The sequence below is a fragment of the Staurois parvus genome, unplaced genomic scaffold (assembly GCF_062004578.1).
Source record: "Staurois parvus isolate SC_StPar_1 unplaced genomic scaffold, SC_StPar_1.0 ptg000679l, whole genome shotgun sequence".
NCBI lineage: Eukaryota > Metazoa > Chordata > Amphibia > Anura > Ranidae > Staurois > Staurois parvus.
The window spans coordinates 522,349-810,706 of NW_028318475.1; the positions used below are offsets into that span (position 1 = coordinate 522,349).

Genomic DNA, 288,358 nt, shown 5'->3' on the forward strand with positions numbered 1-288,358 from the left:
TTCAGAGAGAGTGACTTGCGGTGCATAGTGTGCTGCAGTGAAGAGTTGGTGTGGTTAGAGTGTGGGTGTGGCTAATTAACAGTGGGAGGGACTTAAGGGTCATGGTTAATCAAAGCCCAGGCTTCCTTTTATCTATTAAATATGCTCTGGTTGCTATGTCACAAGCAAGAATCTCACAGATACATATAAACCTCAGCACAATCAGTAAAAAAAGAGACTCTTCTATTAGTGCTCATGTACACTGCAGCTGCTAAACTAACGTTTAGGAGCTTTTCTGCGTTTTTTCAGCAGCCCCTGAACTCTCCCTAATGTTTTCCTATGTGTCCATGTACACATCGTTGTTTACAGTCATTTACAGGCAGTTGGGTTTACAGCCGGTTTTTTAACACACCAAACTTGCGTTCAGGAGTAAATTTTACCGACGTTTAAAAAACGCTTGTAAATGCGTATAAACAATTGTAAACGCAGTTAACCACATTTCTAAGTGTTTGCGTTTAACTGTTCCATGTCCAGATGCTGTCCGGAGCCTTTTTTCATCATCAGAAATGCATGCAAAGCGTTTCCATGTATTCAAATGGACCTAGTACACCAATCAGCGCAGTCAGTTCCAGGTTTTGCGTGAAGGAAAAAAATGGTAGAACGTGCTGCATTATGCTCATGATGGGATCCATAGTGAATACAACCAGAAAAGACAGGTCATCTCAACACATACTGCTCTCTCTGCTTCTGCTCTCTCTATTCCTCTCAAAATGTCTGAAATAGTTAATTTGCTATTTTTCAGTACATTCTGGGCATTTGGGAAGGTCTCCTGAGGTTATCTTTTAAAAAAACTTCTAAACACAAATGCACATAAACACGCATAAAACACGGTATGGAAACGTGACTAAACTGATGTTTTTTAACCTACGTTTTTCAGCAGTCGGTTTCCATCGTTCAGAAGAGTTTTCCAAATGCCCCGTGTACATGGCCCTTACATATGATTTTGTGCACACTGAAACTAAACAGAGAGTTAACACTTTGTTTGAGCCTACCTCAACCCTTTGGCACCGACCGCCTCCTGACAATTTAAGGGTTCCCAAAGCCGGGAGGGGGGGCCTTCGAGTCATGTGTCCGCTGTGATTGGCTGTTGCAACGGTCACATGATCAGAAAGCTCCTGATCGCAAGTATGCAGGCTACCGTGCTGGGTGTGTGCAAGGACATGCTCTCAGCATGGTAAGTAGTTTTAACAGGGCTGCATATATGTGGCCAGGCCCACCCGCCGAGCAGCCGCATATATGCGTGTGGCTAGCTTCAAGTGGTTAAAGAAGAACTTCATTAAATTAGTCAAGAACTGCTTAGCAACCAGCAACTGTTAAGACAGTTTGGTGATAAATATGCAAGCATGTACAATGCATATATAATGAGGGAGTCGGTAAGGCAGAGTGCAGGGGTCCGGGGGGTGCATTGCACTGGGCTAAATTTCCAGGTTGTGGGCCCAAGGAACTTAATATATACTGCTTATTGATGAAAACTACTATGGTGGGCACTGTGGTCAAGAGGAGGAAGAAAGGCAGGGGTATATGACACATGGAGAGCAGGGTCAGGAGTATAAAATACACAGCTAGGGTCAACTGTACAAAACAAAAAACATGCAGGAGTAAGGGTTGTGAAACGCCCAGTTTAGAAGGCAGGAGACTGCAAAATGCCCCCCCACCCCAAGCAATACTCTCCTTTCAGTAAAAATCCCCACTCCCTCAATTAAAAAAAAAGTCCAGCACTAATCTTCATGCTCACCCCTCCCAGCACAAATCTTTCTCCCAATACCACAGCACAAATCCTCTTCTTCTCCCTCCCAGAATAAATTCTATTCCACCCCCCTAAATCCCCCCCTCCAGCATAATAATCTCCCCTATCCCCCCTCTCAGCACAGATACTCTCCCCCTCATTCCCCCTCCCAACACAAATTCCCCCACTTAAAATCCCCATTTTAGTACAAATTCTTTTTCCTCGAAATCCCCTCAATCACCTCTCCCAACACAAATCCTCTTCCCCCCAATAACTACCTCTCAGCTTAAATCCTCCCTCCCCCCAAATTCTTCCTCCCAACACAAGTCCTGCCCCTCCAACACAAATCCTCTTCCCCCGAAAGGCCCCCATCCCAGCACAAATCCTATCCCCCCAAATGTTCCTCCCCCCCAAATCTTCCATCCCAGCACAAATTTCCCATCTATTCCTCCTCCCAGCTAAGATTCTCTACCAGAACCCCCTCCCCTCCCTCCCAGCATAGATAAATCTTTCCTTGGCTTAGGTGTATTATTATGACAGGCAGCCTGCATCTCTCCTTCCAGCTGCCTGTCACAATAACAAAGTGGGCATCATGGGGCAGAGACCCAGGGAATCCCGCAGGAGATGGGGGGCAGGTGCCCTTGGTGTCCATTGCTAGCGCACCCCTGTAAAATGAATTAACGAAGTCAAGTGCCTAAACCTGTTTTGCTGCTGATGTAGATGTACCTGACTGCTCTCTTGCCTGCTGCCTGCCCACAACCTTCCCTTGAATCCAATTTAAAACAGCTCACACAATAGTTGTCCAAAGGAGAAGAGGGAAAGAGGCCGTTGACTCACACCAGTAGCTGAGGTATACTGATCTGAAACAAGAGTTTGAGTCCAGTATGACATAGTGTGTATACTATAGAACCACAAACATTGTCTGGCATAAGAGAAAAAAACATTTGGAGTGACAAGTAAAGTCAAAGAATTCTACTAGAAGAAGAATCACCAACACTCAAGAGAAATGTAAGGGGAGTCAGTATAATACTGACTCTTACATTCAGAGCAACCATTCTCAGCCAAGGTCCCGTGGAACCCTAGGGTTCCCCAAGAGGTTGCTAGGGGCTCCTTGAGCTGTTGCTGATTGAACTCCCATTTGATAGTGCCATTTGGCAGTCAGTGGTATGACACCAATGATCTATTTAACTAACTGTAGGGTGACATTCTTTCCACTGACCACTAATGTAAGGATCATTTTTTCCCACTGATCAACAATAAATTGGTTTTAGCAAGGGTTCCCTGAGACATGAAAATTATTTCAAGGGTTCCTCTAGAGCAGTGTTTCTCAACTCCAGTCCTCATGGACCCCCAACAGGTCATGTTTTCAGGATTTCCCTCAGATGAAACAGCTGTGGTAATTACTAAGGCAGTGAAACTGATCAAATCACCTGGGCAAAATAATGGAAATCCTGAAAACATGACCTGTTGGGGATCCATGAGGACTGGAGTTGAGAAACACTGCTCTAGAGTAAAAACTTTGAGAAAGGCTGATGGAAAGAAAGTTTATTTATGAAGGAGAGGGGAGTTGAGAATACCCATCCTATCCAAAAACCAGCATTACAAAATGAGATCTGGTGTGTCATAGGCTATCAAATCTGCATAGTTCAAAATCCAGAGTCTGCGACTCAGAATAAAAAACGAACAAGGACTGAGTGACAGTACAAAAAGGAAGTATTTTAACAGAGTTACCATAAATTTCACAATTCCTTAAAAAGAATAGGGTGAGTCATCCTCAATAGAGGATATGACAGTTAGTGTAAAGTACAACTAAAGGCTAAAAATTTTCCAATTGGGAAACTTGTTCTGGTAGCCTGGGGGGGTGGCAAGGGATCTACTTAACCACTTGCCCTCAAGAGGATTTACCCCCCTTCCTGACCAGGCCATTTTTTGCGATACAGCACTGTGTTACTTTAACTGACAATTGTGCGGTCATGCAATGCTGCACCCAAATTAAATTTATGTCCTTTTTTTCCCCCCAACAGAGCTTTCTTTTGGTGGTATTTGATCACCTCTGCGTTTTTTATTTTGTATGGACCATGCATGTGTAGAAGTCCCCGCTCACAACCTTCTGGGAGATGTCACAGGTCCTAGAAGGCTGTGGGACCATTTACAAAGAGCAAGGAGGGACGCTGGTTGCTAGAAACCATGTGGGGGACACAGCATACATATGGAAGAAGGTGGTCAGATGAAACCAAAATTGAAGTTTTTGGCCCAAAAGCAAAATGCTGTGTGGTGGAAAGCTAACACTGCACACCACCCTGAACACACCATCCCCATCGTGAAACTTGGTGGTGGCAGCATCATGTTGTGGGGGACAGGGACAGGGAAGCTGGTCAGAGTTGATGGGAAGATGGATGCAGCCAAATACAGGGCAATCTTAGAAGAATACCTGTTAGAGTCTGCAAAAGACTTGAGACTGGGGAGGAGGTTCACCTACCAGCAGGAAACCGACCCTAAACATCCAGCCAGAGCTACAATGGAATGGTTTAGATCAAAGCATATTCATGTGTTAGAATGGCCCAGTCAAAGTCCAGGCCTAAATCCAATTAAGAGTCTGTGGCAAGACTTGAAAATTGCTGTTCACAGACGCTCTTCATCCAATCTGACAGAGCTTGAGCTATATTGCAAAGAGGAATGGACAAACATTTCACTCTCTAGATGTGCAAAGCTGGTAGAGACATCCCCAAAAAGACTTACAGCTGTAATTGCAGAGAAAGGTGGTCCTACAAAGTATTGACTCGGGGGGCTGAATACAAAGGCACACTTTTCAGATATTTATTTAAATGTTGAGAACCATTTATCATTTTTCTTCCACCTCACAATTAGGTTCTACTTTGTGTTGGTCTATCACATAAAATCCCAATAAAATATATTTACTTTTTGGTTGTAACATGACAAAATGTGGAAAATTTCAATACTTTTTCAAGGTACAACATTGTAACTTACAACATTCCTGCTAAATTGCTACTAAGGCCTTGTTCACATGGGGCGTACTAAAGTGTATGCCCGAGGAGGGCTGTGTTTACCCACCCACAGGAGCGGACTGACCATTTGGAAACTCGGGCACTGCCCGAGGGCCCAGGATCAGTAGGGGGCCCCATGAGATGCCCCTGGTACCTTTTTCATAGGCTTTTTTGAGTTTGGGCAAGGAAACAGGGGCCCCATGATCCCCTATTGCCCGGGGGCCCCATGAGTTGTCAGTCCGCCCCTGCCCACCCAAGTGTTCTGTGCATCCCCATGCAGGCAGTGCCATTCATGTCAATTGGGATAAAGTGGCTGCATGGGCTTCAATCTGACATCCATGTGGGTGTATGGCCCCGAACACAGACAGCGTGAGCTCAGGGACATGCACCTGGACCCACACGAATATCAATTTGGGAGCAGCAGCTTTGTTTGTGCAGTTGGCACATCCCAATTGACATCAATAGGACTGCCTGCATGGAGATGCAGAGAACACCTGTGCATCCACATGCAGGTAAACACAGCCTCACAGGGGCATAGTATGCCCTGTGCGAACAAGGCTTTACTATGTTTTTTTTTATTATTATTTTGAATTTTGTTTTTATTTTTTACAGTTTTACTTTTTTACATTTCAGCACCCGCAAGTGTGAAGCTAGCCTAACAAAAGTAAATATAGAGCAAAAATATAAGCAAGCATAAAATAAAGAAAAAGATTAACACAAACACAAAAGCAAATAATCTAAAAAAGCTAAATAATCAAGAAATGAAATTAAACTGAAAGAAAAAACTACTGCATGAAACAGACTATTTATGGGTGATCCTTTAACACATATGTGCAGCAGCAAGTAGTGTGGGCTTTAACGTACACACAGTATGCCTCCACAGCAGTCTGAGGTTGTATGCTGTGTGCTGTGCTCCCAGCACACTGACTGAGCTGTCACCAACAGCTCACAGTCACAGTTTCTGATCGATAGCCAGTCAAGCGAGCTCCCCAATTATGCAGCTCTGCCCCAAAGAAGCCCCTTGAAGTAACAAGCTTTGAGCTCCGGTATGCTCAGGTGTGAACAGCCATTATTTTAAAAAATTTTCAGCACTTCAGATCGCTCAGGTGTGAACTGAACAAGGAATTGGCTCAGCTGTGGGTGGCCTAAAGGTATGTGATTTTAAAGAGGAAGAATTTTCTTCAATAAACAATGATTTTTATTGTAGTGAAGCCCCTTGGATGCACTAGAAAGTTTACAACTAAGGCAAACGGACCCTTTAATCCATTGACAGAAAGGACTGTTGCACACCTTCTAAGGCCCATGCACTCTGGGCGTTTAGTCCCGGTGCATGAAGCTCTGGCATTTAGTTGTGGGTGGAAAGAACCACTGCACTGTCCAACCCCATTGCTGTCAGCCTGAGAGACTGACAGCTGTGACTGGGTGGTGCACCAAGTACTACTAACATTTAGGGCAATATTCACCCAGTGACAAATGAACGGAATGCAAAATGTCTGCATTCTGGGCATTTGTCCCTTGGTGCATATTGCCCTAAACATTGGTGTCGTTGGTGAATGCCCACTTGGTGCATATGCACCACCCAGCTGTAGCAGCTTTCAGTCTTTCAAAGGGTTCTACAGGTTGCTGGCAATAGACCTGGACAGTGCACTAGTGCTTTCAACCCACAACTAAACGCCAGAGCCTCGTGCACTTGAAATAAAAGCCCAGTGTGCATAAGGCCGACACCTTCTGAGAAGGGATTGAGGGTCACCTTCTAGTTAAAAATAAAGCTTGTCAGCAAAGGATACACACTGTCATACCCTCACCATAAAGAATTAATACAAATAAAATTAATTTTATTAATTTTATAATTAATAATAATTAATAAAAATGATTGGTTTAACTATCTATTGGTTTAACTAATACTTTTCTTTTATACTGGCTTTAGGGTGGTATCATTTTTTTCAGTTATTAGTATATTTTTATAGAGTTCTGTGCATCAGACAAAAAAGTGGGACAATTATTGAGTAATGAGGGGACAGAGGCATTGGTTTCAAAAGTGGAATGGTACCTCTAAAACAGGAGTCTCCAAACTTTGTGAACAAAGGGCCAGTTTATTTGACCTTGAAACTTTAGAGGAGCCAGGCTGTGGCCAATAGGATTAGAAAACGCCATGGTGTCTGTGAGAGCAAACAGTGCCGATCATTGGTTTTAGTGGAAGGAATAGTTCCCTATTGTTGGTATCAGTAGAAGGAATGGTGCCCAATTGTTGGAATTCAATTTAGGAATAGTGCGTCATTGTTGGTGTCAATGGTAGGAGTGGAGCCCCATCATTGGTGTCTGTGGGCGGAATGGTGCCCCATCATTGGTGTCTGTGGGAGCAATGGTAACCCATCATTGGTGTCAGTGCATGCAAGGGCTGGATAAAGGCAAGCAAAGGGCTACATCTGGCCCTTGGGCCGCAGTTTGAAGATCACTACTCTAAATAAAGACAGTGGGAAGCTATGTTGAGGAACACTATGAATATTCCATGAGAGAACCCTATAAAATAATGAGGCGTGGCTACGCGGCACCTGGAAGTGAAGCACTGGATGTGGAGTGTCAGAGGACCTGGTGAGATGCCATTCATTTGGCCTGTACACTATCACTGGAGACATTGGTGGAGCTTAGGAGCGATGGAATTGGATGCTGCTTATATGCCCTTTTATCTTTATGACTGTGAGTGGATTTTACCATTTTTCATAAAGAATCAACACAGTATCGCACTATGGCAGCCTTTTTCAACCGGGGTGCCTTTCAATTCCTTCAGGGGTGTCTTGGCAAAATGCCTGAAAATTGCCCAAAAATTTTATATAAGCCAGGGGGTAAATCAAGCTTGTCTTTTAGTTACACAAAACCACAGGTTCTCTTTGTGCACCATTACAACCTTCCAGCCGCTGGTTTCCTAACAACTGATTCCATCATGGGTCGATAAGGAGGACATTGGGCACCTGACCAGCATCCTTGTTTGACTCTCCCCTGCCCCTCTCTATCAGCTACTGGGGTCACATTATTTGAGTGAGGGAGAAGAGAAACATTGGAATACTAGTCAGTAGTAGCATGCAAAGGTGTATTTGATATGGAAGAATAAATCACCATTAACTTTCAGTGTCCATGTGTGTGTGTGGATGTTGCTGCCTTATCTAAAACTATACATTTAGTTTTTTTACATTTTAGATTGGGGTGCCTCAAGACTGTGCAGAATTTTAAAGGGTGCCTTAACTGACCAAAGGGTGAGAAACACTGCGCTATGGAAAGGATGCCATAGGTACATTTGAAGAAAGGTGGGGGATCCCACAGTAATCACAAGCGCTGATCATAGTTATGAGAGGCATGTTGAGTCGGTGAGAGCATTATCTGAAAGGAGTGGAAGAGCACAATACACACATGGTGATGTGACAGGTCACTTGTTGAAAGAGGAGATAAACGTTTATGGACTTTAATTGATTTATTTATATTGATCACCTTTTCAAGTTTGACACTGCTGATTTTTTCATGTTTTATTTTTTGAGTAATCTCAGCTCTTCCTCAAATTGGATTATTATTACTATTATTCTACTTTGCTATAAAGTAATACCCCCACCTAGTGATCACTTTGATGTATGATCTATGTTCTATCATGTATATTACGTGTTTATTAGACAACTATTAGGGTCCTTTCAGATGGGCGTTCCGTTTTTTTCATCAGTTCAGTCATGTTTTATTGAAGAAAAAGCAGATCAGTTTACATCAGTTTTTTCATCACTGTTTACATCAGTTTTTTACATCCTTTACCAATGCAAAAATGGACCGTATGTCCGTTTACATCCATTATTCGTCCATTCCATTTTTTTTTTTGAATGGAAGAAAAATAGGGTTTTCTTCCATTAAACAAACCCGGATATAAACAGATGCAGACATTAACGGATGCAAACAAATAAACAACTGTTTACATCTGCTAGTCCGTAAAAATACATGGGTGTCCGTTTTTCATCTGTAAACGGACAAATGGAAAATGGACATACGGAACACCCATGTGAAAGGACCCTAAGGCCTCGAACACACAGCGTACACCTGTGCAAGAAACATATACATAAAAACGTTTTTCCTGTAGCTACTTCCCACCCGGACTGCAATTACCAGCTATCAAAATGCGGCTGTGAAAGGACACTTACATATAGTCTGCAACGGTCATTGAATAATCTAAGGCAGTGTTTCTCAACCTTTTTGTCTTTAAAACTCTGCTCAATCTCAAGGCACACCATTCTAAAATGTAAAAAACGAAACTAATAGTTTTACATATTGCAGCGATATCCACAGACATAGAACAGCCAATATTAAGAGGTGATTTATTCTTCCAAAGCAAATGCACCTTTGCACAGTGGCACTGGCTAGTATTCCAATGTTTCTCTTCTCCCTCAGTTTCTCTCAGCTAACATGACCCCAGTTATGACAGATAGGGGCAGAAGAGGGGCAAACAAGAATACTGTGTGGGCGCCCGACATCCTCCTTGTCAACCTATGGCATCATTGGTTGTTAGGATGCCATCAGCTGGAGGGTTGTAATGGTGCACAATGAAACCTGTGGCTTTGTGTAATTAAAAGGTGGGCTTGAGCCACTGGCTTGTATATATTTTTGGGCAGCACTACTTGAAGCAACACTTTCCTCTTGGTCTCCCTTAGCTCCCTTTGGTGCGAATTCCTCCTGTGCCCTTAGACAGGGATGAGTTTTTCCACAGATACATTATATGGGAAACATTGCCACTATAATTGCTGACTCTGAAATCTGAGGCTGTAAGTGTACTTCTATGCCTTCTCCTGTAGAATATCTTTCAGACATTCTTGCAGCTGTAGCAGCTTCTGAACCTTCTGCTGCAGATGTTCTGTTGATGAGACTCACAAACCCTTTTTGGATGAGTTTATTTCTGAAGTGCCTCAATTAATGGATATACCTCCTAGACTTAAAGTGGTTGTAAACCTCAGACATAAAATATGAACAAAGCATATCCCTCTATAGTGTGTACTTGTCTCAATTAACAGTACTAAACTCCTCACTGAGCTCTGCAGTGTGTAACTTCAGCTCTCCGCCACCTGTTGTCTGAACTCTCAGACAAGCTTGATAAATTCTGGGTTTGGAACAGATGTAGACAAGAGAAGACTGCAGATAGATAGATAGATACAACCTACATAGGAGGATTTGTTTAATCTCTGTGTATCACCTGAGGCCAGTCACTTCACTGGATACAGTTGTGTTCAAAATAATAGCAGTCAGACATCACTAACCTGATCAATCACTGTTTTTGGTAGAAATGATATTTCTACATGGCAAATAATTTACTAGCAGGTGTAGTAGAGTAATAGAAATCCAACAGACCCAACAGTCATGACATGCATGGTGCTGATTCTGTGTAATTGAATCACTAATTGAAAGGGGGTATATACAGTTGTGTTCAAAATAATAGCAGTGTGTTGAAAAAAGTGAATAAAGCTCAAAATCCTCATAATAGCTTTTAATTCCATACACACAAATGCATTGGGAACACTACACATTCTATTCCAAATCAAAACATGAAGAAAAATATATCAAATTTGTGCTGTTCCTCTAAAAAAATTGAAGAAAATTGAAGAAAAGTGAATATTAGACTGTTCAAAAAAATAGCAGTGTTTGTATTCTTCTTTACAAACTCAAACATTCACTATATAAACTGAAAAATGTTTGAAGATTTTGCTTTCCTTTGAATCACATAATTAATATTTAGTTGTATAAGCACTGTTTCTGAGAACTGCTGTACATCTGTGTTGCATGGAGTCAACCAACTTCTGGTACCTGTGAACAGGTATTCCAGTCCAGGATGATTGGACTACATTCCACAGTTCTTCTCTATTTCTTGGTTTTGCCTCAGAAACTGCATTTTTGATGTCGCCCCACAAGTTTTTTTATTGGATTAAGATCCGGGGATTGGGCTGGCCACTCCATAACGTCAATCTTGTTGGTCTGGAACCAAGATGTTGCACGTTTACTGGTGTGTTTGGGGTCGTTGTCTTGTTGGAACACCCATTTCAAGGGCATTTCCTCTTCAGCATAAGGCAGCATGACCTCTTCAAGTATTCTGATGTATTCAAACTGATCCCTGGTATGTGATAAATAGGGCCCAACACTGTAGTATGAGAAACATCCCCATATCATGATGTTTGCGCAACCATGCTTCACTGTCTTCACAGTGTACTGTGGCTTGAATTCAGTGTTTGTGGGTCGTCTGACAAACTGTCTCCGGCCACTAGACCCAAAAAGAACAATCTTACTTTCATCAGTCCACAAAATGTTGCGCCATTTCTCTTTAGGCCAGTCAATGTGCTCTTTGGCAAATTGTAACCTCTTCAGCACGTCTTTTTTTCAACAGTGGGACTTTGCGGGGGCTTCTTGCAGATAGCTTGGCTTCACATAGGCATCTTCTAATTGTAACAGTACTCACGGGTAACTTTAGACCTTCTTTGATCTTCCTGGAGCTGATTGTTGGCTGAGTCCTTGCCATTTTGGCTATTCTTTTATCCATTCGAATGGTAGTTTTTCGCTTTCTTCCATGTCTTTCAGGTTTTGGTTGCCATTTTAAACCATTTGAGATCATTTTAGCTGAGCAGCCTATCATTTTCTGCACTTCTTTATATGTTTTCTCCTCTCCAATCAACCTTTTAATCAAGGTACGCTGTTCTTCTGAACAATGTCTGGAACGACCCATTTTCCTCAGAATTTCATAGTGAAATGCACTGTAACCAGCATGTACAACATTTGCTGCCTTCCTTCCCTAAATAAGGGCAATAATTGCCACCTGTTTGTCAAAGAATGAATGACCTCACTAATAGAACTCCACACTGCTATTATTTTGAACATGCCCCATTCAATTAGTGATTCAATTACACAGAATCAGCAGCATGCATGTCATGACTGTTGGGTCTGTTGGATTTCTATTACTCTACTACACCTGCTAGTAAATTATTTGCCATGTAGAAATATTATTTCTACCAAAAACAGTGATTGATCCGGTTAGTGATGTCTGACTGCTATTATTTTGAACACAACTGTATAAGGGTTTACAACCACTTTAAAGATACATATTGACTCTGTACATGCCATATTTATTATTGAATTGCCTATTCTTTCTACCAGTGATGTTACCAATCTGGTATCTTCAAAGGCCCCAAAACTTTAAAAAAAATGTATGCTACACTTAACCTGCTGAGTTCGGAGATTGGAAAACTCCTGATAAATGTATTCCTTCAAAACACTTTTCAGACTAAAATCTGTTTGATAAGGATTTTCTTAAAAAGTTATCTGTTGCCACTGTGGATCTGGTGATAGTCTGCCTTAATAAAATACTGACTGTACCTAAAGAGGATGTTTCAGTACTTAAAGAGCCAAAAGATAAAGGTTTGGAAGCCCCAGCAGGCCCTGCCATAACAGTGATGTCAGTGTGCCAAACCTTGGGGGATGAACATAGCTTATGTCAAAGGATCCAGGTAAAGTCCTTACTGTGTGATCCACCACTGATCTGCCTCTACCATCCAGCCCAGGCGTTTGTATGTGATGCTATGTACATGGCGGACATATACACAGAGAGGCAGTATAGTGCGGACACGATCTACCGATTGCATGGCCACAATCAACAGGTAGTTTATGATTGACCTGTTGCTTATCCTAACTTTAGAATAACACAACTTTTAAAGATTAGGCTTAGTAGGTCAAAGGCACCTTTTCAGATGTTATACTGGGGCTTTCTTAGTAGTCATAAATGGCATGTAAACCATAGAAAATGTTCCTGCATGCATTGTATATAGATTAATTGTACAGAATATTAGATGAGAGAAAGTTATTTGCAGATTAAAATAGATTATTGTTCTACTCTTGTGATTTGACCACTTCCATTAGGTACTTTCTGTGTCTTGCTGGTTTATTGGCCCTAGGGGCAGGTCGGAAGGAAGGCATTTACTACTTCCATACAGCGTATATCTGGTCAACTAAAGCAAAGCAATGGAATGCTATGATCAAGATGTGACTGCACATATATTTTCTGTAAGACAGTACTCTTCGTGCATGAAAGTATGAAGTTCAAATGATCATATTAGAGAATGGAATTACTTCTGATTGGGGAGGCTGGAATCTTTTAACCATATACCCTCCTTATTTCATGGGCAGTATTAGGAAGGTCAGCCAATGTACATGCACTAGCAGATGTGCCTCTCAGGTTAATGGAGGATCATGCATGTTATTTAGTTCCACACAACGAGACCCCTATATTTTCAGCCAGCTTTATATGTGTGAAGGGAAAACAAAATGTAGCTGCAAAAATCAACATATTCTGAAGTCAAGTTTCACTCACTTTATCTTAAAGAACATCAGTTGTGAATTGAGGATAATTACTTTACAGTACATAAAGCTACATACATCAGTGAGGGCTTGTTTTAAAGCTCTTGTACTGCTTTTAAGAATATGTAAAAACCTTTTGTTCATAGTCTGGGCACAGGTGCTCTATAAAGCAAGCAGTAAATATTTCTGGTAAAAACAGTTTAGTTATCTATTCTAAGGCACTGTGGTCCCTGTGCAGTCAGCCATGTGCTGAACTAGCCACCTGTTGGGCACCAGAGTGTAGCAGGGTGGCAGCAGGATTAAAGGCTCTGAAACGCTGTCGGTATTCCAGCAAAAAGACCAACAATTTTGAAAAAAAACCCACTATATTTCTTACTTTTTGCTATTAAACATGTCCAGTAAGAAAATTTAAAAAATTTAGGCCAAAATCTATTCTGCTACATGTCTTTGCAAAAAAAAAAAAAATCTCAATATGTGTAAATTAATGGGTTTACCTGAAAGTTATAGTGTTTACAAATGGCGGTGTATATATACTGGAATTTTTTATTTTTTTACTAGTAATGGCGGCGATCAGCGACAGGCATTCTGACACTGGGGGGAACTGACTTGGTGTCATTGACATCCCCAGTGACACCAGTGCAGTGATCAGTTCTAATAAAAAGCACTGACACTGTACTAATGGCACTGGGCAGGAAGGGGTTAACATGTGGGGCGATCAAAGGGTTAACTGTGTGCGGTTTTACTGTGGGGGCTGTGTGTGTGTTTCACTGTAAGCATACTGCTTTGTATGGCTCTGCTACGCAGAGCCATACAAAGCAGTGTACAGGAGCTGACAGGGGAGATATTTGTATTATTTGCATACAGGTCTCTCCCCTGTTGAAAATCCTCGGAAATCGCTGGGTGCCGGCGGGGAATCACTTGCCGGGACCCAGTGATTGACAGCTGAGGAGGCCACGAATGGCCTTCCCCTACCTGGAACTGCAAAATCTTGTGTATATATACACGTGATTTTGCGCATCCATGCCACCCTGTAGCTGTTTTTCTGCTATAGCGTGGCATGGAAGCAGTTAAAAATAAAGATTTCCCATGCACCGCATTCCAGTTTAACTTACAGAAGAACACACCAGTGAAGACTTCCTTCCTCCCTTTGATACATATATGCCCCTAAGATCTTTCATTGTGTTTGTCAAAGTCACATTCATTGTATTCAATGTGTTTTGTTAGGTAGGTGTCAGCTAACCATTAGTAGGACAGCATACTAGTCAGTACCAGTGTGCAAAGGTGTATTTGCTTTGGAAGAATAAATAACTTAATATTGGGTGTCTTATGTTTTGTGGATGTTGCTGTGATATATAAAACTTTTAGTTTCGTTTTTTTCCATTATAGAATGGGGTGCCTAGATTGAGCAGAATTTTGAAGGGTGCCTTGACCAAAAAAATGGTTGAGAAACCCGGTCTTAGTTTATTCAATGACCGTTGCAGACAGGCTTGCACTGGCCATAGGGCACATCAGCATTCTGTGAGCCCGGGGCAGCATATAGAGCAGGAGTGTCAAACTGGCGGCCCTCCAGCTATTGCGAAACTAGAAGTCTCATCATGTCTCTTGCCTTTGGGAGTCATGCTTGTAACTGTCAATCTTACAATTTATTCTGTGCAACTAAGGCTACAGAGAAGGAGATTGAGGGCTGTGTCCAAAGGTGAAACATCAGAGGTCTGTTTAGAACCCTGATATTTCACCAGAGCTCCCAATAGGGCTCCTAAAATGTAAAAAAAAATACAATTGTAAAAATAAAAAGGTAAATAAATAATTTAAAAAAAATTTGAAAAATACTGACACCAGTGGTGGAACTACCAGGTTCGTAAAAGGGCGCACTTGTGACCAGGCCCTGGTGTTCCGATACTGGGCTCCAAGGGAAGGGCACCAGGCTTAGGGCTTCTCAGTCTAAAATGGCCAGACCTATTTTTTGTCCCAGCCTAGGCCTGGTTGTGAACTATATACAAGTATCAATTTAAAGCCACATTTTGACAGCCAGTAATTGCAGTGTGGGATGGGACGCAGCTACAAGGATAGAGGGCCCTTTAAAGTTTATAGGACATATCTCCTACATTTAAGCTTCTGAAGTGGTTACTTTTTTTTGGAAATAGTAATTATAAATAACAGCACTTGCCTGAGAATGATTGGAACACCCTCCAACAGCAGTGTAACTTTGAATTGATTGAAATAAGTACACATTTCTTATATAGCATTTAAATAAACCTTTTTATTATACTTTTGCAAGTCACATACAATTTGTGTCATTGTCCTGCACTATAAATATATACAGCAAATTTTCCAACAGCTCCCAAAATAGCAGCAACTGAGATGTCAGCATCACATCTCTCAATTAAAAAAAAAAAAACACAACAACATTACAATATAAGAAAGTGTATAGTCAGTTTCCAACAAATATACATCTCTATACAGTATTACAAATCTATATTTATAATACATTCTTTGGTCAGCAACATTCTGATTCATACAATAAGACTGATATTGTGCACCATAAAAAGAGATTTTCAGGCAAAATGATAATTCTGTTTGTCATTGACTACTATGTCATTACATCTTCCAACTAGGTTTTACCAGCAGCAGGAGCTAAAATTAGGGTTCCCTTACACAGGCATTTACAGTATATCAAAGATACACTCCTTTATCACTCCACTAACTTGGGCATTCATTGATGGCTGTCTGGAAACCCCAATTCATCACAGGATGGCACAGATGACATCTCAGCTCAGTGCATAAGCAGACCAAAAATTCATGCAATTCAATTTTGGTCCAATATTGATGTGTAAGTGTTTCGTATCATCATGTACGGTGCAGGTACATCTTAAAGAAGAGCAATCTGCTGACTACTGTCCAGGAAAGTAGAGTGTGGGGGGTTTCACATTGGATGCCTCCTTTTAGAGCTCACATGTAAATTTACGTAATCTGGTGTTGTTGCATAATCATACATTTCAGTGGTTTTCTCTAGTTATGGGAGGCGGAAGCCCATTGGTTTTTTTCCTCTGGAAATCTTAACATTACACATAAGCCTCCATGAAAATTTTAGTGTGCACTACCAAAAGAAGTAATTGAAGACCAGCCCTGTATAACCCCTCTACTAACCGACTTTGTTCAGATTGGGAACAAACAGTACAGTGAGATAATAAAGTCAGAGAGGTGGGACCTATGTCCCTCAATGGACTTTAAGAAAAAGATTTTTGGTAAGTATAAAAATCTTATTTTACCCACTGAGGGAATTGTAGATTATCTTAGTTCAATGTAGGTCCTAAAACAGCCCAAATAAGGGGCACGCAAAAGTCACTGAGAAATCCAAGCAAGTTGGAAATCCTACTGAACATAGTATAAAAGAAATCAGTGTCTGAAGGAAACCTAAATGGATAAGAACCAAATAAAATGAGAAGTGATGACAAAGAAGAAAGCACTGAGGCGGACATTGTGTTAAGCTGGTCATAGTAGAATTCAAATTTTCCATTTTAAGAACATTCGTTCCACTCTAATTGTCAGCAGGATGAAAACATTTTTCTCAAACTAGCACATTTCTAACAGTGCATGTGATATTCTTCCAGTAAAACCCAATCATTCCAAAATTAAACATATTATTGTACAAATGTTCACTCGAAAAACCTACCAGTGTTTGGCCATCTTTGGAGACTTAAGAAATATGGCCCCCAGTCAGGGAAAAGAGTGACCAATACCATGTGCACCAAAATGCAGGTGGAACATTACAACTGAGAAAAAAAAAAAAAAAAGAAGAAGAAGAAGTGGACTTGCCTAACACCTGAATTCAGGGAGAGGGAGCTTGGACAGAATGGATCAGTCCAGATGAACACCAATAGGGAGCCGATAAGATAAGTAAAGTCCACAACAACAATATAGACAGTTCCTAATTCTTAAGATATAAGGAACTGATGTTGGCTGACCTTGTAGGTCAAAAGTCCCTCAGAAGGGAGACAGAGTTGAGGATATTTAAGAATCGCAAGGTGTACAATCATCCTTTATGTCAACAAACTGCTTTGTAAAATACAATTGGAGTGTTCCAAAAAAAAAAAAAAAAAAAGAAAAAGGTTCCTACTTTTGTAGGAAACGGAGGACCCAGAAGCTAGGGTCTATGTACACTGGATACAACAACCCAGATAAGTGGGGAAAGACAACTGAAAAAGATGTCTGACTGTAGGTAATTTATTGGATAATTTATCCCAATTAAATCATCCAATAGGATGGGCAAGCCCTAACCCATTGATAGAAGTAGGGTTCCAGCTTCCAGATCTAGAGTTATAACAGCTATGGCTGAAAAAAAAAAATAGGTTCTTCTGCCCCATCTATAGATCTTCTGTGTTGAGGCAAGCACATGGTGGGAGAACCAGGACAATCTGAAATGCCATTGTCAAGTGCATGACCAAAGAGATGTCTCACTTTAAAAGGTTAATGATTACGTTCTTTAACAATAACTTCTGTGTTTGTCCCAGGAATAGAGACAGAGTGCTCTAGAGCATATGAAAATACATCAGAGCTATGCAACACACAAATTTAGATTCTTCCAAGAGGGCCATCACAAGAGGGGTCCCTTTTAAAAAGATATTATCAATTTTGACATGGTTTCACAAATCAAAGTCTCTACCAACAGATAACAGAGAGTTATTCCAGTCAATTTAAACTGATGCCTAAACAGGGAGTCCAACTGTTTATCAAAGTATTCCTATTTGACCTGTTCGCCTGAAAATCTACATAACACAAGACCAGTGCCTAAAGACCACATTGCAGGTAGCCTCTACAATCTTTGGTTCAGCAGGTTCCTGGTACAGCCTCTAAAGCGATTTCTGAAGATATGATGATCCAGATAGCAGCTCAATCCAGTCCAGCTCAATCAGAATTGTTAGAATCATAGATTGTTTAAGCCATCAGATTGCATGGTAAATCTAAAGCAAAATATACAATTAGATTGTTATATTTTTCCACAGCTTTATGGTTATCTATCTTTATCAGAACATCAGCTTGCTAGTATTTAAAGGGTTAGTCCACCTAAAGCCAACTGCACTTTACATCCCTTGAGGGTGTACTCTGAAGGCAAGATCTCCGTGAATGAGTGTCTAGGCTCAACCCGGAGACACTAGCCATTCAGCCACCCATCCCCTGATTTATTCATGTGTGATGTTGTCCCAGGCCATAATTTTTGAACTGCGGTTAAATATACTTGTGCTTACCTCAAACATTCAATTAATTAATTTTTTCAAATTCCCATGCACGTGATTGCATATTTGAACACAGGTTTACTTTAGCAAATCCAGGATCACAATTTATGCAATCATTCCCCTCAAGAGTTCAGCCTCTTGCTTATTTTGTTTGAAAAAGCTATGGCTGAACATGGTGTTTGCAAACAGATAGGCTGTTGGGTTAGTAAAAGAAATCTGGAGACTGACATTGTTGGCCTCCTCCTGTAAAATGTTAGTGGCCTAACAGATCCTTCAACTTGAATACATTCTGGGCTATTAATCTGGAACACGCACAGAAAATAAAGTTAGAACTTTTAATCTGTATACTTGTTCCAGGTCAGCCATTCAAAGAATGTATGCAATTAAATCTAGATGACAGGCAGGCAACTAATATATAAAGAATGGAAACCAAAATTGTTACTATGGAGCAGCTTAACAGAGTACTCCTGAAGTCTTGCTGTGATATTCTAACATTGATCTCCTGATTATATGACCTGTGTTTCTCCTGCCTTTCTAGTATTAGAGGATTCCTTACTTCAGGTAGCAGTCAGGGAACCACACAGTGCTTTTGCAATATTTACATGGTAGATCTGGTAATCAGAGTTCTGCACAAAGCCTCATCTAAGCACACAAAAGTAAAGTGTTATTGCATGCTGATCTTTAAACAGCTATACAGTTACCAAAGAAATAGGTGCAAAATGTTGTACGGATACATAATAAAATGAAAAAAAAAAAAACAGTTTCCATCAATACATTATTTTATTATGCAATTTAATTGCCCGATTGGCCAGCCAATTTTTTTGTGTTGATGTGAACAAGACCTGTCAATTATTTTATTAAACATATAGAGTTGGCTAGAAATCTGCCCATCTGGATATTCAAAATAGCTGTCCAAAAACCTTTCACATGAAAGAGCTTTTCAAAGGTGATATATTTATCTATACTTGACTTTCTGCTTTAGGTCCTGCACATGCTAAGCATGGGAAGCATATTTGCCATTGTCTAGAAATGCATTAGTTACTGCACCTTATTTGCAAACCGACTTTGTGTCAATTTCAGAAATCAATGCAGTTAAACACACACTGGCAGCTCAGATCTAGCATGCTCTACTGACTTGTGGCCTATAAAATGACAGAAGTGAATGTGCTTGCTGCATCTGGTCTATATAGGGCTACATGTGCAAAATCCAAGCAGTGTGGTTTCTGTCTCTTCTTTTTTTGCATGCCTGCTGTTCTCATTCACATGGACATTCAGGTCCAAATGTGTCAATATTATCACAAGGAGATCCAGTTTATTACCTATTAAGGTTGAGCGGCCAACCCCAAATTCCCCAGGATTACACAGGTAAACTTTGCTACAGGCAGTAGGTTTATCAGACCTGTGAAAGCAAATTCCAGTTTTTCAGAAGCCTAGAGATGATCTCAATCGATGAGAAATTGTTGGTTGCTTGAGGGACTTTAATTACTGAAGTGTGCAACAGATGCCATGAAATCAGCATATGTCATATACATTGTTTTTACACAGTTTTCTTTTAGGATGGACTGCTACAATACTGCTGTATCAGTCTCTGGTGACAGAGGTTACAGACTCGCTCTGGATTGATGGAAGAAGGAAGTGGGATTTCATTGGATGAGCATGTTGAGCAGAAGATCCCACCACAGTTCTTGCACTCATTCTGCAATGCAAAAAAAAATTAAAAATGAAAACAAGAATTTTATTTATTACAGGTACATATATAGTGCCATCAATTTACGCAGCACTTTACACATGTATATTGTACATTCACATTATTCCGTTACCCTCAAGCTCACAATCTAAGCTCCCCAACTCACATTCATACATACACATATTAAGGCCAATTTATACAGGAGCCAATTAACCTACCAAAGTGTGTTTGGAGTGTGGGAGGAAACCAGAGTACAAGGAGAAAAACCCACGCAGGCACAGGAAGAACATGCAAACACCAACCAGGTAGTGCCGTGGTTGGGATTCGAACTGATGACCCTTGTGCTGCTAGGCAGAAGTGCTAACCCATGTGCATAGTATTATTCATCTCAAATACTTTGAAGGGCTATTGCTTTATTGCATCACATTACCACCATTTCCGTTGAAAAAGAATGAGGGCGGCGTAAAATGAACCAATAAAATCTAGAATCAATGCAGGTGAAACATACAGTGGTATTTACGGAAACCACTTGAGAAACAATAACTGAAGATAAAAAGAAGGCAACACTGTGCTATAGAGCTAAAACCCAACTTTTTTTTTTGTTATTTTGAAAATAACAGTATTATTATTATACAGTGTTTATATAGCGCCAAAAGGTTTGCTCAGCGCTGTACATTAAAGTGGAGGGACAGTACATGAGACAATACAGTAACAATACAATACACGAGGGGTTCGAGGGCCCTGCTCTTTCGAGCTTACAATCTAGGAGGGAGGGGGTTGAGGTACAGGAGGAAGTGGCTGTGGGGGATGGAGTGGTAGGAGGAGTGGAGGAGAACGACTGTTAGGTGAGGGTGGGGTAGGCTTCCCTGAAGAGATGGGTTTTCAGGGTGCGCCTGAAGGTGAGGAGGGTAGGTGACAGTCTGATGGATTGGGGTAGGGAGTTCCAGAGGATGGGGGAAATCCTGGAGAAGTCCTGCAGTCGGGCGTGGGAGGAGGAGATCAGGGAACTAGAGAGTAGGAGGTCTTGTGAGGAGCGAAGAGCACGGGTAGGGTGGTATTTGGGTATCAGGTCAGTGAGGTAGTTTGGGGCAGCGTTATGAATGGCTTTGTATGTCAGAGTTAGTAATTTGAATTTAATGAGTTGGTCAATCGGGAGCCAGTGAAGGGATTGGCAGAAGTGGAGCGGTTGGTGAGGTGGATGAGTCTAGCCGCTGAGTTCAGGAATGACTGGAGCAGGGATAGCGTGTGTTGGGGTAGGCCGGTGAGAAGGGAGTTGCAGTAGTCTAGGCGCGAGATAATAAGGGAGTGTACGAGTTGTTTAGTGGTGTCTGGGGTGAGGAACATACTTATCTTGGAGATGTTGCGGAGGTGGAGCCTGCATGAATTTGATAGTGATTGGAAAGGTTTGAGTCCAGAGTGACACCTAGGACTTTGGCGTGTGGGGTGGGATTAGTCGTAATGGAGAGGATGGGGGGAAAACTAGGAGCTCGGTTTTGGAAAGGTTTAACTTGAGGAAATGAAGTGACATCCAGTCGGATATGTCGTTTAGGAGGTGGGTGATGCGGATGGAGAGTGAGGGGTGAGGTGAGGGGTGGAGAGGTAAATTTGTGTGTCATCGGCATAGAGGTGATAGTTGAAGCCGTGGGAGTGTATCAGTTTGCCAAGGGAGGAGGTGTAGATGGAGAAAAGAAGGGGTCCGAGGACAGAGCCTTGGGGGACCCCAACAGAGTGGGGGAGGTGGCAGCGTTATAGGTAACGCTGAAGGAGCGTTGGGATAGGTAAGAGGAGAACCAGGAGAGAGAAGAGTCCCTGATGCCAAGGGAGTGTAGTTTAGTAAGGAGGAGGGGGTGGTCGACTGTGTCGAAGGCCGTGGAGAGGTCGAGGAGTAGGAGGACTGAGTAGTGGCCATTAGCTTTGGCGGTTAGCAGGTAGTTAGTGATTTTAATTAGGGCGGTTTCGGTGGAGTGTAGGGGACGGAAGCCAGACTGTAGTGGATCAAGGAGGTTGTTGTCAGTGAGGTGGGCACTTAGGCGATTGTAGACTAAGCGCTCAAGGAGCTTGGAAGTGAGTGGCAGCAGGGAGAGAGGTCTAAGGTTGTTTGGGTCAGTGGGGTCCAAGGAGGGTTTTTTGAGTATGGGGGTGATGTGCGCGTGCTTTAGGGGGAAGGGGAATGCGCCAGTAGAGAGGGAGAGATTGAAGATGTGGGTGAGGGAGCGAGTGATGGAGGAGGGGGGTGACCGGAGGAGTTGTGAGGGGATAGGGTCCAGGGGGCAAGTGGTGAGGTGGGCTTCTGTGAAGACCTTAGTGACCTCCTCAGTGGTAGCAGGGCTGAAGGAGAGGAGTGTTGGGGAGGTTATAGTGTGCGGGACGTTAGGTGTGGTGGGGGGCAGTGCGGTTGCGAGGTTAGAGGAGGAGATAGTTGAGGGGGTGATGGAGGGAAGGAGGCTAGGTGGAGAGGTAAATTGTGAATTGACAATGTCCTTTCGGATTGCGTCAATCTTGTTTTGGAAATGATTGGCAATCTCGTGGGCGGTAAGGTAATGAGTGGAGGTGGTGGGGGAGAGAACAGGGAGTTGAAAGTGGAGAAGAGCCGGCGTAGACAGGTGGAGAGGGTGTTAATGAGGGTTACGAAGTAGGCTTGCTTGGCGGTGTGGAGGGAGGAGGTGTAGGTGAGGAAGGTGGATTTGTAGAGGGAGAGCGCTCGAGGGGATCTGGTTTTGCGCCATAATCGCTCCAGCGCGCGACTGCGTCGTTTGAGACATTTTGTATGGTCATTCTGCCAGGGTTGAAGCGGTCGGGGTCTGATGTTACGTGTGGTTAGGGGGCCAGGGATCTAGGGCAGCTGACAGTGAGTCGTTGTACGCAGTAGTGGCCAGGTCAGGGCATGACAGTAGAAGGATACTGTCGTACAGACGGTCAGCTGCCGAGTGGAGGGGGGCCGGGTTCAGGTTGCGGAGGTTACGGCTAATGATGGTTTGACGCTTTGGGGGGGGGAGTTAGAGGATGGAGAGACGGAGACCGTGAGGAGGTGGTGGTCAGAGAGAGAGGGAAGGGGGTGTTAGTGAAGTTGTGGCAGGTACAGAGGTGGGAGAAAACAAGGTCCAGGGTGTTCCCATCGGTGTGGGTGGAGGACTGTGTGCACTGTGTGAGCGCGAAAGAGGAGGTTAGGAGGAGGAGTTGGAAAGTAGCCGGGTTGTAGACGTTGATGGGGATATTGAAGTCCCCAAGGATGATAGTCGGTAGCTCAGAGGAGAGGAAGAAGGGAAGCCAGGTGGCAAAGTCGTCCAGGAAGCGGGATACGGGTCCAGGAGGCCGATAGATTACTGCAATCCTCAGAGGGGTGGGAGAGAAGAGCCGGATGCAGTGGGCCTCGAAGGAGGAGAAGGATGGGGGGGGGGGGTTAGGGAGGACCTGGAAGGTGCTCAGTGGTGACAGGAGCATGCTGACCCCACCACCTCTACGACCACTCGGTAGAATCTCTAGCTGCAATATTTGCCTCCTCTTCAGCACTATCTTCCAGATTCCAGTCTTCCAGGTTGAAAGATGCTTAGCATAATTCAACCCAGAAAACCAAGGCCATACTATGAGTGCAGGGCTACATGGAGCTGCTCCCTAATGAGTGTCGTCACAACACTGCAAGCATACTGTAATGATGCAGAAAGCAGCACCAACATCATTGGTTGGCAGGGAGTTAGGCTTTTAGGTTATATGCGGGAGTTCAGGAGTAATATTTTTTTCCTTCATTTGTGGCAAGAATGTGTTTTTTGCTGACCCATGCGCTACTGTTACATGAATTGTGTAAATTTATTTAACAGATCCACATTAAGCGGAAGACAGACATGAATTCCAGAAATAGTACACCTGTATGCTTGGAGTACAATGTTGGTGTACAACATGCAGTAACCCTTTAAAGTAAACCTGCACTGGGGCAAACATTTTTGCTCTCTGTGCTACAGAAGTCTCCTTTAATGGTTATTGCCTGGTTGGCTTGCTCATCCAATAGCTTCAATTCTTTCTGAGTCCCAGACCTGGAATAAGCATACAGAGCAGCAATAATGACTCTGCTGCATGCATGTTCCAGCTCAGTGACATACATTAAAACCAAAAACAGCCAGCCAACTAGCATTTTTAAAAGGGGGTCAACAATGGCATCTTCTATACTCCCAATACAGGTGTCCTTTAGCAGTCCAAACTTTATTAAAAATCAGTGTAAGCTGAAACCTGGTTGCTATGGGCTACTGCTCTTGCCATAGTATGTGTTATGGAACACAATTATACTATAAGAATTTGCAAGATAATCATAGTAGTAGCCTGTTATATAAAGCAAAGATGTAAGGATCAAAGTTATCCTGATTACCCATCTTTAAAGCAAAAAAGTGGAAGCTCCGCTTGTTTGCCACCTCCCCCCCTCCACTGCCATATTTGGCACCTTTTGTGGGGGGAGCAGGTACCTGGTTTTTGAAATTCAATACAGTCTGCCAAAAAAAAAAAAGAGAAGAGGATGTGTCCTCCGTCTACTTCTGGCCGCCTATAGAGCAGAGAAGGCTCGCCAGGGATCAGCGGATAAATCTCTGATGATCAAAATGGAGTCCGTCCCATGTGAAAGGAGCCTTAGGATTACTTTTGGATACTATTAACCAGTTCCTGGCGCAGGTACGCATATATGCGGCCTATCGGTGCGTGGGCTTCAACTCTGAGATGCCGCATATATTTGTCCCTATGTAAACATTTTCCTGTTTTCTGAGAGCACGCTTGCCGCACTGTTACCGGGTTCAGGTACTGGAAAGCTCCCAGTGCATATTTGCGTTCAGGAGCTTTCCGATCATGTGACTGCCAATCACAGCGGTCACATGATTTGAATGCCCACCTCCGCCTCCCAGCATTTAAAACCTCTTAAAGGACTGAGAGGCGGTGTCGGGAAGGGGTTTATTAACTTTCAAACACAATCTTTCCTATTTTTCAGCAAAGATTGTATATCAATTGTATATAAATACACATCTCAATGCTAATCATAAAATAATACATAGACAGAAATATAAATTGTTGGTGGTAAAGTTGCCATGTCTTGTTTAGTTGTTTTTGCCAGAAAACCACTGTATTTATGGCCAGCAAAGGTAAATAAAGCCATCTATCTAGTTCGTAGGAACCAATTATTTGTCAGCTTTACATTTCTAATTCAATCTTGCAGTAGAAAAATCACCAAAAAAAGTTTTGTTGCTCACTCTAGCAATTTTCACTTTTTTTGCTTTTGAAGCTTTTGGTTCATTAATACTACAGTAATATTTCAGTAATTTGTCATGCGATTGGCTAGACTCTGAATTTAAATATGGTGATGGTGTGGTAAAAATATATTTATCAATTATCACGCACTGCCACAGATAACTAAATACAGTATAAAAAAATGTACCTTGGTAAGTAATATGCTGGACTCTTCTCGGCAAAGCTGGCACATCTGAAGGATCTTTTTTTCACTGTCTTGATCCTAATGAGAGAAACAAATCTAATTTTCACATGTCGCATCATAAGATGTTCAAAATGGATGCATTATAACTGAGCTGTCAGAAGAAGTTAACCTTTGTTAACATTCGTTGTAAATGCTTGTCATCCCAGCAAGTAGATGACAGTTTTTGTTCCCCAGAAGAGTAATTTTAGTTTGTTCTGCAATCATGATGGAATTGACCATCTTTGTTAAAATCACAGTCCATGCACAACTGATATTTCTGTTTCAGTAGATGATGGAGAGATTTACCACCTGACAATTCCTTATATCTTTCTGTTTGTACACTGGACGTGGCCATTATGAAGGAGCAAAGTCAATAATTGGGGGAGACATACATGTCAAAGACATAAGAAACCAGGTTTTACCTATAACAAGACTTTTGGGTGGACTCACCATTTAAAGTGAAAACAGCTAATTATACTGCCAAAATACTTACATTTGAACATTTTCCCTGACCAAGCATTTGTTGTTTTATCGAGCCATTGTACACACATAAAACTGTTACAGAAACATTGGTCTGCTGCGTCTTTGGGTTGGCATGACTGCTCTCAGTGTAAATTTCCATCACATTGGGCAGCCAATCCCTGGATGTCATGGTAAGTGAAGGGGGAGGGACTTTTCCAGGGTCACCAACAGCAATAAAATCTTGACAGATGATCAAATTATGATTCAGTATCCCTAAACCTAAAATGGCACAGTTCCACTTAAGAACTCCTTTTAAGCATGAGCTTTTTAAATGAAGAGACTCGGGTTAAAAGCAGTGCATGCGCAGAAGACAATGGAGTGGATTTACTAAAACTGGAGAGTGCAAAATCTGGTGCAGATGTGCATGGTAGCCAATCAGCTTCCAACTTCAGCTTGTTCAATTAAGCTTTGAGAAGGAAAAAAAAAAAAAGGAAGAAGGAAGCTGATTGGATACCATCCAGAACGTAACCAGATTTTGCACTCAGCAGTTTTAGTAAATCTACCCCAATAAATGTCTATTACCATAAATACTCTTACCAGTGTACACATGTAAACTACACAAGTATAGGATATGTGGTCTATATCCATGTAAAATATTTGTGATTTGTAATCTCTTCACCAAGAGATCATCTGAAAGTTTACAGCCTGTAGGAATATTTTGGCATACATGTTTGGTCAAAAGTAGAACTGCTTATTTAATGTGCACTCTCCCAAAATGCTCCACCTGTGACATAATATGACCAAACATTTTGAACATCTCAAGTCATGGCCACGTTTACAGTCAACATCAACAAGAATTAGTAAAAGAATTAAAACAAAAGCATAATGCCAGACCATTCTTAATCACATTGCAAGGAAAGTAAGGTCCTTTTGCATACACACCTCATGTTCTAGGTTAAGGGTTTGTGAACTCAGTCTGAAAAGAAAAAAAATATACATTTACGATTTATGTTGTAAACAGCAGAAACACAACGTAAATGTGCCTTTAAGTTGAACTCCAGAAGACTGCCCCACTGCTATTTCTCTGTAGTGTTAAATTGGTACTCCAGTCCAAACATTTTCGTTTAGCTTTGGACAGAGGGGAAGGGAAAGAACCTCAACTGTTCTTTGCAGCTGTCTAGAGAAATTGGATCTGAATTTCAGAAGTAAATTTTCTGTCCTAATGTCTGTAAAAAAAAAAAAAAAAAAAAAAAGAAGAAGAGGATATGGACACTAAAACACCTGAAAAAGAAGAGATTTCCCTTCCAGTCTTGGCCATCATCATCATCATCTCTTGGACAGAACGTTAAGGCCATTCTCTCCAATAGTACCAAAGACAGCAATGAACATTTCACAGTTTCCAAGCCCTCCACACTGTATCCTACAAATTAAAAGTTGTGATTAGAATCCTGCTGTAAACTATTTAAAGGACAGACCTTCTCAGGTGCAAATGTCTCTAAGCAGAGCAATGGCAAACAACACAGCCACTCTATGGTCTCTGAAGCTCTCATAGCACTCTGTGGTCAGAGATGTTCATAGCAAAGACAATGAGAAGCTATAGTTAGGGTCAGCCAAGTTTTTTCTACGGACAATTCCACCAAATGCTTGGTTCAGCTAATAAATGATTTGAAGGTTTTACCATGTAACAAAATGTATTCCCTTTTTCACACATTTATGTAAATTATATCCTTATTCTCCATACACATCCACTACCTAATAGCCCTGTAATCCATTTTTAATGAAATGGTCTCTTACTGGGTTCTTCTGCCTCCTTGTAAACTCCTCTGTAAGATGCTGAGCCTCACTCCCCCCTCACCTCTGTTTGGAACAATCAGTGCTTGTTAGTTGCAGTCATGTGATCAGCTCTATGCACACACAAAGCCAAAAATCCATCTCAGAAGCACGGAAGAAAAGGTAGCTATATTCCTACATACAGTGGGACGAAGGAGAATGGACATAGCCACCCTCTAAAAGGAAGTTGGATCACAGCAGCAAAATAAACAAATAAAAATTGGGAGATTTGAAGAAAGTACTTTTTTGAGTTACAAATATATTATTAAATATGTTTTTCTTTTTAACCACAGTTTAGTGTCCCTTCGTTGCATTAGGCTAATTATCAGTGAGTAACCTTTTTTCAGATGTAATCCTCACACCCGAATAGCACTGTGACTTTGGGACCACCATGCAGTACAATTTATTACAGAACTTTAATTACACATTTTGGACTTAACAGTTTACATCTAGTTTAACATACTTGTTATGAGTGGTGCTGTCTGCCTCATTCACAGCAGGTCTCACATTTTCATCCACTTTATTATGTGCATTCTGTGCAAACAAATCAACATTATTAGAGCTATATAAAGCTTATTGTAGAGGTGGAAGAAGCAAGAGGACAATAAAATAGAGATTTTGCTAGCACAGTATTATCCTGCTGGAGTTCTCAGTTCATCCATAAATAAGATGAAATATAATTGTGTCAAATGTACTCATACCTACTTTTAACTGAAACAAATGTTTTAATCCATGGAATAGGTTCACATTGCATTTATTATTTTATATTGTATTGCTAATTTAATTTGAATGTTTTCTATATGTGCTTTGCTTATTTGTATTTTCTACATCCCTTACTATCTAGGTGTAGCTAGGTATACTTGCCTGCCTCTATTCTTTGCATTCACCCTGCAGGTACTGTATAGCTTATTTATAATGTCACCACATATATAATGTCACCACATATATAATGTCACCACACAGCAGGTGTAGGGGGCAATACAGATAAAGATTTTAAGCTGCATTTATCTTTTGCAGGTTGTCAAATGCCTGGTAAACAGAAAGCAACCACAGTGGGCTCTTCATTGGAATGAGCAGTTACTCATTGATAAATAATTAATCTGCAAATAGTAAATAATAACGATTGGGGCCAGTGGTACAGGAAATGTGAGTGAGATCTGAACTCCCCACTAGGGAATGAAGAATTCAAATGTATGCAACTCAATCCTGCGAACAGGAACTGCAATAGCAAGAACAGTAGCAGAAACTAGGAACGGCAAAAGATGTGCAAAGTGATCGGCAGCAACCAAGTAACCATTAACCCTTTTATGAGTGTGCACTATACCCTTTACCATGAAATCACTCAAGTGCTCAAGGCTTCAATAGCCTTTTATATAATCAGCTGACTACTATGAAATATACAAATGTTTTTCTGGGGATGTCCCACCTCTGCTTCTGGGGTTGTGGACTTGCTGGTACCCTTCTGCATATATTTTGGGCCTGTCCCTGCCTTTCTTTGGTGTGGCGTAAAATTTCTAAAGTGGCCTCTGCTGTGGCAGATGCCCCGGTGCATTTGTCTGTGCAGATTTGCTTACTGAGAGCCCCTATCTTGGGAATACAGACTGAGGCTATGAGGCTAAATTCACACCATCCGTATCTCAACCCTATGGGCCATTGCCCTTCATTGGCCTCAGTGCCATTGGCCTCAGTTCTACGAAGAGTCGATGTGGTGATGCTCATGGAACGTATTCATTATACGTTACTAGATTGGATGCACTTATTCGACAGAAAATGGGATGTTTGGAAAACTTATCGACATTTATTGTCTGATGGATATTCATGATTTAATTGATAGTGTTCCTCTGTTGGTAGCCTTATTGCTCTGCCTACCTTGTTCATGTACTTAATTTTTATGTCTTACATGATTGTACTTTATTGGAATGATTATTACATATGTGCCTTTTTTATGTTGTATACTATACTTTATGCTGTTATGCTGCTTTTGCAGTTTATTCCTTTTTAAAAAAAAGTTTGTAAACAAAAAAGAAATAGACAAATGTCTCATTTTACTGACTTATCCAGCTGCTCATGCAACAGTATTGAGGTTCTGTCTACCATATAGTTTCTGCTACAAAATCCGGTCATGTACACTGCTGTCTTCCTGTTGATGTGTGTTTAAGACACATATGAAACCCAGATCAGTAATTTCCCGTTGACTTTAATGTAGGTTATGGACCACAGTTTAGAGACTGTGGTTGACCTGGTTCATGTTGCATCTCTTTGGACGCAGCATGTCCTACTAAGGTGCATTTGAACTGACGTCTTGTTAAACACTGCATTTCATAAGCAAAAGTATTGGTGAACAACATTGCCTCCAAAAGGAAACCACTGCACTGGACACCTGTCTACATTAGCTCTAAATTTTATCTGCAGTGCTGCTTGAGCTACTTTCAATGACTGGTAAACCCAGCTCAAAGGAGGCTCATTACAAATGAAATGTCTGTATAAAACTTTTGTGTATTTCACTCTAACCATGAAAGAGGGTCAGAAATGGCACAGAAAAGTCTTAGGCCTCTGACGTACCGCTTTTGCTGTATTTTTCTGTAGTAGATGAGGTATTCTTAATGGCGTGTATTTATTTTCAGGGGATTCCCTCTCTTTCAGATTTCCAGAGGAACTGCGTTTTTTATCCTTCTTTAGTTCTGTTTCATAATGAGAACTGAAAAAAAAAAAAAAAGAAATGTAGTCAATGATATTGCTAATAAAGCCAGTCTAAATAAATGCATACACAGTATATATCTAATGATTTGTTAAATAAATTACTGTATAATTTTGCAAGAAGATAAGCTTGGATGAGACAGCATTACTTATTTCATGCATTAGCCTAACACCATTACTTATTTCATGCATTAGGCTAACACCATAAATTAAACCTCACAAGATTGTATGAAACTGCCCCTGCTTGCAACTCAAAAATAATATAGTCTCATACCATTGTTTCCAAACCAATCACTAACTTTTTCCAAGACATTCTTAAGAAGTAGTAGATGAGCTTTACCATAGACCCTCACTGACCTTTGCAGATGCAGACACTAGGAGTAATTAATTCTTAAAGTTCACAGATAAGATAAATTAGGGTCATTTAAAATGTATGTCAAGCTACAATTTTTTCTCCAGTTTTGGATAGAGTACGGAAGAATAAGAATTCCTGCCAGGTTTTTACAACTACATGGGGTTCTGATAAAGAGATTTACCCTCACTTTCTGTCCTGCTGGCAATAGTTTTGTCAGAGAGGAAGTGAGGAAAAATCTACAACAGGGGAATTGAAACAAAATTATGACTCGGTTTTAGCTTTTCCTTGTCTGTGTTCCTGTTGGAGAGTTACTCTATCTTCTAGTTTATAATTACACTAAAGGCTAAAAGGTTAGCAGGCTGTTAACGAACTGCTGGCATGGAAGAACAAGAGGAGTTGATCTGCTGTAATAGACATGAAAATGAATTATTCCACAGTACATGCAGCTACAGAAGTAATTGAGGGTTGTTTACGCATTCCTAAGGCCCCTTGCACATGAAGCATCTATCTCTTGCGCATGCAATTTTGTTGTTTTAGTGTGCCAGTAGGCACAGGTGCACCATCCAGCCAAATGGCCTGAAGCCTATCAGATTCCTGCTTTCCAGGCATTCATTCCTGAACACATAGGACCCTAAACAAAGGTACAGGCTCAGAACAGCATCCAGCCCTGTCCAGCTGCAGTGTATTTCAGCTTGCCATAGACTTTGACAGGCTGCAAGTGGAGGAGATAGATGCTGCACATGTACCTCCCGGACACACTAAAATTTTAGAACTGCACACACTGGAGCTAGATGCACTGTGTGCAAGGGCCTCAGGAATATTTAAATACTTGAATGTCTATAGCTTGGACATCATTCTACTTTAAAGGCAAGTGAACCCTGACCGTTATGCGTAAAATGTGTTTTGAAATGAGTTCTGTACATTTTGCAGTGCAATTAATTGTGTTGGGGTATTTTTGAAAATGCAACTTAGTATATACTTGCTGTTTCTTTTCTTCTCAGAGGAGGGATACTTCCTATTTTGGCTGTTCCAGCACATGGTAAATATATATTAAGTGCTTTTTTCATGATGAATGATGTATCCCTGTTAAAGAGGTGCTGTTGACAGAGGTTTTACTAACTGCACTGCATGAAACTACATTTACGTGATTGGTATCAAAGGAAACAATGGCGCAACAACAAGCAGTTTGCGGGTAGTATGAAGCTGCACTAAACTGCACCATTACACCAAGCGGTGAGTGAATTCTTAGGTATTTACTGTTAGTACACAAGGATTGGTTTATAGACATCTTCACACATTCATGTTTTTATTTATCTGGCCAAACAAATATGATGATCACACACATTTCATTATTTCAAGCAACCTTGATACTTTCCCCAATATGGCAGCAGCATGCTGAGATATTATTTCTTTTACTTTCTGACCAATTCAATACGTACAAACGTCTGAGTGGGCCAGGGGCTTATGTCCTTTATTTGTTCCTTAGTAAAACAGTGATGCCATTAGCTGTTATATTCAAAAGAGGGTGCTAAGTCATTGTTTCAAAGCCAGCTGAGATATTCTTCTGGCTACCATGCAGCAGCAGTTCACTAATATTTTTACTAGCCTTGTGGGATATAACCACTATGTCACTAAGGACATTTTATTACTATGTCTTCTAACCTCTCTGGCACATACTCATTCTTGAAGAGCCATTGATGGGAATGATGAATATTACAATGGAAATTAAATATCTCTTCATTTTAAATTTGTGGTTGTACTTCTATTTATTAATTCATATCTGTCTGTCAATAAAATGCCCAAAATGTTAAACATTCAGAGAACTCCAATATGCAGTGCTCAGCATAAATGAGTACACCGCAACAGATTTGTCAGAAAACCTTTACTTTCCGTTCATAATCAAAATTTTCTATGGGACACTATACTGCAAAATACTCCCACAAATGTGGGCCATTGATTGCAAGCAAGATTTGTTCATTTGCACCCACAAAAAAAGTATTTTTTGCTAACAAATTTATTCAAGACTATGTTGCAAAAATGAATACACCCCAATGAAAGTCTTAAGAGCAAAGCTAAATTTTAGACAATAAAAACCTAATTAACAAGAATTCAAGTACAAGTGAGTCTAATTATTCATTAAACAGGTGTCCAGCAGACAGTTGATTATAAAAGGACATTACTTAAAGTAAGCCCCTTCCCATTTCATGCTGTCAGCAATGGCACCACATGGAAGAGAAATGTCACAAGACCTGAGAAAGAAAATAATTTCTTTACACAAGAAAGGTGAAGGTTACAAGAAGATCAGCAAAGCTTTACTAATCAGTCAGAATACTGTAGTAAAAGTGATACAAGAAATATAACAAATATGGAACTGCAACCATCTCACAGAGACGTCCAGGCCATACACAGAGGTTAACATCTCGACAAGAGCGTCTCCTGATGAGAAGGGTTGAAGAAAATCTCCATGCAATTTCACTGCAGTTAGCTAAAAAAGTAGAAAGGCAAACTGGGATTTTGTTTCCCGTGACACAATACGGTGTACACTGCAGAGGAATGGCATGCATGGTGTCAGCCATGAAGGAATCCTCTCCTAGAATTTGCCAGGGCCCATGTTAAAAAGAAGACAACTACTGGGACTCTGTACTCTTGAGTGATGAGACCAAGATAAATGTTTTTGGAACGGAAGGCTTCAAAATTGTATGGAGTCGAAAAGGTGTGGAGTACAAAGAAAAATGCATGGTGCCTACAGCGAAACATGGTGGTGGCAGTGTCCTTCTGTGGGGCTGTATAAGTGCTGCTGGTGTTGGGTATCTGCATTTCATTGATGGTATCATGAATTCAGAGATGTACTGCTCTATATTGAAAGAGAAGATGCTACCATCACTCCATGCCCTTGGTCGTCGTGCACTTTTCCAACATGACGAGGATCCAAAACACACATCTAAGGCCACTATTGCATTTCTGAAGAAGAACAGGGTGAAAGTGATTCAATGGCCAAGTATGTCTCCTGATCTGAACCCAATCGAATACCTATGCGGAATTCTTAAGAGATAAGTTGAGTATCACTCTCCATCCAGCATCCAGGCTCGAAAAGAGGTCGTTCTTGAAGAATGGAAAAAAATAGATGTTGCAAAATGCCGCCAACTTGTTCATTCCATGCCTAGAAGACTTGGTGCTGGCCTTACAAATCCTGGAGGTCATACAAATTACTAGATGTAGTAGTTTTTGTTGTTGGGTGTGCTCATTTTTGAATCAATTAATTTGAGTAAAACTGAAGGTTTTGTACTTGAAGTTATATTATTAACCTTACTTTCATGTAATGAGCTAAACAAATGTTCTATAGAAAGGTTGTCAAAATTTTGGAAATTGCTCTTGTATTCATTGAGATATTGATTAAAATCTTACTTTTCAAAAAGGGGTGTACTCATTTATACTGAGCACTATATATCCAATTGCTGTATATTTTCAGTCTGAACGAATCAGTGTTTTTAATTCATTATGATTTTCAGTTCTTGGATTATTCATTTTTATCTGCACTTGGTTACAAATATTGCTTTGGTCACATTCTAAGACTATATTGATTTGCCTATAGTCTTCTGTGTGGGGGAGCCTTGGTTTTAGAGTATGCATACATGGCCAGTAAATGGGAATTTTAGCTTCATATCAGAATAAAATTCAGCGGTGGCCAAACACCCATTCCTGGACCTTGACCAATCTAATGGATTCCCACACAGATTCCCACACATAATATTGGTGTACTGTGTTTGGTTAAAGTATATGTTAGCGCAAAGTTAAAAGAGAAAATAACATGTAAGTGTTTGCAAATTTGTTGGTACTCTATAAAAAAAAAAAAATTTCTCAAAATTAAAATAACTGGCGTGCACTACTGTTTGTTTCATATTTCATATAAAAAAATAATCAAACTTTGATTTTGATTTAATAATTGCAAGCGATTTCTGTAGTTGGGCCCACTTTTCTTAAACAAACTGTTTCAGCTGTTTAATTTCTTTCCACAGAAATCAGATGAGGGCTCATAGAAGGTCACTCCAGAATAGACCAATGTTTTGTTCTCAGCCATTCTTGGTTGCTTTTAGCTGAGTGTTCTGGATCATTCTGCTGGAGGACCAAAGAACTGTGACTTAGACAAATTCTTCTGACACTGGACAGTACGTTTCACTCCAGAATTCCTTGATATCCTTGTGATTTCATTGTGCCTTGCAGAGATTCAAAAGGTACCCCACACCAGATGCAGCACAACTGCCCAAAAATGTAATCACGCCTCCTTCATATTTCATAGTGGGTATGGTACCCTTTTCTTTGAAGGTTTCACTTTTTTCCATCTTTGAATATAGAGCGGATTTGTCAAAAATCTCCAATTTTATGTCATATGTCGAGAGGACATTCTAGCAAAAGCACTGTAGCTTGTTAACCTGCATTTTAGCAAATTCCAGTTTGGCATTTTATGTTTTTCTTTTTACAGTGCAGTCCTCCTGCGTCATCTTCCTTTGAGCCTACTGTCACTCAAAAAGCAGCAAATGGTGCAATCGGACATTGACATATGTTAACCTTGGAATGCAGCTTGTATCTCTTTGTACATTTTCCTTGCCTCTTTGTATAACATTCACACTATCCTTCTGTTCAATCTGGGGAACAGGTTCCTCTTGCTGCTATGTCTAGGGAGGTAAGCTACACTCCCATAGACCCCACAGCCTAACTCCATGAAAACTAGGATTTTAAATAGTTTGTTTGGGCCAAGTTGGCCCAAACAAAATATTTCCTTTACTAATCGATGCAACGACTGTCAGTGCTGTATAAACTGTATGTAGCTGATGCTACACACAATATACAGCTCTGTATTCTGGCCACGGTATGAGGACATCCTGCCCAGTCCCTGGCACAAAATCAGATCAGGCTTAGTGCTGCTCAGTCATTCATAGGAAGCCTTATATTTTAATGAATAAAATACAAGGCTTCCTCTGATTGGGTGAGTTGGAGAGGTGAATGAATGATGTCAAGATCCAGACCTCTAAGGATCCTGGCAATCTAAGGAAGAGACAGGGAGTCCTCGTATTGTTGCCAGAACATAGAGCTGTATATTGTATGTAGCTATGGCTACATACAATTTATACACTGCTGAAAGATGCTGCTAATTAGTAAAGGAAATAGTTAGTTTGGACCAGCTTGATCCTAAGGAACTATTTAAACTGAGGCTTTAAACTTCTTAATATTTGCATCTGAAGTCTTGGGAAAACCAAGCTGCTTGGAGATGGTCTTATAGCCTTTACCATGCTAGTCTATAATTTTCTTTCTGATCTCCTGACAAATCTCTCCATTACTTTTTATTGTACATCTTCAGTGTGGTGCACATGATGATACTAAACAGCAGAGTGACTACTTTTTTAAGTATTTAAACAGGCTGACTGAATAACTACAAGACTGAAGATGTGTTATACTAATCTTTTCTAGGGGTACCAATACGTCTGTCCAGGGCATTTAAATATCTTTGTAGAATAGGCAATCATTTATCGCTTTTCACATTTTCTTTGCCTTGCTCTATGGCATACCAAAGACATGCAGGTATACATGAGATAGTGACTTGCAAGGGTACCAGCAAATTTGTCAATGGTAAGTGTTTTTAATTTGATTACTTTTCAAGTAGAAGGTAGTATTGTTTTAATGAGTTATGAATATACCAATAAATATTTGCATGCCTGTAGCACACCTCTCCATGTTTTCTACCTTTAAACGTTCTGCAATACTTGGACTGACCACTGCATTTTGTGAACTGAAATGCCAAGCAGAGTTGTCAGCCCTGTCTGTTGGACTACACAACTCAGCTTTTTCCCACCTTTCCCTGTCCCTCTCCACATGCACTCACTGGGGATAATTTACTAAACCTGGAGCATGCAAAATTTGGTGCAGATGTTCATAAAAACTAATCAGTTTTTTTTTTTTGTCAAAGCTTAAATAAACAAGCTGAAGTTAGAACCTAATTGCCCTATAGCAGGTTTGCTGCTCAGGACAGACTTTCCATAACGACCCCTTTTTGGAAAGTAGACACAACAAACTATTTGCTGAGAAGCATGTTGAGTCAATAGAAGAATTTATTTTTTTTACCACAAGTTTTTGGAAAATGACAAAAAAAAAAAAATATTTTTTTTTTTTTTACACAAAATTGTCTCTTAAATTATTTATTGCTCACGCATGCCATGGGTATATGTGGAATTACTCCCCAAAATACATTCTGCTACTTCTCCCCAGTATGGGGGTACGATATTTGAGAGATTTTTGGCAGTCTAGCCAAGTACAGGAACCCAAAATCCATTAAGCACCTTCAGGCTTTTAAAGGGTTTTATTTCCTCATTACACTTCCTGACTACCTATCACAGTTTCGGAGGCCATGAAATGACAGGATAGCACCAACCCCCCCCCCCCCCCCAAATGACCCCTTTTTTGAAAGTAGACACCCCAAGGAATTTGATAAGTATGGTAAGTATTTTGCAGATCTTGTTTATTGCCACAGGTTTTTGGAAATTGAAGAAAGAAAACAAAAACATTTTTTCTTTTCCTTTTTTATATTTCAAAAGCTTTTGAACAAAAATGAGATATGAAAATTACTCACCATGCCTCTTTTTAAATTTCTTGGGGTGTCTACTTTCCAAAAAGGGGTCATTTGGGGGGGGGTTTGGGGCTATCCTGGCATTTCAGAGCCTCTGAAACTGTGATAGGTAGTGAGGAAGTGAAATGAGGAAGTTACGCACCTTCAGGCTTTCAAATTGGATTTCAGACTCCTGTATGTGGCTAGGCTCCCAAAACGTCTAACAAATGTGGTATCCCCAAATTTGGTAGAAGTAGCAGAATGTATTTTGGGGTATAATTTCACATATACCCATGAATTGTGTGAGAAAGATATCATTTAAATGACAACCTTGTGTAAAAAAAAATGTTTTTGTCATATTCCAAAAACCTGCGGAAAAAAAAAAAAAAAAAAAAAAAAATCTTCCATGGACTCAATATGCCTCTCAACAGATAGCTTAGGGTGTCTACTTTCCGAAAATGGGTCATTTGTGGGTGTTTGTACTGTCCTGGTATTTTAGAACCTCAAGAAATGTGAAGGGCAGTCAGAAAGTAAATGCTGTGTAAATTCCAGTATCTATATCATAGTTTGTTGATATCATAACTTTCACACAAACCAATTAATATACACTTATTGGGATTTTTTTTCACCAAAGACGTGTAGCAAAATACATTTTGGCCTAAATTTATGATGAAATTTTAGTTTGTTGGATACTTTTTTATAACAAATTAGAAAATATATTTTTTCAAAAGTTTTGGTCTTTTTTTGTTTATAGCGCAAAAAATAAAAAACCAAGAGGTGATCAAATACCAACAAAAAAGCTCTATTTGTGTGAATAAAGGACATAAATTTTGTTTGGGTACATTATTGCATAATTGTGCAATTACTAGTTGAAATAGAGGAGTTCTGAATAGCAAAAAAAAGGCCTGGTCAGGAAGGGCGGTATGTCTTCCAGAGGGCAAGTGGTTAAGTAAAACAACGCTATTGTTATTTTCCCAGTAAAACTATGCTGCTGTCTTGACTCCCAAGAGCCTGCCCCACACACGGTTTGTATCAAAAGAATTCTTAGGAGATGTAGTTCTGGAGGCCTGCCTACATCATTAGGAACTAATGGAAACTTAACTCCCAACAGCTATCCCTGGAAGAATTTTACAAGCCTGGTGATGGTGTTTTAAAACATATTTTTGCTATTGGTAGGGGGGGTTAAATTTGGGTAATGCCTAGATATACATTTTAGGGTCCCATATGGTTACCAGTGTTTGGGTCCTGACCAGTTTAGAGTGATGTTTTGAATGATGTTTTGAATAACAATCCAATTGGGTATTTGTGACAAATGCAGATAGGACAATGCTGGCAGAAAAGGCAAGTACATGTCAAAAAACATCTGTCTGTATACCGAGGCTGAATCACTGATATACAGCAACAATGTACACATCTTTTAGAAGAGCATAGTGCTACAGAAAGCAGAAGCTGCCTAATATTGATTTCCAGGGTATTATTAAGCTTACTGACTTCAGGAAGTGTCATTATTATGGGAGTTGAGGAAAAATGTACATTTGTGTTTTAATAGAGATAATTGGTTAATGGTTTCCAGGATTTTCATTGCGTCTTCCTCTATAGATCAATATAAGGCCAAATAATAAATGGAATTGTGTGCTGATTCAATTATAATGGAGAAAAGATTAGATAAGATTAACCCTTTACTTGATCTTGCTTCAGGACTACAGAAAGTAGCATATAAGTCCTGTGATAATGTCATGTTGATTTTACCTGCTTTGATTAGTGAACTGCTGACAAATGACAAAAATGATACATTAGGTACATAGCAAGCAAATATAAGCCACCCTGGCAATACAGTTGACTACACTCAAGTAGTCTTTCTCCTCTAAGGACAGTAGCAAAAGAATCCCTCAGTAAAGCAGCCTATAGGTTTTGGGATTTTCTTTTCTTTCACAAGTGGAAGGAAAGAAAATCGCTCGCTTCCCCCATCAACACAGCCAGTGTTGATGAGAGGAATCCCTCCTGCAGCGCTTTTGCATTCTGCCAGCAGGGAGCCTTCCCAACTGGCAGAACACAAAAATTATAGCAACTATAACCACTAGCAGCACTAGCTCCCATGTAAAAAAAAATCAGACAGACTGGTTGTACCCAAGATGATCAATGATCCCTGCTGAACCTGCCAAGATTCGGTCCATATATGGCTGGCTTAACAGACTGACTCTACCAATTCTGATTCTCCACTAAGCTTTGGTTGCACATAAAAGATCCTGAACGTGTTCACCATATTTGGGTAATGTGAAAAAATTGATCAAGAGGAGGCACTAAGAAAAACAAATAAAACATACTGACGGACAATTTTGACAAAGCAAAGACATTTCAGCTAATTTTGAACTTTAGAATTCTAGCACTCACAAAGTAAAAAATAGTGGAGAATGTGGACTATGCACCAGTGTTTGCTTGTATTTTTTTCATGTTGGAACATGCATAGGTACCCTACCAAATATTTTACTATATATTTCTTCTATATGTATTATGACTCTCCTCTGAATTTTAGTACATTCTTAATGCTTTTAAAATTATGCTGCAAAAAAATCACAACCAGACCAGAGAATTTTAAGAGCCTCGTAGCCAGATATGCATACATGCAGCCGTGTCCTTTGCATAGCAGAGATCAGGAGATTTGACCTCCAAATCTATTTTTCTATGTATTAAGTATGTGGGTCTGTGCTATTTTATTGCTGTAGGTCTATAGAGGACACCTAAAGAGACAGGACTGGTTTGTGGAAAGGCAAACACAATGAAACTATTAGCTTCCATTCTCTAACCTGTAGTGTTCAAATGACACACAGTCTATGGATATTGTACTGACAGCCCCATGAAGTATATCGCTAGCCTTGATTGTTTTTACCATTACTTTACAGCAGTGATCTTCGTGAATAACTTAGGCAAGCAGTTGGCAAGAGGTGTGGCAGAAAGCAAAGCTATTAGAAGCTAAACAGGCACAGAATCTTTTAGCCAGAATTAACTGGGCCTAATTTAAGCAATAACAACGTATTGGTCATATATCCTTTTGGTATCCCCCCTTCTTATTCACATACAATTTGAATTAAGTGCATGACCATTAATATGTATAAGAGTCATGATCAACAAACAGCAGATATTGGAGTATTAAATAAAAGATCCTGTGCCTGAAAGTATAATCAGATACAATAGAAGAGATCTAATGTCACTTTAAACATGTGACTACACATTTATTTTACCCAAATACCCATTAGCTCTAATTAGTATGTTTTCTTTGCAGGTTGTGACACCTCTGATTACAATGTCATTTTGCATTTTTCAGTGGACATATTGTCAACTGGAGCAAGTATTTACAAAAAAAAAAAAATCAGAATGACTGTACACAACAGCATTATGAAATAGGTTTATGGCTTCCAATAAAAGATATCACCACCTGCAAGAGGTTAGGCAATTGGCTGGCACCAGAGACACCAAGATGGCATCACCGCTGCTTGTGACTAGAACTACAGCAAGCAATCATTTCTTCACCACTGCTTCCTGAGCTGATCCACTTCCAGCTGAAGGCTCTCAATCTTGTCGCCAAATTCTTGTTTGAAGAGACGGTTGGCTTCTTCAGCTGACTGTCTGTCTCGTTCTGTCACTCGGAGTCTGGATTTGAGCCACATGAATGGGATTGAAAAATAAAAGCAATGGGGGGGTGGTGGGGACAGGGACAAGGCTACTTTAATAACTAAAATAATTGAAAAACTCAAATCGAAATATTGTTAAAAAGCATAAAGAATAAGAATGGATAGGAGAAATAAATTAAATGAATAAGTGCTAGAAAATGAAATGAAGTTCTTAATTGGTGAATCAGGCAAAAAATGACCTATGGGTATGTATTAACTACCACAGTAGTTTTCAGATAAGGAACTGGGTTTGTGTTGCTTGTATTACTTATTGCATATTAAATTATTTATTTAGGTGCTTAGTACAAAACTATCCTTGATCTGATTTGTTTTAAATTATAGTGGAAGTGCGAGTATCTGGTCTCTTGCTACTGACCCATCACACAATCTCAAGAGCCACTGCCAGATTTCAGGTATTTTAAGCTCTAACAGAAACACATTTAATTTGATACAATGAATGCAAAGGGTATTACTTGCACAATAAAACACAAGTCAAGAAACCTGCTAGCAAAAATGGTAGAATGCAGACACTTCTAGACCTATCCCTATGCAAGGTGACAAACGTTTTTACAACTCATGATGGCTTGCAATACCATTTTGCCCCTGTTCATTTCTGCGCTCATCCGATATACACATTCAATAAAGATTTCACCATTCCAATGCCTATTTCTACAGTCAAATTATCTCCAGATAGACATGCAACTAATCCCTTTTAAACAGTCTATTTGGTACATCTGTTAAATACTTTTCTTCCATTTATGGTCAGCTGTGATAGCAATCTTAAAATAGTTAATACCTGTGCAATGGAAACATACAGTATGCTCATGCATGCCTCTCAGATATACAGTTAAGTCCATATATATTTGGACACAGACACAATTTTAGTATTTTTCAGGTATTTATCAAAACATATTCAAGCTATAGTTATATCATGGATATAGGCTGAAAGTGCACACTCTCAGGTTTAATTTGAGGATATGTACATCCAAATTGGAGGAAGGGTTTAGGAATTACAGCTCTTATGAGCAGCCACCCCCCCCTTTTTCAAGTGACCAAAAGTAATTGGACAATTGAATCAAAAGCTGTTTCATGGCCAGGTGTGGGCTACTCCTTTGTTATTTCTTCATCAATTAAGCAGGTAAAAGGTCTGGAGTTGATTCGAAGTGTGGTACTTGCATTTGGAATCTATTGCTGTGGAAGGAGGAGTGACATGTTGGTGGTGTCAGTGGAAGGAGCAGTGACCCATTGTTGGTGTCAGTGGAAGGAATGGTGATTCAAATCAGTGGAAGGAACAGTGCATCAAGGGCCAGATTGAGGCAAGCAAAGAGCCACATCTGGCCCGTGTGCCACAGTTTGAAGACCACTGATATAGGTGTAGGCCATTTACAAGTATGCAGATGTACTGATTTTTCTCCAACTTTCTTTCCAACCCACTACAATGTGTACCTGTCTCAATTAAGAGCACTAAGTGTCACTTCTGTCTGCTGCTTCGTTCCTCTGCTATCAGCATGAATCACTTCTGACAAGTTTTACTGACACCAAGAGAAAATGGTGACCCGGGGGGGGGGGGGGGGGGTGGGTGGGGGCTAAGAATCTCCAGATGATTGACAGCCTCAGCTCTGTTCCTGTGTGCTGTGTGAAATGGGGTGTGTCCCTTCCCTCCAATCAGCTCTCAGAGCTCTCCTCACTGATGTAACTTCAGCTCTCCGCTCCCTGCTTTTCAGAGCTGAGTAATCCTGTGCAAATTTTGCAATTTGAATGGATTTAGGGGAAAGACAACCAGAGATAAACAGGTACAACTTATGTATGAGGATTTATTTAATCTCTGTGTATCACCTGAGGCCAGTCACTTCACTGGGTATATGTGAGGGTTAAAATACCAGCCAAATGACCAGACTTTTCTAAAGTGCAATAGCGAGCATGTATTTCTAATATATCATGTTTAAGAAGACTTTTACACACTTCAGCTTCTTAAAAAATAACGTTGACTTGCCCTCTTTAATCTATTTTTCCATCCCTTGATTTTAGTTACTGAAAAATAATACAAACTTTTGACAAAGAAATGGTTTTAAAAAGTTTATTTGGCAAATAGTTCAGGGTTCTAACAAAGATTCCATCTATAGTGAGAGGGTGGGAGAAAAAAAGGATAACAGAACAGAGGAGCCATGGCTTCAAAATGCAGCAGTTTCCAAATAAACGGTAGGCAACATTTAACATCTATGTAGTAGCTAGTAACTGAGCAGGTTTCCTCCCTTCCTCCTGCTACCAAGTTGCTCTGTTAGTGTTGGTCAGTGGCTGCGTATTAGACACCTATTGCTGCTTGTGTAGTAGCTTACTCGCTGTGCTACTCAAGGTTTTTGCCTGCTTCACCAAATTCTTTTCACTATTTTGTCAGTTTTAAAAAGGTAAGCAAGGTTTAAAATGAACAAAAATAAAGTCAGGTGACAGGCAAGGGTGAATGATTAACAAAGCAGACAGAGAACATCAAGAAAGAATGATCAGTTGAACATTTAACACAACTTAATACAATAAAAAACTGCAAATAGCAAACATACAGTATGTGCCTTATTCAGCAATTCAGTATTACAGTTGAATAGTAATGATGATGTGTGAAGAGATGCAACCCATAGCAAACAATCAGATATATGATTTTCTGATGTCAGATGAGTGAAATTAATTCTGATTGATTGCTGTGGATTACTGCACTGAGCTGCCTAATTTACTGAATATTACTGTCAGAATTAAGAACGGTTAAAAAATGTCACAAAATATCATGCACTCAACCAAAGTCAAAGCCTTTTAGGTTTCAACTAGAGCAGGGGAATGATTTGAACTTTATCATTATGTCTGTGGTCTTATTGGAGAAATGTATTTTAAATTCCTGTTTCTTTGACAGGTGTCATAAAAAACAGTATGTAAGAGAATATCCCCCCCCTTCCCAGATGGAAATAAAAATTATTTTATAGTGCAGTATAGAAGGATCAGAAGAGGAAGAGAGATATCAACTGTATAGACCAGGAGTCTCCATACTTTCTAAACAAAGGGCCAGTTTACTGTCCTTCAGACTTTAGGAGGGGGTGGGACTGTGGCCAGTGGGAGTAGAAAATGCCCCATCATTGATTTTAGTGGAAGAAACAGTGGCCTGTTTTTGGCATCAGTAGTAATAATAGCACCCCATTGTTGATAACAGTGGGAGAAATAGCATCCCATCATTGGTGTCAGTGGGAGGAATAGCAACCCATCATTGGTGTCAGTGGGAGGAATGGTGCCCCATCATTAGAGGCAGTTGTGGATGGAACAGTGCTCCAAGGGCCAGATAGAGGCAAGCAAAGGGCCACATCCGGCCCCCGGACCGCAGTTTGGAGACCACTGGTATAGACCATTAAGTGTTACTAAACCCACATCAATAAAATCAGTCTGTATATGTAGAAAAGCATGCTTGTTATAGTCACTGTGGAACCTAGGGGGTTAATCCTCTACACTGTGCAAAACCGCAGTTTGATACTGACTTCTCTGATCCTCCCCTTCTTACAGTATCCCTCTCTTATCTCCTGATAAGACATAGCATGTGGAGTCACTCTGTACATGTTCAGTTTGGTGTGTATTGCTAGGGAGGGTTTTTTTTTTTGGGAGAGTGCATGTGATCAGCATAGAGCCAATCCACACTATCCACACAGAGGTCAGGGGTTCTGCATCCTCCTGAAGCAGAATAAAAACTCCTCCTACAAGCTTTAACCAGTGCTCGGCTGGACACTGATAGAAGTCACAAGACTGCTCTAGCTTCTGATGAGAAAAGGTATTTAGCAGTTTATATTTACTAAAATAATTGCATTTCCATGAAAAATATGTGTTAGATTACTTCTGAGCCACTGGAGTAATTTACCAAATATTATCAAAAAAAGCTTGCAGGCTCCTAATCACATTCTCATTTATGTGAACGTAAAATATAGTTTAGTAAGTGGTGCCGCGCTTTTAAAAGAAATATCTAACTATCTAAAACAATTTCAAAACTATTTTACATATTTGTGCAACTTATGCGTGTAGAGACTGTTCCCAAACCATTTTAAAAAATACATAAACCATATACGGTATATTAAATGAGATAAAAAACAAAATAACCAAAAAACAATATTAATAAAATATGCAAAATAGATTGAAAAGTGTCCAGAAATTAAATAAAAATAAAAAATACGAATAGAAATAAAAATTAAATGTGAAAAACAATTGTATAATGTCCAAATGAGTGTCCAAAGAATCTTTGCTTGGGTATTGTCACTAATATGCGCTCACCTCGTTTGCCTATTACTAGGCTAACACAGCTGTTTGGATATTAGGTATGGATGGGATCCTTTTTGAACTCCCCTGGGTTTAGCTGGATGGATAATTTTAATTTCTGGACACTTTTCAATCTATTTTGCATATTTTATTAATATTGTTTTTTGGTTATTTTGTTTTTTTATCTCATTTAATATATATGGTTTATGTATTTTTTAAAATGGTTTGGGAACAGTCTCTACACGCATAAGTTGCACAAATATGTAAAATAATTTTGAAATTGTTTTAGATAGTTAGATATTTCTTTTAAAAGCGCGGCACCACTTACTAAACTATAAATTGCATTTCCATGTTCTGTGTACTGTGGGAGACCAGATATAGTGAATGCAGGGTCCTGGGTTTAGTAACACTTTAAAAGTAAAAACCCTGTCTAGAGCAGGCCATAGATTATACAATTTAATTTTCTGTCCTTCCACCTTGGGTGTTCCCCAAGCAACTTAGTCAGTGCTGATGGGGTAATCCCTCCTGCAGCGCTATTCTATTCTGCTTGCAGAACACAGTGATGACTGTTGAGGCTATAGCCGGCAGCACTAATTATTCGGGAAAAAATCCGACAGGCAAAAGTAACAACCACATCTAAGGGTCTTTTTTTGGGGTTTAGATAAATTTCCACTGTGGAAAAACAAGATCATCAGACCTATGAAGTTTAATAAAATGCACATAGTTGTGTATTTAAGTTATGTGTCATTCAATAGATGATGGTATGTGTGTGTTTACCTCTGCTCCAGCTGTTTAATGGTGGCAGCCATCTGATTGGTTTTTTCTTCTAAGCGGCTGTTTAACTCGGTCTTCTGTTTCACTGCCAGATCAGAACTCTGTCAAAGAAGTGACACAGCCACCATAAAAAGTAAGTCTCTTCAGAAGAGGAAAAAATACAAAAAAAACCTGAGTAAACTTACACTAGCATTTTATTTGTTGGATATGACCACTTTGCGGAGCAACTACGGAAGTCTCTCACTATACAGACTAATAGTACCCTGAACCTGACCCTGCATATATTAAATAGGCCGGATGACTTGAACTGTGTTCAAAAGCACCAGATGTTTGAAACTTTTGGGACAGAAGCTTATGCTTTAATCCTTAAAAACTGGATGGTGTGTACATTTCTGGAATGTTTAATATTGTGAGTTACAATGGGAAAGAAAAGTACTGCATACATGTGCAGATATAGTAAAGTGTAGAAGAGCTTTCCACCATCCCACTCAATAATATATGTGAACAGATAATAGTATGTGAGGTATCTCTCCATACCTATGCTGGTTATCCACAAACTAGTAATGAAAAAATACAAGTAGCTGAAACTTCCTCATGTTAAAGCTGGGTATACTGTACATGCTTAGTTGGCTGAACGAAAAAACTAACAAACAGATTCCTCCTTTCACACAAGCGAGGTGGGCGAAGGAATCCTCCACGCTGCGATCTTGGATCTTGTATTCTGACAGCATGGACTCCTCTGCTGTCAGAATCCATTTTTCAGCGCTGCAGCCCCTGATTGAATAAAACAGTCCTGTTTGACAAACATCAATCTACCATCAACTTCTGTCGAACAGGGAGAGGGCCACACTCAGATCAAAACTCAGCTGGTCCCTGCTTAATTTTGAGCTGTGGTTACCCACCATTAGTCAGATATGTCTGCAAAAGGAGAGCTCAGCAATGATAGTAATAAGCAGCTAGGAAGGAATGGTGTTGGGACACAAAGGTTCCTTATATATGCTATTCAACCTTTTGGTTATCTATAGTGTTTACAGTTTGGAAAACTACAAAGTGCAGAGCTGGGGTTAGCGGTGGGAAGTTAACTATAGCTAGTTTCAGTATGTCTTTGAATGCACTTAATATTGGTGATTTGTTGAATCACCTGGCCTCCTGACCTGCAGTTTAAAGGAGAGTTCATGCTTTAAGGCCCTGAGGTCGTCAAGTTGTTGTCTGAGAGCTGCTAGTGCATCTTGCTTCTCACAAACATCCTTATCCAGCATCTTCATGGCCATCTCCATCTCTTGTCTCATTCCTATCTGCACTTCTAGTTCTTTTTCTATATCCTGTAAAAATATATTTAAAAAAACAGAATTAAAATCAGCACAAGTTTATTCTACTTAACTGCTTTGCCTAATGTAGATGTGTACATCATCCAGTTAACATTATATTCCATGAAACTCCTCAGCTGTGCGTTATTTCATCTGCCCCTCTTATTTTCTTCTGAACAAGAAGGAAGAAAATAGAATTTGTTCAAAGATTTATATTTTGTAAAGTAAAAGTGTCATAAAACCATCAGTACAGGATGGCTGTCTGGGTGGGGACAGATGGAAAGGTATTACTTTGATCTCTTTATCAGTGTCCATATTTGAGTAATAGCCATGAGGACAGGGGTTCAATCTCTACAGTAAGATCAAGAACCTCTATCCAAACCTTAATTGCTTCTTTGATTTTTACAACAATTGAATATGAACTCATGTATTTCTAAATTTTGAAGCCACGAATGCATGCCAATGGATTATTTGCATTAACCTCCTCTAACAATTTAAGGTATTCTTACTTCATTTGCTTGATTTAGTAGATGGCATTATCAAAAAGCTGCTTTATTTCCTATGCCAAAAAAAAAGAAATTGGCCCAGATCAATACTAAATGACTCATGTACGAAGGCCGAATGGTTAAAAAAATAACCCTTTCTAAACAATCTATTGTGTACCTGGTGAAAGGTTGTGATACTGAAGCATACTGTATATTAGTTTCAGTGCATTATATGACGTTATCTGGGATGTCCAACTGTTGTTTATGATTTTGCTGTATTACCATGCCCATCTCTGACAATCCTACTCTGTCCTTCTTTTACATCTCTACAGCTCCATTGTGTCATACTCTCACTAGAAGGTTTCCCAACAAGATTTTTTTTTTTGTTAGTTTTGACTACTATTGTATGCAGTTTCGTGCGACTGAACGTCATCAGGGGTACGCCTTTAGGGGGTGTCGCACAAAACGCGTTGGGTGGAGCCACATTGCTGACATCACGCCGTCGTCTCCTGGGCAAGGAGCGGAGGCCATTTTGAAACATTTGGCTCCTGTGGTTGAGCAGTCTTTCCCAGATTTAGAGGCTTGCACCACCGGTACTGTAAGGATGCTGGATTAACCCTTAAGTTGTCCTACTGCCCCTGCACCCAGATGTGACAGATTGTAACCAGTGCCTGTATACATCAAAGTTCTGGTGAGTGCACACCCATCAGAAGTGGTGGATTACCTTTAAAGACACATGCACAATTGCACGTTGGTCACAGGTTTATATCGTAAATTGAAGAAAGACTCCTGTTGAATTATCCGTTTTATTTATTTTATTGAAATCATAATGAATAATATGGACATTTGTTGATTGAATGCACCTATTGCACTTTATTTATACATTGTGCACTTATTACTTTATAAACTTGAATATATTGCCATATTTACATTCATGATAGCGCTCCGTAATGGTAACTGATGCATCCCACACAATAGCTTGGTAAGGAGCAGGCAAGTTGAGATCTGCACATAACTTTAGTTTCCTAAAGTAATTTCACTGAAGGTGACCTCTGCTTGTGCATGTCTTCTTTATACAGACTGTGCATCAGTCCTTGTTCAAAAGCAAATTTGAAGTTGCATAGACTTCTACAGTTTTATGTATTCATTGTTAATAAAAGACATGAAGATATGAAGAGATTGAGAAAGACTCTTCTTATTACACAGTCAGAAGAACCTAAATAAGTTCCGAATCATGCAGCCCACTCTATTTCCTTTCATAGAGTTGTATTATGGCACTAAAATTGGGTTTCTTGCAAGTATACAGTCTGGCTGTACTGTATCTGTGTGGACGATAAAGTGATTTCTTTTGGAAATGGTAGCTTATCTAATAGTTGTAAAAAATTCAACATACCAATCTTAACTGAGTTTCTTCTTTTAAGTGTTTCCTGACTTCGCTTAGCATCTGCCCATCTGCAGTCCTGTCTTGTTTATTACCCTGAAATAAATTGAGTAAAATTATAGAAGGCATTTCGTATGGCCAACCAGTGTAAAATTACTAGTTATAAGCTTTGTTAATTATTTTTAAATTTGACAAATAGTCTATGAGAGCAAAAATAGTCTATGGATATAAAGCATATATTGGGAAAAGGTGGATAGATCAGAAATGTTCAAAAAGTCAGCGTCATAGCAGGATCTTCCAAACGAAAAAACTGATTTATTGATACATCGGGTTAAAATCCACGCACACCCGATGTATCAATAAAGCGGTTTTATGTTGGGAAGATCCTGCCATGGTGCCAACTTTACTGTCTTAAATTAGAGTACAGGGGTCTGAGCACCTCATCTATCCAATTGGGAATTAGGGTTGAGTGAAGTGTGCTATTTTGTTTCGCGGAGTATGAGAAGGTTGCTTATTGCGATGTCTTACTTGGCCATCATGCTATTAAGTAAATACAGAAAGTAAAACTATCAGCAGAAAAGAAGTGGCAGCCTAGTGCCTCTGTGGAAAGCTGCCTACCTTGGAGAAGTATGTAGTGTCCTCTTTCATTCTCTCCATCTCCTCCTGCATGGTAATGATTCTGTTGTTTGCCACTGCAAGCTGAAAATAAGACACAAATAGGATTGGGATCTACACAGATTACTTATTTATAAACATATTTAGTATAGAATATACATTTTGTATAAATCATAAAAGCCAACTCTCCTGAGTGTGGGCTAGTAAAGGAGGGTGAGGTAATTGTAACTAACCTGCAAGTTTAAGGGCTGGTTCACACTACATGCGTTCCGGTGCGTTTTATTTCAGCATCCAAAACACATAGAGTAGGTTACTTGGTTGACAATAACATAGCTCACACCAGTGCTTGCAGTTCCAGTGCTTTCCGGTTCCAGAAAAAAAAAAAAAAAGTAGAACGTGCTGCATTTTTCCTGAACAGAACTTCTGGAACGCGGTGAAACACATTAAAAATGCACATGAATGTACTGGAAAGCATCAAAAATGCATTAAAAAAATGTGCTGGGCCCCAAATGACCCACAAATGGAGGAAAAAAAGCATCTGGAATGCATCAAAAACGCACTGGAAATCATCAAAAACACGCATGCAGAAAAGCATCCAGGCTGCATTTCTATGGTATGAACTGGCTCTAAAGGAAGTGGGTACTAAGAAATACATAGGATTCCACTGCTGACCCTACTTTTAAAACTGCTGCTTGCCTGCCTGTCTGTTTCAGCACTTAAAACCTCAACAGATCAAGCATGCAGCAAATCAAGTCAGAGCTGTTAGAACATGTTATCCATATACTTGTTTTGTGAAGTGAAGCAGAAAGCACTAACACCAGTGGATCAGCATGACAGCCAAAATTTGGGAGCTATAGGAGGAGCAGATTGTATGGGGCAGATTGATGATTGGCAACCACTCTACTCCGCGTTCCTTCAGTTTTTATAGATAAAGCACAAAATTCTTAGAGTTAAAAAAAATAAATCGATGCTGCAAAGTGTAAAGCAATAAGGAACTGTTAAAGAAAAAAAACACAGTGACCAAACAACTAAAAAATACATGCTTTACATACCTCTTCTGTTAGCTTTGTGTTGGATTTTTCTAGTGCATCCACCTTTGCCTGAAGGTTGTTAACAGTGGCACTGTTATGAACACAAAAAAGAACAATGACTACAGAACTATTCAAATTTCCATTTGGATTAGCTGTCCATGACTGAAGCACCCTATGGCCCCTTTCACATGGGCATTCCATTTTTTTTCATCAGTTTACGTCCGTTTTTTCGTCCGTTTTTTTTTCCGTTCCCATCTGTTTTTCGTCCATTTTTTTTTTAAAAGGAAGAAAAATAGGGTTTTCTGCCGTTCAAAAAAACGGATGTGGATATTAACAGTTATAAACAGATGATCACCCGTTTACATCCGCTAGTCCACAGAAATACATGGGTGTCTGTTTTTCATCTGTAAACGGACAGATGAAAACTGGACATATGGAACGCCAGTGTGAACGCCAGTGCTAAGAAAAGCCAATTTCCTATTTCTGGAGTACTAGAAAGCCACTGAACTGCACCTTTTAAATGCATTTCCATACAGAGGTTGAATTGCAATAAAACACACCGTGTTTTGTGCACTGTAGTAGACTTTGAGTTGTTTTCTATGTGCTAGCTGGTCTATGGCGTTTCCATGCAAGGAGAGCCTTATTTTGTCCGCAACACTGGCCAAATGTACCCAAGTCATTACTGGACTACCCATTGTGCTAGATGGATCACACATTCAAAAACACTAATTTAGTGCCAGTTCACATATATGCGGATTGGATGCGGTTTGAACCGCATTCAATCCGCATGACATGTGAAATAACATTGCGTCCTATACTGCCTGTTCACATATGTCTGATGCACTGTCAGTGCAGATTCAGTGCCAATTGAAAAAGAGTCCTGTACGATTTCTGAGCAGTGCGGTCCAAGTTCAAGTGCGGATTACAGGCGATTGACTTCTATGGGAACCGTTTCTAAAGCGCACATATGTGAACAGGATATAACCCTGACCTGATCTTATCCTCTGCCTGATGTAAACCTGACATGAACCACTGAACAACTACCATGTCAATTAGCTGTGAAACCTGAGCTTCAATCCACACTGCACATTTGTGAATCATATCTAATTCATCAGTTGTGGCCTAGAAATGTTGTGTCATGACAAACATACACACAAACGCTAGTCGTACTCCTCACCAAGGGTGAGCTCAGGCGTGTTCAAGTCCTAGTCTGAACCTATCTGAGATATCCCTCCAGGAAAATGTTACTGCACACCGGAAATCATAAGCAGCTGAAGCATTTCAAGCACAGCAGCCGCATGTATACCTTGTATATTTGCAGGGAGGGGAATGCTTCTGCTGCTTATGATTAGTGGTGCTCAGTAATGGCTTTTCTTGTCTTGACAACATTAGTTAAGGGTCATGCAGTTCTGTAGGAGCTATACAAACTTTAACATCAGGATTGGTATCTTATGTCAGCTTTAAAAATATAAAGGGAAATATCAGGCAATCTGAACTTTGATCCTTCCTTTCAGGAGGGGTCATATTACCAAGAGCCTGTTGAGAAGGGATATTTTAATGCTCACCAGGTGGCATATCTTATGTAAATTAAAAAAAAAATAATAATTTGAGATTCCTGTGTTTCAGGATGATTATGCAAAAAATACATAATCACATGCTTATACTTTACCTTAATTGTCTATTTAGTTCTTCTACATAATTCTTCTGGTCAAGAATAGCTGTTATTTGTCCATCTCTATGCAGAGAAGAAAACATAAGCAGTGTATGATCACCATTTTATGTATATATTTCTAATTTGTATTATCACTGTTACCAGTACAAAACCATTGGTATTGAGTAAAGATATCCATAAACTCTAGGTACTGATTTTGGTAGTGTTTAGTCCCTTTACATTTTATATTACAGCTGTGAGTACATTAAATAGATAGAGAATTCCAAAAATGATGTTTCTAAACAATACGAGGATCTACATGTTTACACTTTGGACCTCTAGAGCTTAATTTCTACAACAATATCAGACGAGTTATAACAAAACCATAATAAATGTATATAAAATATTTCTGGCTATTTGTCTTGCCAAACTAAAATAACAAATATATTTAGAGCTAAACTTTTATCTACCCTTCCTCTCCCTTTGACCATCCACAGAATGCCTTGTATTCTGTAAACCATTCACAAAATACATGGTGTTCTATGAATAGACAAGGGGAGAAGAGGGATGGATAAGCAAATGTGTGCACTGTATTTAGGAGAGCCACAGCTGTCACAAGGCTAGAAATATAGTACTAGCTGTACTTTCTGGCTATGCATACAATGGATCTTAAGAGAAAACTAAGAGCATCTGCAACAACCAGAAGAACCTATGACCAAATCTGAATCAAAAGAGCTGAAGGTTATTACAGGACAGGGGGAATTGCTAAGGAAGTTCATGGAAAATCAACCTGGTGTTCAGGAAAAGTCCACACCAGCCATAGATGTGAGCCAAAGCAACCACCAAGAAGTAGAGCAAATAACTATGGGAATGGTGGCGTACAGCAACCAGGGAAACTTGAACAGATCCATAAGGTAGGACAAGCTGGTCTAAGGATAACCAAAAGCTCAAGCCTTGAACTTCTGATCCTATGCTTCTGGGAAGAAGGGCTCCACGAAGCAGTAGGGATGTCAGTGAAAGTCATCCAACCTTGTATGAGATAATCAAAATAGAGAACTATCTATATAACCCAAGGGGGTGGTCAAGGATCTTAGTAGTTGGAGAAACCCCAAGAGAACAGCCCTAAGCCAGAAATACTGACCAACAAAATTGTGCAAGTACCCTCACAAAAATAGACAGGGGTGGGAAGATGACTGCTACTGTTGCAACACCAATAGAAAAGAGTAGCACATGTAGTCAACAAACACTCCCGGTGGTGTCATAATAACTGACCTGACAGGGAAAAACCTGATCTGGGACATAGGACTACAAGTGCTCTGCCCATTGGAAAATGGTCCCCACCAATTCTGTAACTCAGAAAGTCCCTCTAAGGACAAGTAATACTGAGGATCAACATTACCCTGAGGATACAGAATTTCCCTGAGGAGAAGGAATGTGGTTTGTAGGGAATAACTTTTCATTGTTGGTTAGGACAGGAACAGGGATTCCCAGAGTGCAGAGAACCCATGGAAGCCTGGGTAAAGGCATCACTATGTGTAGCAGCACAGGAAGAATCACTATGTGTAGCTTCAGGGCAGCTAACAGATGCCATCTCCAAGTAATTAGCCTGCATGCTAAAGATGTAACATGAGCATCCAAAGCAGCCAAGCCAAAACCAAGGAAGCCCGATACCCCAGGACCCATCCAGTTTGGCATACAGCCCCTCACTTGTACAAACGGGGTGCACCTTCATGCCTACATTCACATTCACACCTTCATGCCTAAGATTTACCAAAGGCATTAGCTCAGTGAAAAGCCCAGTGCCTGAAGGACACATTCAAGGCTAGAACAGCAAACCTTTCTAGTCTAGCGAGGTCCAGGCAAAGCTTCCAAAGCTAAAATAAGGAAATGCCAATTTGCTTCAGCCTAAAAGCCTTAAAGGATAAGTAAGTTCACCTTTTGACAAAAAATAATAAAATTCACAATTTTTTGCAGGTAAAAAAAATGTACACTTATTTTTTTTTGCAAGAACCTGTAAAGCATTGCACCAGCGATCAGCAGATTGCTGGTGCCATGCAGGTCTCCTGCAGACCTGTCAGTATATCTGCTTTCCCATAATGGATGTACGGGCAAGCTAATATACTGACAGGAAGAATCAATGAGCTACGATGGCAATCCACAGCGCCGTGGTAGTTCAGTGAGAATTCCAATCCAACAGCTGCAAAGGCTGTCGGGACTTGTAGTTCATTCGTAAATGAAGAACGCGGCCGTGCGGGCGGTTGTTCCCGTACTACTGTCGCAGGGAGAATCGGACAGTGACTGCAGCATTGGGAACATGTTCCATTCTAAAAACAGGGGTAACATGTTCCCAAAGCTGAACTTATCCTTTGAATACAAAATAAGTCTTTGAGACTTGGTTATAAGAGAGGTTTTGCCACATCTCTGGACCTAGAGAGTGCTCTGAGGCTACCTAACACAATACACAAAGGTCTGGAAAGTGCCAAAATGAAGAGCCCAGTGGCCAAATGTTACATTCCAAGCTAGTCCCACAATCTTTGGTCCAGCAGTGTTCGAATATGACCCCCAAAATTATTGCTGAGAATATGCGGATCAGGAGCTGCTGTTAAAGAGACCAAATCAAGCAGCGCCTTGCAGTTTTGACTGCAGCATTGAACATCAAATTCAGTGTACCAAGTATATTGACTGAAGAAAAAAATAAAGTGAAAATAAGCAGAATAAAAACAGCTAATAAAAAGTAGATTTAGAATTTTTCCCAGCAGAGCTGTGGAAAAAGCATCTAACTTCCTAGAACACCAGAAAAAAACTAGAAAAAACATTTATGGGCTGGCTTTCAAAATGTTTTCCTTATTACCAGCGCCCAAACCTAGCCTTAAAGCTAAATTAACCACTTCAAGTCTGGACACTTTTACCCCCTTCCTGTCCAGGCCAATTTTCAGCTTTCAGCGCTATCACACTTTGAATGACAATTGCGCAGTCATGCAACACTGTACCCATATGAATTTTTTAGCATTTTTTTGAGCCAGATAAAACTTTATTTTGGTGGTATTTATTCACCGCTGGGATTTTTTTTTTTTTTTTGCTATATAAATGAAAAAGTCCCAAAATTTTGAAAAAAAGTGTTTTTCTTATAAAACTTTGCAAATAAATAATCTTTCTTCATAAAACTTGGCCACAATTTATTCATCTATCTTTTTAGTAAAAAAAAAATAACCCAAATTAGTTTGTAACCAAAAATTATAATTTTTCTAAATTTGTTTTACATTTTTTTTTTCTATATTATTTGTTTTTTTTTGTACATACTGTCACCCTAGCAGTACAGTGTCACCATAGTGACACTGTACTACTTGTGGGGGGTGATGAAGATTTTTTTTTTTTTACACTGATTGCTTTTACACCCATAAAGGCTATAAAAGCAATCATTTCTCCTTCTCTCTGGCTGCATTCCTGCAGCCATTGAGAACTTCTGTGTGAGCTGTGATTGGTCACAGCTTGTCACATGGTACAAGGCTGTTGTGAATAGCCTTGTACCATGTGACCTCCTTGATCATTCAGAGATTTCACACGTAGTAAGCAATGATGTCAGAATTGACATCTTGCTTAATACTCTTCATGTGACCACTGATTGGCCAATCAGTGATCACATGATCGGGACCTCACACAGAGGTCCTGTACAGTGATCGATGTTACACTGTGTCCAGAGGACACAGCAGGCAACGGATTGTGGTGCTGCACGCACAAGCAGGGGGGCAGGGAGGCCATTTATAAACGGCCACCCGCCCCTGTACTGCTCCTGTCCGGCCGTTTATATACATGGGCCGGACGGGAAGTGGTTAAAAAAACAAATTAGATACAGCTAAAAAACAGAATACATCCTCATACCTATGCTGTAAATGCTACAAAAATATTGTAGTAAAAAGTTTTGTACTAGCTAAGATCTGCCTAAAACTGAGGCAAACCCAACAACAAAGAGAAGTTATTTGTATTGCTCTCATTAAAGATAATGAAAGGGAGTTGTTGGCAGTTTTCTGTTGTCCCAGCATCACTGGAACCTGACGTTTTCTAACTGGTATTGCAGATTATTATAAGGCACGGTGTTTGATGTTTTCTACATCTTGGTCAATGTTAGAGTCATGTGGATTCCAGAAGCAGTAAGTACTTTCACACGCTAATCATTAGCACATGGTTAAGGATCTTTATATAAGATTTATTTGATTTAGCTGAAGTTAAAAGGTCCTCTTTTTTTTTTCAGAAGGATCCTTATCTTGGAGTGTTAGCTTTGTAAATCTAAAGTAGGTTGTTATTTCTCAGGTGTTGCATTGGAATGTTGTTAAGGGGACAAAGTAGATCTAAATATTGCTTACAGGATAATTAAAAAAAAAATTAAACTGAAAAAATGGCCCACAATAATAAAAACATTTTTCATCTGTCAGTGTTTAGAACACAATATATATTCAACAATTTCCAATGTCCTGCACATACAGAAACCTGAACCTGAAATTGTGAATACACCCATAATAAATAACACCAACAATGAATTTCCCACTGAAGGTCACCAAAGGAAAGCCAGCCTCTTAACTAGTTGCATGGGTAACAGCCCTGATCTTTATTAACTCCGGTATTTTTTCATAATCAGCGTCATTATTTTCAGCGCCTTGACAGGTCTTCTGCCTGTAAAATCTTCTATTTTCTTTTCTGCTGCTAAAATTAAAACTAAAAAAAAAGCAGCTGTAAAGATGGCATGTGGCCCGATGATTCAGTCTGGCTAGGCAGAGATTTGCTCCTGGCTGTGGATGGGCTGATATTTGTCTCTTGATGAATGTCAAGGAAAAGCATGTTGGTAATAAGCCACGCTGGGTAGTCACGTCATGCTTCATTTACCCATGAATTTCCACTCTGATCTGGACAAAGACCATGACATTTCTAGGTCTTGTAATTCTACAGTAAGGCAGTATCCTCTGTCATATATTATAAACTAGATAACATTATGAATACAGAGATTTAAGCTATGCTTGTGTTTCAACACTGTCAAAATTATAGCAAGGTTTTAAGGGAGTTAGGAAAAACTATTTTAACACAAATCAGTATGAGGTCAATATTTTTTTTTTCATAAAAGTAAACATCAGTCCCTTTAGATTTAAAACATTACAAATGTTCTTAATGGCCAAAAAAAATCCACAGCATTACTGTTCCCTCAGCAGATCTACAGACAAGCAATTTAGGGGGATTGCTGGGTGGTAGGATATACATTCTGATAGCTGGAAATTCACATAATACAGCGTGGCAGACAGTGTAGGATGGAGAATAAAAGAAGCATTAGGGCCAATTAACTGATTTGTTGTCTTGTTTTTTAAGTTTCACTTTATGGATCAATAAGGTTAAAAAGAAAAAATACACTATATGAATAATGTTTCTTTACACTTACCCTTCACTGCATTTTGCTATAGGACCTTCTTTTAGGTACATTGAAAAATCAATGACCCCAACCTGATTAACAAAAAAAGAAAAAAAATAGGGGAAATTAAGCTTGTAAATGGGTACAATCAAAACAGATTCTGACAGGATATACAGCCATATAATGAAATGCTCAACACAAGGATCACATGCACAGGGGTTGCAATTGTGACCCCGCCCCATGCACACAAAAATAGGAGGGGCATTATATAGAGGAACCTTTTAGCGGCTGCAGGAAGAAAATGGAGAGTGTCGGTTCCTCTGCATGCCCCTCCTATCCAACTCCTGCTGACTCTGTAGTGATTCCTGCTGTGATCCCCAGTCTCCCCCATCCCTTGCAGCTCTGCCAGGTTCCCCCTTCACTCTCCTGCCAGCTGCTGCTAAGGATCTGTCAGGATGGAAAGCATGGAAGGGGCCGATAAAAGTGTCATTTACCAGCCCCTTCCTTATGAATAGAGTCAGTTATCTGTACCAATCTCTGAATCTGTTCATAACTGAGGCATAGTAAATTGTGTTTACTACGCTTCAGTTTATGAACGGGAAGCTCTGTACAAAATTGTTCTTCTCCATTCAATCTGTACAGGCTGTGGAGATGGAGACTGCGTCCTTTAACTCTGTCTCAAAGGTGAAACATCCATAAATTGTAAATAAACAAATTAAATAAATGGTAACAAACAAAAAAAAAAAAAAAAAAAAAAGAAGAAAAAAAAAATACTGATGCCAGTGGTGGAACTACCAGGGTTGCAAAGGTCGCACTTGCGACCTGGCCCTGGCATTCCGCCATTGTGGAGGGGGGGGGTCCTGGCTGGAGATCAGGTGGGCCCTTTATGGTTTCTTGCACCAGGGCCCTGAATATTCTAGGTATGCCTCTGCTTAACACTATTATGTATAATGTTGTGATGTTTGAATAAATACCTGAGAATCTAAATCTTCCCCTTTCATACAGAAGTTAGCATCAATCACATTGAGTCCAACCAAAAGGCCTGAAATGATGGCACCTTCTTCTTCCATCATTAGAGCATTTGGCTCATAGAATTCACTAAAAAAAAAACAAGAGAGTGCTCATTACAAATTAATCATTTATATATGTTTACAATGTTTTAAAGTCATACTGAGAAATCTAGATTACAAAAAAAAAAATAAAATATGGTGATTTTGTAGCTACATATTTCATCCTGTTAAGACATGAGAAGCAGGCTGTACCCCAGAGCCAGTCAGTCCAATCCAGAATAACAGATTTTATATGAATTGCTATATTTGTAGTAATTCCATGGTTTTCCACTTACATTACAGGATTATTGCATAGAATTTCAGTGTATAACGTGTGTTCCATTACAGACAAACATCAGGCAGATACAGCATTTAAAACAGTGATGTATTATTAATATAATGAAATGTGTTTTAAAAGTATAACAAGCAGAAGTATCCAAATATGCCTTGCTATTATTAGTTGGACATCGATAGTAAAGCAGATTATCTCCCTCTTAGACTGAAAGAACAAGGTCAGCACTGTCTGTTTGTCAAGCTCTTTTGCTTTGCACAGCGATTATGTGCACATGCGCTCAGGACATCACAGCACAGGGATGGCCTCAATGTCTTGCTCCTTCCTTGTCCAGTCACAGGTTGGGGTTGGTCCTGAGCCAGGCCAAATTGTTTAACTGAGGAATGGTCTGAAGAAAGGCCTAGGATGTGGTTGTGAGGCGTGGCAGGCGAGCCTAGGTCGCTATACTGGCTTAGCAGATTTCTTGACAGTTTATTTAGTGTTGCATAGTCTTGGAATCTTATCAAATTTTTGTAGAAGAAAGGGAATATGAATTCTATATTGGATAATACCCTCCTGTCCAAACCCCTAAAAAAGAAAAATTGGCCATGATTTCTTAAAAAAACTCAATCCGGGGAATTAAAGGCATTCTAAACCCTGATATTACTGCAACAACTAAATGACGGGACATACCACCAGCTATTAACCTGAACTGAAACCGCTTTAGTAATAAATGGAATTATTACCTTTTCAGCCCCTTTCTATTTGGGTCACTTGACTTTTTTTTTTTTTACGTTTCCTACCGAAGCATGGACCACGTTGGGGGTGGGATAATGTGATGTCACCTTAGCTTTTTCAGGCCCTCCTCAAAGGCCATGAAAAATGCAGTGGAACTCAGTCAAGGATCTGATCTGCACCCCACCAATGCCTTCAGGCAGATCAGACCTTTGACGGACAGCTCCAATCCACTTTGCACAGCCTGGAGGAGGGACTGAAAAAGCTAAGGAAACATCACAGAGCATGTGACCTGCTCTAGCTTAGCCTTACCCCCAGCCTGGATCGTAGTGCTATACACTACAAAGAGGTGGTCCCTTATCTCCTCTTCTGGAGTCTCCCACCGGCGTTGTCCACTTTTCTTCGGGGACCCCCCCAGTCAGCTGTGTGCTGAGGGGGCACCTATGTAGATGCGCTCCCAAGCTGGGCTGTGTGTGTCCATAGGCACACACATGCCAGTAAGCCATGCTTCCACTCCCTCCTCTCAAGAGCCCATGGCTCTCGCTGCTGTCTGTGTCTCCTGTGAAAGCAGGAAGTGGAGAGGAGCCAGGTAACTGTTTAGAAGCTGTGGGGGACAAGTAAGATCAGTTTTTACCTTAATGCATATAATGACATGAGAAAAGCAGAATTAAAAGACGTGCCTGAAGGCGTGGTTTTTTTTAGACGTGTTTAGGTAGTTTAGACGAGTTCAGGAGTGTCAAGCGTTTGAGCGTTTACTAATTTCACTGGCCAGAATATTAATTTATTCTGGACATAAAAATGAATAGACACTCAAGTGCCAGAAGTATATAGAGTTTAGGTGCATTTATACGCTTTTAGGTGTGTTAGTCATTTTTTTCTGCTTAAACATCCCTCTCCTGAATGTAATTTTGATGCTTTTGGATTTCTGCCCCAAACTCCACTAAATGGCTCTGTGTGCATGGACACATAGGCTGGCATAGAGGGGCATTTAGGGGCATTGAAAGAAAAAAAAAAAACCTGTCAAACGCCTGTAAAACGGGCATTTGACAGCTGCAGTGTTCATGAGTCCTAAGAAAGAAAATAAAAGAATTTAAATAACTACTATGAGGAACATTGACTTTTCCTTACCGTGGATCTTAAAGATCAATGTGAAGCAGCAGCTACTGCTACAAATATAGAAATGATGCAGATACTATCACTAATAAAAAGTGTGGCAGTGCTCTTTTTGGTCTAGAATATTTATACTCTTCCAATCCCAAAGGATGCAAAATTGGCCTTACTTCACTGCCAGATTGTGGGACTGTATGTTCATCAACAGAAGCTAGCCACCTATGTTTTTATTGCCCCTAAATGGGTCATTGCCAAAGCCTGGAGATCGCCCTCTGTCCCTTTCTGCAAGGTCAAACTCACCCTGACCACCTTGATGTTACAGGAAAAGATGGCTAGTATTGCTGGTGATTCACATGAGTCCTTGGTGGACTTATGAGCTCCCTACCCTATCCTTGTTGGGCCTAGGGACCCTCTAAATCCCAGCTGTGACCCAGGCCTGCAGGAGGTTACCCGTTTCTTTTTCTACTTTGTTCCTGGTTTTGCTGCTTTTTTCTCCATTTCTTTTCTTTGGTTTATTCCTCTGTACTCTCTCTTTGGTTAAATGAAATGCTAGTGAATTGTCGTTATTGCCTACGGTTTGCCCTCCCGGGCTTGTCCCTGGGTCATGGAAGCCGCACTGTGGCCTTGGTCACAGGTCGGCATTATTCCGATCTTACTGCTCTGAAAATGTTGTGAGCACCGCCTGTTACTTTATCTGTGTACGGATTGATCTGTACCCCTGCGCGAGCGATCGGTTGTTTTGTATTGAACTTTTGACAAAGAAAAAACGTGGCAGTGCTCTGTGGAGTGCAGGGAGAGGATCATATATGCTTTAAAAGAAGCTTGTATCTTATAGAACATGGGTGAAAGCAGAACACAGCTGTCACATTAGTCACATGAACTTCCATTACTTGTTCAGGAAACACTCCACATAATTAGTGGTCAATAAGGGAACATTTATTGCTTTGTCTGGCCAATTTTAGATTCTGCTCTGTACAGCATTGTGCACCTGCTTCCATGACTCAAAGCAATTTTTCCTGCATTATGATTTTTTTTAAAGAAAAAAAGAACGCTGTATGAAAAGAGAAATTCGGGTTTAGAAAAAAAAAAAAACCTACATATTCACCTGGGTGGATTCAGCATCGATATGATGCTACATCTGTCCCCCGCTGCCTCCAAGACTGAGAACTAAGCGATCAAAGACCACAGATCGCTCAGTTCTCAGTCTTCAGTGAGCAGAAAGCCAGTGAATGTCAGTCACCGGGTCTCTGCTCTGCCCCTCCAGTGCTCACTAGAGCACCAGACTGTGGAGGGGTGTGGGAGCAGTTGGCTCAGGCTCTCAGCAGTGCGTTGATAGGCTGAGCCAGCTGCCGAATCTGTGTGGATCTCAACATTAAAGTCGGGATCCCTGCAGAGTCTGGGCTGGCTCAGTGACGTCATGGGTGACAGGAATGCAGAATCAAGTATACTTATGTGACCTACAGGAGATGTAGGTTTAAAGCTTTTTTTTCTCCATTAAAAACTATTAGTAGTATTGCCAATGCGCAGTGTAGTATCAGAGAAAGTTAGTGTTGAGCATCTAATTCTACATGTCCAAATGCAAAACACTCAAAAATCTCCACTCTCTTGGCCTCCGAGACTCTGCTCTCTCCTGGTTCTGCTCCAACCTATCGCAGCGCTCCGTAAGCATTACCTATAACTCTGGCTCCTCCTCTCCCTCTTTCTGTAGGGGTCCCTCAAGGTTCTGTCTTTGGACCCCCTTCTCTTCTCCATCTACACCTCCTCCCTTGGTCACTTGATAAACTCCCATGGCTTTAAGTACCACCTCTATGCTAATGACACACCTACTAAGTGACATATCAGAATGGATATCATTCCACTTCCTCAAACTAAATATTTCTAAAACGGAGCTCACACTATTCCCTCCAACCTGTGCCCCCTCCCCTGACTTCTCCATCAAGATCAATATTACAACCATCAGTCCCTCCCTTCTTGCCAGGGTGCTAGGTGTAATCCTAGACTCCTATCTGTCCTTTCACCCCCAAATCCAATTGCTGTCCAAATCTTGTAGACTTCACCTCCGCAACATCTCCAAGATACGCTTGTTTTTAACCTCTGAAACTACTAAGCAACCTATTCACTCCCTTGTTATCTCTCGCCTTGACTATTGTAACTCCCTCCTCATTGGCCTACCTCATCGCAGGCTTTCCTCTCTTCAGTCTATCATGAATGCTGCTGCCAGACTCATCCACCTTACTAACCGTTCCATATCTGCCATCGCTCTCTGCCAATCCCTCCACTGGCTTCCCATTGCCCAACGGATCAAAATTCAAACCATTAACAATAACATATAAAGCCATTTATAACTCTGCCCAAAATTACATCACCAATCTTGCCTCTAAATATCACCCAAACCGTCCTCTCTGCTCCTCCCACGACCTTCTGCTCTCCAGCTCCCTCGTCTCCTCCTCCCATGCTTTTCTCCAGGACTTCTCCAGAGCCTCCCCGTCCTCTGGAACTCTCTACCCCAATCTATCCTACTATCACCTACTCTGCACACATTTAGGCAATCTCTGAAAACCTCTCTCTTCAGGAAAGTCTATCCTGCCTTCAGCTGATAACCGAATCTTCTATTTCTCCCATCAGATCATCCCCCACAGCTATTACCTTTTGTACCACCAGCCCCTCCCTCTTAGATTGTAATCTCCAAGTTCCCTCCTAACCCTCTTGTATTGAACTGTATTGTTGCTGTATTGTCTCCCTTCATAATGTAAAGTGCTGAGCAAACTGTTGGCGCTATATAAATCCTGTATAATAATAATAATAATTTAGATTGTTGTACATGACAACTAGTTGTTGGTATTTGGTGATCAAATAGTGGTTAGCATTAGTCAAGCACCAAAACCTGGTTCAAAGACCATGGGATTACTGTGCTTGATTGGCCAGCAAACTCGCCTGACCTGCACCCCATAGAGAATCTATGGGGCATTGCCAAGAGAAAGATGAGAGACATGAGACCGAACAATGCAGAAGAGCTGAAGGCCGCTATTGAAGCATCCTGGTCTTTCATAACACCTCAGCAGTGCCACAGGCTGATAGCTTCCATGCCACGCCACATTGAGGCAGTAATTGCTGCAAAAGGGGCCCAAACCAAGTACTGAGTACATATGCATGCTTATACTTTTCAGAGGTCCGATATTGTTCTATGTACAATCCTTGTTTTATTGATTGCATGTAATATTCTAATTTTCTGAGATTGTGGATTTGGGGTTTTCATGAGCTGTAAGCCATAATCATCACAATTATGACAAATCACGGCTTGAACTATCTTGCTTTGCATGTAATGAGTCTATCTCATATATTAGTTTCACCTTTTAAGTTGCATTACTGAAATAAATTAACTTTTGCACGATATTCTAATTTTTCGAGTTTCACCTGTATGTGTATTAAAGTCTACGGTTACCTAAACCAAAAAAATTAAAAAAAAATTTTAGGTCAAGGGACATTACATACTTTCAGTGAGATGTGTCCCTTGTGCTGCTGTATCCTTCATTTGCTGAAATCTTCCTCCTCTGATGCCTCCCTCACCCCAGCAATCTTCCAGTGGTTGGATCTATGAATGGAGGGAACGGACTTATCAATTATCCACTCCATTCATAGATTCTGTTTCATTTATAGAAGCAGTAGTAACGGCTCCCATGAATGGAGCAGCAGGGCAGAAAGGTGGGCATAGTCAGTCTATCTTTATGAGTACCTGTTACATCCCCTTTGTTCTATTCCACACCAGAAAATTATAACGGAGGGATGGGGGCTCGGAGGAGGAAGATTTTGATGAAAGGAAGACACAGCAGCATAAAAGGTAGATATCTCACTTAAAGCAGTAGTGAACCGTGTTAAAAGAAAAAAAAAAAAAAAAAACTTGTCTCCCGCAGGCTCATGTCATAATGTGTTAGTATGTACCACATAATTCATGTGGCATAATACATTTAAATATGCACAAGGACACTTTTTAGTTGGACTTTTATTCACTATTTTGGTTTATAATTGTTTATTACTCAGCCACTCATTTATTTATGTAGACTGGATATATATATTGATTTTTATACAGTATGTTTGTGACATTCTTGCATGGTTTATCATGTCACTGTAGCGCTGCTGGTTTTTGGTTTAATTCCTAAGTATAACTAAAGGCAAAACATTTTTTTTAGTATTGGATACAGTGTAGAGGAATTAGAACACCTGTCAAGTTTTTATTGCTGTCTGAGCCCCCGTTAAGGAGATTTCCTGCTCCATTTATCCTGTTTACCATGATCATGAAAGTAAAAGTAAAAAAATGCCAAACTTTGTTTTGTTCCCAGAAAAGGAATAGAGGGGAAATATTCACAGATCTGGTGACCTTGGGGTCCCCGAAGAATTCAATTAATTTGCAGGGATTTCCTTTCATTTCCTTTGACAGGGGTTATAACCCTTCCTTGCGCTATTCAAAATGAAAAAAAAAAAAGTTTTGCCTATAGGTCTACTTTAAGCAGGCCATACATGGATTGCCATTCAGTCAATTCAGCAACCGGCCAAATTTTAATCCATGTATGACCACTGGGGTTCATTAGACGTTGATCTACCAATCAACTTCTGTTCAACCACCCTGTTGAAACATTTCCACTTGATCAGCGCTACAGGCTATCTCCCCCATTGGTAAAAAAAAAAATCCATGACCAGCTTTAGTACCCCTGCAATGTCCCACAAATACTTGTTGACCCTGCCAGTAAAGTCCACCTAATGCAGCTTCCTGTGATAGAGTGAATGCGGCACTATTCCTGAAATCAGAGAAATATTGTCCCACTTACATAGGCTGTGCCTGTTTCACTATGGTGGTATGAGAAGAATTTGTAGATGGCATAGCTATCAACATTGTCACTGCTGATTCATAAACCTGTATCTAGTTAGTTTACATCTGACCATACCTAGTCCTGCACACTGCTTTCTGGATTGAGGACGCTGCCTCTCTACCTGAATCCATCCAACTGTGAGCATCAGTTTCTGAGAAGGAGAGCATGTGACACTCAAATTAAGGAGGGGTTGGCTTAGTTAACAATATACACGTAATGTTTGGTAAGGCATTTGCTGATTTTTGGGTATATATTAGGTCTCACGTAAATAAACTCTTCCTTTATGCCTGTGGAATGTTTGAGCTAAATTTGTTTATTGCATTTCGAATGGACCTGGGCAAACTCTGCACTAAGGGTGCATTTAACTGTGTGGGCAAGCATCAGAGCAATGGATACAGGCTCCAGGAATGAGAAATGAACAGAAGGTCTATAGTCAGTGATGGGGATTTATCAAAGTTGTTACAAACAGAAGTTGGTGTCTCTAGTGCAGCCATTCTAAACTAGGGTTCCTCCAGTGGTTGCTAGGGGTTCCTTGAACTATGTTTGCTGGCATCCTCAAAAGGAAAGTCAATCAAAGTTCCAGGGCCAACACTACTTGTCCCAGTCACAGGCATGACCTCAATGATCTTTAGTAGCATTCTGACCACCACTGTAAGGCTTTCTTCCGACCTCCACTGCAGGGCTTTCTTCCGACCCACCACTGCAGGGCTTTCTTCCGACCCACCACTGCAGGGCTTTCTTCCGACCCACCACTGCAGGGCTTTCTTCCGACCCACCACTGCAGGGCTTTCTTCCGACCCACCACTGCAGGGCTTTCTTCCGACCCACCACTGCAGGGCTTTCTTCCGACCCACCACTGCAGGGCCTTCTTCCGACCCACCACTGCAGGGCCTTCTTCCGACCCACCACTGCAGGGCCTTCTTCCGACCCACCACTGCAGGGCCTTCTTCCGACCCACCACTGCAGGGCCTTCTTCCGACCCACCACTGTAGGGCTTTCTTCCGACCCACCACTGTAGGGCTTTCTTCCGACCCACCACTGTAGGGCTTTCTTCCGACCCACCACTGTAGGGCTTTCTTCCGACCCACCACAGTAGGGCTTTCTTCCGACCCACCACAGTAGGGCTTTCTTCCGACCCACCACAGTAGGGCTTTCTTCCGACCCACCACAGTAGGGCTTTCTTCCGACCCACCACAGTAGGGCTTTCTTCCGACCCACCACAGTAGGGCTTTCTTCCGACCCACCACAGTAGGGCTTTCTTCCGACCCACCACAGTAGGGCTTTCTTCCGACCCACCACAGTAGGGCTTTCTTCCGACCCACCACAGTAGGGCTTTCTTCCGACCACCACTGTAGGGCTTTCTTCCGACCACCACTGTAGGGCTTTCTTCCGACCACCACTGTAGGGCTTTCTTCCGACCTCCACTGTAGGGCTTTCTTCCGACCTCCACTGTAGGGCTTTCTTCCGACCTCCACTGTAGGGCTTTCTTCCGACCTCCACTGTAGGGCTTTCTTCCGACCTCCACTGTAGGGCTTTCTTCCGACCTCCACTGTAGGGCTTTCTTCCGACCTCCACTGTAGGGCTTTCTTCCGACCTCCACTGTAGGGCTTTCTTCCGACCTCCACTGTAGGGCTTTCTTCCGACCTCCACTGTAGGGCTTTCTTCCGACCTCCACTGTAGGGCTTTCTTCCGACCTCCACTGTAGGGCTTTCTTCCGACCTCCACTGTAGGGCTTTCTTCCGACCTCCACTGTAGGGCTTTCTTCCGACCTCCACTATAGGGCTTTCTTCCGACCTCCACTGTAGGGCTTTCTTCTGACCACCATGGTAAGGGGCATTTTTTTCACTGGCCCTGATTAAATGATTTTAGCAGGGGTTCCCTGAGACCTAAAAAAATGTTTCAAGGGTTCCTCCAGGGTAGGGGTTTCAAACTGGCAGCCCTCCAGCTGTTGCCAAACTAAAAGTCCCATGAGGCATTGCAAGGCTGAAAGTTACAAGCATAACTCCCAAAGGCAGAGGCATGATGGGACTTGTAGTTTCACAACAGCTGGAGGGCCGCCAGTTGGACACCCCTGCTCTAGGATAAAAAGGTTGGGAAACGTTGCTCTAGTGCAATTAGGTTGACATTTAGCAAAGTATTTTCTGGAAGGTTTTGTGTGCATTTCCAACCCCTGCAATCCACAACAGATGATTGTGATGGTTTTGTAAACATTTATAAATCCAGCTGCTATCTCTGAGTAGGTTGTCTCAATGCTCCTGTTATCTACTACTGTGTTATGGAAAAAAAAAAACTGATAAATCTCCCCCAGTGTTGCAAGCTGCTTATAATTGCTCCTTGAGAAAACCCCTAGTATGTACATTGATACATCCCATAGGGCTCAGTGAGTCCATGTAGTACTGACTGAACATTCAACTAGTAGTGAACAAAATTATGTTTTAATCCACGCTGGCATAATTAAGGCATCTTCACCCTGCCCAAGATTTACAGCACGTCTCTCTCTTATTTCATGCAAACTTATGATCAAACAGGATAAGGCTGAACAAATAAAAGGTTAACAGGCTATGGCATGGAAATGCTTTGTCAGTGAACACTAGTTTTAGTATTACTGCAGTCACACAACACTTGAGCTCTCATTCGGCCAGTCCAAAGTATCCCACTGCGCAGGTCAGGCCCTAGCTCTCCTCCAGTTGCAGACCAAGGGGATACATGGTGAACCTCCAATACAAAGTCAGGGAAACTGAATGAAGACTAGAATCAATAGTGTACAGCAGTGGTGTCCCTAGGGGGGTGCAAGCCGCACTGGGTGACACCATCACAGGGGGTGCAGGATGCCAGCAGAGCTTCTGGGCTCTGTGAAGGTCCTGGCCAGTTATTGGGGTGATCCCGGATTTCCGGCACAGTGACAGCTGCCCCCCGGTGTAGCTGTAAAATGAGTATCCCGGATCTGTGAAGATATGTATCCCCTGAAGCAACTGCGCATGTGCCGGTTTCAGGCTGAAGAAGCCGATCTCCAACTTTAACAGAGCTGCCACAATTAAACCCTTATAGGCTGCAAACCGCTGAAGCTGATCCCGCGTATCACTATGGGTTGCAAGATTAGTTAACCCCGTATAGGTTCAACCTATACGGGGTTAACTAATCTTGCAACCCATAGTGATACGCGGGATCAGCTTCAGCAGTTTTCAGCCTGTGGGGTTAACTGTGACAGCTCTGTGCTAACGTCAGAAATCGACTTCTTCAGCCTGAAACCGACACATGCGCAGTTTTTTCAGGGGATACATATCTTCACGGGTCGGGATACTCATTTTTCCGCTACACCGGCGCTGCGCCTTCCTCTCTGGAGGGGTGACACCACGTGTTACCACACCAAGTGACACCAACCCTAGGGACACCTCTGGTGTACAGAGCACAATCAAAACATCAAATCTATGACCTGTTGGAACATTTAACCTTCCAGTGCTATATATGCTTTACAGCAAGCCACTTGAAATGTAATCACTAATACTGCTTTAAAAATACATCATCTTAAATTCACCCACTCCACACAAATCTGAGTTCTCAATTAAAGAGCATAAAAGACAATGAGCATCTCAGTTATTATTGTTTTAGTACATTTTGGAGGGGGATTTTAAGTCTTGTCTACATTTGGAGCAAGGCTCCATTCACACTACTGAGATGCGACTTTCTTGCAATTTACAGAGAGATTATGCATATATTACAGATGCGATTTGCATTTTCTATGGGGCCAAGTTGCACAATAGCACCAAGTACTAAATTGCAGGGATCTGAGTGGCATTGATTAGAACAGGCACCATTGAAAACAATGTGATTTCCATGGTCATGCAATTCTGTGTGGCTCAAGTCACATCAGAAGTTGCAGTAGTGTGAACCAGGCCTAAATAGGTAAAGCACAGGTTTTCTGTAGGTAAAAAACTAAAAACGATTATTCCTCCAAGATATGGCCAGCATTTTAAATCATTTTAAATGTCTGGTAAGATAAAGTTCTTCCATCTAATTCCCGATAGTGCCTCTAAACAAATCACTTAGAAGGGTGCGTTTGTCAACAATCATCACTGCATTGCCCAGACGTTCATGTTTATTGATAAATTGTACAATTTACAGCTGTTTTTCCCATTACAAATACATTTAGTTTTTTGCTTAATCCCAAAATGAATTACCTTAGCAGATCTTTCCTGTTAATAAGGGCTTTCATGTATTCTGAGAGCTTCTTCTGCATCAGTGCTAATCGTAACCAGGCTCGCCCTCTACCTGCAGGTGTCCTAGAAAATAAATTGGAAATAATGGCCAATAATAATATAACATTTTATGAGTATTCTAATAAAAACAATAGCTGTCAAACAGTTCAGGATCTACAACTCAAAGCTTCCCAAGTGTGATGCAGGTAATTTAGATCCCCACGCTGTTCCTCTCCTGTAAAAATACATTGCTGTACTGTACACCAAGCACCTGTATTCCTAGTGTCACACTGCACATGACCACGTTAAATAATTATTTGCTAGGCAGGTCATGAACCTCAATAGTCATGGCTTTACATAATGAATTAAAATAAAACGTATGGATATTTTTTCCCAATACTACAGATTGGTCCAGAATGTCACTCCCACCTCTCCACCTCGTCTAATCAGAGAAGGCTTTGTATTCATTGAGGAAATGCAATGCTTTTTACTGCATGGTGCCTGAGCAGAGCGGCCGAATTCCTGTGTTCATAATGCAGAAGGGCAGCCACTAGATACAGGTTCCAGAAGCTAGTGGAGATGACTGGAGTATCAGTGTCTATTACAAGGATTCCAGCTTCTAGATCAGCGGTTCTCAACCTGGGGGTCGAACGACCATTTCCCAGGGGTCGCCTAAGACCATCGGAAAACACATATTTCCGATGGTCTTAGGAACCGAGACACCGCTCCTCCGTCTCAGGCGATGTGTGGGCGGGATGATACGCTGCTCCTGTCACCTGGCCACACCTCCGGGATCACTCAGCAGCTCCGCCTCCTCGCCGCTGATTGGCCACCGATACTGTAGCTCAGGAGAGGCACACAGGCGGCCAATCACCGGCGAGGAGGTGGAGCTTGGAGAGGAGGAGCCGAGCGGCAGCGCGCGTACATCAAAGAAGATCGAGGGAGCTGCCGGAGCGAGTGAAGAGGAGAGCGGCCAGAGAAGGAAGACAGCTGACAGGTAAGTGAGAGAGCGAGCCCAGGCTGGAGCAGGGGTCAGCAAAGTAAGTATCATTGGTGTCAGTGGGAGGAATAGTGCCCCATCATTTGTGTCACTAATACCAACGATGGGGCACTATTCCTCCCCCCACTGACACCAACGATGGGGCACTATTCTTCCCCCAACTGACACCAACGATGGGGCACTATTCCTCCCCCCACTGACACCAACGATGGGGCACTATTCCTCCCCCCACTGACACCAACGATGGGGCACTATTCCTCCCCCCACTGACACCAACGATGGGGCACTATTCCTCCCCCCACTGACACCAACGATGGGGCAGTATTCCTCCCCCCACTGACACCAACGATGGGGCACTATTCCTCCCCCCACTGACACCAACGATGGGGCACTATTCCTCCCCCCACTGACACCAACGATGGGGCACTATTTCCCCCCCCCCCCTGACCCCAATGATGGGGCACTATTCTCCCCTCCACCACACTGACATCAATGATGGGGCACTATTCTTCCCACTGACACCAATGATGGGGCACTATTCCTCCCCCCACTGACACCAACGATGGGACACTATTTCCCCCCCCCCTGACCCCAATGATGGGGCACTATTCTCCCCTCCACCACACTGACATCAATGATGGGGCACTATTCCTCCCACTGACACCAATGATGGGGCACTATTCCTCCCCCCACTGACACCAACGATGGGACACTATTTCCCCCCCCCTGACCCCAATGATGGGGCACTATTCTCCCCTCCACCACACTGACATCAATGATGGGGCACTATTCCTCCCACTGACACCAATGATGGGGCACTATTCCTCCCACTGACACCAATGATGTGGCACTATTACTCCCACTGACACCAGTGATGGGGCACTACTCCCCCCACTGACACCAGTGATGGGGCACTATTCCTCCCACTGACACCAATGATGGGGCACTACTCCCCCCACTGACACCAATGATGGGGCACTACTCCCCCCACTGACACCAATGATGGGGCACTACTCCCCCCACTGACACCAATGATGTGGCACTATTCCTCCCACTGACACCAGTGATGGAGCACTACTCCTCCCACTGACACCAGTGATGGGGCCCTACTCCCCCCACTGACACCAGTGATGGAGCACTATTCCTCCCACTGACACCAATGATGGGGCACTACTCCCCCCACTGACACCAATGATGGGGCACTACTCCTCCCACTGACACCAATGATGGGGCACTACTCCTCCCACTGACACCAATGATGGGGCACTATTCTTCCCACTGACACCAATGATGGGGCACTATTCCTCCCACTGACACCAACGATGGGGCACTATTCCTCCCACTGACACTAATGATGGGACACTATTCCTCCCACTGACACCAACGATGGGGCACTATTCCTCCCACTGACACCAGTGATGGGGCACTATTCCTCCCACTGACACCAGTGATGGGGCACTATTCCTCCCACTGACACCAGTGATGGGGCACTATTCATCCCACTGACATCAGTGATGGGGCACTATTCCTCCCACTGATACCAACGATGGGGCACTATGCATCCCACTGATACCAATGATGGGGCACTATTCATCCCACTGACATCAGTGATGGGGCACTATTCCTCCCACTGATACCAACGATGGGGCACTATTCATCCCACTGACATCAGTGATGGGGCACTACTCCTTCCACTGACACCAATGACATGGCACTACTCCTCCCACTGCAAAATTACAGGTATGAAGTAGCAACGAAAATAATTTTATGGTTGGGGGTCATTACAACATGAGGAACTGTATTAAGGGGTCGCGGCATTAGAAAGGTTGAGAACCACTGGTCTAGATGGATTCCAGAGATATGGTATGTGCATAGTTCCATGATTCCAAGCTGGACCAATAAAACTATGTAAAAAAAATGCAATAGTTGTTATTGATCTGTAATGAGTCTGGTGAAAGAACTTTACTAGACTTAAAGTGTTCCTAAACCCAGGACCCTGCATTCACTATATCTGGTCTCCCACAGTACACACAACATGGGAGTGCAATTATTTTAGTAAATATAAACTGCTAAATACCTTTTCTCATCAGCAGTTAGAGCAGTCTTGTGACTTCTATCAGTGTCCAGTAGAGCACTGGGTAAAGTTTGTAAGATTTTTCATTCTCCCCTGATTATCCTATGAGGTTGCAAAACCCCTGACCCTCTGTCTGGACAGTGCTGAGATTGGCTCTGTGCTGATCACATGCACTCTCCCAAGAAAAAAAAAAATATCTAGCAATACACACCAAACTGAGCATGTGCACAGTGTCTCCACACCATATGCCTTATCAGATGATAAGAGTGGGACACTGGAGGAAGGGTAGGATCAGAGCAGTCAGGATCAAACTGCCTTTTTACACAATGCAGAGGATTACCCCCTTAGGTTCCACAGTGAGTATATCAACCATGATTTACTGCATATACAGACTGATTTTGCTGTTGCGGGGTTTAGTAACTCTTTAAATTACCTCAAAATACTCAATACAACTGTGACCACTGAAAGTTGTGTTAATTGCAGATACTTTGTGCTGGATATTGTTGGTGATCAGTTTTGTCTAAACCATGTCTGAACCTAGAGTTTCAGAAGGGTTTAGAAGTTTGCAAGGTCAGAGTGGCTCCAGGTGACCAGCGTTACTAAGTGCCCCTTCTGGTGTAGCACTGCAAATGTATGTATACGCTCTAGCAATACACACCAAACTGAGCATTTGCAGCTTGCCCCCAAGGCTCTGTTCTATCAGCAGATAGATTGAGAACATCAGAAGAAGGGGAGGTTCAGAGGAGACAGGATCAAACATCCTTTTTACACAATGCTGGGGATTAAACTCTTAGGTTCCAATGTGAGTATAATAAGCATGTTTTACTGCATATACAGTCTGATTTTTTGGTTGTGGGTTTAGTAACACTTTAAGGTGTTACTAAACCCACAACAGTAAAATCAGTCTGTATATGCAGTAAAACATGCTTATTATACTCACTGTGGAACCCAAGAAGATAAAAACCCACATTGTGTAAAAAGGATGTTTGATCCGGTCTTCTCTGATCCTCCTCTTTTTCCAGTGTCTCCTAAATATCTTCTGATAGAACATTGGTGTGGAGACACTCTGCACATGCATGCTCAGTTTGGTGTGTATGGCTAGAGTTTTTATTTCTTGGGAGGGTGCATGTTATCAGCACAGGGCCAATCAGCATTGTCCAGACAGAGGTAAGGGGTTCTGCATCCTCCTTCAGGGGAATTAAAACTCCTCCTACAAACTGTAAACAGTGCTCAGCTGGACACTGATTTTAGTCACAAGACTGCTCTAACTGCTGATGAGAAAAGGTTTTTAGCAGTTTATATTTACTAAAATAATTGCATTTCCATGTTCTGTGTACTGTGGGGGACCAGATATAGTGAATGCAGGGTCCTGGGTTTAGTAACACTTTAAGGCCCCATATGGTACCTCTTCACTTCCTGTTGTGGATATATTTTCACTTATTGTCTAAAAAACTGAAATCCATTCCAAGCCCTATGAAGATGTATAAATGGAACTACAGAGGATTACACTACAATAGTTAAATAGAAAAATGCAACTCACTTGAGACCAGGAAGATCCTTCACACTAGCTGTGATTTCTGATGCTTCAGGTACAAGTTTCTCCACTAGTTCCAGAGGGCCCCAGAAGGACTTATTCTGCCCAAGAAATGTCTTCTTAGCTATCAAACAAGTGTAAAACACAAAATGCATCCTTGTATAAAATGTGGCAAGACTTTTCCTTGTAACACAAATACTTAAAGTAAAGGCTAAAGGTTTTTACCAGCATTCTCTGCATGAAGGAAATAAACCTTCCATTATTAGCTCCATCCACCAGCCCCTCCTAAATACATACCCGAGTCAGATCTCAATTCAGCGCTGTGTCCCAGAGCAGCATTGCAGCTCTCTCTCTCCTCACTAGACAATAGGCAACAGCGGGAGCTTGTGAGAATAGAGTGGGGGGCGGGGCCGAGCCTTGCAGTCCATGTCTATAGACGCAGGCATAGCAGCTCAGATCGAGCCCACAGGTGTGCCACAGTAAGAAGAGGCTTCCTATGATGGCACACTGATAAGAGGACAAGCCAGTAGTTGCGGCAGGGGACCAGAAAAGAGGATGATTGGGGCTGCTCTGTACGAAACCATTGCACAGAGTAAATAAGTATAAACCTGTTATTTAAAAATAAAATAGTTTTAACAATTACTTTAAAGTGATATTAAAGGCAATTTAAAAAAAATAATAAACATGGTATTTGTTTGGTATTGCAATGGTTTTGCACAGAGCAGCCCAGATCCTCCTCCACTCGAGTCCCCTGCCAGCACTCCTTGTCCGTCCTTCCTGCCGAATGCCCCCAGAGCAAGCAGCTTGCAATGGGGGCACCCAAGCAGACTCACTCCCAAGCTGCTGCTCTGTGTGTGTCCATTTACACACAGAGCTGTGGCTCGGCCGTGCCCCCTCTCTCTCCTCATTGACTCACTGGCTGTGAATGACAGCAGCAGAAGCCAATGGCTCCTGCTGCTGCCTCAGCCAATGAGAAGGGGGAGTCCGAGGCTCGGGATGGGGTCAGGTAAGTATTGGGGGGGCTGGGGGGCTACTGCACACAGAAGATTGTTTTATCCTTCATGCATAGAATACATGAAGGTGAAAAAACCTTGAGCCTTTACAACCACTTTAATTTATGGAAAATGAGTTGGGGTGCTTTTCCATATGCGTATATCACCAATAATTTAGAGAAATCTATCCTCTAAGCTCTACGTTAGGGATTGCTGATCTCAGTCTAAAGAACAGAACAAATAGGCAAACAATAAAAGTACAATGTTAGATCAATGGTATTAAAGCAGAACTTTACTCTCTCAATCAACATTAACTATTTTTAATCCTTATGCTACTAGCCATAATAAATAGATTGGAAGGTATATTCTATTTACTTGTGTTAACCTTTTTTCACATTTCTTCAGTTGCTCCCTGGTTTCTGGCCTAGGCCAAAATAATGTCATACATCGCATTTCTTTCTTTTTTTTTTCACTTGGAAGAGCTTTGTCAGTTAAGCACACCTTCCTGCTTGCATGCCTGACCTAAAGGCAGATGGAGTCCAGGAAGTAAATGCTATATGAATTATCTGCCCTTACATGAGATGGGCAGAGCTTGGCATGCAAGGGGGTGTTGAGGAATGAAACTCAGATTTAACAGGGCATGAATATGGGCATAATGTCTGTATACATGACCCTAACAGTAGCTGTAATGGTCTAGCTTACAGAAACAGAATATGACAGCAACATATGTAACAATTTTTACATTTAGAAATGGATCTACAGTTGGCATGCCACTACCACTAGCCATACCTTTTAAGCCATGCTTTAGACAGTGCTCCATAACCACAAAGAACTGCTGCAGAGGTGCATAGTCAGAGTCCAGGGTCCGCCCCAGATTAAGCGCAGATTCAATTAAGCCCTTTATACTCAACTTTGCCATGTTCATGAGATTCATACGTTCGTTGGCCATCAGGTAATTGGGATCTAGAAAAAAAAAAAGCAAACTATTTAACTATGATGCTAAAAGGAGTCAGAATATCATCTACATGAAAGGTCTGAATATTTAGAATATTTGACCCATGCCATTTTGCGAGTCTGAACACAGTGGATTGATGGGATTAGTTGTTTACACAAGAAGAATAGGGATGTTTGTGTTTTCTCTTCATTCCACAGGAAGTGGCAAATACACTGCATTCCTGGAAAGATCAATAGCTATTTCCTGTACTTGCTGAAAATATTCTTAGTCAAAACTAATGCAGCCACCACATGAAACAACTAGTAAATGGCAATATATTACATTTTTGTTCTTTGGGTTAGATACGCTTTGACAGTCAAGCTTGCATACTCTCCAGGGTTAAATTTGACAGAATTCAACTAACCAACCAAATAAAGCACTTGATACACACAGCAGATCTTAAAGAACAAGTTATAGTTTTGTGTTTACTGCCTATCATGTTTTATTAAATTGGTAGTAAACTGAAGAAATAAAAAATCTGCTGACAGGAAGGGTTTTATAACAAAAGAGACCCTGTCACAAATCTGCCCCTTGCCTGACAGCGCGTAATGTGATCTGAGCCGCTCATGCGCAGCTCAGACCACAATTACAGCCCGATCTGTGTGCCGCGACAATATGACTCCTGTGCACATGCGTGGGAGTGACGTCATCTCAGCCTTGGTCATTCAAGGGGCCAAAAGGTAGGAATCCCGGAAGGAAGACTGAGCAAACATGGAAGCGCCGGTAGAGCCATGACAGCGCTGCACTGGAGGGTTCTTTTTGTGGGTAAGTCTGTCACAATGTACTAGTATGCAGTACATGCTAGTATATTATGACAAACCTGCAAGGGGATCATTTTTATTGCTTAATACCAAGACTTTACTACCGCTTTAAAGGTGCCATTATTGGGCTAGTGTAAAAAAAACACAAGAAATTAAGTAACAATTCCATAGCAGCCAGAGTGTTCACTTTCTGCTGGCAAAGTAGTCAGACGAGATGGTGGATATTTGGCTGCAGTGCAATGCTGGGGGTCATCCCTCCTTCATTAAATGAACACATTACATTTCTGAAACAATAGCATGCCAAAGTAATAATGTGAATACAATAGGGGTTTGTCTACCATTTTAACAGCATGCAATAGAACAAGAGAAGAATATGCAGAATATTCACTATACCAAAATGGTTCAGTATAAGAAAAGGATCTCCACTAGAATAAACACTTGCAGTTGTTGAAGTGTATGTCAATGTAATATGAAAAAAAAACACATATGCAGTACATTTCTGCCACGCATGCACATTTGCCATGTTCTATACCTTGAAAGACTACAGGACTAGGGATCGGAGTACATTTCTGCCAGGTCAGCAAACAGCATTTTTGAAGAGGTGTCAGCCCTACCCAGTTTTCTTTTGCTAAATTACTTAACTCACCCTCTCTGCCATCTTCACAAAACAGACACTAAAGGCAGCCTTAATTTGTGCAAATGTCAGCAAGTTGCTGAAGAACCTGCCGAAATTCACTCTGCCTCCAGCCTGACACCCATTGACTGAAAAATCAAAGGAACCAAAATGTAAATTGGAAAGCTGGTGGCCAAATAGCAACCACATCCAATCACATGCAGCCTCTGTGTGATTATTTTGACAGCTGGCAAGGATGTATAGTATGGATGGAGAAATCTGTAGGATTTTTTTTTCTGCAAGCTGAATGGAAAAACCTTTAAGTGTATGACTTGTATAATTCTGTAGTCCCAAGATAAGAACTAAGAGGGCTAATAAAACTCACAGAACAGGATGCGGGAAAGCTCTAAAGCTCTTTCTGACATGATTAGTGGATATTTTAATGCACTTATTCATAACATAACAAAATGTTCTTATTGGAACTTTTAATAGACTAGAAGCGGGTAAATAAGGGCTCATGTACACGGGGCATTTGGAAAACTCTTCTGAACGATGGAAACTGACTGCTGGAAAACGTAAGTTAAAAAACATCAGTTAAGCCACGTTTGCATATAATTATTATTATTATACAGTATTTATAAAGCGCCAATAGTTCGCTCAGCGCTGTACATTACAGAGGGGAACAGAACATCCAAGTGTGCATGAGGACTAAGTCCATATACAGTGGGTATCGAAAAGAATCACCCCCTGTGGAATCTGTGGAAGGACTTGAAGACTGCAGTCCATAAACGGTCCCCATCAAATTTAACTGAACTCGAGCAGTTCTGCAAAGAAGAGTGGCAAATATTGCAAGTTCCAGATGTGCAAAGATTATTATTATTATACAGTATTTATAAAGCGCCAATAGTTCGCTCAGCGCTGTACATTACAAAGGGGACAGAACATGTGACAGAACAATACCAATACAATGCAAAACATGAGGGGATCGAGGGCCCTGCTCTTTCGAGCTTACACTCTAGGAGGGAGGGGATGGTGGCACAGGAGGAGATAGCTGTGGGGGATGGAGTGGTAGGAAGAGTGGAGGAGGTCAGCAAGTTAGCAGGGGGCGGGGTAGGCTTCCCTGAAGAGATGGGTTTTCAGGGTGCGCCTAAAGGAGAGGAGAGTAGGTGATAATCTGATGGGTTGGGGCAGGGAGTTCCAGAGGATGGGTGACACCCTGGAGAAGTCCTGGAGGCGGGCATGGGAGGAGGAGACCAGGGAACTAGAGAGAAGGAGGTCTTGTGAGGAGCGGAGTGTGCGTGCTGGGCGGTACTTGGATATTAGGTCAGTGATGTAGTTCGGGGCAGTATGGTGGACAGCTTTGTACGTCAGCGTTAGGATTTTGAATTTGATCCGTTGCGCAATCGGAAGCCAGTGGAGGGATTGGCAGAGGGGGGTGGCGGACACGGAGCGGTTGGAAAGGTGAATGAGTCTGGCAGCCGTATTCACATACTGCATTTATGAGTGTTTTTAAAAGATAACCTCAGAAGACCCTCCCAAATGCCCTGAAAAATAGTAAAAAATTAACTTTTTCAGTCATTTTGAGAGAAATAGAGAGAGCAGAAGCAGAGAGAGCAGTATGTGTTGAGATGACCTGTCTTTTCTGGTTGTATTCACTATGAGCATAATGCAGCACGTTCCACCATTTTTTCCTTCATGTGAAACCTGGAACTGACTGCGCTGGTGTACTAGGTCTATTTGACTACATGGAAAAACGCTTTGCATGCATTTGATGATGAAAAAAGGCTCTGGACAGCATCTGGACATGGAACTGTTAAAAAACTATTCTAAATACAAACGCTTATAAACGCAGTTAACCAGGTTTACAAGCGTTTGAAATGCCGGTAAAATCTACTCCTGATCGCAAGTTTGGTGAATTAAAAAAAACGACTGTAAACTCAACTGCCTGTAAACGACTGTAAATAACATAGTGTACATGGATACATAGAACTTTAGGAAGAGTTCAGGGGCTGCTGAAAAAATGCAAAAAAGCTCCGGATCGTGAGTTTATGAGCTGCAGTGTACATGAGCCCTTAGAGAAGTTGATTTAAAAAAGTTTACATACGAGGGCCACACAAAAAGTGTCAAAAGGGCTGCAGTTTGGGCACCAAAGTATTAAAGATATTAATAAATATGTGGGTGATAGGCAGCAAAATAATAAAAGTGTTCTACACACATATACAGGAAAAGAAAACAAGAAGCCCAAACCCATACAATATTTACAGCAGTATCCACTTACCTTCTATAAGAACCTCAGTCAGCTCAAATCCCAAGAAAGATGGCAGACTACGATAAACAAGGTTTGAATGACTAACTTCAGACTTGGGTTTTATCAGAGAAAGAAAGAAGCCTAACACGCGAGTAGACATTACAGAACCATTAGGGAGTCTGACTTCTGTTTCCTCTGGCTGGGAATTTATATAAGAGGGTAAAAAGCCCTTTTGACTTGCCCCTGTACTCATTGCAAGACCTTTCTTTCTCTTTAATTACACCATTAGATAGCATTCATACAAATGGGCATTGTTTCCACATCAGAGGTGGATGAATAATTACAGGCCAGAACACCAACAACTTTAACATCTTAAATACTGTATTTAGGAATAGATTAGAAGCAGGTTTTATTAATATTTAAGAAGTTTAACTGAGAGCCAAACAATAGTAGGTTTTATACTTGTATCCATAGTGTCTTTCAATGGATCTTTAGCCACTGCTTTCAAAAATAATAATCTATTAAACGGCAAAATTAGAAAAACGATTTTTAGGTATTGTTTTAATAGAATAACCTAGCCTACCCAAGAAAAAAAAACAAAAAAACAGTGATAAACTTCAAACAGAAAATCAGTCCATTGACCACCAGTGCAAATCAGGAAACATTGCAACCATGCAAAGTCAATTTTACATTTAATCTGGTAATTCACAGGTGACTGCCATTTGGGAAATACTAATGATTGTCCTGCCTTGCAAAAAATGCTAGATTTGATATGTATTCAGTACTGTGTCTGAATGAGGACAAACACCATCTGCATGCTCATTTCCTACATGACTTACTCAAAGATACACCACAGTTAAATTCAACAATTTAAAACAAATTCTGGGGCTCATCCAATGCATTTTTATATTACTCTACCATTTGAGTATACCAGGCCAGCTTGCCACATAACACCAACTAGCTGCCAAGAGCCAGGGGTAGTAGGGACACCTAACTATGAGGCTGAGGTTCTGGAAGCCAGGAATTTTCTACTATACCCATCAAAGCCTCTTTGTAGTCTCATAATTCAGACCCCCTATTATTATTATTAGCTTTCTGATTCTGATCCAGAAATACAATTGTTCACTCAAAACGTAAATTGGCTTTCCGACTTGTTTTAATATATATAACTCAGTTTCCAAGTAACCAGCAAGACAAGAAAAATAACATCTGCTACAAGCAGATCTACAGCATATCAATGCTATTTGGCTGTACAACAGCCAGAAGGTTTTCAAGATTGAAAAAGAAGAAGAAAACAAACTGCAAGATCTGTCTATAATAATTAGGCCCCGTTCACATATCATGTAGCAGGAACGTGGTTTCCCACTCACGATTTTAAATGGGTGTTCTCCGTGTGACGCAGATAGGACAGCCCATTCACTTGAATGGGTTACCCTGTGCATGTTTGTCACACCAAAAAAAGCTCACTGACAAAATTTTGGCCCTGAGCCAGGCACGTTTTTAAGTGCGCATCACATTTGGGCAGTTTCTTTTTGTGGGTGGTTTTTTTTTTTCTCTTTATTTTGAGTTTTTACAGTCATACAAAAATTTGGGACATAAGCAACTATAAAATTATGTACAGGTGAGAAGCATAAGAGGACAATCATTTATCCGTAACTGCTTCCATCAACCTATGTCTAGAGAAAAGATGGTAAACATACAATAGATGGCATCCTACCATATATGAGTCTAGGTCACCAAACCTCTTTCTGATCACATTGGCACTTTTAATCGTGTACAGGAACAGTTCACCCACTTGGCCCTGTTTGTGTAGTGTGAGTTCTCTGTACTGTGCATGGAAATGGCCAACTGTACTGTGCTTGGGACCACTTGCAAGAGGTGCTACCGGGCACAATTAATTTTTGGTGTGGTATAGTTTGCTTTAGTGTGTGCGCAAACTGTGCACAAAACTCTATATTGATCCTTGAGGCATAAAGACACAAGTGTGCCTCGGAACACTTTTTTTTTTTGTATTTCAATGGTTTTTATAAATTTTTAACAGTTTAAGGGAACACTTATTTTAAAGCAAAATGTCAGTACAAACCTGGGGGAGGGAACATAATCTTAGGCATGGTTCCATTCAGGTCAGCCAGACAAATATTTTATTAGTGTAGCACCCACCTAGGATAGGTTATTAGACAGGTTCAGGTAAGTTTAGTCTTTGACTCCTTTGCATAGGATTGGAGCAGTGTGTGATTATTTTTGGCTGTTCTGGGTTTCACAAGCTGCAGGTTTGACTACTTCTCCCTGCCTTAGTAGGTTCTGGAATATAATGTGCTGGAAGAGCAGACCCTGGGCCTGAATATTTATGCAGTCTCAGCCAATCCCTGGGAGGCAGTGCCCAGTAGGTGGCTGGGAAGAAGATAAATATTCTGAGGCCTGCTACTGCCTGTTGCAGAGAGTTCACTGAGGTCCCAGCTCAGTGGGAGCTGGAGCTGGGGGGGGGGGCTATTGCAGATAATTCTCCGAGGTCTCTGATCAGTGGAAACCTGGGGCTCTATTGCAGAGAGTTCAATGAGGTCCCAGTTAGTGGAAGCTGAGGAGGCTATTTTTCCTGGAAGGATTTTTGCAATATAGGTGTCTAGCCAGTATTAGACAGGAGGTATCCAAGTATCTGGAGACACAGTGAGTAGAAGCCTGGAAGTGGGAACCTAGTGACTGTCTGTTTAACCCTTTGTGTGACTGCATCAGTGTTGCTAGAGTCGGATTTGCCCAGCCAGAACTCCCAGAAATCCTTGTGTTTCTATTCTCTGCAAAGAGGGAGGTTAGCTCTGATGAGAGTAGAGCGTATCCCCCAATTACTTTGTGTACTAAATTTTGCAGTATCCCAAAAGCTTCCATGCATCCCAAGTTCAACCAGCAATTAAGCATAAAAATATATCCATTGTCTAGTTATTGGGAAGTGAAGTTGTCCATTTGTTCTGTGCCTGGATGCCTGTGAACCCAAATGGGAAGGGAACCTGGGGCAAATCAGCAGGACCTGTGCTACACTAGTGTTGAAAAGAATAGGAAAGGGTTAGGCAAGAGTTTGGGCCTTTATACGGTACAGCAGTCTCTGGTGGCTAAAGGCAAAACCTTTTTTTTTAGTTATGGATAGAATAGAGGGGACTTAGAACACCTGTGCGTTTTATTGCTGTCTGTGCGCCCATTTGGGAGATTTTCCCTCTCTATTTGTTCTGTTTACCTTTGCCATCGAAATTGATAGTAAAAGAAAATCCCATAGTTTGGATTAATATCAAAGCACTAATAGAGGGGAAATCTTCCAATGGGGACACCAGTTCTGGTGACCCTGGTGACACACCGAGATTCCTTCACTTTGCCAAGACTTCCGCCCACTTCCTATTTTGGCTATGGGACAGGAAGTGAAGGGAAATCTCCCCAATGGGACACAGATAGCAAAAAAAAAAAAACCTGACGAGGGTTATAACCCACCCTTACTTTTTCCACTGTAAAAAAAAATGTTTGCTTTTAGTTCCACTTGGAGTGCCACATATAGTTCTGCTATCTGCAATTCAAAACTTTTGTGGGCTAAAGAGGCCACCTGACTACACAATGGTAGCTTTATCTCAAGAGTATCTGTATTTGCACACACTTTACCGTAGACTCTCTTTTCCCCACCTTACTGGGTCTCTGGCAGAAATCTTCACATGGTACATACTTGGAGTTCAAGAGATTCAGCACATAATCTAGGACTACTCTCTTTAAAATGACTGCTGATAACCAAAACAGGGAAACCTCCAGCTTGTAGTTAGAATCATTAGCTCCCTTCTCACTCTCCATATAGCTTCTGGGTATTAAAGAAAAAAAAAAAAAAAAAAAAGGTATTTGCACTGCAGCTCAGGATTTACTCCTGCTACCATATTAAACCTTTTCCTACAGGACAGAAACTTCTTTCATTTCATATGTAAAAATAGGCCATTGCACCACCAGTGTTAGATATTTCACTCTCAAGCAAACATACATGGAATATACTGTATAGAGAAGTCTAATTTTGCCTAAGTTGTAGACAAAAAAAATAAATATGAACTTTTTGCTTTAAATTTCTCCTGAAAATAGCAGTGCACTTCCTGACATGTGACTGTGCCTAGGTATACCTTTTTTGTGGTCTAATATTTGCACTGTGTAATTATCTGTAGGGCGGCTGCCTCTAACTTCTTGCCTCCTAAGATTTGGATTGAAATTTTGTGATGCCACTACTGTGCAACTACTGTTCAACTGAGTAGGGGTGAGATTCAGGTTCACCATTACCATGAGTGCAAGACAAATCCTGTGGTTTTAAGATTTTTGGACCCAGTTTATGCAGCGGTTTTTTGTTCACAAAAAACAAAAAAGGCACCTAACAAATCATTGCCGTCACGCATCCCCCATATATAAAAGAGTTGGGCATAAACCAGTTAGGCCTCTTATTCCTGATTTTAACTGCCATGCTTCTAGCTAATTTTACCCAGCCTCTTTGTCCCTAGTACATTTGCGCCTAGCCTTGCCAATTATTTTTTTTCCCTGCTGCTGGACAATTTTACATCACTGTATCTGCAGTCTTTTAAACTTTGTAGTAAAAACACCTGCTTATACTCTTTTTCCCTAAGACATTTCAGCCTATTCTTTCTCTACTGTAAGCATTTTCTGAAATCCATTGATAAAATCTAACCTCAGAACGTACAAATCTCAGTTCAAAATCTTTGTGTCTATTTAAAATTGTCCCAATACTAGCCAATTTTACAGTGTTTCATCTGCAGTCTCTTAAATCTTATAGTAAAACACCTGCCTGTACTTTTTACAGTAGAGAGAGAATAGGTTGAAATGTACTAGGGATAAAGAGTACAGGCAGGTGTTTTACTACAAAATTTAAGATACTGCAGATGAAACAACACTGTAAGATTGGCTAGTACTGGGACAATTTTAAATATAGACAAAGATTTTGAACTGTGATTTGTACGTTCTGAGGTTAGATTTTATCAATGGATTTCAGAAAATGTTTACAGTAGAGAGAGAATAGGTTGAAATGTACTAGGGAAAAAACATTTTCTGAAATCCACTGATAAAATCTAACCTCAGAATGTACAAATCACAGTTCAAAATCTCTGTCTAGATTTAAAATTGTTCCAATACTAGCCAATTTTACAGTGTTGTTTCATCTGCAGTCTCTTAAATCTTATAGTAAAACACCTGCCTGTACTCTTTATCCCTAGTACATTTCAACCTATTCTCTATACTGTAAATTTTCAGAAATCCATTGATAAAATCTAACCTCAGAACGTACAAATCACAGTTCAAAATCTTTAATAAAACACTCTGACCACCTCATTGAACAGTTTAAGTAAATACTGCTTGGTCATGGTCAACTCCCATTTAATTTGCTTAATTACTTAATTATACGGTTGAGATAAAACAAGAAAAAGGGTTATTTAAAAGCTGGAACAATGCTGTGTATGAAAGCAGACCAGGCCTTGCAGCATCATATAAAACCTACAGCTAAAATGAAAATAGATTTTACAGTGAGAAGGCGACACCTGCTCTGAACGGTTATTCCTGTACAATTCAGAGATGGGATCATCAAATCTAGTAAACAGCGCACACTTTAAGGAGCCAAGAAACGTGCTCTCTCAGAAATCAGAACAGCTAAAATACTTTTAGTCGCACTGGCTACCTGGCACCTGAGGTTTGCCCTGCCCTGTGAAGGAACCAGCCAATTGGTTTTAATCCCCAAAACATTATGTACATGTCAATAACATTCTAAAATTTGCAGCTGCTATTTATTCTGGCAGAATTTACAATTTAGTAATTGTTTGTAACTGTCTACAGCAGTGGTTCTTAGCCTTTTTGGAGGTACTGAACCCCACCAGTTTCATATGCGCATTCACCGAACCCTTCTTAATTGGAAAAATAAAATATGATTTTTAAAATTCAAAACATAGGTATATATTTATACATAGGTGCACAAAATGAACAAAACCATTAAGAACAAAGAACAAAACCATTAAAACATGATTTTCACACAAAAACAAAATAATGAATATTTACCGCAAATCAGTGTGACTTCTGCTGTTGTCTTTCAGAGGCCAGTTCAGAAATGCGCGGCATTACCTTGGCAAGTGCCACTCTCATGTCATTTTCGCAACAAAGTCTGTTCCTTTTCTTCGTCTTTATGTCCAGCATCCTCGAAAAGGATTGCTCGCAAAGATATGTTGTAACAAACGGTATGAAAATTCATCCCCCATAGTAATTCATCCCCCATATAGTAATTCATCCCCCATAGTAATTCATCCCCCATATAGTAATTCATCCCCCATAGTAATTCATCCCCCATATAGTAATTCATCCCTCATAGTAATTCATCCCCCATATAGTAATTCATCCCCCATAGAAATTTATCCCCATAGTAATTCATCCCCCATATAGTAATTCATCCCCCATATAGTAATTCATCCCCCATATAGTAATTCATCCCCCATATAGTAATTCATCCCCCATAGTAATACATCCCCCATATAGTAATTCATCCCCCATATAGTAATTCATCCCCCATAGTAATTCATCCCCCATAGTAATTCATCCCCCATATAGTAATTCATCCCCCATAGAGTAATTCATCCCCCATAGTAATTCATCCCCCATATAGTAATTCATCCCCCATATAGTAATTCATCCCCCCTATAGTAATTCATCCCCCATAATAATTCATCCCTTATATAGTAGTAGTAAGTAAGTAGCAAGTAGTAAGCCAAGTCCCCCCTGTGTCAATTCACTTACCTTTGCTCCGTGCGTTCCTCTCGCCGTGTTCCCGCGCCGTTCCGGTCTTCAGGGCGGACTGTGAGAGGAGCCTAGCTCCTCTCACGTTCGTCACGCTGCCCTGCCTACACACATCCTGACAGCCAATCACTGGCTATCAGGATGTGAGTGGCAGCGAGACTGGCCAATCATTGCATTTGAGCGCGCTGCCCTGGCTGTTTTTTTTTTTGGATCATGCTGCAGAGTCCCTGCCGTCCGAGAGGAGGGAGGGGAGCGGGCGCCCGGCACACAAGAGCCGCATTAAAGCGTGTAAAGAGCCGCATGTGGCTCGCGAGCCGCGGCTTGCCGACCACTGGGCTAAGCGATGTTGCGTGACCACCTGCAGCCAATGATGGACAAGCGGGGCATGTCATCACGAATCATATAAGTCGGGTGTGGGTCTTCACCTCCGCCAAACCCGCGAGACTGACTCACCGAACCCCTGGGGTTCGATCGAACCCAGGTTAAGAACCACTGGTCTTAAATTAAATAATTAAATAAAAAATTAGAGAACTCAGTTCTGATAATATAAACCAGGAGTTGGAATAGGTGGCCTAGGTGCATTTCTGGCACATGGAGTATATGTATTTTAAATTAATCTTTGGAAAAATGCACGCAGATTGACTCCAAACAGTGGCACACACTAGCCCTTAAATGCAATACAGTTAGGCTACGTTCACACTAGCGTTGTGTGCAGGTGGCAGAGAGGCGTTTGAGAAGCGTTTTTACCGCTTCCCAAATGCCTCGGACAATTCTGCACATTGCAGCACATGGTGCTGTTCTAATGGGAGCGTTAGCATCGCGGCAAAACGGAAGCCTCTGGTCGAGTCAGGAGGCGTTGAAGCCTCCTATTCTAGCCTATGGTGCCGCTCCGCAAATGCCCAGCCAGCGTTTGTGGCGTGGTTGCGACGTGGTTGAGGAGCGTCTGCGGAGCGGTAACACCATTTAAACTTCATTATAGGCGTTTGTGGGGTGTTTTTAACGCTTGGCAAATGCCTAGCAACCGCCGCTAAACCGCGCATGCGGCGTTTGCGGAGTGTTAAAAAACGCTCCGCAAACGCTGGACCAACGCTTGCCAAACGCTATAGGAGCGTTTGGCAAGCATTGGTAAAACAGTCAAGTGTGAACGAGCCCCTAGGCTGGCCATACATTATTCATTGAATGACTAAAATTTAACCAATTTCCCCATCTACACATTCCATGTGGAAGAGGGAATTGCTCCTGATGAGCTATTGTGTTCTGGTGGCAGGGAGACTTCGCCTCCAGCAGAATACAATGATCAATTTGCTTTCTATAGCCGAAAGCACTGATCATTCAGGAGCCACCCGCTAGATTGGCTGTACATAAGTCATTTGATAGATCGACTTGTGTACAACCAGCTAGCCCAGCAATGGGCAAACTACAGCCCGCAGGCCGTATACGGCCCGGCGGACCTTTTAATCCGGCCCGCGGAGCGTGATACATTGGCTGTCAGGATGTGTGTAGGCGGGGCAGCGTGACGAACGTGAGGGGAGCTAGGCTCCTCTCACAGTCCGCCCTGAAGACCGAAACGGCATGGGAACACGGCGAGAGGAATGCGTGGAGCAAAGGTAAGTGAATTGACACAGGTGGGACTTGGCTTACTACTTGGGGGGGAATAGTACTATGGGGGATGAAATAATATGGGGGATGAAATAATATGGGGGATGAATTACTATGGGGGATGAATTACTATGGGGGATGAATTACTATATGGGGGATGAATTACTATATGGGGGATGAATTACTATATGGGGGATGAATTACTATGCTTACTATGGGGGAATATTACTATACTTACTATGGATGACATATACACATCATTCATCTACTCTTGGTCCGGCCCCCGGGTCCAATATATGAACCCATTGCGGCCCTCAAGTCAAAAAGTTTGCCCACCCCTGAGCTAGCCCATACATGGATTGAAATTCGTCCAGTCCCTGCTAAACCTGTGGAATTTCAATTCATGTATGGATGTCTTTAAGCCTATCTGGTTTCTTTGGCCACCTTCTCTCCTGCAAGTCTTAAGCTGGCCATACTCTAGTAGAACTGTATTAGAATTTTTCATTATAAGAACATTTGGGTATGTGGTTTTCATTTGGGAAAATCCATTGGCTCCAAATTCGTTTTTTCAAAGCAATTGTATTTTGAAATACTTTTGAATGCCATTTTTAATCTCTTCATAGGTACTAATGAGAACTTTCATAGGAATTTTCACATGAAATCTACTAGTGTGTAGCCAGCCACTGTGCCCATTCACCCAACTGAAGCAGGACATCCGGGATCATTAATTTCAATGGGTTGGCCAACAAGCGAAAAACATTGCAAAGTAGCATTTGGAGCATTTTTAAACGGTACTTTTGTTGCAATCTGGCATGCACAAAAACGTGCTTCCTGCTTGGCACCACAATCACTACACACTTTTCTGTGCATTACATAAATGACTGCAAAAACGCACCATTTTTTGCTCATTCATGCAATACAATAGTGCAAATGCAGGCTTAAGCTGGCCATAGCGGCAACTAAATTTGGCTGGTAAAGCAAGAACCAGCCAAATTTCAATCCATCCAAGGACTGGCTGGTCCTGCTGAAGTTAATCTGATGGTCAACTGCATTACAACCAGCCTATCAGGGTTCTTTTGTATGATTACTGCTGCCAGTGATCACTGTATTCTGAAAGTGGGAACAACTCCTGGTAACAGAATACATTAGCACAGCAGGAGGAAATCCAGCAATTTTCTGTCCTTCAACCCATGGTGAAAGGAAAGAAAATGACAAACTATGGTCAGCCTTATACTCATTGTGACTCCTCAGTCAGTGAACAGTAGTTATACACTTTTGCCGGCCATAGACCTGCGCATGAGCTGTGACCTGCAAAGGGACAGAAGTTTGGCTGTTATATGGGGTGAACTTTATGATTTGTTTTAATCATTGGTGGTAACGTCGGCTTAACAAACGACCGATTTTTCATTTATCGTTCAAAAAAAAATCGGCCGATGTTCGACCTGTCTATGGCCTGCATGAGAAGGTGAACACAGGGCAGATTTGAAAGACAAGGTATATGAAACGTATTTTTTAAATGCAAGCAGTGGCAGTACCTGAATTTGACTTGGCACTAGCCTCTTGCAAACCACTGTACAGCAGAGCTTACACTAAGGGAGGGAAGCACAGCATAAGGATCCCATGTGCTTCAGAGCAAGGAGCATGCTGATAGGTGGACTGATAGTGGCAGAAAGATCAACTCCTCAGTGTGTCCACCACCAGTCACAAGGTGGGGTAAAGAAGGGAACAGTAAAACTTAATCAGAAAACAATCAGGCTGTATCCCCTTCCAGACAAGGCACTGCTGTATGGTAGGGCTGTGTAAATTTCAGGAATGGATAAACAGAAATACAAATCCTTTGACCATTAAAACAGATCCCATATATGTATTTCAACTGTGTATTTAATTATTTGACTGATCTTCAAGTGTCACTAAACCCAGGACCATGCATTCACTATATCTGGTCTCACACAGTACACAGAACATGGAAATACAATTACTTTAGTAAAAGGAGTTTTCATTCTCTTCTGATTGTCCTATGAGGCTGCATAACCCCTGACCCTCTGTCTGGACAGCGCTGATTGGCCCTGTGCTGATCACATGTACTCTCCCAAGAAAAAAAACAACAAAAAAAAACTCTCTAGCAATACACAGCAAACTGAGCATGTGCAGCTTGCCCCCAAGGCTCTGTTCTATCAGCAGATGGATTGGGGACTGTGGAAGAAGGGGAGGATCAGAGAAGACAGGATCAAACAGCCTTTTTACACCATGCAGAGGATAAACCCCTTAGGTTCCATAATGAGTATAACAAGCATGCATTACTGCATTACTGTTGTAGGTTTAGTAACATTTTCAGCTTTTCAAAAAACATATTTGCATACATATCCCTCAAAACATTGCTTGAACCCTGAAATAGTGTACTTTGTTATGGTTTACATTATGGGAAGCCAATGGATTCCAAGGTAGCACTTAAAACAGCACAGTGGCTAAACGGTTAGCACTTCCGCCTGGCAGACTAGAGTCATTGGTTCGAATCCCAACCACGGCACCACCTGCCTGGAGTTTGCATGTTTTCCCAGTGCGGGTTTCCTCCGAGTACTTCGGTTTCCTCCCACACTCCAAAGAAATGCTCCTAGGTTAATTGGCTCCTGTCTAAATTGGACCTAGTATGTGTATGTATGAATGTGAGTTAGGGAGCTTAGACTGTACACCCCTTGAGGGTTAAGGACTGATGTGAATGCACTATATATATATGTAAAGCTCTGCATAACATTGACAGCACTATAGAAGTATGTGAAATAAATAATAAAACAGTTCAATACCCCAACACGATATATCCAATATTCAAGTCATTCAATGAGCACCCTATATTAACCCCTAGACCAGTGATGGCGAACCTTTTTGAGCCCGAGTGCCCAAAACTGCAACACAAACCAACTTTTTTATTTCAAAGTGCCAACACTGCAATTAACCACTTGCCTACCTGGACGCACTGACAGACGGCACTGATCGGTGGCACTGCTGGGCATCATTGATGGGTCGCACTGATGGGCGACACTGCTGGGCAGCACTGACAGGTGGCACTGCTGGGCAGCACTGACAGGTGGCACTGCTGGGCAGCACTGACAGGTGGCACTGCTGGGCAGCACTGACAGGCGGCACTGCTGGGCACTGATGGGTGACACTGCTGGGCACTGATGGATGGCACTGCTGGGCATCATTGATGGGTTGCATGATGGGCGATACTGCTGGGCACTGACATGTGGCACTGCTGGGCAGCACTGACAGGCGACACTGCTGGGCAGCACTAACAGGCGACACTGCTGGGCACTGATGGATGGCACTGCTGGGCATCATTGATGGATGGCATTGATGGGCAGCACTGATGGGCGACACTGCTGGGCACTGACAGGCGACACTGCTGGGCACTGACAGGCGACACTGCAAGCAGTTAATCTCACCTCTGGCAGCGTCGGTGTGGCTTCCAACCCAGCAGCTCATTCCCATCCACTCTGAACACGTTGCCCCTGGCCCGGAGCAGTGTGGGAGCAGTGTGGGAGCCTCTTCCTCTCTTCCGCGCCAATCCCCGGGTACATCACCCCTGGTGCCAGAGCCGCATTGGAGCCGTTTCCTCTTGTCCACGCCCACCCTGGCCCCAGAGACATGTGGGAAATGTAGTTTGATGGGGGTCCAGTGTGGACGAGATCTGGATGGCCGGTCCATGCGCGCTCATCATGCTCTTCTTCCTGGCGTGCCCACTGAGATGGCTCTGCGTGCCAGCTCTGGCACGCGTGCCATAGGTTCGCCATCACTGCCCTAGACGCTGAGTGCACGCAAATATGCGGTCCCTCGGCGTCTGGGCCTTGATGCTGAGCAGCCACAAATTTGCATTCCATTAGAAAATACATATGTGTTGAGCGCGTGCGCCCACAGCACAATGAGCACCCTATATTAACCCCCTAGATGCCAAGTGCACGTAAATATGCGGCCTCTCAGCGTCTGGGCCTTGATGCTGAGCAGCCGCATATTTGCGTTCCATTAGAAAATACATATGTGTTGAGAGTGCGCGCCCCCATATGTCAGTGACTCACAGAAAAGTCCCGATCTCCCCTTGCGATTGGGACCTTTTCCAATCAAGTGACCGCCGTGACAGCGAATTATGGCGGTCACATGACCCTAAAACCCCGCCCACCTCCCTGCTTCTGAAACTCTTAAAGGGCTAGGAGGCGCCAGCGCAAAGGGGTTAAACAGTATTGCCATACGAATCCTTTCATCAACTCGCTAGAGCCCCAGAATCTGCACATAACAGCCTCTAGATCCATTTTCATGATTCAGTTTTGCGCTGTGATACAAGAGATTAAAATGCAAGGTGTCCAGCTGTTGAATTGCAAACTGATAATTCTTTGAATACAACAAGTTGGATATAAAAGTATAACAACCTGAAACATCTTGCTGAAATTTTTGAGCATACAGTAACTGATTAGCTTGATAAATAGGAATGGAAAGTAGCAAAGTTGATAATAACAGCCTTTTGAAAGTTTGTAATATTGCTAGAAGTTTGGCAATAACATGCTCATGATAATGTACTGTACACATTATGCAAATTGTACGTCAACATGCATTGCACTAAAAGCAGATGTGATAGATTGCTAAACACTGCACATTAATTAAATCCAGGGCTTTTGTCATTGACTGTCTATGGCACTGTATGCGGCAGTTCTCGACAGTACTGAAATGTGATCCAACTAGAGGAAGAGCTCAGTGTGTAGAGGTCCCTGGAGATACTGGATCCATTCTCCTGCCTCTGTCCATGAGATGTATCACTGTAAAATCTAACTATTACTATAGGCCACTTCTGGGAATACAAGGCAATCTCTCAGCAAGGCTTGGATGATATTCTGGAGACATGTTCTTGGGGGCTGAACAGGGATCAGAAACATTAACATTCTGTCAGCGTATGTACATGCCGACGAGAAAACTGGGCTAAGCTGGCTTTTCAAGGCCTAATTGAATAGACGGAGCACAATCACCCTATTATTAATAAAGAAATAAAAAGAAAACATTAAAATGAGCCTATGCACTATTCTCATCAGATTTATTCTTACAAACAGTAAAAATCCACAGCTGTCAACAACTTTTAAGTGTTACTAAACCCACAACAGTAAAATCAGTCTGTATATGCAGTAAAACATGCTTATTATACTCATTGTGGAACCTAAGGAGTTAATCTTCTGCATTGTGTAAAAAGGCTCCCCTTGTTCAAGCATCCACATATTATCTCCTGATAAGACAGACTGAACAGAGGCATTTTGCACATGCTCAGTTTGGTGTGTATTGCTAGTGGGGTTTTTCTTCTTGGGAGAGTGCATGTGATCAGCACAGGGCCAATCACCACTGGTCAGCCAGAGGTCAGGGGTTTTACATCCTCATAGAGGAGAATGAAAACTCCACCTACAAGCTTTAACCAGTGATCAGCTGGACACTGATAGAAGTCACAAGACTGCCCTAACTGCTGATGAGAAAAAAGGTATTTAGCAGTTTATATATACTAAAATAATTGCGTTTCCATGTTGTGTGTACTGTGGGAGACAAGATATAGTGAATGCAGGGTCCTGGGCATGGGTAAACTGACAACTCATGGGGCCCCCGGGCAATAGGGGATCATCGGGCCCCTGTGTCCTTGCCCAAACTGAAAAAGCCTATGAAAAAGGTACCAGGGGCATCTCATGGGGCCCCCTACTGACCCCGGGCCCTTGGGCAGTGCCCGAGTTTCCAAATGGTCAGTCCGCCCCTGGTCCTGGGTTTAGGAACACTTTAAGGCCTTTTGCACACTACGGCATGAAAAAGCTCAGTACAGCATTTGTTCTTTTTTTTTTTTTTTAACTAAAAAGGTAAAATGTAGCCCATTCTTTACGATGTGCCTTTGCACACAGGTGTGTAAGTAAGCACCACATATTCCTCATTACAGAAAAAAAATATATAGGAAAATCTGCATTTTTGGTCAATAATTTACGCCACATGACCGCAAATACGTGCATAAGAGCATAAATATACATTAACATTAATATGCGCAAATACGCACAAAACAGACACCTGAAAATACCATTAAAAAAAAACGATGCTCAAAACAGCAGTACCGTGTGCAAGAGCTCCTAAAAGTCTGTGTGTGCATGGACACATAGGATAACATGGAGGTCCGTTTGGAAGCAGTAAAAAAAAAAAAGAAAAACGCACCCGATTCCCCTAAAAGTGGCTGAAAAAAATGCCCTGTGTGCATGAGGCCTTACTGCCAAAAGGTTAATTGAACAAGCTGCAGTTAGAATCTGAATGGCTACCATGTGCAGCTACACCAGATTCTGAGTGCACCGGTTTTAGTAAATCTATTTCAGTGTCTCTCATCAATCATAGGTCCTTTGGCGACTCTTACCTCACTGGAATTCAGATTTTTGTCACTTAGTGACATACGAGTTCCACGGGTTTGATTTCTGATATTGTATGAATATGTAGAACTATACAACTATACAGCTGTGTACGGTAGGTATAAAGGTTAAAAATTGTAATATGTGTTTTGCTTCTTAAAGTGGTTGTAACCCTGAGACATGAAATATGAACAAAAGCAAAAGTTCCAGTGACCGCCAGCACAAGGGGGCAAAGTTCCAGTGACCGCCAGCACAAGGGGGCAAAGTTCCACCGACCGCCAGCACAAGGGGGCAAAGTTCCACCGACCGCCAGCACAAGGGGGCAAAGTTCCACCGACCGCCAGCACAAGGGGGCAAAGTTCCACCGACCGCCAGCACAAGGGTCAAAGTTCCAATGACCGCCAGCACAAGGGGGCAAAGTTCCACCGACCGCCAGCACAAGGGTCAAAGTTCCAATGGCCACCAGCACAAGGGGGCAAAGTTCCAATGACCACCAGCACAAGGGGGCAAAGTTCCACTGACCACCAGCACAAGGGGGCAAAGTTCCACTGACCACCAGCACAAGGGGGCAAAGTTCCACTGACCACCAGCACAAGGGGGCAAAGTTCCACTGACCACCAGCACAAGCTAAAATCTTGTGTTAATAAAAACAAATGTTATAAAAAACTCACAGCCAGTCCAATATATATAACCTTGGCAGCGCACTGACCGGCCAAGCGAAAGTTGGGACGAGTTGCGGCTAATGATGTAATTGTCTGGCGCTGCTACTCCTTTCTGAGCATGCGCATGGCCCCTACGTGCGCTGTTATCTGATGCTCGGCTGCTGGGGCGATGATGGGGTGACATGGCTTGCATGCCGACAGAGAGGGCTCTGCGTGCCCACTGCGGCATGCATGCCATAGGTTCGCCACCACTGCTCTATACTGTGTACTTGTCTCAATCCAAATTACTAAGTATCATTTCTGTCTGCTGCCTCATTCCTATGCTATAAGCATGGGTCACGTCTGATGAGTTTTCCTGACACCAAGAGAAAAATGGTGACGGGAGGGACCTTCAGCAGATTGAGAGCCTCAGCTCTGTTCCTGTGAGCTGAGTGGAGGGGGGCGTCCCTTCCCTCCAATCAGCTCTCAGACATCTCCTCCCTGATGTAACTTCAGCTCTCTGCCCACTGCTTTTCAGAGCTGAGAGATCCTGTGTAAATTGTGCACTTTGAATAGATGTAAAGGAAAGACAACTGTGGATAAACAGGTACAATTCATGTAGGAAGATTTGTTTCTTAGCTGTATATCACATGAAGCCAGTCACTTCACTGGGTATATATAAGGCTTTACAACTACTTAAAAGTGCAAGACTTGGTCCTACCAGCTGAATGCTATTATTTGCACCTGGAAAAGCTTTGTGTCAATTGCCAGAGTTTCTGGTGTGTTGGTTGTTTGTTATTGCTTTATTGAATTCCACAATATATGTCACTTTTCTGGTAGTATGGCTACTTTAACGCGTCCTGCACCTAAATAATAAAAGCTTTGCACCAGTTTCAGTACCAGCACTAACGTGTACCAAATTCTGGCAGTTCTTACTACCACCACTTTCTCTCCACCACTGACTGTGTTGATAGGAGAATCAAGCAATTATCAATCAATTAATCTATGGCTTGCCTTACATAGACATGCTAAAATGCACATTTAACCTGAAAATGTATTGAAAACCCCCCAAAAATATACATTTTCTGAAAGCAAAGGACCCATCGAATAAGACAATAGCTGCATTTGTTATGCCACACAATATTTGCACAAATGTTTATGAAATCTATATCTTCAGGTAAAAAAAACACACACATTGTGATCTGCATTTTTTGGTAAAATATAAAACGTATAAAAAAAAAATCAAAACACCAAAATGTCAATTCTCAAAATTGCTAGAAACCATGATAAACAAAGTTGCACATGAAACATTAAAAATCTTTATAACTCTGAAATTTAGAGAGTTAATCATAGATTATGACCCTAGAATTATTCTTCTAACTCTGGCATGTGTGGAAATACCAAAATTAGTGTTTTGCAATTGGCATTTCCAAACACACAAGTATCTTCGGTGTGCTGATATGCACTAGGGCAGGGATCTCTTAGATTTTTTTTTAAACATTTTTTTTCACCTAACTATAATAAGCATATCATTTTATGTTGTTGTCTATGCTACAAGAAGCAGCTTCCTCTTCTGGTAGGTGTTCCCGTGACCTCCCCTCTAACTTAAAAGCACCTCTGCCATGCAACAGAAGGCTCGTATTTTTTTTCTACAGAGTACAAGGCTTCATCTGAATGGCCAAGGTGGAGATTGTGATGTTATCTGCTTGACTTTCCCCTTTGGCCAATCAGAGGAAGCTTTGTATGGATTGAAAAAAATCCAAGCGTCTCCTGAGTGGTGGAAGTGTGGGAGCAAGAAACAGAAGTTGCAGGAGCGACCACCTGAGGAAGACCTCACTTCGTATATGTAGCATAGACTACAAGAGTAAATTATAGCTTCACTACTGGGAAACAGGCCCAAAGTAATCCTATTCCTGGAAGTCTTCCTTAAATGTATTTGTAAAACACAAACAAGGCTCATTATACACGGATTGTTTAGAAGGCCTTACAAAGTGCAACAAATACCACATTCATATACATGGGCTTTTACCTAAATTAAGATATAACATGTGCGTTGTACATATGTAACCAATTTTTATTATGTGTGGTATTGGAATCCTTCTTGGTTACTACCATTTTGACCTGTTGCACATTCTCCACTTATCAAGCAAGATGGGATGTACAGGTGTGGAAATGACTGGTCCGAGAGTTCACAAACGGTTTACTGTTATATGTTATGTTCATGCTAGTTATCAGATATAAAAACTTGCAAGGGAAAAAGAAAAAAAAAAAAAAGACTTGGTCTAGCCATACTCTCGAAGGAATAATCCCTAGTGAAAGCTACTTGTTCGTTAAGGCCGAATAAGGACTGAAACAACTGAATGGGCATCTTGGGAAGGAAGCGTCCATCAGATTCTGGATCTCTGCTGCCAGATGTAAAAGAAGATTTGCCCAAGAAACCCTACATGAAAAGAAGGCAGATTCAAAACCAAACCACCTTAGATACTGTTCTTGTATACATTTTTGGGAGCTTGCCATTTCCCATCTCTGGTCATCATCAATAACCTAACAACAGTGGTAAGTGTATGTTCAACCCTGTATCATTGTCAGATAACAAGACAGGGCCATATTCATGAATATCATTGTAATATTTTGGTATGCTTTCAAAAAGATCACACCAAATAAGGTTACATTTAAAGTGATAAAAAAACATTCCATCCTGGTCCACAGTGAAATAGCATACCTACATATACAATTTGCAGGATTCTTAGGATTAAAAAAATGGCCACATGCTCATAAAGTAATCCAACCTCTATCCACGGTAACAGTGCACATGGACAGATTACCTTGTTGGGGTATTGTTTTCGGACAGCCGATGATACCTCCTGTTAGAATACCCCAAAATCTAATCACAATCTAACTGCCAACTTGGCCAACAATTTCCAGACAGGCTCCTATAACAGTTAATTGAACAAATGACTTTTGCCTAATGGAGCAGTGCTGGCAAGGCCACTTACACTGCTCAAATTTCAGCCGTGCCAGAAGGAATTGCATAAAATTCAAGCAGCGTATGGCCACCTTAAAAATGGCGCTGCGCAGCTGACAATTTTATAGCATGACTGTAAAGCTTCCCATAGACTTCAGCCAGCACGCTAAACAAAAAGAAAACTAATACATTCCTCCATCCACTCAACTGAGGTGTACAGAAGAACCCTTCTTCGCCCCCCACCCACCAACCACCGGGACATTAAATTCTGACAGCGTGGCTGCACCCATTTATAAAGAAAAATTGTAAGCAACTAGTATTCATAGAAATAAGATTTCTAGATCTACGAAACTGCTGGTTAGCTATGGCCCACTAGGGTAAGAATCATGTGGAAGTTGCAGTAATCAGGGCTCTATTGCATTGCAAAGTGTTTTGACGTTATCAAGATTGATTATTGTAGTAGAGAGCATAGTGATGACCTCATCTTTAACATGCTGTTCCTTCGATATCCAATCCGTTTTCACCAAGCTCGATTGCTTTAACTCTAGTTAAAGTCAATGGTCAGGGCCTGCTATAATTCTTGAACTACAAAAAAAATGACTGAACAGAAATACTCAGATTTTTTCAGATATGACAGTTTGTATGTGGGTGTGTGTACCTGTGCATTTAGCAGTTTGTCAACACTAAGGCCCCTTTCACACGAATGTTCCAATCAGGTCCACCTGTCTTTATCCAGGCAGACCTGATTGGAACCTCCATTCTCCTCTATGGAGTGGTGTGACATTGTGTTCATTTATACCCACCTACATCCAATCCAGTTTGTTCCCCTTCCATCCAGCGGATCAGATGGCAGTCAGGTGCAAATGGACAGGTGGTCTGTTTACATCCACCCAGTATGTGTCCATGTCCACTCTGCGGACACAGACCTGAGCAAGCGTATCACAAGCGAAGTCAGCCCCATGTGAAAGAACTGGCTGACGTCTATGGGAAACTTCAGAGCTGTACTCCAGGTCTATGGGAAGCTTCAGAGCTGTACTCCAGCAAAGCAAAAGTTTAAAGTCCTCCCTTACAGTAGGGCTTGTGCCCTTATTGCAAGGGTCCACTGCTCATTTATGTCTGGGGGGGGGCAGGAAAAACAACTCGCTTCTCCCACAGGCTCTTCTGCAAAGCTAGACTGGACCCCGCAGACTCTTCTCCACTGCACTCCAGAAGTCGGATGTCTCTGATGGCATCGAGGACAATGTAGGGCCCATAGCCCTACACGGAACACAAGGACATTAAGGGACAGTCCAACGCCAAAGCATCAGCAGAGGATTGGGTAAGTAAAAGTGCTTTTACCTTCCCCTAGACTAAATGTTCACTTAGTCCCCTAACCCTTTTACTGAGTTGGGCTAATGACAGATGTTATGGAGATGTTATGTTCTACTCTTGCCATATGTATTCACAAGGGGTGTGTCTGAGATCTGGCCAAGGTCCGACACAATGACATGATCTATGTAGACTTCCCACTATATGCAGCCCTCACTTTACATACACCCCTAGCAACTCCTCCCCTTGGTATATTAATGCTAATAAATCCTAGCACCATTTTTTCCCCGTATAACTATTTAGTATTCATATCACTAAGTTAGGAAACAAGGCATCAACACATTTATACTTACTCTCCCATTGCAGAAAAAGAACATGCAATGAAGAATCCAAGGGAATAACAGAAGTGTACAGATCACAAGGAAGTAGGGGACTATTAAAACCAGGGATTTACAGGCAGACAACAGCTTTCTGTATGCTTTCTGCCTCTTTTGTCTCCAAACTATTTGGGCAGAATGATATGAGCTCTACAACCAGGGAGGAGGCATTACCATTTAACCAGTCCACTGCTGCCTCCAGATAGAGCAGCAAAGCCATTCAGCTCCATCCTGCAGGCCTAGCAGGTTGCTAAGAGAAGCTCACTTGATGGTATGGCGTATTTCACTGCAACAACCATGACAAAGGTAATATGAAGGTTAATGCTTATGAGCTGACGACAAAGTAGAAACATCTGCATTTCAGCATCTCTAAGGCTGGCCATACACTATACAATTTTCTGTCCAATTTCTTACCAATTTCCATTAGATTTAACTTCAATTATGTAGTGCAAGGGCCTGCCGAATTGGATACAATTGAAAGCGTTGTTTAGGTTTGACCTCATATTATATGGTTTTTGGTAAATCTAAGGCAAAATTCTCAAGAAAATTGTATAATGTATAGCCCGCCTAAAGGATCAGTGTTTCAATGTTAATGAGTCAGAATTACAGTTCCAGAAACAAGGATCTTCTGAAATACAAGCGATATTCTCACGTATAAAACAGAACTGATGCCTATTGTATTACACGCCTATACACAACAATAATAACTGTTTAAACAATGGCGCAGGCCATCACACAAATGACCTTCACTAATCTAGGAAGAGCTGACTGATGTCATAAAATAACCTAAAAGTAGTCAAGAATAATTGTAATTGGATTTTGTATCTTAAGTAATTGCAAATATGTAAATATAAAGAAACGATTACATTGCACAACATACAAAAATTGCAATTACCAAAATTTTAGGCTGATTTTAAGAACGTTAGCACAAAACAACTCATTTGCAACTAAATGTGTTCTGCCCAAAGCCCAGGTTTGTTTTTGATCATAAAGAATGATACAGCAAAGGATTGTGGGATGTTGTCATGGTATCGATTTGGCCCATACCTTCAGGATTAGGTTCAGGGTCTGGCGTAAGCGAAATGTCGTCAAGTTCACGCAAGCAGAGCCATTCGCCATCCATAGAGACGCGGAATTTGCAAAGGTATATGGTTTCCATTGCAGCCTGGGTTATCTTGTCTGTGGTAGGGGTCGGCATGTCGCTCTGAGGGGTAAGAGCCGTCATGATGGCTCAGGTGGTATAACAACCACTCAAAAATATCAGAAATGAGAAGAAAATCAAAAAGGTGTCTTGAAGAGTCCAGAGATCCTTCTGGTGACTTACAGAGAAAGCTGCACAGTTAGCATGCAAGAGATAAAAAGGAATATCTCAAATGTTCTCTAGGACTGTTTTCAGTTCTGCAATACAGGAAAGATGCTCTTCCTCCCTGGCTTGCTTTGGATTCCTGTGTCTGCCTCTTCCGCCCCCCTGCTGCTCTGCTGCCAATCGTCATGCGTCAAAGCTGCTCGCTAAAGCACAAAACTCCAGAAAAGAAGGCTCTCCTTTGTTCTAGTCAGACAGGCAATCAGTGACAAATGTAAAGCAATCATCCACTAGGATCTGAATGGCCGCTATATAGAGGCAGTTATGGGAATCCAAGTGTTCCAAAGAGGGCATCAGGTCTGCACAGCCCAGGCACTTGTGATCTTGTAGGATTGGTTGTGCGCAGTAAGCAGGGTGTTGACCAAAATGGCTGACTAATGAAGAGAAGAGAAAATTCACACTCATGTGACCAGGGATGCTCAGAACGTAAGCAAGTCCCAGAATGCTGTCTGGATGCTGCTGATGCAGGGAGAGCAATTAAAATGATCTCTCCTTCGGTACCCAACCCTACTGCCTGCTCCTGTGACAACCATCCCCTCCCCGATCAGACTCCACCTTGCTTCAGACTCGACTAGCAAACTGAGAATCCGATCAAACACAATAAAAGGCTATTGTCATTAATCCTGTCACCCAGAAGACTAGGGAAACCCGTGTGACACAGCTAAAGTAATTATTTACACAGAGAAGATAGAAAGAAAAACAAATTATAGACATCTTCCTACTCTTAGAATAATCTCCAAGCCATCTGTTTTTCTCTCTCTTTTTTCGTGGCTGAAGTCCCAAAATATGTTTTTTTTTCTTCTACTTTTATCTCCTAGATTGTAAGCTCGTAAGAGTAGGGCCCTCTTACCCCTCGTACGCTGTCTGTCTTTGTTGTACTGTGCCATGTATTGTCCCCCCCCTATTGTACAGCGCTGAGCAAACCCTTTGGCGCTATATAAACTCGTAGTAATAATAATAATAATAATTACTATGAATTGGCGGAAATACAACAAAAAAAAAAATACAATTTTTGCATTATGATTTGTACAAAGTCCTAATGTAGAAAAAGTATTATAGAAATCATAAATCTTGCAATAAAATCGATGCTATGGGCCAATTTCTCTAAATAATTCTTGTGTGGCTGTTCAGATTCACAATAATTCTTTTAAAACGAAAGTGAACCTTTAAGGCTCATTCACACCATGGTACAGAGATGTCAGTTTTTCTGCACACGTTCTGCAAAGGAACAACAAAATCAATTGTTCTCCCCCACAGTTACTACCTTTTGTACCACTAGCCCCTCCCTCTTAGATTGTAAGCTCCAAGGAGCAGGGCCGTCCTAACCTTCTTGTATTGAACTGTATTTTCTCTCGTTATATTGTAAAGCGCTGAGCAAACTGTTGGCGCTATATAAATCCTGTATAATAATAATGTGTTCTGTTCACACCACAACACTGGCATCATGTGCATATTCTTTTTGCACAGGAATCTACAACATGCATAAAATCATTGGCGCACGCATGAAAACTGATGTCTCTGCAAGGGAAATCTGTGCATCAGTTTTTCTGTACATTTGGTGTGAACGAGGCCTTAATGTCTGCATATTAGGAAAAGTAACATTAACCACTTACCATCCCTCCCTATAGCAGATTTACTGCTGTGCAAAATCATGTATATAATTGTGAATTTGGCACTTCCACCATAAGGGGCGCACAAGCTGCCAAAGAGACACTTCTGCTATGATTGGACACAGCAGAAGCCGATCAACAGGTGCCGGCCAATGGATGAGTGCCAGCACCCGTTGATCATCGAGGAGAGTGACAGGATACAGCTCTGCCTATGTAAACAAGGCAGCATTGTGCTCTATCAGCAGCAAATTGACAGATTTGCTTTCCCTGCAAAGCAGGGAAGAAAATCTAGCAGACGGCTACACCTTACCGTGTACACAAAACACATAGCTAGGCACACAGTTAACCCTTTGATTGCCCTAGATGTTTAACCCCTTCCCAGCGAGAAGGGGTCCTGTCCACTTGCATTACCGTATACACAAAACACATAGCTAGGCACACAGTTAACCTTTTGATTGCCCTAGATGTTTAACACCTTCCCAGCGAGAAGGGGTCCTGTACACTTGCATTACCGTGTACACAAAACACATAGCTAGGCAAACAGTTAACCCTTTAATTGCCCTAGATGTTTAACGCCTTCCCAGCTAGCTAATACTGATCAAAAAAATTCCAGTATATATACACAATAGTTTGTAAACGCCATTCCTTTTGCGCAAACCAATCAATATATGCTTACTGAGATTTTTTTTTTACCAAACATATGTAGCAGAATAGATTTTGGCCTAAATTTAAGAAGAAATTTGATTTTTGACTGTGTACATTCAGCCGCTACATCAGCCCCCACTTCTATAGGCTGCCTACGTGCAGCTCCGAGGTGGATGTAGGCGCAGCAGACAGCTGCTCAGCACAGAGGATGGGTCTTAGCGTCCATCTAAAGAGCCCAAAGGCATCATTCACACAGGCATATGTGTATTTTCTGCATGGAATGCAGGTTCTTAAAGGTGGAGTTAGCAGAAAATCATTCAAAACATACATGCCTAAGGTACTTGCGTTTAGATGCGTACAGTGTTAAGACACTTACAATATTTCTAATGGCTTATGCGTGCATATGTTTACGTGCGTTTATGTGCATACACATGTCAAATCTGCAGATATTTGTGGCCATGGAGGCTGATGTATCCTACATTTTTTTGTACTTAGCTAAACGCAGTGCAAAGTTTTGCTTGTAGATGTAGGTATGTGTGTGCGCGCGTGTATGGTTACAGTAATTACTAGATGCGTCCAATTCTGTATATAGCCTGTATATGATGTGTTATTGGCCTCTATATGACGTACTTTTTCATGAAAGTGCATAAAAGATTTATTTTTAATGCACTGCACCTAAAATACACAGGTGTGAATGGGGCCTTAAACAAAAAGGGCTTTCACCTAAGTGATATTCTTATTTTAAAACACAGTGTTAGGTCCTATTATAATAATAGTGAATATTTTGACAAATTGATAAATTATTTTAAATTATTCTGAATAAATAAATGTTATGTATTTCCAAATTGATGAATTATTTTAAATTATTGTGAATAAATAAACCGTATATATTTACGAATTGATAAATTATTTCAAATTATTCTGAATAAATAAATGTTTTATATTTACGAATTGATAAATTATTTCAAATTATGCTGAATAAATAAATGTTTTATATTTACGATCTGATAAATTATTCTGAATAAATAAATGTCATATAGTCTAAACATTTAAAAAAAAAATATAAAAACAAAATCCCCTCAGCTAAACCCCCTCATTAGACGTGTACTGATTTTTAAAACTTGAGTCAATATTTTCAATAACATCGTAGGAGCACCTTCTTTATTATATAGTAAAATAATGTGGAGCCGCCAGATGTTCACTCATTACGTGATGAATTCCTAATGGGAAGTATTGTTGTATTCATTGATTGGTCACGTAACGAGTGACAGGTAGGAGGAGCATCTTTGACAGTTTCATTTCCAATATATGTACATCTTTGCTTTTAGCTAATCCTTGGGGACTGTGCTGTAAATGTTTGTAAAAGACACACTTTTCCTGGATGGGTAACTAGTAGGGAGTTCAAAGGTGCCCTCTCATAGTTAACACTTTAATGGAAACCCTGTTAATATTTTTTTACAAAATTAGAAGAGTGGTGTTCAGGTTTAAAGTGGTTTTAAACCCTTACATATACCCAGTGAAGTGTCTAACCTCAGGTGATATACAGAGATTATACAAATCCTCCTACATAAATTGAACCTGTTTATCTACAGCTGTCTGTCCCCTACATCCATAAAGTGCAGAATTTAAACATGATCTCTTAGCTCTGAAAAGCAGGGGATGGGTAGCTGATGTTACAGTCAGCGAGGACAGCTCTGAGAGCGGATTGGAGGGAAGGGGCACACCCCCCTTCACACAGCGCACCACAACAAAGCTGAGGCTGTCAGTCACAGGCTGTGCCCTTTCCAGTCACCTTTTTTCTCTTGCTGTCAAGAAAACCAGTCAGAAGTGACTCATGCTGATAGCAAAGGAATGAAGCAGCAGACAGAAATGACACTTAGTGCTCTGTACTAAGAGAAGTACACACCATAGAGGGATGTGCTTTGCTCATATTTCATGTCTTAGGTTTACAACCACTTTAAGGGCTAATTCCCACCAGTGGGTACATGTTAAGGTGAGCAGCCCATTGGCGAGAACCGAAGCAACAGGAAAAAAGCAAACTGCCCAGTCTTTGTGTTGGGACTGCCCAATGGGGCTAGAGTGAACGAACCCTAAATATGAGTTAACATCACCAATAAGCTCCTTGTACTCCTTTGAATATCAGCAATACCAATATTAGAGGAAGTTTCAGCACTCTTAGCCGGTGGAGGACCTATTGCTTTGGATAGTGCCATTTGTTTAAAACTATGAGCATGCTAACAGGAGTGGAAAACACAGAGATGACTCATTAGTGAACTGCTACTCCTCTGTCGTCCAGTCAGTAGGCTAGGAGTAGGTTCTTGACCACACAATACTACCCAAAAGGGATTACAAATCCTTGCACCATAGAGCCTGTAGTTCATCAACTCTTTTAGCTGGTGTGATAACAGAAAAGTAATTTTAAGCATCAAAGCCTTGGTAAACAGTCCAAAATCATATCAAAAAGGAGTGCTTAAAAAGTAACTCCACTTTGATGAAAAAAAAAAAAATTAGCAAATAAAATAAATAATAATTTAGCATATACAGTTGCAACACAGGTCATATTGTAATTGAAAAGGAAAGGTAATTTTAAATATTCAATTTACAGCGCTGTAGTTTTCTGTAAAATGCAACGCAATATGGCTACATGGAGGTGTTCTGTACACAGACGGTGTACAGAACACCTCCCAGATATGTCATTTCCTGCTTGTGTGATTGGCTTACTGAATTTTCCACAAGTCCGCACTAAGATACAAATCAGATGTTTGATATTCCCTGCAACAAACATTTAATTTTTGGTGAGTTACTTCCAAAGGAAATCACATCTAAAGGAATGCAGACCCTGCAGTTTTTTTCATTAGAGCCCTGCAGGTGCAGCAGCTGATTGATGATTATACAGGTGCGATTTGTCAGATGTCTTGCAAATCGCACCTGAAATCGGCGGTTCACCCGACTTCACTGTAAGTCGCACAATTTCAAAGTCGGGCTTGATATGACCGGGGTGATAACATTTTTAAATATCACTGCAGACATCTGATGCAGGAAAATCGCTGTCAACCTAGTGCCGTTTCTATGCTCAGCAGCATTTGCTCTCTGAAGCGTTCTAGGTGGTTCTGTTTCAGGTTGGGTACGTATTGGGTTAGTCGAGTTACAAAAGTTACCATTATATGCTGTGCCTGGGCCTTATAGTAGGCTTACAGAGCAAAACACTGCTAGACTGTGGGTAGGGTGAAGAGCATTGTTATTATTATACAGGATTTATATAGCACCAACACTTTGCTCAGCACTTTACAATATAGCATGTCCCCTGCATCTGAAGTCAGCATCAATATCTAACAGCTTTATTCAAATTATCAGTGGGGATACTGTAACCAATACAGGCACTCTATATTTGGGAACATTTTGAAAATAGTTTCCAGATCTACTGTTATGAAAAAGAAAACCATTAAATATGCCTAATGGTTTTCAAATACTACAAATCTTTATGGCCTCTTCAAATGCAAAGGAGCATTAATACATTTAAAAAGAAGTCTAGCAAAGCGGATCAGTTCATTAACCTGAAAATTTAGGACTGAAAAAAAAAAAAAATCTTTAACCACTTGCCCTCCAGAGGATTTACCCCCCCCCCCCCCCCCCTCCTGACCAGGCCATTTCTTGCAATACAGAGTTGCATTACTTTAACTGACAGTTGTGCGGTCATGCAACGCTGCACCCAAATTCAATTTACGTTTTTTTTTCCTCACAAATAGAGCTTTCTTTCAGTGGTATTTGATCACCTTTGCTGTTTTTATTTTTTGTGCTATAAACAAAAAAAGACCGACAAATTTGAGAAAAAAAATACAATATTTTTTACTTTTTGCTATTAAACATGTCCAGTAAAAAAAAAAAAAAAAATCAAATTTCATTATAAAATAGGCCAAAATGTATTCTGCTACATGTCTTTGCTAAAAAAAAATCCCAATATGTGTAAATTAATTGGTTTGCGTGAAATTTTACAGCGTTTACAAATGGCGGTATAGATAATGGGATTTTTTTTTTTTTACTAGTATAGCGGGACTGCAGCAGGCAATCTGTCGCTGGGGGGAACTGACTTGGTGTCACTGACATCCCCAGTGACACAATACAGTGATCAGTGCGATTAAAAAGCACTGACACTGTACTAATGGCACTGGGCAGGAAGGGGTTAACATCTGGGGCGATCAAAGGGTTAACTTTGTGCTGTTTCACTATGTTGGCTGTATGCGGTGTTTCACTGTAAGCACACTGCTTTGTATGGCTCTGCAGGAGCTGACAAGGGAGAGACCCGGTGATTGACAGCCGAGGCCGCGAATGGTGGTGCAGGCAGGGCGCACATGCGCCCCCTACCTGGAACTGCAAAATCACGTATATATACATATGTTGTTGCACACCCGTGCCGCTCTGTAGCAGTATTTCTGCTATAGGGCAGTGCAAAACCGGTTAAAATCAGTAAAGTGCTTGAACCAAACCAACGGCTAACTAGGAATTAGCTATGTTTGCATAGCTACAGAATCTCACAGAAGTGAGTACACCCCTCACATTTTTGTAAATATATTATTATATCTTTTCATGTGACAACTCTGAGGAAATGACACTTTGCTACAATGTAAAGTAGTGAGTGTACAGCTGGTATAACAGTGTAAATTTGCTGTCCCCTCAAAATAACTCAACACACAGCCATTAATGTCTAAACCACTGGCAACAAAAGTGAGTACACCCCTAAGTGAAAATGTCCAAATTGGGCCCAAAGTGTCAATATTTTGTGTGGCCACCATTATTTTCCAGCACTGCCTTAACCCTCTTGGGCATGGAGTTCACCAGAGCTTCACAGGTTGCCACTGGAGTCCTCTTCCACTCCTCCATGACAACATCACGGAGCTGGTGGATGTTAGAAACATCCTCCACCACCTTCCATTTGAGGATGCCCCACAGATGCTCAATAGGGTTTAGGTCTGGAGACATACTTGGCCAGTCCATCACCTTTACCTTCAGCTTCTTTAGCAAGGAAGTGGTCGTCTTGGAGGTGTGTTTGGGATTGTTATGTTGGAATACTGCCCTGCGGCCCAGTCTTCTAAGGGAGGAGATCATGCTCTGCTTCAGTATGTCATAGTACATGTTGGCATTCATGGTTCCTTCAATGAATAGCTCCCGAGTGCCGGCAGCACTCATGCAGCCCCAGACCATGACACTTCCACCACCATGCTTGACTGTACGCAAGACACACCTGTTTTTGTACTCCTCACCTGGTTGCCGCCACACACGCTTGACACCATCTGAACCTAATGAGTTTATCTCATCAGACCACAGGACATGGTTCCAGTAATCCATGTCCTTAGTCTGCTTGTCTTCAGCAAACTGTTTGCGGGCTTTCTTATGCATCATCTTTAGAAGAGGCTTCTTTCTGGGATGACAGCCATGCAGACCAATTTGATGCAGTGTGCGGCGTATGGTCTGAGCACTGACAGGCTGACCCCCCACCCCTTCAACCTCTGCAGCAATGCTGGCAGCACTCATAAGTCTATTTCCCAAAGACAACCTCTGGATATGATGCTGAGCATGTGCAAACTTCTTTGGTCAACCATGGCAAGCCCTGTTCTGAGTGGAACCTGTCCTGTTAAACTGCTGTATGGTCTTGGCCACCGTGCTGCAGCTCAGTTTCAGGATCTTGCAATCTTCTTATAGCCTAGGCCATCTTTATGTAGAACACCTCTTTTTTTCAGATTCTCAGCGAGTTCTTTGCCATGAGGTGCCATGTTGAACTTCCAGTGACCAGTATGAGAGAGAGAGAGAGATCAATAACACCACATTTAACACACCTGCTCCCCATTCACACTTGAGACCTTGTAACACTAACGAGTCACATGACACCGGGGAGGGAAAATGGCTAATTGGGCCCAATGTGGCCATTTTCACTTAGGGGTGTACTCACTTTTGTTGCCAGCGGTGTAGACATGAATGGCTGTGTGTTGAGTTATTTTGAGTAAATTTACACTGTTATACAAGCTGTACACTCACTACTTTACATTTTAGCAAAATTTAATTTCTACAGTGTTGTCACATAAAAAGATAGAATAAAATATTTACAAAAATGTGAGGGGTGGACTCACTTCTGGGAGATGCTGTAGATTGTGGCTTGACCAACCAACTAGTCTGCTGCAGAGGTTCATTGGAAATGTAAATATTCTGTCCCCTTGAGAAAACCAACTCAGCATCCAAACCCCCTGGTCAGCCTTGAGCTCAGGTTTCTATATTAATGTGTCCTAGCAGATTATTCTTTTCAAAAGCAGAACATCAGACCTATTAAGGGTTTAAAATTGCCTTCATCTGAAAGAGTGTGAAAAGCCATACATCCTTTTCTCCTATCCTCCCCCACTTGTCAATGCCTGTAACCTGCTGTTCATATACCAATAAGTGTCCTTGTACCTTTGCTTTCTTTTCTGTACAGTACATTGTATAACATCCCGGTCACATCAAGCCGACTTTGAAATCGTGCGACTTACAGTGAAGTCGCACGATTTCAAAGTCGGGGGACATGACGATTTAAGGTGCGATTTGCAAGACATCTGACACAGATGTCTATGCGAAAACACATGTCTATGCGAAAAGTAGCACATGTACTACTTTAGAAATTGGTTCGGCTCTGACCAAGTCAGAACCGCACCGATTTGACCACTGTAATTGCGGACCATAGAGTGCGACTTGGCATACGATTTGCAAGTCGCATGGCATGCAAATCGCATGAGAAGTCGCACCCAGTGCAACCGGGATGTTATTTTCATCTACTTATCTATTCATAAATATATACAAATTCCTTTGAGGTTTTCTGTGGCTAAGCCTTCCTCACGATACAAGGATACATACATTAGGTGTGTACACAGGCCCAAGCTTTGAAAGATCTTTGTTGCCAGCCAGATCCCCCTCCTTCCCCAGCATCAGCTCAGTCCTTTATGATTATCAGTTGAGAGAGTTCAATCAAGCAATGCACAGTGCTTCATTTTAATTTAGCGCTGAATATGAGAAAGCAGGCTTTGCGGGGGATTATGAACATATATGTTATGAACCATCACATGACCACCTTGGTCCAAACAAACTATTTGAAGTCACAAGAAAGCGGTAGAAAGTTCTGGTGACCTGGGGGCCCCAAGGGATTCCCTTAATTTGCAGATATTTTTCTCACTTCCTGTTTTGGCTGTGGGACAGGAAGTGAAGGGAAATCTCCCCAATGGGATAGACAGGGGTTATAACCCTCACTCACTCTATACAAAATTAAACAAGAAGTTTTGGGTATAGTTCTACTTTAATCAAAAATAGGGCAGCCTTGCTACAAAGTTTGTAATGTAAAGGAAAAAAAAAATAGAAATTGAAGAGCCACACCACTGCTAAAAGGTCCAGATACAATTTAATTCCAATAAAAGTCAGGGGGACAATCCAAAGAGTGGTCAACGTTTTGGGGGTCCAATATGCCCCCTTCGTCAGGGCTTGATTGAAAACAATATACCACTTCCCAACCACCCTATAGCAGATATACTGCTACAGGGCGGCATGGGTGCTCAAAATCTTGTATATATACATGATTCTGCATTTCCAGGTAGGGGGCGCGCGCCCTACCCACGCCACCATTTGCGGCCGCGGCTGTCAATCACCGGGTCCCGGACGGTGATTACTCGCCGGCGCCCGGTGATTGCTGAGCATCTCCAACGGGGAGGAGAACTATTTGTAATCAAAACAGTTCTCCCTGTCAGCTCCTGCACACTGCTTTGGATGGCTGTGCACAACACAGCCATGCAAAGCAGTGTGCTTACAGTGAAGCACACAGACACAGCACCAAGTAAAACAGCACACAGACACAGTTAACCCTTTGATCACCCCTCATGGTAACCCCTTTCTGCCCAGTGCCATTAGTACATTGTCAGTGCTTTTTTTTAGCACTGATCACTGTATTGGTGTCACTGGGGATGTCAGTGACACCAAATCAGCCCCCCCCCCCCCCAGTGTCAAAATGCCCACCACAGTCCGGCAGTCTCACTATAAGTCTGTGATCGCCACCATTACTAGTAAAAAAAAAAAATCCCAATATATATACCACCATTTGTAAACGCTATAACTTTCATGTAAACCAGTTAATTTACATGTATTGGGATTTTTTATTTTTTTAGAAAAGATATGTAGCAGAATACATTTCAGCCTAAATTTATGACAAAATTAGATTTTTTTAATTTTTTCACTGGACATGTTTCATAGCAAAAAGTCAAAAATACTGTTTTTTTCTCAAAATTGTCCATCTTATTTGTTTATAGCGCAAAAAATAAAAAAAGTACAGGCGATCAATTACCACCAAAAGAAAGCTCAAGTTGTGGGGAAAAAAAAGGACATAAATTTCATTTTGGTGCAGCATTGCATGACCGCGCACTTGTCAGTTAAAATAACACAGCGCCGGATCGCAAAAAATGGCCTGGTCAGGAAGGGGGGTAAATCCTCTGGTGGGCAAGTGGTTAAAATAATCGCATTTTGTTGCTTTGCAGCCTGGAATGATGACAGACACAGTTTTTGTTTTATCCAGCTGTATAACATCCAAGTGAAAGATATAACATCAACATGTCAGAATTTTTTTTTTTTAAAATCAGAAACAGAATCACTGAGTTGGAAAAAGGATCACCCCCTTGTGTCAGTATTTTGCTGAACCACCTATTGCTTTCATTCCAGGCTTTAGTCTGTTGGGATAAGTCTCTACTATCTTTGCACATCTGGAACTTGCAATATTTGCCACTCTTCTTTGCAGAACTGCTCGAGTTCAGTTAAATTTGATGGGGACAGTTTATGGATTGCAGTCTTCAAGTCCTTCCACAGGGGGTGATTCTTTTCGATACCCACTGTATATGGACTAAGGCTACGTTCACACTAGCGTTGTGCGCAGGCGGCAGAGAGGCGTTTGGGAAGCGTTTTTGCTGCTTCCCAAACGCCTCTGCCAATTCTGCACATTACAGCACATGGTGCTGTTCTAACGGGAGCGTTTGTGTCACGTCGTGTTGCGTCGCGGCAAAATGGACACCTCTGGTCGAGTTAGGAGGCGTTAAAAGCCTCCTATTCTCGTCTATGGTGCCGCTCCGCAAACGCCCGGCCGGCGTTTGCGGTGCGGTTGTGGGGCGTTTGCGGAGCGGTAACACCACTCAAACTGCATTATAGGCGTTTGTGGGGCGTTATTAACGCTCGGCAAATGCCTAGCAACCACCGCTAAACCGCGAATGCGGCGTTTGCGGAGCGTTTGCAGAGCATTAAAAAACGCTCCGCAAACGCCGGACCAACGCTTGCCAAACGCTATAGGGGCGTTTGGCAAGCGTTGGTAAAACAGCCAAGTGTGAACAAGCCTTTAGTCCTCATGCACACTGGACGTTTTTACAGCTGCTGTTTTTTGACGTTTTTTCCCACAGTTAGTAAACCCCCCAGCATGTTATCCTATGTGTCCATGCACACATAGACCGTAATCAGCGGTTTTTGGCTGGAAAAAAACCCCAGGACTAGTGGATTTCTAGAGGAGTTTTATAGCTGTAAAAATGTTCTAACGTTGAAAAACGTGGTAATACGCAGCAAGCCAGCATTTTTGGCCTTTTTTGACAAAAAAATTTTTTTTTCTTTTTGTAAAAAAAAAAAAAGAAGCGCTAAAAACCGCAAATGCGGAAAAACTCTGCTAAGCGCTAATACAAACACGCTAAAAATAGCTGAAAACCTCATGTCTTTAACATGACTTTACACAGCTAACATTACCAGCGTTATCAAAATGTCCAGTGTTCATGAAGACTTAAAGTGTTATTTCTTCCAGTGTGATGACAAGCACAGGCCTTCAGAGCAACTGGTTTGACAAGGCTGTCAAGGCCTGTGCTTGTCATCACAAAAAAAAAATAATGTATATTGTCCACCTGACTTTTACTAGAATAAAGTTGTATCTGGACCTCTAAGCAGTGGCGTGGCGCTTTCATTTCCAATTTTGTGACATTACACTAGGACCCAAGGAGACCACGGAGATCTTCGGGGTGTAGACACTGCCTGCCCAGGAACCCGATTATTTATGTTAATAGTAAAACTTTAAATTAGCAATACCAAAAAGATAACCTTATGGGTCTAGCGCTATTTTCAGTGGAAAAAAAAAAAAAAAGTTTACAGACTTACTACTCATTTCACTTTTATATTTTTGTTGCAAGACTACTCACATGGTCTTTTGGCAAGAGGTTGCAATGACAGCCCAAACCCCCTTGTTTCAGGCCCAGTAGCTGATAATTACATTTAATTCTGCATGTCAGCAGAATGAGTTACAACTCATTTAAACAGACAGTGCTTGTTCACACCAGCAGCCACAATTTATCATGACTTCTGGTGTGCTCTGTGAAGACAGCGCTGCCCATTCATTGTAATGACACATTGCAAAGTTTGTTTTTTTCCAACTTTACTGAAAAGTCACATAATGACTATGAATTTCTCGTTATTCACTGCAGTGCATTGTAATGCGGTGTAGTGCATTGCATCACGCTGCGCTGAAAATAAAAATAATAAAGTACATCTGTCCTACTTTATTTCAGCACTCAACAATGCAGTACAATGGTGTGACCTAAACTGATTTAGGACTTGTAAACTGCCTTGTCTTTGAATTGTTCCTGCATCAGGCAACACTGCCCAAGGGACTGGTGTGAACAAATCAAAAACAAGAATAGCAAAACGAGCAATATAAAATACAAATAAATCATTAACGTTTATAAAAGTTGCTTAATAGACAGTTCAAGGGCACAGCTAAATGTGGTTTTGTAGGACATGTAAAACGCACTGACAATTCAGCAGTAATTTAATACCAAAGTATGGAATTCCAGTGACAGTGATACAACAACTTCAGTCATGATACAGCAAGAAAGAAAACCTCTATGTAGATCACTGATTTCACTTTAATGTGCAACACCGGCTGAAGGAACAAAGAAGGAAGAGAAAGAGAAAAAGAAGAAAAAACGTAGATCCAGTCTCAGATGAAAAAAATAAAAGTCAGCAGCTACAAAAACTGTATACTCACCTGTCCCTCGATCTAACAGTGTACTCATGGCAGCTGGGTTCACCAGCCATCCTCTGTCCCCAGCCCCAAGAATTTGAAATGTGGGCACCCAGCTGTGACATCTTGCAGCTTCACAGTTGGGTGCCCACTGTACATGCCCGAGCAGCACTGCACATTGTGAATGGTCCCACTGTCTTTTGGGATGCGCCACGTGTCCCAGAGGGGGTATAGGGCAGGGCGAGGAGAACTTCCGTTTCTGATCACCTAGGCCAGGAGTCTACAAACTATGGCCCTCCAGGTGTTGAGGAACTGCAAGTCCCATAGGGCCTTGCAAGAATCTTGACAGCCACAGGCAAGACTCCCGGAGGCATGATGGGACTTGTAGTACTTCAACAGCTGATGGCCATAGATTGGAGACCCCTGGCCTAGGCAGTTGGAGCAGAGACCAGAAGTGGGAGTGAATACCTGTCAAAATCGGGTACCCCCTCCCCCCTGCTCCCCAAGGGTACCAATCCTTAACTGGAAGCGGGGGACAAGTCTTTAAAGCACAACTTCCCCCTTTTGGGTAGGGAAGAATTGGATGCAGTATAATTCTAATGCGGATGACTGAATTAAAGGAATAATGAGAGGAATTTATTAAGTTGCTCAGAGAGGTTCTTGGACTCAGAGTTACATAAAATTTCGATAATCGCTCAATGTCTTCTGCTCTTGCCCTAACAATTTGTCTATCCAAAACACACACACATACACTTTGGAGAGTTGTATTTATAAAGCTAGGTTTAACTACTGAATTATAAAAACGTTGTGTTTAGGTGTACATCTTTAATCCATTCCTACCCCCCCTGACAGCCCTTTAACTGGGTCTTAATGCCAAGAGGCCAGGTGGACTTACCGATCACATGATCACTGATTGGCTGTCACAGTGGTTGCATGATAAGGAGCTGGTCCCGCTGGCTCCAGATCAGAAACAAAGACTGGGAGCTGTCTGTGACAGCTTTGTAAATGTGCTGATAATGAGCAGTAAGCATGCTCTTAGTGCAGAAACCTCAGATGCCATGGACGCACAAGTGCAAAATGTTTGTGTTAAGGCCCACCATCCTTGCTACCACACTTATGAGTTTTGTGGTGAGCAAGAGGTTACTGTAGGCTGTCTGTTGTTTTGCTACATTTGATATGCATATCAAAAAGCAGTAAAATGTAGCAAAATCCACGCATTAAAAACATCCATGCAATCACAGCATGGTTAGAACACCTATGAATACCGCCCTTAAGATACACTGCTCAAACAAATTAAAGGAACACTTTGAAAACACTTGAGATCTCAATGGGGAAAAATATCATGCTGGATATCTATACTGATATGGACTGGGTGATGTGCTAGGAACATAACGATGCCCCATCGTTTGATGGAAATGAAAATTATCAACCTGCAGAGGACTGAATTCAAAGACACCCTAAAAATCAAAGTGAAAAAATGATGCAGCAGACTAGTTCATTTTGATGAAATTTCATTGCAGCAACTCAAAATGGTCCTCAGGAGTTTGTATGGCCCCCACTTGCTTGTATGCATGCCTGACAACATTGGGGCATGCTCCTAACGAGACGACAGATGGTGTCCTGGGGTATTTCCTCCCAGATCTGGACCAGGGCATCACTGAGCTCCTGGACAATCTGAAGTGCAACCTGGCACCGTCGGATGGACCAAACCATGATATCTCAGAGGTGATTTATTGGATTTAGGTCAGGAGAGCATGGGGGCCATTCAATGGCATCAATTCCTTCATCTTCCAGGAACTGCCTGCATACTCTCACCGCATGAGGCCAAGTAATGTCATGCACCAGGAGGAAACTTGTCTAGACTGTAGAGGTCTGTGTGGCTCTCCATGAATATGCCTCCCCAGACCATCACTGACCCACCACTAAAATGGTCATGCTGAACGATGTTACAGGCAGCATAACGTTCTCCATGGGTTCTTCATACCCATTCAGGTCTGTCACATGCTCAGGGTGAACCTGCTCTCATCTGTGAAAAGCACAGGGCGCCAGTGGTGAACCTGCCAATTCTGGTGTTCAATGGCAAATGCCAATCGAGTTCTATGGTGCCGAGCAGTGAGCACAGGGCCACCTAGAGGACGTCTGGCCCTCAGACCACCCTCAAGAAGTCTGTTTCTAATTGTTTGGTCAGAGACATTCACACCAATGGCCTGCTGGAGGTCATTTTGTAGGGCCCTGGTAGCACTCATCCTGTTCCTCCTTGCACAAAGGAGCAGAAACAGGTCCTACTGATAGGTTAAGGACCTTCTAAGGCACTGTCCAGCTCTTCTAGAGTAACTGCCTGTCTCCTGGATTCTCCTCCATGCTCTTGAGACTGTGCTGGGAGACACAGCAAACCTTCTGGCAGTGGCACATATTTTTGTACCATCCTGGAGGAGTTGGACTGCCTGTGCAACCTCTGTAGAGTCCAGGTATCACCTCATGCTACCAGTAGTGACACTGACCCTAGCCAAATGCAGAACTAGTGAAAAACAGTCAGAAAAGATGAGTAGGGAAAAAAATTGTCCTTGACCTCCACCTGTAAAACCATTCCTGTTTTGGGGGTCATCCAATTGTTGCCCATCTAGTGCACCTGTTATTAATTTCATTAACACCAAAGCAGCTGAAACTGATTAACAATCCCCTCTGCTACTTAACTGACCAGATCAATATCCCAGGAGTTTAATGGACTTGATGCTATACTCTGATTAAAAAGTGTTCCTTTAATTGTTTTGAGTAGTGTATATAAAATTTGCAGTAATATTTGTACCATAGACAGAGATACATTTTACCCACAAACTAGAAGAAAGTACATATTGCACACACATTTAAAAGGCAGCAAAGGTAAAAAAAAGTTTAAAAAAAACCCCAACATTTCTTCTCAATCATTTAGAAATATCAATTTAGGAGGCTATAAAATACAGCAACACTATTCTTTCATGCTGCCATTAATTCTAACACAGAAAACAAGAAAAGCCTGTAAAAAATAGATGTGGTATTTTATGGACCCACTGGATTGCAGGGAGTGGGGAAGTTAACAGCCCTGAGGTCAAGAGATTATCTACTCAGCAAATAACTGAAAGCACAGGATGTCATGGCTTTCCTACAGTCACATGGCAGCTAACAGCAAAATGTCATGTACATCTTCATGGTGGAAAAAAAAAAACTGCACATATGCCATTAATGCCTATTATAAGCAATTAGGAACAAGGGGTTGCAATGTGCTCCTTTACGACATATTTGTAAAGGCCTCATGCAAAGTGCTGCTCCTAGAAGCGGGTTTAAGAGCTTTTGGCATTTTTTTGCCAAAGTCCCTGAACTCCACGCAATAAAAGCCTATGTGTCCATGTACACATAGGCCTTTACCTGAGTTTAGGATCAGCAGAGTTCAGAGGCAGAAGAATCATGTTCAGGAGAGGAACGTTGTGGCAAAAAAAAAAGCCAAACTTGGCAAAAACGTGTGTAAACGCGTGTAAACATGCTAGCCGTGTTTAGGCCTTTGGCTTTTACTCATTTCTATGGCTAATACTCTGGCCAATGAAACGATGAGCCTCCCAGCACTAAACGCGGTACTGTTTACACACGCATTTTTGCCACGTTTAGAGATTTTCTGCTGCCAGGACAATTAATGTCCAGGGGAGATCCAGTGTACATGTAGCCTATAGGCTTCCACTACCTCCCACTCCTTTTCTCTTTCACACAGCTGTTCCAATCAAATCTGCCTGTGAGTTTTCAGGCAGATTTAAAAGGATGCTCAACCTCAATATATGGGTAAGTAGATGTAAACAGACATGAGGCTATTTAGAGGTTAGATGGAAGAGGAGGGGGTAATATGAGGAGATATAGGAGTAATAAAAAGAGAAAATAAACAAAAGAGAAAAAAAAAAAAAAAAGAGAAAAGGCCTGGAAAAAGGACAAACCTCCTAGGGGTATGTGTTCTACAAAGAAAGGGCCCAAGCTCCACAGGCAGGAGTGAGCAACCCACACTTGCCAAACCATTTAGAATTTGAAAGCCTCCCTAGAAGGGTTGGCTATGAGGTTTTCATTTATGAGTATACCTTACTTTCATTTTAACCTCCTGGAAGTTCAATGTTGGGATTTCCGAGCTCTAGTGGAAGTCTGCTTGGTTGCAAATATGGGGGAGGTCAAAATGTGCACTTTTTTGGAGATTGGGAATTCCCAGGTTTGTTTTTTTTTGGGGGGGGGGGGATATTAGAATCGAATAAGAATATACCACTAATATCAATATTGAGGCATGAGACCTTGGAGCATGTCCACCAGATGTGGAGCAGTTTCAAGGATCTGGCACCTTCCATAGCAGGAAGAGCAGGATGGTACATTTTTGGATGTCTGCCCTTTACCAGTATTGTTGGGACCATTGTCCCTCAGAGATCCGCTGTTCAGGTGACCTAGCTGGGGTTCCTGACTTTTATCGGAATAAAGTTGTATCTAAGAAGTGGTGTGCTTCAATTTAAATTTTTGTTACATTTCTCTACAAGCCAAGGAGCCCATGGAGATTCTTTGTGGTGTAGAAGCTGCCTGCCCAGGAACCAGATCATCTACAACATGAATACTTTAAAGGAGAAGTGGGGAAATGTAAGATGACAAACATACCTACTCACCTACCTGATGCAGCATCAGTCTGAAGCTGTAATTGTCGCCTGCCACCTCTAACCCCAAGAATTAAGTGATCACGTGACCAATCTGTGCTCTGTCCCTCCAGTGCTCACTGTAACACCAGGCAGGAGCGGCAGGCTCAAGCTTTCAGCTGCACACTGTGAGGCTGAGCCAGCTGTTGGTCACGAATCTAGCTGGATCTCAACATTATTGTTGGGATCCTCTCGGAGACCACAGCAGATCGGTAATGCTAACGCCACTGTCAGCTGACTCTGGGTCACAGGAGTGCAAAAGTAAGTACACCCATGTGCCCCAAAATTTGTGATTTTCTTTTCACTTTCGCTCTCGGTGTTAACAGTAAACAGGACAAACAGAGAGGGCGAATCTCTCTAATGGGGGGTACGGACAACAATAAAAACCTGACAGGTGTTCTAATACCTCTCCACTCTATTCAGAAATAACAAAGTTATGCCCTTTGTTATACTGCAGCATTTCTCAATGTTCCCTATAGCAAATCTTCATTTTTTGAGTTCAGGTCCACTTTCAATTAGGCAGATTTGTTAAAAGAGCCCATACACTACAACAGCCTTCATTAAATTGTGGACTGCGGTCCGGACACAGACCGAGTGACACTCATGTCCAGTCTGTTAGCCTACCAGTTTGCATTGCCGGATCTCTGATGCTCAGCAGTCAGTTGCTCGGGCCACTGGTGTCCCAGCAACCAATGACATCACATGTGCGCCCTACCCCTGTAGCAAGTTTCTCAGTCCAGCCCCCCGCCCCTTCAGCTCCTTCTCTCTTTCATCTCCTGCCCCTGAAGTTCCTTCTATCTCCCATCCATACATGCCTGCCTACTTGACATATTTGGGTATGCAGTTCATATGGATTGGATTTATAGGGTCACTCTGGTGGGCACAAATGATGCAAAGGGCCACTCTGATGGGGACACGTGATGTAAATCGTCAATCTGATGGGTAAACGAAGAAGGGGGCACTCTGGTGGGGACAACCGATGTAAGGGGGGGGACAACCGATGTAAGGGGGGGGGGGGACAACCGATGTAAGGGGGGGGACAACCGATGTAAGGGGGGACTCGGGGGGGGACAACAGATGTAAGTGGCACTCTTATTGGGGCACCTGCTGTAAGGAGGCACTTCGACGGAAAGTCAAACAACTGATGTCCCCATCAGAGTGCCCCCTTGTCATAACTGTAACTTGACAATAAATATTGTTGACATGCTATGGAAATTGTACGTTTCTCAGTTTGTGATAAACATACGATTACAATCTTAAGTCGTAACACAAACTTGAGATTCGGAACTTGGCTGAAAAAAAAAAAAATTTAGTGACCGCCTGCCTTGAATTTTATTTCAATACCCCAGCACTACAGTGTCCCTTTTATTATAGTAAACCTGTCATGAGAGGAACAAATCGGTTGCCATTGCTGAGCTCCGTAGACTAACAGTCGCATGGTTGTTAAAATGACTGACTGGAATCAATACTTTGAGTCACAGACATTAGTCAAGTATGGACATCAGTAATCCCCCTTTAAAATCAAACAGCCTAATCCAGTCAGAACAAAAGTATTGAGACCAGAGGGTCAGCCAGGTAACAAGCATTTCCATAAGCAGAGATCAGCAATGGTAGCCTCTACATTTCTCTTATAATAGGCTTCTTCAAAAGTGTGGATCTAAATTGTTCCTAAAAGAATACAAAGACATACCTCAATTTACATTCAGCATCAGGGAAATTCTATTAAAAAGGAACCTCTCCAAATTTCTTGTAATATCTGCAAGTCATGGGTACTCTAGTTCTTGTTACATGCACCTTGTTTACTTTTACAGCTTTCAGAAAAGGAAGGGCGTGCTTGTCTGTAGTTTGTTTGTGAGCTCATGGAACAATTTGGAACAGATCCGGGATTGTGACACGGTTCATGCTAATCCAACCATGCCAGAATTGTTATTTTTTCTGTTTTTACCTTAATAAAAGCATAAAGAGCTATTGCAGATGGGACATTAAAAAAACTGTAAAAATCAATGGTGAGACTGATGCCAAGAAACATGAGTAATACACAAGGGACAAAAGGCAGAAGGATCGATGCCAGAAAAAAAGCAAGCCGTTATAAAAACCTAACAGATGTTACCATTTCAGCACAAGCCACTGTGAACACAGACACGCAAGTACACATAAATAATCGGGTTAGCTCACAGTTACCCATAGAGACAATCTCAAATGCCTATGGCAGATAAAAGCACTGACTGTAGAAATAAAACCTGGCAGCCTTTAATATGTTTATTTGATCTCGGTAAACAACAGATCCCTGGCTGAGAGGTGGCATCAGGACTCCACATTTCGAAGAGAATAAAGGGAAGAAATCTTGTGCTTATTCTCCCTCTCTAATTCAGCAAGATTAACACTCTAGAATCTTCTAGAGAGCAGCTCACTGTCATGTGCAATACTTACTATGTCAATTACGCTCTTCAAAGCTTCAGGTGTCCTCTGAGTAGTGCCAGAAGGGTTAAGCGGAAGAGTGCAGCAGATGGTTCTGCAAACAGCATCACCGAGATCTCTACTACAGATACTGCTCAGTCCAGAAGCCAAGGGTGATGGACCTGTCATGACTCTGTACTGGGTTTTTTATTCTTTAAATGCAATTAAAACAAGATAGAATAACTTCTGTAACCATCCATTCCTTTTATTCATTGCAAAAGTGACATAGAAAAAGTTGGATTGTAAATGTGAAAAACTTTAAAAGCTAAATTCTCCTTTTCCAAAAAATTATTATTATTATACAGTATTTATAAAGCGCCAATAGTTCACTCAGCGCTGTAGTAGTCAAGGGGCCCCAAAAGGTCCCCCCCCCCAAAAAAAACTGCGCAGTTTTGTTAAATGTACATTAACTTTATCGTCATTATTATTATACAGGATTTATATAGTGCCAACAGTTTGCTCAGCGCTTTACAATATAACGGGAGACAATACAGCAACAATACAGTTCAATACAAGAGGGTTAGGAAGCTTGGAGCTTACAATCTAAGAGACATACCTGTAGGAAGTGGTGTATTTACCACAAGGCATTTGCCTAGGGTGGCATTTTTCAGGGGGGCGGCAGCATTTTTTCAGGGGGGCAGTGCTGTCCCCGAAAAGAAGGAAAGGAAGAAGGGACACACACTGCACGGAGACCAGGTGGGATCTGAGAGAAGCTGCAGGCAGCTTGATGGTGTATGCAGAGCCTGACTCTTGTTCCCGGGCATGTCTGGAACTGTGTAGGTGAGTGTCTTATCTCTTGTCGGGGTGGTGGTGGTAGTGGAAGGCTCTCTCGTGTTGGGGGGGCAGGGGAGTTGTTGGTCAATGTCAGGCTCTCTTCGTGGGGGAGAGGGGTGTTGGTTGGTGTCAGAGTCTCTCCGTGGGGGGGGGGGGGCAATGTTTGTGTTGCCTAGGGCAGTACAAAATCTAAAATACACCACTGCCTTTTGAGACCTCCCCAGAAACCTGGAGCAAAAGCTCCCAGTTATCAGCAAGCTTGGCTTGCCTTGTTGCTAGGACGTGAAAGCCAAGTGCGCTCCTGGTAATCAACCAATCATACTCTCAGTGGAAAAAGGTATGGGAGGGGCATGGACAGACCCCATGAACAAGAAATGCCCAAATTAGGCATTACCCTATGTTGTGGGTAGAAAAAAGCATGACAGACTACTAAACAGTTAGGGGGCACACACAACCGATCAGCAACATTTAAGGAAATACACACCCACTGACCACCAAAATTTTGAAAAAAAAACAAAAAACAAACAATGTTCTGACTATTTCATTTCTTGAGGCCAAATTATACCTGGACAGTACAAACATCCTCCGAATTGTTTAGTTTAGGATATATCATATGTAGCAGTCAAATTGCAGGGATGAAGGCTAAGTAATGCACAGGACAGCTACAGTTGGTAACCCTTTACAGTGGTGGTTGGTGGCAAGGTTCCCTTTAAATTTTGGCAGACAATGGTGTGTGCCCCTTTAAATGTAGGTGATCAATGGTGTGTTCCCCATAACTGTTAGTGGTCATTAATGTTTTTTTCCCCCCACATTCGTGGTCAGTGTGCCCCATTTATGCTCTGAGTGTAATTTTGCTGCTTAGTGTCCCCCCCCCCCCTCATTCTTGTTGGCCAGTGGGAGTAGTTTTACTTACAAGATCAGACAGAATAAGTACTCAGAGAGAAGGAGGAATACAGAACATCGGGAGAACTGGAAGCAGAGTAGTACTGTTTACATGTATGATCGCTGTGACTGGCCATCACAAGGAACAGGGCCTTTTGGATTGACTCTGCCGTTTGTGATCTTGGCTGTCTAATGGCAGCTCAACCAAAAGACATGTAATGGGCACAGTGACAGCTCATGCTTTAGTTCTGCAAGACCTTTTATAAACGGCACTCCAAAAACCTCCTTGCCTTTTTTTTTTCAACAGTTTTATTATTTTTATTTGTGGCAGAATGTTGTGTTTTACCAAATAATATCTAAACTTTTTGATCAAATACATTCTCAGCAGCTAAGTGGTTAGCACTTCTGCCTAGCATCAATAGGGCCATCAGTTCGAATCCCACCCATGGCACTATCTGCACAGAGTTTGCATGTTCTCCCTGTGCTTACATAGGTTTCCTCGGGGTTCTTCGGTTTCCTTCCACACTCCAAAAGACATGCTGGTAGGTTAATTGGCTAGTCTAAATTGGCCCTAGTATGTGTATGAATGTGAGTTAAGGATTTAGAATTGTAAGCTCCTTGACTGATGTAAATGTACAATAAATACAGTGGTGTATTTAGGTTTTGTGCTGCCTTAGGCAACACAAAAATCATCTGCCCCCACGGACACGACCAACACCACCCTCCCTTCCCTCTCCCACAGAGAGAGCCTGACATTAACCAACAACATCCCTGCCCCCCACCTGGGAGAACCTTCCACTAACCCCCTCTCCCCCCTGGTGATAGAGAGAAAGACACCCATCTTCACAGCTCAGGACATCCCCGGGAACGAGAGTCAGGCTCTACATACACCATCATGCAGCCTCTCTGGGATCCCACCTGGTTCCCATGGTGCACGTGTCCCTTCTTCCATCCCTTCTTATGGGGGAAAGTGCTGCCCCCTGAAAAATGCCGCCCTAGGCAAGTGCCTTGTTTGCTTTGTGGTACGTGCGTGCGTGCAAAGCGCTGCATAAACTGATGGCGCTATACAAGTACCTGAAATAAATAAAATACTACTACTTGAAGGGGGCTAGAACAATTTGATTTAATCCTAAAAAAAATTTTGCAAGAAATAGTACTGTGTGCATTTACAATTGTAAATATAAATTATTCATCCCTTTGCCTTCTGCTCATTGAGGTTCTTTAAATATCCACTGTGGGACCTGGGAACTATTCAAACTGTGCTTTTTGCTGTGGGTGAACTGAAGAAATGTGCTCGTTGCCATAGGGAAGTTATATCAACAGATAGCCTCCCCTGCTGGCTTTCCATATGTGCTTTTGGAATAGGAGTACAAATCATCAGATCAAATCTGTGCTGTGTCCACGGCTTGCCCATATTATTACATAATGAATACCCCCCCATTGTGCCCAGTGGATACTTCAAGCAAGCAGAAACAAGATTTCCTGCAGAAACGTGTCTGTAAGGGCTCATCCATCCAGGCACTTGTAGCCCATACAGGGTGAATGAGCCATTTGTTTATGTGGCTGAAGCGGCCCACAGCAGCATGCAGGTAGACTAGGATACTCTATGGGATTCAGTAGCTATATAGCACAGCAGCGCATCTTAATTGGACAGGCATGCAGGGACAAGTGTGCGGTCCTGAACATACATGGATTGCATTTGGGACCGCACACCCATGCCTGCAAGCCTGTCAAATTAGGACAAGCAGCTGTATCCGTACATCCACTTTGCCCCATAGAGAAACTTAGGCTGCCTGCATGTAGCTCTAGCTGCAAAAACAAAATGGCGCATTCATGTTGTAGAGGCCTTAGTGCCCGCGAGAATGAGGTCTACACAAGTGTTGCGTGGGTGCTTGAGGTTTGGATGAATTGAAAAAAAAAAAAAACAATATAATGTCCCTGCTCTGGCAGAAAGGGGCAGAACGATCAGAGCTTACGTCAGTGATGGACAGAGGAGCTCATGGCTGCTGCAGGTGTCACTAGAAGATGCAGTGAACTGCTGAGACAGTTCTGTATGGGCTGTGCTTTGCTTTCTGCACTGCTGTGATCTATAGTTCTGCCTTGTCTGTGTGGCTTTCTGGACACTGGGACTTTACTCTACCCTCTCCTCTTCTGTTAACTGTTGTCTGTGTGGCCTTGAAGCTGCGACCAGGACACACAGCCCTCTGAGGACTCGTGATGAGTTGGTGAAGGACCTCTGCCCTCTGGACCTCCTTTTCCATGCCACTCTGCCTAGACTTCCTCTGCTGAGGCCACTGTTGGCTGGTGAGTCCCTGAATTGCTGCCCTGTGCCCCAGGACTGTGCAGTACCAGTTTGTGGCCCGCTACTCACTGATTGATGCTTTTGACTCTGGACTATGCACTGCTGTACTAGAGTGCCACCCTGTGCCAAGGACTTTGGCCATGTTGTATTGGATCCCTGTCCATCCTCACTGTGTGCCCAGTTCCTTGTGCAGATTAAACCTTTCCCTGCTAGAACTTTGCCAACCCTGCGGTGTGTGGACTCTGTGCCTCCTGTCCTTCTCCTTGTACTGGAGTGCTTCTGAGCTGCGGCCAGACCCCACAACCCTGTCCTGGAGACCATACCTCTTGTCATGCCAGGTGTGCTGGATTTAACCCCTCTCCTTCCCAGATCTCTGCCCTGAGGTGGACTTGCCCTGTGTGCTTGGGTAACCCTGCTCTGCCTGGACCCTTTCTCTGCGTGCTGGGCTTCTCCCTGCTCTGCCCAGACCCTTTGTCCTGTGTGCTGGACTTAACCCTACTCTGCCCGGAACCCTTTGCCTTGAGTGCTGGACTTAATCCTGTTCTGCATGGAACCCTTTGCCCTGTGTGTCGGACTTAATCCTGTTCTGCCTGGATCCCTTTGCCCTGATTGCTGGACTTAACCCTGTTCTGCCCGAAACCTATGCCCAAGAACATAAACCTCTGCACCCTGCCTGTGCTGAGGACCTACCACCTGGATCTGCCCTCGAATGATCTGCCCTGTTTACCCTGTGGACTACCTGCCCTCTGCTGCCCCATATTGTCACCCTGAGAATCATTCTTTATTGCTGTGTCTTGTGTTGTTCTGTGGACTAGTTTTTCTATTGTCTGTACCCAGAGTTTCCCCAATAAATGCCCACACGTCAAGATTCGTGTAATCTGCCTCTATGTTCTCTCTCTCTGCGCTCCTAGTTCGTCACAGTTGAATATATGTTTTTTTGGGGGGGTTTTGTTTTTTAAACTATTTTTCAAGCATTTGTGTGTGTATTCAAGATCCTGGGTGGGAAGAGAGGAGAATGACAGCTAAGGAGAACAGTTGTTCAAGCGCAAAAATGTATGAAAACGCAAGAGTCGCATATTTACAAAAGCACAGGTTAAAAAATACTCCTGTATCTTTTAGAGCACCTGAGTGTAGAGATTTGAACAGCCTGTATTGAAAAGACTAGGATTCCTTTTACTGATTCTCAAGTGCAGGTTTGTGCACAAAAAAAACATGCTCAAAAATGCTCAAGTGTGAACAGGGGTTAAGCCTGCCTTCAAAACAGAGCAGAGCGTATCCCTTGTGATTTTGCAGTTTTTTGTTTCAGGCATTTTTTTTAGGCGTATTACAGGCATTTTACAAGAATTTTTGCAAGTGTATCAAGGTTCAGGAGTTTGTTTGGCTGAACAAGGGGAAGAAAGTACTTCTTTAGGAGGAGAGGAGTTATTCAGGCATAGAAACAAGCCTTAGTAGGTTCCCATTAAAGTTTATGGGCCCAAAAACACTTAAATAAATAAAACACAGCGCTTTTTTGCATGTAAGGTGACTAGCATTCAAATGTGAACAAGAACAATTAGATAGAAGTGGACTCTGTGTAGCCAAGCCTAGGGAAATGAGCAGAAAAAAAGCTCAAGTGTGAATGGGGGCTAATTAAAACTATTCTTGTACAAGTCAAATGCACAAAAAGCGTGAATAGCAAAAAGCAATCCACATGGACGAGGTCCATCTAGTATCCTAGGCCACCATGCTAAGAGGCCAGTTTATTTGGGTGGAAGGTGACAGTCTCCTTTTTGGATTGGAGCTCTCTTTCCTATGCACCGCTTTTTATTTATATATGGGAATCCCACATGGACTTTGCTGTCACTTGTGTAGAATTACTGTCAATTTTTTAATTTATGTCCAATTAGCGCTGCAATTTTTTATGAATGTTTCTGGCAGTGGTATAGCCGGTAGCAGTAACTGTACAAAAAAAGCCCGATAGGTTGGTTGCACTGAAGTTGATCGATACAAGCAGCCTGCCCATAGATGGATTGAAATTCATCTGGTTCCTGCTGAACCGACCAAATTCTGTCTATAGCCGGCTTTACTTTAAAGCCCTATTTAGAATAATGTAATATGCCAATCTACTGTGATAATCCTGTATGCAAAACTCCTGCATACTGCATTATGAACACATTCTTTGAACAGAACAACAAAAGATATCCTTGCAGTGTATCTTTTTCACCGAGTTGGAAAATTGTGGGTTATATTAAACCTAAAGTTATGAGCGATTAGTGGTACTAGCTCTTAGAAGAAAACAAATAACTAACACTTGTTACAAAAGTGATCACTCACTGCCTTGACTTTTAAAGCTTTCCATATAAAAACCTGGCTAAAAATATAGGGGTCTCATTGAGCTAAACAAGAGGACCTCACCATGGTCCTCTATCTACCTGATCCTGCTTATCTGTACATCTATGTTTGGTGACCCTCCTAATTGCTGTCTATAAAATATGCTTAGAAAATATGAACAGGGACTATGGCAATAAAATGCCAGCCTTACCCTGTGCTTATAGTATGTCTTTTTCATACCTTCCCCTTGACATGAGTTCCTATCCAGTCTTTGGGTCACCCACAGACCTTGTACACTACATCGTAAGTACTAAAACAGCTTTTGATGATGTTATTTTACTCTGTGACATTCTATGTTTTGTGACCACCAGTTATGACTATTGTGGTTTCCATAATCTTTGGTTTCCTGTTGTGCTATAGTGTGTATTTAAATAGCTAAAAAAAACCTGAAAAAAATGCATAGAAAATGCCAGCCTGCCTAATCTCTAGCAAATCCTGTCTCTAATATAATCACTTACACTCAATACATGAATTCACAAAGAGTACTGTCCTATTTTGACACTAATCTACAGTCACCCCTGGATTATAGCACTCTACAATATTTTTACAGCTGATAAGATGCTATCTGTATAAGAAGAAGTGTTCCTTCTTTCCTTCCAATCACCAGCGAGACCAATAAATCCGTAATACAGAGAAAGCATTCAATAGAAGACATCAAACACAGGAGTTGATCAATAATCTAATTCATTACACAAATGAAACTCTGCACATAAATCACAATCTTACATGAAATATTCTAAACCATTCTATTCACAATGCATACTAAAAATAAATATTCTGCAATATACTTTATAGTTGGGCCCCAAGTATCTATGCCTACGAAGAACTACCAATAAGGGAGTGCAATAGCAATATCTGAAGAGGTCCCCTTGGCCTACAAAGACTGCAGCATCTTCCCATGAGAATCCTCAGCATTCCTGGGATCTTTCAGGAAGGCTTGTGATATCACCCTCACCTAGGTGCCATTGGAAGAAAGACTGTAAAGTATCTATCATTCTTTTATTTTTCTCATTGTGCGTGTGTGTATTTTATTTTTAATGTGCCATACAACATGGGGGAATGGGCCTCCGAAGAATTATTTTTAATGCATGAAAAGCTATGAGGGTTTGGACAATGCATGGAACTCAGGTGGATTTTTATTGTTGGACATTTTACTTCACTTTCTGTCCCAAAGACCAACAACAATGTTGTCACCAGGATAGATAGTAAGGGAAAATCTTACCAATGGTACCAAACAGAACAAAAAAAAAAAAAAAAAAACCACAACTTGACAGTGGGCCCTTTCCCTATAGTTTAACGTTAAAATTTCCTAATTGCTTTTGGACCATGGGAAAAAAAGTGTACCGTGCAGATAAACGTCACATAAATTGTATTTTGATTAAACTTAAAAAAAAAGCAAGGAACAAATGGATAGAATCATTCCTAGAATATAGGCTTTACTTTTTGTGGACTACAATATGATTTTAATCAAGTCTCATTCCTGTACCTTGCAAAGTAAACCACTTGTTCAGCATAGCACCTTTTAGTACCAGTATTTCACAGTTCTACCCAGTTTCCCAGGGCATCCCCCAGAACCAAAATATCCTATGCAGATACCGACTTTATCAAACACAGCCTAAGGGCTGTACCACTGGATCCAGTAAGACCGTGATCTCCCTGACCCACCACCACAACAGTTGTGCTGAACGATGTTAAAGGCAGCATAACGTTCTCCACGGCTTCTCCAGACCCTTTCACGTCTGCTCAGATCTTAGAAAAGCACAGGGCGTCAGTGGCAGGACCTGCCAATTCTGGTGTTCAATGGCAAATGCCAATCGAGCTCTATGGTGCCGGGCAGTGAGGACAGGGCCCACTAGAGGACATCGGGCCCTCAGGCATCCCCTGTGTAGTCTGTTTCTGATTGTTTGGTCAGAGACAGTCACACCAGTGGCCTGCTGGAGGTCATTTTGTAGGGCTCTGGCAGTGCTCATCCTGTTCCTCCTTGCACAAAGGAGCAGATACAGGTCCTACTGATGGGTTAAGGACCTTCTACGGCCCTATCCAGCTCTCCTAGAGTAACTGCCTGTCTTCTGGAATCACCTCCATGCTTTTGAGACTGTGCTGGGAGACACAGCAAACCTTCTGGCAATGGTAAGTATGCGCCTCATGCAGTAGTGACACTGACAATTTTTTTTAACTCAAAGTTGTCACTTAAATGATATATGGCTCACGCATGCCATGGATATATGGGGAATAACACCCCAAAACACATTCTGCTACTTCTCTCAAGTATGGGGATACCACATGTTAGAGTCTTTTTGGTAGCCTATCCACATACAGGTCCCAAAAATGCAATGACCACTCTCAGGCTTTCAAAGGGCATATTTCCTCATATCACTTCTCACTACCTATCACAGTTTTGAAGGCCCTTAAATGCCAGGATAGTACAAACACCCCCCCCCCCCCAAAATGACCCCTTATTGAAAAGTAGACACCCCAAGGAATTTGACAAGAGGCATGGCGAGTATTTTACAGATCTCACTTTTGTCACAGGGTTTTGAAAAAGAAAGAAAGAAAAGAAAAAAAAAATATTTCATTTTCTTTCTTCAGGTCACATGACGTCCTCCCAGAATGAGAGAACCACCTTGCACCCGTTATATTACTATATGACAGGTGGGAGGTGGTTAAAGCATCTGATTATGATCACACCAAGATGGGTGTGATCAATTTAAAAATGGTGCCGTTTATATCTGGCGAAACAGACATGATGAAATGCTCATAGCTTCCAGGTTTCTTAGAATATAGAGATGATTGTAGGCATTCCTGTGGGACAGGAGAGCCCGAGAAAGCCATGGAAGGTGGCGGGGGCATCCTTTCCCACTTAGTCGATAGGGTTACTTTTACATGAAAGCTGACCCCCCCCCCGAAAAAAACACTAGCACAATGATGCCTGCAGCTACAGGCATCATCCTGGTATAACCACTCAGAAGTCCAACGATGTTCCAGTACGTTGCTGGTCCATGTTGGGTATCAGGGGAGGACTGACAACTCATGGGGCCCCCGGGCGATAGGGGATCATGGGGCCCTTGTGTCCTTGCCAAAATTCAAAAAAGCCTATGAAAAAGGTACCAGGGGCATCTCATGGGGCCCCCTACTGACCCCGGGCACTCGGGCAGTGCCCGAGTTTCCAAATGGTCAGTCCGCCCCTGTTGGGTATATATGTAACAGCAGAGAACATGGGCATATGATGAATCGGGTGTGTGGACCAATATGACCACAATTCATTCTTTTTTGTAATGTTGATGTCAAGGGTTAGGCCCAAAAGAGTTTTACATTCACAAACTGTGATAGGTTTCCATGCAAATTGTCTGGCAAGAGCTGAATTTGGGTGGGTGGCCAGGTATTGTGCGTATAAATTGCTTTGGCCCACAATCAATTGGTACAAATCTTCCATGAAAAACAGCGGAGAGGCTAAATGCGCTGTGCTCCCTTGTGTTAAAAGAGGCAGAGCGACGTACTCATACACTGCTTTGCCTGTAGCTGCTGCCCATCCGCAGTACAGTGCAGGCGGACGGTCTTACACTCGGTTCACATCTGTGCTGGTGGTGCCGCTGCGGGACCCACACAACTACCTGCAGCGGCACCACCCACACAGAGGAATGCGGGACCATTAATTCTAATGGCACGCCGCCCACAACTGGAAAATCGCAACTGTACTGGGAACCTCAATTCCCATGCGGGCTGCGATTTCCAAAGTAGTGCAGGGACTTCTTCCCTGCGTGTCCCGGAGCTGGGTGTCCATTCAAATGAATGGGCTCTTGTGCCCATGCAAATCGCAGCCCACGCAACCGCACAGATGTGAACCTGGGCTAAAAGTGGTTAACATGTTACAAAAGGTGACCTTATCCTTTAACTAGTAAAAGTGGGAAGAATATGCATTGCCAAACGAGACTTGTGCAATAGGTAACCACACACACACACGAAGAAAAAAAAAACTTCCCTGAAAAACTGTATCTGTCGGATGCAGAAAGCCAACAAACTACCAGGATGCTTATAACTTGTGTTTTGTAATGTTTAATACATATGCCGATTATTAAAGTAGAACTAAAGGCAATTTTTTTCATTTTGGATAGAGCAAGGGAGGACTATAACCCCGTCAGTTCTTTTTTTGCCAACTCTGTCTCATTGGGGAGATTTCCCTTCACTTCCTTTCCAATAGCCAAACAGGAAGTGAGAGGAAATCCCTCCAAAGTAAGGGAAGCCCCAGTTGTCACCAAAACTGGTGTCCCCGTTAAAGGATTTCCCTTCTATTCCTGTTCTGGTGACAGCCCAACATTTGGGATTTTCTTACACTAACTCTTTGTGATAATGGTCAACAGGACAAAGAGAGGAAGGTGACAAAGAGAGAATGGCGAATCTCTCCAACGGATGTACAGACAAAGACAAAATCTGACAGGTGTTCTAATCCCTCTCCCCATTATCCAAAACCAAGAAAAGTTGTGCCTGTAGTTGTACTTTTTTTTTGTAATTCCTTTATTTATATATATTTTCTGACCAAGTAGCCAAGGATGATACAGTAGAAAACACACAAAGTGTAATAAACACATGGTAGTAGAAGAACCAAGTATAACAGGTACACGAGCAAACTAGCAGTATTATGGTGCCTTTAGTTGTACTTGAACCATTTCCTGACCGCCCTATAGCGGATATACTGCTACAGGGCGGCACGGGTGCGCAAAATTACATATATATACGTGATGTTGCATTTCCGGGTAGGGGGCGCGCGCCCTATCCACACCACCATACGCGGTCGCAGCTGTCAATCATGAGTCCTGGCCAGTGAATACTCTCCGGCGCCCGGTGATTACCGAGGATCTCCAACGGGAAGGAAAGCCGTTTTGTTTACTAACAGTTCTCCTCACTGTGCACAGCACAGCCATTCAAAGCAGTGTGCTTACAGTGAAGCACCAATACACCGCCCCCCAGTAAAACACTCCCCGCACACAGTTAACCCTTTGATCGCCCCTCATGTTAACCCCTTCCTGCCCAGTGCCTTTAGTACAGTGTCAGTGCTTTTTTTTTTAGCACTGATCATTGTATTGGTGCCACTGGCGATATCAGTGACACTAAGTCAGTTCCACCCCAGTGTCAGAATGCCCGCTATAAGTCGCTGATTGTCGCCATTACTAGTAAAAAAAAAAAAAATTCCAGTATATATGCACCGCCATTTGTAAATGCTGTAACTTTTCCGTAAACAAATTAATCTACACGTTTTAGGATTTTTTTTAGCAAAGGCACATAGCAGAATACATTTTGGCCTAAGTTTATGACGAAATTAGATTTTTAAAAATTTTTTTACTGGACATGGTTTAATAGCAAAAAGTCAAAAATATTGTTTTTTTTTCTCAAAATTGTGTCTCTTTTTTTGTTATAGTGCAAAAAATAAAAACTGCACAGGCGATCAGATACTGCTGAAAATAAATAAATAATGCAGTGCTATGTAGCGCTGCATTATTTATTTTGTCAGTTTGAGGATACAGAGGTTCATCCTTAATTGTTAGCTGCTTGAAATAATCGTGCGCTCGCTTGTTATTTATTTTAAGATACCACCGAAAGAAAGGTCAATTCGTGGGAAAAAAAGGACTTAAATTTCATTTGGGCACAGCATTGCATGACCGCGCAATTGTCAGTTAAAGTAACGCAGCGCCATAATGCAAGAAATCGCCTGGTCAGGAAGGGGGGTAAATCCTCAGGAGGCAAATGGTTAAGTTACCTAGTAGTAATGAAAACAGAAAGCTGGCCTTAGGACATCTGAGGGCTGTCAGCTGAGCTCACAACTGCACTTTGTACTCACAATTATCGTTTCATGAGAGAGAGACAGAGACTGCTTCCCTCTGAAAGTGCTAGTTGCCTGGCTGTCATACTGACCCCGTCTTCAATACTTTTAGTCACCAACCTAGAACAAGTTTGCAGATCTAATAAATCAGAAGTACTTATCTGTTTACTTGCAGAGGGTCAATGGCTCGCATACTGAAGGAGGAAGGTTAACATGTCAATAAGCCTTTCCAACAGAAGTGGTCGGTGACAGCTGCCTCCTTCCTTCTCCTATGGCACATTTCCTATAAATCTGTCAAATTGTACAAATGTGTATCTTTAGGACTACAGCAATGTGAGATTGGAGAACAGACTGACACTGTTCCATCTGATCATGTAGAGAACAATCCTGATCCACTGAATGGAAAACAACAGGGCTGATTGCAGTTTTCCCGAGATCATCAGCCAGGGATGTAAACAATGTAACACTTGCAGTAAACAATCATTCTCTTCTACTCCCAGTGTACAAAACACACACATTAATTACAGATGTCAATGGAGTGTGTAATCTTTTGTGTGAGGTTCCCTACAGCCTATTTATGAACTCCCCTACCAAGACTACTGAAGTAAAAGTGGAGCGGTTCCTAATGATAACAAGATGACCTCATTTTCCCAATCTGAGCACACTGATTGCTACAGCCAGCAGCTCCATTTTTGTATTTGCCACTTAGGCCTCATTCACACATGCAACTAGGGGCACAGAGCAGATTCCTGCGCCGAAAACCAGTGAATTCCTGTATCTGGAATCTCAGATGTATATGATCAGCTTCAGCCGTGAGGCCTGTACAAGTAATGACAGCGGCAGGGGTGGACTGACCATTTGGAAACTCGGGCACTGCCCGAGGGCCCGAGGTCAGTAGGGGGCCCTATGAGATGCCCCTGGTACCTTTTTCATAGGCTTTTTTGAGTTGGGCAAGGATAAAGGAGCCCCATGATCCCCTATTGCCCGGGGGCCCCATGAGTTGTCAGTCCGCCCCTGGACAGCGGTCACATCTCTCTGCATGTCATCGCGCAGGGAGCGATTACGCTCAGTAAGGACAGATGATTGCCCCTGGACGCAAACTGTTTGGGACTAGGGGCAGTACCAGGACAGGTTTGTCCAACACCCAGGGCAAAAATACGAAACTGTTTCCCCGCTGCTAATGCATGGTGTAGAATGGGTGTACCGCCATGTACCCATTCTCTGCGCTCTTGCTCCAGTTGCCCATGGTTGGCACTGCATATCCATGGCCAATCACTTGCTTTCTAGCAGATAGAAGGTATTTGCGCATGCGCAGTGTTTGTTCATGTCAGATGTGGGTAGATGGGGTGGATAGTAGGCATGTTGGAGCACAGTGGGGCTTATTTACTAAAGCTGGAGAGTGCAAAATCAGGCTCACTTCTGCATAGAAACCAATCAGCTTCCGGGTTTCTATGCAGAAGTGAGCCAGATTTTGCACTCTCCAGCTTTAGTAAATAAACCCCACACAGTAAAAGTGGAGCAGTTACTAATGGTAACAAGATGACCTCATTTTTCCAATCCAAGCACACCGATTGCTACAGCCAGCAGCTCCATTGTTGATGGGGGAATCCTTACCACAGTGCTATGGTGTTCTGCTGGCAGGGAGTCTTCCCTGCCTGCAGAACACAATGATTAGTGTTGGACCACTATAGTAAATCATAGGAGTAAAACCCAACAGGCTGCTTGTACACAAGTTGATCGAGGGTGCCCATACATGAATCAAAATTCATCCGGTTCAGCAGGGGTGGATCCACATATGGCTGGCTTAGAGGTTTCCTTTGTTCTCCTAAAATAATAAACATGGTATACTTACCTGTTCTGGGCAATGGTAACGCATAGAGCAACCCAAACTTCCTCTTCTGGAGTCTCTGCCGGTGCTCTCTACTCCTCTCCTGTATGTGCTGCCATAAAAAGCTGTTTTGCTATGGGGGCACACAAGCAGGTTCGCTCCTGAGCCAACTGTGTGTGCCCATAGGCACACACAACATGAGTAGGCCCTGTTTCCCATTCCTCCTCACAGGATTTAAATGACAGCAGCATGAGACAATTTCTCCTGCTGCTGCCTCTGTGTCCTCTGAGAGGAATAGAGACCAGCACTGCTTCAGACAGGAACAGTGCTGCCTTAGTCTGCTGGTTGCCAGTCACTGATCTGGAGTGTGTGTGTAGTAAGGGGGTGCCCCCATACTGCTGTTCCCAGGACCCCTCCTGCCCACCTCTTGTCCCAGCCCTGTCCAGGGATGATCATCTGTTCGATTACATGTGGATACATTCGACAGCTGTCTCCCATGTGTGCTGCCTGCATGTCAAAATCTGTTTGCATACACCTGCGATTCCTGTTGCAGGAACCCACTGTATGGACCCTACAGCACATGGCACATGTGAATGGGGCCTTAAAGCGTGTCTATAACCATAGTCTTCTAGCTTTGGATGGGGGGAGGGGGATTAGACCCCTGGTTAGGTTTTACTGCTATCCAGAGTTCCAGAGACATTTCCCCTTCCATTCCTGTGCTGGTTTTACCAGATAGGAAGTGAGGGGCTATCCCTGTAACGGCAATACAGACAGAAGTTAAGTAGGGGAGTGCTAGAAATCTTGTGAGCTTTTTTTTGTTGTCTTTTTCCCTGATGCAGGTTTCCCCTTACTTCCTGTTTTGTAAAAGCTGTGTCACAGGACAGGAAATGAGGGCCTAGTTTTCTCCTAGTTTACACTTACACCAGTTTCTACTGCCCTCTGAAAAGTGTTTCACAGTAAATCACTTTTCAGAGGGTGGATGACAGGCAGTTTGGAGGCAATACGTCACCTTCTCAGTTACCCTGTATATTGCACGTTTGCAGGGTAGTTGTGGTGCAACGCCATTCACTCACATAGGCCACATTCTACAGGCAGTTGTGTATCTAGGTTTTGTGCTACCCTAGGCAACACAAAAATTGGGTCAACCACCCCGGAGGGTGCCTGACAATGACCAACACCACATCAAACCCCCCCCCTTTCCCATGGAGAGAGCATGACAACAGCCACCACCAATCAACCCCCCCGGTCGGGAGAGCCTTCCATTGCTGGCCATGCACCAGCCACCTGCTGAGAGAGAGAGTGGCACACTCACCTTCACAGCTCTGAACATCTCCGGGAATAATGCTGGCCATACATGGGTTGAAATTTGACAGATTTGTCGTCCGAAAATCGGACCGAATAATAACGGTTAGTGGGTCAATAGCACCAGACGATTTTCGTGGTTCCTCCCCTTTTCGGTGATCGGGCATGTTGGAAAATTCGTGAAAAACAACCGATTTTCGACTCAACGATGGTCAAATCGTACAATCGTTTTTCCAAAAAGAATATGCGCATGAGCCGTGACCTGGAAGGAACAGAAGTTTCACCTGTTATATGGGGTGAACTTTATGACTTGGTCGGCAGATTTTCGAAATCATTGATGGCACCATCGGATTACCGAGCAAATGACGTTTTCGATTTTTGGATTAAAAATCGCTCGGAATTCGACCCATGTATGGCCTGCATAAGAGTCGGGCTCTGCATACACCATCAAGCAGCTTGTAGCCTCCCATTGATCCCACCTGGTCCCCATGTCACTTGTGTCCTTCCCTCTGCCACCCCTCTGAAAAATGTTGCCCTAGACAAAAGCCTTGTTTGCCTTGTGGTAAGTACGCCCCTGGCTACAGGGGGTATCTGGCTGTCTTTTCAGCTTAAGCGGGCAGTAGTGGCTCAACCACCTATTTTTACCACCTCCGACCACATGTGTAAACAAGCCCTAACAGAGCCTTCGTAAGCAGTAAAACCTGACAGGGCTTCTAATCCCACTCCACCCTGAGCTAGAAGAAAAAAGTTTTGGGTATAGATACCCTATAAATATATGGCATTTACTCACTTTTTTGGACTTTATCATTACCGCCATTGCTCGTGCTGCTTGTGTAGTTCATCATCATCATCATTAGCGGCAGGGAGGAGGTCGGTGAAAACCCCCCCGATCCCGGTGAGGCAGGGTCAGGGTATCCAGCAGAGGATGACGAGGGAGAAGTGAGGCTCTGCCCCTGTACACCGGTCATCCCAGTGCAGGCTCTGCCCTGTTGTTTTTGCTTTCTTGCCCCCGGATAGAGGAATATGGGTGGTGGCAAGGCAGGGGGGGACTCTTCAGGTACCTGTTCGCCCTTTTCATCCAAGTGCAAGGGGAGGATCTCCAAATCGCGCCCTCGAAGAGCCATGCCTTGCGCGTTTCCATTGCCATGCTGGTGGCAGGTTTTGTCTGGCTGCTCCCCTTCCATGTCTTGCTCGGTAGGATACGTAAGTCTCGGATAATGCTGCGTCTAGTGGATGGGGATCTGATGCCGCCTGTCAGGGATTATTGCTGCTTTCCCACATTCAAACACTCAAGCCAACTACTCTTTGAATGTGATAAACATTCCTCATGTCACTGGTGTACACTTCTCCTTACTACTCCTAGGGAACAATGATCAGTGGTGGGGATCAGGGGGAGCTGTCAGCTCCAGGCAGGCATCCTACATCTACCTCCTCCTTGATCATCCAGGGGGTGAGTGTGAAGGGAGTCCAGTGTGTGCAATCCTTGTGTGCCCGGAACTTCCCCACAGCTAGAGGAGGAAGCAGACACACAGGACTCTTCCTTAGTACTGCTCCTCCCCGCTACACTCCCCTCTGTAGATGTAACCCTTCTGTGTGCAGCCATTGTCACAGCACTGCCTTCATTACACTGCGCTCATCCACAACATTCGCAGCTTTCTGCCTCTTGTTTTATCGCACGCTCTTCTCTCCTTATATATCTGTAAGTGGTATTAATTCCCAAAACAAAAATGTCATATATTGCAGCTTACCAATCCTTATGGTGGCCATACACTTCCATTTTTTGTTTATATACAATAGATCTGATTTGATCAAAACGATGGAATCTGCAAAAGAAAAAAACAAACAAAAAACAGTCATAACTTCCCTTCCGATTGATTACGGGCAAATTTACACTTACTTGTGCTAAAATGTATAGAAAATGGATGTACATTTTCATTCATTTTAGTTGCACGCTGACATCGGTTGACATACATTTTTGACGTCCGTTGACATGCATTTTAGTGTGCGTTAAGCTACTGCATTTTCACAGGATATTCTGTAAATTGTGTTGACATCCGTTTACATCCAAATATCACCCAAACTGTCCTCTCCGCTCCTCCCATGACCTCCAGTTCTCTAGCTCCCTTGTCTCCTCCTCCCATGCTCATCTCCAGGACTTCTCCAGAACTTTCCCATCCTCTGGTACTCTCTACCCCAATCTATCTGACTATCGCCTACTCTGCCCGCTATTAGGCGATCTCTGATACCTATCTCTTCAGGGAAGACTATCCTGCCTCGGTTGACATACATTTTTGACGTCCGTTGACATGCATTTTAGTGTGCATTAAAGCGTACTGCATTTTCACAGGATATCCTGTAAATTGTGTTGACATCCGTGTGCATCCGTTTACATCCAAGTATCACCCAAACCGTCCTGTTCGCTCCTCCTACGACCTCCAGTTCTCTAGCCCCCTTATCTCTTCCTCCCATGCTCATCCCCAGGACCTCTCCAGAGTCTCCCCCATCCTCTGGAACTCTCTACCTCAATCTATCTGACTATCGCCTACTCTGCCCACTTTTAGGCAATCTCTGATACCTATCTCTTCAGGGAAGCCTATCCTGCCTCGGTTGACATACATTTTTGATATCCATTGACATACATTTTTGACATCCGTTGACATGCATTTTAGTGTGCATTAAAGCGTACTGCATTTTCACAGGATATTCTGTAAATTGTGTTGACATCCGTGTGCATTCGTTTACATCCAAATATCACCCAGACCGTCCTCTCCGCTCCTCCCACGACCTCCAGTTCTCTAGCTCCCTTGTCTCTTCCTCCCATGCTTATCTCCAGGACTTCTCCAGAGCCTCCCCCATCCTCTGGAACTCTCTACCCAAACCTATCTGACTATCGCCTACTCTGCCCACTATTAGGTGATCTCTGATACCTATCTCTTCAGGGAAGCCTATCCTGCATTGGTTGACATACATTTTTGACGTCCATTGACATACATTTTAGTGTGCGTTACAGCGTACTGCATTTTCACAGGATATCCTGTAAATTGTGTTTACATCCGCGTGCATCCGTTTACATCCAAATATCACCCAAACTGTCCTCTCCGCTCCTCACACGACCTTCAGTTCTCTAGCTCCCTTGTCTGCTCCTCTCATGCTCATCTACAGGACTTCTCCAGAGCTTCCCCCATCCTCTGGAACTCTCTACCCCAATCTAACTGACTATTGCCTACTCTGCCCACTATTACGCAATTCTGATACCTATCTCTTCAGGGAAGCCTATCCTGCCTCGGTTGACATACATTTTTGACGTCCGTTGACATGCATTTTAGTGTACATTAAATCGTACTGCATTTTCACAGGATATTCTGTAAATTGTGTTGATATCCGCTTGCATCCGTTTACATCCAAATATTACTCAAACCGTCCTCTCCGCTCCTCCCACGACCTCCAGTATCGGACTATCGCGTACTCTGCCCGCTTTTAGGCAATCTCTGATACCTATCTCTTCAGGAAGCCTATCCTGCCTTCAGCTAATAACCGAATCTTCTATTTCTCCTGTCAGTTCATCCCCTGCAGTTATTACCTTTTGTACCACCAGCCCCTCTCTCTTACCCTAGGTTCACACTTATGCTGGTTGCGTTTGATGCGTTTCTTGTTTTTGCACTTGTGTTTTTGCCGTGTTTATTATGCCTTTTTTTTTTCTTTCTTTTTTTTGTTGCTAGGCAGATTTTAAACGCAAAACAAATAAACCACACTACATGCTTTTCTGCAACGTTTCTCATTGAAGTCTATAGAACCAAAAATGCAACGTTTTGCGTTAAAAAAAGTCCCTGACTCTTTCCAAAAAATGCCACGGGTAAAAATGCGGAAATGTGAACATGTCACATAGGAAATCATGTTAAATGGACTGCTGTGTGTTTCTGCAAAACACGCAGAAAACGCTTAAATGTGAACCTAGGGTTAGATTGTAAGCTCCAAGGAGCAGGGCTCTCCTAACCCTCTTGTATTGAACGGTATCATTGCTGTATTGTCCCCCTTTATATTGTAAAGCGCTGAGCAAACTGCTGGCGCTATATAAATCCTGGATAATAATAATAATCCATTGTGATGCGCTAAAATGCATACGTTGCATTTTAGCACAACATCGCTCAACGCAGCGTTATGCTGTGAATAAGACACATTGGAAATGATTGTTTCCAATGTCCTTCCGTTGATCTGCGTTTTACAGCTGCGCTAAAATGCAGATCAACGCACTGGTGTGAATTGGCCCTTAGACTTCCTTTAGATCAAACTGATCAGCCAGGGCAGAAAATTATCCATCATTTTGCATTGATCAGCAGCACTGAGATACTTAGTTTGTGAACAAGATTGTATTTTGATCAATCAGATTCTGAGATTACACGGTGGATACAGAGATTTGATCGATGATTTACAATGGTAAATTGGGATTATATCTAAACTATCAATCGAAATCTACTTCCAGGTGTGGAAAATATCGATGCAATGGGTTGTCCACTACAGATTATTCCAACTGGAAGAGATCAATCAGAAAAGAAATCCGCTATTTATGGAAGTGTGTATGGCCACCAGTAGATGTGGTGTAGGGTTGCCACCTCATCCCTTTAAAACCAAACACATATTTATTACACAGGTTCTGGGGTTAATTTAATGCAGATAAGGCACCAAGTGAGTTTAATTACCACCTTAATCAGCCACAGGACCTGTGTAAATAATATGTGTTCGGTTTTAAAGGGATGAGGTGGCAACCCTAAATTGGTGGTTGCATTATTTTTCTTTTTTTATGCTTTTTTTGCCTTTACGTTCACCTGGTGCTCTGGCCAATAAGACTTAAGCAGCCCAAACATCATGCAAATTTATTTCTTTCCACCACTGGTTGTAGGAAAGCAAATTGCTAGATTCCCGCAATAACACGGTCAGTCCCAGTTCACACTATTGCGGTGAGGGAGTCGCACCGCATACCTGTTCAAATCACATGTTTCTTTGCAGTGCGATTTGAGCCATTAATTTTGTATGACTCAAATCGTACTGCATCCACACAAAAGGTGCAGGAACTTTTCTTTTTCGCACTGCAATCAGATCGCATGGGTGTTCACACCCATGGGATCCGATTCAGCCAATCGCACTGCGTTTTGCGAACTGTTTTTGAGGTGTTGTGCGATTGCAGTGTGGTGCAAGAAACGCACAGGTATCACTGCGAATCCTGCACCACATCAGTGTGAAACGGCACTCAGTGTTGATGGGGGAACCCTTCCCACTGCGCTTTTGTATTCTGCCGGCAGAACACAATGATCACTGCTGGTGGCTGTAGTCTCTGACAGTGGTCGCAGGAGAAAATATCTGACAGGCTGTTTATACTAAATTTGATCAATGGGTCAACTCCAGTACAACCAGCCTGCCCTGGATTGAATCTCAGACGGTCCCTACTGAATTGGCCATGATTCAGTCAATCTAGGGCCAGCTTAAGATGTGATGGGAGGTGGTAAAAAAAGGCAGTTGAGCCACGGTTTGGCTACTCACACTTAACTAAACACAGTGACCAAAGGGGAATGTACACATGCCCTGGCCGCGATGCTGTGCATCACAGCAAGAATTACAGTGCCTTGAAAAAGTATTCATACCCCTTGAAATTTTCCACATTTTGCCATGTTACAACTGAAAATGTAAATGTATTTAATTGGGATTTTATGTGATAGACCAACACAAAGTGGCACATTATTGTGAAGTGGAAGAAAAATTATAAATGGTTTTCAAAATTTTTTACAAATAAATATCTGAAAAGTGTGGCGTGCATTTGTATTCTGCCCCTGTTATTCTGATACCTCTAATTACAATCTATTGGAACAAATTGCCTTCAGAAGTTACCTACCTACCAGAGTCCACCTGTGTGTAAATAGTATAAATACAGCTGTTCTGTGACGCCCTCAGAGGTTTGTTAGAGAACATTAGTAAACAAACAGCATCATGAAGGCCAAGGAACACACCAGACAGGTCAGGGATAAAATTGTCGAGATGTTTAAAGCAGGGTTAGGCTATAAAAAAAATATCCCAAGCTTTGAACATCTCACAGAGCATTATTCAATCCATCATCTGAAAATGGAAAAAGTATGGAACAACAGCAAACCTACCAGGACATGGACCTAAACTGACAGGCCTTGCAAGGAGAGCATTAATCAGAGAAGCAGCCAAGAGGCCCATGGTAACTCTGGAGGAGCTGCAGAGATCCACAGCTCAGGTGGGAGAATCTGTCCACAGGACAACTATTAGTTGTGCACTTCACAAATCTGGCCTTTATGGAAGAGTGGTCCTGGTCAGATGAGACTAAAATTGAAACTTTTGGCCTAAAAGCAAAACGCAACATGTAGCGCAAAACTAACACTGCACATCACCCTGAACACACCATCACCACCATGAAACATGGGGGTGGCAACATCATGTTGTGGGGATGCTTTTCCTCCGCAGGGACAGGGAAGCTGGTTAGAGTTGATGGGAAGATGGATAGAGCCGAATTCAGGGCATTCTTAGAAGAAAACCTGTTAGTCTGCAAAAGACTTGGGACTGGGGCCAACTGCCCTGATTGAAGCCTGGGTCAGATGCGGGCACTGCGGAGACCCACTCAACAAGCTGATGCTCAGCTGTCTGCTGCCTCGCACATACAGTGTGGACCTGCTGACAGAGCTATGTACGGAGAAGCTGGAGAATTGGATTTGGATAGCCGGAGGAAGTTCGGCACCTGAGCTACAGAATGGGGTCGAGTCTCAGCACTGCGACTCCCCTGCGCCTACGGCAGACCTTTGCAGCGGAGGAGGGTTGCCCGCCATCATCCACCATTCGCCCAAAGATGGTGCTGCCCTGACGGAACCCGATGCCTCGGATCAGCCGGCTTCACCCACCAGCACTGACCGTTCTGCTTGGAAGGAGCCTAGCTGCGAAGATGCCCAATCCTCAGGTGAGCCAACGGAGAGAGTCAGTGGTGGAGGGATAGATTAGGAGTCACCCAGGCTGTTGGCAGAATTTGGACCCCTAGAAATTGAGCAGGAGGATTGGTCTTTGGGTGATACAGAGGAAGAATGGGACTTGGGGGGCATTAAAGAAGACCTGGACTTACTGACCAGACCATCAGAAGAACCATTTACACCAGACTCTGCTGGATGTTCCTGCAGGTCAGAGCCTGTTAGGATACCTACCCGAGTCCCACCATCAAAATTTTCCTCACCATGGCCTAAGACCAGGGCCAAGAATACTAATCTGCAGAAATGGGTCATTCGTTCTTCTCAGCCCTGTGTACAGCCAGGATTAGGGGAAAAACCACACCTTTCCCGCTTTTCCCACCTTCAAAGAGAAGTACAGAAGAGGGAGGCTTTGGAGTGGGGATTAGACTATCTATATGTCCCCAGGATGTCATGGACACCATTGAGAAGTCCAGAACTCAATGGGAAGAGAGCTTGATCTGGGACCACATGTGTGTTCCCATACACTTTAGAGGGTCTCATCTGGAGGAAGGTTGGGCCCACTTTCAGGACATTAAGCAAGAGTGGAGCAAAGGTCGGGCTATTTACAGGGACCAGGTGGTAGTTGTTAAGGCTGGCCAGCCTAACCGTAACTACTCTGTGGCTGCCAAGAAACCTGATGGCACTATGGTGAGACTGCCTAGCCCTTGGAAGTACTACTAGGACTGACGTAAGATCCCAGTCTAGCAGGCCTTTGTGCCATTTATTATATGGACTTTGCTGGATTCCACCCTAATGCACTATATGTGCTGGTCTGGGATTACTTTGCCAGAAGACCACTTTATTCCCACCACATTCTTTGGAGGGGCTCCTCCTAAAATTATATAAGAACTCAAAGAGAAAAACGTATTAATAATTTGTTGCTGACGTGCCTTATAAGAAAGTTAGCCAGTGTTAGGGCTATGTTGTAATCTCTTTGTTGCTGCCTTTTTTTCCCCACTGTTTGCAGGTTACCTGGGATGGCTGTCTTTTCCTGCTGGGCATAAAGAAGAACTTACTTCAACCACAGACGTTTTCTCTTGAGGGGGAGGCACTCCATAACTACTGAACTATGTATGTTTATGTACATATTTAAAGTTGTTCTTCATTGTTGGCTGCAGTTAGTCGTAGCTAGGCTGTGCATATGTCAATCTGTATAGTGCATTTATTTTTCTACTGCTAAATTATTTGTAAATATTTTATTTTCCCCTTCCCAATTTTGTACTTTTTTCCCCCTCTCCTTTTTCTGTATGGGATGCCCTAGAGGGCTCAGGAGCCATTCTTAGAAGAAAGAGAGAAGGATGTGATGCTGGAGGCAGGAGCCTGCAAGGGGGCCCAGATGGGAGAGGGGCACACCTCCAGGCAGAGGATCTTGGAAGGTTGAAAACGTGAGACTTCACTAGCCCCCTGAGAGAGGACCCCCTCTGTGGAAGGGAAGTAGCGGCCCAGCTAGAAGGCCTGGTAGCAGCCACTGACCCACAAGCAGCACAAGAGATTGACCAAGTGAGTAAACCTGCACCCCCTGGGCCTGTCAGGGGAAAGGAGCACTCTAGTGAGGAACTGGATTTGCTGTCTTACCCGGGACTGTTTCACACTGTGTGGCAGGCATTGGATCCCCTGCCCAGGGATTCACCCAGTACAGCTGGAAGAGGACAGGAATCATCTGAGGTCTGGGGTCGTACACTAAGCTAGCGCTCCAGCAGAGACTGTGTTGCAGTAGAGGCTTGTAAATAGTTCAGGAAGTTGTCCTCGGTTCATTGGTTCCATTGGGCATCCTGTATACCCCTATCCATGTCCCAATTCAAATCCCCTAATAAAAATAACAAAAACATAGCTTAAGGACTGATCTCTGACTCCTGGATGCAAGCCTTTGTGAAGATACGTGTTGCCTGGCTGTGCAGGACTATAGGGGGACCCGAAATCTCTTTGCAACTCCTAAATGGGTAGTGCTACACATGTACATGTAGTGTGCCATAGCTGGAAATCACTGCAGTTAACATTGATACTCTAGTGATCGCCAGTAGCTTCCATGTCCTATGCAGAGTGGCTGCTCCATTGCTTAGTGAACACAAAGGGTGCTTGCTGGATATGGGCACCATTCAAAAAAACCTGTTGCATTTTCTCAATGAATGTAAAAGGTTCTCTTATTGGATGAGGTGGATAGGTGGGATGGTGATGTCATAATCCAGACGTTAGCAGCAAATGCTGTAGCACTGGTGCCTATTACAGTGATTTCCTGTGAGCTTCCACCGATATCCCACAGGTGTATGTAGGTGACTGCATTAAAGTGTTACTAAAGCCACAATAGTAAAATCAGTCTGTATATGCAGTAAAGTATGCTTGTTAAATTTATTGTGAAACCTAAGGAGATAATCCTCTGCATTGTATAAAAAGGCTGTTTGATACTGTATACTCTGGTCTTCCCCTTCTTCTACTGTCCCCATCCATCTGCTGATAGTACAGAGCTCTAGGAGTCACTCTGCACATGCTCAGTTTAGTATGTATTTCTAGAGGGTTTTTTTTTTTTTGGGGAGGGTGCATGTGATAAGCACAGGGCCAGTCAGCATTGTCCAGACAGAAGGTCAGGATGTATGCAGTCTCATAGGACAATCAGGGAGAATGAAAACTCATCCTACAAGGTTTAACCAGTGCTCTGCTGGACACTGATAGAAGTCACAAGACTACTGATGAGAAAAGGTATTTAGCCGTTTATATTTACTAAAATAATTGCATTTCCATGTATTGTGTACTGTGGGAGACCAGATATTGTGAATGCAGGGTCCTGGGTTTAGTAACACTTTAAATGTATAGGTGACTACAAATTGGACTAATGTAACTACGGAAAAATTGGAATTCAGTTTTAAAAGCCTGGAAGACAAACTGGTGAGGTGGGGTGCCTCTAGGAACACAGAGGGATAACTTGTAAGCACCCGCTGGGTATGTGCTAATTTTCCCTTTCCTATGAACGAAAAAGGAAGATCATGTTAATGACGCATACGCCATAATATCGTCATGTGGAAGTTTACAGCACTTTCAAGGGTGGGATATATTTTACCATCTGTGTTTCTCAGTAAATATTCTGTTCATCTATATGCCAAGCCTAATGCCCCATACACACGATAAGAAAAATGTACGAAAGATTTCGCGGAACCATTGATTGAACGATTTTCTCTTCGTTGATGAGCAGGATGTTTTAACCGATAACAATATTGTGAACGAAAAAATACGGCTGAACAACAGTGAGAAATGTTGTCATTTCCCATACAAACGACTGATTTTCTATGCGGCGGTATGACAGATGACCCGGATGTTTATGTCCAAGGAATCTTCGTAAACATGAAAAACACGAAAAATCCAAATGTTAAAAGTAGATTGGCCTAATGAGATAATGAAACCAGAATGATGAATATTATATTTTATGTATCACTATTTATGTATATAGATAATGTAATAAACTATATTATACTCATTGCTGTTAATTGTTGTGTATATCGCCGGAAGGGCGTGGCTACAAGGTCACACGCACACTGCATCACTTCCACTTGTACAGAAGACGTCAACACTACGCATTGCCCGACGAACAATTTTTTTAGATTGGTTAATGTGGGCCACGATTTTGACCAACGAACGAACGCCTCTCGGTCATCGTATGACCGATCGGTCGATTTTCTAATCGTGTATTCCCACCTTTAGGCAGGATTCACATTTTGTTTGCACTAAAGCCGAAGTACAGGAATTATCTGTATCAAAACATGCATTGGGCCAGCTTGGGTATACATACTTATCAAAAAAATCACATCCGGGGGGCTGCTGGGGGTTTACTATAATTTACTGTGGTACTCTGTAATACGCAGTCGGAGGTGTCCTGTATTAGGTGCTGCTGGAGTGACTTGCCATCTGTATGCTGAACACAGGGGATTGGTTGCTCCCATACTTCCACCATTCAGAGAACATCTTGTATTTTTTTCAATGAACACAAGGTGTTCTCTGGGCAGGGTGGTGATCTTGACATCACCCACCCCTCTTCTCTGCCTCGTCCAACAAAGAACTCCGTGTATGTTTGCTGAATTTAATTGTGTGCAGTGTACAGATGGCAAGTTACTCCAGCAGAACCCGGAAGAGATCAGCACTGACTGTACAGTATGTAACACAGACTACTACAGTTAAATTCAGCATCTCCTCGGTCACCCGGATGTGATCTATCAATAACAGACATTTAGCTCAAATTGTAGCATGTTTGGGCCGCTTATTACTTTCAATGGGCTGCCGAAAATCTAACAATCATACCAAGGAAGTGCATGCACCTTTTTTAAAGACAAGGTGCTTTAATATTATGCGTCTTAGCACTCTAAAACCCCGGGTCACACTGGGTGCGACTTGGCACGCAATTTGCCATGCCACGCGACTTTCAAATCACATGGCAAGTCGCACTCTATTGCTCGCAGTTACAGTGGTCATATCGGTGCGATTCCAGCTTGGTCGGAGCTGCACTGATTTCTAATGTAGTGCATGCACTACTTTAGGTGCGACTTGCATAGACATCTGTGTCTTGCAAGTCACACCTCAAGTCGGAATACCATCCAACTTTGAAATTGTGCGATAGTTTCAAAGTCGGATCAGTGTGACCTGGGGTGTAAACCCACACACTTTCACAAGGTGCAGTGGGGAGCTGTTAAGACATATCTATGGTCAAAAAATATAAAATCATACTGTACATTCATTTCCACATTATATTTCAATTATTTCTAGCCTACTCCTATTATTCTGAGCAATCTTGATGTTTGTAAACTTACTTTGTGAAGATTCCCACATGTATTCTCTATGCCCTGTGAGTAGGCACTGCTGTGTCACACATTTCAGAGAGTCTGCCTTCTGATCTACAGAGGTGCTGGGAGGAGGAGTTCTAAGAGGCAGAGGCATGCAGGCAGCAAGGTACCATGGGATATGTAGTCCTTAGAAATTGAATAGAATAGAAGCTGCAAAGCATGCAGGCGATCCTGGAACTTGTGGAAAGAGATGGACAGCAGACAGGCAGAATTCACAACATCAATTATTTTTCAGGTAAGTATATATTGGATTGTTAAATACAGCTAGTGTTTGTATTGCTATTACAATCCTGATCCTATACAATGAAAGTGAAGGATCTACTTTAGGAATCGGTGACACCACAGTTTCCATGCGATGTAGGAATGCGCATGATATCATTTGCATTTTTCCAGCACATACAGTCAGGTCCATAAATATTGGGACATGGACACAATTCTAACATTGTTGGCTCTATACACCACCACAATGGATTTGAAATGAAATACATCACAAAGTATTTGCATTTGCCTATGATTGATTTTGAAAGTGCACATTCTGTTCATATCTACAGACAGGTCCATAAATATTGGGACATCGACACAATTCTAACATTTTTAGCTCTATACACCACCACAAAGAATTTGAAATGAATTGAACAAGATGTGATTTAACTGCAGACTGTCAGCTTTAATTTGAGGGTATTTACATCCAAATCAGGTGAACGGTGTAGGAATTACAACAGTTTGCATATGTGCCTCCCACTTGTTAAGGAACCAAAAGTAATGGGACAGAATAATAATTATAATTCAAACTTTCACTTTTTAATACTTGGTTACAAATCCTTTGCAGTCAATTACAGCTTGAAGTCTGGAACGCATAGACATCACCAGACGCTGGGTTTCATCCCTGGTGATGCTCTGCCAGGCCTCTACTGCAACTGTCTTCAGTTCCTGCTTGTTCTTGGGGCATTTTCCTTCAGTTTTGTCTTCAGCAAGTGAAATGCATGCTCAATCGGATTCAGGTCAGGTGATTGACTTGGCCATTGCATAACATTCCACTTCTTTCCCTTCAAAAACTCTTTGGTTGCTTTTGCAGTCTGCTTTGGGTCATTGTCCATCTGCACTGTGAAGCGGCGTCCAATGAGTTGTGAAGCATTTGGCTGAATATGAGCAGATAATATTCCCGAAACACTTCACAATTCATCCTGCTGCTTTTGTCAGCAGTCACATCATCAATCAATACAAGAGAAGCAGTTCCATTGGCAGCCATACATGCCCACGCCATGACACTACCACCACCATGCTTCACTGATGAGGTGGTATGCTTAGGATCATGAGCAGTTCCTTTCCTTCTCCATACTCTTCTCTTCCCATCACTCTGGTACAAGTTGATCTTGGTCTCATCTGTCCATAGGATGTTGTTCCAGAACTGTGAAGGCTTTTTTAGATGTCGTTTGGCAAACTCTAATCTGGCCTTCCTGTTTTTGAGGCTCACCAATGGTTTCCATCTTGTGGTAAACCCTCTGTATTCCCTCTGGTGAAGTCTTCTCTTGATTTTTGACTTTGACACACGTACACCTACCTCCTGGAGAGTGTTCTTGATCTGGCCAACTGTTGTGAAGGGTGTTTTCTTCACCAGGGAAAGAATTCTTTGCTCATCCACCACAGTTGTTTTCCGTGGTCTTCCGGGTTTGTTGGTGTTGCTGAGCTCACCGGTGCATTCCTTCTTTTTAAGAATGTTCCAAACAGTTGTTTTGGCCAATGTGTTTGCTATCTCTCTGATGGGTTTGTTTTGTTTTTTCAGCCTAATGATGGCTTGCTTCACTGATAGTGACAGCTCTTTGGATCTCATCTTGAGAGTTGACAGCAACAGATTCCAAATGCAAATAGCACACTTGAACAGAACTCTGGAACTTTTATCTGCTCATTGTAATAGGAATAATGAGGGAATAACACACACCTGGAACAGCTGAGAAGCCAATTGTCCCATTACTTTAGGTCCCTTAACAAGTGGGAGGCACATATGCAAACTGTTGTAATTCCTACACCGTTCACCTGATTTGAATGTAAATACCCTCAAATTAAAGCTGACAGTCCGCAGTTAAAGCACATCTTGTTCAATTCATTTCAAATTCTTTGTGGTGGTGTATAGAGCTAAAAATGTTAGAATTGTGTCGATGTCCCAATATTTATGGACCTGTCTGTAGATATGAACAGAATGTGCACTTTCAAAATCAATCATAGGCAAATGCAAATACTTTGTGATGTATTCCTAGAATATGATAATGATGATGATCACATAAGCACAGTGCAATGCTTCCTGTTAGTTCTTATTTACACTTGTGTTTGAGAGACATTAAAAATGTGCAACTGACCCCCAACCACTTACCATCATGCTGCAAAGACACTGCCACCATAGAATGGCAATAGTGGTGGGGTGTAGTATAAACTCTCCACTGCCGTATTACAGTGGCAGTGCCTTTGCAGCATATTGAGAGTGGATGGGGGACAGTAAAGTTGTGTCTCAGTTGCACATTTGTAATGTCCTTTAAACACAACTGTATCTCATTGAGTGTGTGTAAATCTGGCAGGCTGGCTGTCAGGTGGAAATGATCCAATAGCTGTGCAGCCTCCAGATTGCTTCTACACCCCCCATGTGCCCTACCTTACTTCCCAGACTCTGTGCTCCCATCAGCGTACCTGGGACCTGCATGATGGGTGCCACTGGTAGAAGGGAGGGAGATCAGCGAACACCTGTTCACTGATCTCCCCTTCCTGTTAATGACCCGGAAGAAACGTGTAAAACGTCACTTCTGGGTCCCGATGTCACTGTCAAAGGATTGGATGATGTTAGTTGGAGAACATGTCATCTCCTGCAAACTTCAGCCAATCTGTGAAGAAGAGGTATCCAGCCAATGAGGTGCCACGCAATCCATGCTGCGCGCAACATCATTTCTTCCCAGCTCCCCAGTCAGCCTGCACATGGAGCTAATGTTTTATTTTGAAGTTTTATTTTTTAGTTTTTTTTCGGGGGGGGGGGGGTTACAAGTAGCTGGTCTTGCCTACGGTGCAAAATAATCTAGCACCAGCCATGCCTGTAACAATGAATAATAAGGCCTTGCGAATGTATTATGTTAGCTCCAGCCCTTGCCATGGGACAAAGTGTACGTGGACCTGTATATATCAGAGAAGAGCTGATGGCAGGACTGGTGTTTTGCACAATTCCTCCTAAAATGTAACCTCTTCAGAGCCAGAGCACTGAGCGATTCACTGTGATGCTGTGGAACATGTTATCAGTGCATAGAAGAAGCTATCTCCGCATGTGATTGGAGGGGAAAGTTGGGGGCAAGTATAAATGTTGTTGTGTAGAAGAGTGGAAAACTCCATGTGATGAGGATAATAGGTGCTAAGAGTGCTGCAATGTATCAGCTGCCTTGGAAATTATCCAAGAGGGGGCTGGAGGTTCAGCCTGGGACCCTCAAAAGATGACTGAGCTTATGCTTGAGTAGGGGCTTTTGTCCTTTGCTGTTGAGGAGTAAAAAAAAACATTTTGCAAAAGTGAGACAATGCGGTGCCCGAAGTGTCAGCCTGGGTGCAATGCAGTGGCTGTGAGGCCTTTTTATTTGAGGACTTAACCATTATAAGAAACAAAGAAAAGAGTGCATATTCTCCTAGTGCATTATTCAAAGGGAGTTTATTTAAAAGTGGATTAAAACATTAATATTCAGTTTTTGGCTCTGAGGAAGAGGGCTTGCCTGTGAAATGTGTAAGCCACCATGGATTCCTGGATGGTGTCTCTTGGGAGTTTGCATTTATCCTACCAAATACTGTGATTGTGGACAGCTATTTCCATATCATTATAGCAACATTTCTGTTTGTGAGTATATGTTTTTATCCACTTTTAAATAAACTCCTTGGGATAATGCACTAGGTTGATGCACCCTCTTGACTTTGTTTCTTTGCAATTGGTCCTTGAACTACCCCAGCCAGTTGAGGGCAGCAAGGTCTTATAGATCCCTTGGCTATTTCTTTGAGCGAACGTACAAAAGGACTGTCATGAGTCCTCCACACTCATGCACAGGAGGTTTTGGAATTGTATATAGACAGCCTTAGCAAAGATGGCTGAGCAGCAGGAGCCGGAAGTGTACAGAGTTACCAAGTGTGTACTGGAGGTTCCATCATGACAACTGCCAGAGGATGGCTTTGTCCAAACCTTGATTGTGCAGTCAAAAGATTGCCCTGCCTCTGACAAAGTGGTGTCAGCTAATCTGCATGCTGACTCTACAGCTTTTCTTATTTCAGCTAGTGAAGTCTGCTCCTTTTGTAGATTTGCAGCCTGTGCTTTACCAATGACAGGCCACCAGCTGCCATTCCTGTGCTCCAATAGCATATGCAATGTAATGTCTCCTTGTTGCTGGAGCATACATTTAGCAGCAGGGTCCATATGACCACAGATATATGGCCCAGCAAGCATAGGCAGGGATGTTACATCTCCTTCATAGCACACTGGGTCAATTTGCTGACAGCCATGAAGGATGCAGGACAGGGCACACCACTGGAGCTGGATGTGCCATTCTATGCCATGCAATTTGGTGATGGGGACAACTCAGTTAACTCTATCCTCTTCTCTTCATTGGTCTTATCTAGTAATTCCTCAGAGCCACTACTCCCATCCAATTGCTGTTTTGCAACTGGCTTTCCTGGAGGACAGGAGCCACACTGGTTTCAATTGCTCTCAGCTCTTCAGGGGCAGGCCTGGCTGAGAGGTGGCTGATTCTACGCCATCTTGTGCCAGGAAAGGTTTTGTGTGGTACAATGGTACCAATCTGCGGTCTGTCCAACCGCAGACCTGAAGAGTATTTGACCACTTGAGGTGGACATGCCCAGCCACTACTCGGCTGGCAGCCAGCTGTATGCCCACCAGCTGAAACTCAATTTTGGCCATGTTGCAGCAGCTGCACTTGTATCAGTGGGCTGTAAATGAGTACTTATAGGAATATGGACAAAGACTGGCTCTGGGAAAATGAGTTTCTTCACAACATCAATGACTTCCTATTCATGATGTGTTTACAGCATTGTCATCGTTTGAAGAGGCGACCAGAAGGGTGAGCTGCGATGATGCAGGGATCAGCGACATACCTATGGTGCTCCTTCTGGAGCAATGTAATAGATTTGGAATTGGAGGTACAGCAGCAGGGGGAAGAGGAGGACTTACTGCTGTCTTCAAGGACTTCTTGCTGTCTTCTGACACCATCCCTGTGAATCAGTACCAGTGACCAGAGGAGCATGAAGAAGAGAAGGAGGGTTGGGGTGCTAGTGACGAGGAGGAGGAGAAGGGATGGGGTGTCAGCAGTGAGAAGGAGGACATGGGGCAGACTTTCAGGGATATGTTTCAACCAGGGGCGGACTGACCATTTGGAAATTCAGGCACTGCCCGAGGGCCCGGGGTCAGTAGGGGGCCACATGAGATGCCCCTGGTACCTTTTTCATAGGCTTTTTTGAGTTTGGGCAAGGACACAGGGGCCCCATGATCCCCTATTGCCCGGGGGCCCCATGAGTTGTCAGTCCGCCCCTGGTTTCAACCCATCCAAACACCAGGAGTTGTACATGTGTGAGGTGGATTGGTTGAGGACATTGTTACCCTCAGAAACATCAAGGACTCAGGTTCCTCTGCCAAAGGAAATTTGTGGCAGATGGGCTTATTTATATTGCAGTGATACATAAGGTCTACAGGATTTGGGCTATCAATGACAGGGACCTTTACTTTCTGACCACCCTCTAGGATCCACATTCTATGGTGCAAATGCTAGATCTCATCCTGCCATCACAGTGAGAGCAAAAAATACAACATTTGAAAGAGATACTGCAAAGAAACCTCTTAACAGCTTTCCAAAAGAGTGGCAGGATCCCCTTTAATGGCCAACATGTCATTGATCAAGCAGTGACTACCATAGTGTTACCTTAGACCTTAGCTTTTAGGTCTTCATATTGCAACACCCAGGCCTGACTGCTGGCAGTCACAGGCAACATCTATCTTATAGTATTAGGCATTACATGGCGTCAAGAACAGATGTGGACACTCTGACAATGGATGACCCATTAACTACTGAGCTTGCCCATCATGCAGTCAAACAGGGATGCCCTGAGGCCAATGTCCTATAAAAATGGGCACAGCTACACAGTACAAAAAAAGGGAGCCAGAACTTGAAAATTATCCTCAATCAGATGTGCTAACATCTTCTTTCCTACACTTGCCTTCAAGCACACACAAATGTAACTACTGTCGTTTCACTCTGCTGTTGTACAAGACTTTGACCACCAGATGTCAGCAAAGTAACATAATTCACTACCAAAATGCTAAAGAGCCACTATAGCATTGTTTCTCAACTGTTTTAAAGTTTTTATCCCATTATACAAGACATTATTTAACTACTTCCAGTCCGGACACTTTTGCCCCCTTCCTGTCCACGCCAATTTTCAGCTTTCAGCGCTGTCACACTTTGAATGACAATTGCGCGATCATGCAACACTGTACCCACATGAATTTTTTAGTATTGTTTTAAGACAGATAAAACTTTATTTTGGTGGTGTTTATTCACCACTGGGATTTTTATTTTTTTGCTATATAAATGAAAAAGTCCAAATATTTTGAAAAAAAGTGTTTTTCTTATAATATTTTGCAAATAAATAATCTTTCTTCATAAATCTTGGCCAAAATGTATTTAGTTATCTTTTTAGTAAAAAAAAAAACAAATTAGTTTATAACCAAAAATTATAATTTTTCAAAAACATTTTTGACATTTCTATTTAATTTTGTAATATTATTATTTATGTTTTTTTTAACATACTGTTACCCTAGCAGTACAGTGTCACCATATTGACACTGTACTACTTGTGGGGGGGGTGATGACTTTTTTTTAATTTTTCTTTTCAAACTGATTGCTTTCACACCCATAAAGGCTGTAAAAGCAATCATTTCTCTTTCTCTCTGGCTGCGTTCTTGCAGCCATTGAGAAATACTGTGCGAGCTGTGATTGGTCACAGCTTGTCACATTGTACAAGGCTGTTGTGAATAGCCTTGTACCATGTGATCTCTGTGATCATTCACAGATTTCACATGTAGTAAGCAATGATGTCAGAAGTGACATCAAGCTTACTACTATTCATGTGATCACTGAGTGGCCAATCAGGTCCCGTAAAGCGATCGGTGTTCCGCTGTGTCCTCCGGATACAGCAGGCACCGGATTGCGGTGCCGCACGCTCCCAGGGAGCGCGCACAGGCTAAAATAGCCAGCGCCGTTTTTGAACGGCAACCTGCTCCTGCACTGCCCCCGTCCAGCTGTTTATATACATGGGTCGGACGGGAAGTGGTTAACAAGTACTCCAAGGTGTTGGTGGCCTTGGTGGCAGTACCACAACATCTTTACATTTAGCAATACCAGTGCACCCTAATTTTATAAATTTTTTTATTTTTAATAAATGCTTCTGTTTTAAAAAAAAAGGCTCAAATTATTATTTATATACAATGTAATATGTGACATTTTAAAAAGTCAAAACTTGTAATGAATTTACTTTCAAAGTCTTGAAAGGAACGTTTACTAAAAAAAAAAACAATCCAACAAATCACTATAGGCATTGTACAATTTCAATTATTTTTTGCTGTCTTAAAGTATAAATAAAGACAAAAGTTATTTTCGTAGTTTTGGATAGAGTAGAGAGGAATTAGAACTGTCTGTGCCCCCTTAGGGAGATTCACCCTCTCTATTTGCCCTGGTTACCGTTATCATCGTAAAAGGCAAAGAATATTCCAAATTTTGGATTGTCCCTATAACAGGAGTAGAGGAGAAGTCTAATGATGATAACCAGGGATTCCCTCACTTTAGAGGGATTTGCTTTAGCTTCCAGTTTTGGCTATGGGACAGGAAGTGAAAGGATATCTCCCAAATAGGACACAAATTGCAAAAAAATATAATCCTGCCTTACTCTATCCAAAATGAAAATAAAATGTTTACCTTTGCTCTACTTTAAATTGATATGTAGAACTACCCCAGTAGGAGCCGCTTGTTTGTTGCCCCAGTTTCTCCTTACTTTGCCCTCTAGCCAGGCACAGTGTATTTCTTCAGCCATATACACACACACACTTCCGCTTGTTGTCTTCGATGACCAATCTAGGGGATGTTTTGTTTTTGGAGTTTATTGTAGAACTGTGGATAGGAATGGGGAATTGTAGTAGGATACTCCAAAATCAGAACTATTCACACTGAGGACATCTATCTGACCACTTCGTTGAGCATTTATGAAGTCTTGCCTGTCAGTAGATAGCAGACCTCCTTTTGTCACATATAGCAGCAAGCAGTTTAGGAGTGAGCAAAGTCCCTTTAGCAGTAGTAGTAGTAGTTACAGGGCTGAGCTCCTCAACTAAGAGGCCAGTTACGGCAGACTGCGACAGCCCAAAGGTAACGTAGCTAAGCAAAGTCCTTTGCCGTAGCAACACTTGGACAATCTCTTCAGAACATTAGTCAGTGTTTCCTTTTTCCAGACCCACGCTGACTATCAAACCCCAGGGGAGGTAACAAGAACACAGTATCCCCAAGTTCCTCAATGTCAGTACTCACACGGCTCAAGGACAGAATGGTTGCCTCCTTCCAATCTTCCAAGGGAAACCCTCCAGTGATACCAGACAGAGCTTTGGCAGACGGCTCCCCTCAGTCAGCTTACTAAAGAACCAGGGTCACTCTCTCTGACTTCAGGCCCTCAGGTCGACCCACTTGAGGCTACATGGCAACAAGTGCCAGGTGAGGCAGCCTGCCTCCAGCATGGCTGGTGTAACCCACTCCTGGGAAAAACACTGAACCCATGTGCTCTCAGACTATAAATACCACTCCCAGCATGCAGTGGGATTGCCTTCCCCTGCAATTGGCCAGGACTGCATCAATATTCAAGCTGTTCCTTTGCCTAGCCCCTACCCATGTTCTGGAAGGCTCTCATAGCTTCCTGAAAGCGGGCAGAACTCAGACACACCGCAACAACACCAGAGCAGCATGAACAGACCTGACTCTTCAATTACAGCACTCTGTTAAGCAGAATACCACTCTGAATTTACCTGACAGCCTCTCTGGTAAGCAGAGAAACACAGACATAAAGTGAAAATGGTATGCTTAAAGCGGGGTTCCACTCAAAAAATAAAAGTCAGCAGCTACAAAAACTGTAGCCGCTGACTTTTAAAAAACAGCCACTTACCTGTCCCTCAGTCCCGTGGTGTATCCCCCGTAGCCCAATTCAGGAGGGCCAGTATTCCAGGAGGCCGGCATCTTCAGTGTGGGCACCCGGCTGTGATAGCTTGCGGCTTCACATCCGGGTACCCACTACGCATGTGCGAGAAGCGCTGCGCTTCATGAATGGTCCTGTAGTCTTCTGGGACCTGTCCTGTGTCCCAGAAGACTACAGGGAGTGAGGGAGGGAGGACACCTTCTGTTTCCGATTGCCTGGGCGATCGGACCAGAAATGGGAGCGGGTACCTGTCAAATTCGGGTACCCACTCCCCCCAGCCCCCCAAAGGTGCCAATCCTTAATGGGGTGTGGGGGAGCAGTCCGTAAAGCGGAACTTCCCCTTTTGGATGGAGCTCCGCTTTAACCTAACAATACACATCCTAGCACCTAACTAGGAGGGTGCTACAGATATTAGTGTACAGGCGTACCTCGGTTTACGAACACCTCAGTTAACGTAATTTTTAGTTTACGAATGAAAATCCATTGAAAATAATGCCTTGGTTTACAAATATTTTTCGCAATACGAAGTGTATATCGGTGTCGATTTTTTTAATGCAATTGCCGGCTTTTTTTAAACTTTTTTCTGACCTCCGGAACGGATTAATTGGTTTTCAATGCATTCCTATGGGAAACCGCATTTCGATTTACAAATCCTTTGCAATATGAAACGTTCCGGAGAACGCATTAAATTTGTAAACCATGGTACACCTGTAGCTATATTTCTTGTGCTGTTTTGTTACCTTGCCTTGTGATGGGCTCATGTGTTGTGGCTACAGTTTGTATTTTCTTGGAAGCAGGGGCGGACTGACCATTCGAGCACTCGGGCACTGAGTAGGGGGCCCCATGAAATGCCCCTGGTACCTTTTTTATAGGCTTTTTTGAGAATGGGCAAGGACACAGGGGCCCCATGATCCCCTATTGCCTGGGGGCCCCATGAGTTGTCAGTCCGCCCCTGCTTGGAAGATTGCCCTATGACCATGTATTAATTCACCTAGCTTGTGTCAGGGATCCCCTCGATCCCCGCCGCGATGGTCCCGGCGCATGCGCAGTATGCCGCCCTGTGCAGGGACGCGAGCTCTAGGTCCGGGCCAGCCGCGGCGCGCGAGTTCGCGCATGCGCAGTAGGAGCCGCGGCCGCCCGCTGGGCACCAATGGCAGCGCAGGGCACGATATTTAAACGGCCCTGAGCTGTCATTCGGTGCCTTCTGGTCTTGTCCTTGTCCTGCATCCTGTATCCTGAACCTGTACCTGTAAGTTGCTGACCCGGATTGTACCTGACCACTGCTGAATTCTCCTGCCCAGACCCTTGCTTGCCTGACCTCTCTTCCGTATGTCCCCTATTGGATCTGACCTACTGTTGATGACCTGGCGTGTGACCCGACTATTCTCTGCCCACTGCCTTGTACCGTACTGTCCTCCCCGTTACCGACCCGGCTTGCCTGACTCTGCACTTGCTCAGCCATCCATCCATCCATCCCTCTCAGCGGGGTCTCCAGACCTCCTCATATCAGGCTCTCTCCCGTGGGAGCCCCTGGCGAACACCCCTACCACTGACGGGTATCCTCAGTAAGCACGACCTGGTCCCGGGGTACTCCAAGTCCATCCCCACCATCAGGGGCCCTGGTGAACAAGTACTCTGGGACTTAGACTCCGTGCGCTGGGGACGCCTGATTAGTGGAGTGCTAGTGGTGTCGCCGGGCGGTCCCTTACAGCTTGTCCCTATTTGCCAAAGGGACAAGACAACTTTCTGTTCAGAGTCACACATGTCCAGTGCCATTTGCTCTGTCACATCACAAATTGCAGATTGCTAATGAAATATAAAACATCTTCCAGCTGCATTATGAGCTCTCTGTGTGTTTGTGAATACCTATTTGTCCATGTGTCAGATCTGATTACTGTGATGCTCTCACCTGGACCAGTGCTAGACTGAGAGACCCAGGGATTGTGGGAAATGTAGTTTCTTCACAGGAAGTTCAGTTGTCACACTAGAGAGAGAGGTCATGCTTAAAGCTGTGCAGTGCCACACCACGTGCCTCATGTTTGAACACAAACATAAACTGCTGCCACGGGATTATGAAAATTTACTCTACTATAGGCTGTGTGCTCAGGGCAACAAATGGCATCATGAAACTACATGATCAATACACATCTAATGAAGGTATAAAACACAGCGTGCAGTAGCTAGGTTTATAATGTCATTAAGAATTCATTGACAGGTGCATTGGACCTGCGGTTCACCTCCATTTGACCGGTTTTGCATTCATAGTCCATAGACATGTATGAGAACAAAAAACCCATCCAATGCAAACAAAAGCCCATTGATGCAGAACCTTCCTTGCAGTTTTCAAAAGCCAACAGCCGTAACTCCAAATACCTATGAGGGACAAAACATCGTTCTTCTGTAGCCTAGTGCAAAATATTTATTTGAGCTTGTTCAGAAATCTGCTAGTAAAAGAGTTCTGTTGCATGCAGTAAAGCTCAACACACGTTAGAATATGATTGTGCAATCTTCTTTAGATTTGTATTGCAAGGGCCTACCTGATTGGATACAAATTGATAGTTTAGGTATGTACTTATATTGCATGGTTTTGGTACAGACTGCACTAGGAGGCTGCACAAGGAATGTACAGCCAGATTGTAATGGGTATGGTGAACTTTAAAGTGATACAAAACAATATCCTTAGGCTTCATGCACACTAGCCTTTTTTTAAGCTCCTAAAAGTTATCAGCATTTTTTTCTGCTCCTAGAAACTAAATAGTGTTATCTTATGTGTCCATGCACACTACTTTAGGCTAGAAGTGTTTTTCAAGCTTCAGAGTTTAGGAGCAGAAAGAAGATTGTTTTTAAAAGCATTTTTCCAGCAGAAAAAAACATTGAATCCCAAACGCTCTTAACAGCTTTTTTTCTAGCTTTTTTCCCTATATATATTGTAAAATGCTAATAAAATGCAGACGCTCCTAAACGCTACAAAAAAAAATTACCAGCAGTTTATATCCAGCGTTTTTTTCTAGCATTTTTTAGCTTAAAAAAAAAAAAATGCTAGTGTGCATGGAGCCTTATTCTCCAAAAATAATCAGAAATCAGCAAAGTAGTATTAGCTACTTTTTTAACCGCTTCAATACCGGGCACTTATACCCCCTTCCTGCCCAGGCCAATTTTCAGCTTTCCGTGCTGTCGCACTTTGAATGACAATTGTGCAGTAATGCAACACTGTACCCATATGAAATTTTTATCATTTTCTTCACACAAATAGAGCTTTCGTTTGATGGTATTTAATCACCACTGAGTTTTTTATTTTTTGCTAAATAAAACAAAAAACACCTGAAACCTTTGAAAAAAACACTTTTCTTTGTTTCTGTTATAAAAGTTTGCAAATAAATAACATTTCTTCATAAATTTAGGTCACAATGTATTCTGCTACATTTCTTTGGTGAAAATTGGAATAATAATAATTGAATTTGTATTTTTTTTTCAAATGTTTCTATTATTTTTTTATTTTTTATTAAATGTTTTCTTTTTTTTTTACTATTTTATTTTTCAACACACTGTGACCAAAGCAATACAGTTTTATCATAGTAACATTGAACTACTCTGGGCAAGTGATCAGGATTTTTTTTTTTAACACTTTATGATTGTTAATGCCAATATATTTCATTGATATTTGCAATCATTGTTACTTTTGTTGTGATTATCTATGATTGGGTAAAGCTGATCACATGATACAGATGGGCTGTGATTGGCCCTGTCTGTATCATGTGACTGCCTTGACCAGTCACAGCTAACAATATAATTGTATACAATGGATGGCATGACAAGAAGCCATCCATTGCATATAATTGACATGTGATCTGCTGTGATTGGTCACGCACATGACACTGGCAAAGGGGCGCGGTAGTGATATGTCATCGGCTATGTCCCATGGACACAGCCAGTGACAGATCTCACCACTGTGCGGCACCACGGCCACGTGAGCGGCTCGTTTTGACGGGACATCATGACACCCAGTCACAACAGTGTCTCGTTAGGCCGTCAATCTGCTATAGGCCAGGCGGGAAGGTGTTAATGTAGAATTCCAGCCTAAACCTAACTAGTCTTAAGAATTCCTTCCCCCTCCTAACACCTATTCTGACTAACCTGCGTAAAAAAGATGTATATACTTACCTATTTTCAGGATGGTTTGTTCATGTGATCCCCTGTGTCAGTCAGTGGCAGCTGCAGGGGAGAGGAGGGAACACTTGACAACCTCTAAGAATTCAGCTTAGCAGTGATGTCCCAGCTGTTGTCTGCACAATCTCTCCCCTGCAGCTGCCATTGCCTGATACAGGGGAGCCGAATCACGTGACCAATCTGGAAGGGGTTAAAAATGGGTAAGTATATACATCTCTTTTTTATACAGGATAGTCAGCATAGGTGTTAGGAGGGGGGACAGAACATTTTTAGACTAGTTAGGTTTAGACTGGAATTCTACTATAAGTATGGACTGTAATCTATTCTTCATGAAATTGTTTCATACTGTGTTTTTCAGCCTTCTTGTAACATTCTATGTGAGCCTCTAAACCTCTCCCTTTCACTCTCACTTCTGTTTGTTCAGAGCAACTAGTGAACATCAGTTGCGGTCATGTGCAATGCCCAATGCTCACTATACATAGATAATAGCCACATCTTGGGAGTGAGCAAGACAGGGTGGCTACATTCATACATGCTGTAGGACCACGGAGAATGAACGTAGCCACCGTCTATCAGAAGGGGGATCACAGGAGATTTGGAGGAGGCTAAGAGCAATAGAAGGTACCAGGGATGGACTGACAACTCATGGGGCCCCTGGGCAATAGTGGAACATGGGGCCCCTGTGTCCTTGCCCAAACTCAAAAAAGCCTATGAAAAAGGTGCCAGGGGCATCTCATGGGGTCCCCTACTGACCCCGGGCCCTCAGAGAGTGCCCGAGTCTCCAAATGGTCAGTCCGCCCCTGGAAGGTACATTTCTGAGTTGGGAATACATATCGAATTTTTTCAAATAGAGAGCAACAAGTCTGCTTTCCCGGCATTCGTACCTAGACACATACTGCTCTAAACGTTCGTACTGCTATGCGCTCAGCTGAAGTAGCCGTCACATCTCATAGAGTTTGACAGGTTACAGATGAGCTAGAATCCCTCCAGCTGTTTCCAAACTACAAGTCCCATGAGGCATTGCAAGATTGACAGTTACCATGCATGACTCCCAAAGGTAGAGGCATGATGGGACTTGTAGTTTTGCAACAGCTAGAGGGCTGCCAGTTTGACACCCCTGAGCTAGATGGTACACTTTATTCACAGGTAAAAGCCAGACGCCCATGCACCAGGGCTAAATGCCTAGTATGCATGGGGCCTTGTTTACATTTAAGTATAATAAATTTGTAAGTCACTAATGACACCTACATGAAGCAATATTCCAAAATAGGATCATGCACACTTTACTAGATAAAATAAATCATAAACTCATTGTAGATTGTCGATTGATTATTTTCTCCCTTAAGTCCCACTTTCACAAAGGTATTCCACCATTCTGCTTTTAAACTCTGATTACGCGGGTCTAAAATGGACTGCACTGTATACCCGTGAATAAGCCATAAGTGCACCTGCGTCTGCCTATATCTGCCCGCATCAGGTGCGTTCAGGTTTGTTGATCTGAACACAATACGTTTGTGTCTAGGTCCCCTTTTACTGAGCTGACCAGATATGATTGGATATAGGCAGATACACATCTACTTACATCCAACCATCCACGGGGATTACATGGGTCCATTTTATTTCCATCACAATATGTGGATGTTACAAAGGTGACATGTGATTTGTTCTGATCCAACTCAACAGGTGATCAGCCTAGAAAAGGAGCCTAAAAAGAGTAAAAACCAGAGCCAATTTTAGTGATATTGTGAAATCTAGTTAAAGTGATTGTAAAGGTTAATTTTGTTTAAATAAAAATAATAAATATGTTATACTTACCTCAAAGAAATGTAAAAAATCCAATCCTTATGCGCTGCTATATATTTGTCTCAAACCCTTTGTGCTATACACAAAAATAAGTAGATCTGGTGAAAAAACTAACCAAAATAAATGTGATATAAAATATAATACAAACGTGTACTGAATTGTAATACTGTATCTAGCCGCAGTGCACTCACTGACCTCTCATACTAGTCATAAAGAACTCCAATATATCAAAAATAGTGCTGCGCTAGTCACACAATAATAAGAAGTGTAAATGTGGTACTAAACTCCACAAAAATTAGGCTACACACAATATGACTTTTGTAATAATATCATGATGCACTACTATGCATATAAATCAATACATATATACAGTATACTGTAAATACCAATGCAAGTGAATAAATGTCCCAATCTCAAACAACAATATGCAAATAAAAAGTCCAATTGTAAGCAGTCGTGCTTCAGAAAAAGACTTCACCTCATTTCACCATAAATTTTAGTGCCCAACCATCACCAGGTGAACTCGTACCTTAAAAATATGACCTCCCACCAACTGTTCGGTCAACGGTGCTTTTGATCGGTTCTTCCTCTCCAGTTAAGGCTCCAATAATAAACACATATCTCCTCCTCATTTCCCTTGAAGGAGACACTTGCCCTGTGACGAAATGCGATGGGGCAGGGCTTGAATGACGTCACTACATCCATACGAAACCCGGCAAAGTGTTTTGGATAGTACAGAGTGGTAATTGTGAACATTACATCACCTATTTTATTGGCTGTATACCTTGATGCAGGCTGGCTCCTTATACACACGAGTGCAATACATACTTTGTTTTAGGTAAAGTATTTTAAGGATAATGCACTATTTGCAATATTCTTTGCATTTTATGGAGTGGAGCTTGGTGGAGGAGGAGATATGCGTTTAATATTGGAGCCCTAACTAGAGAGGAGGAACCAATCCTGGTCCTGATGGCAGGACCAAAAGGGCTGTTGACCGACCAGTTGGTGGGAGGTCATATTTTTAAGATGAGAGTTCACTTGGTGATGGCTGGGCACTGAAATGTATGGTGAATTTTGTTACACTGAGGTGAAGTCTATTTTTGAAGCACAGCTGACTTCCAGCTTACATTTGGACTTTTCATTTGCATATTGTGGTTTGAGATTGGGACATTTATTCACTTGCATTGGTATATATATATATATATATTTCTATGCATAGTAGTGCATCATGTTATTATTACAGAAGTTAAATTGTGTTCAGCCTAATTTTTGTGGGGATTAGTATCACACGTACACTTATTATTATTGTGTGACTAGCCCAGCACTATTTTTGATATATTCATGTTGTAGTAACCTGCTCTGTGCAATGGTATTGCACAGAGCAGCCCCGAACCACCTCTTCTCAGGTCCCCTGCCAGCACTCCTGCTTCCACCTAGGTTGGCCCCTATAGGATGCAGGATTTGAGTGACAGCAGCAGCAGGAGTCATCTGTGAAAGGAGGAGGAGCTACTGACAGGGACATCACTGGATTGAGCTGTGTCAGGTAAATGTTTGGAGATGCACAGACAGATAAAGGATTTTTCCCCTAATGCAGAGAATGCAAAGATTAAAAAAACCGTGGACTTTCCCTACAAATGTCAGTAGAATTATACTTTGCAAAGACTACTTCTCCATTGGTTTCGCAAAAATAAAAATACCACTTTCACTTTGACATCCTTCTGCAATTTAAGGATTGCATCGTCCTGGCCATGACTCAAACACTAAAGCAGGCCAACGATTATGCAATTTTCTTTCCTTCCACCGTGAGTGCAAGGAAAGAAAGTTGCTTGATTCTGTGTTGATGGGGGAATCCCCCCACAGTGTTATTGTGTTCTGCCAGTGGGGAGTCTTCCCTGCCTGCAGAACACTATAATTAGTGTTGGCCCGCTATAGCAAATCCTTCAGGTAAAATCCAACAGGTTGCTTGTACACAAGTCGATCGATAGACCAGGGTGCCCATACATGGTTCAGCATGGACGGATCTACATATGGCTGGCTTAAAGGTTTCCTTTGTTCTCCTAAAATAATAAAAATGTATATTTACCTGTTCTGTGCAATGGTATTGCACAGAGCAACCCGAACCTCCTCTTCTGGAGTCTCCCGAGCCCGCTCCTGAGCCCGCTGTGTGTGTCCATAGACATACACAGCATGGCTAGGCCCCATCCCCCATTCTTCCTCACAGGATTTAAATGACAGCAGCATGAGCCAATGACTCTGTGTCCTTTGAGGAGGGGAACAGAGACCAGCACTACTTCAGACAGGCACAGTGCTGAATTGAGATAGGATAAGTATATAGGGAGGTAAGTATAAAGGGAGGTGGCATATGGTGACTGGGACATTTTTACCTTAATGTAGGGAATGCCTTAAATTGTTACTAAAAGCCAAACTTTTTTTTTTTAGTTTTGAATAGCGTTGGGAGGATTTAGAATGCCTGTTAGGTTTTAGTGCTGTCTGTGCCCTGACTAAGGAGATACACACTCTATCTTCGCCCTGTACCATTATCATTGAAAGTGAAAGGAAAAGAAAATCACTAATTTTGGGTTGTCCCCAGAAACGTTGCAGCGAGCAAATCTTCCAATGGGGACACTATTTCTAGTGACCTGGGGGGTTCCCAAGGAATTCCCCTAATTTGCAGGGATTTCCTCTCACTTCCTGTTCGGCTAGGAGACAGAAAGTGAAGGGAAATCTCCCCAAATAGGAGACAGATGATGAATAAAAATATGGCAGGGGTTATAACCCTTCTTTGCTCTATCCATAACGGGAAAAAAAGTAAGGATATAATACTCATGTGCTGCTACTAATAAATGAAAAGTTGTTGCAACCTAAATGTGTTTCCACATCAATAAAACTCCCAAAGAATAGTGCTTTGCTGCCTCCTAGCAACCCAAGAAAATACACTAATGATAAATAAACACCCTCATAAGCATCAAACCCAATGTGCAATAGAACAAATCTGTGAAACAAGGTCAATAATAAATTTAAAAAAAACTGGCTGAGCCACTACATCCAAATGATATGTGAAACATTTATCAAAAATAAACCAAAATCAAGTAGCAATAAACACCTGACCAGCCTATAATAAACACCTGGATGAGCTGAAGAATAAAGTGTAAAAAACAACAAAAACAGTGAAATATGTGAAATGTAAATCAGAAATAAAACACGATGACAATGGCAGTAAACACCCCCATCTGACCTAAAGCATAAAGTGTGAAAATCAACAAAAACAGTATAAAATGATGTAAAAAAAATGCAGGGCTGAGCAATCAGCCCCCCAGTGGAATAAATATGTGATGAATCAAGTAAATGTTCAACTGGGCTGGATATTCACAAAGAAAAAAAAAAATAAGGATAAGCAGCTCTACTGAATATACAAAAAAAAGATAAATGGTGAATGATAGATAACACTTAATAAAGTGCAAAAAAGCAGTCCAAAAGTGATATAACAGTCTCTTTCTTTCAACATTTAAAGTAATGCACCAGTGACTTCAACAGGTGTGCAAATCTATCCTGCTCCTCCACCTTCAGGCACATTCATCTTAACAGCTGACACATAGAAAATATATGTCAGAGTTGGGATGTTAAGGATTGTTCCTGAGAGTGACTGGAGAGACCTGTGGAAGCAGAGGATCCTGTGGGATTCATATTGAGCGCATATTGACCTATATTTTCTATGGGTCAACTGTTTGTGCATGTCTGAAGGTGGAGGAGCAGGATAGATTTGCACACCTGTTGAAGTCACTGGTTCATTACTTTATATGTTGGAAGAAAGAGACTGTTATATCACTTTTGGACTGCTTTTTGCACTTTATTAAGTGTTTTCTATCATTCACCATTTATCTGTTTTTTGTATATTCAGTAGAGCTGCTTATCCATTTTTTGAATATCCAGCCCAGTTGAACATTTACTTGATTCATCACATATTTATTATACTGGGAGGCTGATTGCTCAGCCGGGCATTTGTTTTACATCATTTTATATTGTTTTTCTTTATTTTCACACTTTATGCTTTAGGTCAGCCGGGTATTTATTACAGCTCGGCCAGATGTTTACTGCCATTGTGATTGTGTTTTATTTCTGATATACATTTCACATATTTCACTGTTTTTGTTGTTTTTTACACTTTATTCTTCAGCTCAACTGGGTGTTTATTATAGGCTGGCCAGGTGTTTATTGCTACTTGATTTTGGTTTATTTTTTATATATGTTTCACATATCATTTGGATTTAGTGGCTTAGCCAGTTTTTTTATTTACTATTGACCTTGTTTCACACATTTATTCTATTACACATTGGGTTTGATGCTCAAGAGGGTGTTTATTTATTATTAGTGTATTTGTTTGGGTCGCTAGGGGGCAGCGCAGCACAATTCTTGGGGAGAAAAAAAAGTGTTGCCTGTAGTTCTACTTTAAGGTAAAAAAAGTCTTGCCTTTAGAACAACTTTAACAATGGAGTCAACCTATAAGATTTTACTGAGGTGTACTGGGTTCCAGCATGGATAGCAAAACCCAATCCGGCATACAACAGATGCGAGGCTTTAGACATAAGTATTACACACATCGTCTAGCCCAGGGGTAGGCAACCTGCGGCTCTCTAGCTGTTGTGGAACTACATTTCCCATGAGGCATTGCAACATTACAAAACTGAGTTACAGCTATGACTTGCAGAGGTATGATGGAACTTGTAGTCCTGCAACAGCTGGAGAGCCGCAGGTTGCCTACCCCTGGTCTAGCCCTTAATTGAAATCATTCAGATCAAGAATTTGTGGTCTGTTATATAAACTATTTCATATCTCTTCACAGCTCAGGAGCTTGTGTGTTATGTCACATACAAACATCTGGAATGGACATGAGAAGTGGATGAGCAGGGACTAGCGCACCAGAAGCGCAAAGGTGTCTCACTGTCTCTCCCTTGCACTACTCTGCAGATAGGGGTGAAGTTGCAGGCCACCAAGACATGTTGTCTACCCTTGCTCTACAGTTACTGCAAGCTTTTCTGTGTGTAATAACGTTTGGGTGTACTTGGTAATTTTACTTTTTTTTATTTGCAAGATCTAAACAAAATATAGGTTCCTGTGGCTTGTTCCAATTCCCTGGCTTTCTGCACAACGTAAAAGAAGTGAAACTGAAAGTGGAGGTTCCTGGAAACAAGTCCTGATGGTTTTAAGTAGTTTCTTCCATATGCAAGCTTTTAAAGGAATTAGAAACTGATCTCTTATGTTCTTCTGTTGGAAAGTCCCATGGAAAATCCACAGTTAACTAAGGCAGTGTGTGCTTTAGTCAATCGAGAACATTCTACGTTTAAACTGATTGTGTGCTGGGAAGGGCACAAAGATTACTTTATAGTTAAATAAATAAATACATTGAAGCACAAGCCCCAACCTTGTTGTTGAGGTACTACATGCTGCCATTTTTTTCGATCATAATAGATAGAGAAATGCTGCCTCCTCTAGACCTGCAATCCATGTCTGCATCAAGCAGGGTGCCCTGCAGACTATTCTTCTGTATTCAGCTAAAATCCAAAGATGGAGGGCTGGGAGATGACATACCCAAGACGTCTTCCAGGACTTTCTGAAGACAGAAAAGAGGTAACTAAAAAAAAAAAAGGGGGGGGGGCTGCAGAGGGATGGGAGACCTTACACCTGCCCAGAAACAGGCTTTAAAAATAAATTAGGTGTATTTCTGACTGGGGATGGGCTATATGTTCGAGTCAAACATAAGTTAAGTTCGACTTAACATCGGTCGTTCGTGTGTTCACCAGTGTTACTATGGTAACATTGCACTACTCTGATGAAAGTATTTTTTAAAAATAGTAAAAAAAAAATAATGTTTAAAATAAAATAGAAAATGTTTAAAAAAAATGATTGAGAGAAATTCCTTTTTTTTTAACTACTTGCCATCCATCCACCAACAATGTGTGGGCGAACAGCGGCTCTGCGCAAAGCAATGTAATCTTACATCGCTTTCTATTTCCTGGTGTGCATGTGCATGCACATGCATGCACCCCACTGCTCCCTATGCCATCCAGGGAGAGAAGACCGAACACATCACTCATGTGACCCTTTGATCACCCCACCACCCAGCCAGTGCCTTTAGTACAGTGTCAGTATATAGAATTTTTCACTGATCACAGTATTACTGCCACTAGCGACATCAGATAACGCCAGAGTCAGTTAGCTCCCCTCCCAGCCAGGGTCAGCTAGCAATAGATTGCCCTCACACTATCGCACTCATGCTCTAGGTCGCTGATCACCACTACTAGTATAGTGTTTATGCGCACAACAATAAATCGCCGCCCACCCAAATTCAGCTCTTGCCAGACCATTTGCATGGAAACCTATCACAGTTTCTGAATTTAAAACTTTTTTGGGCCTAACCCTCAAAATGGGCATTGCAAATAAGAATGATTTGCGGTCACATTGGTCCACAGACCTGATTCATCATATGCCCATTTTCTCTGCTGTTGCATACTGTATATGCCCAATATGGACCATCAATGTACTGGAACGTCGCTGGAATTTGAGTGGTTATACCGGGATGATGCCTGCAGCTACAGGCATCATCCTGGTACTGTTTTATTTCAGTCGGATTTCATGTAAAAACAATCTTAGCCACAAATTAGAAACCTGATTGCTTTTATAAGTAGTAGGAATTGTCTCCCCCATCCCTCCTTCTAAGGTTTTCTTGGGCTTTCCCATCCCACAGGAGAACCCAAAAATTCAGCTGGCAGTTCCGCTGGCTGACAATAGAGCTGATAGGAGACTGGAATGCCTCCAATTATCTCTATGGTCTAAGAGACCGGAAGCTATGAGCATTTCATCATTTCTGTTTCGCCAGATATAAACAGCGCCATTTTAAAATTGGGAAAGCATCTGATCACACCGATCTTGTTGTGATCATGATCAGATGCTTTAAGGGCAGAGGAGAGATCTAGAGTCTAATAGACACCAGATTTCTCAGAAAAGAGTATCTGTCACTGCCTATTGCTATCACAGGGGATATTTACATTCCCTGTTATAACAATAAAAGTGATCGAAAAAAAAAAATGAAAGGGACAACGTAAAAATAATTTAAAAAAAAGTAGAATACATTTTTTAAAAAATTAAACCCATCCCCGTACTGGCACACAAAGGCAAACGCAAGTGGTGGTCCTGTGGCAGTATGTAAACAGAGATTGCACCGTACTTGTGAGGTATCACCGCGAACGTCAGATTGAGGAAATTCTCAGGAAATTCTTTGTGGTGTCTACTTTCCAACAAAGTTTGGATGTTTGGGGGGTTTTTGTACTGTCCTGGCATTTTAGCCCCTCAAGAAATGTGATAGGCAGTCAGAAAGTAAAAGCTACATAGATTCCAATTTATATACCATAGTTTGTAGATGCTATAACTTTCACACAAACCAATTAATATACACTTATTGGGATTTTTTTTACCAAACACATGTAGCAGAATACATTTTGGCCTTAATTTATGACTAACTTTGAGTTTACTATATATTTGTTATAAGCAAAAGTAAAAAATATTTATTTTTCAAAAGTTTCGGACTTTTTTCGTTTATGTTACAAAAACTAAAATACCCATTGATGATCAAATACCACCAAAAGAAAGCTATATTTGTGTGAAAACAGGACATAAATTTTGTTTGGGTACAGCGTTGCATGACCGCGCAATTACCAGTTGAAATAGCACAGTGCCGAATAGCAAATAATAGCCTAGGCATTAAGGGGGGCAAGTGATTAATCAACTGTATTTCGATACTCTTTGAAGACGTAGACTATCTTTGTTGTTGCCATGATTATGGGTAGCAAACCATCCAAATAGGGAGATGTCCCCACTGATTGTGTGAGGGCCGCCAATTTTATGGAGAAGAATTTCAGCATCCAGGTGGACAAATCAAAATGCACTGAAACAGAAATGCTCAATCTTTATGAAAGGAACAGGCAAGTCAAGACAATAACGATGGTGATGACTGTGACAAGAATTCATCTCCTCCCCCATATGCCGTGGTGCAAGTGGTAAATCAGGGACCAACGGCCCTAGCGCCGCAACAGCAACAGTCTACGGCATCTGGGGATCAGGACAGGCAATCTGGATCACCGTTACATGAGGTGTCTAGTACATCCCTGTCTCATGTTGACTCACTAGAATATGAGGACTCTCCGGTCGCCAACTGGACTAGTATACAAGAAAAGCTGATTTTGATCTCTATGGCAAAGAATATGAAGCACTACCCCCTTAAGAGTTGCAATAGTTTTGGGTCCCCCTATAGTCCTGCACAGCCAGGTAACATGCATTTTCACAAACTTGCATCGAGGAGACAGCCACCAGGCTTTGAGCTTTGTTTTGAAGTTTTATTAGGGGAACTGAACTTGGATGGGGTAAGGGGTGTACGGGATGCCCAAGGAACAGTAACTGAGGACAATCTTCCTGCACTATGTACAAGTCTCTTTAACAGCAAACAGCCTCTCCTGGAGAGCTAGCCAGCATCTCCTGTAGTATTACCCCAAACCCCAGATGAATCTTTTCCTAATCCTGTACTGGGTGTCTCCCTGGGCAGGGATCCACTGCCTGCCCCTGCAGTGTGAACAGTCCCGGGTAAAAATCTAATCCATTTTCCCACCAGAGTGCCTCTATCCCCTTACTGGCCCAGGGGGTGGGGCAGGTCTACTCACTCAGTCCTTCTCCTGTTCTGCTGCTAGCAGGCCTAGCTGGTTCACTCCTTCCCTGCTGCATAGGTGGCCCTTGCTCTGGGGCCTATGAAGTCCTAAGCTTTCCTCCTTCCAAGCTCCACTGCTTGTAGGTGAGCCCCTCTCCCATCTGGTCCCCCCTCTCCAGCTTTACCTCCTCATCTTCTACCCAAACATCCCTGCATCTCTCCTCCTGCTGAGCAGGCTCAGTAACTCTTAAAGGTTATCTTGGCCCCTTGCCAAGCCTCCTGTTGGGGATTGGCCAGGGTACTCAAAGAGTACAAACCAGCCACTCCTCAGATTCATCCACTGCTTCTAGAACTTTCTCCAAAGTTCTAGAGCAGGGGGAAATTCCAGAGGGATGGTCTGCAAATCCTCTCAGCTCTGACCCAATTTTGACCCCTGCTAGCTACCACACCCAGGCTGCTACTCAGCCCTAGCTAACAATTGGAGTCTTGCCCCCTTAGCTGACTAGGAGGGTGCTGCATATAAAAAAAGAAAAGGATGAGGATTTGCACAATAGACTGTTCATTTGGCAAATACCTTGTCAGTTTTTAAATAGGCAAGGATAGGTGTTCCTTTAAGTGTTCCTTTAATTTTTTTGAACAGTGTATATACACATATATTAAAAAAAACTACAATCATTTTATTGTCCAGGGTCTCTGCTTTCAGAAAGTGTATACTTTTGGGGAGTTTACAGTAATTTGCTAATTTTAGCATTTGCAAAAAAAAAAAAAAAAAAATGCTCTGGTAGACAAGTGGTTAAGTATTGTCAGTTCATCACTATTTAGAACAGTGGTTCTCAACCTTTGTGAGATTCTCATTAAATGTCTCATTAAATTCTTTCAAAAAGCTTCCATGCCCTAACAGTAAAAAAAATGTTGATAGTCATAGAATAAATGTATGTAAAAGAAAAATATGTATTTTAAATGTATTAAAAAGGGGGTAATTGGTTGAAAATATGCATTACTACTATTTGGATGGATTGTGACTTACACACCTATTGATATTATTAATATTATTATTATTATACAGGATTTATATAGCACCAACAGTTTGCTCAGCGCTTTACAATATAACAGGAGACAATACAGTAACAATACAGTTCAATAAAAGAGGGATAGGAGGGCCCTGCTCCTTGGAGCTTACAATCTAGGATATGTTTGTATTCGGTCGTTTGTTTATTTAAATTGTATATAACATGAGGATCTCACCCTCTTTGAGGGTTTTTTACTTATGACCAATTTTGGGGAGTAGGGGTGTAGTTGGTACTATGTATGGGGGGAGATTTTTATTATTCCTTTTTTTGATCAACTGTATTTTGTGATCCCCTAGAATGACGACTCTTTAAGTGGACTTGGATTCTTTCTTGATCTATGATCATTATTTATGGTTGTTGGAGGCCCTCCTTTGCCCATCCAGATACGGTTGAGCCGTATCTTGCAGGAGCTATCTGAGATTGTGCTGGTAAAATCATGTGGTAATTGCTGTTAATTTGTTTGTTGAGCTTTGTTTTGCATAATTTTGTATGATCACATATTGATTATATGTTTTTGGTTCTGTTTTGGCTTACTGGGAATTTATGTTTTGTTTTGTTCCCTGAAGAAGTGGGCTCTGTCCCACGAAATGCGTTGGAATCCCAAAAGCTTACCTTGGTACAGCCAGGATCACAATTGCAATGCTTTGAAGGTTAATTTGGATACAAAGGATACATTTACATGTATTTTCCTGCAAATATTTGCGCATGTTTTAATTTTTAAGTAAGAGTGGACTTTGCCTTAAAGTGGTTGTAAAGGCTCAAGGTTTTTTAGCTTCATGCGTTCTATGCATAAAGGTAAAAAACCTTCTGTGTACAGCAGCTCCCTCAATACTTACCTGAGCCTCATTGTGATTCCAGCTGAATGAAGCCTCGGCTGTCCCAGGTCTCTGCCTCCTCATTGGCTGAGACAGAAATGGCTCCCACTGCTGTCAATCACAGTCAGTCAGCCAATGGGGGGGGCAAGCTGCAGTTCCATGTGTAAATGGACACATAGAGCAGCGGGTGCCCCCATAACAAGCTGCATGCTGTGGGGGTACCCGACAGACAGGAGAAGACAGGAGAGCCTGCGGGGGACCCGATTAGAGAAAGATCCAGGCTGCTCTGTGCAAAACCATGACACACAGCAGGTAAGAATAGACATGTTTGTTATTTTACAAAAAAAAGAAAAAATTAACCTTTAGAATCACTTTAAATGGAAGGATTTACTATCTGTATAAACTTTTAGTTGTATGGTACATTTGCTGGGGGTTTCTTTTCAGGATTTAAACTAATTATAGATTCCTGTGGCTCCTAACAAGGCAGTCTCTGTTGAGTCTTCATATGGGATTGCAGACCCCACAAGCACCCTTAACCACATAATAAGAATAGAAAATAGAAAAGTTAAACTACGAAACTATGAAAATCTTGGAAAATATTAGGCTGCAGCCCTTTATTGGGGTTAAAAGTATTCAAGTAAGATCATTATACTTTCTTTAGGCTTGGTTCACACCTTTGCAGTGTCCCCGCGGTCACGTTTGCTGGGGCACAGCAGCCTGTTTATTTGAATGGGCTGCTGTACCCACTGAAAATGTAGGGAAAAGGTCCCTGCAGCTTTTCAGAAAATGCGGCCCACAGGGAAGCTGCATAGTGCAGTGCTGTTCCTAGTCTGTTGCAGTTTCCAGTGTGTGGGGGTGCCAGTAGGATTACTGGTACCCCCACGCATCCCGTAAATTGCATCGTGTTTTTGGTGTGGAAAGGCATGCGGTACATACCTTCCCTCAGTCCGCACTAATGTGAACCTAGCCCTAAATTTTATAGACATAAACAAACCAATAACTATTTAGAAGTAAATATCAAACAACAAAGCTCAGTCACCAAGACGCGAGCTCAATGTAACAGTCCATTAAACTCTTTAACCACACTGTGGGGTATTGTCGCCCATAGTGGGCGACAATACCCCATAAAAAGATAGTCGCGACAAAGGGAAGTTTGAGCATTTTTGAAGCTTCAAGCTTTAAGCTACAAATCGTTCAAATATGAATGCAGCCTTACAGTAGCCAATCAAAAGGTGAAAAGGCAACTAGCTGAGCTGCCTAGCAACAGTTGATAACCGAAATCCTGCCTGGATACAGCAAAAGGGGTACCTGAAGCAGACAAAGGGAGAGGCAAGAAACTGCCCAATACAGAGACCCTAACTACTTAACATCCACCCTATAGCAGTTTTACTGCTACAGGGTGGAATTCCTGTGCAAAATCACACATATATATATATAGATATATATATATATATGTGATTTTACACTTCCATCACACGGGTGTGCACACAATGCTGGAGGATCCCTTCTGCTGTGAACAAACCGATCTACAAGCCTTGGCGAGCAGTTGCTTGCCGGCACCTGCAGATCGTTGGTCAGGGAGGAAGAACAGAGCTGTATCGACAGTATGTTTACATAGATACAGTTCTGTTGTGACAGGGGGGGAGCCATGAATCGTGGATCTCTGCAGAGCTGAGAACATGATCCACCACTTCCCCTTATAAAAGCACCACCTAGTGTACACCAAGCACATAGCTAGGCACACACTTAACCCTTTGATCACCCTAAATGTTAACCCCTACCCAACCAGTGTCATTAGTACAGAGATTAGTGTATATTTTTAGCACTGGTCACTGTATTACTGTCACTGGTTCCCACAAAGTGTAAAAATGTCCACCGCAAAATCGCAGTCCTGCTATAATCCGCTGATCGCTGCCAATTTAATTAAAAAAAATGAAATAAATAAATGCCAGTATATGTACCATAGTTTGTGGACGCTATAACTTGTGCGCAAACAAATCACTATACAATTATTGGGATTGTTTTTACCAAAAATATGTAGCAGGTTACTATTTAGGCTACATTTTTAAAGAAATTTGATTTTTAAAATTTTTTTATTGGATATGTTTCATAGCAGAAAATGAAAGATTTTTTTTTTTCAAAATTGTTAGTCTTTTTTTGTTTATAGTAAAAAAAAAGTAAAAAACAAAGATGTGATCAAATACCACCAAAAGAAAGCTCTATTTGTCAGAAAAAAAGATGGAAATTTCATTTGGTTACAGTGTTACATGACCGCACAATTGTCAGTGCAAATCCAAAGGCCTTTCATTCAGCAAAATATCTGCAATTGTTTTATATGTATTTCCAACCCCGCACCTGCAGTCCTGGAAGACAATTGCAACAGTTTTGAAGTCATCTGCTTTAAATACAATATTTCCTTCAACAGCTTGTACATATACTGCGGACAGGTGGCTCGTATGGGCACAGTAATGTACCTAGGATTGTTTCCTCGCCCCTTTACCCACTTCCCCACCACCCTACAGCAGAAATACTGCTATAGGGCGGCAGGGCTGCGCAAAATCACGTATGTATATTTGATTTGCATTTCAGGGTAGGGGGGGCGCACACACGTGCCGCCCTACCCGCACCGCCATTGGCGTCTAGAAATGGCAATCACTGGGTCCCAGCTGGAGATTCCCCGCCAGCACCCGGCGATCACCGAGTAACACTGACAGGGGAGAGACCTGTATGTAAACAACACAGGTCTCTCTCCTGCCAGCAGTAACATGCTGCTGTGTATTTATCTGCACATCAGAGATACACAGCAGCATGTTTTTCAAGTAAAACACACACAGCACATTATATTAAACAGCACACAGTTAACCCTTTGATTGCCAAAAAGTTAACCCCTTCCTGCCCAGTGTAATTAGTACAGTGTCAGTGCTTTTTATTAGCACTGATCACTGTATTGGTGTCACTGGGGATGTCATTGACACCAAGTCAGTTCCCCCCCCAGTGTCAGAATGCCTGCCGCAGTCCTGCAGTCCTGCTGTAAGTCGCTGATCGCCACCTTTAATAGTTAAAAAAAATAATTGCAGTATCTATAACGCCATTTGTAAATGCTATAACCTGTCACTGGGGATGTCAGTAGCACTTAGTTCCCCCCAGTGTCAGAATGCCCGCCACAGTCCCACTATAAGTTAATGATCACCACCATTGCTATTATTTAAAAAAAAAAGTATATCTACTGCCATTTGTAGATGCTATAACTTTCACATAAACCAATGAATTTATATGTATTGGGATTTTTTTTAGCAAAGACATGTAGCAGAATACATTTTGGCCTAAATTTATGAAGAAATTTTATTTTACAAATTTATTTACTGGATAAGTTTTATAGCAAAAAGTAAAAAATATAGCTTTTTTTTCCTAAATTGTCGGTCTTTTTTTGTTTATAGAGCAAAAAATAAAAAAAACTCAGAGGTGATCCACCACCAAAAGAAATCTCTATTTGTGGGGGAAAAAATTATATAAACTTAATGTATGTACAGCATTGCATGACCGCGCAATTGTGAGTTAAAGTAACGCAGCGCTGTATCGCAAAAAATGGCCTGGTCAGGAAGGGGGGTAAATCCTCTGGAGCGCAAGTGGCATCTAAAACAAGCCTTAGCCAGCTTTTATACTGCTGCAGTGCATTTTTCCCTTACCATGGGTGCAGTGCAGTTTACCTGCGTGTATAGAGCGAGTTGGTTGCATTTTTCCATAGCGTTATATTGTGTCCTGCGTGTTTGGTGCACTTTTTGAAAGCCCAACAAAACTCCTGCATGCTGGATCTTTAAGAGTCCCTTGAAAGAGTCCATCTAGACCCTAGACGAGATGATTGGGATTGCTGTATCCTTCAGAAAGAAGCTAGATGGATACACAATTTGGCTGCCACACAGTCCCCTGGTTTGAATGATTCCTTGAGCTTTAAACCATTTTTACCTTAGATTATTTGTTCTTTTTTGTTTTTGTTTTTTTTTCTCAGCCATTATATATATATATATATATATATATATATATATATATATATTTTTTTTTTTTTTTTTTTTTATTTATTTATTTATTTGTATTTTTTGTACTTATTTGGAACTACATGTATTGTTATTTGATGTATTGTTATTTTGACTCTACTAATATGTATTTATGATATGTACAACTATTGTGGTTATCAACCGTTTTTCTTTTCCCCTTTTTTTTCCTTTTCCATTGCTAGATGTCAATCACAATTAATATATGAGGAGGGCTATTGAGAAACCATGAATATTCTTTAAAATCCCATGTGGTTTATTTTTTGCTTTGGATCCGAGCGGTTGGTGTTCTTTGGTTGTTTTTTGGCCTCAGAGGTAGACGGTGTTGTCGGACGATCTATTTTGTCTTTCCTGATGGACCCTTTAAATATGGTTGCTGGCCATGTGACGTCGGACATGGCGATGTCAGATGTGATGACGTCAGATGCCGTGACATCATGCATGTACTTTGATGCCGCGGTTGCGCATGCGCCCTATGACCAGAACTCTGGCAATTGGTGCTTTTTTTGTCTGGTATATAAGGCTGATAGTAGAGGCAGAGAATCAATGGCTATGCCTCTGGAGAGGACAATTATTCTCACTGATACCCAATATATTTGCTCAACTGTTTTGGCCAGGGATTACTTTTGGTCATGGTATGTATACTATTGATGTTTATATACATATGTATATTTTTTCCCTTTTGGGAAATTTGGAACAGTATTTGTAATGCTTTGGAGTAAATGAGTTTGGGAATGACTGTTTGATATTTACCCAGCCCATATTTTTCTTATACATAGAATACCTTTTGTCCTGAAGTAATAGTCTGGGTGTGTATAACCAGCTTTGGGAGTAGTAGTGTAGTTTGTAAGTTTTGGAACACAATAAACACTTGGATGTTTTGACTTTTTCAGCTTTAAATATGGATGTGTGGTTTTGTCACCTTTGCACCTCTGATTGAGGAACCCCTCCCTCTTGGATCCTATGTTCATAGTTCCTACTGGCTTTCTATCTGCTAATGTCATTGTTATAAATGTCATTTTTCTTTAGTATGCTGTATGCTTATTTTTGGCCTTGTTTATATAATTTTAGAATCATATGTTTTATCTCCCTGAGGAAGTGGGCTATTGTCCCACAAAACACGTCGGAGAAAGAATGGAAGTACTACTTTGGAGCAAATATGTCAACTATGGTTCTGATGTTATCCAAGGTTATGCTTTGTAATATTATGTATTAAGCCTGTTTGTTATAAGTCATACATGTTTTTTATGATGAGCTTTGTGATTGCTCAAATATCCATTACCACAACTGTGGTTTTAACCTTGTTAAATAAGTTGTATCTTTTATATTTTTGAGTATATTTTCATTTTGGTGTGGGAAAGTGCAGCTAACAAGCGGGTAGGCTGTGCTACACCTGCTGTGTGGGAAAACACACCACAGCAGTGTATAAGCAGGCTTAATTATTATTAACAAGGGGTGTTGAGGGCTCACAGTCCCATAGGGCCACGGCAAAGTACTTGTGGCCCTAACAATCTAAAAAGGAGAAGTAAAACTGAAAATTCTGGGAAATAAACAGAGCTGGTTCTAAATAGTCTCTGTGTTGTGCAAGCGTTTAGAGGAATACGAAACCTCTCACCTGTTTTTAAGTGGCAGGACACTGCTTTATTCTTATTGAAAATTCCTTGGAAAATCCAGACCTTACCAAGGCAGTGTACACTCCATGCACAACATCAAACTGTTCACTTGCTTTTTTTTTTTACTTCCCCTTCCCTAATTTCCCAATAATTTAAATTAGACAAACTGCTAAGTGCGCAGTCTCTACCCCATTGTGTGTGTGGGTGTTTGAACAAACCACAGCATCACCCACACACTGAAAGTATTTCCAGCAATACATCAAAATTTGGCTGGTTCAACAGGGACAGGCCAAATTTCAGTACAATTATGGGAATAGTGGTTGTACAGAAGTCAATCTACAGATTGACTTATGTTTAACCAGCCTATCAGATAAATGCTTCTTGATCAGGGCCATAGTAGGTTCAATTTGATTATCAAAACTCAAATATTATTGGCAAAAAAAACAACGGTCATGTTGAAATCTTTTTTATGAACAAAAAATTTTGTGAAGCATGAGTCGTGGAATCAATTAGGAAAAACTGTAAAAATTGTAATGAGCGTGTGTTCTGTCTCTCCAATCTAAGCATTGATAGTGTGATCTCTGTAACTTACAGTTGTGATGAGATAGTGATAACTTCAACCTCAGTTGGATACCACAGTCAGTGACTCAATCGATAAGACATCTTGTAGATCTTGTGAAGTTTATTCCATAAACTGAGAGAATCTTACAACAATGAACATTCGATAGGTCAAAAGATCATAATGTGATCTACTTCATGACATGAGGCTAGAGCTGCAATGCATTTCTGGGAAAGGGGGAGGGCTATCTATACAACATTAACTAAACCAAAGGAAAGGGAGGAGCAGAAACAAAATATAGAAACACTTAAAGGCATATGACAGTCAATATGACAGTCATGTGAAACATGACAGTGAGCCTGTAAAACTTTACCCCAGAAACATAACAATAATCATTCTTCTGAAAGTTAGTTTGGCATAATTATCCATAAATAGGAATATATTCACAATTATTGAAATTGTTTTTTTTTTTGTAATCATATTTATTGAAATTGTTTTAAAGCGGTAATAAAGTCTGCTTCATGACTCATACCTACAGGTAAGCCTATAATAAACCTTACCTGTAGGTGCATTAAATATCTCATATCCATAATGGTCTTGAAAATTTTTTATTGGTAATTATTACTACAGAATTGTGGATGTATTCAAGTATGCCGTCCATTCAGAGCACAGTGCACATGCACCAGTAATGTCACCAGCCTCTACAAACAGAAGCTCCGTGCCAAAGATATAATTAATAATTATCCAGCTGCAGTCACTAAACTCACTGTGGAGTGTGTAAAGAAACAACTATGTATAACTGCTCTCAATATATTAAGTGTTAAACTACCTAAAACAAGAAAAAGTGTTAAAATAATACCACAGCATATAAAATGTATCAACAAAATATTCACTTTTTTAAAATATTGTGCAGCTCAGTTCACAAACAATGTGTCCATAACAATTATTCCTAAATCCAAATAAACAACCAGCCCTTAATGTCCACCATCAAGTGCAATATGTGGAAAAAAATTATATATATATATATATACATTTGTTTACACAAAGGTGTGGTGTCCTTCACCTTTTCAAGTAAATGCATCACCTCTTTCAACACAACTTAACCACTTGACAACCGGGCTATAGCCGAATGACGGCTACAGCGCAGTTGTCCAGTTCTGGGAGAGTGTCATATGACATCCTTCCACAACGCACCCTCCCGCGTGCCCCCAGCGGGATCAGGGATTGGGGATCGGTCGCTGGATCAGGGTCGAATATGAATACATTACTGGGTGGGCTGCACTCACCCAGGGGGATAGGGGAATTATTTGTCCTGCAGTGCACAGATGTAAGCAAATGTTAACAAATCTTTTATTTGCTTTGCATTTCCACAGTAAATTGTCCTTTAAGAATACATTTTAAATGCTTTGAGCCCTATAGTAATAAATGGTAAAAAAGAAAAAAAATGCATTGTACAGTGCATCCAGAAAGTATTCACAGCACTTAACTTTTGCCACATTTTGTTATGTTACAGCCTTATTCCAAAATGGATTAAATTCATTTTTTTCCCTCAACATTCTACAAACAATACCCCATAATGACAACCTGAAAGAAGTTCATTTTGAAATCTTTGCAATTTATTAAAAATAAAAAAAAACAAAAAAAACACATGTACACCTTTGCCATGACACTCAAAATTGAGCTCTTGTGCATCCTGTTCCCACTAATCATCCTTGAGATGTTTCCACAACTTGATTGGAGTCCACCTGAGGGGAATTCAGTTGATTGGACAAGATTAGGAAATGCATAAACCTATCTTTATAAGGTCCACAGTAACAGTGCATGCCACAGCACAAACCAAGCCATGACGTCCAAGGAATTGTTCGTAGACTACCGAGACAGGATTGTATCAAGTCACAGATCTGTGGAAGGCTACAGAAAAATGTCTACAGCATTGATGGTCCCAATGAGCATAGTGGCCTCCATCATCCGTAAATGGAAGAAGTTTGGAACCACCAGGAATACTCTTAGAGCGGGCCGCCCGGCCAAAATGAGCAATCGAAGGAGAAGGGCCTTAGCCAGGGAGGTAATCAAGCACCCAACGGTCACTCTGAAAGAGCTCCAGCGTTTCTCTGTGGAGAGAGGAGAACCTTCCAGAAGAACAACCATCTCTGCAGCACTCCACCAATCAGGTCTGCATGGTAAAGTGGCCAAACAGAAGCCACTCCTCAGTAAAAGGCAAATGGCAGCCCGCCTGGAGTTTGCCAAAAAGGCACCTGAGGGACTCTCCGACCAAGAGAAACAAAACTCTCCGGTCTGATGAAACAAAGATTGAACTCTTTGTCCTGAATGCCAAGCACCATGTCTGGAGGAAACCAGGCATCGCTCACCACCTGGCCAATACCATCCCTACAGTGAAGCATGGTGGTGGCAGCATCATGCTGTGGGGATGTTTTTCAGTGGCAGGAATTGGGAGACTAGTCAGGATCGAAGGAAAGATGAATGCAGCAATGTACACAGAAACATCCTTAATGAAAACCTGTTCCAGAGCACTCTGGACCTTAGACTGGGGCGACGGTTCATCTTTCAACAGGACAACGACCCTAAGCACACAGCCCACATAACAAAGGAATGGCTACGGGCCAACTCTGTGAATGTCCTGGAGTGGCAGAGCCAGAGCCCAGACTTGAACCCGATTGAACATCTCTGGAGAGATCTGAAAATGGCTGTGCACCGTTTCTTCCCATCCAACCTGATGGTGCTTGAGAGGTACTGCAAGAACAATGGGAGAAATTGCCCAAAAATATGTGTGCCAAGCTTATAGCATCATACTCAAAAAGACTTGAGGCTATAATTGGTGCTAAAGGTGCTTCAACAAAGTATTGAGCAAAGGCTGTGGAGACGTATGTACATGTGTTTTTTTCTTTTTACTAAATTGCAAAAATTTCAAAACTAACTTCTTTCATGTTGCCATTATGGGGTATTGCTTGTAGAATATTGAGGAACTAAGACTGTAACATAACAAAATGTGGCAATAGTTGTGAATACTTTCTGGATGCACTGTATATTCCAGTGAGGGTTTTTTAGAGGTAATCCTCTATTCTTGGAATTCCTCCTTCAGTTTGCATATGCTAAAAATAAGCAAATGTTTCAAGGCTCATTATTTTGATTACAAAACAAAAGTCATACTCTATATCTTTGGGGGCATATTTATCCATCAGGAGGCAGCTGGATAGGCAGACTCCACAGCTGATCTACAGCCAACCCAATAAAGTTGTATTCATATTTGTGATACCTAATTATGTTGTGATTTGTGTTTATTATTTGTGATTTCCAAAGCTTTTTCAGGTTCCCCTATTGGCAGCCCATGCAGGCATTCAACGGTCTGAAGAAGGAATCAGTGCACATGCTCTGAAAAGCATCTCCACCCCCTTTGACTTCATTTCCGATTGCATTCCAGGTTGGTTCTTGAAGCTTCTGGTGGCTGATTGCAGCACTACACTGCTGGTTGTTTGCATCTCTGAGGACTACAGCTCTCACAGGAGGTCGTTATTGATGTTCCACCCTGCTGATTGATATGCTCGCTTTTACCTCAGTCTAGCAAGTGTTTTTACTATTTATTGTCAAATAAACTTGTCTACATACAGCACGTAGAAGCACCGTCTTTGTCTCCATATTGTCACCAGAGTCTGCCTCTCTCTATGAGAGTGCTGCTGGAAATGCATATGAGATCTACCCACTAACCAGTCTTTAATCAATTCCCCATCCATTCTGGTCATTGTTCCCTTGGATTACTGAGTGGTCTTTTATTCAGAGAGCCCTATGCATCTGTACTTTTACCAGGAGAATGTGTTACCATTGTGTGCAGTGGCTTCTGTGGTGTGGAGCAGTACAGCCACTGTCATGTCCCCATATCTGCTTACACTCACCAAGAATGGAGTAGCTGTTACATAGCAGGCTTGTAAGATGCCAATTCTTAAAACAAAACTTCATCTAAAGGGGAAGTTGTGCTTTAAGTCCCCCCTCACCTCTCTTTAGCATGGTATTTTTTTGGGGGGGTGGGGAGCGGGTACGTCGTTTTGACAGGTACCTGCTCCCACTTCTGCTCAGCTCACCTAGGCAATCAGAGTGGAAGTTCTCCCCCTACCCCCCCGTCTACTGGTCCCAGAAGAATGCGGGACCTTTCACAAAGCGCATCAGTGATTAGCTAGCTGTGAAGCCACAAGCAGCATGGCCAACAGCCTAAAGTTTGGATGCCGGCACTGGTAACCCGAAGGCTAGTGAAGAACTATCCCAGGTGAAGATGGTGCTGGATCCCTGCACAGATGTGTCCTTTTTATTAAATGCTTTCCCAGCGCCCTATAGCAGATATACTGCTACAGGGCGGCAGGGGTGCGCAAAATCACATGTATATATAGACATGATTTTGCATTTCTGGGTAGGGGACGCACCCTGCCTGTTCCGCTATTCGAGGCTTCGGCTGTCAATGACCGGATCCTGGCACTCGAGAGCACTAGGTGATCAAGCAGCATTACCAATGGAGAGAGAGAGAACTATATGTAAACAATACAGTTCTCTCCCCTGTCAGCTCCTGCACACTTCTTTGCATGGCTCTGCAACGGAGAACCATGCAAAGCAGTGTGCTTACAGTAAAGCACGCACACAGCACACAGTGAAACAGCACACAGTTAACCCTTTGATCGCCCCAGTGTCATTAGCACAGTGTCAGTGCTCATTATTAGCACTGATCACTGTATTGGTGTCACTGGAGATGTCAGTGACACCAAGTTAGTTCCCCCCCAGTGTCAGAATTCCTGCCGCAATTCCACTATTTGCTGATCACCGCCAATACTAGTAAAAAAAAAAAATTCCAGTATATATATATATATATATATATATATATTCATGGAAACCAATTCATTTACACGTATTGGGATTTTTTTCAGCAAATACATGTTGCAGAATACATTTTGGCCTAAATTTATGACGAAATTAGATTTTTTAAATGTTGTTACTGGATATGTTTAATAGGATAAAGTAAAAAATATTTTTTTTATCTCAAAATTGTCGGGCTTTTTTTTTTAATAGCACAAAAAATAAAAACGCACAGACAATCAAATACCACTGAAAGAGAGCTCTATTTGTGGGGGAAAAAGGATGCAAATAAACTTGATTTGGGTGCAGCGTGCATGACCGCGCAATAGTCAGTTAAAGTAATGCAGCGTGCATGACCGCGCAATAGTCAGTTAAAGTAATGCAGCGCCGTAATAGGAAGAAGGGTCAGCCGCACACCGGAGGATAGATGAATATAGTGTATATTTATTGATCCATAGGACACACAAAACACCAGGACATGAATACAGAACCTGTTAACGCGTTTCACACGATCTCGTGCTTAATCATAGACAATGCAGTAATAATGCAGCGCCGTAACGCAAAAAATGACCTGGTCAGGAAGGGGGGTAAATCCTCTGGAGGGCAAGTGGTTAAGCAGCTACTGGATTTCTAGCTGCTGACATTTTTTTTATTTTTTTTTCCAGAGTGAGGAACCACTCAAAACTGACATTGGAGATGACACTATGAAAGCCCCTTAAACCAACTGTATTGCACAGCAATTTTTAGTTGGCTTTAGTGCAGCATTAAAATGACGAACTTGCATATCTTCTTACATTTACCTATGTCTAAAGGTATTTTATAATTGCACATTCAATTGGGTCATTTTTTAAATTCCATGTGAGTATACAAGTATGATGAAATTAACCGGTGTGTTTTGTAAAACCCCTTAGGGACAAGGTTTCACTTTCATAAAGGTTTCCTCTCAAGAGTAAGATTTAAAAGAAGTGCTAGAATGCTGGACTTCCCCGTCACACCACAGGTCATGCAGTGACAGCAGTATAAATATATCTGGGTTTCTTCATTCAGCCACCACTTGTTTTTAGCTGCAAAGATCACTGCTCCTGTTTATATCATGGACTTGAAGAGTGCTGTCATCGTTTGCTTCCTGCTCTCTGCTGTCCTTGTACAAGGTAAGGTCATTGATTTTACGGGCAAACCATTAGCACCAAGTCATTATCAATTGTGTTCTGCTAACATTAGACCTTTCATCACGTCTTCATATTGTGAATGGCTTCAGTTTCCTAATTGCTGTCTCCCTCCAGGACAACAAAGACAACAAGGAGAGCGATGCTTATGTAAGAATTTTGCAAAGAAGCTTGATGTCAAGAGAACAGTGAAGTTAGAGATTTTTCCACCAAGTTCTAAATGTGCAAGTGAAGAATATATGTAAGTAAGCCACAATGTGCTTCAGATTATATTATTATTATTATTCTAATACAGGATTTATATAGCGCCAACAGTTTGCTCAGCGCTTTACAATATAAAGGGAGACAATACAGCAACAATACAGTTCAATACAAGAGGGAAAGGAAAGCCCTGCTCCTTGGAGCTTACAATCTAGGAAACTTGGGCACTGCCCGGGGTCAGTAGGGGGCCCCATGAGATGCCCCTGGTACCTTTTTCATAGGCTTTTTTGAGTTTGGGCAAGGACACGGGCCCCATGATTCCCTATTGCCCGGGGGCCCCATGAGTTGTCAGTCCGTTCCTGGTTGAGACCCGAGATTAGGATTTACTGTGCACTGTGTGATGCAGCTACGTGGACCCTGTTAGGCTCCCTGCACACTAGCATTTTTTTTTCAGCTCCTAGATGTATTTATTAGCATTTTTTCTGCTCCTAGAAGCTAAATAGTGATATCCTATATGTCCATGCATACTAATTTAGGATATTAGCATTTTTTGAGCTTCAGCGTCTAGGAGCAGAAAAAAAAACTGTTTTTGGGAGCCATTTTTCAGCAGAAAAAAACGCTAAATGCTACTAAAATGCTTAACAGCTTTTTTTCTAGCTTTTTTTCTACAAATAATGTAAAAAAGCTAATAAAACACTAACACTCCTAAGCGCTTCTAAACATTACTAAAATGCTACTAAAAAATGCTATTACCAGCTTGTTTTTTCCAGCATTTTTCGAGCTTAAACAAAACGCTAGTGTGCATGGAACCTTAGGCGCATCCTAGAAGCTAATAGTGTTATCCTATGTATCCATACACATTATTTTGTGCTAGAAGCGGTTTTAAGATTTCAGTGTTCAGAAACGGAAAAAAAAATAGTTTTTGTAGAGTTTTTGGCTCCTTGGCACACGGGGCTTAAACAAAACCCACCAGTTCCCTCAGCAGAAAAAAACACTGATAAGAGTTTTTGTACACAGTTTAAGCGAGTTTAGCATTTTTTCTGCCAGAAAGATACAATCAAAAATGCAAACCAGAAGGGTTTTTTTTTCCTGCCTCTAAACGTTGAGTTTAAAATATTCCTCTAATCGTCCTAATGTGCATGGACACATGGGGGGAGATTTACTAAACCAGGAGCACTCAGAATCTGGTGTAGCGGTACATGGTAGCCAATCAGCTTCTAACTTCAGCTTGTTCAGTGTTAAGCTTTGGCAATAAAACTTGGAAGCTGATTGGTTCTATGCAGAGCTGCACCAGATTTTGCACCCTCCAGTTTTAATAAATCAACCCCATGGGGGGAGATTTACTAAAACCGGAGCACTCAGAATCTGGTGTAGCTGTACATGGTAGCCAATCAACTTCTAACTTCAGCTTGTTCAGTTAAGCTTTGGCAATAAAATCTGGAAGCTGATTGGTTTTAATGCAGAGTTGCACCAGATTTTGCACCCTCCAGTTTTAGTAAATCAACCCCATAGGGTAACACTGAGCTGCTGCTACAGGCAAAACACAACTCCTATAGAAGCAGCGATTTTTAAGCCAGTGTGCATGGAGCCTTTGGGAGAGTTTTCCCAGCAGAAAAAAAACCTGAATGCTCCTAAAATAGCTTTTTTCAAGAATTGTATTTTTATATACTGTAAAAATGCTAATGCTCTTACAAACCAGCACAAAAACGCTATCATCAGCGGTTTTCATCCAGCATTTTTGTCTAGTGAAAAAAAAAACAACTACTAATTTGCATGGGGCCTTACTGTCTAACTAACTAACTATATATATATATATATATATATATATATATGTATTATGCATTTTCTACTGCCATATGAGATTTTTACCACCCCTTCAACATTTCACAGATTTTTCATCTTTAGACCTTATTCATACAGGACATTTATTTAAGTCTCCTAGAAGCCAGCAGCGTTTTTTGTAGAAAAATGCCTGACACAAAAATGTCAAACTTTTAGAAGCTTTTACAGGCGTCAAGCTCTTGGGTGTTAATTAATTTCATTGGCCAGAATAAAATAAATAAAATTAATTAATGCTCAAGAGCCAAATGCACCTATCGTTTAGCAGATTTTAGTAGCGTCAAGTGTTTTTTCTGCCCAAACTCCTCATTCTGGACGTACTGGCAGTGGGTTTTTTTCTGCTTCTAAGGCCTCATGCACACAGGACGTTTTAAAAACACTCCTCTTGGCTGCAGTGTTTTGGCAGAAAGAAAACGCCTGTAGTTTGTAAAAGTGTCTAACGCTTTTACAAGCGTTTAGGCACGTTTACAGGAGTCAAGTGCTTGGGTGTTTCATTCATTTCATTGGCCAGAATAAAATAATTTAAATTAATGCTCAAGTGCTAAACACACCTAGCTTTTAGTAGCGTCAAGTGTTTTTTATTCTCAAATTAACGCTCAAGCGCTAAACATGCCTAGCATTAACTCTTGTTTAGACGTGTTTAGCTGTGTCAAGCGTTTTTTCTGCCAAAACGCTGCTGCTTCTGGACACACTGGCAGTGTTTTTTTTTTCCTGCTTCTAAAAGCCCCTGCCACTAAAAGCTTTTAAAAGTCTGTGTGTGCATGGACACATAGGATAACATGGAGGGGCCTTTGTAATCAGTAAAAAAAATAATGCCTGATGCCCCTAAAAGTGGCTCTGTGTGCATGAGGCCTACGTATGCCACACAGTGAAATGCCAGCATTTCCCCACCCTCCAATATTTTTTTCATTTTTTAAAACCTTTATTAAAACCTTTTTCTTGAAGTCTTATTGCTGGTCCTGTGATGTCTTTCCCAGCTCCTTCTAGTTCTTCTGGCAGCAGTGGGGGTTGGGGGTGGGTATTCTTCCAAGATGGGGCAGCGCTTGCATCATGTGTGTTGGCCGTTCAGGCCTAGGGTACTATGATCCCAGTCTGCATGATGAAATTCCCCCTAGGGATGGCATGTAAAGACTCATGTACATGGGGCGTTTGGAAAACTCTTCTGAACGGTGGAAACTGACTGCTGGAAAATGTGGGTCAAAAAACGTCAGTTTAGCCGCGTTTGCATACCCCATTTATGCGCGTTTGCGTTTAGAAGCATTTTTAAAAGGTAACCTCAGGACACCCTCCCAAATGCCCAGAATGCACTGAAATAGTGAAAATGTACTATTTCACTATTTGAAATAGTGAAAAATTTACTATTTCAGACATTTTGAGAGAAATAGAGAGTAGAAGCAGAGAGAGCAGTATGTGTTGAGATGACCTGTCTTTTCTGGTTGTATTCACTATGGATACCATGAGCAAATGCAGCGCGTTCTAGCATTTTTTTCCTTCACGTGAAACCTGGAACTGACTGCGCTGGTTTACTAGGTCCATTTGAATACATGGAAAATGCTTTTCATGCATTTCTGATGATGAAAAAAGGCTCTGGACATGGAACAGTTAAAAAACGATTAAAAACGCAGTTATCCGCGTTTACAAGCATTTTGCATTTGAAACGCCGGTAAAATCTACTCCTGAACGCAAGTTTGGTGCGTTCAAAAAAACTACTGTAAAGTCACCTGCCTGTAAATGACTGTAAACGACGAGGTGTACATGGACACATAGGAAGACATTAGGGAGAATTCAGGGGCTGCTGAAAAAAACGCTCAACAGCTCCTGAACGTCAGTGTAGGAGCTGTAATGTACTGTACATGAGCCCTAAATGACAAGCTGGGCTCACAGGAAATGTCAGTGTTCATTTACCCTCTCCAGGCTCCAGTGCTGTCCCTGACGTCCTGCTTGGTCCAGAGTCAGAGGTCCTCTTTGGGGCAGAACAGCTCTCTATCATTCTACTCTGAAGGGGACCTCTGGCACTGGACTGAGCTGGAAGTCGGGGACAGCACTGGCGCATGTAGACAGTAAGTGAAACCTGGCAGTCATTTTTTTTTTAATAGAGTGAGGGTACTATAAATGTGCTGCTTTTAATGGTAAACAGGAGCTAATGCACTATTGGAACCTTGTCTTCTAGCAGCAGTAGGGTATTGATCTCCTCAGTATTTTTTTTAAACCCCTATACATATATTTTTCTTGAATTTTTATTGCTGTTCCTGTGATATCTTTTCTGGCTTCTTCTATCATCAGTGAGGAGTCAGTATTCTTCCAAGACTGAGTGGTGCTTTCCTATTGAAGTGTGATTGCCATTCAAGGCTAGGATACTGTGAGCCCAGCATACATGATGAAATGCCCCATAGGGGATGGCATGTAAATGACAGGCTTGGCTCACAGGACATGTCAGAGTTCATTTACTCTCTCCATGCCTTAGAATTGTCTTCCTGGTCAGTCCAGAGCTGGTGGTCTTCTTCAGGGCAGAACAATACTATTCATTTATTTATTTCAGGTACTTATATAGCTCTGTCAATTTACACAGCGCTTTACATATATATTGTACATTCACATCACTCCCTAACCCTCAAGGGGTGTACAATCTAAGGTCCCTAACTTACATTCATACATACACATACTAGGGCCAGTTTAGACAGGATCCAATTAACCTACCAGCATGTCTTTGGAGTGTGGGAGGAAACCGGAGTACCCGGAGGAAACCCACGCAGGCACAGGAAGAACATGCAAACTCCAGGCAGGTGGTGTCATGGCTGGGATTCGAACCATGACACATGGCCACTGTTTTTCACTTCTTTTTGCACAGCGCCCTAAGGACCAGGTCTTTTGGCTAAGTCCGGGGCAATTTTTGCTACAGGCCTCAGGGCCTGGTCTGTGCACTATTAGGCACGGTACCACTTTTTTATTTTCTATTTATTTATTTAACCACTCCCACGTTTTGTCACTTTTTCTGTTCTTATGTGTGTGTTTTTCACGGATGGAGGGTGTGGGTCCTTGGGCCTTACCTGAAGTCTAGGGGGAGGATGTGTGGCCCTACGGTTCCTTCCTCCCCTGATCCCTAGGGGGTTTTCTCTTCGGGAGAACCCCCTTGCCTAGTACTGGATGTCCGGCTTCGGCTGGGCATAAGGAACGGTGGTCCACCAGGCCTTTTGGCCAGGAGGACCAAATGGGAACCTTGTCCCTGTCAGTAGCTTCGTGCCCCGGGGGATCGGGTGAACGGTCCAACCCTTCCGGGGGTAGGACAAACACACCCCTAAGTGCACTTTTTCGTGTGGTGTTTTGCACTTGCACTTTTTTTTGTGAACACTTACGGGTTTTTCGTTATAGCTGCACGTTTGCGGACTTAAAAAAAAAAAAAAAAAAAAAAAAAAAAAAGCATGTCTTTGGAGTGTGGGAGGAAACCGGAATACCCAGAGGAAACCCACGCAGGCACAGGGAGAACATGGAAACTCCAGGCAGGTGGTGCTGTGGCTGGGATTTGAACCAACGACCCTAGTGCTGCCAGGTGGAAGTGCTAACCATTTAGCCACTGTGCTGCCCACTCTACCCTGAAGGGGACCTCTGGTACTAGACCGAGCAGGGAGCCGGGGACAGCGCTGGAGCATGAAGAGGGTAAGTGAACACTGGCACTAATATTTTTTTATTATGGCGTGGGGGTATTATAAATTATACAGTATATTTAGAAAAAACTGGAGTCCTGGTTTAAATGCTACTCAGGAGCTGATACACTGTTGCAACCTTGTCCTTAAAGTATACATGTCTAATTGTGGGCTGTATGCTATGTGAGCTTTATAAGTGCCAGTTATGAGTGATCATGAAAATAGTCATTAGATGGAATATATATTAACATTGTGTTTTTTTTTTTCTTCACAGCGCTACTATCAAACATCGCAAAGGTACTAAGAAACCTGTCTCAAAAACAGAAATAAAATGCGTCAACCCAGCTATGAAACAAGTAAAAGCTATTCTTGATGGAAAGATTAAGTAAGTGTTATTTATTGAACAATTTATATACATAGAAATAATTTACAGATTTATTAAAACTTTTTTTTTTCTTTAACTTCTATTACCAGTTTTAATTTTTCTAACGATGCCGCTGTGTTAAAGCTGATTGATAGTCGTCTGAAACTGATTTTATTTCCCAATACATTTGGGAATACGCGTGGTTAGGAATTTAAAAGCACCACAAATGTGGCTAAAAAAACATTGCTTATAATAACGCGTGTTAATTTATTACTGAGGGCAACATTCGAGTTGTAACCAGCCAGTATACAGAATCTAGTGCAGCTGTTCATACCGTGTTTCCCCGAAAATAAGACACTGTCTTATATTTTTTTTGGCTCAAAAAAACACACTAGGTCTTATTTTCGGGGTAGGTCTTATTTTTTAAATGTCCAGGTGTGGACAGGGGGTTCAGAGGTGAGCTGCAGGCAGTTGTGGATGAGGGTTACTATGGAGAGGGCCGGCTGATGACAGTTGTGAGCAGGGGCGGACTGACAACTCATGGGGCCCCCGGGGAATAGGGGATCATGGGGCCCCTGCGTCCTTGCCCAAACTCAAAAAAGCCTATGAAAAAGGTACCAGGGGCATCTCATGGGGCCCCCTACTGACCCCAGGCCCTCAGGCAGTGCCCGAGTTTCCAAATGGTCAGTCCGCCCCTGGTTGTGAGCTGCAGTCAGGTGTTGCAGGGGTGACTTGACAGGTGAGTTTCAGACAGGGTGCAGATATAAGCCACAGACAGGGTGAAGGGGTGAGTTGCAGACGAGGAATGCAGAGGTGAGCTGTGGCCGGGGGGTGCAGAGGTGAGCTGTGGCCGGGGGGTGCAGAGCTGAGCTGTGGCCGGGGGGTGCAGAGCTGAGCTGTGGCCGGGGGGTGCAGAGCTGATCTGTGGCCGGGGGGTGCAGAGCTGATCTGTGGCCGGGGGGTGCAGAGATGAGCTGTGGCCGGGGGGTGCAGAGATGAGCTGTGGCTGGGGGGTGCAGAGCTGATCTGTGGCCGGGGGGTGCAGAGATGAGCTGTGGCCGGGGGGTGCAGAGCTGATCTGTGGCCGGGGGGTGCAGAGCTGATCTGTGGCCGGGGGGTGCAGAGCTGATCTGTGGCCGGGGGGTGCAGAGATGAGCTGTGGCTGGGGGGTGCAAAGCTGAGCTGTGGCTGAGGGGTGCAAAGGTGGGTTGCAACTCAGCTCACCTCTGCACCCCCCCAGCCGCAGATCATCTATGCACAGTGTCTGCAACTCACCTGACTCAATATACCTCTACAACACCTGACTGCAGCTCACCTTTGCACATCCCCCCTCCCCCTCCACTGCCCTCATATGGTTAGCTAGCTTTGCAAAACACAGCTGTCAGCAGCCGGCCCCTCTCTATAGTAACTCCCGTTTCGGGTCCCATCTTCCCACACAGTGCACCAAGCGCACTTACTCACCGCTCCGCCTCTTCCCCACTGGCCGGCGATCACCCCAGGGGCATCAGCTTCCATGCATTAGGCTGCAGGAGGAGATACCCCACCCCTAAACGTACTGCTCCCGCAGATATCTGTTCCTTTGTCCCACAGTGAGTACAGAGGTAGGGAGGTTCTGTGGGAGCGGATGGTGCTGTCACTTCAGCCGTGCTTCTGTGTTTATAAGAGACAGTAGATATGGGTGTGCGCAGGGCCAGTGCCGGAGGAGGCGGAATGGCGTTCCGCCATGTTCCAGCTGAAAAAAAGCCCTGATCACAACTAGGTCTTATTTTCTATTTTTCTAGAGGATTTTTCTTTCTAATGCTGAAAAACACTGCAAAACGCCGCAAACTGGCATTTTTGGACTTTTTTTGACCAAAAAAAATTTGTTTTGTAAAAAACTCACAAAAGCGGCAAAACGTCGCTGAACGTTAATGCAAAAATACTAAAAAACAGCTAAAAAAACTCAGACTTACACAGCTAACGTTACCAGCATTATCAAAATGTCCAGTGTGCATGAGGGCTCATTGTCAAAGATAATTTGAACAAACTGAAGATGGAAGCTGGTTACTACGCACAGCTGCACCAGATTCTGTACACCAGTTTTAGAAAATCTCTGCTATCTTGTGTTTGTGATAAACGTGTAGATGCTGTCAGGTTTTTTTATTGTGTCCTCAATGCGGAAATGTCTGTAGAGATTGTGGATATTGGCATAGGAGGAGAGGTACCTCCCCAACAAGGACAAAGACATCAATAAAAATGACTGTGTTTTTGTACTATTTAATTATTATGTCAAATTTTCCAATCTAACTATAATAGTTACTTGAATGCTACTGGGAACTTCTAATAATAATAATAATAATAATAAAAAATAAATTATAAAAAAAACCTTACAGAAGTTCTAAACTTTCCCTTCTATATCCAAATGTAGCTTTGTTTGGAAATAGATTTTTATAGTATTCTAACCCTCTTGTATTGAACTGTATTGTTGCTGTATTGTCTCCCGTTATATTGTAAAGTGCTGAGCAAACTGTTGGCGCTATATAAATCCTGGATAATAATAATAATAATAGTATCTGCTTTGCCAGTAATGCAGCCAATTTTACTTTTTTTCTTCTTTTCGGAACAGGAAGAAAATACAAGTGATCAAGCATCCCTCACAAAAACAGTAAAAAAGACACCGGAAGTACCCTTTATGACAATCATTACATATGTGGGCAATCACGTACAGACATACAAGGAACTAACATGTTTATCTTGTGATACAGCTTTATTATTAATGAAAGATCACATAGAAAATTGCTATAGAACTGAAATCAGTTACTGACAATGATTCTTTAAATAACAGTATCGTATTTTATTCATACAGTATGTGCTGTTTCTTTGATTACCTAAATATTGCCCTACATGAACTGGCCACTGCTGTTTAATTTTTAACATATTAAAGTGAATCTGTTGCAAATTGTATGTGCTGATTGCACTGTGTCTATGGGCTATGTAAACCCTAAAGATTTTCTAAGCCTTCACTGCTTAGGATTGGTCTTAGCGAACATAGTGGGTTATTTACTAACTTTGGAGAGTGCAACATTTGGTGCAACTCTGCATAGAAACCAATCAGCTTCCAGGTTTTCTTGCCAAAGTTTAATTGAACAAGCTGACGTTAGAAGCTGATTGGCTACCATGCACGGCTGCACCAGATTCTGAGTGCACCAGTTTTAGTAAGTTTCCATCTTACCCTAGGATCACATCTAAGCGTTTTCCACAGCGTTTTGCAGAAACGCACTACAGTCCATTTAACATGATTTCCTATGGGACACGTTCACATGTCCGTGTTTTCACCCGGTGCATTCTTTGGAAAGAGTCAGGGACTTTAATAAATGCAAAAAGTTGCGTTTTGGGTTCTATAGACTTCAATTGAGAGGCTGCAGAAAAGCATGTAGTGCATTTTTGATGGATTTTGCCACCTTTTTGATGCGTTTTACGTTTTAATCTGCCTAGCAACAAGAAAAAAAGCACAACGCAAGGGCAAAAGCGCAACACAAAATGCACTGCAGAGACGGATCAAACGCAAACTGCAAAGTTGTGAATCTATTTTAAATCTCTTCAACACTTGAAGTATGCTCAGAAGTACCAAGGTTTACATTCTACTACTTCAAGAGTGCATGATTTAGATCTGCAAAGTACACTGGCATATAGCAGATTTGCTAAAGTGTGCTTTTTATGCACCTTTATATATATGTGTATACTGTATATATAGAATGTATATGTAAATATTGTGACATTTGTAAATATTGTTTGATAAGAATATTATATGTGCCATATTGTATATATTTTGCTAGATATATTAAAAAAATAAACACTTTTGCAAAGGATATATTTTATGTGTTGATTTAGTAAGTTGTCCAGACCAGTGAAAAATGGTTCTTTCCATGGGAAATGAGATCTTTTCAGATAGAGCTTATTCTTGTATCTAAGTATGTAAATACTGTTCAACTTATTAGTGGAGTGGTTTTAATGTGTTTATATTTCTTTCTTTATAGGTTCTAATAAAGGTTATAATGAATAAAATAACAGTTTTTTTCTATGTACTTTATTTGTTAATGTTATATATATTTGAATGGATTGGATTGGTGTCTTTGAAGATTGATAAGATTATTGCAGAAGTAAATCTTGATGCTTTGAGACTTCAAGATCTGTTGCCCAATGAATACAAAATATTGTATATAAATGTCTTACCCTGCTACCTCCATCATTTTTACAATTAAACCCATTCTGGATAAAACTCATCAGAGCGGGTGGAGCCTTGATGATGTTTGTCTTTGCTAAAAAAAATTTACCTGTGATTGGGACTCATTGGTACACAGCCACTTATTTAGGCGATCTGTGAAAACGCACTTCTTCAGGGAAGTCTACCCCACCTCCACCTAAGAACTGTACTTGAATCACCTCCACCAAATCATCCCCCGCAGCTATCACATTTTGTATCACCTCCCCCTTCCTTTAGATTGTAAGCTCCACAAGCAGGGCCCTCACATTCCTTCTGTACTGAAAGTATTGTAATTGTACGGTCTCTTATATTGTAAAGCGCTGCGCAAACTGTTGGTGCTATATAAATCCTGTATAATAATAATAATTTGTACAAAAGTAAAAAGTGAGTGCTATATTGTAGAGTAGCTGGGACACCAAAAAGGTACCAAAACAACCTCCCAGAAAAAAAGTATAAAATAAAGGTGCAGCGCTTATACAAATATCATTAAAATGAAGAAATTGTCCAGCAATATGAATCATATGGTAAAATGATTTATAAATATCAGTTCAATAATATAAATTAAGATAGAAATTATAAGAGTGTATCAAATAACCAATCGTTATGCATGAATCAAAGATTCATGCATAAAGTGCAAACAGAGTCCACATAAATTGTCAGATGTGAAGTCTAATAGTGAGATATCAGATTAAGGAGTGATCCCTTCCCATATCTTCTGGTAACAATCAAGTAATAAATTGCGCACTCACCAGATGCGCAATTTCATTGCATATTTGAGAATACAATATCTCAGAAGGTCAGCTGGAGCGTCTTATGGGGCCTCTATAACCTGGTATGGATTCCTCCCTGGATAGCTCGTGGATGGCAGCAACTTCCCTCTCCTTCTCAAAAGACTCTGTGGGTGGTTAGACTCATCAAGAGCCCAAGTAAAGGAGGCCACATAGCGTGATACTGCTTCAAATGTTTAATAATCCAGTCACAGGTACAATAGAAGGCAAAACAAGAGCAAAAACATCTGACCATGTGTGTAGGAAAGATGGCCGCCGGACCAACACAGGCGGCGTGACGTCACAGCGTTGTAGCTACATGGGAGGTGCGGAGGTAAGCTGTGGATGGAAGGTACAAAGGTGAGCTGTGCATGGGAGGTGCGACGATAAGCTGTGAATGGAAGGTAGAGAGGTGAGCTGTGCATGGGAGGTGCGGAGGTAAGCTGTGGATAGAAGGTACAGAGGTGAGCTGTGCTGGGAGGTGCGAAGGTAAGCTGTGGATGGAAGGTACAGAGGTGAGCTGTGAATGGGAGGTGCGGAGGTAAGCTGTGGATAGAAGGTACAGAGGTGAGCTGTGCTGGGAGGTGTGAAGGTAAGCTGTGGATGGAAGGTACAGAGGTGAGCTGTGAATGGGAGGTGCAGAGGTAAGCTGTGGATGAAAGGTACAAAGGTGAGCTGTGAATGGGAGGTGCAGAGGTAAGCTGTGGATGGAAGGTACAAAGGTGAGCTATGAATGGGAGGTGCAGAAGTAAGCTGTGGATGGAAGGTACAGAGGTGAGCTGTGAATGGGAGGTGCGGAGGTAAGCTGTGGATGGAAGGTACAAAGGTGAGCTATGAATGGGAGGTGCAGAAGTAAGCTGTGGATGGAAGGTACAGAGGTGAGCTGTGAATGGGAGGTGCGGAGGTAAGCTGTGGATGGTAGGTACAAAGGTGAGCTATGCATAGATGCAGAAGGATTCTATCCTTGCAGAAAATGTTATGCATGTAAAGCCACGAAAGGGCATAACAAGAAAAGGCTCACCATTAAATCAATAAGCAGTGAAGAAGAATTCAAAATAAAAGGTTTTTATAACATGTAGGACCGAAGGGGTTGTATATGGGTTACAGTGCAAATGTGGATTTCAATATATTGGACGCACCAAAAGACCACTATGGAAGCGGTTAAGGGAACATATTCAAAACATCAATAAGGGTTTCCCAAACCTAGTGTATCAAAACACTTTGCAACATGCCACAACCAAGATCCATCGGAATTACAATTTTGGGGCATTGAATGTTACAAAAAACATTGGCGTGGGAGCCATAAGGTCCATACACTAAGTAGAATGGAGTCAAAGTGGATATATACCTTACAAACTCAAGTCCCCAAAGGGTTAAATGTTGAATTCGATCTTAACTGTTTTATCAGCGATTTTTAATCATTAATTGTCGAATATTGTTAAGTGCACCTCTCATGTATGTGCTGTCTCAGTCTGGTTATTCGTTTTTTTTTGCTCTTATTATTATGCGTTTTGAATTATGTGTTTTTAAGCGGTTTTATTTACGCATTTAATCGTGATCTTAATTTTTTACAGTTTTATCCTAGGTTCACATAACCTATTTTAATTATATTTAATAAATTAATTTTAACTTCATATTATGCATCTATTGCCTCTTATCCTATATTTACCAAGAACTAACAGCATCATTAATTTAAAATCTAGGAAGCAGAGTATAAAGTGTCAGGCTTTAACAATAGACATATGACTATTAAATACAACCATGGCCATACTACAGACAAATGATTGCTATATATCTACTATATCATAACATATTGCTTGTTGTATTTATCAGCAACATCATAGCATATTGGCCGCCTAGTCGTATAGAGCATACTATATTGATACAAATACATGGGACCATGAAAAAATGGCCATGGTAGAATGTCCCTGAATATCGGGACTCCGACAAAATGGTCACGAGGATTGACACAACATTTAACCAATCAACAACAGGATCCCCTTACAAATACCAGAAAAAATCACCATGACGATATCCTGACGAAGCTACGAGGGGCGTAGCGTAACGCGTAGATGTGACATAGTGACGTGTTGACGCACTTCCCGTCCGGCGCCATCTTGCTACACCAGAGTGCTTCAGTACACCCATGTGAGGTGTCACAAACCCTATCTGTTTCTGCTCAAACGTGAGTTGTTACTTGGCGGTTTTATTCAGAATAAATGCTTTATACAGTTTAGCACTATGGAGGATCTTTGTGCTTTTATTCAATGGCTATCATCACCCCATGAGTTTTAAAGCATACATACAGCGGTACCTGTCCAGGGAGGAATAGCAGATGGTGAAGGAGAGAGCATTGGAGAGTGTGGAGTACCTTTCACCCAGAGGGAGCGTGCAGGGTCCAGGTTTGACCCGTAAGGCTTTTTGGCCCTTGTGGGTTGCAGGGGGAAGGTGAGCAGGCACGCTAGCTACATAAGGATTGTCAACCACCACCTGCACTGGCACAGGAGCAAGTGTTTTCATCCAATGTGTGTCTAAATATTTACACTGAATACTGTGGACTATACAATTTATGCTGTTACCAGAACCACCGAGGAGTGTTGACCTATACTCCACAGAGGGAATCACTGTGTGTCACGATTGAGTTGTTTGCTTGACACAGAGTGCACTGTTTTTCACTACTGAAAGCCACCTTACTGAATTGGGATGTATATTTGATTTCTATTAGACATTGATTGTGTATTACTGTATATGCAAAAATACTATAGCGCTACATCAATATTTAGTATTTGTATGTTTATATCCAGTTGAAGGTGAGGATTGGATGTTAGCAGCTGTTCATATTACTTATTATAAACGCAGCAGCGCAGGTGGATATATTATCCATTTTGTGAATGGAAGGTGCAGAGCTGAGCTCTTGGCTGGAGATACAAAGGTGAGCTGTAGATGGGAGGTGAAGAGGTGAGCTGTGGACGAGGGCTGCAGAAGTGAGCTGTGGACAGGGGAGTCAGAAATGAATGATGGGTGCTGCTTTATAGAGGGGAATAGTTTTTACTGGGGAAGATTTTTACTTGGTGGAGGTGGACAGCACAGCACAGAGTTCAGTGGTCAAGAGTGTGTAATGAAACAGTTAAGATTTTATGGCATGTGCATTACATGCATATTCTATATGCTGTGTTATATGTTACATTCTAATGGCTCCTGGACTGAACTCCTGAGTGCTATACAATGGAGTTTACATTACATAGTCCTAAGCTCTGCACTCTGTACACTGGCCTACAAATTACATACTCCTGACCACTGCACTCTATACTTTATATGCTCCTGACCCCTTGACTCTATGTGCAATAATGTAACTACATACAGTACTTATACCTTATAGCTTTATTGCCTCAACAGTTGCTGGTTGCTATATAGTCCTAAAGTATTTTAATGGTGTGCTCCTTTAAGGTAGGCTCGGAACGTTTTAGCTCTAAGTCTATAGTCTGTGTACACAAAGGCATCTGTATTCCATGGTTCTATTAACTATGCCCTTTTGAGCCCCCCCCCCCCACACACACACACACTGTCAATACAGTGTGGCAACACTTACTGCTCACCAGAGAGTAACCCAAGTGGCAGACCCACAGCTGTGCAGTGATGCTGAGACTAGTATGGTGGTAGCTGGGAGTAGTTTCCTAGCTGCAGAAGACAATTGGGCATGCGCTTGGGGGAGACAAGTTTGGCATCTTTGCCATAGCAATAACCTTGGCATGGTACTTCTGATATACCATATGCCCCATATCCCCCGGTCGGCTGTATGGGCCCTTTTCAATACGTGCTGTAGTCTTCACAGTAGTGATTTTGCAGTCTCTGCCAGTGCCTAAAGCACATAAAGCATGCAGAACTAGTACATTTAGGTGTTATATGTATAAAAAGATACATGACTTCTAACCACACAGCTCTTTGGGAGCAGCACCTGAATACTTGTCGTCAGCAGGAAAATGGCTGCACTCTACCTCCTCCCCCAGCTCCTCTCTTTCCACCTCTGCCCACACTATACAAGATCCTCCATGAGCTGCTTTAAGCAAGATGAAAGTCTTTCAAGGGGTTTCAAAGTTTTACCTTATGGCTCTTCCAGCAGAGAATAACAGCATGGTGTCACTCAGAGTAGGGGCAAGTGCAGACTGCAACCTGTTCCTCGTTGTGGCAACCCCACCTTGCCAGTTCCAGCTGTAGTATTCAGCAGGCAAGTTTTTTTGCTTGAGCCACTGGAATGTAAGCCCCTAACCACCCCCATAACCAGCAGCTCAAAACCAATTTACCAAAATTGCTGGATTTACAGCACCTGCCTTTGTAGCTAATGGAGTCAGCCCACCTGGGAGCCCCTGATGTAGATACTTTAGATTACATTTTTTGGGGAATTCAGCTACCCAGAGTATTTATTGTCTGTACATGAATTGCACTGTAGCTTTAAGTCCTTTACTCAGTTGCTTCAAGAGTTAGTGGATGCATTGCTGTTAGGAAAGGGTCATCACACATGACACCCAATAAACACTCCTAAATTTAGTTATATTTTAATTATGTATTTTATGAAATACTGTAAACCAGTCATTGAGTAATCCAAAATTAATGAATATGGCTTACATAATGAACATTACATAATTATGTTAGATGTTGTTAAAAGTTTAAACTGTTTAATCTTTTATTTTTAAAACAGTTCTCTTTTACATTACCTATGTGACTTCCTCAATTGGAGAATGTATTCTCTGTCTCCATGAGAGAGAGGTATTTGTATCCTTTTATGGTTTTTGTAAGTTTTTGTATTCACATTTTACTTCCCTATAAATTAGTATACCAGTCAACTTTTGAAAATCTGAAAAAAGGGGCAGATAGGGGCCAAACAGGATGCAGTCACTGTTTGTCCAACAATTTTCCCACCCAGCTCAGTCGATTTTTCCCTTTAAAATATTTGTATTGAGAGTTTAGCACAATGAGAAAATGTTTACAACATATAGAGGCCCTGCTTGGCCACAACATCAGACTTATCAGATATTGTGAAATCATGGTATAAAGGATGCAGGCAAGTGTCAAAAAAGTTATTTGATGATGCATTTAAGAAGTACTGTTATTACACTGTGGTGTGTCTGAGGTTTGGCCTGTGGTGCTTCCTGTAGCAGGGGTATTTAAGCCTTGGTTGGATCAGGAGGTTGGTATTAATTGGTCGTGGGAGTGAGAAGGATAACAAATGAGATGTAGAATTATACCTAGTAGGTACTCTTTGGTGGGAACCAGAAACGGGACTATTAGCGAGCCATGTCACCAACAGTTGAGAACTATTACAAGATAAAGGTATGAGACACCACAGCATAGCCCAAGTCCAGCTGATTATTTAACCACTTCAAGTCCGGACACTTTTCCTGTCCAGGCCAATTTTCAGCTTTTAGCGCTATCACCCTTTGAATGACAATTGCGCGGTCATGCAACACTGTACCCATATACATTTTTTAGCATTTTTTTGAGACATATAAAGCTTTATTTTGGTGGTATTTATTCACCACTGGGATTATTTTTTTTTTTTTGCTATATTAATGAAAGTCCAAAAAGTTTGAAAAAAAGTGTTTTTCTTATACTATTTTGCAAATAAATAATATTTCATCATAAATATTGGCCAAAATATATTCAGTAATCCTTTTAGTAAAAAACAATAACCCAAGTTAGTTCATAACCAAAAATGATAATTTTTAAAACTTTTTTTTACATTTTTTTTTTTTTTTTTATATACTGTCACCCTAGCAGTACGCTGTCACCATGGTGACACTGTACTACTTGTGGGGGGTGATGAAGATTTTTTTTTTTTTACACTGATTGCTTTTATACCCATAAAGGCTGTAAAAGCAATAATTTCTCCTTCTCTCTGGCTGCATTCTTGCAGCCACTGAGAAATACTGTGTGAGCTGTGATTGGTCACAGCTTGTCACATGGTACAAGGCTGTTGTGAATAGCCTTGTATCATGTGACATCTGTGATCATTCACAGATTTCACACGTAGTAAGCAATGATGTCAGAAGTGACATCTTGCTTACTACTCTGCATGTGATCACTGATTGGCCAATCAGTGATCACATGATCGGGACCTCGTACAGAGGTCCGGAGGACACAGCAGGCAACGGATTGCGGTGATGCGCGCTCCCAGGGAGCATGCACAAGCAGGGGGTGGGGAGGCCGTTTATAAACGGCACCCGCCCCTGCACTGCCACCATGCAGCCGTTTATATACAACGGCCGGACGGGAGATGGTTAAAGAGGAGTAATGTCATGTTTGTAACCTGTTATATTGCCCATGTAGTTTATGGGAACACGGAACAAAGTGTAAACTTTCATGCTGACTTTCTAGGTGATGGAGAGTAAGAGGTAAAAGGAAGGAGAAGCAGCCAATTTGGGAGAGGAAGCACTGGTGGTCAATGATGTAGGCTCTGTCAGAAGGGTGATTGGTTGTTGCAAGGTCTATCCTTTTAAAGCTGGGTATGCTTTTATCAATCCGGCTAGTTCAGCCCTCTCCAATCAACAGAAGCCGGTCATAAGACCAGCTTCTGTCAAACGGGCCTGCTGGAAAGCCAGAATTCAATTAGCCTCTGCAGCCTATGGCTACAGTGCTGATCAGTGTCTTCTGATAGGGGGGGAAATTGTAAGAATACCATAGTGCAGGGGGGAAGATCCCTGCATCCACATTGCTTTTTTTTTTTCATTCAACCTACTGGATGAGCAAAAAAAAACTTCAAGTGTATACTCAGCTTAGGTAGTAGGGTTGTGGAATCCTCCATGGACTGGGCCTGGACCCATGCGAGACCTCACAAAGTATACAGCGTGCCTTTGCGCTGAAGAGTAAAGTGTATTTTCTAATGTGTGTAGAACTGGTGAAGGCAAATCAGTTTTCAACACCATTTCCCTCAAAATATCTTTGTAGTTGGTGCCGGGATAGATGCCACTGGCAAGTGAAAAAACGTTATTCTTCCGGTGTGGGGCCTAGCGTGGTAGATTGACCTGCTGTCATGAGGGGTGCTAACTCACACAAGCAAGCAGTATCACCTAATACAATAATACCTAACTAAAATAAAAATATAACACTGACATGTGAGGTTCCGTCACGCTGCCAGCAAGCTGACAAACAGGATGCAAGAAAAATATGGTGTTATCAAGTACAAAACCTTGTAGGATAAAACAGAAACATAGAAATGCTATGAGGTATCTTATTACAAAGCTATAGTAATATGTCATGCTATACAACACAAATATAACAAATGTGGCTCTGCCAATTTTTAAATAAAATTTTGTAAAGTAGGGTGGTGCATACAAGGTTAACTATGGTTTGAATTTTGGCTGATTCACCAGGATTGGCCAAAGTTTAGGCCATGTAGTGCTATCTTTAGGCACTAGGGTCATTTACTAAAGGAGGATGATATATTAACCTCTTGCCAATTAAGTACTGCATATGTGCAGCACCAAGGAGAGTGGGCTGTATTCTCACATGCCACAGATATGCCTTCATGGCTATCACATGACTGGGAACTCTATCATGCAACCCGGCATAAAGGCCCAGTTAAAGGGTTGCTGAGAGAGATTGGAAAGGGGTTAAAGCAGCAGAGAAGTTTTATATAAAAAAGCTCATCTTTACTCTAAACATGTGCGTATAGTATCACCTTAAATTTGATGGGGACCATTTGTGGACTGCAGTCATCAAGTCATTCCACAGATTTTCAATGGGGTTTAAGTCTGGGCTCTGACTAGGCCATGAAAGGACATTCACCTTTTTCTCCTTCAACCACTGTGTGGTTATTTTTGCTGTGTGCTTTGGGTCGTTATCATGTTGGAAGGTAAACTTTCTTCCCATTGACAACATTCTGGCAGAGGGAAGCAGATTTTCCTCAAGAATTTGACAGTATTTTGCCCCATCCATTTTTCCATTTATCCTGACAAATGCTCCAGCCTCTGCTGCAGAGAAACATCCCCATAACAGGATATTACCACCTCCATGCTTTACTGCAGGAATGGTGTTATTTGGATGGTGAGCTGTATTGGATTTCTGCCAGACATATCATTTAATGTTGAGGCTACATAATTAAATTTTAGTCTCATCTGACCATAACACCTTTATCCATGTGGCCTCAGAATCTTCAAGGTGCATTTTGGCAAAGCTGAATTGTGACTGCATGTCGCCTTTTTTGAGGAGTGGCTTTTTTCTTGAAAGCCTCCCATACAAGCCACAGAGAATTTGTGATATTGTTGTCACATGCACACAATGACCACTCCCAGAGATTAATATCTCAGAGAACATTATCCCAGAGATTTTTTGACAGTGCCTTGCCATCCATAGTTGATTGTTTACTCTAGTTACACTACTAAGGACTGAAATGCTCCAGGAAAGCTCTTTTCATGCTGAGCTAATCAAAATGGCCACAGCTGATCAAAGTGCAAAGATAAATGGCTTTGTGTGCCACTGAGAAGGTTACTAGCTACACCTGATTGAGTTTACAAGTCATTTTTAGGAGAGGGGTGGTCCTTTTTCCAACTCAATGATTCTGTTTTGGATTTTTTTTTATTTTTCGGACATGTTGGTGTTATATCTTTACTTGGATGTTATAAGTTGCACTGAGTAAATACTGCTGGATAAAAAAAACGGTGTCTTTATTTAAGGCTGCAAAGCAACAAAATGGGATTATTTTAAAGGGGGTGATACTTTTCTATACTCACTGTAACCTACACTTTCCTGTGTTGCCACTGCAATGTCTCTGCTCTCCTCGTACATCTGTAGAAGGGGGGAAATTGGCATTTCCAGGAATGGGAAGTGTCAATGAATATGTATGAGCAGATGAGTCCAACTATAGTTGCTCTGTGATGTTTATTTCCGGTGTGCCTTTGCAGTTAAAGTAAAAAGCTTGTTTCCTTGAAGTGAACAGATTTTCATTTTTATCCCAGTTCTATGAAAATGAAACCAGCCTTCAGTTTTGCAGGAAACAACATGGTTTGGTTTACTTCTGCAAAAACTAACAATCTACTGCAATGCGATCCTTTCTCCCTTTACAATAAAATCTAACATTAACATTGTATTTTTTGCTTTTACTCACCTTTTTTTGTCTTTTCTTGTCCTTGAGGACAGTGTGTACAGAAATTACATAACCAAAAAAGGGGCTTGAGGGGTAGGAGATAGAAGTGCAAAAGTGTTTATATTATTTTCAGCAGACGCTCCGCCAAATTTCATATTTTTATATGCCCAAGTTTTACAGTCTGAAAACCAACATATTATCACACATATTACTGCACCCTTAGAAGGTGGAATGTGTCTAATACATCTTCTGTAAATTATGGCATAGTCAGAAGTACTATCAAACAGATTGTTCTTTTATTATACAACTTGTTATAAGTTTAACTGTAATTGTATCAGATCAGGAGTTATAGAATATGGCTGGATTTTGAGAGCTGCAGTTAACCTTATTCCATTGTCCCACAAGCCGGTTTCAATAGTGACAACTGTTTCTAGGAACCACTGATCCAATGTGTCACCAACCTCCTTCGCTGATGTCATCAGATACAATGTATGACCGGGGGCCAAATTATTAGGTGGAATTTTGCTTAAACTAATAACAATTGTTCCTGCCTCTTTAAAGAAGCATTACATTAAAGCTTACATTTCACTTGTCGGTAAATCCACCAATGATTTTTAAAAAATTTTCTGGACTCTTTTCGTGAGATTTGTGTGTGTTTTACCGAGCTCAACTCTTGCGTTCAAGTTTATAATATGCAAAGTGTAACAGAAAATACTGGGAGCTCTTAAATTCAGGAATAGCCAAAACTGCAAAGCGATTAAAGTGGAACTTCATCCAAAAGGGGAAGTTCCACTTGTTTGCCTCCTTTCCCCCTCCAAAGCCACATTTGGCACTTTTTGGGGGGGGACGGATACCTGGTTTTAACAGGTACCCGCTTCACTTCCAGTCAGATGCGGCAATCTGAGCCTGATGTTTGCCTCCCCCCCTTTCCCTCACAGCCTTCTGGGACACTTCACAGATCCCAGAAGATTCCAGGAACATTCACAAAGCCCAGCATGTGTAGCAGGAAACTGAAGATGCCGGTACCTGCACCTGAAGCCAATTGAAGAATCAGTTCGAGTGAGGACTTTGCTGGATCCCTGGACAGGTAAGTGTCCTATTTATTTATTTATTATTTATTTCAGATACTTATATAGCGCCGTCAATTTACGCAGCACTTTATGTTAAAGGTCAGCAGCTACAGTATTTGTAGCTGGTGACTTTTAATTCTGGGGGGGAGCCTGCAGCTCCGCTTTAAGAACAGGGCAACATTATCCTGTCATCCCCGAAAGCAACTGGTTACTCAGTCTACCAGATTTAATTGAAATATGTTTGTTTGGACAGACACTATCTAGGCTGCCATGGCTGAAAAAGTTCTAAAAAATGTTACTTGCCTGGTTATCATGTTTATAACTGGGTCATCACTAGAATAAGTTTCCATCATCTCTGCAGATATTGTAGTTACTTTGAAGACTGACATATTTAGTAGTCGTCAAGAAAATCTGCCTGTCTATGACCAGCAGTCTATATTAATTCTGCTAGCTGGCAGACACAGGACAGCCAAAAGCAGATAAGTATTTGCAATGATGCCCATAACTTCAGCATTACTTGTACTTATTGTGATTTATGAGCCATTTTGTATGACCACCAAAGAGGTAATAGCAAGTGCATATGATGGTCAAAAAATGTTCAATATCTCACTGAGAAATTTTCATATACCCTAATAAACACACTTAGCAAAGGAAGGGATCAGAATACACAATGTGAACTGAAAATGTATTCAATAATTTTGCACCAATGTAAGTATAAAGTTACTATAACATTTCTCTTTTACAGTTTAATCGAGCACACAGATTTCTGGGAAACCCCATCAAAACTGATAATAACAGGAGCGATCACAGAGTTGTTTTAGGTTGGCAGGAAAAAGTGTTCAGCTGTACTTTCACTTCTTAAAAACTTTGGAAAATAGAGTGTCAGTTTCCGACCTGCTGATGACATAATATGATTAGGCAATCCAGTACAAATGTATATAAACAGACGAATGCTGCTGTACTTCAGACAGCTGTCTGCTCTAGATCTTGGTCAGAGAGGACAACACCATCAACATGGACAATAAGTGTGCAGTCATCATGTGCGTTCTCCTGCTCTCCACTCCTCTTATACAAGGTACCGTCAATTACATGTTAGAGTATTTAGAATCTATGTAAAGGTACAGACTATAATTTCCTACTTTCTTTGCATTGTCTATATAAGCACTAATCATTTTGTTTTTACATCTGTAATCAGGGTTTGCTGTTGCTCGTGGGAAGCGGTGCCTGTGTAACAAGCTATCCAATCAGGTGAATGTCAAGGCCCTGGCTCAACTGGACGTTTATCCAAGCAGCGCCCTGTGTGAAAACACTGAATATATGTAAGTAGGGTGCACAAGGATTACATAATGTAATTGTTTTATCTACTGTATATGTACTCACCCAATTGTAGGCATTGCACATAGCGATCAATTATGTGCCAATCAGGGGCGGACTGACCATTTGGAAACTCGGGCACTGCCCGAGGGCCCGGGGTCAGTAGGGGGCCCCATGAGATGCCCCTGGTACCTTTTTCATAGGCTTTTTTGAGTTTGGGAAAGGACACAGGGGCCCCATGATCCCCTATTGCCCGGGGGCCCCATGAGTTGTCAGTCCGCCCCTGGTGCCAATTATCAACAGCTTAGGGTGGTAATACACAGGAAAAAGGTGGACAAATGTTGCAAACAGTAAGACATCTGTCTATCCTAAATCTGCTTGGACCCATGTTCAACTGAATTGACATTAGTAGCAGCATGCTATATTAAAACTATTAGAAGACCCTTTGTGCAAGAATTTACATGGGTTGAAAGCACTTGTTGCACTTCAGCCGAAGCCTTTCCTAGTCATCACATGTAATATTCAAGTTAGACTGAATTGATCCATGTGTGCCCATAGAGCGAGCTGGCTAAAGATAGCTGACTAGTGGTCAGGTGTTGCTGCCTACCTAATATTCTTTGCACTATGTATTAAGAAAGAGCAATCATAATAGCATTTCCTTTAGTTGCTTTTAAAAAGCTGCAATGAATGAGGCAAACCTAAAATCTTGTTAGAATTTAATTTTTCTAAGTTTCGGTTTAAGATGAAAAATGGCAACATCCTTTCAAATTTTTATTATTTTATTTTTGTGTCATTTCTAATAATCCTGTATAATCATGTTACACTTTAAAAGTGCTTGAAATGGATTTTGTGAAAAATAAAAAAAGGGATATTTTGAACTTTATACTAAGCATACACCTTGCACTTCTACAATGTGCAGCTCTTTGAGAATGGTGGTCTGCTGATAAAATAGATAGTGGAAAGGTACAATAAGGAACATCTCAAAAGTGATATTATATGGAGTAGTTTCTTTCATTAGGAAGTGTTCACAAATACTAATGATTGCCTTATTATTCTTTTTCAGTGTCACATTGAAAAGCTCCGGTGCTACAAAATGTATCAGTCCTGACTTGAAAGAAATAAAAGCTCTGCTCAGTGGAAGAAATCAGTAGGTTTTACTTTTTATACATTTCCAGATATTTGATTATTGCATAGTTCAATGTGCACATAGCCAAAAATGGCATACAGTAGTTTTTTTTTCTTTTACAGTACTATAAAAAGTAGGTAGGAGTTATTTTTTTCAACATATTGAAGTTAAATGAGAATGACAGTTTCTAAAATCATATCACAACTCACCTGTACATAACATGACATTTTACCACAATTTTCACTACTTTAGGCCTCATTCACACTAGCACTCCAGGGGTCAGCTTATCTAAATGCAGGAGAAATTATCTGAGCATTATAAACAAACTATATGCTTCCCAGATCAATTTTAAATATAGATATATCTGCCTTACGTGTGTTTATACAGGCTTATGCATATTTATTATTATTATATTATTATACAGGATTTATATAGCGCCAGGGGCGGACTGACCATTTGGAAACTCGGGCACTGCCCGAGGGCCCGGGGTCAGTAGGGGGCCCCATGAGATGCCCCTGGTACCTTTTTCATAGGCTTTTTTGAGTTTGGGCAAGGACACAGGGGCCCCATGATCCCCTATTGCCCGGGCCCGAGTTGTCAGTCCACCCCTGTATAGCGCCAACAGTTTGCTCAGCGCTTTACAATATAAGGGAGACAATACAGCACAATACAGTTCAATACACAAGGGATAGGAGGGCCCTGCTCCTTGGAGCTTACAATCTAGGAGGAAGGGGATATTTACATGCATGTGTGAGCTTTCAGCCAGGTCTAGAGTTTCTAATTGGACACAGCTGACTGACTGCAATGAAGGTAAACACACAGTGTGATTTATACCATTTCAAATCATTATATGCATTCATTTGAGTTTAGAAATGTCCTGTAAATGCACGTAAATGCACATATGTCACTGCCAGTGTGAATGAGAACTTAATATTCTCATGGGGTGAACGCAGTAGATACAGTACTACATGCAGAGATAAATGATTTATCATATGTTGGTATTTATCTTATTTTTAAAGATTTTGTATTTAATAAGCAATACTAACTTGCAATGTCATATTGGCATTTATGTCTTATGATTTATATTTTTATTCCTACAGGGTTCTGAAACACATCCCCGTGATCAGACACCCCTGAGTGACTCGACAAGCTGAGAGATATGTCAGAGCATTCTGAATTAATTCTACCTTTCCCACTGTCTTGTGACTACAGATAACTGGATATGACATATGCCATGCATATTTGTATATTTGTATATTCCATCTATTTAAACAATGTTGTTGTAAATACACACATCCTGGGGTAATTTTCTACCTGAAAAGATGTGAATTTTATATTTTTATAAATAAATGTATTAGAAATTTTTATATGTTTATAGTGAGTTTATTTTGTTTTAATGACAGCCAAAAAAAAAAGTAGTATATAGTGCTGTGAATACACCTTGCATTACTGTTGGTATTATATTAGTAAAAAAATTGCTCACCTGGCAGCCAGAGGAGGTATTCTGTTTTAGCAATGCTACTCCTGAGCTGCTATCCCCAGCATCATACAACTGGGAATATTTGTTGGGATGTATCAACTTAGCAAGGGCTCTCTAACACTTTTCACTCTACCCCGCCTTCTAACTGTAACCCAAATACCTACCTCTGACACCTGCACCACCATATCACCACCCTCTTCTATACTAATCACAGCCAGCACTTGCTGTGTAGGGTCCACAGTCTTTTTCAGGTTGCTGATGCTTTGCCGTGTTGCAGCTGACTCTCTCTATCAAGGATCAAGGTTTCCAATCAAACAACTGACATTTCACACAGTAATATTCACCTTCGAACAGCTGTTCAAGGAAAGTATACATGGAGCAAATTGTGCACTATATCGCATCACCACCCCTATAGAACATGTTGCCCACTAAAGATCTGTGCTTTCCCCAGATCAGAACAAATCCAAGTGATCTGCTGCATTTGTGACAAAGACAAAAATCCTTGTCTTGATACTCATATTGCCAGAATGACCTTCTAAAAACGCTGACCATACAATCATATCCTCCCTTCGTTTCACCATTGATCCTAACTTGAAAGTATGGGGAATTTTAAAACGGAGATAGACATATACAGATGCCTAGAAAATTTCTGGCAACTGGTAAAACTCTGTTGGCAAAAGCTAAAAAAGCCTAAAAATAACTACATCTCTTTTAAAATTATCTTTTTTTCTTCTAATTAAAGTAAAGCTTTTAGTCTAGAAACCTTTACCTTTTGAAGCCTGAACTCCAAATTACTACAATCAATTTTGATATCTAAAAATTCTATACAAGTAGTTGGGTAGACTGTTTTATCTTGAACTGGAGAATGTCAAAAACATAACAGACTTCACAAAATGGTTTCATTAAAGGTAAACAGTTACTAGAATCAACATTGACCCATAAAAAGTCATCTAAATAATGAATTAAGAAGGTGGAAAATGACCTAACCGATATTACCCATTCTATAAAAGTTTGAAGCCTCCTTTATTCTAATAGCTACTATGTATGCATTCAGGACCTTAGGATGAATCAAATTGTTATATTTGTATTTGTTCTAGATCAGAGACAAAAAGTAAAATAAACACAGACTTTATAGAAGTCAATGTACGCTCACTGGCCACTTTATTAGGTACACCTGTTCAATTGCTTTCTAAGCATGTAGACGTGGTGAAGATGACTTGCTGAAGTTCAAACTGAGCATCAGAATGGGGAAGAAAGGGGTTTTAAGTGACTTTAAACGTGGCATGGTTGTTGGTGCCAGATGGGTTGGTCTGAGTATTTAAACGGCCGATCTACTGGGATTTTCACGCACAACCATCTCTAGGGTTTACAGAGAATGGTCTGAAAAAGAGAAAATGTCCAGTAAGCGGAAATTGTGTGGGCGAAAATACCTTGTTGATGTCAGAGGTCTGAGGAGAATGGGCAGACTGATTGCTGTGACATTCAAATGGTAGGGTAAGATTTTGTCGTAAACAACATGAAAGCATGGATCCATCCTGCCTTGTATCAACGGTTCAGGCTGGTGGTGGTGTAATGGTGTGGAAGATGTTTTCTTGGCACCAGCAAGGTGTAACTAAAAAAGTGTATGTACAGTATATATGAAATGATCAGTCTAAAAATCAAATGGTAGGTGTATTGTAGCACTGAGAGACAGAATAGCAAAAAAAAATTCAAAAGAAATGCATGTCTAACAAATTATGCACTGATTTGCATGTTCATGAGGGATATAAGTATTTGATCCCCTTCACAAAACATGACTTAGTACTTGGTGGAAAATCCGTTGTTGGCAATCACAGAGGTCAGATGCTTCCTGTAGTTGGCCACTTGGTTTGCACACATCTCAGGAGGGATTTTGGCCCACTCCTCTTGTCAGATCCTCTCCAAGTCATTGGTGGCTGATGTTTGGCAATTCGAACTTTCAGCTCCCTCCACAGATTTTCAATCAGATTAAGGTCTGGAGACTGGCTAGGCCACTCCAGGACCTTAATGTGCTTCTTCTTGAGCCACTCCTTTGTTGCCTTGGCTGAGTGTTTTGGGTGATTGTCATGCTGGAACACCCATCCACAATCCATTTTCAATGCCCTGGCTGAAGGAAGAAGGTTCTCACGCTAGATTTGACGTTACATTGCCCCGTCCATCGTTCCTTTAATGCGGAGCAGTTGTCCTGTCCCCTTAGCAGAAAAACACCCCCAAAGCAGAATGTTTCCACCACCATGTTTGACAGTTGGGATGGTGTTCTTGGGATCATAGGCAGCATTCCTCCTCCTCCAAACACGGCGAGTTGAGTTGATGCCAAAGAGCTCGATTTTTGTCTCATCTGACCACAACACTTTCAATTAGTCCTCCTCTGCATCATTCAGATGTTCAGTGGCAAACTTCAGATGGGCCTGAACATGTGCTTTCTTCAGCACAGGGACCTCGCAGGCACTGCAAGATTTCAATCCTTGTAGTGTGTTACCAATAGTTTTTTTGGTGACTGTGGTCCCAGCTGCCTGGAGATCATTGACAAGATCCTCACATGTAGTTCTGGGATGATTCCTCACTGTTCTCATGATCATTGACACTCCACGAGGTGAGATCTTGCATGGTGCACCGGACCTAGGGAGACTGACAGTTTTGTGTTTCTTCCATTTGCAAATGATTGCACCAACTGTTGTCACCTTCTCACCAAGCTGCTCAGTGATAGTTTTGTAGCCCAGTCCAGCCTTGTGTAGGTCTACAATCTTGTCCCTGACATCCTTTGGTCTTTGCCATTGTGGAGAGTTTGGAATCTGATTGTTTGATTGCTCCTGTGGACAGGTGTCTTTTATACAGGTAACAAAATGATATTAGCAGCACTCCCTTTAAGAGACTGCTTCTAATCTCACCTTGTTACCTGTATGAAACACACCTGGTAGCCAGAAATCCTGCTGAATGATAGGGGATCAAATACTTATTTCTCTCATAAACATGCAAATCAGTGCATAATTTGTTAGACATGCATTTCTTTTGAAGTTTTTGTTGCTATTATTTCTCTCAGTGTTACAATACACCTACCATTCGATTTTTAGACTGATCATTTCTTTGTGAGTGGGCAAACATTCAAAATTAGCAGGGGATCAAATATTTATTTCCTTCACTGTATATATATATACATATACACACATACATATATTCACCTTCGAGCTTGTTTTTGCTTGACGGACCCGGCACCCTTATCCTTCCTGCGGAGCCACGGCTTTCCTTGCAGCGTGTACGGCCGCTACGTTTAGCCGCCATACTGCACCGCTACACGCGGTATGCTATACATCTATTTTGCCTATTACTATGGCACTTTTGGGGCTGGCAATAGGAGTCTGACCCAGTAGAGCTTTCTCTATATCGGGAGGACCTCCACCTGCTAACACACAGGACTCATCTCCACTGACTTCAGCAATTATCCTTGTATGGGCTACGGGTCTGTTGACGATTATCAGCTGTTGCAGGTTTGACATGAGCTCTCCACTCTACTATATCTGCATTCTTTGTGGACTTTAATTTACTGGGTCTTTACCTGATAACCCCCTGTGCTTCAATCATTCAAGGCATCTATATATAATGCATAATAGCGGGCTCTATTAAGGAATTACGCCACCTGTATGATTCATGTCTCCATGATTATTATATATTATGTCACATATTGCCATTATCATTCTATTATTTATTTAACTATTCCTGATATATTAAGGAGACGTATTCTACATTACTTTTCATCACAAGCCTAACCGCATACTTCTGATGAGAGATCTGCAATATTGTTACACATCACTTGATATTTGTGGAATGACTTTCTGTTTCTTGTCCTTATATTAGGGATCATGACGATTATTTTTGATGGTTGTATCAAGGATTGTTTATTTAGATTAATTATTATGCACTTTTTTTTTTCTTGTGTATCTCTCATTTGTCCTTGGTACTCATCATACCCTTTTGAGCTATTCACACCATTATCTGTTTGTCATTTCTATCCAACTGTTTTACTCTTGGACCCTTCTATCTATCACAGGTCTATTGCTCATCACAGCTATATGGGACTTTTTGCATGCCTCGTGCTTTCCAGGTTGATCTTTGCCATTCTGTTCTTCAATTTTTTTCCCCCTGGGTGGTGGTGAGGTAATTATGTATGTATGTTTTGGTTTTTCATGCCAAACATACTTTTTTGATATCTGTACTTTTTTACTGCAAATTAATTAAATTTTTTTTGTCTATTATTTGGTTTCATAAAGCTGCTGTTTGTCCCCATTTGGACCCCCTTTGGCCTCGGGGTTCTTTACCCTCTGGCCCTTCCCTTTTACTTTCCCATTCATGATTAGGGTCCCAAGGACACCACATACATATATTTATGTGAGTCAGCATTATTTATAACTGGGTCATTATCTCTATTTGGTAATCTTTTGACCCCGAGCCTTGGGAATCCTGGTGTATTCTATTTTTTATTTAATATACACACTCTATACTGTATACACTATATTGCCAAAAGTATTGGGACACTCTTCCAAATCATTGGATTCAGGTGTTCCAATTACCTCCAAGGCCACAGGTGTATAAAATCAAGCACCTAGGCATGCAGACTGCTTCTGCAAACATTTATGAAAGAATGGGTCGCTCTCAGGAGCTCAGTGGTACTGTGATAGGGTGCTACCTGTGCAATAATTCCATCCGTGAAATTTCCTTGCTACTAAATATTCCACGGTCAACTATTAGTGGTATTATAACAAAGTGGAAGCAACTGGGAATAATAGCAACTCAGCCACAAAGTGGTAGGCCACGTAAAATGACAGAGCAGGGTCAGTACAGTGTGCAGAAGTCACCAACTGTCTGCAGAGTCAATAGCTAAAGACCTCCAAACTTCATGTGGCCTTCAGATTAGCACAACTACAGTGCGTAGAGAACTTTATTGAATGGCTGAGCCATGGCTGGGCAGCTGCATCCAAGCCTTACATCACCAAGTGCAATGCAAAGCTTTGGAAGCAGTGGTGTAAAGCATGCTGCCACTGGACTCTAGAGCAGTGGAGACATGTTCTCTGGAGGGACGAATCATGCTTCTCTGTCTGACAATCCGATTGATGTGTCTGGGTTTGGCAGTTGCAAGGAGAATGGTACTTGCCTGACTGCATTGTGCCAAGTGTAAAGTTTGGTAGAGGGGGGATTATGATGTGGGGTTGTCTTTCAGGGGTTGGGCCCCTTAGTTCCAGTAAAGGGAACTCTTATGGCATCAGCATACCAAGACATTTAGGACAATTTCATGCTCCCAACTTTGTGCGAACAGTTTGGGTATGGCCCCTTGCTGTTCCAACATGACTGTGCACAAATGCACAAAGCAAATTCCATAAAGACATGGATGAGCGAGTTTGGGGTGGAGGAACGTGACTGACCTGCACAGAGTCCTGACCTCAACCCAATAGAACACCTTTGGGATGAATGAGAGCAGAGACTGCAAGCCAGGCCTTCTCGTCCGACATCAGTGCCTGACCTCACAAATGTGCTTCTGAAAGAATGGTCAAACACTTCCATAGACACACTCCTAAACCTAAGCGAATGCAATATACTGGGATATTAGTAATGGAATTGGCATAAGCACACACACCCACACAGGTTGAACTAAATGGACTTGTGTCTTTATTCAACCTTATCAACTATGTAACTATATGTTCTTCTGACAACTGACACCTGTGGCAGCTCACCTGGCCCTTATATAGAGTCACCAGACCCCTCTGGAACTTTCTAAAAGATTACTTAACTTTTCTCTCATGAAACCCAGGTGCAGGGGATCCCAGAAATGTGACACTGCAACAATTCTATGAGGGAAAGGGACCTTAAAACAGGCTTCACCCTTTTCCCCTCTCATTCCCCACTGTTTTCAAGTCTTGCAACAATTTGTTCTGTGGTTTATAAATTCTTAGGCTGGGTATAGATGGACTGAAATGTGGCTAGTTCAGCAGGGACCTGCCAATTATTTAATGTGTGGCCCTCCCTGTTCAACAGAAGTCAATCATTACATCAACTTCCTTTGATTGGACATGCTGGAAAACTTTCATCAATCAGCTAATTAGCTGCAACCTCTGATCAGTGTATTCTGAGAGTAGAGAGTCCCACTGTCAGAATACAATGCCCAATACTACACCCAGCAATACCCTTCTACACATCTATCAGGGGTTGGTCTAGTCGTGCCTGTCTGTAAGGCCATACAGATCTGGACACATGCTCCATACGTGTCCATCTACACACATTCTTCTCCTGCAGCAATCTGTCCCTTGGGGAGGAAGCACTCACTAAGCAAAAGATAAGTGAAAGATATTCTGTTTTGTGGGCAACACGTGTCTAACACCTTATCAGGGACTCATTTACTGCTGAAACAGGCAAAATATGTATCTTTGCACAAAGACAGACCATCCATCACACTTAAAATGTAGGTAGTTACTACTGGCACAGGAGAAATAATGGGCATCCATAATATAACTTGCACTATGTAGACAATGCAATGTCTCCACTTTCTTGTTAAATCTGTAGAAGGGGAAAATTGACATGTTTCCCAGAATGGGAAGTGTCAGTTAATATATATAAGCATGCATGTCCAAAAGTAGTTGCTCCTTGATGTCTATTTTCATTATGCCTTTGTAGTGAAACTGAAAAGCTTGTTTCCTTGAAGTGGACAGATTTTGTTTTCTGTCCAATGTGTTCTAAGAAAATGAAACCAGTCCTCAGTTTTGCAAGAACATAATTTCATTTACTTCTGCAAAACTAAATATCTACTACAATGTAATGCATGCTTGAAGTGAACCTTTCCCCGCTCACAATAAAAGCTAACATTTTTAAAACTTTTTTTGCTTTTACTTAATTTTGTGTCCATTTCTTGGTCTCACTGAAGGAGATAGTGATGGCCCTGGCCACAGAAGACTGCTGGAAGGTCATATTGTCATTGCCTTCAGGGAACACTCCTTCCTAACTGTGAGATCTTGCAAGATCTCCGGGGGGGGGGGGGGGGGAGTTGGGGTTTTTTGCACTTTAATTTTGTGTGGCGCATGGTTGACTCAAAGTGCATGACACCTTACAAAATTTCAATATCACCTGTTGTTCTCAGAGGAAAGTCTCCCTCCCATCAAAGTATTGCATTGTTATGCCAGATGAGGTGCATGACGTCACCGAAAACCAGCTTCTTCCTTCTCTGCTTACAGTTCTGCTCTGACAAGAAGAAAATACAGATGAATAACAGCACACAGACCTAACTCTTTGAGGTGGGACTACATTATTATACTAACCTGAACTGAAAGAGTAAATATTTGCTACCTTATAAGGAACATCTAGAAAAGTTATTTTTGACTAAGCAATACCCTGAAAAAAGTACCTTTTGCCTTAAATTCCTCCTGAAAAATAGCAGCACAATTCCTGACATAGATACTCCTATCTGTCTTCAATATGAGATCATCTAAGGTACTGTTGTATCTGACTGCTAGTATAATTTCCAGTGAGATTTGGTGATGCCACTACCAATCTGCTCCATGTTCTCGTTGTAGAGGTAGCTGTAGCTAAGGATCTTCATGCAAGGATCTCTCTGCTTCTGCTTAATTAATTTTGTGGAACTTTGCACCTCCTGCAGCTTCCTAAGTATTACCCCACCACTCATCATATCACCAGTAATGATGGTAAGGCAGTTTTCACATAAGGAAGCAAAGTCCTGCCTCAAAAAGGTTGGCCACCTGCAATCAACTCTGAAGCCAAGGCTGGTCAACAGCCTTCTGATATAATGAAGAATAATTTTAATCTATAAAACGGTAAAATATAAGCGCACACCGGGACACCGCCCGGTCCTATTTGTATCAAGTAGGCTTCAGCTTTGTCTCCATCACTTTAAGAATCATTTTAAATCAAGGTGGAACATACAGGACTGTCTAAAGCATTTCATTATTGAGAATGATGCCCCCAATTTCTGCATTTCTTGTAATTATTAAACATTTTGACCACCACAAAAGTGCTAAAAAATTGCCTCTGACAGCCGGATATGCTCATTAGAACACAGAAAGATTTTCAAATATATTACCAATCTCCCCGCAGCAGAGGAATACGGTCAAAACACTTGTGTACATGTCAATATGGGGAGATCCCAGCACAAAGACAACTCACAGGGGTTTATTTACTAAGAAGAAGGTGAAGCAATAGATATCAGACACCAAATTACACCCAACTGAAACATTTAAGACCTTGCTGTGGTGAATGGAAAAGTGACTTCACATAGGAAAATGACTTTTAGTAAATGTTGAATTGGCATAGTCACGTTTACAAAATAGGCCATGCTAAACATGGTCCTTAAAGGGCATAAGCCAAGATCCCATTTCTGTGTGTGTTAAAAGAAACAATTGGCAGGTGTCATATGCTGTTTGGCTTCTTTTAATGCTAATTCTATTATTAACTCTCTTCTTTTGTAGTGCTTTTTACATGTTCTGCAAATGAATTCAGTTTTTAATGAATGTTACAGTGTAATGCATACTATTTTCTAATGTTAAATATATATCTAAAATTACAGATATATATCTGTTACATATAATCATGGTACTACTATATATTCTATTTAAAGAATATGTAAACCCAAAATTTCATATTCCTGGTATGTGTCTGCTGTATCATGTACTTGCATTAAAAATATCTTGTTCTCTTTGTACAGTTTCCTTTGTGTGAAATCCCTGGTGTTTCTAACAGTCACTCTGTTTTCCTATTGAAAACTGACTACACTAGGCATAGGAACACACTGTAGTCAGTTCTCTAGCTATGCTCTCCTCTAATGATCAGACGTGTCCTGAAACCCGCACCCCCCTCTCCGCACAGCCTTTCACTGAGAAGATCAGTGTAATGCTGTTTCTCCTCCCTCAGCTCATATGCAGCAGAATACAGGAGGAATGTGATCACTTATAAAATTAGGATGAAAGTGTTTATAATGTTTTTCTTTATATTTATACACAATTGTTTTACCTTTCATTTCTATTTTAAATTGAATGGGTTATTTTGTAAGGTGAGGGTTTACATACATTTTAAGTCCTTATTTAGGGCATATAGAGATAAAGCTTAATGATTGACAATAATTGTTTTAATGAAAGGAAGAAAAATAGTGCATGAAAAACATTTCCAGAAAAAGATATTACTAAATAGGTAATAAAATAGTAACATAAATGGGAATAAAAGTAAGGAGTACTTAATTTTGCCTTGTCTTTAATTCAATGCAGTTCTCTCCCTCAGAGATGACTCTTAGCATCCATGCATACAGTAGTTTAGATATAAAATCAAGAGTTTTCAAACAGCAGATGAAGTTATATTTTCTGATCCCTAAGAAGGGTGTGTAAAGAAAGTACTGAAAGCGCTGAAGCATTTATGACATTTTCAGCAGACCCTCCAAACAGGCCAGATTTGCATCCATTGTTTCATATGATCAGGTTTTACACTCTAAAAACTAACATATTATTGCTTAGCATGAAATCACAATTTGATAGACTTTAGACACAATATGGATTTGATGCAGATTCTCCTTAGGAGTTAGAATGTATCTAAGTTGTCTTCTGTACATAACAGCATATTCGTGTTTGGTATCAAACGGAGTGTCTTTTTATTATACATTTGTGTACACATTGGTTATAACTGTAACTTTATCAGATCAGGATTTATATAATATGACTGTATTTTGAGACCTGCAGTTATTCCTGTTCCATGGTCCCACATGCCAGATTCAGTTGTGATTTTTACGAAGCCTCTGATCAATTATGTCACCACCCTTTTTACTGATGTCATCACATACAAAGCAAAATCAGTGGACAAATTATTAAGTGCGTGGAGTTGTTCTTTAACTAATAACATTTCAAATGTAAAACAACAAAAAAACTTTTACACTGTTCTTAGTGATAATCTAAATTAATTCCATAAAATACACAGCTGCACTCAAAAACATCCAACGATGTGCACAACCCTAGTTAAACAATATGTTGCACTGTTTGTAGATTCATAATCTGAAAAAAACAAACATATATGAACGTGATCAATAAATTTAAATATCATACAAATCAAAGTCCTTATCTCAGTTGAAATCTCTCGTGATATAAGTGTCCACATCAACTCAATCCAGTGAATAGTGCATCCACCACCATCAAACACAGCCTCTTACCAGAAGTCCAGACCCCAAATTATAGATGGTCTGCAAAGGCATGTACAGTAGCTGTGTGTGTTCCGATGTGTGTTATCCACCTCGGAGATGTTTGGATGCTGCGGTCTCTTTCCTTTGGTCTTTATAAACTCAAATATGAAAAAATACAAAAGAGAATCTCCGTAGTGAAGTACTATGAAAGTTTTATTTTTAAAAAGCCAAAAATTCTACTTACAAAATTCCAATAGATTCTACTTACAAAATGCCAATAAAACAATTGCATGTATGAAACACTGCTGCAGGGGCGGACTGACCATTTGAAACCCGGGCACTGCCCGAGGGCCCGGGGTCAGTAGAGGGCCCCATGACATGCCCCTGGTACCTTTTTCATAGGCTTTTTTGAGTTTGGGCAAGGACACAGGGGCCCCATGATCCCCTATTGCCCGGGGGCCCCATGAGTTTTCAGTCCGCCCCTGCACTGCTGGTTCCAGCTCCAGCTGGCAAGGATGACATCAGTACGGACAAGGGGAGGAAGAGTAGAACAGAGGGAAAAATGGTAGCAGAGAAATATTACCCTGTCATCCCCAATGAGAAACTAACTGCTTACTGCAGGCTTCATTTAAATCAAGTATTATGCTTGGGTGGATTGCGTCATTCTTGGCTGCCATAGCAGAATTATGCCTAAAAACATTAGTTCCCTGGTTGTCATATTTTTATCTAGGTCATCACTGGAATTAACTGCAATCATCGTTGCAGGTCTTCTAGTTAAAGTGATAAAGTGAGCTTAAAAAAAAAAAATTAAAAAAGTAACATATTATACTTACCTGCTCTGTGCAGTGGTTTTGCACAGAGCAGCCCTGATCCTCTGCTTCTAGGGTCCCCCACTGGCGCTCCTGGACCCTCTCTCTGGACGACTGCCCCCATAGCAAGCAGCTTGCTATAGGGACACATAAGCAGACTCACTGTTGAGCTGCTGCTCTGCATGTCCATTCACACAAAGAGCCTCGGCTCAGCTCTGCCTCCTGTCTTTTCTCACTGTCTCACTGCTGTCTCAGGCAATAAGAAGGGAGAGTTACTGGAGAGCCAAGACTCTCATGCACATTGCTGAATCACGGAGGGGCTCAGGTAAGTATTGGGGGGGGGTTGTGGGGGGTGCTGCACACAGAAGGTTTTTAATCTTCTTGCATAGAACGCAAGAAGGTAAAAATCCTGGAGCCTTTACAACCACATTAACTTGAAGACTGACATATTTAGTAATCATTGAGAAAATCTACCCATCTATGAACAGCAGTCTGTACTAATTCTGCTAACTGGCAGACATAGGACAGCCAAAAGCAGATAAATATTTACAATGATGTCCATAATATCAAAATTATTGTGCTTATTGTGATTTATGAGTCATTTTGAAGACCACAGAAGAGGTAATAACAAGTGTGTATGCTGGTCCAATATACTTATTATCCCACTGATTTTCAAATACCTTAATAATCACCCTTAGCAAAGGAAAGGGTCAGAATACACAGAGTGGACTGAAAACTTATTCAATCATTTTGCACCACTGTAATATGCAGCTGAAAAAAAGGAAACTCTGTAACACTGATATATGGCTGAAATATAAAGAAAGTTACTATTAGTTTTTTCTTACACTTTATCGAGCACACAGGTTTCTGGGAAAACCCAATCAAAACTGGAAAAAAGAGAAATGGTCACTGAGTGTTTTTATGTCGGCAGGAAAGGTCTTCAACTGTACTTTCACTTCTTCAAAGCCTTCCTACAAAACTGAAACAGAGATGGAAACTAGAGAATGTCAGTATCCCCCGCTAATGACATCATGGGATTATGCAATCCGGTACAAATGTATATAAAAAGACCAATGCTGCTGTACTTCAGACAGCTGTCTACTCTAGATTTTGGTCAGAGAGGTTCCAACACCATCAATATGGACAACAAGTGTGCAGTCATCATGTGTGTTCTCCTGCTCTCTACTCTTATACAAGGTACAGTCAATTACATGTTAGAGTATTTAAAATCTATGTATCAGCACAGACTGTTTTTCCTACTTTCTTTGCAGTGCCTATATAGGTAACTAATCATTTTGTTTTTATATTTGTAATCAGGGTTTGCTGTTCCTCGTGGGAAGCGGTGCCTGTGTAACAAGCTATCTAATCAAGTGAATGCCATGGCCCTGGCCCAACTGGACGTTTATCCAAGCAGTGCTCTGTGTGAAAACACTGAATATATGTAAGTAGGGTGCACACGGATTATAGAATGTAATTGCTTAGTATGTACTCACAAATGGTAGGAATACCAACTAGTGATCCATCACATGCCATTTTCAACATCTGTCCCACCCTAAATCTCTTAACTCTGCTTGGATCCATGTTCAACACAGTTGACATGTAGTAGCAATATGCTTGCAATGAACACTTTTTTTATTCTACAAAAAAACTATTAGAAAAATCTTTGTGCAAGGCAAGAATTTACAGCGGTTGAAGCACTTGTTATTACCCATTAGCCCAAGCCTTTCATAGCCATCACATGTAATGCCTAAATTAGAGTGAATTGACCCATGTGTACCCATAGAGTGAGCTGCCTAAAGAGAGCTGATTTGGTAACCAAGCATTGCAGCCCATCTAATATTCTTTGCACTATGTATTAGGAATAGCCTATCATTTCAGTTCATACATAAGAATAGCATTTCCTTTAGATTATTTGTGAAAAAGCTGCATTGAAGAATGCAAGCCTAAAATCTTGTTGAAATTCCATTATTTCTCAATTTTGGATTAAAATGAAAAATAAGAACATCCATTCAAATGCTCACTATTTTGTTTTGGTGTAATTTTTAACAGACATGTATATTCATGTCACATGTTCTAATTTTACCTGAAGGAACTAAATGGATTTAATAAAATAAAATAAAATGGGGGATATTTTGAACTCTTTACTAAGCATGCCCCTTGCACTTCTACAATGTGCAGCTCTTGGAAAATGGTGACCTGCTGATGAAATAGAAAGTGGAAAGGCAAACTGTAGAAGATCTTAAAAGTGACATGATGTGGAATAATTTATTTTATTAGGAAGTGTTCAAAAATACTAATGGTTTCCTTAATATTATTCTTCCTCAGTGTCACGTTGAAGAGCTCCGGTGCTACAAAATGTGTCAGTTCTGACCTGAAAGAAATAAAAGCTCTGCTCAGTGGAAGAAATCGGTAGGTGCTATTTTTTTGTTTTCATCTCCAGATACTGTATTTTGTGACCCATTGATTACCCCTAGATCAGGGCTTAAAATTTCAAGTCCTGAGCTACTGGCCAGGCCTTAAGAGTTACTTGCCACCAACAAACACACACAAACAGAGACACCTGTACACACACAGACATGTACATACACACACACAGAGAAACATGTACACACACACGCACAGAGACACATGTACACACACACACATACAGACACATGTATACACACACAGGCACGTACAGACACGCATACACACAGACGCATGTACATACACACAGACACATGTACATACATACACAGACGCATGTACACACAGACACATGTACGTACATACATACAAACACACACACACATGTACATGTACACACACACAAACACATGTACACATACATGTACATACACGTAGACATATGTACAGATACACACATGTACATACACACAGACACATGTACATGCATACACAGACACACACACACACATGTACACACGCACGCATGCTGTTAAGTGCTCTCTCCTCTCCCCTGAAGCCACCACTGGCTGACAGAGGATCATGTGACCAGAGTGAGCTGAAATTAGGTAGACACACACACACAGCCCTATAAAAAGTTGCAGTACTTTGTTGTTCACTCACAGAGCCGGGTACTGCACTCTAGGGGGAAGCAGAGAGCACAGCGCACACTCCTTCCTTTGCTTTCACTGCGCTCAGCTATTGAGCAGTCTAATGGCTCCCAGTGCCAATGACAGATCTGGCCTGAGCTCCGAGCCTGCTCGGCAAGACGGCCCTGGGGGACACACTTGCCCCCACCATAATTTCCACTCGCCAGTGGCGAGCAGGCGAGTGGAAATTTCAAGGCCTGCCCTAGATGTTAACCTCTTTCCTTCAGTGCCATTAGTACAGTGTCAGGGTATAGTATTATCACTGTTCACTGTATTAGTGTCCCCACTGATGTTAGTGTCAGTTAGTGACCCTCCCAGATAGTGTCTGTTAGCTCCAGATTGCCCGCCACCCTATCACAGTCACTGATCACCGCCATTACAAGTATAGCATCATAGCCGTGTAAACTCCAGTATATCCACCATAGTTTGTGGACTATAATTTCCACACAAACCAATTAATTTGTACTTACTTTTTTGTTATTTTTTTTTTACTAAAGACCTATAACAGTATACATTTTGGCCAAGAATTATGAAGAAATTAGATTTTTGTATTGGGTATGTTTTATAACAGAAAGTAGAAAATATTGTTTTTTTTTCAAAATTTGCAATCTTTTTTCATTTATATAAAAAAAAAAACTCAGTGGTGATCAAATACCATAAAAAAAATTCTATTTGTGTGAACAAAAATTATATACATTTAATTTGGGTACAGTGTTGCATGACCGCGCAATTGCCAGTTAAAGTAGTGCAGTGCTGATTAGCAAGAGTGTAAAATCGCCTGGAGGTCAAGGGGTAATGTCATCTTGGCATGTAGGTATGCAGGCCACTAAATAAAAACCTTTTGCAGACATAAATGATTTATTATCATATATGTGGGTGTTTATCTTATTTTAAAGATGTATTTAATATACAATAATAAATGTACAACTTGCAATGTAATATTGTCATGTATGTCTTATAATATATATTATTTTTCCAGCTTTCTGAAACACATCCCCGTGATCAGACACCCCTGAGTGACTCAACAAGCTGAGAGATATGACAGAGCCTTATAATAGAATGAATTCCACCTTTTGCACTGTCTCGTGACTACAGATAACTGAATATGACATATGCCATGCATATTTTTACATTTGTAAATTCCATCTATTTAAACAATATCACTGTAATATCACTGTAAATACTGTAAATGTAAGGTAATTTTCTACCGTCAAAAGATGTGAGATTTATATTTTCATAAATAAATGTATTAGAAACATTTATAGTGTGCTTACTCTTACTTTAAAAATTTTAAATTGTTCTATACACTGTGCGGAATACTGCTTGGATTACTGCCGGTAGTATACTAGTCAAAAAACATACTGTTATGTATACGCAGCAAGTGAATATGAATCACCTACTTGGGTTTTCATATACTGATGTAACAAGCAGCCTCCTCTGCACATACAACATCAAATTTATTGAAGATTGCTATTCCCCACTGTATAGTAAGTCTTGTCACAGTTTGTTTTGTAGTTTATAAATTCTTACCTTCCTGAGAGTATATGGGATTTCAGGCAGCAGGCAAATAAAAACATGCAATAAAACATGAAATTAAAAAATACAAAGTTGTTGGCAAAAAAATGTCTGCGGCCTTTTATTATTGATTTAAACAAAATTAAACTTTAATATGAACACAACATTTCTTTAGCACAGTAAAAAACAAAAAAAAACACCAACTTAAGCCAGCTGAAGCACTACAACTCAAGCCATACTCGATACCAAATCTGAGCTTTACCAACTGTCCCCCAAAAGACAGGTGGGATAATGAAAAACAGCCCACCTGTCATCACAAACCCCCAATCACAGCCACTACTATGTACGTTTGCAGGTCAACATTCAAATATCTAGGTCAGTATTGGAAAGATGAATACCATCGTCTCTGTAAAGACCAGGCAAAACACTCTCAAGCACAAAATGCCTGAAAGAAAGACTATTAGTAGACAACATAAACTTTCTCTTTTTCTAACCTTTTCTAAAGGTTTCAGAGTCTGAGCCCCAAGCCAGAATAACCTAGGAGTAAGTTTAGAAAAAATGATCACTGTACAGGCAGTCCACGAGTTACGAACATGCAAGTTACGAATGACTCGTACTTATGAACAGAGGTAGAAACAGGAAGTGAGAGGTAATCTACCCCTAGGAAGGAAAATTGATGACTATTGCACCAGAGATAGGCTTGTCCACTCCCCATTACCACCATTACTGTTCTGTACCAACCCCCACCCCCCTTTCTCTTAACCAATTATACTTACAAAAGACATGACACCAATTTTGGAGTAAATGGCCAACATGGCCTTTTATTAACAGCTCAAGTTTAAATACACCAACCATTCCTTAAAACAGAAACCCAAAGAATTGTTGTTGGTCTTCGAAGGCACCCCCAAACAATCCGAAATGCACCTGCAGACAACCATATACACTAGGCCTCCAGCCGCAACCAACCAGGTCGGAGACAACCATACCGTCCGCAGTGCAGCACCACCACCTTCCAGTTAAACCTTGGTTAACTGGGAATGTCCCCCGGGCATCCCATACCACCGATGGGTCCCACACCATTGTTTTTACCTTCCAAGATAAGAACTGCCTCCAAAGACCAACAACCGCCCCTGAACCAACATAATCCCCCTTTTTCCTCACCAAAAACAGGGAGGGCGGGAGGAAAGCCCTCACTCCTGACGTCCAGCTCCAACTGAAGCCCCCTCACTGAAATCCCCCACCCTAAGGTGCAGCAAACCCCACCTACCCTCAACCTTCTACCAACCAGATACCCTCACTATCAAAACAACCCCCTTGGAGCTGACCTTAACCCTTTCTGTTCCTCCTTCCCCACTCTGGGCCTAGTCATGCCTGCCCTGTGCTATTTCTTCTCTCTTTTTTTTTTGCTACGGGCATTTCTTTCCTGTAAGAGTTATCATTGGAAAAGGGTGTCTCCACTGAAGGTTTATCACCAATCCTTGTTTCCACAACAACCCAAAATTTTCAAAATCCATTTGTCACAGGGACAGAAAGTGAGGTGGAATCTTCTGAACAGGAGCATAGACAGCAAAACAAACATTACAGGGGCATTAACCCTTCCCCTATGCTACGCAAAAAACTTAGAAATAATTTTTTTGGCTGGAGCTACACTTGAAAAATGTACCTGTTCCAACTTACATACAAATTTGACTTAAAGGGGAAGTTCAACTTTAAGTCTTTTTCTCCCACTCAGGTACCCGCTCTTACTTCCGTGCGATCCCCCCTCCCTCCCTGTAGTCTTCTGGGACACGAGACAGGTCCCAGAAAACTACAGGGCCATTCACAAAGCGCAGTGCTTCTCGCACATGCACAGTGGGCACCTGGCTGTGAAGCCGCAAGCTGTCACAGCCGGGTGCCCACACTGAAGATGTCGGCACCAGGGAGAGAAGACGGCCGGTGAAACCAACTGTGGTGAAGACACCGCTTGACCGAGGGAAAGGTAAGTGGCTATTTTAAAAGTCAGCAGCTACAATTTTTTTAGCTGCTGACTTTTTTTTTGTTTTTTAGGAGGAACTTCGCTTTAAGAACATACCTACAATCCATATCTTGCTCGTTACCCAGAGAACACCTGTACTAGAAGACACCAGTTTAATATGCTCTATGCCATTCTTAATATTAATAATTAAATCTACAGTTTTCTGCTGTCCTATATCATGTCCTATATAATTTCCATTTAAGTGAAGAGTTAGTATATCTGAAGGCTGGCCAACACTGATATAAGCTACCTAGTTCATACATGACAGCCTCCCAAACCTTCCCTCTTCTACCATTCCAGTATATTTTAAAAAGCCTACGATCCAGACCTAAATTTTCTGAATAGACCCTTTTTTCAGCTCGCATTTGTGCACAGAAAATGAGAGTTCCCAATAATCCAGACCAGGTTTGACCTAAAATAACATTTTAGACAAGATAATTAGGATGAATGTACAGGTTATAACTATTTGAACTCCATCTCATTAATTTTTGTAAAACACTGGAATCTAGCCCCAGCCTAGCTACCTCAGTAGCTGCAGCAATTTGAAATGAATGAGAATATAATGAAATATGTTCAAATTCAGATGCCTTTTGACACTATTAAAATGAACTTTTGTTAAAAGGAAACCATTGTCATTAATAAAAGGCATGCTACTTTTATTGGGTCTAGCTTCAAGATATCCATTTAGAAGAAGAGCAAGGCATACTTTTGAGCCATAACAGGTATTTAAATTAATCCATGCACCTTTGCCTAGCTGATTGTTTTTAGCTTGTCTTCATTCTTTTGTGCCTCATGGCGATACTTTTAAATCTAAGCCCCAACTTACTTTCACTATTGGCAGACACGATCTCTGAAATTCATAGTGCAACGAAAAAAGCGAATAAAAACCCTTTAAATAAGACTGCTTCAAAAGGAGAAGAACAAACTGTATTAATGGTATAACTTAAAGGGGATATCTGGAGCTATAGACTTCCTGCTGTCAGCTTTAAAATTAGCTTTTTTATATCCTTTTAGAGCTTGTTCAACTGATAAGAAATGCAAAAATGCTGGTAAATTGTGCAACTTGAGAAAATATGAGACAACAGAAAGAATTTTATTAAAGTGGTTGTAAAGGCTTATTTTATTATTATCTTTAAAATAATAAACACATCATACTTACTTGCTCTGTGCAAAGGTTTTGCACAGAGCAGCCTCAATCCTCCTTTTCTCAGATCCCACCCCCCCGAACGTCTGGCTCCTCCCCCTTGCTAAGATCCCCCAGAGAAAGCTGCTTGCTCTGGGGGCACTCATTCTTGCTTGCTTCAGATCATTCTCTGTGTGTCTATGGGACTAAGAATGAGCAGATGAATCAGTGTTATTTAAATTTGGGAATGATATGCCCAACTGCCATTCTGATGTATATCCAGCCCAGGTGAATTGTGCTACAGACCCTTTAATATTATCAGAAATGAACGTAAATTAAATCCCATAAATGAGGAGGGCATATGATTCCTGATGGATATGCATGAAAAAGTTTAGGTCAACAAAAACTAAAAAATAATGTACATTTCAGAGTTATACAAAAAAGACCTTTTTTTTTCTGAAGGAATGTAAGTAAATTAAGTCTTGAGCCCCCATTTACACCGGTGTGACTTGTCATGCAATTTGACAGTTTAAATCGCATGACAAGTCACACCTAATGATCGGCAATAGAACCGTTGTATTTGAAAAGTAGTTCCTGCACTACTGTCATGGTCAGAGGTCAGGCTCGGAGACCAGTAGCTATAGCAGCAGACCAGGTTGTGTTAGTACCAGGTCGCAGTTCTCAAGATTGCCCCACCAGGAGGTGAGCAAGCCAGGATCCACTAACAGATATGGCAGGTAGGGATCAAGCAGAAGCGTAGTCAGTAAACAAGCCAAGGGTCAGTAACAAGTTGTTGCAGGTTGGGATGAGGCAAAAGCGTAGTCGAAGAACAAGCCAAGGGTCAGGAGTGAAGGTACGGACAGCAGCAGGAGGGACAAGAGCAAGATATTGGATGGAGAAGGCACAATAATCTGGCAAACAGGAAGTGCAAAGACATGGCTTAAGTCAGGAAGTTCATGGGAGGAGCAAAGAGTTCAAAGTTCAGCAGAAAACAAGGCACAAGCAGGTTTGTCCAATAAATCAAGCAGAGTACTGTCCAGCATCTCAGGTAGCTCAGTGAGATGAGTTACGGCCAGACACAGTAGAAGTACCAGGTTCAAGTACAGGCCCTGACAACTACTTTTGCCGATTTTGGGTGCAACTTGCATAGACATCTGTGCATTCAAGTGAAGTTGCATGATTTCAAAGTTGTATTCAGTGTGAACCTAAGCTTAAAGTTCATGCTAACATTTTGCTGCAGGTGCCCGAACTTTTTTTGATCACTTACAAGCTTTCAGTCTGTATAAAAGTGTTGAAACAAACTGTGTTGCTACATCCTCTTATGCAATATTCAGATAGTATCATACTGCAGGAAGTTGTATATTGCTCTCAAAATGGTGAGAAAAAGGTAATTAATAAAGGAAGACAGACAGACCATTGTAACCTTTATAGGTGTAGGTCTTTCCTTTACAGAAATTGCAAAAAAGACAAGGTGTCAGTTAGTACAGTTTCCTACACTATCAAAAGGCACTTGGAAACTGGAGGAAACTCTGACAGGAGGAGGTCTGGCAGACCCAAATCCCCAACAGAATCAGAAGACAGACTTCTGAGCGTCAACAGATCGTGTGATAGGCAGCTCACAGGGCAACAGCTTCAAGCACAACTTAATACTGATCGAAATAAGTAAGTCTCAGCTTCAAATCTGAAGAGACATCTAAGAGCTGCAAGTTTGACTGGTCAAGTGGCTGTAAGAAAGCCATTGCTAAGATGACAAAATAAGAAAAAGAAGCTAGCCTCGGCCATGAAATACTGCCAGTGGACTATTGAAGACTGAAAGAAGGTCTTATGGACTGATAAATCAAAATTTGACATCTTTGGTTCATCACGGAGGGCTTTTGTACACTGTCGAATAGGTGAAAGGATGGTTCCTCAGTGTGTGACACCAACTGTCAAGCAGAGGAGGACACATGATGGTCTGGGACTCATTGAGGATCGAAAATCAGCAACTTGCACAGAGTAAGTGGCACCCTTGACCAAAACTACTACTGCAGCATTTTTCAGCCCATGCAATACCCTCTTGAGTATTCCTGCCTAGTTCGTCAGGGGTTCATCCTACAGCAAGATAATGACTAAAAACATACCTCTAGGCTGTGTCAAAACTATCTTTGAACTCATTGAATGGCCATCATAGTCTCCAGCCCTAAACCCATTCAAACTGGTTTGGGATGAACTGGACAGAAGGGTGAATGCAAAGCAACCTACAAGTGCAGCACATTTGTGGGAACTTCTGCAACAGTGTTGGGAAGAACTTTCCAAACAATAATTATTTTTCATTGTAGAAAGAATACCACAAGTGTGTTTGTCTGTTATATATGCAAAAAGTGACTATTTTGATGAGTCAAAAATTTGTTAAAGAAAATGATTTCACAATTACTTTTTTATGTCCATTGTCCATAATTGTTTATTTGTTCTATGCTTTATTTTCAGAGTACATTGAGATATTAAACTTCAATAAAAACTAGAAAAGAGGGGGTGTTCTAAAATTTTTGACCAGTAGTAATCTTCTTTACTGTGCCTTTGAATGAAGCGCAAGATACTGAAGACAGCTCATCTTCAATTTGGTTAGTGAACTACCTTTAGGAAAAGACAAATGGAATACATTTCGATAAGATTTTTTTTTCTTTTTTTTGTTACTATTCCCAGAGAAGAAATCCAATTTTCTCCTTCTTCAGCACCGGCCTGTTTGATCAGCTGCCTCAGAAAGGTAGCTGCCAAGACAAATGCACTGTGGGCTCAATTTAATTATAGCTCGAGGTATTATAGCTCTGAGCTTGACAGACGATGACCTCTTAAGTTACTGACTCAACCTTCTGACCTCTACCTCTTTTTTAGGGACCCACCGATTTCAAGAAAGTTCTTGGGGGTCAGCTGTCCTGTCACAAGACCCCCCCCCCATGTACCACAGGTGTAGTAGGGGCATTAGAACAGATGCTGCAGCATTTCCATGAAGGAAAGGGGGGTCTTAAGACAGGTATCCCCCTTTTTCTGTCTCATTCCATAAAAAGGAGACAGGCATTGGTTGGTTGAACCATGTTTTTACTGTCCTCCAACTGCTACCTCCTAAGCTGCAAAGGCAGAAGACAGTGTAAAACAAACCACTGGATGGGTGGAGCAAAAAGATCAAGACCTTCCCCCAATGACACAATATTACCCACTGAACAATCCAACGATACTGATCATGGAATAATCCATAAGAACAAAAAGTACACATGTGACAGAGAAAACATATAGCAAGGACTCCTGGAGAATGTAAGAAGAAAGAAATAAATCTTTAGTGCACTCAGTTTTGTAGAACTTGCAAACCAACTGGCAATTAAATAGTAATATATGGTGTAAGTCACTGAGGCATAGATGAGTGGCTAGTTAACTGTAATTGGATGAACCAACCCAGCAATAAGATATGAGGTCCAACCAAAGGTGATTAAAGGAGCCCAATGAGTCCATCAATATAAAGAGAAAACTGATGTCAGTAAAATATAAGCCCAATTCCAAAAAAGTTGGGACGCTGTGTAAAATCTACGTAAAAATAAAATGCAATGATTTGCAAATCTCATAAACCCATATTTTATTCACAACAGAAAATAGAAAACATCAAATGTTTAAACTGAGAAAATATACAGTTTTAGGGAAAAATAGGGTAATTGCAGCTAATTTTAACACTTCAAAATATGGTTTAATAATGTAAAGGTCAAAAATGATGCAAATAAAAGGGTCTTACAAAGAAGCAAAGACAATAATGCAACAGAGAAATAAAAAGGAGTTGAGGGTTAGAATATTTAACAATGTCCTGGTTCAGCAGAGTCCAATCAATCAAAGAAGATGGTGCATTGGCTCTCATACGACTTGACAGGTGTTCCTTGCTGTGATGTTAAATGAGAGCTTACAACTTGCAGGGTAGCCTCCTTTCCTTGCTTGTGAGAGGGGTGTTGTCAGAAATTATCTGACCAATCAGGAGACTGAGGGGTGACAATGGGATGTCTCTGTGTTTATAATCATGTCACAGATCCAGTTTTCTATAGTTATTAATATCCTTGAATACCTACATGTTACAGTCTGAAAACATGCATATTATTGTCCAGCATTGAAATACCTTCAGAATGAATATAGATATGACAGGTTTCAGATGCCCAGTTTGCCTAGGGGAGGAGTTGGACCGGTTCTGCTCCCGGTATACCTAGGGTAATGGTGTTTGGGCTCAAAACATTACAAATTAACCGAGAGAGGTAAATATGTCCTTATTATGGCTGTACTGTTATTGTTTCACGAGTTATGAAATACATTGGGGTTATGGATTATACCAAGAGGAAGAGACAGAAATGTGTATCGCTATTTCAGCTAAAGTATTTACAACTGTTATAAGACTGATGTTCCTGAGACTAGACTAGGTATCTGTTAAAACTCTAGTTACTCAATATTGCAAGTCTGACTGTTTTATGAGGTCCCTGAGACATGTATGGGAGGTTAGATTCTGCTAGTGCTTTCAAAGTACTGATAAGGGGTGTCAGGTGTTAAGCTAAGAGGTTGTTGATTGCATAAACTAAAAGAGGAGGGAGGGGAAGGTCAGTGCAGCTATGTCTCTTTTCTGACAAAATGGCCTGGGTGACCTGGGACCTGAACAAAAATGGCTGCCACATACAGCTTTTCATGTGTCCAACATCAGGGATAGGACTTCATCAGTTTGCTATTAAGAATTTTTTGAGGATATTTAAAGAAGTTAGTATAAAAACAATTGATGAAACAAGCATAACTCATTTCAAATAAGCAAGGAAAAGAGGAATATAGCATAAATAATGTAGGGTTATGAAACTAGGGTTACAAGGGATATATTACAACATGGGTACAGCAATAACATATCTTGTGAGCATACCACAGTATCCAAAAACTGCCAACCATATAAAGCATATTTCAGTGCACCACATGAGCAGATGCAAGGTATCAGGGAAGAGCCATTAGTGGATATTTACAACTGATAGCAATCATAGATACAATGCTTACCATTTAGTAAGATATATCAAGTTCCAAAACAAAAACAGAGAACCACAGTAATAAAATAAGCATGCAATTATTGACCTCCGGTAGGTTTTACCCCCTTCATGACCAGAGCTACTTAGCACTGTGCTATTTTAACCGGCAATCGCATGGTCAAGCAACACTGTGCCCAAATTAATTTTTTTCCCCACACAAATAGAACTTTCTTTTGGTGATATTTGATCACCACTGAGTTTTGTATTTTTTGTGCTATAAATGAAAAAATATCAAAAATTTAAAAAAAGGTGCAAAGGTTATATCATCTACAAACTATGGCACATATACTGGAATTTACACAGCTATAGATGCTATATTGTAATGGCAGTGATCAGCGACTTAAAATGGGACTGTGTGTAAGGTACCTGTAAAAGATTTGGTCCAGAGTGGAGCTTTGGCTGGGGGTTGAGGTGTTAGCATAGTCAGGCAGGCCGGGTGAGCAATAAATCTTAACAGCGAGGTACAAAGTCAGAATCCAGAAGCGTGATCGGAGGCAGGCATGGTCATACACAGACTGGCAGAGTAATGTAGAATCGTCATGCAAAGAGAGTGATTCAGAAATCAGGCAGAGGTCAAAGCTTAGCAGTAACTCAGCAGTATAGCACACACCCAGGGAAACAGATCTAACAAATGGGCCCGGTCCATAGGAAGTCCTTCAATTTAAGTTGATCTGATTGCAGATTAACTGCAGCTGGAAGACAGGTGGGGCTAGAGACTACTAGAAGCAGAGATACTATGCAATGGCAGAGCAAACAGAGACACAGGCCAAAGACAGAAGGATCCAAGTTCTATGACAGCCCCCCCCCCTCCTGGGGCCTAGTGAGGCTTTGTGAGAAAGGTGGGATGAAAGTCTCAAATGAGGGTAGGAGCATGTAGATCCATCAGTCACAGGGTATCCCTTCCAGTGCATTAGGTACTGTACACCTCAGCCCTGCCTTCTTGAACATAGGATTTTAGATACCTCATACTCTTTTGCCCATTCTCAAGAACAGGAGGAGGTAGTTTTGAAGTCTTGAAAAAAATGAAAAACTGGGTGTATCCAGAGAGAAGGTGGCAATTTCAGGTGGTAAGAGACTGGCTCAAGATGAGACATGATCCTGTAGGGACTTACAAATCATGGGCCCAACTTGAAAGAAGGTTGATTCAGTCTCACATATTTGGTAGAGAGCCATACTTTGTCTCCCACTGCAGGAGGTATATGGCTCCTTCGTTTATCAGAGTAGTGTTTATTCCTAACCAAAGAACAAGAAAAATGTCTCAAGAGTGGTGAAGTTATGGAAATATTTCTGGTCCTTGAAAACATCAGCACAGCTGCAGTGACAAAGGCATATCAATATCCAAAGCAATCACGTCACCAAGTCAGCTCCCAAAGCACGAGAAGACTCTCAAATGGCTGATCCGTTTCAAGGGGTGATCCCCTCTTCATCAGAGCCTGGCTCCTGTTTGATAAAACACCTATAATAATTGTTAAGCCCAGAAAGCTTTGAAGCCCTCTCAAAGTGTATGGCTGTAGCCACTGCAGGACAGCTGTAAGCTTTTGTGAGTCCATTTGAAAACCTTCAGGGTTAATGCTATAACCCAGGAATGGTAAGCAGATCTGAAGGAAACAACATTTTTCAATCTTTGCATAAAGGTGGTTCTCACGTAAGCACTGTAGTACTTGTTTCCCGAGGGAACATGTTCCTGGTGAGTCTTGGAAAAAACTAAGATGTTGTCTACACAGATCATTACAAACTTGTTTTGAAGGTTGTGGAACACCTCATCCATGAAATGCTGGAAGATAGCTGGGGCATTGCAGAGACCAAAGGGCATAACTAGATACTCATAATGTTCATTGCGGGTGTTGAATGCCATCTTCCACTCATCACCCTCCCTTATGCGGATCAGGTTATGGGCCCCACGCAGGTCTAATTTAGTGAAGACAATGGCTCCTTTAGGAAATCAACCAATTTTAGGATAAGGGGCAGAGGAAAAGAGTTCTTTACGATGATTTAGTTTAACCCTCGATAGTCAATATATGGACAAAGTCCACTATTTTTTTTCAACGAAGAAGAATGCTTTCCCTACTGGGGAAGAAGAGGGATGGATTAAACATCTCCCCAAGTTATCCTGAATGTATTCTCCCACAGACTTTTGTTCTGGCTGTGACAACAGATATGTCCTTTCCTTTGGAAGAGGTGCCCCCGGGATCAGGTTAATAGCAAAGACGAAAGAACGGTGTTGGGGTAGAACCTCTGTTTTCTTTTTGCAAAAGACATTCGCAAAGCCATGGTATTCTTGTGGCAAGGTGGGTGGTATGGACACGGAAGCTAACAAACTGCAAGGTGATCTTTTGGGAAGAAGTACACAGTTCTGGTGATAGTATGTGCTCCAGGAAGTTGATTTCCTGTTGAGCCAGTCAAACAAATGGTTGTGTTGTTGCAACCACAGAAACCCAGGGATCACAGGCAGGAATAGTGAGACTATAAGTGATAGGATAATTTCCTCCTTATGGAAGGTACCAACCTGTAGGGTGATTATGGTGGTCTCAAATTCCACTATGCCTTTCCCCAAAAGTTGTCCAGAGGTTTGAGAACAATAGGAAAATAGTTTTCCTAGGCAAAAGTCTGATCCAGGAATATACACTCCAGACTTCACAAAAGGATACAGAGTTTGAGGCAAAATGGAAGGTTACGGGTACTATGAGCTTGTTTTTGGAGGAAGGATTTACAAGGTCTAACCCAGCTCCTCCAACATGGGTTAGGTCCTCTCTTTTACTAGACAGGTAGGGCAAGTGGACAACATGTGTCCTTCAGTCCACAATAAAGGCATAGACCCAAGGAGCATCTCCTTTGCTTCCCTGTTTTCGGTCAGGTGGGGACAGCTGAAGTCCATGACCTCTGCTGGGAGCACACCATGAAACATGCTGTTGGCATAAAAACTTATATGCTGCCCCATGGATAAAGACCCACTTCCACAAGGCCACCTACATGTATACGCTCAGTAGGAAGGGTTTAAATGTCTTGTTTGTTTTTACACTTGGGTGCACACCCAACACACACACAGTGCTTCTATTCCCACTCTCATTAGACACTAGAGAGCATATGGCAAAGGCATAGAGCCAATTGGGGTGGCTCTTTACCATGTGATTACTGTATTGGGCAATCACAAATTTAAACAGCATTACTCTTTACACCAAAAAGCACTCTTCTTCCTCTCAAAACAATTTAATTAATTTTTCCAGGCTGCCATGGAAGTTGGAAAGAATATTCCCTTTTCCTGGCTAATTGAATTAAAGTTATATTTTTGTTTCTTTAATTATGTTTATGCCCACTTCTGATTGGATTACAAATGTACACAAAAGATTCTTGATCGCAAGAGGTAGTCTGTTAGACAGGCTGATGAAATGGAAGTCCCAATCATGTTCCTGCGATCCTGTAATATTTCTCTTAGGGACAGAGCCTGATTTTTCAGCATGCTGACTGCTATCTGCTCTAGTGTTGGTGCTTCCAGACACTGTTTGGTGTGTGCCTGCCCTGGCCATTGGCCATCGTATCAACTAGAAGGTTCTGTCAGTTGTGGTGACTAACTACTTACCACTCTTCTTAAAGTCACTTTCACATGTGCAGTCCTTTACTAATTTTTATCAATAATCACTTTTTATGCTTACAGCACTATGGAAGTGTTGTGCTACAATTTTATTTTATTTTGTTCACTTATGTAGATGAGTAAGGTTCAATTTTGCCTTGGAGAGAAGTTATGCAAGGGGTCTTTGGGATCCAAAAGGAAATTTTGCTTTGCTGATTTTATCTGTAGCAGAGTTTCTTCATTTCAGAAGGAATTTAAAAAAAAAACATGCTTTTCTTGGCTAAGAGCTGTTGTGAGAACAAGTGTTTGGAAGGAGTGAAGATTATTCCATACTTTACTCACCTTATGCTCCTAATGAGGACAATGATCTTTTTTCTTAAAGGGTTTTGTATGAATGAGACATGAGTTTGGCATATGGACTTGAGGGAAACAGTTTATTGTTATTTGTCCAGCTAGGTTCAAATTGGGGAGATCAATGGTGATGTGTTTTGATGGTAGAGGGAATTTTCTGCAGGAATTGCAAGACGTATAGGCACAAAAAGAGTAATACCAGGAAGTATAGTGTGCTGACTGCAGCAAAAAAGACCATGTTTACAGAGAATGCAAGAAAAACACAAAATGTGTTTTTCATGCCAAGAATCAGGGCATTTGTATGTGCAGTATGTGCAAGAAGGGAGAAAAATTTCAGAGATAATAGTCTGGGGGGTGGGGGAACAGGTTGAATGGAAAGATGTCCCCGGATGAGAAAGTCCCTTCTAAAAAGGAAGCTGAGAATCCGGAGACAGAAATGGAAGAACTTGCATTAACTAAGAAAGAGGAAGAACACAGTACAAGCTAAAAAAAAGCAAAAATTACACCATGTAAAGATCAAAAGGATGAACCAGGAAGGTTTCCTTAATTGGATGAAACAAAGCAATTGCTTAAGGAAAATCTACTACAGTCAGGTCCATAAATATTGGGACATCGACACAATTCTAACATTTTTGGCTCTATACACCACCACAATGGATTTGAAATGAAACGAACAAGATGTGCTTTAACTGCAGACTGTCAGCTTTAATTTGAGGGTACATCCAAATCAGGTGAATGGTGTAGGAATTACAACAGTTTGCATATGTGCCTCCCACTTGTTAAGGGAGCAAAAGTAATGGGACAATTGGCTTCTCAGCTGTTCCATGGCCAGGTGTGTGTTATTCCCTCATTATCCCAATTACAATGAGCAGATAAAAGGTCCAGAGTTCATTTCAAGTGTGCTATTTGCATTTGGAATTTGTTGCTGTCAACTCTCAAGATGAGATCCAAAGAGCTGTCACTATCAGTGAAGCAAGCCATCATTAGGCTGAAAAAACAAAACAAACCCATCAGAGAGATAGCAAAAACATTAGGCGTGGCCAAAACAACTGTTTGGAACATTCTTAAAAAGAAGGAACGCGAGCTCAGCAACGCCAAAAGACCCGGAAGCCCACGGAAAACAACTGTGGTGGATGACCGAAGAATTCTTTCCCTGGTGAAGAAAACACCCTTCACAACAGTTGGCCAAATCAAGAGCACTCTCCAGGAGGTAGGTGTATGTGTGTCAAAGTCAACAGTCAAGAGAAGACTTCACCAGAGTGAATACAGAGGGTTCACCACAAGATGTAAACCATTGGTGAGCCTCAAAAACAGGAAGGCCAGATTAGACATCTAAAAAAGCCTTCACAGTTCTGGAACAACATCCTATGGACAGATGAGACCAAGATCAACTTGTACCAGAGTGATGGGAAGAGAAGAGTATGGAGAAGGAAAGGAACTGCTCATGATCCTAAGCATACCACCTCATCAGTGAAGCATGGTGGTGGTAGTGTCATGGCGTGGGCATGCATGGCTGCCAATGGAACTGGTTCTCTTACATTTATTGATGATGTGACTGCTGACAAAAGCAGCAGGATGAATTCTGAAGTGTTTCGGGCAATATTATCTGCTCATATTCAGCCAAATGCTTCACAACTCATTGGATGCTGCTTCACAGTGCAGATGGACAATGACCCAAAGCATACTGCAAAAGCAACCAAAGAGTTTTTTAAGGGAAAGAAGTGGAATGTTATGCAATGGCCAAGTCAATCACCTGACCTGAATCCGATTGAGCATGCATTTCACTTGCTGAAGACAAAACTGAAGGGAAAATGCCCCAAGAACAAGCAGGAACTGAAGACAGTTGCAGCAGAGGCCTGGCAGAGCATCACCAAGGATGAAACCCAGGGGTGATTGTCTATGAGTTCCAGACTTCAGGCTGTAATTGACTGCAAAGGATTTGCAACCAAGTATTAAAAAGTGAAAGTTTGATTTATGATTATTATTCTGTCCCATTACTTTTGGTCCCTTAACAAGTGGGAGGCACATATGCAAACTGTTGTAATTCCTACACCATTCACCTGATTTGGATGTAAATACCCTCAAATTAAAGCTGACAGTCTGCAGTTAAAGCACATCTTGTTTGTTTCATTTCAAATCCATTATTGTGGTGTATAGAGCCAGAAATGTGAGAATTGTGTCGACGCCCCAATATTTATGGACCTGACTGTATCAACACCTGAATTGCAGCTTTTGGGGCAGTTAGGTGTGCTGGTGAAAAAGAAAAGGAGAGCATTTTATTAAAGAATTTAATCAATACAGAGAAGAAAATTCTCACACTTTTAAGATAGCAGCATGGATGGTATCCATAGCTAAATCAATGGCAGAAGTATAGCTTGTGGTTTGGGACTACACAGTATAAGTCATACACAAGACATCAAGTTACAGCAAGGTCCTAATGAAAGTATTGATAGATTGAAGAAAACTTTAAAATGTCACTGTAAAAATATAAACCTACTTTTTTTTATCTTCAGTGAAAAACATGACATTCACTCTTATTCATAGAGAAAGATAAAAAGTAACACAGAGTGAAGGGGGGTCTGTGGAAAGTAATGCACAGTGCAGGGGTCAGGAGTAATTATCGCTGCAGAGTTCAAAAGTTAGTAGTATATAACACAGAGTTATAAAGACAGTGGTATGTAATGCAGAGTGCAGAGGTTAGGTGTATATAATGCAGAGTCCAGTAGTCATTAGCATGTGGTGAAGAGATAAACGGTCAGTAGTATAAAATGCAGAGTTTAGAGATCAGGAGTAAGTGATGCAGAGTTCAGAAGTCAGTAGTATGTAACATATGTAACATGTATTGTGTAATGCAGAGGTCACAGTAATTCAGAGGCCAGGCGTAAGTAGTGCAGAGTTCAAGGGTGTAAGAATTCCATATAGTGTGTCAGTACATGTCATTGTATCACATGATGTTAGTGTGGTTCATACCCCTCATCTCCTCGGGACCCAGTGTCGGCACATGATGGTGGCTCGTGATTGGCAGGCTAAGGCAAACAGGGTCCCTACAGTGAGCAACCCCCCAGCTATCTCCATCCATCTGGCATCATGCATCTGAGCCTAGCCTGGTGAAACTGGCAACCACTGAACCCTGAGAACAAAGGGGCAGATCACCCCTCTGTCATATTATCAGAGTTTCAAGTTGAGGAGTGGAGTTTGGCATACAACACAAATACTCATCTCTGATTTCTTTTCTCTAATTCCCCCTTCTGTAAAGAAGGCTCTCTTCTTTTTCTCCACCTAGCCCCACTCAGTTTACTACACTCAGCACTACATAATCAAATGCACATACAGTAAATGCACATCAGAAATCCCTCAGAAGTAGATAACACATCATCTTAGATGCTGTGTCCTAGTTATCCAGTCTCACTCATGGGCACCTGAGCCAATCCAAATTTTCTTCTTTGTATTCCCTGAGCGCGTGCAATTTGGGCCATCCATTGCTAGAATAGACAATGGTCCAGCTGGCTCTGGAGTAAGGTTCATGGCAATGTCTCTGGTGGAGCTGCAGTGGACAAAAACATAACTGAGAAGTGGCTTTCCTTATTTGATTGACCTGTATTCATTGCCAGGGACATTTGTTTCCCAGGGGACAGACCTTTTACATGAGGTATTGTTGCTGGGAAATAAAGACATGGTGACCATAGTGTAGCAACCTTAGAAAGGAAGTGTATTATTCAATGGAATACCAAGTGAAAATGAAAGGCCTGAAAAATATAAAAACTTAATGCAGGCACCGCATCTATGGACTGGTAAGCTGCAATATATTAAATTTTGTTTTTGGGTTTAGAAAAGTTTTAACACTGCTGCAATGCTTTCATAAACAGGGGATGCAGCAGGGGTAGCAATGCTAGAGAAAATTATTTATGATTTCAGTTTAATTCACAGGAAGTGACAATGACACTGCATTTGTGTCAAGATCAATAGGTATATTTCAGTGCTTACAAAAAATGTGAAAAAAAGAAAACTAATGCAGCCATCACATTTAAGGATTAGTAAGATGCAATATATAGCCTGTGAGTTGCGTTTAGATATTAACTGCAATCGATATCACTTTTATTAAATAGCAGCCTCAGGCATTGAAGAAAACATAGACTTATTCAGTCATTTTGCTATAATATGATGAAAGGGGCCTCATAAAAATGTAATTTCTGTACAACTACCACATACAATATAGCTGAAATATAAATCAAGTTATAACATTTTCTTTAATAATTTATTAGCAGCACAGATTTCTAGGAAAGTCCTCTCAAGACAGGAATTTCCAAAAAGATAATGGCCTATCTTTGTGCTGGCAGGAAAAGGTCTTAAACTGTACTTTCACTTCTTAAAGGCTTCCTACAAAACTGAAACATGAACAGAAAAATGAGAAAGTCATGACATCATGGGATTAGGCAATCCAGTACAAATGTATATAAATAGACAGAAGCTGCTGTACTTTAGACAGCTGTCTGCTCTAGATCTTCCTCAGAGAGGTTCCACCATCAATATGGACAAGAGTGCTGTCATCATGTGTGTTGTCCTGCTCTCTACTCCTCTTATACAAGGTACAGTCAATTACATAATATGTCACATTGAATCAATGTATAATTGCAAACATTTATACTTCCTTTGCCATTTTCTATTTAGACACTGATCATTTTTTATATTTGTAATCAGGGTTTGCGGTTCCTCGTGGTAAACGTTGCCTGTGTAACAAGCTATCTAATCAGGTGAATGTCATGGCCCTGGCTCAACTGGAAGTTTATCCAATAAGCTCTCTGTGTGAAAACACTGAATATATGTAAGTAGGATGCATATAATTACATGATGAAGTCTACCTATATGTACTTACCAAATGGTGGGTAATGGTTTCCTTAATATTGTTCTCCCTCAGTGTCACATTGAAAAGCTCCAGTGCTACAAAATGTGTCAGTCCTGACCTTAAAGAAATAAAAGTTCTGCTCAGTGGAAAAAATCGGTAGGTGCTGTTTTTATAAATCTCTAGACATTTTGTTCTTTCATTGTGCACAAAGCTAATAACTACATACAGTGCATATAAATAGAGCGTAAGGCTGATTATACATATTTTTCTTCATTTATTTTCATTCATACTTTTTTTAATTGTTTCTAATTTAGACATATTTTTGAGACAGCTATATACTTCTAAAAAATAATATCACAACTTACAGGGCTGTACATTAGAGTGTTTGTAAACTCCACCTAACAATTACCTTCTGTTATTTGCTCCCTTTAGTCTATTAAAGTGATTGTAAAGGGATTTTTTTAAGTAACAAGCATGGCATACTTACCTGCTCTGTGTAATGGTGTTGCACATAGAAGCCCCGACCCTCCTTTTCTCAGGTCCCCCACTGGTGCACCTTGCTCCCCCCTCTAGCTGAGTCCCCTCATAGCAAGTCTATTACTATGGTGTCATTCTTGTGGACTCGCTCTAGAGCTCCATTGGGGTGAGCTGGGGGGAAGTTGCATATTGAAGGTTTTTTACCTCAATGCAAAGAATGTAAAAAGGTAAAAAACCTTCTGTTTTTAGAACCCCTTTACCTATACCATTATAGCATTTTGTTATCTGTTGAATTAGGGAAAAAAATACCTGCTAGACCTGTCAGAAATCCAGTAAGCTTGTAGCTTCCTGTACACTTATCAGCCCGTTCAGTTATCACCCCTGCCCAGCTAGCTTCTGTGGATCACAGAAGAGAACAGTGACCAGGGGCGGACTGACAACTCATGGGGCCCCCGGGCAATAGGGGATCATGAGGCCACTGTGTCCTTGCCCAAACTCAAAAAAGCCTATGAAAAAGGTACCAGGGGCATCTCATGGGGCCCCCTACTGACCCTGGGCCTTCGGGCAGTGCCCGAGCTTCCAAATGGTCAGTCCACCCCTGACAGTGACTGAACATTGTTAAGGGCCGAATATTGGCCGGTATCGGCCAGTTCAATAGAAACCGGCCAGCATTCATGTTCACTAGGCTGTCCAACAGAAACTGGCCGAATGGCCAACTTCTGTTGAACAGGCAGCGCAAAAACTGCAGCTGCTGACTTTTAAAAGACAGCCACTTACCTGTCCCTTGGTCCAGCAGTGTCCTCACCCCCGCTGGTTTCACCGGCCATCTTCTCTTCCTGGTGCCAACATCTTTAGTGTGGGCACCCAGCTGTGACAATTTGCGGCTTCACAGCCAGGTGCCAACTGCGCATGCGTGAGAAGCGCTGCACTTTGTAAATGGCCCCGTAGTCTTCTGGGACCTGTCACATGTCCCAGAAGACTATGGGGAGGGAGGACAACCTCCACTTCTGGTCGCCTAGGAGATAGCAGCGGAAGTGGGAACGGGTACCTGTCAAATTCAGGTACCCACTCACCAAAGGTGCCAAGCCTTAATGGGGAGCAAGAGACAAAGCATTAAAGCGGAACTTCCCCTTTTGGGTGGAGCTCCGCTGTAATATGCCATGTTTTGGACAAGGCAACATTTCTGCAATGTCGTATCAGCATGTATGTCTTATACTCTATATTTTCAATGTTCTAGGTTCCTGAAACATATTCCTGTGATCAGACACCCCTGAATCAACCCCCAGACACCCCTGAATCAAAATACAAGCTGAGGAATATGGCAGAAAGTAAAGAGACTTCTAAAAAAAATTACTTTTACCTTCTCCACTGTGAAGTGACTATGGATTACAGGACATTGCAATATACAGCTATAAAATGTAAATATGTGTGTAAAGGTGTAAATGTTAAATCTATGCATATTTCTTTGTTTTAAAGCAAGTTCATATATTTAAAATATGTGTGTCCTTTCGACGGGACTTAATGCCTAAGGCTGGAAATTGCACAGCTCACTCCTGCTCAGGAAAGGACATAGAAAACCAGGTCATTTATTTATTTATATTGCAAGTATTTATAAAGCGCTGAAAATGTATGCAGCAGTTTACATATATACATTGTACAATCACATCAGCCCCTACCCTCAAGCAGACTGCAATCTAAGGTCCCTAATATACATACATACAAGTAACTTTCTCTAAGGAGCCAAAAATTAAGTAGCCCAATTAGTAACCTAGGAGGAATAAAAAAAAACAAAAAAAACAAAACAAAAAAAAACAGGACGCTAACAACTTGTCAGATGTTGAAATAAAAGCAATTATGTCATTCCTCCAGAATGCATTTAGGCACAAACCATTATTATCTTTGGCTCTCATAGACTGCATAAGGCTTTTGTAAGCATCTACCTGAGCAGAGAAGGGCACAGAGTACCTCCATGCACTGCTCTTTTACACAGTAAACTAGATGTACTGTAAAGGGCTCAGCATTAACACTTGACATAGTAAAGCTTGAAAAAGGTAAAAGTAGCAGAAATAAAGAATAGTGTCATAATTAATTCTATATATTTATATTTGTCAATACCATCTATTTAAACCACCTGAATGTAAATACAGTACATACATACTAAGATCATTTTTAAGATGTTTACTTTATATGTCCATAAATAAATTTATGAAAAACAATCATGGTGTGTTTTTGGTGTTCTGTTATGTAATCCAGTGTTTCTCAACCTTTTTTTTAGTCAAGGCACCCTTTAAAAGTATGGAAAATGGCAAGGCACCCTCTAAAATTATGGACAGTCTTGAGACACCCCATTCTAAAATGTAAAAAAACTATTATAATAGTTTTATATAACGCAGCAACATTCACATACGTAGGACACACAATGTTAGAGATGATTTATTCTTCAAAAGCAAATACACTTTTGCACACTGGTACTGACTAGTAATCCAGTGTTTCTCTTCTCCCTCCGTTTTTTTCCATCGCTGAGCTAATGTGACCCCAGCATTGAGGGTCACACAAGGAAGCTGTGCAGGCAACCGACATCCTCCTCATTAACCACTTCCCGACCGGCCGTTGTATATAAACGGCCGGACGGTGGCACTGCAGGGTCGGGTGGCCGTCTATAAACGGCCTCCCCGCACCCTGCTTGTGCGCGCTCCCTGGGAGCGCGCAGCACCGCGATCCGGTGCCCGCTGTGTCCTCCGGACACAGTGAAACACCGATCGTCGGACGGGACCTCTGTACGAGGTCCCGATCATGTGATCACTGATTGGCCAATCAGTGATCACATGCAAAGTAGTAAGCAAGATGTCACTTCTGACATCATTGCTTACTATGTGTGAAATCTGTGAATGATCACAGATGTCACATGGTACAAGGCTATTCACAAAAGCCTTGTACCATGTGACAAGCTGTGACCAATCACAGCTCACTCAGTTCTTCTCAATGAGTGCATGAATGCAGATAGAGAGAAAGAGAAATGATTGCTTTTACATCCTATATGGGTGTAAAAGCAATCAGTGTAAAAAAAAAAAAAAAAAATCTTCATTACCCCTCACAAGTAGTACAGTGTCACCATGGTGACACTGTACTGCTAGGGTGACAGTATGTAAAAAAAAAAAAAATAAATAAAAAATAATAATATAAAAAAATAAAATAAAAATGTAAAAAAAAATGTTTAAAAATTATAATTTTTGCTTATAAAATAATTTGGATTTTTTTTTTTTTACTAAAAAGATAACGGAATAAATTTTGTCTAAGATTTATGATGAAATATTATTTATTTGCAAAATTTTATAAAAAAACACTTTTTTTCAAAATTTTTGGACAATTCATTTACATAGCAAAAAAAATACAAATCCCAGTGGTGAATAAATACCACCAAAATAAAGCTTTATCTATCTCAAAAAAATTCATTTGGGTACAGTGTTGCATGACCGCGCAATTGTCATTCAAAGTGTGATAGCGCTAAAAGCTGAAAATTGCCCTGGTCAGGAAGGGGGTAAAAGTGTCCGGTCTGGAAGTGGTTAACTGATGATGTCATTGGTCGTCGGCAGCTAGAAGATCGTAATGGTGCACAATGAAAACCTATGACTTTGTGTAAATAAAAGGCAGGCTTGTTCCACCCGCTGGCTTGTATATACGTTTTGGGCAATTTTTAGATATTTTTCCAAGGCACCCCTGACGCAACCTCAAGGTACCCCAGGGTGCCAGGGCACCCTGGTTGAAAAAGGCTGCTGTAACCTATAACTCTGGGACCCATCCTGACCCTTACTGTATGGAGATTCATAATAAACTTGGGATCCATTCACTCAGCAGCTTTGAAAATTGCCTCCTAGCAAATCATAAAAGGCCTCACTAATGCTGACCATGCTTGATAGTGGAGGAATTATATGTAAAGATATAGCCACTGATGACTACCCTTATAGTCAATGGGTCATGTACAACTTAAATGTTACCTGGATAATAATCTCTTCCAAAATTATTTTCCCTGAATCCCTCAACATGTTTAATGCATTACACTACATTTTTTATGAGATTGAATATGTTCTTAAAGTGTTACCAAACCCACAACAGTAAAATTAGTCTGTATATGCAGTAAAGCATGCTTTTTATACTCACTGTGGAACCTAAGGGGTTAATCCTCTGCATTGTGTAAAAGGCTGTTTGATCCTGACTTCTCTGATCCACCCCTTGTTCATCTGTCCCCAATCCATCTGCTGATAGAACAGAGTCTTGGGGGCAAGCTGCACATGCTCAGCTTGGTGTGTATTTCTATATAGTTTTATTTTCTTGGCAGAGTGCATGTGATCAGCACAGGACCAATCAGCACTATCCAGACAGAGGGTCAGGGAACATGCATCCTCATAGGACCATAATGGCAGCATAAAACTCCTACAAGCTTTAACAAGTGTTCTGCTGGACACTGATCAAAGTCACAAGACTGCTCTAACTACTGATGAGAAAAGGTATTTAGCAGTTTATATTTACTCAAATAATTGCATTTCCATGTTGTGTGTACTGTGGGAGACCAGATATAGTGAATGCAGGGTCCTGGGTTTAGTAACACTTTCTTTGCAAGTAAACCTTTACAAAAATACAACAATATTCAAAATATCAGAGTGTGTGAGGCAAATATAATATGTATTCAGTAAATGCATGTGGCTATGCCATAAATAAATTGAAAAATCAATGTTGTATTTAAAAAAGCAAATAATGCATATTAAAAAATATCACATGCATTTTACTTTTGTGAGTTTTATGTGCGCACTTGGTATTCAACCTTTCCGTAGACCAGTGTCTGATGTAGAAAGTCCTCAACTAGATATAGGATCGATCGACATCAGTACAACCAGCCTTTCAGATTTTTGCTATAGCCACCACCCACCAGCAGTGATGATTGTGTTCTGTCAGCAGGGAAGGCTCCCCACCAGCAAAATATAATAGCACTGGGGGAGGGATTCCCCCATAAACATTGAGATTCTTGGACTGGTCAAGATTCAATCAATCTATGAGCAGGCTTGTTGTACTCAATCAATCAATAAACTCCTATATTATAACCCTACACAAAATCACAACTTTCTCCCTAGAAAGTATACAGTCTAATAAATCCTTTTGTGATACACATATAAATCCCCAAAAAAACTCCAACTATTAATATAATCAATATAACTTCAACTCAATTGTGTTTACATAAATCCACACTCAATTCTGTCTTTAAAAAACAAAAAAGACCAAAAACCCAAAAAATCAAAATTATAATAAAATATATACCGTATTTGCCGGCGTATAAGACGACTTTTTACCCCTTGAAAATCTTCTCAAAAGTCGGGGGTCGTCTTATACGCCGGTATACGGCATACTGACACTTATTAGGGGGGCGGCGCGTTGCCGCCGCCGCCCCCCCCTTCCCCCAATGGAAGGGACACTAAGTACAGGGGTGGGCAGCGGCTGTTTCTTACCTGGTTCCGGTCCCACGACGATCCGGTCCAGGAAGCGCGGCTGCGCCTTCAGTTCGGCCACTGGATGTTCGTGCGGCTGCTCGGCTCCGCCTCCTCACCAGTGATTGGCCGCCAGAACTGTAGCTCAGGAAAGGCACACAGGCGGCCAATCACCGGCGAGGGGGTGGAGCCGAGCGGCCCCGCGAAAATCGAGTGCAGGACCAGCAGGTAAGTGGTCAGTGTAGAGGTGCTGCTGCAACCACATATGCTGGCTGCAGCAGCACCATACGAGAACAGGGTCAGCAAGTGTCAGTGGGAGGAATAGTGCCCCATCATTGGTGTCACTGATACCAATGATGGAGCACTATTCCTCCCACTAATACCAATGATGGGGCACTATTCCTCCCACTGACACCAATGATGGGACACTATTCCTCCCACTGACACCAACGATGGGGCACTATTCCTCCTACTGACACCAACGATGGGGCACTATTCCTCCACCCCACTGACACCAACGATGGGGCACTATTCCTCCCCCCACTGACACCAACGATGGGGCACTATTCCTCCCCCCCACTGACATCAACGATGGGGCACTATTCCCCCCCCCCACTGACACCAATGATGGGGCACTATTCCACCCCCCACTGACACCAATGATGGGACACCATTCCTCCCACTGACACCAATGTTGGGACACCATTCCTCCCACTGACACCAATGATGGGGCACTATTCCCCCCACTGATACCAATGATGGGGCACTATTCCCCCCACTGATACTAATGATGGGGCACTATTCCTGCCACTGATACCAATGATGGGGCACTATTCCCCCCACTGATACTAATGATGGGGCACTATTCCTCCCACTGACACCAATGATGGGGCACTATTCCTCCCACTGATACTAATGATGGGGCACTATTCCTGCCACTAATGCCAATGATGGGGCACTATTCCTGCCACTGATACCAATGATGGGGCACTATTCCTGCCACTGATACCAATGATGGGGCACTATTCCTCCCACTGATACCAATGATGGGGCACTATTCCTGCCACTGATACCAATGATGGGGCACTATTCCTGTCACTGATACCAATGATGGGGCACTATTCCTGCCACTGGTGTGCATTGGAAGACGGGTAGTCTTATACGGCGAGTATAGCTCAAACACTAAATTTTAGCAGGAAAAGTAGGGGGGTCGTCTTATACGCCGGCAAATACGGTATATAAAAATTATATATAAAAATTGTGTTCAATAAACCCAAAGTGTGCAAGATCCAAAAAGATTTTTTTCTTTCAATCCAGTAAAGCAGAAATTGGTTCTAAGACTCCATGATCACCTCAAAAAAAGAAAAATAGAAAAAAAGAAAATTCATAGTGTATTACCCTTTAAAATTATATATATATATACACTTCACTCTGTGCACAACACAAAAAACACACCAAAAACATTTTGTGCAAAATAAATCAAATATATATCACAATCCAAATAAATAAAGTAAATAGTAAATAATAAAGTAAATAAATAAATAAAACCCAAATCGTGAAAAACGTGATCACTCCAATCACAAGTGAATAGTGATACTAGGTACTAGTACCCTCTAAACTCCAGCCAAAAGTGATGCTAGGTACTATTACCCTCTTCCAGTATTTTCAAGCATGAGCTGACATAGGAAATCCGTATCTCTCAATCCTTCATTTTCAGAGGTATTCCTCCCAACTCCTCATAAAAGCATAAAAGGCTCTTAGGCAGAATCCATAAAAATGGACAAATTTTATTAGTAACTCACATATAAAACAGGGATATCCAGCTTCACATATTCCTCTCTCAAGTTTCAGGTTAAAAATCACATGTTTCAAACCAACAAAATGGCCGCAGCGACACTTCCGGTTAGCGTGCGTGCGTGATGACGTCACTCCCCTATGGCTTGCTGTACTGAACTCGATCAATAGGTTGACATCAATACAACCAGCCTGTTAGATTTTATGTATGCAATCATTGCCGGCAGTTATAGCCACCAGCAGTGATCATTGTGTTCTGCCTGCAGGGAAGGCTCCCCACCAGTAGAATACAAGAGCAGTGGGAAAGGGATTCACCCATCAGCACTGATTGTGTATGGGTAGGGTAATCAAGAAATATTCTTGCCTTCCACTTGTGGTGGAAGGAAAGAAAATTGCATAATCTATGTGTAACCTCCAGTGATCTACCCACTATTTAGGTTAGCACACATACACTGTGGCTCAGGCCACGATAGTTAGCTTAGATTGCCTTAAAATAGAAACTGCACCTTGGCTTCCACAGCTTCATGTATCTTTATTCATGACAATATTTTCCCAGACCTATTTCATCTCCATTCCGACCTTTATGCGCTACATACATCCCCAGGCTCCCACTATGTGCCTCCTGCTGCTAGATCAGACTGAGATGGCATAGAGAAGTCCTACCAGACCTGTTAATTATGTCCACCTGCAGAAAACCTTGTCCCCTCTTTAGAATATTGTGTACTTGAGAATATTCTTTAACTGGTTGCTGACCAGCCACTGTATAAAAACGGCACCACTGTGCAAAATCACGTGACCGCCCTACCCGTGCTGCCAATCGCAGCCGCGGGTGTCAGTCACCAGATCCCGACCGGTCATTACCCGCCCTGTCCTGGCAATTGCCGGCAATTAGTAACACAGAGCACAGCTGCATTGTTTTCAATGCAGCTCTGCTCCCTGTCAGTTCCCAACACACTGTTCCTGAGAGCGGAGCTTAGCTCTCGGGATCAGTGTGTTCCTGTGAAGTACACCCCCGCCCACTAGTAAAACACTCCCCTCACACAGTTAACCCTTTGATTGCCTAAAAAAGTTAACCCCTTCCTCCCCAGTGCCATTAGTACAGTGTCAGTATTTTTTTTTTGCACTGATCACTGTATTGGTGTCACTGGGGATGTCAGTGACCCCAATTCAGTTCCCCCCCAGCGTCAGAATGTCTGCCACAGTCCGGCCATAAGTCGCTGATCGCTGTGATAAGTCACTGATCGCCTCCATAAGTCGCTGATTGCCGCCATTATTAGTATAAAAAACAATTAAAAATCCAGTATCTATCCCGCCATTTTTTAAACGCTATAACTTTCACATAAACCAATTAATTTACATGTATTGGGATTTTTTTTTAGCAAAGACATGTCACAGAATACATTTTAGCTGAAATTTATGACAAAATGTCATTTTTAAATTTTTTTACCGTACATGTTTTATAGCAAAAAGTCCAAAATATTTTTTTTTTCTCAAAATTGTTGTTTTTTTATAGCGTGAAAAATAAAAAATGCACAGGCAATTAAATACCACCAAAAGAGAGCTCAATTTGTGGGGAAAAAAAGATGTAAATTTAATTTTGGTGCAACGTTGCATGATCGCGCAATTGTCAGTAAAGTAACTCAGCGACGTAACATAAACCACTTATGTAACCGCTTCCTGACCGCCCTCCTGACCGCGGCACAGGTGCGCAAAATCACATATATGTACGTGATTGGTGCTCCCGTGGTTTTCACGCCCCTCCCAGGTGGCATCAGATTGCCCCTCAGTAAACCAGTCATCACATTTAACCCCTTGATTGCCAGGAAGACACTCATACACAATAAACCTCCAGTGCTAGTATAGTGTTTGAACAGATCAATATCTTTGATCAGATCAGCACTATACCAGCGTTTACATTACTATAGCGTCCACAAAAACGCAGCGTTAGTGGGATCAGCCCCGGCACCTGCCACCACCTGCGTTTAGCCCCTTTGCTTACCCCCCCCTTCTCCCCCAGCAAGTGCAGTGTCAGTAGGTCATTGTCAGTTGATAAATTGCACACAAAACCGCAGTGTTGGCAGAATCAGGCCTGATCTCTGTTAACGCTTGTCGGCAAATTTTGATGACTCTCATATGCAGCAGAGTGCCAGTACTAGTGAAGGAAAGCCGAGGGCTGGGCCCACAGATTCAGAGGGTACACGATGCCACACAGACACAGACAGTGGTTCTTTTAAAACAATTACGTTTACTGTACAGTTATAGTGATCATGTAGTTGAGCATACTGTACGTAAACAGAATGATAACAGCGCATAACCATACAGTAAGAATAATACTGTCTAACATTAACCCCATACTTGCGGAATTTCCCCAATGTCCAGAAAGCAGCCTGGCTGCGCCTGAATGTTCCTGAGCAAGATATAACATTGGGGTGCACCCTAAGTATTGTGCAACACTATTTGTAATCCAAAGAAAAGCGGAGTGTGTCTCTTATAACTTTCTGGTACATCCAAAATGTCACTGAACACGTGTGGTGCGATGTGCTGCGGTGAAGCCGCACTTACAGTTCCATGGCAGGCTCTTGGTGCTTTTTCCTGATCCACTCCAGAACCGGACCATACAGTCACTTGTTTCCTGGTCTCGTTGTGGTGAATCTTCCCTAGGTGCCGTCACCAGACTCCACTGTGAGCCGTAAATCCTCTTCCAGGCCCCACACAGATTCTCCAGACGTCCTCAGCATATACTAGCCAGACACAGACTTCCTGTCACTTCCTCCTCTGCACCGGAACTCCTCCTCTTCCCATAGAGTTTGTGATGCATTAAGTCATTTCTTAATTGCAGCCTCAAACCTGCATTTACAGTTCACTATGACCCTTCTGAGGGTCCTACTCTGCCCCTAAATTAGTATTCATTCAACTTTATAGGGTAAATAAGCATTTATCTTGTCTTAGCAAAAGTCACTGCAAAATCGATTCTTGTACTTTGCTGCCATCTACTGACTAAAGAGCATATTGCAGGCATATTACAGTTTAACATTACACATCAGTATTTCATGCCTCCACACCCTTACACTAGAGCCACGCTACCTTTTGGTGAACTGGCGACACCAGCGGTCTAGTACATCCTGGTCTTTCACATACCTCTTAGATTGTAAGCTCCCAGGATCAGGCCCTCCTAACCCTCTTGTATTGAACTGTATTGTTGCTGTATTGTCTCCCGTTATATTGTAAAGCGCTGAGAAAACTGTTGGCGGTATATAAATCCTGCATAATAATAATACCAGCACTGCAGTATGACTTGGCGACATGGTGAGTCCCATAAGTGTAGTACAAGCTGGTGCGGTGGCGAGCACAAGTATTGTTTGGATTTACGAGGGAAAAGATAGTCACATGGAGCCCCCCAGATGCCCAGACTACATGGGGAGTATTGGCAAGATAGTTTGGGACTTGGTGTCATTCTTCTCCATATGGGGTACCACTTATACGTGGACAATTTTTATTCAAGCGTGGCACTATTTAGACATTTGTACAATCTTGGAACTGGCGCATGTGGCAAAGTGTGACCTAATGTGTGTCCACCATTAGAAGTGGGTGGATGCAGGGCGGTATATTCCTATGGTTGGCATACCACACTTTTTCTGGCAGAGATTTCTTCTCTTTTTTTCCATTCAATCCACAGGCTGCATACAAAAAAAAAGAACATAGCATATACAGTAAAACCTTGGTTTACGAATGCCTCTGTTAACGTAATTTAATCAGTTTACAAATGTTTTACAAAATTTTTTCACAATAATAAGTGTATGTCAGCGCTGATTTTTAAATGCAATTGCCATCTTTTTTTTTTCTTCAGTATAGCTCACAACATTAGCTGTCAGTTTCCCAGAGCTAAAGGATACTTTGAGAAACTGAAAGGCTACATTGTATCTTTTAAGAAACTGAAAGGCTACATTGTATCTTTTAAGAAACTGAAAGGATACATTGTATCTTTTAAGAAACTGAAAGGCTACATTGTATCTTTTAAGAAACTGAAAGTAAACATATCTTTTAACTTAGGGAAATAGACTAAAAGAAACTTTCTCTCTTTCAGCTGGAGGGGGAAAGTAACTGATGAATTTCTGAACTACTGTATAGTGAAGGGGGGGAAAAAAAACGGTAATTACATTTAAAAACTGGCACCTGACAGCTGAATGAATTGCCTGCAATAAAAAAATTGTTTACATTGCAATATTAACACATGGTTGTCACTACTAAAATACTGCATGAGTTAATAAAATAACTGCGGTATTTTAGTAGCGTTTACTGCTTTTCTGACCTTCTGAACGGATTACTTGGATTTCAATGCATTCCTTTTGGTTTACGAATTTTTCGCTTTATGAAATGTCCTGCAGAAAGAATTAAATTTGTAAACCGAGGTACTGGTACATCACTGGACTTTGAATGGTTATACCAGGATGATGCCTACAGCTGCAGGCATCATCTTGGTATCGTTTTTTTCAGCCAGCGATCGGGTTTCATGTAAAAGCAATCCTAGTGGCTAATTAGCTGCAGGATTGCTTTTACAAGCAGCAGAAGACGATGCCCCCCCTCCCCCACTGCCTTCCATGGCCTTCTCGGGCAGTCCCGTGCCATCAGGGGAACCTGAGAATGCAGCCGGTGTTTCTGCCAGCTGACCATAGAGCTGATTGGAAACCAGAGTGGTGCCAATCATCTCTATAGCCTAAGAAATCGGAAGCTACGAGCATTTCATCACTTCAGTTTCACAGGATATAAACAGCGCCATTTGTAAATTGGGAAAGCATCTGATCACACCGATCTTGGTTTGATTAGATAATGTAAGGGCAGATGAGATATCTAGAGTCTAATAGAACCCAGATTTCTCAAAAAAGAATATATGACAATGCCCATTGAAGTTATAGGGGGTATTTGCATTCCCTGTGATAGCATTAAAAGTGATAAAAAAAAATGAAGGGACAGTGTAAAAATAATTAAAAAAAATCAAAATAACTTAAAAAAAAAAGTACCCTCACCCCCTTGCGAACGTGCGCATCTGCGATCATGAGCATTGACCCTGTGTCAGTATGGAAACAACGGTTGCACCATGCATGTGAGGTATCGCCACGAACGTCAGATCAAGGGCAGTAATTCTAACACTAGACCTCCTCTTTTAATCTAAAATGGTAGCTTGTAAATGCTTTTAAACCATTGCCTATGGATATTAAAAACATATGCAGTTTGTCGCCATTGCACGGGGCATGCACAGTTTTAAAGCATGTCATGTTTGGTATCTATTTATTCGGCATACCATCATCTTTTATATTTTACCAAATAATTCGCCAATATATAGTGTCTTTGTGCATTAAAAGTAAAAAAAGTGTATTTTTTAAAAGAAATTGCGTTTGTGAGTACTATGTGGCATAAAAAATTACAGCACCCACTATTTTATTCACTAGGGTGTTTGCTTTAAAAAATATATATATAATGTTTGGGGTTTAAATTAATTTCCTAGCAAAAACTACAGATTTTTTTTCATTTGAACTAAAAGTGTCAGAAAAGGCTTAGTCTTCAGATGGTTAGAAGAGTGAGTGATGTGTGGCATAAACTTCTAATGCTGGGCATAAAATGCCCCCACCCCCCAAAACGACCCCTTTTTGGAAAGTAGACACCCCAAACTATTTGCTGAGAGGCATGTTGAATCAATAAAAGAATTTATTTTTTTTACCACAAATTTTTGGAAAATGACAAACAAAAAATGTTTATTTTTTTTACACAAAATTGTCACTTAAATGATTTATTGCTCACACATGCCATGGGTATATGTGGAATTACTCCCCAAAATACATTCTGCTACTTCTTCCGAGTATGGGGGTACCACATGTGAGAGACGTTTTGACAGTCTAGCCAAGTACAGGTTGTTATTTTTTATTTTGTAAAGTAAAGAAGACATAAACACCAACTGAATGAAATTTACATTCCACTGTGTATTTTAATAAAAATTTTAATAATATGTTTACTATTTTTCATTCTGTAGCCTCTTTGCACTCACTTTCTGTCTATGTTGCACTTCTGAAATGCTGCATGGTATTTCTCAGGGTGGGTTTCCACATGTAACCAGTGGACCATATCTGTACAATGTGTGTTGAAATGGCCATTTGTAGTCTCCATCAGGAGCCAATGTGACAGGGCGATGACACAGGAGTAAAGTATCAGGAAATGCACATACAAAAATCTTCATGGCAGGATCACCAGGTATTATTTAATTAAAGTTGCAGATTTAAAAGTACTGAAAATGACTTTTGAACATTGACATGGCAGTAATAAGTTAAAGGGTTAGTTCACCTCTTCACAAACAATAAAAAAAAAGAACTAACTCACTACACCCTCTCCAAACTCTTGATCCCCAATGCACTTATTTCATTCCTTGATTATCTTCTGCTGCCCACACCAGCTGGGGTAGTGGTCTGGGCATCTGCAAAAACGCAGTACACAACCCAGAGGCTGTGTAGCATCACAATGCTAGCAATGATGAGCAGGCATTTGTTAGTGCTGGTACATGACCATTCTGTCCAATGAGAATTTCTCTGCGCCATCCTGGAAAAAAGAAGGGTGCAGAAGAGTGCAGCTTTCAAATGCCACCAAATGACTAGCATGGGCAGTGAAAGAGGAGGTAAGTAGTGGGGCAAATGCAGTAGGGAAAGTGCACTTACATTCAAGGAGGTAAATTCATTGGGGATGTAGGGAGGGTGTTGATTACTGCTGGCGACTATCAGTGACGATCAATAGTTCAACTTCAGTACAATCAGCCTGCCCATAGGTGGACCAAAATTCATCGGTTCCTGCCAAATTGTACTGAAGTCAATTTATGGCTCAGCTTTACCTTTTAAAGCCTTTATGAGATTTTAGTGATTGGGTTTACATATCCTTGAAGAGTAATGTAAGGTGTTGAAAAGGAGCTGGCTTCTGCCAATGACTTTTCTCATATTTTTGCACAGTCATCCTCTTATATGACTCTCCTTTACTGCTATTTATCTACAGGTTTAGATTTGAGTTAACAGATTAAGTAGCTCATAAAAAGAGATAAAGCAGGAACACAAAGAACATACTTGACAACGCTGCAAAAAATAAACCTTGATACTGTTCTGTCTCTCCAATCTAAGCATTGAAAGTGAGATAACGATAACTCCAATCTCAGTTGGATACCACAGTCAGTGACTCAATTGATATCTTGTAGATCTTGTGAAGTTTATTCCATAAACTGAGAGAATCTTACAACAATGAACATTCAATGGGTCAAAAGATCATAATGTGCTCTTCTTCATGAGACATGAGGCTTGAAGAAATGCATTACTGGGAAGGGGGTGGGCTATCTATACAGCATTAACTAAACCAAAGGAAAGGGAGGAGCAGAGACAAAATATAGAAAACACTTAAAGGCATATGACAGTCAATATTACAGTCATGTGAAACATGACAAATACAAAAGGATAAATATCCTAACAATTCAGAGTACTATCCAACCAACATGCTAACAAGTTGTTTAAATGAGAAATTAAATTGAGAGAATTTGGGGAAATCAAACAACTATTATGCCTTCTCTACTTTCACAGGTAACTGCATTTATCTGCTACCTCCACTCTTAACCAGACAAACGCATTGACTCCTGCTGTTCTTCTCTGGGTAACTGCATTTATCTGCTACCTCCACTCTTAACCAGACAAACGCATTGACTCCTGCTGTTCTTCTCTGGGTAACTGCATTTATCTGCTACCTCCACTCTTAACCAGACAAACGCATTGACTCCTGTTAAATTCTCACCAAATGTTGTAATTATATCTGTGTATCTGTTGACTTGTCCTCACCTCTAGGCGCACTCAGGTTTATGACTGTGGCCTGGTTCCTAAGAATCATCCCCCCCTATTCATGTGAGCCTTATCAGCTTCTAATTGGGGCGGAGTTGAATGCTCATTTGAGCATCTCCCTATAAATTTAGTTCAGCTCATGGGGGAGATCTCTGAAGGGGGTGCTGCTTATGATGGAGTGCGGCTTTGAATGAGTGCAGAGCAGTTAAACACAGCAGTTGAACTAAAGCAGGAGAACTTAAGCTGCAGGAAGACACAACAACAGCAAGAAACTCTACTGCATGCTGGACAGACTGCAAGGAAACACCCTGGGAAACATCTCTTACATACCTGAGTCCCACTCTGTGTACCTTTTTATATAATACACCCCTCTTCTGCTCTTCATATTACTATCCTCTGTTCACAAATCTCATTTCTTTACCCCTCTGCTCCACCCCAAAACTTGTACATCTCCCCCTCATTGCTATCATCTTCCTACTTGCTTTCATCACCTCCCCAAAATGCCTCTTCCACTCCTCCTTCTCATTTTCCTCTCCTCTGTTCCCAAAATCCATTCACTATATCCCTCTGCTCCTCCCAAACATTTGTATATTGTGCCCTCACTGCTTCCCTCACCCCTCTATGGCACCCACCACCTCCTCCTATTACTCCACTCTCCCACTGACCCCAACACCTCCACTAGTAGTTTCTCACGCTCCTGCACATCCCGCTCCCATGCCACCTTTCTCACCCTTCTCCTCCTCATAACCGCGGGGGACATCTCCCCGAATCCTGGCCCTCCACCACCTCCCTCACCCGCACAAAACCCTCCCGCCTCCACGTCCTGCCGCAACCCCCCCAACTTAGTATCTGTCCCCCTGCTCCCTAAAATCTCCCCCCCGTTTTCATGTGCACTCCTGAACGCCCGATCGGTGTGCAACAAGCTTACCGCCATCCACGACCTCTTTGTTTCCCGCTCCCTCAACCTCCTGGCGATTACGGAAACCTGGATCCAGCCCACTGACTCTACCTCCCCTGCTGCACTCTCCTACGGCGGTCTCACCTGGACCCACTCACCCAGGCCCAACGGTCGTAAAGGTGGTGGGGTTGGCCTGCTCCTGTCACCGCTGAGCACATTCCGAGTCCTCCCAAACCCCCCCTCCCTATCCTTCTCCTCCTTCGAGGCCCACTGCGTCTGACTATTCTCCCCAACCCCCCTGAAGATTGCTGTGATATACCGGCCTCCTGGATCCATACCCCGCTTCCTGGAAGACTTCTCCTCCTGGCTACCCTTCTTCCTCTCCTCTGAGCTACCCACTATCATCCTTGGGGATTTCAACATCCCTGTCAACCTCGACAACCCGGACACAGCCCGTCTCCTCCACTTAACCTCCTCCTTTGCACTTGCACAGTGCATACAATCCACCACCCACTCCGACGGTAATATCCTTGATCTTGTCTTCTCCAACCGCTGCGCTCCCCACAACCTCACTAACACCCCCTTCCCTCTCTCTGACCACAACCTGATTACTTTCTCTATCTCCTCATCCTCCAATGCCTACCCTTCCAAATGTCACAATACTACCAGCCGTAACCTCCGCAACCTTAACCCTGCCTCCCTCCACTCCGCAGTTGATCAACTCCATGACCGCATCCTCCCCCTGTCCTGCCCCGACTTGGCTATGACCGCCTACAACAATGCGCTGTCAACAGCCCTTGACTCACTAGCGCCTTTAACCACACGCAACATCAGACCCCGACCGCTCCAGCCCTGGCAGACTGATCACACCAAAACCCTCAAACGACACAGTCGTGCCCTGGAGCGACTATGGCGCAAAACCAAATCCCAACAAGCCTTCACCCGATACAAATCTGCCTTCCACACCTACACCTCCTCCCTCCATACTGCCAAACAAGCCTACTTCCTGACCCTCATCAAGGCCCTCTCCTCCAATCCTCGCCGACTCTTCTCCACCTTCAACTCTCTACTCTCGCCACCCCCACCTCCACCCAGCACCTCACTCACTGCCCTTGAGATTGCCAATCACTTCAAAAACAAGATTGACACAATTCGCAAGGACATTGCCGCAACTCACACGCCTTCTCAACCCGTCCCCTCTCACACAGCTACCCCCTCATCCCCCCTCCCCCTCGACATAACCCACAGGGACTTCGTCGCTGCTCAAACTCCCTCCAACCCCCTTCCCCCTCACTCAGCTACCCCCTCTACACCCCTCTCCCACGGCCCCACCACTGCTCTGACCTCCTCTCCCACCCCTCCCTACATTCCTCATACTGAAGCTCCCCCAACACTCCGCACCTTTGACCTTACTACCATCGAAGAAGTCTCCAAGATCCTCTCTGATGCCCGCCTCACCACCTGCCCCCTTGACCCTATCCCCACACAACTCCTACAACCTCCCTCCCCCTCCATCCTATGCTCCCTCACCCACATCTTCAATCTCTCCCTCTCCTCCGGCACTTTCCCTTCCCCTCTGAAACATGCACACATCACCCCCATACTTAAAAAGCCCTCCCTGGACCCCAATGACCCGAACAACCTCAGACCCATCTCCCTGCTCCCATTTACATCTAAACTCCTCGAGCGCCTAGTCTACGCCCGCCTATGCTCTCACCTCAACGACAACAACCTCCTCGATCCCCTACAGTCCGGCTTCCGTCCCCTACACTCCACCGAAACTGCCTTACTCAAACTCTCCAACGACCTGCTAACCGCCAAAGCTAATGGCCACTATTCAGTGCTCCTACTCCTTGACCTCTCTGCGGCCTTTGACACAGTCGACCACCCCCTCCTCCTCAAAAAACTACACTCCCTCGGCCTCAGAGATTCTGCTCTCTCCTGGCTCTCATCCTACCTGTCACAACGCTCTTTCAGCGTTACCTATAATGCCACCACCTCCCTCTCACTCCCCCTCTCTGTTGGGGTCCCTCAAGGCTCTGTCCTCGGGCCCCTTCTCTTCTCCATCTACACCTCCTCCCTTGGCCGACTCTTACACTCTCACGGCTTCAACTACCACCTCTATGCCGACGACACACAAATCTATCTCTCAACCCCCCACCTCACCCCCTCGGTCTCCGCCCGAATCACACACCTGTTGAGCGACATATCAGACTGGATGTCGCTCCACTTCCTTAAACTGAACCTCTCCAAAACCGAGTTTCTTGTCTTCCCTCCAGCCCGGACACCACCCCCCATTGACTTCTCCATCATGTCCAACAACGCCACCATCAAACCCGCCCCACAGGCCAGAGTACTTGGTGTCATTTTGGACTCCAACCTATCCTTCCAGCCCCAAGTCCACTCTTTAACAAACTCGTGCAGACTCCACCTCCGCAACATCGCCAAAATCCGCACGTTCCTAACTCCAGAAACCACTAAACAGCTCATCCACTCCCTCATCATATCGCGACTCGACTACTGCAACTCCCTCCTCACTGGCCTGCCTCGCCGCTGGCTATCCCCGCTTCAGTCCATCCTGAATACGGCTGCCAGACTCATTCACCTTTCCAACCGCTCCGTTTCCGCCACCCCCCTCTGCCAATCCCTCCACTGGCTTCCGATTGCGCAACGGATCAAATTCAAAATCCTAACGCTGACGTACAAAGCTGTCCACCATACTGCCCCGAACTACATCACTGACCTAATATCCAAGTACCGCCCAGCACGCACACTCCGCTCCTCACAAGACCTCCTTCTCTCTAGTTCCCTGGTCTCCTCCTCCCATGCCCGCCTCCAGGACTTCTCCAGGGTGTCACCCATCCTCTGGAACTCCCTGCCCCAACCCATCAGATTATCACCTACTCTCCTCTCCTTTAGGCGCACCCTGAAAACCCATCTCTTCAGGGAAGCCTACCCCGCCCCCTGCTAACTTGCCGACCTCCTCCACTCTTCCTACCACTCCATCCCCCACAGCTATCTCCTCCTGTGCCACCATCCCCTCCCTCCTAGATTGTAAGCTTGAAAGAGCAGGGCCCTCGATCCCCTCATGTTTTGCATTGTATTGGTATTGTTCTGTCACATGTTCTGTCCCCCTTTGTAATGTACAGCGCTGAGCGAACTATTGGCGCTTTATAAATACTGTATAATAATAATAATAATAATAACTATGAAAATCTCCCAAACTATTTTTGTTTCAGTTCTTTTTTTGGTCCTCTGGATCTGGGAAAGCTGATATCCATAGGCAATTCTCTAATTTTTGGCTTCATGACATTGTCTCTGTCTGCCTGTCAAGGCTCCAGTATGTTAACAGCTCCTCTTTATAGCACAACATTGAGCAGGGAAGCCTGGATTTTGGGAAATCCAGCATTATCAGTATCTTTGTTACATATAAAGTAGTGCTTTTGAAAATATGTGATGGAGTTTGAGCCAGGGCCTGATCTAGCCTATCTGATCTGGGGGTGCAGTAAAAAAAAGTCAAGGGGCATAATGTTGACATTCTATGTGAATCACTGACAGTCTGTCACACAGTGTCATGACCTGGGAAACACTAGTATGTATTAGGCTATCATTAGAATAAGAAAATTAAATAGAACATATGCCCCCTTATATCAGGTGTCCCTATCAGAGTTCCCTTTTACATCAGGACTCCCCATCATAGACCCCCTTTACATTGGGTTCCCATCAGCTTGCCCCCTTACATCAGGTGTCCCCATCAGAGTGCCCTCTTATATCAGGTGTCCCCATCAGAGTTCCCCTATACATAAGGGTCCCCATCAGCGTGTGCCCTTACATCAGTGTCCCCATCAGAGTCTCCCCTTACATCTATTTTCCCCAACAGAGTGCCCCCTCACATCAGATGTACACATCAGAGTGCCCCCCCCCTTACATGTATTGTCCCCATCAGGGTGCCTCCTTACATCAGCTGTCTACATCAGACTGGCTAATGCACTCCCAGAGATATGGGGGGACAGCTAAAATCGGGGGGGGGGGGGGCACAGCCCACCCCAGCACCCCCCTAGATCCGGCCCTGGTTTAAATTATCAGAGTTGTTAAATAGAAAGTGAGTCATTGCCGTGATTGAGCTGTTAAGTCACAACATTATCAAACCAACTAACACTGTGAACTTGTTTACAAAATGGGCAGAATATGTATGATCCCCTTGTGTGCTGCTGCAACTTTACTGTGCACTGACAAGCTGGAGTGGATGCTGAACCCAGATATATTATTAAATGATGTATAAATAGAGCAGCATGATATATACCCGACATGAGTCACCCTGCCCTACTGCCCTATGCAATATCACAAGCATGAGACTGCAGGCTTGGCTGGCTTAAATCAGGTTTGGTCTCCACCCAGAGACTGGCCATATTAATCACCTTGCAGGTGGACAGACAGGGAGAATGTATCACAGTCAAAACCAGGATGCTGGAATGAGACCAGCAGCTGTGATGAAGCAGGCGCGCTACATGCTCCTGACAGGGAGCTAAAGGTAGGTTTGTTCTTATACAAAGATAGATTGTGTTCAAAAATTACTATGATGTTAATGAATGTTGGCCCTTTTAGGTAAAAATTATGGGGTTCTTTAAAAATACTGAATGTTGGGATTCTATAAGTGATACACTAGTTTTGTGTTCAAGCAACATGTAAATATCTAAAGCTGGCATTACAGAGCAGGCACCATAAAAGATGGCACTGCTCCTCAATTCCACAATGCAGTGTTAGGAGCTTGAGCACACTATTACCTGTTCCTATGCTTTAAGAGTTCTTTTTAATAAATTACTACATTAAATTATGTTTGTATTACATCACAGTCCAACAAGTGACTATGTAAAAACATGGCCACTGAGCCTATCTTAGTCAGTTCTTTACTCCCCTAGGGACCATTATGCATGACGGGATGCTCTGCTGCCTTGGATGGGTCAGATGTGATTCTGCTTACTCCAGTCTATGGGCAGCAATTGCTACTTGGGAGAGACAAACCAAAAGGGTAATTCAGCAACATTAAAAAAACAGTGCTTTAATTGTGAGAGGACACTACCTTGATTGGTGTGGTATCAAGAGGCTGTCTTGATAAATAAGTAATGTAGACTTTTCCAGTCCATTTAAATAACTATATGGAATGAGCTACATTTTACAAATATAATTCAGTCTCACAGATGTACAAAATACACAATAATATCTATTTAAACATTTTATAACTTCCAGTTTTGAAATACTGTATGTCTTCAATTGTGAGGTTGTATGTTACACAAGTTATGCACCATATTATGAAATATAGGCAAGAACATTTTTACTGCAATCAGGACAGATAGAAAATCTTTTTTAAATTGTTACTGACTTAAAGTGATTGTAAAGGTAAATTTTTTTTAGTAATAAAAACTGTATGTCATACTTACCTGCTCTGTGCAATGGTTTTGCACAGAGCGTCCACAGACTGCCTCTTGTGGGGTCCCCCGCTGGCTCGGTCTACTCCTGCTCTTCTCGGTTTGCTCCCATAGCAAACCTCTTGCTATGGGAACAGATGTATGGGTTCAATCCTGAACCGGGTTGTGTGCATCTACAGAAACAGACAGCGAGGCTTGGTCCTGTCCCTGCTCCCTCCTCACAGGATTTAACTAACAGCAGCAAGAGCCAATGGCTAACCGCTGCCGACGTGTTTTCTGTGAAAAGATAGAGAGTGTAGAAGAGCTGCTGCAGATGGACACAGCACTGCTCAGGTTAGGTAACAAAAACTTTTTTGCCTTTAAAACTACTTTAGAAAGCCAGTGCAACCACTCAATTCAACACAACTCCCATTACAAGTCAGCAACAGTTGCAGCTATGCTGAAGTTAATGCAAACCAATCATGCAATTAAATGCCCAAACCATTCACTGTGGAATAAGCACCCTCTTGTACCTAAATGTCGCAAAGTTCCTCACCACTATTCTGTGACTGTTCAAATGCAAGTACCGGTACCTGGCATTGGCTTTAGTGGCCAATAATATGAGGGACAGGAGAGGTGGGAAGGATTTCAAATTCTTGTATTGTCAGTAGTTGCTGATGAATGGGCCAGCAGCAGGGTTTGGCTATGAATAGTGTCAAGAAGGGTAAATTTAGGCACAAGAATGTGTCTAGTCCATGGTGGTAGGACGGTTTGCAATTTAATGACAGGTTTGCTTTCATTTAATTTTTTGTTTTCTCTTTTTCAGAGCACGACCTCATGATAATAATTCCCAGATTCATTAAGTTCCTCCAAATTTAGGTGTATTTATAAGTGTCTAAGTGCAGAACAAATTTTTCTCTTATTTGTGGCAATTTTTTCTGGTGATGTTCATAAACCATTTAATGGCTTACCACATAATGGTGTTCTATAACACAGGGTTCTAGTATATATGCTAGTCTAGATTAGATTAGATTGCTGATTCTTATAACATATGCAATTACAGATCATTTGCATGAATTGCTATCTGCCGCTATAGGTTTGTCTATGGTGCAACATTCTCTCTTAGATATACATCTCTCTCAATGTAATGTTGCCTGTAGACATGGGAAATAGTGGTTAGTTGCATTGATATTTTTTTAAAATTAATTATTAGGGTATAAATCAGTTTACTGTGGTAGGCCTGGTTCACGCTAGTGCGATTTCAGATGCGACTTGAGTTACACAGAATCGCATGACAATTGAAATAAACTTGGTTTCAATTGTGTTAATGGTGTCCGTTCACATCAATGCTACTCAGCATGGAGCATTTTTCGAGAAGGTACTACTTTGGTGTGATTCCAGTTCAGTTTTAGCCCCATAGAATATAAAAAACCTTATCAAAATTGCCTTCAAGAAGCACTACATAATCACATGGAAAGTTGGATCAAAATCATATTGTAGCAATGTGGACCTAGCCTTAAACATCTGTATGATGAAATTCCAGAAAGATGGGTATAGTGTAGAATTTCTGGCCTTGAGATTTTGAGATTCAGATCTAGATGTTCCCAGAAGATCAGGTTGTTGGCAAGTAGTTTGTATGTAAAGCAAATCTGTACCTCCCCATATAAGTCAAATTACTGGTTAACTGCCATTCCAATGAAAGAAGGCATCCAACAGGAGAATAGGGAGGAGTAGAAGTAAATGAAAGCCAAGTCACAGCAGCAGAAGGACCAAGTTATTTAGTAACCATCTACTTTGTTAGCGCTATCCCCAGAGAAGCCGCTAAATTGTTTTGTGACTTCTCTGCACACCTGAAAATAGCTCACCTTGCTCAACCAGCACTTACCAACACACCTTGAGGTATTTTTAAAAATGCATTAGGCCAAGCATAGTCCAAAAGAAGAGGGGATTAGCAAGGGTATTTTAAAAAGAAGCCATTGTTTGGCACCTGAAGAGGGCACAACAGTTCCCAGCAGACAAAAGATTAATTTGATGTTAATGTCTTACCAGGCCCAGGACACCCTTTTCTGTATCAACTTTTTTTCCTTCTGAAGCAGCCACGCAAGTGTGGCGAAATACATCAAGGCGAAGCATACCAAGGGCAGACCGGCCCCTGGGCCCTCGGGCACTGTCCGAGGGCCCAGGGTCAGTAAGGGGCCCCATGAGATGCCCCTGGTTCCTTTCATTGGCTTTTTTATAGGCTTTTTTGGGTGTGGACAAGAACACGGGGGCCCCATAATCCCCTATTGCCCGGGGGCCCCATGAGTTGTCAGTCCGCCCCTGATAGTGACGTTATCACGACTGCCAGGAAGCCTGGCTGCTCAGCTGGTGTATGGAGGTGGGGGTCTGAGGTTTTTAAGGTGACCTGTGATTGGTTTCCATTAAGCCTTTGAAGTTTTTGAGGTTGTGCACTTTGCTTGCTTGTGAGTGGTTTTATCTTATGGTTTGTTCCCTTTTTGTGACTATATTACACTATGTGGAGTTTTCTCTTGAGCGAATGAGCTTAGTTGTGTCCTTTACCATATGGGAGAATCTGGAGAATTGATCCCGAGGCATTTGCTCATCAAGTGGCTGGTGGAAACTACTTTTTTTTACCCTTTGGTGAAAGGAAAGGCACTGATTGACCTATTATATACCAAATAGGTCCACAGATCCAGGTGAGAGAGAAGAATGAATGGTGGTGGGACCCTCTTCTATGATGACACTTTAATGTATCGCTGAATGCAGTACTATATTTCATCATTTTTCCTAGTTCACCGAATGTTTATATAAGGACTTTTTTCTATGGACTCACTACATGTATTGATGTTTATTATGCTTTAAAAGTTTTTTTAGAGACACTATTTTTACTTTGATTTATTATTTATTCAGTAAATGTATCTGTTGGTATAGTTAAACTGGTTTAATTATAGTGAGATACAGTGAGGTTTAATTGCGTTCATTGTCACATTACATGCGCTGCAGCATGTCAATTTTTTGTTGGTTTGTGCTGCCCTTTTTATGGTAATGGTTTGTATGGCCAGAAGAACCCACTGATCGGCTGTGTGCATGACAGCAGAGAGCCCTGTGTTGGAAAACACTGGCCTCTCTACAGAGAGCAGCAATGTGCCATTCCTTTTCTATCTTCAAAGCAGGGAGTAAAAAAACCACACTGCTTAGTAAAAAGAGCACACAGTACACACAGTTAACATTGTTGGGTAGTCCTTTGATTGCCCCTAAATGTAAACCCCTTACCAGCCAGTGTCATTAGTACAGTGACAGTGTACACTCACAGGCCACTGTTAGGTACACCTGTTCAATTGCTTGGTAATGATAGAAAAATACACCAAAACATAGGGTGGCCACTATGGGTGTAGCCAATAATATACATGTGCCACATTCTAATTGCTAGTACAACCACTTATCCAGTAGTAGGATGACATGAACTTTATAGGCACCACAGACAACAATTGTATTCCAAGAAAAATATATTTTTATTGATACACAAAACATTTTTTTTATTTAAAAATGTCCAGAATAATAATATAAAAGATATACTTAAACAATGGCAGACTGGTAGGTACAGCGGGTGATATGATAGCATACAAAGATACAACCCCCAATGATGATAGACAAAAAAGGGGAAAGAAAGGGATAATGAATATGTACGTTCTTCACCCACTCTGTACCCTCTAGGTCAACCAATCATGAGCTCTACATGTTTCGTGATGAAGATCACTTCTTTAGAAGTTTGGTATAAGTTTTCTAAATGAGTGAAAACAAGAAACATCAGTAATCATATAGACATAAGTCATATCTTTTATATAATGCATTAATTTAGAAACACTTACATAAATGGATAACAACATACTGGTATATAATGGACAACAAAGGCTGTGCAGACCAGTAGAATGATGAACACCAGAACAAATTTGGGGACCTGCATAAAGTGGAGGATCTGTCAAAAGGGGTTAAATATATCATGTAAAATACCATTCACTCCCAATAAATAATTCCCATATTAAAAGTAAATAATAACATATACAATCATTCACCTCCCATTGTCTACTTACAGGTATCAGGGGTAGACTATAATAACCCAATCCACTTCACAACAGGGTAGTCACAGTCCCAAACTGGATTTTGTATGGTCTAAAAGGATGTGGTAGGGTATTAATAGGAGCTATTTCTAATCCCAAGTTGTCAGAAGGACCCCTTAAGTCAAAGAAAATAGCCGTAAAAAAAGGCATAACCTACTAGCACAACAATGCATATGATATGACCACCATGTTCACACTCACCACACAAGAAGCATTTCCACAGATAATCTCAGGGATGGATAAGAAGGTGGCCCAGCTAACTGCAACAGTATCAAGCAGAAGACAATATGACACTGAACACCCTTCCATAATCACTTAAGCCATTATTTGGGTCCTACAATGGAATGGGATAGACCAACCGACACTGAATAATGCGTAAATGTATTGCATAGGGCTGTATACACACACAATGTGTTCCCTAAAAAATCATAAAAAGCCATCTGTCCAAGTAAACATACCATCATTAAGATGTCCAACTGTGCATCGGCTCATAGATCCAGCACCGATACTCACTGCCTGCAACACAAGACCCTGCTATATATACACCAGTCCCAGCTGAGCACGTCCACGCGTGCTGTGGCATCTGACATCACTCGGCCTAGCCAGCCAACTGCTCATGCCCTCAATCTCCTGCGCATGCGCCATACAACATCATTGGCGGTCAAAGGACTACCAGAGAGACACATCACAGGGAACAACCCCTGGAGGAGGCCCCCAGCGCTACACACACCTAAGGGGCAGGCCATGGGTGCAGCAAGCCCAGCGATGTGTATTGGCACCACTAGCCGCACATCTGCCCAAAAGGGGAGGGGCCCAACCACACCAGCAGTCCACACAACCTCTGCCGTGCATGTCAAATTTAGTGAAAATCTGACAAATAATTAGAATACATTATTATGCTCCAGAAATAACAAATACAATTTTCTTTAACACTGCTATACAGACAACAACATTAAATTTATTGTACTCAGTATGCCCAAATATACAAGACTAAAAGAGATTGCAGGCACAAGCATGATAGACTTGAAATACAGAGTCAGTAAAAAAGCAATATAAAAATACTCCAAAAAATATGTGTATATATTACCATAGCTACATCAACTTGGTCTACTAGATATATATGGGAACACTAAGTAGCAATGATTATAAGAACTCTGCCAAGTTCCAACCATATCCTGGACTTCAACAGTCAAATCTCAATATGGACCTTAGGGATGGGAGGAGAGGGACCAACCCAACTTCAATATATGCCCTAATAGAGGGACAACCATACCAACCAATGGACTTTTAACAAACAAACATCTGGCTACAAAAAGGATTTATACATCAACACCGCATTAATACCAAGTGGATAGATGGCATTAAGCCGTTTAATCCAATATATTTCTTTTTGTAATATTCTCTTGTCCCAATCTCCTCCCCTTGGGTCCCTTGGGATTATTTCCAATATAATGAAAGAAACAAAAGTGGTTTCAAACTTGCGGTACAAATCCAGATATCTACTGACTGGGGTGATCATTTTCCCATTGGCTGAATAGCACACATGATCATTTACCCCTGGTTCACATATCCGCGTTCCTGTGGACCCCATTTTACACGAGGGCACGAGAGCCAATTCATTTTAATAGACTCCCGTACTTCGGGACAAGCAGGGTAGAAGTCCCTGCACTTCTTTGGAAACCGAAGTCTGCTGCACGGGAACCTCGGTTCCCAGTGCAGTTGCAAGTTCCAGTGTAGGTGTTGTGCCATTAGAATTAATGGCACTCACCCACGGGTCCACATTCTTCTGTGTGGGTGGTGCAGCTGCACGGATTTTTGTGCAGATCTGCAGCTGCACCATCCGCACATATGTGAACCTAGCCTAAGTCGCTTCTTAAATTTCCAGATGTTTTTCCTAACAATGATCATGGGGGGTTGTATCTTTGTATGCTATTGTATCACCTGCTGTACCTACCAGTCTGCCATTGTTTAAATATATCTGTTAAATTAATATTCTGGAAATTTTAACAAAAAGTTGTTTTGTGTATCCATAAACATTTGTTTTTCTTGGAATATAAAGTCCATGTCATCCTACTATTGGATAAGTAGTAGCAATTGCTCGGTAACACAAATTGCTAATCAGCCAATCACATGGCAACAACTCAATACATTTAGGCATCTAGATGTGGTGAAGACGACTTGTTGAGGTTCAAATCGAGCATCAGAATGGGGAGGGAAGGGGATTTAAGTGACTTTGAACGTGACATGGTTGCTGGTGCCAGACGAGGTGGTCTGAGTATTTCAAAAATTACTGATCTACTGGGATTTTCATGCACAACCATCTCTAAGGTTTACAGAGAATGGTCCAAAAAAGAGAAAATATCCCGTTGTTTATCAAACTCTGAGCTGGGTCAATGCATGCTCTGTGAGCTCTTTATTCAATCCTAAAAAGAGATTTTATGATTTGAATTATGGAAGTACAAAGTCTCCATAGGACTGAATGGAGAATGCACATCCCATGTGTGGACACAACAGAGAAGACACTGAAAAGAATCTGTGCCACCTCGTTGGTGCTATCTCACTGGGTGAGGGAGACATGCATTTGCATTTAAAATTCTATTAACAGTAGATCACCTTTTATTTTTGTAATTAGTTTATAAAATGTAACTTATGACAGTATGTCTGGCAAGGGCAATTCTGGGAAATGCTTGTCTCCAGCAAGGATAAATATATACCTAAGAATGGAATTTATTTAGTTAAAAAGAGGATTTCGGGGACTTTCACTTCTTCTTAGTTTTTCTGTGATGCAAATACACAGGACATGAGAAATTCCAAGCAATGACACAATATAATGATGCAACCCAGCACACAAATATAGAATATAAATAGAGGTACAATACTCCAAGCTGCTATCTGCAGTAACTCATAAGTCAGGGACATCATAACTACTGTCATCATGGACAACAAGTGCACTATCCTCATCAGTGTTATCCTTCTCTCCGCTGCTGTTATTCAAGGTATAGTCATTCAAATATATATCCTTGTATTTACCTTATTTGCTTTTCTTTTTTGATGTTTTACTTTTCTACTTTTTTTTTTTACTAATTTTTCTTTATTTAAACTTTTAAACAGGATTTTCAATCTCTCGAGGGAACCGCTGCTTGTGCACTAAGCTGGCTAAAAGGATCAATGTACTAGAACTGGAAAAACTGGAGATTTTCCCAAGCAGCTCTGGCTGTGAAAGGATTGAATACATGTAAGTAGCTGCTAAATTAAGAAATAGCTGTATTAAAGAAATATGGAGGTTGCCATTACTAACTTCTCTTTCTAAAAATGCCAATTCCCTGGCTATCATGCTGGCCTGGTCTTTTCAGGACTTTGAGTCACTGACACATATGCAAAGGAGGAGCTCTGACCACACTAGGCTGCTGTATGCTTCTTCCTAGTCAATGCAGCCAGTCAGTCAAACTATTAAGGCCAGGGGCAGTCATGGAACTAGCAAGTTAGCAATGGCCATCTCCATATTTTTTAAATATCCTTTAGATAATTTATCCTTTGAATATAAACATGCAGTTTGACTATATAACTTCCACCTTTCCTTTTGTAAAACAGTTCCACCTGGTATATCCAATATATTATTATTGTTTTTTAGCATTAATATCATGCAAAATATTATAATCAAACATGTTTGAGGACTTTTGCATAGATTGCATTGTGAAGCTTTTATTAATGGATATAATAAAACAACCAGATTTAAATCTATATAGAAATCTTCTAGAAAGCTAACACCTGATTAGTTTCTATAGCAGTCCTGATTTGCTTTTAATTCTAAATGATAAATCTGCCCATTCATTCACTTAGGGAGAATCTGAAAAATTCAGAACATCATTTATTAAAACATGTGTATTAACAGTTAAATAGAGAAAAACTGTACTTTTTTTTAGGATCGTGGTTTTTTTTTTAAATTTACTATTTATTAGTCCATAATCGGGAACATGCAGTACATTAGGTAGTTTTCAACATTTCAAGAGAAAAAATAGCTTAGACTACATATAAATCAGGGAAAAACATGGAAACTTCAAACCAAATATAGATTCACTTTTGAAGATTCAAATTATTTAAAAACCCTATAGTTTTGACTTATATTAAAAGTCTCCTTGTTCTCGTTGATTTGCAGTGCTACTTTGAGAAACTCATCCACTCCAAAATGTGTGAGCCCCCATTTATTTGAAGTAAGGGTACTGCTGAGTGGAAAAAATCGGTGAGTATTTCTCTATTACAATTCAAAAAATTCTGCAATTGTTTTATTATTTATTTTTTAATTGAGACACATGCTATGAACTTTGTGCAAATCCAGTCTGGAGGGAGGGCAGTGGCAAAATTGCAATTTTCATAGATTAAAATATCTCCCTTTTGGCACTCATTTTATGGCAAGAGGAATCCCATTATACCCTCTTCTCTCCCTCCCCCTTTTTTTGCCCACTTCCCTCCTAATCTATAGGTATCCTTGCCTTCTTCTTCTCGTTATTCTGACCTCCGATGATACCACATCTATTTTGTTCTGACCTCATTAGACTTTGGAGGATTTGTTCTACACCCTCGACCACCCTCATATACCTTTTCCCTTTACTCATAAATACAAAATACAGAATGAAACTGGGACAATCAGTATGATATCTTAGCATCTCATACAGTAATTTCTAGATACGACCTATATCCAAAATGTTTTGCTCTGTAAGCAATTACTCACATCCATCAAATTTTGTTACTGTTATTAGTTTCTGCACTTGCTTTGCATTCTGATATGTAAAATTGGGTGCTCAATCTTGTCTCACTTTGGTCTGAATATACAAAGAATTATTGGGGAGAAAAAAACAGCTCCCCTTGTATCAATTTCCTATGATGGAGTATTGTACAGATCAAGGTCTTCTGGTGCAGGAATACTAATGTATAATTTTGGTGGGTATGCAGAAGAATAGATTAGTGTAGAAGTTTGGGCAGGTTATTGTAAGACTCAGTTTAGATTGTAGTGAGGTTAAGGGCGTTATTTAGGAATTAATTGTTAGAAGAAAAGGTTACATTTTAAGGGTTAACTTGGGGGGTAATTTTAGCACTCAGGTTTGGGAGAGGTAACATCCTGGGTTGTGTGTGATTATGTGGACAAGTGGACATATTGGTGGTGATGCTACAGTACATCACATCACATGTCATCCAAAGCACAGGCCAGGGCAAAAAATGTTCAGAGGAAGGCACGCTACCCCTTGTTTCATTTTAAGAACATATTTTGTTCTAAAGTAAACATGAAAGCATAGCGAAAGAGATACAATGTAAATTTTTTTGTTGTTTTTTTTTAATTTTATGTACTGTGCACCTATTTATTTTGTATGAATCAGGAAAAGATTTGGGGTCAGAGGAAAATAGCATAAAAATGACCTAAGTAATAAAATAATTGAAGGTTAAGGCTAATGACACATGGGCGATTTTTTGGGGGCAAGATTACTTACTGCTACAAATTGTCAATGCCAGTAGGAACACTGATTTGTAGCTGGCAATTTAAAGGCTAGAGCTGTTGGTGACTTGCTATAGCATTGGGTTATGCTCTGCTACAAATCACTCTCCTTCAGCAATTAGTAGCCAATTTCTGCAACATTTTATGGAAACGCATTAAAATGTTACTAAACCCACAACAGTAAAATCAGTCTGTATATGCAGTAAAGCATGCTTACTATACTCACTGTGGAACCTAAGGGGTTAATCCTCTGCAGTGTGTAAAAAGGCATTTGATCCTGACTTCTCTGCTCTCTCTTGTTCAAATGTCCACGTCTTATCTTCTGATAAGAAAGACTGAACAGTAACACTGCACATGCTCAGCTTAGTGTGTATTGCTAGAGAGGTTTTTGTTTTCTTGGGAAAGTGCATGTGATCAGCACAGGACCAATTAGCACTGTCCAGAGGTCAGGGGTTCTGCATCCTCCTAGAGCAGAAAAACAACTCCTACAAGCTTTAACCAGTGCCCAGCTGAACACTGTTAGAAGCCACAAGACTGATATATAATGCTGATAAGAAAAGGTATTTAGCAGTTTATATTTACTACAATAATTGCACTTCCATGTCCTGTGTACTGAGGGAGACCAGATATAGTGAATGCAGGGTCCTGGGCAGGGGCGGACTGACAACTCATGGGGCCCCCGGGCAATAGGGCATCATGGGGCCCCTGTATCCTTGCCCACACTCAAAAAAAGCCTATAAAAGGTACCAGGGGCATTTCATGGGGCCCCCTACTGACCCCAGGCCCTCGGGCAGTGCCCATGTTCTCTAATGGTCAGTCCGCCCCTGGTCCTGGGTTTAGTAACACTTTAGAAGCAATTGTTGCTAGTGATTTTGCTACTGAGCCACAACACTGATAACTCTCACTGTGCGACAAAGCACTTTAAAAATGAGCAATCCCATAGAACATATTATGATTTCTTAGTGACAAATCACTGTAAAAAAACTGGGCATTAATCACACGTGTCATCAGCTTATAGATGACAGTGTAAACATGCAATGCATATATTTTAAGCAAATGTTATATTTAAATGTGCAATTATGGGTATTTTTTATTTTAACATGCTTACGTAAATGAGATGATTACCCAAGTATTTATATCTTTTATTTTATTTTCTTTAGGCAACTAAAACATGTTCCAGTGATAAGACACCCAGGAATGAAAACAAAACAATAGGGAAACGCTCACCATTCCTCTTATTTTCACACTAGTTTGCTACTTTGAATGTACCAGTAGCTTTGTTGTTGCTGTTGTTTTTAAGTCTTGCTCTAATAATGTTCTCTTTAATACTTTAAATTATTTTGGGAGAAATGTATTTTTACCACTGTAAAAACATATCTAAACTAAATTATTTCTATAAAAAATATGTAAATATATTTATAATGTATAAATAATATAGATTTATTTAAATCTATATTATATTTATATAAATACAAAATATATTTTTGTCATTTTTCAATAAAGAATTAATTTGCTACATTTAAATTAGTCTGTTTTCTTTCAGTTTACAGTTTTAAAAAGTGTTTTTTGTAATATTTTAACAGTAGCAAGAATTGAAGTTTGAGGGTAGAACAGTTTATGTATAGTGGTACATCTATTTATTAGACACTAGCAAGTGTGAACCTGATCATGAAAAGTGTGATTTCTAAAGAGGGCGAAGGTTATTGATTTTTGCATTTCTGTGCTTGCAAATTCTTCATAGAAGATAGTTAAAGTATATGAAAACCCAATCACGAAATCATTAAAATCTCACTTTAGCTTTTAATGTAATATCAAAAGTCATATTCCATATTTTTAAATCTGCAGCTTTCATTAAAATAATACCTGGTGATCTTGTCTTGAAGGTCCTTGTTCCAGGCACTTTTGTAATAACGTGACAATGTTTTATCCCTACCCTATGTCCCAATTTGTTTTATGTATGTACATTTTATGGAATATATTTTGCATTTGATGTGAGGATTAATAAAGCAAAAGTAGGAAAAGGAGCTATGGGGTCAGGAAATCTCACAAATGTGAAATGGAATATCGCTATGAATTCCACTGTGAAATCAGTAATTGAGGAACACACTTCAACACCCTTCTATAGGTCAGTGTTATACTGTTAAGCTGCTCAGTCTTCTGTTGGTAAAAAAAAATATTTAACTCATGGGGTTAATTAACTAGAGGCAGTTTGGCAGTTCACTTTGCAAAGGAATGAGGGGGAGCTCTGCCGACTTCCATCATCCAATCATGTGCAAGCAAAAATACAGTTTGTTTTTTATTTTCCTTGGACGTGATTTGGTATTCTTTGCAAAGTGAATTTTCACAACATTCACACAGAATACTGAGAAGAACAAACTGCTGAGTAGTGCAGTAGTGTCTTATTGTTACATAGCGCTCACCCCCATAGGGGCTACCGAATAGATGCCCAGTGTTCTTTTTCCCAGTATTGCCCTGCAGTCAGGCATACAGCCACTCCTTTGGTTCAATTTACAGTCTAGGGTATGTTTTTCTGAAGATTTATTGCAGATCAGGGTAACTGTGGGATACTCCAGTAAGACTCCATTCACACCTATGCAGTTTGCTTTTTTCCAATTTTCAGTGCTTTTCGCAGTTCATTTTGCATTTTTCTACACACGTTTTTGCCGCGTTTTGTTCAGCTCTTTTTTTTTTTTAAAGTGGATTTTCTTTTTGCTGGGCAGAATAAAAATGCAAAATGTGGCAAAAACGCAGCAAAAATGCACTACTATGCATTTCAGCAGATTCTGCATTGAATTCTATTGTAGCAAAAAAGTCCCTGACCCTTTCCAAAAACGCAGCAGCTCAAAAAAGCATAGATGTGAACATGTTTTATAGGAAACCATTTTAACTGGACTGTAGTGCGTTTCTGCAAAAAGCACTAAAAAACACATTGGTGTGAACGGAGCATTGCTCCTGAGCCTGGTACACATGGTGTTAAACATTAATTCCAAATTCATAATTTGACACTTATAGAAATTATATTATAGTTATGGCAAGCTTGCAATATATTTGGTTTTTATGATTAATCATAATTAATATTAAAATGTGTGGCTGGCCTTGAACAAGTGATGGTGTTGAATTCTTCAGTTATAGCTGAGACAGAAAAATGTATTTGGAGTTAAGCTAACTAGCTGGAAGCTGAGTATTCTATAGAAGGGCATAGCTGGTTAAAAGGTCTCTAGTTGAGGATGTCAGAGTGAACCAAAATAGAATTAGTATGAATTAATAAATATATATATATATATTGTGTGTATTTAGTTTATGTTTTATAAGTTGGTAATATGTGTAAGATACAGGGGCGGACTGACAACTCATGGGGCAATAGGGGATCATGGGGCCCCTGTGTCCTTGCCCAAACTCAAAAAAGCCTATGAAAAAGGTACCAGGGACATCCCATGGGGCCCCCTACTGACCCCGGGCCCTCGGGCAGTGCCCGAGTTTCCAAATGGTCAGTCTGCCCCTGGTAAAATAAGTAGATTTTTGGTTATACAACATTATTGAGACATTATATTGTAAAGATAGATTGAGCAACTTGTCACATGGGTAGGCTGATGCAACATTGTCAGCTTATCAAGCCACTACATATGGGCTTGTCAATCAAAAGACCATATATGTAATATCCCCTCCCTTCAATGAAAATTGTCATTCAGAATATAAGAATTTCTTAGAATATTATTTTTGTTTTATTATTAATAATACATAAAAAATGCAAACAATGTCCAGATTTTTCTGGGGACCTCCAACATTTTCTCGAGGACCACCAGTGGTCCACAGACAATCAGTTGATGACCGCTGGTCTAGCAGGTAGGAGTTCAGGCATAACATTATTTTGGATTTTAGGAGCATACAGATCAAGAGGTATTTTTCTGTGTTTGCAAAACATGGAGAAATGTCTATGTATTGAAGGATATGTTTTTTTCTTCTTTTCTTTTGACTATTCATACTCTTATACAGATTTATGTACAGTTGTTTACAGTGCCACCTAAGGGCAGATACATGTTTTTCAAAGTGTTTAAATGAAAAATGTTCATTCAGATATGTGATATATACTATGAACTATGCAAAAAAATGCAAAACTGTTACGCTGCATTTTTCTGATGAATAAAAGAAGCCACTAGACTAATCAGGACTACAGGAAGCTATATGTTTTATCAGGAAAAAGGTATATATAGAACTGTTTTATAACCACTGAATGGAAGGAGAGCACAGAGACTGGGCTGTAATGGAAAAACTACTACTGTAGATCTCTAAAAAGCAATCTAATAAGATTAGCAACATCAGTCTACTGGTTCCCTTCAGTAGAACCGTGACTGTCACACATGTTGTGTTTTTACTTATCAGGAGTCCTCCAGGTGTACATGTACCACAAGGATTTTAAAACCTGCTTAAAATTATAGTGTGGATGATTAATTAAGAGAGAAAGGCTGGCCATACACTATACAATTTTCTGTCCAATTTCTTCCCAATTTTCATTAGATTTACCTTCAATTATGTAGTGCAAGGGCCTGCCTAATTGGATACAATTGAAAGTGTTGTTTAGGATTGACCTCATATTATATGGTTTTTGGAAAATCTAAAGCAAAATTCTCAAGAAAATTGTGTAATCTATGACCAGCCTAAAGTATGTTCAGTTTGCAAGGGAGATTTTACTTAGCTTAATGAATGTAGTGAAACTGTATCACGTTATTTTGTTCATTCATGCAAAAATATATATATATTTTTTTTTTCATTTTCTATGCAGGTAATTGGTTTTAATTGGTTGTCTTTTTAAAGTGAATTTTTACCAGTCACTAAAGCAAGTGAAATGGATTAGTATATCAGCCATGGTGTCTCTTTAAAGCATAACTGTACTTTCATATAAAGTACCTACTCTTCAAAACTGTTAGGTCCTCTGTCTTTACTGCAGGTTTGCCATGGACTCCAGCCATTCCAATGGGAAATGTGGATACAGTACTGCTGTGCACTTCGTTGATTTCAATGTAAAGTCTGTAGTCATTGACATTTGTGTGCAGAAGATGCCTTACCCAGCTGGGATAACTTTCAAGAAAAGGCTGCGTGATGCTGAGTAGGCAGAACAACAAAGACCTTGGTAGTGCAGGGACAGGTAAGGATGAATTCCCACTGAATTGCAATACAATGCAAGGTAAATAGATGTACATTTCCATCCATTTTGTGCACATTTTAACACATGTTGACTTGCATTGATGTGCGTGTAGTACCTTCTAGTGTACAGTTATTTTAGGTAAATTTATGCTGACTGACAGTAGTGATGTGAGTCTCGGTGATTGTTGTGGGACAGCTTTAGGTCAGGCTGAAAGGCAGACCAGGCAGATTAGGCCTCCCCCTGGTGCTGGTGGTCCATCAAAGCTTTTAGAAACTAGTGGGCGGAGGTCCAGAGGTGAGGATCTGAATATTTATGGGAGTTTGAGCAACCCCTAGGCAAGAGACAGGAGGATGGGCCCATAAGTATTGAGGAGCCTAGCCAGTGGAAGCAGTGTGTGGTAGCAGGTAGCAGATTGAGTGCTAAGGGGCTTGAGGCCTGGCAGGGGACACTGGGGAAGGGGGGTTCTGCCTCCAGGCTGGAGCTGTGGAAGGAAGGAGAAGAAGTTGGAGAGAGGGATCTTCACTACCATACAGTCATATCTAGGAGACCCCCAGCACAGCAGAAGGCCTGAACAGTAGTCTTGTCCAAAGCAGCAGGATACAAAGGACGCTGTGAGTACCTCTTCACCCCCAGGGCCTACAAGGGAGAAGACTGCCAGATGCAATATCCAGCATGCTTTCATTGGGACACTGTCACAGCTAACCTAAATCCCTTGCTCTGGGACACTTTACATACATGTATTGGGAATCTTTGTGCGTTTCACCCAGGGAACATAGCGCTCCTAAAACAGGAACTTTGCTATTCCAGAGGGAGTACAGTCTATGATCTGCATTTTCATGTATGTAGAGAAAGAAGTTTGTCTTCAAATTGTTCTGCCAAGTCTAGCTGAGCATCCCATATTCCTTTATCCCCATCCAAGTTGTTTCCCCTCAATAAAACAACAAAAAAAAGGCTATGGAATGGTTACTGACTTTGTGAGAAAGTTGGAAAAATGTGTGTTGCCTGGTTGTGCAGACCAAGGGGCACCCAAAATCCCGCGGCTGTTTACGGGGTAGCGTTACACACATTTTGACATGCATTAAAATGCACTGCATTTTGCAGGACTTCCTCCGACATCACATCCAGTGGGTTAGAGAAGGAGTGAGTGACGGTTAACCTTGTAATCCTTTTGCAGGGTGTCACATAGGATTTTATTTGCCCAAAGTTGTCAATTTCAATAAATCCTGACATCCTGGCAGAAAGCACCTGCTCTGCACACGCTCTTTTCCTCACTCTCAAAGATGGCTGCTGGTTTGGGTGCTTGTAAGGGACAAAATAAATCCCAAAGCAAACTTTGTTTTCTTTACTTGTGTTGCACTGACTTGAATTTTACACGCATGTTTTTCAGGTATCCTTGTGCTGACCTACATTTTACAGCTGTGCTAAAATGCAGATCAACACACTAGTGTGAGTTAGCCCATTGAATTAGCCCATTGACACACAGAGCGAGGCTTGGCACCACCCCCTGCTCCCTCCTCACTGGCTGAGATTGACAGCAGTGGGAGCCAATGGGGAATCAGGAGAGAGAAATACAAAGAGAGCACTGGATCAAGATCAGGTAAGTATAAGGGGGGGGGAGGTCTGGGGATTGAAGGTTTTTTACAGAGAATGCATTGAAGGTAAAAAGCCTTCAATCTTTACAGCCACGTTAATAAAAATGAAAGAAATTATATTTCCCATCTTACGGAACTTAAAAATTGGGACACACTCAAGTCACTAACTGGATTTGATTGACTTCCACTAGTGTTTACATACTTCTTCAAAGCCTCTTGCTTTGAGTTTTACACACAAATGAATATGCCAGAACAGTGATTCATCCCACTTCACGGGCAGCCGACACCACAGCTAACAAGAAGATGGCTGATTTGATAGTGAACTCCTGTCTCCAGCTTCCAGCATTTGCCAGAAGCAAGCACTGTCACGAGGAATGAGGAGTCGTGATGAGCTGAACTGCCCTGGGTTCAGGTATAGCAGAGTTCGGAGAACTTTGAAGAAGTTTGAATGCTGAACCCAAACCCTACTGAAATCAATGGGAGCCAAACCTGTCAAAGCAAATATGGCCATTTTCTAGGCTAATAACCAAGCTGTCAAACAAATTAATTGCTGCACACAAGTATTGAGCAAAAGCAAAAAAAAAGTGCCCTTGTAAATGTTGGCAAGTATGGTATGCTGTAGGTGTAGACTGGCATTCTTTATGTGCCAGCGCTGCTTGTTTGTCCTGTCTTCCCATTCTAGGTTTGCATTATTAATAGAATTAAGTTGTCTGAAGACAATAGGGCATTTCCAAAATAGAATTCATAGATTAAAGTTGCCTTGCTTTGATGCATGCTCTGTGAACTCTGTGATGTAAAACAAACTGAAGGTCGGGGTGCCCAAAATGAGTTCTGGATTTTATACCAATGAACGTTAGCACAAAGCACAACAGACTCAATGGATAACAATAGATTTATGATGGATCGTGCAATTAAGGCCCCTTTTTAGATGTGGCGAATCCCAGCTAAGCAGGTGAATTGCATGTTCTGTGTCCACTCCGCTTCTGCAGAGCACAGACACTTCCCGCTGTCCGCTGTGGGGTGGTGGGATGGAAACAGACTGCCTGTCCGTTTCCATCCAACTGCCATCCAATTAGATTTACCAGACAGATGGGGAATGGATCATTATACATCTGTTTTTGGCGTACGGGATCAGATCGGATGCCAGCAGGTATCACTTGTCTGCTTACACCCGCCGGTCCATAGAAGTCTATGAATGGTCCGATCAGGTCCGCCTGAAAAACTGACAGATGGACCCGATCGGATTGTCAGTGTGAAAGGGGCCTTAAAGCCTGAGAGAGACCAAAATAAAAAACAGAAAATCAGCACAAGGGACATAACTTACAGTCAGTAGGATGTGTCCCTTGTGCTGATGTCTCTTCTTTTAGGTTAAATCCTCCTCCATCCATGCCCCCCACCCTTGCCATCTTCTGGTGTGTTCTGGGTTAATAGAATTAAGGATGCCCAAATATGCCCGCTCTTTCCACTTAACTCCTCCATTCGTAGAAGCTGTACTATATGTTCTTATATCAAAAAGTGACCTATGACCCATGCACATTGCACTGCATTTTGCGAAATGATTTGGGGGTGTTGTTATCTTAACATACACACCCGAAGCGGAATTCGCACAAAAAACGCTTCGAATTCTGCACCGCATCAGTGTGATCCCAGGCTTGTAGGTCATATTTTATTCATAGAAGCTGTAGTATTGCATTTATGAATGGAGAAGATGAGTCAAAAGGTCGTCTATGTACTGGGAGGAGGGGGAATTTTCACATTTTTGTTTGGGTGAGAATTTTGGCTTGCAATCAGAATTTATGCTAAGGGGGGTGAACATACAGATTAATGCTTACTTTTTTTGGACAGAATTTATGCTGTCACTCGATGCTCCCACATCAGTGGGGGACAGTCTGGCATCTTCACTATGCTACAGCGCTAATTAACCATTCCTGGCACTGCAGAGAACTCTTTCTTGTATGAGGGTTAATAATGGAACATGCTGACCATGTGGTTTCAATACATTTAGTCACTCAGAAACTACTGAAATGGAAGGGACAGTGTGTCAGCCAGCATTTCACAACAGCATGGAAAATAGCATCTTCAAAAGAGACCAGAAACTGCAATTTCCATATCCAATAGTTTCCCTTAAGAAATTATCTAACTAGTAAGATATTTTGCAATCCTAAAAACTTTTCTACAGCTATATGCAACATAAATGAAAGTGAAAGTTTGCTTCCTAGAATTTATTGCTGTGAGGAATGTTAGCATCTTTACTATCAGCCTATTGATCAGCTATAAAAAATTTAAAACTGGACCAGAACAAGACACAATTGTCTTTGACAGACACAGCGTTCTTTGTTAACTATAATATTACATAAGCACAACAATAATTATACAGGAATTATAGCAATGTTCTTAATGGATTCCATTCATGGCCGTACATTTACTGGTAACATTAATGGCAATTGAAACTGCATTACATGTGCAAAGTGCACCAATTGATACTTTAGGACTCAACTAAAGCTATAGGGTGAATTGGTGTTATTTCAAATCATGGGTTTAATGTCAATAACAATACTATAGTTAGTTGAATGGAAAGTTAATAAGAATTGGTCCAGTAGATGACCAGAAAAATAAACCTATTTGTCCACAATATCCTGTACTACTTTGGCCCTGGAAAGAGCTCATTGAGGTCCTGGGGCCAAAATGGTCCTGCTGAATCCTGATGTTGAAGATGATCACACATCATCAATGAACTGATGAAGACATCCCATCTGTGGATGCTGAATTTATGTTCATACCAAGGGTTCTGTGTCACTCCTTGGGTCCACCAACATGCAAGATCACTTGAAGATGATCTCTCTAATGGGATGATTTTTTTTTTTTACCTATAATATTGCATACAGTAGTTAGCGTATAAGACGACTGGGCGTATAAGACGACCCCCTACTTTTCCTGTTAAAATATAGGGTTTGGGCTATACTCGCCGTATAAGACTACCCCTCTTCCAACGCACACCAAATAAAAATGAAAAAACATCAGATTTGATTTCAATATGGTATGCTATTTCAGTATGGTATTCCAATGATGGGACACTATTCCTCCCACTGACACCAATGATGGGGCACGATTCCTCCCACTGATACCAATGATGAGGCACTACTCCTCCCACTGACACCAATGATGGGGCACTATTTCATCCACTGACACCAATGATGGGGCACTATTCCTCCCACTGACTAATGATGGGGCACTATTCCTCCCACTGACACCAATGATGGTGCCCCATCATTAGTGTCAGTGTGTGAGGAATAGTGTCCCTTCACTAGTGTCAGTGGGAGGAATAGTGCCCCATCATTAGTCAGTGGGAGGAATAGTGTCCCATCATTGGTGTCAGTGGGAAGAATCGTGCCCCATCATTGGTGTCAGTGGGAGGAATAGTGCCCCATTAGTGTCAGTGGGAGGAATAGTGCTCCATCATTGGTATCAGTGGGAGGAATAGCACCCCATCATTGGTGTCAGTGGGAGGAATAGCGTTCCATCATTGGTGTCAGTGGGAGGAATAGTGCCCCATCATTGGTGTCAGTGGGAGGAATAGCGCCCCATCATTGGTATCAGTGGCAGGAATTGCGCCCCATCATTGGTGTCAGTGGGAGGAATAGTGCCCCATCATTGGTATCAGTGGAAGGAATAGTGCCCCAGCATTGGTATCAGTGGGGAGAATAGTGCCCCATCATTGGTGTCAGTGGGGAGGAGGAATAGTGCCCCATCGTTGGTGTCAGTGGGGAGGAGGAATAGTGCCCCATCGTTGGTGTCAGTGGGGGAGGAACAGTGCCTCATTGTTGGTGTCAGTGTGGAGGAGGAATAGTGCCCCATCATTGGTATCAGTGGGAGGAATAGTGCCCCATCGTTGGTGTCAGTGGGGAGGAGGAATAGTGCCCCATCGTTGGTGTCAATGGGGGAGGAACAGTGCCTCATCGTTGGTGTCAGTGTGGAGGAGGAATAGTGCCCCATCGTTAGTGTCAGTGGAGGAGGAATAGTGCCCCATCGTTAGTGTCAGTGGGGGAGAGCAGCGGCTGCTCCTTCTTTCAGATTTTCGCGGGCCGCTCGGCTCCGCCTCCTGGCCGGTGATTGGTCGCCTGTGTGCCTTTCCAGTGCTGGCGCCCAATCACCGGTGAGGACTAGGAGCCGAGCAGCCACGTGACCATCGAGCAGCTGAACTGAAAGAAGGAGCAGCTGCGCTTCCTGAACCGGATCATCGTGGGACCGGGACCGGAGCCAGGTAAGGTACAGCAGCCCCTCTGCCCACCCCTGTACTTAGTGTCCGTTGAAGGTGGAGGGGGGGGCGGCGCCGCGCCGCCCCTTGAAAAAGTGCCGCCCTGACACCGGCTCGCCGTATACCGGCGTATAAGACGACCCCCGACTTTTCAGAAGTTTTTCTTGTGTTGAAAAGTCGTCTTATACGCCGGAAAATACGGTATATAGTTAGTCATTTTGGAAGAGACACAAGTCCATCTAGCTTTATTAATAGAGAAAAATATTTGAATAAATAAATACAGTAGAAAACCTTCTTCATACAGAACCCTATACCCAGCTGATCCAGAGGAAGGCAAAAAAAATCCTATACAGCCATTTGTTCCAGCACGGGAAAAAACTTCCTTCCTTAAAAATAAAGGGGTGGAGGTGGGTGAGACCGGAAGGAGAGTCCGTGTTGCCCAGCGTCAGCCCCAAAACATCACTGCTCTAGAGGAGATCTGCATGGAGGAATGGGCCAACATACCAGCAAGAGTGTGTGCCAACCTTGTGAAGACTTACAGGAAACGTTTGACCTCTGTCATTGCCAACAAAGGATATATAACAAAGTATTGAGATGAACTTTTGATATTGACCAAATACTTATTTTCCACCATAATTTGCAAATAAATTCTTTCCAAATCCGCCAATGTGATTGTCTGGATTTTTTTTCTGATTTTGCCTCTCATAGT

The 288,358-nt window shown here is 41.7% G+C and overlaps 6 protein-coding genes across 9 annotated transcripts; 5 read left to right on the forward strand and 1 right to left on the reverse strand.

The window, feature by feature from the left end:
- Window positions 1-15,359: 15,359 nt before the first annotated feature.
- Window positions 15,360-139,126, reverse strand: RUFY3 (RUN and FYVE domain containing 3). Of its 4 annotated transcripts, none has more exons than XM_089652300.1 (18): window positions 138,397-139,126; window positions 76,629-76,802; window positions 74,854-74,971; window positions 70,222-70,323; window positions 58,988-59,111; window positions 58,044-58,105; window positions 52,640-52,705; window positions 50,992-51,061; window positions 49,943-50,023; window positions 49,337-49,420; window positions 47,306-47,473; window positions 46,155-46,252; window positions 40,963-41,082; window positions 30,347-30,482; window positions 28,248-28,318; window positions 26,897-26,930; window positions 25,457-25,531; window positions 15,360-20,058 (listed from the first exon to the last, which is right to left on the reverse strand). In XM_089652300.1, exons 1-18 carry the CDS (start codon window positions 138,788-138,790, stop codon window positions 19,915-19,917), a joined length of 2,121 nt encoding a protein of 706 aa, XP_089508426.1. In that variant the 5' UTR covers window positions 138,791-139,126; the 3' UTR covers window positions 15,360-19,914. The 4 variants fall into 4 exon arrangements, with proteins under 4 accessions (XP_089508426.1, XP_089508427.1, XP_089508424.1 ...); XM_089652301.1 differs by lacking the exon at window positions 138,397-139,126 and adding an exon at window positions 101,580-102,363; XM_089652298.1 differs by lacking the exons at window positions 15,360-20,058; window positions 25,457-25,531; window positions 26,897-26,930; ... (1 more) ...; window positions 30,347-30,482; window positions 40,963-41,082 and adding an exon at window positions 43,166-43,485 and having other exon boundaries at window positions 138,397-139,122.
- Window positions 139,127-187,328: 48,202 nt separating this feature from the next.
- Window positions 187,329-197,565, forward strand: LOC149447614 (C-X-C motif chemokine 10-like). Its single transcript, XM_089652282.1, has 4 exons — window positions 187,329-187,458; window positions 187,591-187,714; window positions 193,429-193,539; window positions 196,124-197,565. Exons 1-4 carry the CDS (start codon window positions 187,401-187,403, stop codon window positions 196,164-196,166), a joined length of 336 nt encoding a protein of 111 aa, XP_089508408.1. The 5' UTR covers window positions 187,329-187,400; the 3' UTR covers window positions 196,167-197,565.
- Window positions 197,566-209,626: 12,061 nt separating this feature from the next.
- Window positions 209,627-212,482, forward strand: LOC149447615 (C-X-C motif chemokine 10-like). Its single transcript, XM_089652283.1, has 4 exons — window positions 209,627-209,752; window positions 209,873-209,996; window positions 211,055-211,138; window positions 212,218-212,482. The coding sequence occupies exons 1-4, from the start codon at window positions 209,692-209,694 to the stop codon at window positions 212,252-212,254; spliced, it is 306 nt and encodes a 101-aa protein (XP_089508409.1). The 5' UTR covers window positions 209,627-209,691; the 3' UTR covers window positions 212,255-212,482.
- A 12,099-nt stretch (window positions 212,483-224,581) lies between these two features.
- Window positions 224,582-227,930, forward strand: LOC149447616 (C-X-C motif chemokine 10-like). The gene is made up of 4 exons (XM_089652284.1): window positions 224,582-224,774; window positions 224,895-225,018; window positions 225,903-225,986; window positions 227,652-227,930. The coding sequence occupies exons 1-4, from the start codon at window positions 224,582-224,584 to the stop codon at window positions 227,686-227,688; spliced, it is 438 nt and encodes a 145-aa protein (XP_089508410.1). The 3' UTR covers window positions 227,689-227,930.
- Window positions 227,931-244,729: 16,799 nt separating this feature from the next.
- On the forward strand, window positions 244,730-247,842 carry LOC149447617 (C-X-C motif chemokine 10-like). The gene is made up of 4 exons (XM_089652286.1): window positions 244,730-244,892; window positions 245,005-245,128; window positions 245,222-245,305; window positions 246,864-247,842. The coding sequence occupies exons 1-4, from the start codon at window positions 244,730-244,732 to the stop codon at window positions 246,898-246,900; spliced, it is 408 nt and encodes a 135-aa protein (XP_089508412.1). The 3' UTR covers window positions 246,901-247,842.
- Window positions 247,843-274,072: 26,230 nt separating this feature from the next.
- Window positions 274,073-278,062, forward strand: LOC149447618 (C-X-C motif chemokine 10-like). The gene is made up of 4 exons (XM_089652287.1): window positions 274,073-274,167; window positions 274,283-274,406; window positions 275,328-275,411; window positions 277,820-278,062. Exons 1-4 carry the CDS (start codon window positions 274,107-274,109, stop codon window positions 277,872-277,874), a joined length of 324 nt encoding a protein of 107 aa, XP_089508413.1. The 5' UTR covers window positions 274,073-274,106; the 3' UTR covers window positions 277,875-278,062.
- The last annotated feature ends 10,296 nt before the right edge of the window (window positions 278,063-288,358 follow it).

Excerpts from the sequence above, each read along its gene's own strand:
- LOC149447616 (XM_089652284.1), top strand. The coding sequence starts at position 224,582 with ATGTCAGTATCCCCCGCTAATGACATCATGGGATTATGCAATCCGGTA. Across the intron at positions 224,775-224,894 it reads GCTCTCTACTCTTATACAAG|GGTTTGCTGTTCCTCGTGGG; the intron begins GTACAGTCAATT and ends ATTTGTAATCAG. Across the intron at positions 225,019-225,902 it reads TGTGAAAACACTGAATATAT|TGTCACGTTGAAGAGCTCCG; the intron begins GTAAGTAGGGTG and ends ATTCTTCCTCAG.
- LOC149447615 (XM_089652283.1), top strand. The coding sequence starts at position 209,692 with ATGGACAATAAGTGTGCAGTCATCATGTGCGTTCTCCTGCTCTCCACT. Across the intron at positions 209,753-209,872 it reads CTCCACTCCTCTTATACAAG|GGTTTGCTGTTGCTCGTGGG; the intron begins GTACCGTCAATT and ends ATCTGTAATCAG. Across the intron at positions 209,997-211,054 it reads TGTGAAAACACTGAATATAT|TGTCACATTGAAAAGCTCCG; the intron begins GTAAGTAGGGTG and ends ATTCTTTTTCAG.
- RUFY3 (XM_089652300.1), bottom strand. The coding sequence starts at position 138,790 with ATGGAAGGGGAGCAGCCAGACAAAACCTGCCACCAGCATGGCAATGGA. Across the intron at positions 58,106-58,987 it reads GGGAAGATTTAGATTCTCAG|GTTGGGGTCATTGATTTTTC; the intron begins GTATTTATTCAA and ends TTTGTTAATCAG. Across the intron at positions 41,083-46,154 it reads ATTAAACAGCTGGAGCAGAG|ACTCCGAGTGACAGAACGAG; the intron begins GTAAACACACAC and ends GCTCAAATCCAG.
- LOC149447614 (XM_089652282.1), top strand. The coding sequence starts at position 187,401 with ATGGACTTGAAGAGTGCTGTCATCGTTTGCTTCCTGCTCTCTGCTGTC. Across the intron at positions 187,715-193,428 it reads TGTGCAAGTGAAGAATATAT|CGCTACTATCAAACATCGCA; the intron begins GTAAGTAAGCCA and ends TTTTCTTCACAG. Across the intron at positions 193,540-196,123 it reads ATTCTTGATGGAAAGATTAA|GAAGAAAATACAAGTGATCA; the intron begins GTAAGTGTTATT and ends TTTTCGGAACAG.
- LOC149447617 (XM_089652286.1), top strand. The coding sequence starts at position 244,730 with ATGGGATTAGGCAATCCAGTACAAATGTATATAAATAGACAGAAGCTG. Across the intron at positions 244,893-245,004 it reads CTCTACTCCTCTTATACAAG|GGTTTGCGGTTCCTCGTGGT; the intron begins GTACAGTCAATT and ends ATTTGTAATCAG. Across the intron at positions 245,306-246,863 it reads CTGCTCAGTGGAAAAAATCG|GTTCCTGAAACATATTCCTG; the intron begins GTAGGTGCTGTT and ends TCAATGTTCTAG.
- LOC149447618 (XM_089652287.1), top strand. The coding sequence starts at position 274,107 with ATGGACAACAAGTGCACTATCCTCATCAGTGTTATCCTTCTCTCCGCT. Across the intron at positions 274,407-275,327 it reads TGTGAAAGGATTGAATACAT|TGCTACTTTGAGAAACTCAT; the intron begins GTAAGTAGCTGC and ends GTTGATTTGCAG. Across the intron at positions 275,412-277,819 it reads CTGCTGAGTGGAAAAAATCG|GCAACTAAAACATGTTCCAG; the intron begins GTGAGTATTTCT and ends TATTTTCTTTAG.